The sequence below is a fragment of the Chrysemys picta genome, chromosome 5 (assembly GCF_011386835.1).
Source record: "Chrysemys picta bellii isolate R12L10 chromosome 5, ASM1138683v2, whole genome shotgun sequence".
Taxonomy (NCBI): Eukaryota; Metazoa; Chordata; order Testudines; family Emydidae; genus Chrysemys; species Chrysemys picta.
Window position 1 is genome coordinate 12797511 of NC_088795.1, and position 288358 is coordinate 13085868.

The window sequence follows — 288358 nt, forward strand, 5'->3', positions numbered from 1 at the left end:
GTGCAGGATCAGGCTCTTAAAATGTTGGGCCTGAATCTCATTTACATAGCCCTCTGGCAGTATACAGGGTCTTAAAATATTTAATTTATGCCCATTTTAAGACCCTTTTACTCAGCTAGAATGGAGTAAAATGACAAAGAATTAGGCCGCTGTTTATATTCAAATTTCTGGAATTGCATTACAAGATACAATTTTAAGGGGTTATAACCGCGCATTCTTGATTTTTGCTAGAAAGTAGTAGTATCTTTTATTAGTTCAAACTAATATACTAAACATTGCAGAATACATAGAGCAAGGCAAAGACCCAACTATATTAATAAATGTAGAATCATAGAACTGGAATGGACCTCGAGAGGTCATCTAGTCCAGTCCCCTGCACTCAAGGCAGGACTAAGTATTATCTAGACCATCCCTGACAGGTGTTTGTCCAACCTGCTCTTAAAAATCCCCAGTGATGGAGATTCCACAACCTCCCTAGGCAATTTATTCCAGAGCTTAACCACTCTGACAGTTAAGAAGTTTTTCCTCATGTCCAACCTAAACCTCCCTTGCTGCAATTTAAGCCCATTGCTTCTTGTCCTATCCTCAAAGGTTAAGATGAACAATTTTTCTCCCTCCTCCTTGTAACAACCTCTTATGTACTTGAAAACTTGTCCCCTCTCAGTCCTCTCTTTTCCAGACTAAACAAACCCATATTTTTTCAATCTTCCCTCACAGGTCATGTTTTCTAGACCTTTAATCATGTACTACTCCTGGGGGCATTCTGCACCAAAAAATTAAAAATTCTGAGCCAAAAATTAAAAATTCTGTGCTCAATATTTTAATATTCTGCAAATGTTATTTGTCAAAATAATGCTACATAATCATGCCAGTTTCAATTATTTTGGTAATTTATTTTAAAATATCTGTCAGCAGGTATGTCTGTAACAAAACAGACACACACAAAAATTCCCCCAGGAGCAGAGAGTTAAAGAAACCCCTATGCCAACCCAGTTCCTGCTTCTCTGGCCCTTTCCCGCTCTCCCCCAGAAGCCAGCCAGGGGGCCAGACACCCACAACCTCTCCCCACCCAGAGCCCAGGGATCCAGAGGGAGAAACAGCCTAATGCTCAGTCCCAGGTTTGAACGGAGTTTCCTGCACGTCACCCTCTCCTTCCTGAAGGGCATGCTGGGAACTGCAGCTGCCAGGAACCCTCTAGCTCCCTCTCCATCCCACCAGCAGTGTCTTCTATGTGCAAGCTGGGCTCTGCCGAATCCAGTGCCCCCTAGTGGCAGCTAGCATCACTGCAGCCTATTTCTGTGGGGGAAAGGAAATTCCGCACGCACAATGTAAAATTCTGCATTGCGTAGTGGCGCAGAATTCCCCCAGGAGTAATGTACATCAAACATTACTGAATTCATAGCGGCAGGCAAAGACCCTACAAATATATCTTCTAACGTATCCAAGACTGACACTTTTCCATGAAAGCAACAGAGAACTCTGAAGGACTAGTAAAATGCTCTTTTAAAGGTTCCCTCAGCTGCACAGCTCTACAATTGGCTCTTCTAATAGCTCTTGCATCTGGTTGTTTTAATTCAGCAGACAGCTGGTCAACCTCGTCCCTCCATCTTGGTGACAGCTTTTCCCCCTTTGCCTCATTGATATTATGCAGTATACAACATGCTACTATAACCATTGGGATGTTTTTCTCTGAGATCCAATCCAGTGATTAAACACTGCCCGGGTCCCTTCAATTTATCAAAAGCGCATTCAACAGAGCGGCAGTTGGTTCCTTCCTTGGTGCTGTCAAAGTGCCTTCATGAGCCTGGGAAGCAAGGGGTAGGCTGCCCACCTTTCCCCCTCCCACCCCCCCGCCCGCTGAATCACTATTGGCATTTCAACATTGCCAATGGTAATCAGTTGATTGGGAAAGAATGTCCCCACTAGCAGGTTTTTGAAAAGCCCTAAAGATGTAAACATCATGCATCTTCCCTGACCAGCACACTGATACCGGTCATCCACTAGCACTTGCATAACCATAGAAAAGTAAAAAGCAACAGAGGGTCCTGTGGCACCTTTGAGACTAACAGAAGTACTGGGAGCATAAGCTTTCGTGGGTAAGAACCTCACTTCTTCAGATGCAAGTAATGGAAATCTCCAGAGGCAGGTATATATCAGTGTGGAGATAACGAGGTTAGTTCAATCAGGGAGGATGAGTTGCTCTGCTAGCAGTTGAGGTGTGAACACCAAGGGAGGAGAAACTGTTTCTGTAGTTGGATAGCCATTCACAGTCTTTGTTTAATCCTGATCTGATGGTGTCAAATTTGCAAATGAATTGGAGCTCAGGAACGTATGGAACGTATGCCATACGTTATCAAAGAAACTGAGGAACCACCTGATCAGCATCCTATACAGCAAACAGAAAAACATCAAGAAAGAGCTCTCCAACCTGGAGACTCTCATAAATAACCAACCCTCCACACAAACGGACTTTACTAAAATAAGACAGGAGATCTACATTACACACTTCACCTCTCTACAAAGGAAAAAGGACCGTAAGCTGTCTAAAATCCTACCTGCCACATGGGGCCACAACAGGGGTACCCCTAACTCACCCAGCAATATCGTCAATTTATCCAGCTACACACTCAACCCAGCAGAAGAGTCTGTCCTATCTCGGGGACTCTCCTTTTGCCCCAGCACCCCCACGAACATGATACAGTTCTGTGGTGATCTGGAAGCCTACTTTCGCCGCCTCCGACTCAAAGAATACTTTCATGATAACACTGAACAGCGCACTGATACACAGATACCCTCCCACCAACAACACAGGAAGAAGAACTCCACATGGACTCCTCCTGAGGGTCGAAATGACAGTCTGGACCTATACATAGAATGCTTCCGCCGACGTGCACAGGCAGAAATTGTGGAAAAACGACATCGCTTGCCTCATAACCTAAGTCGTGCAGAACGCAATGCCATCCACAGCCTCAGAAACCACCCTGACATTATCATCAAAGAGGCTGATAAAGGAGGTGCTGTTGTCATCATGAACAGGTCTGACTACCAGAAGGAGGCTGCCAGACAACTCTCCAATACCCAATTCTACAGGCCGCTTTCCTCAGATCCCACTGAGGAATACACTAAGAAACTACACCATCTACTCAGGACACTCCCTACACTAACACAGGAACAAATCAACATACCCTTAGAGCCCCGACCGGGGTTATTCTATCTACTACCTAAGATCCACAAACCTGGAAATCCTGGACGCCCCATCATCTCGGGCATTGGCACTCTCACTGAAGGACTGTCTGGATATGTGGACTCCCTACTCAGACCCTACGCCACCAGCACTCCCAGCTATCTCCGTGACACCACAGATTTCCTGAGGAAACTACAATGCATTGGTGACCTCCCAGAAAACACCATCCTAGCCACCATGGATGTAGAGGCTCTCTACACAAACATCCCACATACAGATGGAATACAAGCTGTCAAGAACAGTATCCCTGATGATGACACAGCACAACTTATTGCTGAGCTCTGTGACTTTATCCTCACACACAATTATTTCAAATTTGGTGACAATATATACCTCCAGACCAGTGGCACCGCTATGGGCACCCGCATGGCCCCACAATATGCCAACATTTTTATGGCTGACCTGGAACAACGCTTCCTCAGCTCCCGTCCACTCATGCCCCTTCTCTACCTACGCTATATTGATGACATCTTCATCATCTGGACCCATGGGAAGGAGGCCCTGGAAGAATTCCACCATGCTTTCAACAGCTTCCACCCCACCATCAACCTCAGCCTGGACCAATCTACACGGGAGGTCCACTTCCTGGACACCACCGTACAAATAAGCAATGGCCACATTAACACCACCCTATACCGAAAACCCACCGACCGCTACGCCTACCTTCATGCCTCCAGCTTCCACCCCGGTCACACCACACGATCCATCGTCTACAGCCAAGCACTGAGGTACAATCGCATCTGCTCCAACCCCTCAGACAGAGACCAACACCTACAAGATCTTCACCAAGCATTCTCAAAACTACGATACCCACACAAGGAAATAAAGAAACAAATCAACAGAGCCAGACGTGTACCCAGAAGCCTCCTGCTACAAGACAGGCCCAGAAGAGAAACCAACAGAACTCCACTGGCCATCACCTACAGTCCTCAGCTTAAACCTCTCCAACGCATCATCAATGATCTACAACCCATCCTGGACAATGATCCCTCACTTTCACAGACCTTGGGAGGCAGGCCAGTCCTCGCCCACAGACAACCTGCCAACCTTAAGCATATTCTCACTAGCAACCACGCACCGCACCATAACAACTCTAACTCAGGAACCAACCCATGCAACAAACCTCGATGCCAACTCTGCCCACATATCTACACCAGCAACACCATCACTGGACCTAACCAGATCAGCTACAACATCACCGGCTCATTCACCTGCACGTCCACCAATGTTATATATGCCATCATATGCCAGCAATGCCCCTCTGCTATGTACATTGGCCAAACTGGACAGTCACTACGCAAGAGGATAAATGGACACAAGTCAGATATCAGGAATGGCAATATACAAAAACCTGTAGGAGAACACTTCAACCTCCCTGGCCACACAATAGCAGATGTAAAGGTTGCCATCTTACAGCAAAAAAACTTCAGGACCAGACTCCAAAGAGAAACTGCTGAGCTCCAATTCATTTGCAAATTTGACACCATCAGATCAGGATTAAACAAAGACTGTGAATGGCTATCCAACTACAGAAACAGTTTCTCCTCCCTTGGTGTTCACACCTCAACTGCTAGCAGAGCAACTCATCCTCCCTGATTGAACTAACCTCGTTATCTCCACACTGATATATACCTGCCTCTGGAGATTTCCATTACTTGCATCTGAAGAAGTGAGGTTCTTACCCACGAAAGCTTATGCTCCCAGTACTTCTGTTAGTCTCAAAGGTGCCACAGGACCCTCTGTTGCTTTTTACAGATTCAGACTAACACGGCTACCCCTCTGATACATAGAAAAGTAGCCCTTTCTGTTGGTGTACACTGTGGCAGGGGGCTGGTGCCAAAATAGGAATATGCTTGGTGACTATCATTCCACCACAGTTCGGGAACGCCGCTGCTGCAAATCCTTCTGCTATTTCCTATACATTACCAAGAGGCTCAGTCCTGTGTAGCAGGTGCTGCTTTGAATTGGCATGCCCTGGTCTGTGGGGAACTTACTTCTGATGATGAGCTTGGTAAGGCTGGGTGATTGAGGGACAGAAAAGTGGGTTCTGGAAAGATTTCTTTCAGGATGTGGTCCCTACCAAGTATTGGTTGTGATTGTTAGATGATACCTTGTATGGGGTAGAGTGTGGGGTGGGAGGTAACAAAAGAAAACCTGTACATCGCTTTCAAAAGTCAAGGGACCCTCAAATGCCTTCTCTTCTATGTTTACAGACCTCCCAAGAGATTTCCTACATTGACCAAAACTATGCCAGTAGGACACAAGGAGAAAGGTAGTATTTGGTAACCTGGACCTTACTCACTGAAGGCCTTAAAGGTCAGTCAATACCAACACCTTGAATTCTGCTCAGAAGCCCACAACTAGAACTTTTTATGGAGCACAGGGTTATGTGCTTCTACTGTAAATCACTTAACAACCAGGCTGCTGCGTTCTCATAGATTTTAAGGTAAGAAAGGACCATCGTGATCATCTAGCCTGAACTTCTGCACATTGCAGGCCACAGAACCTCACCCACCCACTCCTGTAATAGACCCCTAACTCTGGCTGAGTTACTGAAGTCCTCAAATCATGATTTAAAAACTTCAAGTTACAGAGAATCCACCATTTACACTAATTTAAACCTGCAAGTGACCCATGGCCCATGCTGCAGAAGCGAAAAAATCCTGGGAGCTCTGCCAATCTCACCTGGGGGAAAATTCCTGCCTGACCCCAAATATGGTGATCAGTTAGACCCTGAGCATAATGCGGGCAAGGCCACCCACCAGACACCTGGGAAAGAATTCTGTGTACTAACTCAGAGCCCTCCCTTTCTAGTGTCCCATCACCGGCCTTTGGAGATGTTGCTGCTAGCAGTTGCAGATCAGCTACCTGCCATTGTAGGCAGTCTCATCATATCAACCCTCCATAAACTTACCAAGGTCAGTCTTGAAGTCAGTTAGGGTTTTTTTTGCCCGCACTTCTCCCCTTGGAAAGGCTATTCTGGAACTTCACTCATAAGAACATAAGAACGGCCGTACTGGGTCAGACCAAAGGTCCATCTAGCCCAGTATCCTGTCTACCGACAGTGGCCAATGCCAGGTGCTCCAGAGGGAGTGAACCAACAGGCAATGATCAAGTGATCTCTCTCCTGCCATCCATCTCCCCCCTCTGACAGACAGAGGCTAGGGACACCATTCCTTACCTGTCCTGGCTAATAGCCATTAATGGATTTAACCACCATGAATTTATCCAGTTCTCTTTTAAACGCTGTTATAGTCCTAGCCTTCACAACCTCTTCAGGTAAGGAGTTCCAAAAGTTGACTGTGTGCTGTGTGAAGAACAACTTCCTTGTATTTGTTTTAAACCTGCTGCCTATTAATTTCATTTGGTGACCCCTAGATCTTGTATTATGGGAATAAGTAAATAACTTTTCCTTATCTACTTTCTCCACATCACTCATAATTTTATATTCCTCTGTCATATCCCCCCTTAGTCTCCTCTTTTCCAAGCTGAGAAGTCCTAGCCTCTTTAATCTCTCCTCATATGGGACCCTCTCCAAACCCCTAATCATTTTAGTTGCCCTTCTCTGAACCTTTTCTAGTGCCAGTATATCTTTTTTGAGATGAGGCGACCACATCTGTATGCAATATTCAAGATGTGGGTGTACCATCGATTTATATAAGGGCAATAATATATTCTCCGTCTTATTCTCTGTCCCCTTTTTAATGATTCCTAACATCCTGTTTGCTTTTTTGACCGCCTCTGCACACTACGTGGACATCTTCCGAGAACTATCCACGATGACTCCAAGATCTTTTTCCTGATTTGTTGTAGCTAAATTAGCCCCCATCATATTGTATGTATAGTTGGGGTTATTTTTTCCAATGTGCATTACTTTACATTTATCCACATTAAATTTCATTTGCCATTTTGTTGCCCAATCACTTAGTTTTGTGAGATCTTTTTGAAGTTCTTCACAGTCTGCTTTGGTCTTAACTATCTTGAGCAGTTTAGTATCATCTGCAAACTTTGCCATCTCACTTTTTACCCCTTTCTCCAGATCATTTATGAATAAGTTGAATAGGATTGGTCCTAGGACTGACCCTTGGGGAACACCACTAGTTACCCCTCTCCATTCTGAGAATTTACCATTAATTCCTACCCTTTGTTCCCTGTCTTTTAACCAGTTCTCAATCCATGAAAGGATCTTCCCTCTTATCCCATGACAGCTTAATTTACTTAAGAGCCTTTGGTGAGGGACCTTGTCAAAGGCTTTCTGGAAATCTAAGTATACTACGTCCACTGGATCCCCCTTGTCCACGTGTTTGTTGACCTCTTCAAAGAACTCTAATAGATTAGTAAGACACGATTTCCCTTTAGAGAAACCATGTTGACTTTTGCCCCACTCCTCTGATGGCTAGACGCCTTCATCTAATTTCATGCCTAAATTTGCTGATGGTCAGTTTATATCCATTTGTTCTTGTGTCCACATTGTCTCGTAACTTAAATAACTCCTCTCCCTCCCTGCTATTTATTCCTCTGTTGTATTTAGAGAGAGCAGTCATATCTCTCCTCAGCCTTCTTTTGGTTAGGCTAAACAAAACAAACCGTTTGAGTCTCATCTCATCAGGTAGCTTTTCCATTCCTCCGATCATCCTAATAGCCCTTATCTGCACCTGTTCCAGTTTGAATTAATCTTTCTTAAACAGGGGAGACCAGAATTGCACACAGTATTCCAGATGAGGTCTCACCAGTGCCTTGTATAATGGTACTAACACTACCCTATCTCTACTGGAAATACCTCACCTGATTAGCCTTTTTCACAGCTGTATCACATTGGTAGCTCATAGTCATCCTGTGATCAACCTAATCACCCAGACCTTTCTCCTCCTCAGTCACTTTCAACTGATAAATACCCAGCTTACAGCAAAAATTCTTGTTGTCAGCCCCTAAATGCATAACCTGGCACTTTGCACTATTCAATTTCATCCCATTTCTATTACTCCAGTTTTCCAGGTCATCCAGATCTTGTATGATATTCTGGTCCTCCTTCATATTGGCAATACCTCCCAATTTTGTGTCATCCAACAAATTTTTAGTTCACTCACACCTTTTATGCCAAGGTCATTAATAAAAATGTTAAATAAGATTCTGGACTAACTTCAGTTTCTGAATGGTCCCACATAGAATGTATTATGTAATCAAATCTTAAATTCATAAAGACCTGGATAAGGATAGCAAAAAGGCAAAAGCAATTAGTCACACTTACCTTGCTAAGCTTAATACGCAAATAATGGCTACTATCTTTCAGTCAGTGGTGCTGATATAATTCTAGCCAGTTATCCAAGTCTATTAATGTTCATAGCACACACAGAGAGAAGTTAGATAACATGAAATTCTCTTTCTGGAAGGCTGCAATGTAACACTACTTTATTTCTTAAAATCCAGAACCCTAAAACACCAGCACCAGAAACAGAAAGAGACAAAGCAGGTTGTTCCCTAAGGACAGAGGCACAACTCTGGTCCACCTGTCTCTAGACTGCTTCTTGCAGACTGGCTGCACAAGACCCCAGTCCCACACTTCCTTCCAGAGGGCTCCTCCTCCCCCTGCAAGCAGGACCAGGAAACCCCTTATAACTTAAAGTGAGCTTGTAATTTCAACACAGTTTTCAATAAGCCACAATGAACATTGTCTCTGTTTTGTGCTAATTGAGTTTCTGCCAATTAGCTCTTGTCCAAGCCTCAATTTCCTGTAGATTCAGGGTCATCTGTAGCAATGCTCAAGTGAAATTTTTTGTAATGGAGATATACAGCTGGGTATCATTTACAGATACCATAGCCTAAACTGACAGCCCTTGACACATAGATACTTTAAGATTATTTCATTACTTGTGTGGATGCATTGTGGATTTTTTCATTGTGGATGAACTGGAGGTTTTTCAGCACCATTTGCTTTTCCATTGTCTCCTTGATTCATGGATATGTAAATGAGTTTCTTTACCACCATTATTTTCCCAAGTGATCTGTCATAGGTGCAGTGAGGTCACATGGTGTCTCCAATAGTCTGTCAATCAGTATGACAAGTACTAGTAAGTAATGACTGATATTGTAAGTTTCAGCATCCCCTCTGTTAATGAATGGGTGAATGAGAGATCTTGGGGAATACTGCAATCTTGAGGCCACCCCTCAGGTGCACATCAGAGATTCAATATCATCTAGCTTCTCTGCGTTCTCTAGGTGAAAATTAGACATAGATGCATATCTTTATTGCAATATTTTAGGGATACAAAATTCTTTGCGTGCCTGTTTCACCCCACCTAGGCATCAAAAGCTCACTGAGGGTCCTAGAAAGTGGAGCATCAGTGATCTTTTTGAGCACTCTTGAAATATGCCATTTGGGACATTTAAATGAAGATTGCACAAAGCACTTGTAAATATCCTGCAGGGAACAATCCTTCATGGAGATGATGGGGAAATATAATAGATCTTTTCCATCTCTCATTTCTATGAACTATGTCCACATGATGACTAGCATTTGTCACTAGGGTGGCTAAACAGCCCCTTTCTTGGTGGCTAAACAGCCCCTTTCTTGCTATCTCTGACATGCTTGATGGTAGTCCAGTTTTAATTAACTTTAGCCCATTTCACGTCAATTTTCTGCAAACACTTTTATCTATGACATGGAGAAATCTGTGCACCAAGAACTTATTTTAATTAAAAGAAAAAAATGGGATTGGTTCTAATCTGACACTTTTCTCACTTGCTCTAGGGCAGATCCTTGGCTGGCACAAATCAGTGTGATTGAAATCAATGGAGCTACATCAGTATACACCAGCTACGGAGCTAGCTAGCTGCCCCTCTGTATTTTTAAAATGTATCTTTGAACCTTTTGGGGGGAATTATGGCATATCTTCATTAACTAACTGATCATTGCATTTAACTGCTAACTGACCGGTTGATTTACTTCTCTGCTTGTATCTACACACATGGGGTAAAAGTCTGTTCCTGGTCACGCCCTGCTATATTCCCTCAAAGGTTTGAAAATGAATTTGAACTATCCCTTGTGCTCCCATACATATTAAAACGGGATACACCTCAGAGGTGCACCTACTTAACTTCTTCAAGAAAATGTCTGACGCACCCAAATCCCATGGGCTAAAGCGTGCTGTCAATTGCAGCAGTGAAGGTAATACTCATGGTGCGTTCATGGGACTGAGGCCAGAATTTGATCTATGGTCTTTTAGAGCCTGATCCTGCACAGACTTATGCCCATGATTAACTTTAAGCACACAAGTAGTCCCATTGAAGTAAGGGGTTAGTCATGTGTTTAAAGTCCAAGCATCTGTGTAAATCTTTGCAGGGTTGGGGAATTAGGGTGCACACCAGAAAATACGGACATTTCCTTTAAAGTGTTAGCTGAGCACAAGTATCAGGGGACGGTGGTATTAATACTTGTGTGTGCTAAATATATAATCATAGCATTTGGCTGAACACCACATCAACTGAAAAACAGCAAAAGCTGAAACAAAAGCCACATAACAGAGAAATAAACATCCTATTTGTTATCTAAACATTTGCTGCAGCAGGATGTTAGTAACAAAAACAAATACATATAGTTAGTCAACCTCACACTCACAAAATGGAATATATTGGTTAGCTATTACTTTTCCCATAATATTTTGTTGTTAACTTACTATTGTCACATAACCCATTATTAAAAAGCCCTGGAAATAGAAAAAGTACTTTTGATTATACAGTTGTACGTGAATTTCAGTACCAAACTCTTAATCTTAGTTAAAGGCTGTTATCCACTCTTTCTATATAAACATTTGAAATTAAATCTGTTCTGACAAGAATTACATTTCCTTTGGGAAAATTTATTTTTGGCTTCTAAAAAATAAAGCAAATTAATATGCTCTGCTCAGGCTCTCTTGTTCGTACTATTGACCCACAATGAAATTCATATCTCTTTAAATAGTTTGTTGGTTGTAGCAAAAAGATAGTTTGCTAGAGTGAGGAATCTGACAAGAAATCTCCCTATAGACTATACGTTCTTATCAGGGTTGTCAATTAATTGGAGTTAATTCATGTGATTAACTCAAAAAAATTAACGGTGATTAAAAAAATTAATCACAATTAATCGCACTGTTAAACAATAGATTACCAATTGAAATTTATTAAATATTTTGGATGTTTTTCTACATTTTCAAATAAATTGATTTCAATTACAACACAAAATACGAAGTGTACAATGTTCACTTTATATTATTATTTTTATTACAAATATTTGCACTGTAAAAATGATAAACAAAAGAAATAATATTTTTCAATTCACTCCATACAAGTACTGTAGTGCAATCTCTTTATCGTGAAAGTGCAACTTACAAATGTAGATTTTTTTTGTTACATAACTGCACTCAAAAAAAACAAAACAATGTAAAACTTTAGAGCCTACAAGTCCACTCAGTACTACTTCTTGTTCAGCCAATCACTAAGACAAATTTGTTTACATTTACAGGATATAATGCTGTCGGCTTCTTATTTACGTCACCAGAAAGTGAGAACAGGCGTTAGCATGTCACTTTTGTAACCGGCATTGCAAGGTATTTACATGCCAGATATGCTAAACATTCATATGTCCCTTCCTGCTTCGGCCACCGTTCCAGAGGACATGCTTCCATGCTGATGACTCTCGTTAAAAAAAAAAGTGTTAATTAGATTTGTGACTGAACTCCTTGGGGGTGTGGAGAGGGAGAATTATATGTCTCCTGCTCTGTGTTTTACCTGCATTCTGCCATATATTTCATGTTATAGCAGTCTCAGATGATGACCCAGCACATGTTGTTCGTTTTAAGAACGCTTTCACAGCAGATTTGACAAAACGCGAAGAAGGTACCACTATGAGATTTCTAAAGATAGCTACAGCACTGGATCCAAGGATTCAGAATCTGAAGTGCCGTCCAAAATCTGAGAGGGACGAGGTGTGGAGCATGCTATCAGAAGTCTTAAAAGAGCAACACTCTGATGCGGAAACTACAGAGCCCGAACCACCAAAAAAGAAAATCAACCTTCTGCTGGTGGCATCTGACTCAGATGATGAAAGTGAATTTGCGTTGGTCTGCACTACTTTGGATCGTTTTTGAGCAGAACCCATCATTGGCATGGACACAGGTCCTTTGGAATGGTGGTTGAAGCATGAAGGGACATATGAATCTTTAGCGCATCTGGCACGTAAAATATTTTGCGATGCGGCTACAACAGTGCCATACAAATGCCTGTTGTCACTTTCAGGTGACATTGTAAACAAGAAGCAGGCAGCATTATCTCCTGCAACTGTAAACAAACTTGTTTGAGCGATTGGCTGAACAAGAAGTAGGACTGAGTGGACTTGTAGGCTCTAAAGTTTTACATTGTTTTGTTTTTGAATGCAACTTTCATGATAAAGAGATCGCACAATGTTATTTGTATGAGGTGAATTGAAAAATACTATTTCTTTTGTTTTTTACTGTGCAAATATTTGTAATAAAAATAATAATATAAAGTGAGCGCTATACACTCTGTATTCTGTGTGGTAATTGAAATCAATATATTTGAAAATGTAGAAAACATCCAAAATATTTAAATAAATTGTATTCTATTATTCTTTAACGGTGCGATTAATCGCAATTAATCTTTTTAATGGCTCGACAGCCCTAGTTCCTATATTGTGGCTTGATCGCAGGGTTTGATCCCAGGGAGGATGGGAGGGAACTATCAGTGGGAGAATGTGATATAAACTGCCGCAACTAGAAGGGGAGTAGCAGTAACCAGTTCCACAGTGAAGGATTAGAAGGGAGTAGAGCCTCTTCATAAAACTTTCTGAATGTGGTTGGGGGTCACCACCATCAGAATAGCAGAACTGGTTGGAAGGAAGATATAAGTGGCCAAATTGGCTATACCACTAGTACTGCAGTGGGGTGTTGCTTTCTAACTATCCAGTTAAACTGGACATTTGAAAAATGATTTGTCAAATATCAGAATTTGGCTGAAAACACATTCAAAAGATGTACATTTTAACAGAAGGTAATTAATCATTGGAACAAGTTACCAAAGGTTGTGGTCAGGGCCGCCCCAAGCAAAAAAACAAACAAAAAAAACCACACCCCAAACCTCCGAGAGCGCAACGGCCGAAGCAAAAACAAACAAACAAAACAAAAACCCACAACCTCCCGGAATGCCACCCCTGGAATTGTGCTGCCTCATGACTCCCGGAATGCTACCCCTGAAATTGTGCCGCCCCAAGCATGTGCTTGGTTTGCTGGTGCCTAGAGCCGGCCCTGGTTGTGGTGGATTCTCCATCACTAGCAATTTTTACATCAGAAGTGGATGTTTTTCTAAAAGAGATGCTTCAGTTCAAATAGGAATTAATTTGGGGAAGTTCTATGGCTTGTGTTACACAGAAGATCAGACTAGATGATTGGAAACTATTGACCCCACCCCATCCTGAATTTCAGTGAAAGTTTAGTTCGTATGCTTCCACTTCTATGTTGATCCTGGAGAATCAATTGTGTCATTAACCCACACCACAGTGGAGAGGGTAAGGGAGAAGTGCACCTCCCTACCAGGAGCTCTAGGGATGAAACCCCATCCTAACCCATTCTCCTTGAGCTTGTCTCCAGACTGTTAATTATTTTAACAATAAGACTGCATGCTTTTCATATATTCAGTAATGGAGCTACAGCTTCAGTATGAAACAGAAATTTCTTATATTTACTTCTGATTCGTATTCTCTGCTGGTAGTCATAACAATAAATAATACTTAACTCATATAAGTAGCACTATTAATTTGTACATCTCAACACACTTAAGAAGGGTAGGTATCATTATCCAGTTAGATCCACGCTCCGCTATCCTAGAGTTGATTATGCTTTTTTTGTCATTAGAAGTCACTCAGTCAATGAACTGGTAGTTATGAGGCTATAATATTCAATTTACTCCCTTTGGTTCACACAGCCTGTGTCACTCTCAGGGGTGCTTATGAATTTAGATTATTATTCAGGTTTCAAATCTCACACATGAAAATTGGATCCAAAAGTCTGGCTCAATTATAAATCACAGAACAAAAAATAAAGCTAAATAACAATCTTTCTTTCCCCTCCCACCAGTTTTTGGATTATTATTATAGCATTATATTAATGTTACAGTTGAGGAGGCTCATTCAATATATGCCTGTGATCAGGCACTGATCCAGGAATGGAGCGGGGAAGGGGGAATGACCATTTGGACTGATTTTTTTTCAAGTTTGATCTCAGCACAAAGGTTAATTTTTTGTGGAGGAAAATAGCACATAATATAATTTTAAGACATGTCTTTGCTGGACCCTAACTCCCTTTCTCTGCCAGAGGGCTATACCCACCTTTTCTAACACCTGCTAACTGGTTTGGGGCAAGACCAGAATCTTGCCAGCTTATTACAGGGCTGGAAAACAGAAAAAGCTCCTCTGGTCATACTCCTGAGTATGTTTTACTAGCTACCCCATCAGTCCTGCAGGGGTGACTGAACCATGTTCCTACCCAAGGACAGCAATGTACATTATTATGTTGCGGTAGGCAGTAGCACCTAGGGGCCTCCATTAAGCCAAGGTTTTATTATACTGTGTTAACTGTATGTTCAGTCATACAGTATATGTCTAACAGTCCATGCCAGATTCGCATACTCTTGCGGTATTATTGCAATTCTCACAATATTTGGTGTTTTTTTTAAGTTCCGAGCTGCATGAGAATCTCAGTTTACATGTGGGGGGCGGGGGGAGGGGAGAAGGGGAGAAGGGGAAAGGTAAATTTGTAGCCCTCATGGCTGCAGAGAAAAGTATAAAAACATGAAGCAAGTGTAATTTAAAGGCACAGAAACCATAAAACAATTAAAAAAATCCCTTACATTTGTTGTTTAAATTTTCATTCTTAGTCCAATTGTGATTTTTTTGGGCCCAACTTGTGATTTTTTGAAGGCTGCACTTCCTGTCCTTCACCAGGACATACAACCTGGGGACAGGCTGCAAGGAAGCACAGAGAGGCTATGAGAATGGAGGGTGAGACATGCAGCATGTCAGTTTCCTGATGAATATTTAGTTCAATACATACAATTGACACACACAGAGTATACCAGTTTATTAATATGAAAACAAAATTAGTAGGAAAAATTGTGTCGGTGGCTAGCACGCACTTGCTACACTGATGAACTCAAGAGTGAGTATGTTACTGTCAAAGATACCACCTTTCTAGTGGGCAGCAGGCTTCTCCAGTTGATAAGACACTGGAATAAGACTCAGGTGCTCTGGGTTCTATTCCTAACAGAGCCACTGGCCTGGTGGGTGACCCTGGGCAAAGTCACGTCACCCCTGTGCCTCAGTTTCCCTGTCAAATGGGGATAAAGCTTTGCACAGAGCTTTGAGAGCTATAGATGAAAAGTGCCAGGTGAGAGCTAGGTGCTGTAGGTTCTGCAGGTGCAGAGATCACAACACCGAGCCCGCCGCTACCTGCTAAAGGGGGGAGAGGGAGGGATCGAGGGGCAGGACTGCCTAGGCCCACGAACGAGGAGACAGGGAAGCTGGTGGAGGTTTTTCTCCACGGCCCGACAAGAAACCCAGGAGTCCGGGGAGGAGCCGAGGACGGACAAGGCTCGCGCCCGCCGGGGTGCGAGGGAGACGAGAAGAAGCGCGAGACGCCGCTACAACTAGAGAGCGAGCGGCCGGCGCGAGCCGGAAAAAAAGCGCCCGAGGCCCGGCGGCTGGCGCCGCGCACAATGACGTAGTAGCAGCGTTTCCGGCTGACGCCGCGCGGCGCATGCGCAGCAGGAGAAGGGCGGAAGGGCCCGGCAGGGAGCGGGGAAGAGGAAGGAGGACGCTTGGAAGCCTGAGAGAGGGAGGAGCGGCAGCGGCACCCGGCCCTAGGGACGGCGGTGCCAAGTATCGCGAGAAGTGGCGCGGCGCCGGCGCTAGAGGTGACCGAGGCAGCGGCGACAGCAGCCCCGGGTGCCTCCCGAGCGGGACTGAGCGCGGCCGCCAGCCATGGACAAGGCGGAAGGAGGAGACGGCGGCGGCGATGCCGGGAGCCCGGCGGCCGGGCCGGGTCCCCCCGTGGGGCTGAGCGGCGGCAAGTCCTCGCCGTCCTCCTCCTCGGCGGCGGCGGCGGCGGCGCCGCGGGGGCTGGTGCGGGTCTGCGACCTGCTGCTGCACAAGAAGCCGCAGAAGCCCAAGCGCAGCCGGACCTGCCGCCCGGCCAGCAGCAGCGACAGCGGCGGCAGCGAGAGCAGCGACGGCGGCAGCGAGGAGGAGGACGAGGAGGAGGAGGAGGTGTCCGAGGTACGGGGGGGGCTCGGCTGGCAGGTGCCGGGGGGGGGGGTCGCTGCGGCCCCGTGGTCTGGGGGGGCTCCGCCAACACGTGCCGGGGGGGGGGGGGTTGCGGGCCCGGTGTGTTCCTCGGTCCCCCGGGGGCGGCGGGAGGGGGCCGCCCTTTCCCGGCTCATGCTGGGCGGGCAGCGGGACGCGGCTGCGGTCCGAGGGAGCCAGGCCCAGGGCGGTCGCGGTGGGCCGGGCGGGACTCGGAGGCCTGTCGGGCTGCCCGAGAGAGCCGGTTTCATAAGCCGCCCGCTGGCCGGGCAGGGCTCCGCACGGGCGGGAGGGGGCAGCACCGCGCCGCGCTGCCCCCGGAGCTGGGAGCGGAGCCGAGAGGAAACGCAGGGGTCGGGTTGCGGCGGCGGGTCGGCGCCGGCTGGGGGACTCGCTCAGCAGCACACACAGCAAGTGTCACGGGTGCTGGTGTGGGGCACAACTCCGCTCACCTCGAACTGCTCTTTGAAAGGCGTGCATGGGGAGGTCCTTTCGAAAGGAAAGGTCTTGAGGCTCTTTGTATAACCTGGTGCACTATTAAGACTGAAATGGAAAGAGGAGCCAATTTTAAACAGGTGCATAGATCATATCTATATTTAAGGAGCCTTTAGGTTACTATCAGTGTTGCGTAAGGTGCTGGTATTGTTTTGAATGAGAGAACCAAGACCCAGAGACATAAGCAATTTCACTAATTCAAACACTGTCTGATCAATATTTTAGACCTACAACCAACAGGATGATTTAGGTGGGGCTGGGCCCTGCTTTGAGCAGGGGGTTGGACTAGATGACCTCTGAAGTCCCTTCCAACCCTGATATTCTATGATTCTGTGGACTGATAACGTACAAGTTCTGTGGGATTCATAATCTCTCACTGAGACTGTGATCAATGAAGCTGTCTATACTTGAACATATTGATGGTTCATCTTATAGACTCATGGGGTATGTTTACACTGCAGTTAAACACCTGCCCAGCTGAGTCACTGTGGGGACTCACATTGCTGGGCTATAGAATGGCATGTACACATCGGAGCTTGCTGTGGAGCCTCCCCCCTTGCGGGGTCTGAGCCCAAGCCCAGACTTCTTTGCTGCTGTTAGCTGACATGGACCAGCTGTGGATGTTTAACTAGGGTGACTATATTTCCCAAAAGGGAAAACAGGACACTGCTTGGGGCTAGCCTGAGCCCCTTTCCCCCCGTGCGGGGCTGGTGTTAGCTGCTGGACTGAGGGGGGGGGGCCCTCATGTGGGGCTGGCCCGAGATGCTCGCCCCCCGCCCCCTCACATGCGTGACCCAAGCCACCCTGGCATGAGTGGGCCCAGGCCAGGCCTCTCACCCCTCAGGCCCATGCAGGGTCAGCCTGAGCTGCTCCGCCCCCCCCCCCCCCCTCCCCCAGGCACTGGGATAGTCTGGCTTGAGCCCATCCTCCTTCCCTTCATGCAGAGTTGGTGTTGCCCCCAGCCCGCCCTCCCTCCCCCCCATGTTCCTCTGTGTCCTGCTAGGGGTTGCATCCCACTTTTTTGGCGAAACTGGGCATTTGTCCTGTTTGCTCTTGCCAACTGATGATCATTCAACAAAAAGTCGGGACGGCAGGGACAGGGCTTAAAAAAGGGACTGTCCTGGCCAAACCGGAATGTATGGTCACCCTATGTTTAATTGCGGTGTAAACCTAGACTTTCTGTCCAGAAGGGACCATCACAATCATCTAGTCTGACCTGTACCTAGCTGGCCAAAGAACCTCACCCACCCACTCCTGTAATAGGCCATAACTTCTGGTTGAGTTACTGAAGTTCTCTAAACTTGATTTAAAGACTTCATTTTACAGAGAATCCACCATTTACTCTAGTTGAAGCCAGCAAGTGACCCAGAGGGGGCAAAATAAAACCCCAGGGTCTCTGCCAATCTCACCTGGGAAGAAAATTCCTTCCCAATCTAATCCAGTATTGCACCTCACTAAAAATACCAGAATACTTCAAGGAAAGCTTCTGACCTCAGTTTGATCAATTTGTTTAGACTGATGAAAATTGATAACTTTGTAAAAAAATTTTTTGTATAAATGCAGATGTTTTTGCTTTCTGAAATGTGTAGTCTTTTTGTATCCTTTTATTATTTTTCTCAGGAATGTCCTGCAGCAGTGGAATTCATAAACTAATCATAGAGACACTTTTTGGGATTACCCAATGTATCTGGGATAAATCACTACTCCCTGCTTACAGCGGTAGGGAGCTATCAGTGCACACCAGGAGCTACTGACTGCCGACAGCATAGGCGTCCTGTTCTGAGCTTCACAAGCCTCGCTCTTTCCCATTGTAGGCTAGCTGTTTACATGCCCCACTTTGTTACACTTGAACGCCCAGTCCCTTATCTTCTGGGCATCTGCAATGTACACTGATCCATTGCCTCTGTGCAAACAGTGCCACCTAGTTTACTCCTTTCACATCAGTTCAGTGCTCTTCGGAGACGCGTCGAAGTCCCCTGTGCTATAGTAAAACCGAATTGAAGTTTATTTAACAGAGTTTGAGATAGAGATTCAAATAAAAGCAAATATAAGGGTAAGTTATTTTTCTAATAAGGTATTTCTCACACAGTGGTGAGTCCTTGCAGCCCTTGTCCAATTCATGAAGCTGGGATCCACCTTTCATGAGACACCCCTGCTGCAGTTTCTCCTCTAATGGATAATCACCTGGGCCATTTCTTTGGCTCTTGTACAGTTACAGGCTACTGTCTTTTTGCTCAGGGGGCCCCCTCTTCAGAGAGCTCTCCAGGGGTTTGTTTATCTTTGTAAGTTTCCACCTGGTCCAGACAGTGAACAAAGTGCTTGTCTCCACAGATGTCCTTTGTTCTCAACATCAGTTGAATTTGCCCTGAGACCCTGCCTCACCTCAGGTGACAAATCTCACTTTAACAGTTTTGCAATCTAATAGTTCGCATTTTACATATTTCTTAAACTATTTCCTGCACAGTCATCTTTCATAACCATGACAATCAGCTAGTTCTTAGCTTTTGACAGAGGCCACCATGACCCCCTTCAGTGAAATACTGAGAAAATGGTTGGACATGGGTACTGTACCTGCCTGGTTATGTCTGTGTCACAATTATACGTAGTATTAAAATATTCTCTTATCCTTGTTTTAACCTGGTTTCCATTCAGTGTTGAGTGTCAGGTATGTATATTATTGGAAAGGGCAAATAAGAGCTAGAGTGCTCAATTCGTACTTGTATTTTATATGTACACTTACTAATTTTGCTAAGTAGTTTTTCAGTCTTGTAACCTGTTAATTTTAACATCATTCCTAAAATAATTCATTTATAAAATCTAAACTTCTCACTGTCAGAATTAAACTACTCTGTTCTTAATAGCAAATAAAATATGGATAAAGTAAGCCTCTTTTGAGATGTTTTGGTTGTAGAGATGAGCTTAATGTATTTATAAGGAGCAGAGATGGAGTTTTACCTTAACATCAGTTATGTTTTTTGCAGTAGTTTTAAATTAGAATTTTTCTATTTTATTGTGTAATGCCAGATTTAAAGATGAATATGATACTTTAGTGCTAAAGAAACATATTCTGCATCTATTTCCACAGTAACTGACAGACACTGACTCAGTGCCTTTCATTCAAAGACTTCATTATGTTAAAAATTATATATATAGTGGGCGCACTTTGTTTCTATTGCTTTGAGATATTATTGGTTCTGTTGGCATTTCCTAATTTAAGCAAAGGGAGTATTGTCTCTTTAACTGGTAGAATCTTTCAAAACTGAGGCATCTTTAAAGTTTGACCACTGTATTACTGTATCTCACTACGGGATCTAAACTTTCTTATATAAATGTATTTGAATGCTAAGAAGTTTAGTTGAATACAGCCAGCACCATGAGCATCCTGCTGATCTACACGGCTGTAGTGAGAGAAAGTGTGAAGCAGTCTTGTGGCGAACTAAGTACCAGACCATGCAAAGTTTAAAGTGGAGTGCCTTGTGTACCTGTAGAAAACGTTGCAACTATCTAGTGCTGCACAGGTGATATGCATTTATAGTGCCATACTCTCTCCTCCCTACCCCATTGAAATACACAGTTGGGCAGTTGCATTTTGCATGGCTGAAGTTTTGTGTGGTCTTAGAGTAGCCCCAAGTATAATGCATTGCAATAGACTAGTTTGGAGGTAACAAAGTGGCTGTCACCCAGCTGTAGCCCATAGGAGGCACTATGGGCAACTGAGAATCCAGGAGCAGTGATTGATCCAATAGAACTTCCAGACTGCAAACACTCTGGACAAAAAAAAGGTGAGAACACATTTAGCCCCTTCTAGATGCTCCCTCATGCCAGTAAACATCATTGTATATTGTATATATGATGGGACAGGAGAAGCAGAAATGATGGAAAAGCTGAGACCTACGTTTTCAACTCTTTGTAATATTAAACCAATCCCTATGTTTGCTGATTTGCTTATGGCGTGTTACATAGAGGTCCAGCATCAAGACATGGAGAGAGGAAAAAAACCAAAACATTATTATAATATCATGATGAGGCAGGGGATGAATAATAACAGAGCTGGATGCATAGTTGGAATTTTGATCACGGAAAGAGCAGTTTGGGAATCTAGACACTCTTTGTCATTATAGTCTTACGAATTTACTTAGTCCTGTTCACAATTACTGAAAAATTCCCAGAGTAGAAATAGAAGTTTGGGTATCCAATAAAGAGAATTTAACATTCAAAGAACTAATTAAGTTACATTTGGGGACGTGTGATTTCTCCCTTCTTTACAATATGCTTTTCCCTTGGAAATTCAAGATGCTTGCTAACAGCTAAGGTCTAGTCCTGCTCTCACTGATTTCAAAAGGAAATAATATAACTCGGTAAATTGTGCACAGCTTGATGATCCAAAATGTCCATCAGCTTCTTTAGGTATATGGGATGTGGGAATTTAATTATGAGGAAAGGAGGATCATATTTTATGTGAAGTAATAGTCAGTATCTCCTGCGTAGGAAATGTGTTTGGGATCTCTTGCATGGAAGGGAATTTTTTTTAACAATAGTAAAGTGCTTTAACAGACTAAATCTTGATTTTTAAACGTTTTACTCAGCATACTTGGCTTTCTTCATGCAACTCTTCTGTTGTGTTTTTAATTCCTGTTGAAAAATACTCGGGTGAGATTCCAGAGTGGTAGCCGTGTTAGTCTGTATCAGCAAAAACAAAGAGGAGTACTTGTGGCACCTTAGAGACCCAAATCAGTTTTAGTCTCTAAGGTGCCACAAGGACTCCTCGTTGTTTTTTCAGATGAGATTAAATCTTATATTCTTAGCTTGATTAGCCTTTAATAGTTTTTAGAGAATTCTTAATAGACAAGCGTGTGACAGCGTGCACACACAGTAGAACCCATTTCCCCTTCATTCCTTCTTTCCGTAAACTCATCGTCTTTAGAAATGATCTATATTCTTGTCATTTTAAATATCACTAGTGAAGTTGAGCTGGTATGCATTGGTTTCTTAAACATTAAACTATTGGAATATGATTTGGTGAGTTAAAGCAACTGATCAGACCTATACTCTCAATTTTTTTTTTAATACATTTTTTTCCCTCTTTTTTGTGGAAGGGATTAGCAAAACCCTCAGCTGAAGGGAGAGGGAAGATAGGGTAGGGAAAAGAGGGAGGCTGGAGCATGGAGGAGCGGGGGAATGAGGCTAAGATAAAGACACTGAACAGGCAATCAGCATGAGGAAAGAATGTCCAGAGGTTGCCTCCTCCTCTCCTCTGCCCCCCCCCACCCCCAAGTGGTGCGGAATAGAGAAGCAAGAGATAATGTACTAGTAAGTTACATTTGTGGAATCCCCATCATTGGAGATTTTTAAGAAAAGGTTAGACAACATCTTCTCAGGGATAGTCTAGTTGTCAAGGGGGTGGATGAGATGACCTTTTAACATCCTTTCCAACCCTTCATTTCTGTGATTTTTATTTCCCTTTCCTCAACCCTTTTCCTGTATTGTCTGGTTAGAGTGACTTGATCAGTCTGTAAATACTCAAATGGAGAACAAATTAGATAATAGGCTCTTCAGTCTAGCAGACAACGATATAAAAAGATCTAAAGGTTGGAAGCTGAAGCTAGTTAAATTCAGACTGGAAATACTTACACTCATTGTTAAAAATATACACTGTATCTATTAGAACAAGTTATTAAAAGTTGTGGAGGAATCCTCATCACTCGCAATTTCTAAACAAAAATTGTATGTTTTTCTAAAAGAGATGCTCTAGTTCAAACAGGAATTATTTTGGGGAAGTTCTGTGGCCCGTGTTATGTAGAAGATCAAACTAGATGATCATTGCTCCCATAGAATCTATGAACTATAAACGCTAAAGAACAGTCAGGACAGTGACTGTTCTTTACTACATATTTGTACTGTGCTTGGCACTGTAGGGACTTGATTGTGGTTAGGGCCTCCAGGTGCTCCTGTAATACATCTTCAATATAAAGAATTAAAACACCAAACCAATTTTTTTCCTTTTATAGGTCACCTTCACAGGAAGCAATTTACGTATAATTTATCATTTTTCCTATAATAGCTGTGTTTAATATAGGTCCAGTCTGATCTTGTTTACTGTAGTCTCATGATCAGTGTTAGGGGGTTGTATTTACTAATTTTGTTAGAGGGGAATTTAATCTTTTGCATATGTGGCTGATAAATTGGAATTGGATTGCAGTTGCATTTCGATCAGCAGATACATCAAAAAATCTTGAGTATCCAGACAACAGTGCTGTAACTACTGAGAATGTTCCTGTAGCAGAAAGAAATGCACTGCAAATAGACTGTATCTAGTAGTGGATGAAAATACATTTTAAGAAAAAATAGATGTTTTCAAATTAAGTGTGTAAATATTTTTACATAATTTATGTAACTTTATTCAGACTGTCAAAAGCTAATTAAGCAACTGGTAAAGCTTTAATTGCTTAACTGGAATTTTCAGTATTTTTTTCTGGCATGTAATGCAGGGCAGAGCTTCAGTGTTCTGAATTAGATTGTGAACTTATAGCTACCAAATGTTTGTAACTAATATGTCTTTTCTTCTATCTTACTAATATTGCCCACGTGTTCTTTAAACTGGCATGTGGTGGATGGAGTTTGACAGTCAGTGCTTTTTCTGTGTCACATGTCATATGGTAGTTCAAAGATCTGTCTTCCAGACTTCTTAGAAGCATGGCTGTCAGCAGAAAGCTATATAGATGTAATATTTGTGTGTGAAGAGCGAGTAGTAAAATAGACAGTTTAAAGTTATTTTAAAAGATGAAGCTCAGAGTTCTACATTTGGAGTTGTAATAATTAAGAACGTCCTTGTTCATTTCCGATTTCTTCATGAAATGAATTCACAATCCAAGAGTGTTTGAGTAGTGATTCTATAAAATGTGTTAATGTTTTGGTTTATCAAAAAAGTGCGTGTCTGTTTCTGATGTCTCAACAATTTTGCCTTGGCTAAGCTATGTAATACAACTAAAGCCAAGAAACAGAGCAAACCTGTAATTATCTGTTCTGTACACGACTTAGTGCATAAAGATCAAAAGTATTTGTATGCGTTTGATTTTATTTCATGTACTGCAATGAAATAAACTTGAATGGATTAGAGATATTTAAACCATTTTACATTTAATCTCAGAGGTGGGGTTGGTGGTTTTTTTTTTCTTTCAAATTCTTAAAACATATTTGAACATTTACTTTGGATTAAACAAGACTTCTGCTGTAGTTCTTTCCTGAATCTCAAATCACGCTTCATGAAAATTTAACTTGTTAGATCAGTTTTTCTTTCCTGAGGAATCTCATTATATTAAGATATAGGCTTTCTAGTTTTGAACTAAGTCAGTTTGCTACTGGATTCTCAGATGGATCCAGAAATGATTAAGGATTATATTTGGGAATGCTAATGTTACAGGAGTGCTTTAAGGCATGCCTACAAAAATGGTATTTGTATAACCTTTTGAATGTTCTTTCTGCATTTTGACTTGGCCTGGGTGAAAACTTAAGATTGCAACACAGTACAAAATTAGTTTCTCTTAGATGCTTCGGTAAAGAATGTGCCAATAAATTACCATAAGAAGAGCTCAGTGTTCTCATCCACTAGTTGTGGTGAGCCCTGATTCTGCAGTGACTTCTGTGAACTGGAGTGGCCTCCTGTACAAAGCTCATTGCAGAATTGGCGCCTGGGGCCCTGATCCTGCAAATACTTAATCACCTGAATCCATTGAGTTCAATGGGGCTGTTCGTGTTTTTAAAGTTAGACATGTATGTAAATCTTTGCAGGATTAGAAGATGATGTTTAGTGACGTTAGAATTAGGAGGGGCATAAAAGCACTTTTTTTCTTTTCTTGTGATCCAGTTCATGGCCTTCAAGTCAGGTCTTAGTCTTCATGTATGGATAAAATAGGTACCTAAAAAAGAGAGATGGAGGAATGAAAGAAGAAACAGCTGAGTATTAATAAACTTTATTGAGAACAAGCAAGAACAAACCACAATAACATTAGTTTACTCATAATCATAAATCCTAGAACACTGAATATTTTTCATATAACCAGGATAGGAACTAAGGTTGATAATTTCAAAGCTATTTAAGAGTATTTAGCCATACAGCTCCCATTGAAATTAATGGGAGTTGTGTGGCTAAACCTGTTAGTCAGTTTTGACAATCCAACCTAAATTTATGGAGGAAGACATAACCAAGCTAAGCAGGTAAAAGATTTTTAAAAATGGTGGGTAAAGTTAGGCTCCTATGGCCATATATAGGTACCCAAGACTGAGTTTCAAAGTCGTTGAACACCCAGTAGTGCCTATTGATTTCTGGATGACATATCTTTCTGTACTTAAGTTATGATGATCTCCTTGTCTCATCAGATGTAGCAATTAAAGTACTAAACACAGAATACAACAAATATAGTAGCGTGGAAAATTTAGGTATGAGTGAATTCCTAATAAGTGTCAAGTATCAGAGGGGTAGCTGTGTTAGTCTGGATCTGTAAAAGCAGCAAAGAGTCCTGTGGCACCTTATAGACTAACAGACGTATTGGAGCATGCGCTTTCGTGGGGGAATACCCACTTCGTCGGATGCATGTGACGATTCACCCACAAAAGCTCATGCTCCAATATGTCTGTTAGTCTATAAGGTGCCACAGGACTCTTTGCTGCTTTTCCTAATAAGTGTTTCAGGAGAGAGTCTGAGAAGGGACAAAGTGTGGCTGGGGAGGACCAGCTCCAGATAATTTCCTGTGCTTTCTTTGTGTGAAGCTCCTCCCTGCATTACTCTCCTCTACGGGGAAAAAAAACAACAAAAAAACCCTCAGACCCATTCCCTCACATCTATGCAGACATGTCTGTCCCTGTAACATCCTCCCATGTTGCTGCCACATCCACAACTTTGCATCACTGTGCTGCCTTGGTTCCCAGCAGCCTCCATGCTGCTCTGCTACTTTTCCTGTCTCCTCTGTTTATGCTGACTGATATTCCTCCTTGCCCCAGTATACTGACACACCTCTTGTGAACACTACTTCACTCCTTCCCGTTAAGAGGGTGAAGAAAACCAAATGTAGGAAACTGCGCCCTCTTCTCTCCCCCCCCTCCCCCCAACGCGCAAATAGTTGTGTAAGAGTTAAGGTTGCTCATTTTATCATTATATTGGAATTGCAAAAGGTTCAGGAAAGGGCAACAAAAATGATTAGGGGTGTGGAACAGTTTCCGTATGAGGAGAGATTAATGAGACTGCGACTTTTCAGCTTGGAAAAGAAACTAAACGACTAAGGGGGGATATGATAAAGGTCTATAAAATGACTGGTGTGAAGAAAGTAAATAAGGAAGTGTTGTTTACTCCTTCTCATAACACAAGAAATAGGGTTAACCACATGAAATTAATAGGCAGCAGGTTTAAAACAAACAAAAGGAAGTATTTTTTTCACATAATGCACAGTCAATCTGTGAAACTCTTTGCCAGAGGATATTATGAAGGCCAAGAATATAACCGGGTTTAAAAAAAAGAACTAGATAAATTCATGGAGGATAGGTCCATCAATGGCTATTGACAGGGATGGTGTCCCTAGCCTCTGTTTGCCAGAAGCTGGGAATGGGCAACAGGGCATGGATCACTTGATGATTACCTGTTCTGTTCATTCCCTCTGGGGCACCTGGCACTGGCCACTGTTGGAAGACAGGATAGTGGGCTAAATGGACCACGAGGCTGACACAGTATGGCTGTTCTTAGGTTGGTTATTTGCATCATTGTAGCACCTAAGCAGTTACCAGGACTTTGTTGTGCCAGGTGCTGTACAAACAGAACAAAAAGATGGTCCCTACCCCAAGAGATTATAATCTAAATATAAGACATGAGACAATGGGTAGATACAGACAGATGGAGTACAAGGAAACAGTGAGATGATATGTCAGCATGATAGGCTGTGGTCTCTGCACACAGTACCTAACCGTTGTCAAGTTTTTTATAGGCATCACGACAAAGGAGAGTTGTGATGAATTTGAAGGTGGATATGGAGGTAGCTTTGCAGATGGTTATGGGGAGTGCCTCCCTTGTATGAGGGGCTGCATGGGAAGCTGGCATCGTGAGCCGATAGGAGGTGAGCATCAATAGCTTGATAGCAAATGCTGATAAATAAGGTGGTGATAGACTGTGAAGAGTCTCGAAAGTGAACCCAGATGGTTTGTTTTGATGCGTTAAAGAAAAGGCACCCAGTGGAGGTTTGTAAAGAGAGTGTTGACATGGTCAAAACAGCGGGTTAGGAAAATAATCTTTGCAGAAACATTCTGGGGAGGGATAGCTCAGTGGTTTAAGCATTGGCCTTCTACACCCAGGGTTGTGAGTTCAATCCTTGAGGGGGCCATTTAGGGATCTAGGGCAAAAATCTGTCTGGGGATTGGTCCTGCCTTGAGCATGATTGCATGTGTCAAGTCCAGAGAGCTGGATGTTGCAGGAGTCTAGACATGAGGTGCTGAGAGCTTGGGCAAGAGTTGCTAGATAAGAAAGCTCAATTGCACATATCAATACAATCAGTACAAACCAGGGAAATCACCCGGTAAGGCAGCATTAGCACCCACGGCAACTAGATTCAACATATCGGATAGAACACCCAAACATTTTTGCAGCTCCACAACAAAAGTTCACTTTGTCTTTACAAACAAGCACACACAACGCATATATCCAAAAAACCTTAACTCTTACCTTGGACTTTCTCTTCTTCAAATAACACTTTCACTATACAGCACATTTTATATGGGGAATACATTCATCTAGGTGAGGCCAGAGTTAAGGTTTTTGTTTTTAGTTTGACTATAAGGAATGCAGTAGAAAGAAAGTGACAAGAATTGTGTGATCCTCTGTTGTTTTTTTCATGCTGATCTTTACTGGCAGTAAGAAATGTGTGCTGGAAATACACATGGGAATTTTCCACAGGGAAATAAAGAAATCTGGAGAAAGGAATCACAGAAAAAATGTAGGATTCCTTTAGTCTTGTTAACAGCAAAAAAAAGAACCAGAAAAACAAACGTTTCCTGACAGGAGCCATCCTTAAAAGGTTGAACAGTCTAATACGGCTACTTCAGTACTTTCGTGCTTGCTTATTGGAAGTGGTCATTGGAATAGCTTTACTAAAATTGTTTTGGGAAATCTGAGTGAAGATTTGGCTGGTTTTTTGTGGCAAACTCCCTGTTTTAAAAGCTTTTAAATCATTGTTACTGGCAGATGTATTACCCCACCCAGTAGATCAAATGTCTCGGGTATTGTCCAATTAACTGCACAGAACAGGCTTTGCTAGAATTCATTGCTACTTGCAGAAGAGAATACGTATACTCTTACTATCCCAAGTGGGATGTGTTTTATATTAATTTCTCTCCATGCAGGCAGAAGGGATTTTTGGTACGTTCTGAGCTAATAGGTAGTACCCGATTTGATCTAGACTACGTTAAATCACTTCTGTCTCAGAATAGTCCCCTGTCCTTTTTCTACTTCACTAAATTTTTGAAGGTTTCCTTGGATTAATATCCTGATTACAGGGGCAAGGGGATAAGAGAGAAAATGGATCCAGCATAAAACAGTAATCACCACAGTAGAGGTGGGCAAACATTAGTGGTACCATATGAATTAATAGCATTCACAGTAAAGAATTTATGCAGCACATGCTACAGTGTGTACAACCTGCCTGGTGTGATGAGCTCTGATGAAAATGAAAGGACTATTGCTTGTTTTTCTTTTCCTTTTTATGAAGAGGCAGTAACTTCTATATACTTAAGCATGTGACTGATATTCGAACTCTTATCTACGATCTAAGGGAAAGGTATTTTTGACCTCTAAGTGCTGCTGGAAAAAAATCTCATCCCAGCATTCATCAGCTAAAATGATCTCAAATTAGTGTCTATTAGTTTTTTTTTTTTCTCAAGAGAGGTCTCAAACTTCAGCCAATGCCTAGGAAAAGCTTGTTAATAGAAATTTATAGGGATATTAGTCAAAATAGGATGGATGTGATCAAATTTCAGAAAACAGTCAAATGTATAATATTCCATATTGAAATAGGGATGGCACAATCCTGGGGTTATAATGACCTTTGTAACATTCTCAGTGCCTCAGATTAGCTTTATGTCTTGGCTATGATGCCCTAATCCATCAACACGCACATGATTCCACATACAGTAAGGGCAAGTCTATACTACAGCGCTACTGATGCAGCTGCGCCGCTGTAGCGCATCAGGTGAAGACGTGTTATGCGAGTGGGAGAGCGCTCTCCTGTTGGCATATATATATGGCCATAGGAGCCCAACTTTACCCACCATTTTTAATAAATTTAACAATATGGTTAAAATATTAGCATCCAAATATTTGGACACATCACTCATAAGTTATACTAAGAGTATATAGGCACCCAAGACTGAGTTTCAAAGTTGTTGAACACCCAGTAGTGCCTATTGATTTCTGGATGACCTATCTTTCTGTACTTAAGTTATGATAATCTTCTCGTCTCATCAGATGTAGCTTGTGGGAAGCAAATATAGCAATGAATGTAGGTTGTCCCTCAGTAGTTGAGAATTTAGGATAGATTGTCCCTCAGTAAATACAATCCATCAGAGAAGTATTTCAGCTACTTTTGTGACTTCGCTTCTCAGTGGCACTCCAACTCATCTCGTGGTATTGCCGATGATATGTTCTAAATAGATATCCCGTGAACACCTGATGATGTCCGACACCATGAGTTGCTGCATCGATTCCGCATTCCCACAACACTCGCTCGTTACTGGGATCCCATGCGCCCAGGGCTCCGATGATCAGCGCTGAAGTGAATTGTAACCCGAAAGCAGCCAAAGTTGATCATTTTGGCAAAGCAACTCCATCATGCTGCGCCCGTAGGCAGAGTAGGTGTGCCTATGCAAACACCGTCTGCTCTTGAAGTCTCTTTCCCCAGAATATCAGGGGAGAGCTCATTCAAACTCTGCTTACATACAGGTGCACTAAAAGAATCAAACTTATTATGATATAGATCAGTGACAGTTTCATCTTGGTGAAAATAAAAAATGCCTTAGCCTTAATCATACAGTGTGTGTATGGTCATGCACTTTCCACAAAAATTGTATTTTACAAACGCCTGGTTAGAGACACAATACTGAAGCAAATCCTTTCCCTTTCTCGATAAACGCTCAATTCTGTGTGTTGCTCAACACCTCATGGGACTTGATCTGATGGTTATAGATGTCATGTACACTGATAGGAGGTTTGTATATGAAGATACACTATGTCCAGATAATGAAATTTTGTGAAAAGTAAGTTTAGTGTGAAGAGGCATCATGCTTAGTGTCTCAGAATGTGTGAGTCTGAAACCAATTATACAATCATTTTTTCTGTACTGTACTCCACCCATAAAAGAGGAGAATAGGAGGGAAATGACATCTCTGTGGGAGATGAGTTAATATTTATTATCATAAATGTGAATTTTTTTTCAGATGTTTTGGGGTTTTATCATGTTAACATTAACTTGCACTTTCCTATCTTAAATTTTTTTTAAAAAGTTCCTGTTGTCTGACTCTGACTTTCCTATCTTTATAATGTGTATACCTTTTAAATAACTCCAATTTATCTGCACTTTCAACCTGAACTCCAGTTTAACCATTATTTTTGTCTGGTGTTAACTTCTGTGTGAAAATGACTAGAGGGATAGAAAGACTGCTTTATGAAGAGATTATAGAGACTGTAACTTGTTTGCTTAGAGAAAAGGTGAAAATGGGAATATAGATATACAATGAAATTAATGGTATAGAGAAAGTATATAAAGTGCTCATATTTACCTTTTCTCATAATATAAACAAGATAACAAATTTAAATTAGGCAACAAACAGGAATTTTTTATGGTAATAATAATAATATGATGGAAATTCTGTTGCTCGATATTAAGGTTAGTAGGATTAAGAAAAATTAGACATTTATATGGATGTTGAGAATATCTAGTACATTAACTAAATTAAAAAGGGGAAGAGGGTGGGCATGGTCACACAATGTGGCCAAAGGCATAAGTCAACCATTAGTTGACAAAGGTTAGGCATGCACTTTCCTTAGGACTAGGTTGTTCAATAATTGCCCTCTCTTTTTGTGCACCTTTATTTGAAGTGTCATGTAATAGCCACAGTCAGAGACAGAATACCTGATAAGTTGGACTTGTGGCTTGATGTGGTATAGCAATTCCTTTCTTTTTATTTGGTGAGATTTTGCACATTTGGACTAAATGCACTCATTACTACTTGTTTTCTGTCAGTTTTGATGGTGGTACTCTGTCCAAATGCTGGCATTCCTAAGATACCGAGGGAGTTAGGATCCTTACTGGTCTATTTTATTCAAACATAACATAAGAATGACCATATTGGGTTAGACCAGTGGTCCGTTTAGCCCAGTGTTCTGTCTCTCACAGTGCCAGTGTCAGATGCTTCAGAGGATATGAACAAAACAGCGATTTTGAGTCATCCATCCCCTGTCATCCAGTCCCAACTTCTGGTAGTTGGAAGTTTAGGGACACCTGGAGCATGGGGTTTTATCAGCCTTTCTTGATGAATAGGCCCATTGATGGACCTTTCCTGCATGAACTTCTCTAATTCTTTTTTGAACCCAGTTAATACTTATAGCTTTCATGACATCTCACTGAATTCCACAGATTGACTGTGTTGTGTGAAGAAGTATTTCCTTATGTTTGTTTTAAACCTGCTGCCTGTTAATTTCATGGGGTGACCCCTGATTCTTGTGTTACATAAAGGGATAAATAACATTTCCATATTCACTTTTCCCACACCATTCATGTTTTTATAGACCTCTATCATATACCCCTTAGTCATCTATTTCCTAAGGTGAACAGTCCCCATCTTTTTAATCTCTCCTCCTATGGAAGCCGTACCCCTAATAATTTTCACTTCCCTTCTCTGCATCTTTTCCAATTCTAATATATCTTTGTTGGGATACACTCAGTATTCAAGGTGTGGATGTACCATGGATTTATATAGTGACTTTATAATATTTTCAATTATATTATCCATCCCTTTCCTAACCGTTCCTAACATTCTGTTAGCTTATTGATTGCCACTGCACAAAATTACTTTCTTTACCAGCCTTAACATGCATCTCCTGTAGTTGCATCCTTTAAGACTAGATCCAGGCCACAATTCAAAGTAACTGTCCTCCAACTTTTATATATATATGTAGCTGTCTGCAGCCTCTTCAGAATTCCTCAAATCTAGGAGAAGAGGATAAACTGGGCAAGCCTTATCTAGTATTCATCATAGTTAATTCCAGTAATAGGAAGCATATGTACACATCAAATAGAATACAAAAAATGAAAACTCAGTAAATCAAACCTGAAAATTGGAATTTCTAAACTTGAATAAAAAAGTTTCCTTATGTAAACACTTGTGTGTGCACATATGTGCATTCTTAAAAGTAAAACTAGAACTTTATTTGCTCTATTGACAAGTTCAACCCAACATCTATTAAAATCTCAAGTTAAACATTAGAGGCAAAATGTGTACAGTAAGCTTGAAGAAAACTATCAAAACATTAATTATCCATATGTTGTTATGCAACGTTCAAGACTGAGTCAGCTTTCCCGAAGTTAAAAATAGATTAATCCTGTATTCTTTTTGCTTTAAATATAACATGACAAGTGATCAGTATCATAAATACATTTCCCTGACAGTTGATGTTTGCAGGGCTATAGAAGAGGAATGTCTGCGTTCAGAGCTGAGATTCATTCTTTGCATACAAATTTTTTCCTTTTTCACATAGTTTGACTGTATTAATTCCCCCCCCCCCCCCCCCCCCCGCAAAAGAGACACTATCTGCAGAACACTTGACAAAGTTCTCTTAATTGAGTCAAAGGAAAGATTTGGGGAGAGTTATTGGACAAGATACTTGTGCAGATTTTTCAACAGGAACAGAAGTTTTATCTAAGCATCTTGTGGTATGTGTGCTTTTACCATAGGTAGGAACTTCCTAGTGAATCTCTACGATATCTAATATATCAAGTGTGTTTAAGGAAAAAAGATCTACAGGTTTTATTCCATTGACTTTTAGAATATTAGAATTCCATGACTATTACATTTCAAAATTTTAAAGTATTCTTATATTCTTTAATTCAGTGATGGCTCTTAAGCATTTTCCTGCCTGCTGAAATATTGCCTTTTTAATCCCATTGGAATCTTGATTTTTTCCCCCCTTTCCTGCCAAAAAACATTTTTTTTTTTTTTTTTGGTACCCAAACAAAGTTCTAATTTATTAAAGGAGATTTAAATATTATGGGTGGGATTTTCGAAAGCGCTCAGGGTTGGCCTGACTCTGTTCCAACTGTTCAGTGGAAACAGAGTTGGGCTAAGTGTCGTCTTGATGACAGACGTAATCATTTTTAAAATTTAAGTTGTACAAGGTAATTAGTAAAACAACTATCAGGAAAAAAATTATTGTTCAGCTGCTGCTTTTATTGAACTAATGTTGGAGTGTGTGAGACAATTCTGAAAAGGTAGGTAACAAATTGGAAACGGCTTTTTTTTCCTCAGAGCTGTTGAACTTTATAGCTTCTTAAAGTAAAGTGTCTTTTGTATTTATGGAGAAGCTCTAAATTTTTAAATCAATGTGTATTGGGATAAGTAAATTGTTCAGTTCAAAAGTCACAACATTTTTCAGTCTCATAATTATAAAGACCACATCCTTGTTATGCAATCAAAGCTGGCAAAGGAAGTGCAGTGGCAAAGGGAGGAGGCAGCAGAAAAATTAGACCAATGGTAATGTGTTCAGTCATGGAGAAAAGTCTGTTCACTATGTGTCTATCACGTCACTCCACTGAAATGATGAAGGAGAATAGTTATAAGAGACTCAAAAGTATTAACATGCTGTTTTCAAGCAAATGAAAAGGATGGTCTTGTGGTTAAGGCCCTGGACTGGGGCTCCAGCAACTGGATGTAATTACCAGCTGTCCTTCAGATTCCATGTGTGACCCTGAGCAAGTCACTTAATGTTTCTCCGTTCCCCACATGTAAAATGAGAACGGTTATAATAACTTTCTCTCGAGTTAGATTGTAAATGCTTTGGAGCAGGGACCCTTTTATTGTGCATGTATACGTTGCCTAGCACCACAGGTGCCTGATTTTGGCTAGGGTCTCAAAGTACTACCATAATACAAATAATAAATATTAATAAGTGAGTGGGATCAAAGTATGTTCTAAAGGCATTTTTACTTAAATTTAATGGTCCCCAGATACATGAACATATGACCTCTGCCTGTTTCAATCACCAACCGAAGTGGTGATGGGCATAACCGTGTGCAGATATTTTTCTGAAGCAGCAACTGGATAAATTTTCAGAATGATAGTGGTAAATTTTCATAAGAGCCTCTTTCAAGCGTCCATTTGTGCATGTCCAGAACAGTTTATGCCGGCATGTGATTATTTTTGACAAGTGCAAAATTATTTGAGGGCACTCCTAAAACAGGCATCAGTGGGTGCACTTTAATGAAAGTTCTACTGGTACATACAGAAATTATACCTGCAGAGCCCATCGGGTTTCAGTGTCTGTACATCTGCGAAGTGCAGACATGAATATTCGCAAGACAGGTTCTTTAGCAGAAATGTCTGGAATGTCTATTGTAAGTTTCAATAGGTCCTTCCTTATTCTGGAAATACGCAGCTTAGTTCTGTCTCTGCAGACATTATTTCACTATATTAATTTATGATCAGAAAACCTGTTGCCTGATAATTCTGTTCTTCAGCAACTTTTAGTGGTTTCAGTAGGCAGTATTTGACTTTTTTTTGTTTTTATAATTTTGATGAATAATATCCATGTTTATTTTTAAGCTTTTAATTTTTTTATCCAATTAAATTTAAACAGTTGTGTGAAACTATGGGGTATAAGGTTTTTTTTTTAATTTATTTTTATCAATTTACATTTTCAAAGTTGCAGGATTTATGGGGGGCAGACAAAAATTAATGAAAGTAGAAATTGAGATTCAAAAAGTTAAAACTTTATAACAGTTAAAACACAAATTGTGTGTTGTTGATTATTATTGATGGAAGTATTTTTAATCAGTTTGTTTATATACAGTAAAATCAACATTTACTGATATTTTACTGTTAAAAATATAATCTCTCCAAGCCTACTTAAAAACTAACGTATATAAATGCATTTTATAGTGTTTGTAATGAATGTTCTTGAATAAGCATTTGAGGTTAACTCAACAATGTTTGATACTGTAACATAAGAAAACAGATAATGTGCATGTATTATGTTATAGTACTGTGATTCTAAATCCAAATGTATTTTTTTTTTAAACAGAGCCTGTCTCTTTACATTAAAATCTGAATAAAGATAATTTTCTAAAAGTTACAGCAAAGGTCCTCTTCCTCTGATGGTAATAGTGAATTGTTCTTAATACAGAAACAGTTCTGTGCCACAGTATGATGATGATCCTTCCAAAAATATTGAAATGCTTAACCTCTTCAGTGTGCTTAACCACTTCAATGTGAGCAGCATGTGCTCTAATATCTATCCTGTCTACAAAATGAGACCTCTTTTATATGTGCTGTTAAGTAGACTCTATGTGCCTTTTGTTATCAGAAGTAGTAAATATTTAGTACAGGCCCAGTATCTTTTATTTCAACACCTCAGAATTCTACCTCACTGGAATACAAGTAGCCTCTGTCAGGCTGTACCTATTTTGCTTACTTCAATTGTATAAGAAAAGTGAGAAGAGAAATTCCACACTGCACAGTGTTACTTTTTTTTTTTTTTTTAAAGGGAACTTAAAAGCCAAGGCATGAGTGGGTGATCTAGCCATAGGCTCTGTAGCTCTTTCAGAACATCCCTTTGCATGAAAACATTGGAGCTGAGATCTTGACCTAGAAAACAGCTTCCCTTCTCGTGACTGGATCAACCAAAAGTGGGAGATCTCCAAGTTTTAATTCTAGGTCCTGTCTCTGGTGTTAAAAGAAAATGAAATTGAACCTATAATCCAGCTCTTTAAAACCCAGTTATCAGAGGATTTCATACTCCTAGAGTGGTATGGGACTGGAATTGCCAAGACTGGTGTTAAAAAGGGTGGTATGTCAAACTTTGAAAATCTTAACCTGGTGTTCAGTACAGTAATCAAGACAGTGTACTCTGCTAAACTGCACTGAACTTTTGTTGTAAGGTTCCTAGATTCTGCTGTATTTTGGAAAATATTTCAGGCTGTCTATGAGCTCTGGATGTCAACACTGCATAATGTCACTCAGCTTATCATTTTGATATCTTTCCAACCATGAGGTCAAAATATTTCCTTTAATGAAACCTGAGAGTCTGGAGCACATATCTGTAGCAGTGTGTGATTTCGGTGACAACGTTGCTATCCATAGAACAGTGGAGTACACAGTAATACCCATTAGAAGTACTTACACATTGAGGCTTCTGTGGAAACATAAATTTACTTCCTCATAATACCATGTGAGATAAGTAGTGTTGCTTTTTTTTTTTTTTACGGATGGGGAAAATGGAGGCATGAAGTTAAATAACATCAAATTTGCTCAGTCACTGAGCAGAGCCTGGATTAGAATTTGAGCATTTGAAGCCCCTAATCTGATGATCAGTTAATTGGATCATGGTGGCTCTTAAGGTATGTCTATGGTTACGGTGGCGTGTAGCCTGTAGGCACTGCACATCCAGCTAGCATGTGTATAAATTGGGGCATAAATGGTGAGGTGCTGCTTCGGCACGTAAACTAGAAACACGCCAGAATTTAAGGGTACGTGGCTCTCTTCATGCCCCAGGCAGTGCTTATCGCATCTACACTGCTTGCTGACGGAGCCTTTCCTCACCACAGTGAAAGGCTCTGGTGGTGGGGGTGGCAGCGGGGAAGTTACCCTGATAGAGCACTACCCTGCAGCTTCCCCATGCCAGAACTAACCTGAGTCAGGGGAGAGGCTCTCAGAGAGCAGAGGAAAAGCAGGTGCATTCACTGAGGAGAAAAGATAAACTATCCTCTTGTAGTAGATTAGATTATTTTTTGCCTTAAATACCATATTTTCCCCCACCCCGGGCACAAATTCATGCAAACAAAAGCCACCCTTACAGATTCAAGAAAGATTTGTGTTTTTTCTGAAGATATTATATAGCTGAAGGGCAGGTCTACGCTTAAAACGTTGTAGTTGAGTGAAGATGCTACTGTGCTGATGGGAGAGTTTCTCCCATCAGTGTAGTTAATCCACCTCTGGAAAAGGCGGTAGCTACATCAATGGGAGAAGTCCTGAGGTCCCTTCCAACCCTGATATTCTATGATTCTATGATTCTAAGTCCTCCTGTTGACGTAGTGCTGTCTACACCGGGGGTTAGGTTGGTATAACTGTGTTAATCCACATCTCTGAGCGACATCTGATGTAAGTATATAGTGTAGACCTGGCCTTGCTAAATGTGGTGCGCCCTTTTACCTTGCATATATTTCTCTGGGGTTTACCTAAAGGAAGTTATTGTTGCAAGCTGGTTGTGATAAATAGAAAATGTAGAAAAAAGAAGGTAGATTTTTATTAAGGGCATGTATCTTGAGACATTTGATTTGTACATTTATTTTATATAGACTGAAAACTCTTTGGGGCAGTGGCTGTAATCTGTAGCTTTGAGGCAGTATTGCAATATAAAAAATCCCAAGTTCTAACCTGTGTAAAGCTGTTCTTCAGGGGTATGTTCTGTTGTTTATTTTGCTTTCTTGTACACAAAAAGGAACTGCCAATTTTGTAACCCCTCAGCAAGAGAGTGGTCCCTCATTTTTTAGAAGAGGAGTTGTCCTTTGCTTTACTTTCATTAAGATAAAATACTGAGTAGTGCAGTTGATGTCAGAATATATTTTATAGAGTTACTATATGGTAAAACATAAGGTTGGCTGAACTTGAAAAGCCTTACGCGCAACTCAGCGGCATTTTGTCTGTATGTAATGTGATAACTTTCAAAGGTTGCGTGTGATATATTCAGAACTTTCAGGAAATGTTCGAGGAGTCAGTGGCCAGAACCCATATGATTTTTGGGGAAAATCAGAAAGCCAAAGAGTGAGGAACAGGGACACGTGGAGCTGTTGATAGCTGTTTAGCATAGTCACAGCTTCAAGTACCTCTGTAATTGTCTATAGATCAAATTGGTTGATGGTGCCCTTTAGGGGCTTCCAGCATAGCAATACTTCATGTCATCTCTGCTTCTCTTCCAAATAAAATTTAACATGTTGATACCCTGAGTGACTTGTCTCTGACAAGGTAATGGTGGCGGGAGGGAAGAAGGAATGGGGTATGCATGCATGCAGCTCCTGTCATGGAGGGGTGGTATTGGGCATCCTGGTATGATGGAAGGGGGTCACAGAGACCCTGGCATGGAGGGAAGGTGGGAATAGGAGGGCCCACAGAGTCCCTGGCATTGGGGATGTTGCATGGAGTCTCTGGAATGGAGGGAGATTGGGAGAGTAGGACATGGAATGGAGGAATACAAGGAGCCCTTGGAGCGTGCAATAACCTCAGTCCGCTGAAGCTATGAAGTGAGTGAACCCCAGTGTAAAGTAAAACACACAATTCTGAAGCATTTTTACCATTGTAAGGCTGCCTTTCATGTTGCGGGTCCCTGATTCAGAAGACTTGGGAAGATTTAATGCCAAGGATTGTCAGATTGAGCTAGTACACTCAACATAGACGTAAAAATTTATTCCATCCCAGATAGAGAGGGATCTGTTGAAATGCAATGCAATGAGGATGTTCGGTTTGCCCTGCCTTTGAATCCCTGGAAAAGGTATCAGACTGAGTGCCTTTGCCATGAGCATAAATGCTTTGTCAATGGATTCTAGTAAAAACAGTGCCAAATACAGTAGCGCAAATTCAGACGTAGGGATAGATGCCGCCGCCTCCTCCTCCTCCTTAGTTTGCATTTCTACATTTTCTCTCTCTAGTCCAATTTCTCTGTAGTGATATAGAGCTGCACTCTGGCTCTTGGCTCCGCTAGAATCATCATACAATACCTCAAAATAATGGATTCTTTTGTGTGGTTTTATCAGAATGTTATAGACTTGGTTATTTAAGTATTTAAGAAACTGCTCTTTAGCTGAATAAAACTACAGGAATTCTGGATCTGAGGCTCTTTGAAGGAAGATAGATTGAGTTTACACTAAACTCAGGAGTCAACACAATATTTGGCTTTGGCTGTAATTCTCAATACAAATCCTACTGTCTTGTTGCCAACCCATTGTTCTCTTATCTGCTGCAAAGCTATTTTTCCACAGCCAAAGCATTTCAGTAGAACACTTCAACTAGCAAGAAGACATGGAATGTTCTAACTTGTTAATTTTCAAGCTGTATTTTCAACTGAGATCAATAGATATATTTGACTTCCAAAGAAAGAGACAGTACCTCATATTTACTATAGAAAGTGTGAAGGGTTGATAAAGGGCATTTTGCTAACTGTAACTGATCTCTGAAGGTGTGGTTAATACTCACTAAGGAAAGAATCATGGTAATCATCTGCCACTTTTTCTCCCTGTCTACTTTTGCAGTGGAATTGGGTTAGCAGGAAACATTTAAAGAGTAGATTGCCAGTGTTTTCTTTGGCAAGTGTAGATTAGCTGTTGTGAACTGTCAGGGAAAAGCATATTAGTAATCTATCAGCCTATTATCAAGAGCCATGTTTGAACATGGTTCCCGTTGCTTCCATTTCAAATTTCTTGAAAGACAAGTCTGTTTTTATGTAAGAGAGCAGACTTTTATAGGCATATTCATGTATTGTCAAAGAAGGGGCACACAACTGGACAAGAAAAAGTATATTGAGGAATACTTTTAGAGTAAATATTGAATATGAGATGAATGAAAATCTCAGCATAAGTTTTATGTAACTATTTAAAGTACATACACAGCTTGGAATGAAACGGGTACATCTAGGTAAATAATAAAACGTAGAAATTAAAATTTTCATGCTTGAGTTAGCCCATTTGAACAGGCTGTTTTGAAGGTCATTTTCAATCCTTTTCATAGCGTTTTTCAAAATAAATGATTATCTGAGCATTCAGAAGTTTGTTTCCATACAGAGAAGAGGAGTGAGATGAAATAAAGGAGGGGGTGAGACTGTGAGCACATACTAAACTATGAGTAGGGTATAGATAAGGCAGTGAAGAGGAAGTTAAAAGTAGCAGACGTAGGTGGCTAAAAAGTTAAGTTGATTTGTCTGGGAAAGTGCATTGGGGCATTAAGATGTATTGATCACAAGACTAGTGATCAAGTTACTGTGTGGTAAGATGGGAGCAAGATATATTGCTGTTTTGGTAAATTTATACTTTGTTTCCTGTGTGTGTCTCAAAGGCACCCAAACTTTAGATAGGTGTCAGTTGTTGTGGTGTTTGTACCAGATTGAAATCTGAATAACTGGTGAAAGGAAAATTGGCTCAGTTATTGTTACTAGCATCAATAACAGTAACCAGCTGAAAATAAAATGGTGGGGTGAAATGCCGACTGGGAGGTAAGTCCCCGCTGTAATATGGAGAGACTCTGAAGGCACTCTTCTGGAGTCCATTCTTGCTGAGGTTAGAGGCAGTTGCTTTGCAGCACTTGGGGCTGGGTGACTTCATATTCCACCCAAGTAATGCTTGCAGGGGTTATGTGTGACATGAATAATGATATCCTGTAGCACATAATTTACCCTTTGGTAAAGGTAAGGGAAATTTTCTGACAAATGTCTGTACATTTAATGGTAGAGATAAAATATAACTAGTTTCCTTCCTGAACTTGCTCTTGACTAAGAATCTAGATTCTTTTTAAAATATGTTCAAATAAACAGTTAAGTTTACTAACTTGAAATCAATCAAAATTAATCTTCTAAGTCCCTCCCACAGAATCATTTCATGTGTACAAAGCCACTAAGCATGGGACTGGGTGGGTTTCAGGAGATGCAGGTTTCATTCTGGCTCTTGACTTGTTCTGATGTTTTACAAGTGCTGTTTGGTCATACAGACTTGTGTCCACTTAAACTAGTAGTGTGAAATAAACAAATTGTTAAGAGAGCCCTAGGTTGGGGGAATTGTTGTTTTTGATACTTGAGGTATACTAAAAACTTATTCCATATTTCTTCTTCTTTTTGCTGTATGAAGCACTGTCCTGCCTTTTTAGTAGTTTGCATTCTATGCTGCCTATTAAAATGGTGACACACAAGTTCATGCTAATGCAGCTATAAAACTTATGTCAGACACCTGAGTGGGCTCCCAGCATATTCTTCCACCTCTACCAACCACCAGGCATCCTGCACTCCACTGGTATTTCCTCTGTTTGGACAGTAAAAATCAGGTGTGCAGTTGTTTAAGAAACAAAACTATAATATTAATTTAGAGACTGGTTTACATTTTTAATTATACATTTTATTGAAATTAACATACATTCTCTTTCCCCTCCTCCATACAATAATTTTAAAATGAAGTGTGATTTTTAAATTCTGGAAATCATGTCTAGCCGGGGTCGGCAACCTTTCAGAAGTGGTGTGCCGAGTCTTCATTTATTCACTCTGATTTAAGGTTTCACGTGCCAGCAATACATTTTAACGTTTTTAGAAGGTCTCTTTCTATAAGTCTCTAATATATAACTAAGCTATTGTTGTATGTAAAGTAAATAAGGTTTTTAAAATGTTTAAGAAGCTTCATTTAAAATTAAATTAAAATGCAGAGTCCCCCCTCCCCCCCCAGACCAGTGGCCAGGACCCGGGCAGTGTGAGTGCCACTGAAAATCAGCTCACGTGCCGCCTTTGACACCCATGCCATAGGTTGCCTACCCCGATGTATAGATACATAAACTGGAGCAGAATAAACTATTGGCATCTAAGAAGGAAATGGTCTTTTTTAAAAAAAAAAAGTCATAAAACATCATCACACTCAAACACATTTTCACATACTGAAGAAGTTGTAATCTGTCTTGTTACTGTTTGTGACCAGTACTGCTTGATCAGCTGTGAATAGATGACATAATCTGCTGTCCAATGTGCTTTTGTGGTATAAGAGTGGGAATTGTCTGATCAATTGTTAATAAAATGCTTACTTTTCAGAGCCCCTGTATCTCTCTACCTCAAGTCCAAACCGAGAGCGATAGCACTTCTGATAATGGAAGGTTGAAATAGAAACTAAACCTTTTTTGAAACAGTTGACCAGATATGTTTAATGCTCATACCTCACCATATGGTCTTAACAGATAAAATAACAAACTACTGTTTCTTCCTTCCACCTGTTCAGTTCCCTCATGCCCAGTAATTTTCCGTTCAGCGATATACTAATTTGTTTTTTCAGTTTTTGTTTAGACATTCTACTAAATTTGTTTCCTGACCCGCCTTCTCCAAATGCACCTCCTTTCACCTGTCTCACTGAGAAATCTCATGAATAAAGACTTTTTGAAGTTAATAGGATAGGCATGGTTCAGATGAGTGTGCATGTGTTTGCAGTTTCCTTATTTTATGGAGCTTAAGGTGTGACCTGCTTAGTGGCAAGAGGCTGATTTTTCTTAAAGAATGGATAACAGCAGATGAGATGACTGAATAAATACAATAGTAGAAATTATCCTTCATAGGTAAGGAGAAATACAGTAAAGTAACTTACAAGAGTGATGAGATTTCCTTCTCCAAAACATCTTGATCAAACAGTTTTTTTTTTTTGTTTTTTTTAACATTCTACCAATATTAAAACAGACTAGTTACAAAAATAACCATTAAATTTGGACTTGGAAATTAAGAATAAAAGCACTCAAGTTTACCTTTGCGGAAGGAATTGAGTTCCTTTATTTCCTTCTCTATCCTTAGTTAAAAGCAAACTGCAAAGACTATGTAAAGTTTTAAAAAAAACTAAATGATTAAAAAGTAGAAGCAAGTTTTTAACTAGTCACTCATTTCTTGTGGTTCTGATACTGTGGGGGATTTTTTGTCTTGGGAACAGAAGTGTGGAACAAAACTTGAGCGTTTTCCGCAGGGACGCCATAAAATATTGAAGTGGATACCCAGTTCTGCCAAATAAGACATACAAAAATTAAAGAATTCGTGATTTATTTTCTCCTTTAACATAGGTGACTAGTTGATAATGTTTATTCCTAATGTGGGATAACTCCGTTTTTTCTTAAAGACCTAAGGAGTGGTTAGTGTTGCAAGTTTGAATTCTTCCTCTATAGACTTATGAATTAACTTAGTTGCTCGTTAAAGCTATGTTTAACCTATATTAGTTAGTGTTTAAATAAAATTACACATCCTGTGAATTACTTGAATAGCCTTTTAAGTGGCATTTGTGCACTGAGTATTTTGAAATGAACCTGTACATTTTTGGAAATTGTCATTTAACATGTTCATACCTTTGTACTGAAAATAGGTGGTAAATAAACAAGAAACTTTCTTTAAAAAAAGTGCAGATATACATAAATGTGGATTTAAATCAATAATATGTCATTAAATTCCAATCCTGCAAGTGAATCTGAAGTCGGTAGGATTTTGCTTGGGTCCAGAGATTTCTGTGTAGATTAGCTTGCAAGATTGGGGCCTTAGACTATAAACCATTACATTTTTGTAAATCTGTGCAGTTCACTTAAAGATGGAAAATAATGAATCTTGCTTCTTACCAAGCATAAGGACTAGCATACAAATCAAGAGGTGGGGGAGGAATCAGGACTTGCTTTAGTGAGCAAGGAAATAGAATGCTAATCATTGTCTGCTTTTAACGAGCAGTTGGCTACTAAGAAACTACAAGACTTTGTTTGGCTAATTCCAGTTTTAGACTTTTTGTGTTTGAATTCTATACATATTTTGAAATTATTTTTGGCTATAACTACAAATCAATGTTTTTCTTTACCATGCATTTCTCACATAGCTAAAATCAGAACTTTCCCTCAATCTGAGTAATATTTGCTTGTTTTAGATTACAGCATAGCTTTCTATTTTGAAGGAGGACATGGACAGAGATCTTAAATAACTGGAACACTGTATTGTTCTTCCTTGAAATACTCTAACAATAAATAGGGACTGGAACCTGTTGAATCCAGGTGCGTTCTGTACATAAAACGCTTCTGAAGTGGTGGTGTTGAGGGTAGCTTAGAAACAAGGAAACTGAAAACTGGTTAAAATCTAAAACTTTTATGGGTAATAATTGAATCAACTAGCAAGTCTATGGAAAATTAATTAGTGAACTGTATATCTAGTACGTGATAAATACAATAATGCAACATTAGGGTTGAGAATTTCAATTCCAAGCTAAGAAATTTAGAGGGTAAAGGATTTTTGCTTTTTTTTTTTAAATTATGATCAGCGCTCTATGGATAATGGGTTTGTGGTCAAATTGAATAATTTTACTTCAGATTCTAAAATGTTTGAAAAAATCTGTAGGCCATAAGATTATGAAGTCTGCCTTTAGAATTAGAGTTTATGAACCATGTGTAAACTGTTCTGGAAAAGTCTGTCTGAATCTGCAGATCTCTCACTGCTACTGTTATGGGATAAGTGTTAGCTCCTCTCGTTCATCTGAGCTTGGTGTCTCTGAAAACTACTGATATTTAAAGTGCAGTTCTCATAAGTGATTAAGAAGATGCCCTTTTTATATAAGCAACAGATCTGTGTTTTAGAATCCTTTCTACTTCTCACTGACAAAAATAAGTTGTACAGGTTTTATTCGTTAGTTCTTCAGAGCCAGCACAACGAGGCCTATTCCTGTTTATGCAGCATCCTTGGAATTGTTCAGAATTCCAGTTATTTACAGCAATAAAAACAACGGGGATTCCCAGATTCCACTTTGGGGACAATTTTGCTTCCGGGTTTTAAGTGTTAACAATTTTAAAAAAGTTGATTTTTAGCAGAAACATCAATATAATGTGCTTATCCATCATGGAATATTGAGACACATATGGGGTATGGTGCAGTGGGGTAGCTAGTGGACAATGAAATGTTTATGGTGGCCCTGCCACAAAACATTTATTTCTGCCCCATTCACAAAGAGTGGAGTAATAAGAGAGGCTATGTATCCCTTCTCTGATGTCTAAAGCCTCCCATGGTTTTCTGGGTTCCAAAAGCTGCAGCTGTCAAAACGTCCTGGTTTTCCTGTAGCGTCTACAATGCAGCCTTGTATATCAGTACAAAAACTTGTGGTCTATTGACAGACACATTTGGAGCAATGTAAATTGAATCAACTATCAAACTACACAGTGTATTGTGTACTAACTTTCATATTTAGTTCAGTTAAAAATATTACCTAAATAATCCTCAGTTTCTAGTTTTCTGTGATGAAAGGTCATGCAGTCTTTTATAATAGCAGCACCCAGAAGTCCAAAGCTGGATTGGATCACTGCTGTGCTGTATGCTGCACAAGTATGTGGGTCTTGCCACAGATATTGGGTCCAGGGTGCTCCAGAATATATGGATTTTGGTCAGAATTGGGTCTTCCCTTCTGTGCTCACAAAAGGAGGTGGTGATACTGGGATGCAGCTTGCAGGGGCTTGAAGGGAGGGAAGCAAACAAGCTAACATTGAAGAACCAGAGATCCAATTCCTCTACCCTGGGGACTGAATGTGTAAAATGTTGTTTGTAAAGTGGCTGTGGCTGCGGTAGCCTCAAAAAAGATACGGAGACTTTCTGACAGATTGCAGTTTATCCCTTGCATGCATCCCAGGAGGAGTGGGCATTCCTGTTCCTCTCGGACTTCCTTGTTCTTATCCATTTAAAATGTTACTACATGAGGGACTACCAAGAGAGAGCTGGACGGGACTAAGAGGTGGTGAGGAAGGTCCCTACTGCATAGCATAATTTTAATAAACCGTATGACAGTGACTTTGACTAACATTCAATATTGCTAATACTATAAGAGGGATTCAATTTTATGCATTTGGGTTTTGCACAAAGGAGTTGTATCAAGTTGCTTTGTAACAAAACACATTTTTATAAGATGCTTGAACGTTCTCCTAAACCAATTGATATTGTGTGATCACACAGACTTGTTACAGTTCTACTGAAATACTGTGTGTTTAAAGCTGCCCTAAAACGATATTTTGCAGTAAAACTTGTTCGTGGAAAATGGAACTTGGTGTGTTTCATGTTTCATGATTATTTTACTTAATGTGATAAAGTAAGGCTATATGGAAGAAAGTGAAAGATGGCATATGGTCAGTTGTTTTGTTTTTTTTTAAATGAGGAAACTGGTCTACAGAATATTGGCATGGACTACAGTTGCAGTCTGTGTGACTTTGAAATGAGCAGTTTTAGCAAATACTTAGTGTATTTGTGATATTAGTATAAATTTGACTTAATCATTAAAATCCATGTCCCCACCACTTGAATTTTGTAGATTGTCCATCTCGTACATGTGCGGGGGAATGTTTATGTAAAGTCTGGATTCTGCAGAGCACGAAAGGTGATCTGCATGTTGTCTTACAGAATTCCTGTTTTTCTCCTTTTGCAGGGATATTACTATCCGTGATCTTTCAAGGGATGACTTCAGACTCTCAAATCTATGCCTTGCTTTCCCTTTGCCTGGGAAAATGAGTCTTTTGCAAGGAAGCCTGGTCTGTAAGGACAGATAATATTGGACTGGTGTGTTTTACAGGGAATACTGTGTAAAATTGAAAACATTACTCATGGTTTCTCTAAAATGTAATTCACTTTTTTTCTACTTCATGAAAATGTGTACAGTGTATTGGGATAGCATGTGCCTGATTTTCAGCAGAAGCTGTTTATGTTGCTCATCTTGGAGTGAGGTTTAGGTGTTCATCAGTTCTACTTAAGGTATCCAGGAGACCATGCAGGCAGAAGCCCATTCTGGAATCTTTGAAAAAAGACGTATGCCAAGTTGGTTGTTCTGGCTTTCCAGTTAAGGCACGATCTTGGATCTGATCTCCAGGATGCATACATAAAAGAAACCTAAATGCCAGAGGCAGCTGGCAGTCCCAAAAGCCTTGACTTAAGCTCAGTATTCCTCAATTACATCATGGAATTTTTACTATAATGATTGTGATGACAACAGCTCTCCAGAGGGAGGGATGGGCTGTGATGCATAGACATCTGGTTATTTTAAATAAACTATTGCAAAGCCAGCAGTTTACAGGCTCTTCCAAATTTCTAATTTATGTGGACTGATAATGAGCTTTCTCTCCTTGTCACAATTCTACACACATGATGCAGTTTGGTTCCTTTAATAGGAAGTGCTTGTGACCCAATAAAAGGATTATTAATAGGAAAGAATTCCATAGAGAATAGCTTTTCCCTAGTGCGTCTAGAGGGCACACATAAACAGAGCTTGAATTATTTACCCAAAACCCTTTAATGAAAAATACCTGCACCCCCAGACTGACAGTCATATCCCCTACGATTTAAAGGAATAAAACAGTGGTGTACTGTTTTGTGTACTGTATTTTAAGTTGACATTAATTAACATTAACTTCCTATTATTTTTTGAATAGCAGAAAAGATCATTTAATATATTTGACAAAATCCAGTAGTGTTAATATAATTGAATGTTTAACTAACTGAACAGCTGGCAGAATACAAAAGTGTTCATCGGATAAGTTATTTGATGAATAGCAGTAAAATTCCTCAAGTAATATAGTTGCAGAGTACGATTTGACCAGCCCTACTTCATTTACTTTTTCTACCTTTTTCCTTTTCCATTTTTACTCCACTGTTTCTGCCTTACATCTCCCCAGTTTGATTTTTTTTTCACCGCTTCCCTTCTGCACCCTCCAAACAAACCCTCTGCTTAACTTCTTTTCTAACTTATCCCATCAATCTCTCACCCATTTCTCTCCACACACCCATACGTAGTTCTGGAAATTACCCAACACCTATAAGGCAGAAGATAGATGTACTAGCTTTCAGATGGAGTTGTTGTCCCACGTTATTCAGAGGCAAAGACCATGTAAGAAACCAAAAACCACTATTTCCAGCTGCTAGGTTTTCAGTAGGGTGCTATCTCTTGGATCTTTCTTTGTGGACTCTTATCTTTCATATCTGTTTCTAACTACTAGATGTCTATTTAAAGCTCCTCTCCCTACCCAACCCTCTCTGCCTCCTGGAAGAAAAAGATAATTCTTTTCCACCACTGCTCCATTAAAGAGCATCCTGACTTCTACAGACTAGAGAACCACTGCACATTTCATAATCTCCTAGCTGCTGTGATGGGGTGTGTGTGTGTGAGGTTTTATGCACTTCTCAACTCAGCTTTCTGCCTGCTGTGTAGTGGGGAGCTTTCTGCCTGCTGTGTAGTGTTGAAAATTCCTCCAGCTTTCATTTTTGAATTACCACACCACCAGTAATTTGATTATCAGTTTCACTGCTGCTCACCAAGATCTGGAAAACAGCAGTGAAAACTAACACGGGTCAGTTTCCGGTTTTCTGTAATGTGGTTGAAGATCTGAGCAGCAGCGGAGGCCCTAGAGCTGTTTGCAGACTTGAAGACAGCATTGCATTGGTTTAATATTGGTTTTTATTCAGAAGTTATTCTGCATAGCCATGTGGGTGAGAAACTTTTATTTTAAATGAAAATTTAGATTCTGCAGAATGTGATGACACTTGTGAAAATTTCCTGCTCTTTATAGGTGAGTGGATTTTTCAAGTCACTTCATGCAAGTTCTTAGGATGTCAGTGACACAAGGGTAGTTAATAGTGCCATCACATCTGTGGATGAGAAGCTAGTAATGATAGTCTTCCTTTAGCATTGGTCGCCCAGTTTCCTGAGCAGCAGGAATACCAGGTACCATTGTTTAATCTCTTTTGCTGGTTGGAGGAAGGTTCTAACTGGAGGGAGTAGAACTGGTGGAACCAGAGTGGCTGCATATACTAGTATATGCCAGCCTCCCCACTGGAGATACCTGTGTAAGCATTGTGCTGGTGTGACGATTCTGGAGGTAAGCAGAGATGGAGACTCTAATAAATACTAGCCAGAATCAAGGAACAAGATCAGGAAGCATCAGCGCAACAAGGTCCAAGATGAAGAACGTTTAAATGGGAGATACTCCTTGACTGAATTCCAGGAGCAAAACATTCTTTTGGAAACTGAAAGATTTCTACATCATAAAGAATGGAAAGCAATGAGTTAGCAAACATGGGATTCATCCACAGTAAGAGAGCACGTATTCTAAACTCCTTTATCTTGTGGTAGTTGATGGGGGTATGTAGAACACTCACTCAGTTGAGTAGAATAAGTTGTTCCCCACTCCCTACCTCCCCATACCGCAATCCTTGACAGCAGAAAACAGTCACAGCTCTGCTCTACACATAGATTCCCTAACAAAAGCCTTTTAGTTTTTAAGATCAGAAGGGACTGCTCAGATCATCTGGCCCAGGGTTCACAAACTTCACTGCACTGCGACCCCCTTCTGACAACAAAAATTACTTCACCACCCCAGGAGGGTGGACTGAAGGCTGAGCCTGCCCAAGCCCCACTGCCCCAGGTGTGTGTGGGTGGGGCAAAGCCTGAGCCCCACCACTCTGGGCAGGAGGGCCAAAGCTGAAGCTCAAGGGCTTCAGCCCCAGGTAGGAGGCCTGCAACCTGAGCCCCGCCACCCAGGGCTGAAGCCCTCGGGCTTTGGCTCTGGCCCTGGGCAGTGGTGCTCGGGCTTCAGCCCCGGGCTCCAGCAGTCTAAGCCAGCCCTGGCGACCCCATTCAGAGGTGCTCGTGACTCTCTTTGGGGTCATGACCTGCAGTTTGAGAACCTCTGATCTAGTCTAACCTCCTGCATAACACAGGTAATAAAATTTCACCTGCAATTCCTGTAACAGATAATTTTTTTACTATATAAATGAACACTGTCAAGCCCCAATAACTTGTGATTGAACTAGAGCATATTTTTTAGAAAGATATCCCATCTCAATTTAAAAAATTCAGTGATGGGAGAATTTACCACTATCTGTGGTTAATTTTCTTTCTTCCAGTTAGAATATTTCTAACTTCATTTTCCAGTCATTAGGTTTTGTTAGACCGACTTAAAGATCTCTCGAAAATAAGAGCTTCTCCCTGTGAAGGTAGTTATAGATGTGATAGTCACCTCTTTTGATTAAACTAGTGAGCTCATTAAGTCTCTCATTAAATGTTAGTGTTTTTTTTTCCCCAACTTCTAATAATTTTTGCAGCTCTTTTCTGAACTATATCCAAATTTTCAACATGCTTTAAAAACTATGGACGTTGGAACTGGACATAGTGGGCTCACTAATACCCTATAAATAGGGCCCTACAAAATTCATGGTCCATTGTGGTCAATTTCACGGTCATATGATTTTAAAAGTCGTAAATTTCATTATTTCAGCTATTTAAATCTGAAATTTCACTGTGTTGTAATTGTAGGGGTCCTGACCCAAAAAGGAGTTGTGGGAAGGTCGCAAGTTGATTGTAGGGTGGGTTGCAGTATTGTTACCCTTCCTTCTGTGCTGCTGCTGGCGATGGTGCTGCCTTCAGAGCTGGGCAGCTGGAGAGCAGTGACTGCTGGCCGGGAGCCCAGCTCTAAAGGCAGAGCCGCTGCCAGCAGCAGCACAGAAGGAAGCACGGCACGATATGGTGTTGCCACATTTACTTCTGCAATGCTGCCTGTAGAGCTGAGCCCTCAGTCAGCAGCCACCACTCTCCTACTGCCCAGCTCTGAAGGCAGCTCAGACGTAAGGGTGGCAAAACCATGACCCCCCCTACAAGAACCTTGTGACCCTCCTCCTGCAACACCCTTTTGGTTCAGGACCCCCAATTTGAAAAATCCTGGTCTCCCCCAGGAAATCTGTATAGTTCAGGGTAAAAGCACACAAAAAACAGATTTCACCGGGGCGGATGACACACCAGATTTCAGAGTCCTTGACTAGTTTTTCATGGCTGTGAATTTGGTAGGGCCCTACATATACAGAGGAGAGGTAATATTACCTTGATTCACAGTTCTAAGAAAAACACAGAAAAGCAGATGTTGTTCTAGAAATTCTACTTTATATTAATAACCTCAAAACAGTATGCAAATCACACAAACAACCTTAACACTGCCTCTGTAGCAACACCCTGAGAACTACCAGAAACTGAGTCAGCCTCATATATCCATTACACAGATTCATTCTTTCTTTGAAGGTGAATGGGATGCATGTAGCTATGTTTCTTAGAACTGGCTAAACTGGTTGGCCCAAGGTATATTTCTGTTCTGTAATGGGTCATGAGTGAATGAGAAGCTTAGTGGCAGTAGTTCGGTCTGGTGTGTGGGAAACCAAGATACACTTGTTAGTCTTTCGCTAACAAAAAGAGCCAGACTAGCATTCTCTAGCAGTCCCCAGGCAATGTTTTTGTAGCCATCCTATCCACACCTTTGTACCTTATTCCTTGCTCTCTCTTTGTCCACCTCTTCGGTTTTCTAGTCTTAATTTCCCACGCTTCCATTTTCTTGTCTTTTTTTCTCATTTAGACCTCAACATGGTCCTAGCTGTGCACACCTGCTCTCACCTCTGCCCCTCCACTGGCCCATCACATTGGTTCTCACAGTGTAGTTGCTCCAGCTGTGGGGAGAGGATTTAGACAACCTGGAGACCTCAGCAGTGCCACTGCAGTGGCTAGACTTGGTATTCAAGTAGAGACTAATTTCTCCAGGAGGGCCTGGTACACTGGCTGAGAGAATGGTCTGAAAGCCCCATTGGGGACTACACAACTGTTGGAGTGGCATGGAAGGGGAGGGGAGAGGGTCCCACGCGAATCCATCTGAAATAGGCTGTGCAGTCTCTGAAGAAACAGCGGCAATTCCTAAAGCATCCAAAAGCACATTGCTGTGCAATAGCCCAGCGTAGCAACATCCTGAGGTAGAGCTGGGCGAACAAGCTGATGTCGGGGAGCAGGCGATGTGCTCATTTCAGCCTAGTTAGAGGGGGCAGCTTATTGTCCTGTTGCTCAACATCTCTGCTGGATCAGTGTCTAGTGTTGAGACTCCAGAAAACTGTATTCTCTTTTTAGAAGAAAGTGTTTATACGTTTAGATTAGCGAATTTTTAGCAGGAGAAACTTGCAAGCAGCCCCATCTCTTGGGAATTTTGTAAGGGGAGAAGAAGCTGATTTATAGGAAAAAATACTGACTTCTGAGCCATGCTTGGGAAATGAATTTGAAAAATCTGTTCAGACAGAAACAAGAATGAAACTCAGTCTATTGAATTTTAGCTCAGAAGTGTTCCTACAAAGGTCAGAAGGTAGGAAGACTTTAAACTCCTAATACACTGAATATGAATCAGGGTGATTGCTTGTTCCATACTTTCCTGAAGATTCATTCTAATTTTATTATGTTGGGATTGCCTGAGCCTGGCATTAATGTCTCAGTCAGCACTGCGCTGATACAGCATCTATTCTACTCTATAAACTTTTGCTCCAGATACATTTCTGTGCAACAAAACTGCAACCCCTTAGGTTTAGTGAATTTAGGAAAGCTGACGGGTTGGATTTCCTCTATTAAAAAAAGTTGAATTCATCTGAAACATACATGCTTTGAAGATAGCGTTGTAAAATAAGGTGCCTTGCTTACTTTCTTTGATTAGGTTATTGATCTGAAGGGTACTTCCAGAAGAGGGCTGCTGTGACTTTAAACAGCATATTCAGTCACCCCTGCACAGTTGGTAGGTGCCTGGTTTGCAAGCAGTAAAGCCTCTTTCAGGCATGTATTAGAACATTCCATTTCCTGTTCCCTTGCTGACACAGAGGAGTGTTCCTGCTGGCAGTGATCTAATCATAGTGCAGTAAGAAACATGGCAGTTTGATAAAACATGGTGGAGACAGAGGCTGAGATGGAAGCATATGTTCTAGAAGACATCCTTGAGGTAGGAGTTGATTTACAAATTGCAGTGAAATTGAAAGCCAGAAGAAAGAAATCGATCAACGGGAATATGCTTACGAATTACTCAGTTGAGGGAGGAGGGGAAGGGAAGTTATGCATTTAAGCAAGGCACACAGTCCTTGTTCTGTGAGATGTCCTGCTCAGATGGCTACTAAATTAGCTGAGAATTAGTATGTCATTTGTTTGATTATAAATTATAAGTTGGGGGTGCATGGTAGAGAGGAATAAAAGAAAGAACCTCAGACTTCATAAAACGCCTGCGTGCTTGTGACCTTTAGATTAACTCATTAAAAGGTGGGGTCTGCAAAGCAGCTTGCAAAGGCTTTAGTATCCTATGTCTTACACAATTAATTTACATAAAGTCCCGAAAGTGCTTATATTTTGCTGGTTAAAGAAGCTGCTTGTTTTGTTTGTATCTATTATAAATTATTAAATGATGAGAATTGCCAAATTGCTATATATACTTTGGTCCAGATTGGAAATAGTTATCTGGCTAAATACAATACTTTTTTTGTTTCTAAAGAGAATCAGGATATTTATAAATCCTGAAATGCTAAATTTTGGTGATTTCCTTGTCAGAGCATGAAAATATATAATTTGATATTTTACTGTTTTAAAGGGTCACAATTGTTAATCTGATTCATTCTTCCTTTGTGTATCTCTAAAGAGAAACTACATTTATGTTTTTTGTCTGTTACTGAGTAAATGTTTATCAGTTGAATTTTATGCAATCTAAAGATGAAGGGAAGAAATAACCATTTCTGGTTTAATTGGTCTAGGTTAGAATACGATATTGAGTTATTGCAGATTTTTAAATACCAGTTAGATTTGCAGATCTGTTTTGTAGGCTAATAACTCCAAGTAAGGCCAAGGATGTGATTATTTTCTCTTTAACATGTGCGGTACTGGTGTTGAGAATTCTCAATTACTATAATGCTGCTGTGGGAGGGGTTGGGGGAAAGAGGGAGGAGAGAGGCCTACTGCGCATTATAAAGTGCTGCATGATCAATGAGCATTTTCTGGAGCCCTTGTGTGTGCTTGGAGCTGACATTGCAGTAAGATTCTTATAGCTTCTAGCTGTTCTGCAGAATGAAAACTGATTGTGCTGTGATTCTTTTATTTCATCGTTATTTCAATCCACTCTTGAATTGAATATGCAATAGAGATACTTAATTTTTACTACTGCTTTCTCTCTCCACCTTAGAAAATATTTGTGGCCTCGTTCTATTTGACTTTCTTTATAAAGAACTAGATTCTATTTCATTAAGTAAATGACAACTCCCTTTTCCAGCTGTATCTCCAAAATGCTAATTAAATCTTCCTAGCAATACCCATGTGTTAGCTTTTCACTGCTCCTATATTTGTTTTTATGTTTAGATTAAGCCTGATGTTTTAAACAATATATTCCTTGGTAATTTATAGAATATGAAAGTGAGTAGGAATAATAGTTCAGATTAATCTTTTTTTTTATTCCATAATTCCAGTTTTGTAAGCAAAAATGCATTAAAATAGCCTTTTATCCTTACTCTGGATATTTTCAAAAGTTCAGTACACTCAAGAGTTCTATCAATAATGTACATTTTCTAAATATTTGGACCTTTGGGTGATGTTTATTTTTGGCTTAAAAGGTTTTCAATTTATATTCATGAAAACATTTGGTATCAATGTTAAGCTAGTTCTGGAAATTATGAGGTTAACTCCATTGTTGCCAGACTATACACACACCTCCATAATAATTTTAATGGATCATAAATTCAGATGAAAAGATATCTGGACTCATGCATTTCCCAGACAACTGATAGATTGAAAGGGGTTAACTTCTTTTTCCTATTACTTATAAAATATTTTTGCTTAAAATGTGTCATTTGCTTTCTTTGTTAGAGGTAGGGAAGATGAATGTGTGAACTATAATGTGCCTGATCAAACACATTATGTCTTCTCCATAATTAAGCTAAATATTTAAGTGCATATGTATCATGTGAACCAAAGAGGAATATATATCTGTATGCATTAAAGATTAAGTGGATTACTGAGAGGTATTTAAATAAAAATCAAAACTGTGCTGTTTCCATAGAGTAAAATGTTGTAATTATACACATATATTAGATGAGTGTATCAAGTTATTTACCTTGCATAAATTCATTGTGCCCTTCTTTTTTGGTAATGAAACAAATCCTGTTGATATGCTTTGACCCCGTTTCTCACTGACTTTTCATCAGCTTTGGCGAGCTTAAATAATAACGCTTCAAAGTTACTGTGTTTGTCCAGAATTACTTGTGTATAGGTACTTGTAAACTTTATACTGAGTTTGTAATAGTTCATTTGGAAATGCTATGTCAATATGAAATGCTTTTTTCAGTAAATGTTTTTTATAAATTTTAAGTATCTTTTTCTGGTGCTCATTCTCTACTCAAGTTCAACAAACTAAAAATCATAAACTCATTAATGAACCTCATTGTATTATTTCAGGAATTAGATTGGCTATGCATAATCTTTTTTATTTGAATTATAAGATGGTACTACAGTTTTTTTTAAGACTGATTTTAGTTCTAGGAGAAATTGGAATTTTTTATATTTAATCATTTTCTTTAGTAAGCAAGTATTTTTGCTATATCTTTGAAGGTATAGAATTTCAGTTCTGCGGGAGAACTGATTTCTACCTCTGTATTAATAAAATGTGTTTTATGCAAGAATTTGTTACGGAAGCTTTCCTATTTTTAAAGCATCATTTACTGCAGGAGAAACCTGAAATTTTACTTGTTTCATATTTGCTCACACATGATACGGAATTGAAAAATTCAAAGATCCTGCTAAGTTTGGGTGAATAACAGTCCTGGGGTGAAAGTTTGCCTGACATAAATTTAGTGCTATCCTATTGAAGTCATTGAGGTTACATGGGGATAAATCAGGGCAGAATTTGCACAGTGGTCTACGTGTAAAATGTCTAAGGATCCATACTTTGTGAAATTTCAGTCCCATGATAAATATGCTGCTTTCTCAAACTCTTAATATTAATTATTAAAGATGATGGGAATTTTCAGATGTATCATATTTTAAAACATGAATCTATTGCTTGTTTTTCATAAATTATTACTAGGGCTGTGGATTAATAGCAGTTAACTCACACGATTAACTCAAAAAAATTGATCGCAATTAATCGCAGTTTTAATCGCACTGTTAAACAATAGAATACCAATTGAAATTTATTAAATATTTTGGATGTTTTTCTACATTTTCATCTATATCGTATTCTGTATTGTAATTTTAATTACAAATATTTGCACTGTAAAAATGATAAAAGAAATATTTTTGAGTTCACCTGTAGTACTGTAGTGCAATCTCTGTCATGAAAGTGCAACTTGCAAAGTAGATTTTTTTTTGTTACATAACTGCACTCAAACAAAACAGTGTAAAACTTTAGCGCCTACAAGTCCACCCAGTCCTACTTCTTGTTTAGTCGATTGCTAAGACAAACAAGTTTGTTCACGTTTACAGGAGATAATGCTACCCTCTTCTTATTTACAATGTCACCAGAAAGTGGGAACAGGCGTTCACATGGCACTTTTGTAGCCGGTGTTGCAAGGTATTTACGTGCCAGATATGCTAAACATTCGTATGCCCCTTCATGCTTTGGATATCATTCCAGAGGACATGCTAATGAAGATCATTTAAAAAAATAATGCGTTCATTAAATTTGTGACTGAACTCCCTGGGGGAGAATAGTATGTCTCATGCTCTGTTTTACCCACCTTCTGCCAAATATTTCATGTTATAGCAATCTTGGGTGATGACCTAACACATGTTCTTCATTTTAAGAACACTTTCACTGCAGATTTGACAAAAGCTAAAGAAGGTACCAATGTGAGATTTCTAAAAGTAGCTACAGCACTGGACCCAAGGTTTAAGAATCTCAAGTGCCTTCCAAAATCTGAGAGGGACGGGGTGTGGAGCATGCTTTCAGAAGTCTTAAAAGAGCAACACTCCCATGCGGAAGCTATAGAACCTGAACCACCAAAAAAGAAAATTAACCTTCTCCCAATTGGCAACTGACTCAGATAATGAAAATGAACATGCGTCGGTCTGCTCTACTTTGGATGGTTATCGAGCAGAACCCATCATCGGCATGGATGCATGTTCTGTGGAATGGTGGTTGAAGCATGAAGGGACATATGAATCTTTAGCGCATCTGGCATGTAAATATCTTGCGACGCCGGCTAAAACAGTGCCATGAGAATGCCTGTTATCACTTTCAGGTAACATTGTAAACAAGAACCGGGTAGCATTATTTTCTGCAAATGTAAACAAACTTGTTTGTCTGAGTGATTGGTTGTACAAGAAGTAGGATTGAGTGGACTTGCAGGCTCTAAAATTTTACATTGTTTTATTTTTGAATGCGTTTTTTTGTACATAATTCTACATTTGTAAGTTCAACTTTCATGATAAAGAGATTGCAATATAGTATTTGTATTAGGTGAATTGAAAAATACTATTTTTTTTACAGTGCAAATACTTGTAATCAAAAATAAATATAAAGTGAGCACTGTACACTTCGTATTCTGGGTTGTAATTGAAATCAATATATTTGAAAATGTAGAAAACATCCAAAGTATTTAAGTGGTATTCTGTTGTTTAACAGTGTGATTAATTGCGAATAATTTTCTTAATCGCTTGACAGCCCTACTTACTACCAATCAGCACTTGAAAGTTTGTGTTTAAATAGGTTCTATCAGATACTGCAATGGCCTTTGTGGCACTTATTTTGGGCAATAAACTGATGTCAGAATCAGGGTAAGTGCCTCAGTGCGGCATTGAGTGGGTTATTTGGGGGAGTGGGGAGGGCAGCATTTTTTACCCTAAACCAAATAGGTAATGATAGTAAAGGAAATACTGACCAAGCAAATCTTAGTATGCATTTCAAGCCTTGTTCCACTGTGAAATGTCCCCTTGAATATATTGATGAAAGAATCTTGTGGTATGCAAAGTCTGTTCCTTGTTTTTTGTGCTTTTGTCTGCTCATTTCTCTAAATTGTTTATGGGCAAGGTTGTTTCAAATAGAATCCTGATTAACATTTTTTTTTTCCCTCCTGTGGTTTAATGAAGCTCTTGTAACCAGTCATTACTTCTGCTTCTGAATCATTTGTAGTTTTAGATAAGGTTTTAAATTTCAGCTGCAATATTTTGGATATGCTGTGCTGAAGGGAATATTTATTTTGGTATCGTGCTTTTCTTTAAAGATACCAGACTCACAGGGTTCTTAGCCTGGGAGCACAAGATCCCACTGTAAGACAGGGGCCCTGTCCCAACTGGGCAGCCAGGACCTGGTAGAGAGAATCCCCGGGAGCGATATCTTTAAAGAAGCAAAATAGTAGGTAACTTTTTTCCCTCACAGCTACAAGAACTCTTTTTATGCAAAATAAACTAGAATTTTAGTCTAACACGTGGCTGTGCTGCAACCTTGACTCAGATTGGGATATAGTTGCTTAGCTCTGAGGCCAGGTCTACACTACAAAGTTTTGCCATTAGAGTGATGTTGGTTAGGAACGTACAAAAAGTTACCCCCTGACCTGACATAGCTATGTCAGTTAAAAACCCTGTGTAGACACATTGTATGCTAACAATGACTCTTTTGCCACTATAGCTAAATCATTAAGGGAGATGGTTTAAGTATGCAGCCAAAAGAACTCTTGCTGGTACACGTTGTCCCTCTGCTAGTGGGCTTTGCTGGTATAGCAATACTGGAAAAGCCTTTTTAGTGTAGACAAGCCCCAAACTGCAGCAAGCTCAGAATCCTTTCTGGCAGCAAGGAAGAGGTCATTTAGAAAGCCATTCTAGGAAGAGTGATCTTGTGGTCTATACTGTTCTGAGACTTGGGAGACCTGGGTTCTCTTCCTGACTAGGATTCAGACTTTCTAAATCACTTTCAGTCTAAGCGATGTGCTCATATTTTCAAAAACGGGTGCTGGAAGCTTAGCTCCTGAATCTCTATGTAGCCACCTACCAAAATCCCTGTTTTTCAAAAGCACTAAGTCCGAAGCAGTTCCCATTGACTGTGTAGGTAGTGCTAAGTTCTCAGCACCCTTGAAAATCAGGTCACTGGCTTAGGCCTTCTCTAAACGCAAATGTTCACTGGTTCAACTGAACTAAATTGATCTGGGTGAAATGCAACTTTTTATGTGTAGACACTTTTATTTTGATTTAAGTACCTTGGACCTTGTCTACACACGCTTTGCACAGGTTTAACTAAATTGCTTTAGCCAGTGGAAGCTACTGTGTGGACTGCTGTTTTGGTGGCTTATTTCAGTTTCACTTAAACCTTGGCTTGAGCTGAACCATAACAAACCACTTCTTCAAGTGTTGGTCCCGGTGTGTATTCCACTGTGGTGTAGGCCTGCACTCCATGTGCCTGAGACTAGAAGATTCTTGTTAGGAGTGTCCATTGGGTCTGTGCCTATGCTCTTTCGCTTCTTATGCTTTGAACCGAGGCTATAAGGGGTGGTTTGGACCAGCCACCTCTCTAGTTTCTTCTTACCTCCATGTGGTCTGAGATGGAACGCTCCAATGTCCTCAGAGCTCTTCTTTAGACTTCATCTGTACACAGCTTAAAATAGTTTATTAGATAGTTTTGGCTATTTTAGTTTAGACAGTAAGCAACTAGGGAGTCCTTCCCCACCCCCTTTTGGGGTTACTTCTCCTCTCACACACCCTTTTTTCATGGCATGGACATCAAACTATGCCCAGGATACTGGGATAAAAAGCTGTCTCTCCTGCCCAAGAGCCTTTCTTTGATGTCCACCAGAGGTTCTCGTACTGCCTGGGTGAAGTGTGCAACTCTGACAAGTGTAGTATTTGCCACTTCTTTCCCAGCCACACCTGCCAGGCATGAGAGTTAAGGCTTAGGAAACATCTAATGGAGTGGCAGATGAGACCCCTGTTTGACTTAGACTGGGCAGCACCCTCATCCTCCTCCATGCCCCACCATTATGCAACAGATTGCCTTTTGGATAGCAAACTAGGTGTTGATGAGCCACAGTTTGGAATCCTAAACCAGCCTGACTGTTTTGAGGCTGTAGAATCTAGCCTGTGCCCTGTGCCACTATGGTGAGTCTTCTAAAAGTTTTAATATAGAATAAAGGCCAAACTGCTTGATCACCTTGTACCTAGTGGAATGATAGTTAAGTGAGGGATGGGGAGCATTTTATGCTACTTTGGTTGTAAAATGTGTGGTATGTCATACAAAGGAGAAAAAGTAAACCGGTCGCTGTAACAGAGCTTTAAAAAAACAAAACAAAACAACCCTTGTTTTGTAAATGTGCATTAGTCTTGCAACATTAAACTTACTTTTGATCACTCAGAATTTAAAACAGATTTTAATTTCTGTATTCGTAGTTGTCACTTGTACCTCTTTATTTCTGTATTAACAATTTGTAGCATCCTATTTTCCTTTTGTTTTCCTTTTTTCCCTTCTACTCTCAAATGAACAGATCCTTTTCCAGATCCTCTTTTTAGAGTTCTTTGAGTTTCATTCTTTTAAAAACTTTTTCCTATTAAATATCAGCCCTGGCTGCTGATGTGCCCAAGCATTTGTTCTTTCTCTGTGCAGTTCCTATATGTACTGTCAGCCAGTTTCACAATTTGTATGGGAACAGTTTCTTTTCCTAATCCTGACAAATACTCTAGCAGTGGTGTATTAAGTCCATGATCAAATGGATTGAAGGGCTGGGCCATAATCATGACCAATCCCTGCCCCCAAATTATTCAGTATTAAGTTAATAGGGCTCTTAAGGTTTGTGTAGCATCTTTGGAATTTATTCATAGATTCAAAGGCCAGAAGGGACCATTCTGATCATCTAGTCTGACCTCCCGTTTAACACGGGTCGTAACGTCCCCCAAATTTTGTTTGTTTAGAAACCCTCACATTTTAAATAGCACTCTTTTCTCCAACTTCCATTTTACCCAGCAACTTAATGTGATACAATGTTTACATAATTATGTTGACAGATGTTTGTACAGCACTTTGAACATGTAAAGAGCTGTGCATTTAGCATGTATCGCATTTTATTTTGAATCAAAGTGATGATTGCATAAATGACTGTCATCCAATGGCCAGGCATGCTATAGCTTTCCTTTGGTTAAAGTAACGAGTCTCGCTCATGTCACAGCTACAGTGCTACTTTGTTGAGCAGGGTGAGTTTGTTCTGAGGTCTTTTTTTTCCCCCCCAAGAGCAATCTGGACTTCAAATTTTCAAACAAATATGACGCTTACAAATGTAGAGTTGAAAAATTAGTCTGAGGGGGAGGGGAGTAGAAGTTGTGGTGCCTGACTTGAAATTTACCTGACATTTACTAGCAGGAGGGACTAATCCTACTAGTTATAGGTAGTAAATAGCAATCATGTTCTCCTTTCTCCAGCCCCCTCTGATACCTCCAGCTCCCAGAAAAGGAGGGAGCTAGGATTTCTGCCCATATACTTTTCCTGGTCCTTGCTTGGAGGCTCATGATTTCATAAATGTCTGGCTAGTAGTTGTCTACACAAAATTAAATCTTTACCCCTGCAAGCTGCTGGAAGGGAGAAAAAAAATCATATGACCCTCTGCCTCTTACACATCCGCCAGAACCTTCTGATTACAACACCACCTCAGCGTTTACAGGTTGGCGTGAGTGGTCGTGTTTCTGGTACTTTACGCCACTACTAAAGCCACCTGGCTGGCTTGCAGGGGGTTTGGTTCTTTACCACTCCTTCCCCAGCTTTCATTTTGAGCCCTCCCTCTCCCCCCAAGAAGTAACTCCCTATGACTGCCTGTTGCCTTGATCACAGCTTTCCTCTTTCCTCAGTGACAGTAGGGAATTGACAAGATACTTGACAGATTCACTGAAGCTTGCAAGACTCTGTAAAGTGTCCCTGATGTTAATTTTGATCTCTTGCTGCTTGACAAAAACGAGGGGAAACAAACTGGAGCAGTCTGCCTGCAGACTCCTGAGGGCTATATTGCATGGGTTTGCAATTGGTTTATGTTGGCAAAGTTTTTGTGACTCTAAGGATTTTTGAAACACTGGTCCAGATTTTCAGGAAGGATTGATTCTCATTTTTGCCTAAACCTAGGCACCCCCACCCCCTTCTTTTTTCTTTTTTTTTTAATAAGACCTGGTGGGTATTCCCCAACTCTTTTAGTTTAACAGGAATGATCTGCAGAATCTCAAGGTTTAGGTCCATTCATCTCATAAAAGCAAGTTTCTGTCACTGGGGTAACTAAATTTTCCAAGCGCTGCAGCTGTCTGTCTCAAGGTCAAGCTGCTGATGCTGTCCATCACCACATCTGGATTTCTCTTTGTCTAACCTGGAGCTGAAATAAAAACTGGTTCTCTGCCTCAATTTACTTGTAATCATCAAATAGCAGTACTTTTGTGCTTTAATTAGATAAGTGTATACATATATAATTAGCCATGTGTCCTTTTCCTGAGGATTTTATGGGTTTCACCTGGCAAAGTGAAGCCAGAGGGGGAATTTCTTGAAGTAGATTGGACAAGCATATCGGCTGCTTTAGCCATTTGGTGGCATTTTTGAGGGGGGGAAAGTTGTCTGTTTTTATCAGTCTTGGAGAAACTCCCTGCTGTGGGAGTTTATGGTGTAGAAAGTCTTGGGGAGAGTTTATAAACTTTGATAAGATGCAATCTGAAATAGTTTTTTCATGAACCCATTGTTGCTTTCCACTATACAGTAGATATAATATTGATTTTTTTTCCCCTTTGGGTAAAACAAAGCTTTTCTAGTGGAAAATTTATTTTGTGGGTTTAGTTACTTTACTTCAAAGCAACAACTATATTTTCCTAATGTCTGTGGCTGGTATCTGACAAGTTGCATTATAAATCTAGAATAGTTACCATTAATAGTTCTGGATGACTGCATTTTTACTTGTGCTACAGTATAAGCACAATCTTCTGTTTTCCTCTCTCAAATCTACTGTATTATTTCTTGGCTCTCCTGTCAGAAGAAGTGTACAGGGCTTTTATGTACCTTAATTTATTTTAACAATTTCTATTTTATCTTTGCAAACTTTAATTACATCTTTCAAACTTCTAAGGAAACAGGCATTTCAGTTCCCTTCTTACTTTAGCTCAGGCAGCTGCCATTTTTCCTACATATATTGACCATCTTTTCAGCTCTCTTCCTCTCTGGAATGTGCTGGCTGTGTATACTGAAAGGAAGTGGCATGCTAAAAAATTGTAAACCATATAGTCAAAACCCTCTGTTTTATTGCCATAACATCAGAACATTTGGGAAGAAAGTCTGGGGTAGGTGGCTACTTAAATTAGCAATTGTTTTTGCTGTTTGGGGAGATAGTGGATGGTGAGTGCTTTAACCACAGCCTGAAGCAATAGTGCAAAACCGGTTGCTATCTTTTAACATGTCTGTAGTAATGGATAATTTAGACAAGAAATATTTGAGTATTCAGTGTGGATCTCCCTGTGCCTCCTTGTGTTCCCGTGGGAGGGCATTAATGGATAATGTGGCAGTGACTCTTCCTCAGTTCCCTCTTATTGCCTGTGGTAGCAAGATGGAAACCGGGGAGTGTCTGACCACTAGTTTCTAGTTCTGGATAAAATCTAGTTTCTCTCATCTTCCCCATCCCCTCACAAACTCTTCTGACTGTTTGACATGTGACCACTGTGATCTGTGTTAGCCTGACTGGGCTGAGTATTAACCGTTATACCTCCCTGTACCACAGACTTCAAGCCTGTCCAACTTGTGATGGGCTAATTTTCTTGAAAGATTGACACAGCAGGTGTCTCCGCTGTCTAGGAGAGGGATGTATACTGAGCAGATGTTTGGTATGCTTATCCTTCTCTGCACGAATGCAGAAGATGCAAGGCTGAAACGCCATCTTCTGGAACAGTCCATGAACATCTCATCAGATGCTGAGGAGATGAGCTCCAGAATTCTGCTAGTGGACAAATCCACATCATCCAGTGCTCTATTTAGTAGACAAGCAACACTGAAGATTAGCATGGAGAAGATGGCCGCAAAACAGACCTCAGCATGAACAGTATTGAAGTTGGCACCAATACCTCAAGTGCCTAAGTCTGGCACCGAGGGGGTCCACGCCAAACACAGAAATGGAGCTCAGTGTCCTCCCATAAGGAAAGACATTTTAAAGCCTCTGGAGAGAAATCCACCAGGCCCTGAGGCATGGCACTGAGGGCTGGAGAGAAGGAGCAACCACAGCTGATCCTCTGACACAGACCCTGGCTCCGGTGATGCATGCCTAGTCATCTACACCTACTGCAGCGGATTAGCCTAGGAGAGAACTGGGACAGTCATCAGTGTCAAAGCACCTATTGGTACAAGTTCTGCTACTGAAAGTGGCATACCTTTTCTGTCTTGCCCTAGAGGAAGTCTACTTCTTATCATCACTGGGGCATACTTTCTTCCAGTCTTTCAGTAGAGAACCCTTTCCTCTGAGGTGTGTGGTCAACACCACAGAGAAATCTGTTTTCAGGTGGGGATTCTTGTCAGTTTGCTCACGGGATTCTGAATAACAGCTGTGAACAAACTATCCTTGCCATTGTCTTTCTGCTGCTTAGAAAGCATTGAGCAGCAGAAGGTGTCAGCAGACTCAGGGAAAGTGCACCACATTGCTTATGGCTTCCAAATGTGAACCAATTTTTTTCCTAGTGCACAGATGGAATCTATTTTTCTGCCCAAGATATAGACCTAGATCTTGTTGTTTGTACCTTGAATCTCTCTGTGCTCCTCCTGAATTCTGTTGGAGCCCCCTTGCCTTGATACAATCATGGCACATCTAGGCTCTCAAGCCTATGAGAGAAATCTGTGGAATTCCTTGTCGCTGCTGGATCAGATAGAGCTGTTCCTTAAGTGTATGAGGGAAGGGGGCACTAGAGCAATGTTTCTCAGCGACCGGTCTGTGGACCAGCGCTGGTCCCGGAGATCTCCTTGATGTAGTTTAGGAAGGTAGCAAGCCAGTCTCTGGCATCAAAGGGGTTGAGAAAAATGGCACTAGAGAGGCCTTGACTTGCTTAGGAGTCCCTGGAAGCGGCTTCAAAAATATCTTTTAACTTGGAGCTATACAAGAGAGGTTCTTACACAAGCCTAATAGCTCTTACCTCCCAGGGGTTGGAAGTGTTTTACTTTCTCATCCTACCGCATAGGTAGGTTATTCAGATCTGCAGAACCTTTGACCAGGAATTCACTGAAGAAAATCTGACCCTCAGACACTTCTGTAACAAGAAAATCCTAGAGATATGTCTCCCAGGACTATCTCAGTGTCTCTCTTAATTTGGAATAATGGAGAAGGAAGGGTGAGCGCATGACTGTTGCAGTCTGTATAATACCAAAAAGAACAAACTTTTTCTTTTGACATCTTTTAAATATATGTTTAGGCACACATTGTGTTCTAGTGGATAAGGCACTGGAACGGCAGTCAAGAGGCCTGTGTTCTAATCCTGGTTGTACCACTAACTTGCTCTGACCTTGTGCAAGTCATTTCATCTGTCTTTCCCTTCCACTTTTTGGCTTGGCTAGTAAGGCCTCTGCTGTACACTTGAAAGTTGTACCTGTATTACTGTTTAAGTGGTGTCATTTACCAAAACAATTAAACAAGTATAGCCTCTTTTCCTTCCCATATGAGAATAAGCTATACTGGTAAAAACACTTTATATCAGGGTAACTTTGTCAACCCTAGGAGGATTGTACGGCTTTAACTATACCAAGGCCATGTCTACACTAGAGAGCTTACAAGCGGCACTACTGTACCAATGCAGCTTCGCCCCATTAATATCTCCCATGTAGCCGCTCTATCTGAATGGGAGAGAGCTCTCCCGTTGACATAATTAAAGCACCCCAAACGAGCGGCAATAGCTATATGGGCAGGAGAGCCTTTCCCGCCAATGTAGCACTGTCCACACCGGCGCTTCTGTCGGTGTAACCTGTGTCGCTTATGGGGGTGGGTTTTTTTCACACCCCTGGGCTAAATTATACCAACAAAAGTGCTAGTGTAGAAATAGCCTGATATAGCTAAAGCAGTGGAACTTTATGTATAGAGCAGCTGTTAAATTGTAAGCACTTTCAGGACACAGATGAGCTCTCACTGTGTGTAGAGTACTTAACACATTAGAATTCCAGTCTTGGTTGGGGCCTCTAGGGCCTACTGTAGTATCAATGATAGTGTATGAGTTTGTAAGCCTTTCTTTCACTTACAAAATTAAATCAGGGCCTAAAACCTGGGAAGGGCAAAACTTGGAGAATAACTTTATCACATGACTTCAGGAGTGCTGTAGAAGCATGAATGAGGCCCTGGAAGGAGGAGTTGTGGTCAGTTACAAACCCTGTAGTCACTTTCAGGGACAAGGCGGAATGTGGACAAGCTGACTAGGCCACTGGGTGATCAGCTGACTTATACCAGTATATCATAGGACAGCCAGAAAATATTAACTCTATCTATACCAGGAACTTGGAATCAGAAAACCTTAATGTCTTAAATGCTTATGCCCTCTGAATGGAAGCTTTCCAGGTCTCTGTGCTGCTGGAAATTGCCCCATGGAAATCTGAGTATCCTCTGAGTTTAAAGATAAGTGAGGAAATATCTGTACCATAATAAACAGGCACATTAAGATGGGGAAAAAACACATGTGGGAGGAGTAAAGGGACAAAGAGAACATTTCCCCATCCTCCAGGAATGAGGCGCTGAAGGTTTGGGCTCACCTGAGAGAACTTACTTTTACCCATAGGAATAAAAGCAACTGTCTTCCACCTCTGGATGAGGAGAATTTACTGAGTTAAGCAGCTTTCTTGTACAGACTTTGCTGAACCCGCTTCTGGATCTGTAAGGTTATGTCCTCACTACTAAAAAAAGGTGTTTTCTACACTGAGATAATCTCAAAGTAAAATCCAAGTGGAGACAAGGCTCTGTAGTTTTAACCTTCATGTAGCTGTAGAGGTCAGCCTTATACATTGAGGTTAAAACTTCAGTGTCTTGTCTTCATTAGGATATTACATTGAGGTAACTAACTCAAAGTAACTATATTGATGTAAAAACAACTACTTTCACCGCCTAAAGATGCAGGGACAGGAAGTTTCTGGAGACAGTGTGACAGTGTTCTCCCGTAACTATCATCAAGCACGTCTCTTAGCTGTAGCAATGTAAAGAAAGAGTAGGAAACAACAATATTCTATAAGAAAAGTAGTTGCGCATGAAGGATAGTGCTCAAGGAAAGTTAGGCAACCTCTGATTGTTCTAAACAACCCCATACTCTCATTTATGTGAGTTAAATGTCTTAATCCATTACAGGAAAGCCTCGGAGTGAAACAGAAAATGCCTGCTCGAAGAGCTGCAAAGATTCCATGATAATTCCTCTTAAAGGAGGGCTGTATCAGGAGGTGAATTTAGAAAACAGGGTTAATCAAAATAGGGAATGTTGTTTCAGACTGAGGCCTGATCTACACTTAAAATTTAGATAAACATGGCTGCAGCACTCAGCGGTGTGAAAAATCCACATTCCCAAGTTCTGTACTATGTTGCCTAAACTCCTGGTGCAGGCACAGCTCGGTGGGTGAAAGAGTGCTTCTGTCAATCTAGCTACCATCGCTCGGGGAGAACAATTTCTGTCATTGTGGGCTGTATCTGCACAGCTGGGTTGATGGCAGCATAGCCACAGCAACGTCCCGTAGTGTAGCCATGCTCTTAGTGTGTAGGCTTTAACAGAGGAAACCAACTTCAGCTAAACTGAAATAAGTGTGTGCCCAGAACAGTCTTGTACCAAAATAACTCAGTGCAAGTTTGTGTGAAGACCCTGCCTTAGATAGACCACTGATAAAGTGGTCTGTTCGCGTAGCAGCGTGCTCTGTTTATGGATTAGAGACTCCTGTATTGAGAATTTATCCATTAAACCTATCCATGCCGTATATTATCAAGGCCAGAGGCAACGACAGGGAAACCTGGATGGAGGTAGGGGAAAGAAGCTGCTTGGAAAGCTTTCTTTTTATTTTTCCTTTTTTCCCCCTCCTCCCTGAGCTCACTTTCCCAAAGTTACTCACAAGCTTTGTTTTTGTCTGTAAGGTAGGATGAGGGAGGCACAACACCACTAATGTTAGTCCCTTTGAAGTTAGCCCCAGTGGACTAAAGAGCTCTTTCGGGGCAATAACAGCCTTAACAGGAATAATGGTCTTAACTGAAGAGATCTTGTAGGTCCACCTTATAAAGATGGAGTCAAATCTATTGTGCTTTTCTATAGAGATTTGATGCAATTTAACATAGCTGTTCAGAGTGGACTCTTTCTTCTACTGGGCCATTCAGTACTCACTACCTGCTCCAAAGAGTTAAGTGTTCTTTCTAATGGGGAACCTTAGCAGGAGTGTCTCAGGCCCTGAGATTTTTTTTTCTCTTTTGTATAACCAGTACCTTAAGTGTAATCAAAATCTGAGTGTCAAAAGATTTGGATTCTGAGTCTCCAGGAGTCCAAGGAAGAAGATTCACACTCTGCAGAGGAGGAGGCAGAGACCTTTAGTTTTTAGATCTTTGGGGAGCTTTGTTGTTGTTTGTTCACTAGAAGGGAAGCCCCAAGAGGACAGGGAAGAATCCAAAAAGCCATTTGTGTCTGTTAGGAGGGGCTTATTCCCAGGATACTGTAGTATATCTGAATCAAGTGTCTAGTTAGCTAGAGGAGTCTCAGGCTCCCTCCAAGAATAATCCTTATAATAGCTGTAAGGAGCTGGTCACGGACTGTAATATGACCACACGAACACTCATTTAAGCAAAACTCCCAGCAAAACCCAAGGGCTCACAGCCTGACTTCTCCAGCTTGGCACACAAGTAACAGATTTGCTGTGATGCCTTCCAGGGATCATTTAGGGAGCAGTTTGAACACCAGAACTAAGAATGTTAGCAGCAAAAAGGGCCTCGGTGGGCGTGGTTAACCTGTCAATCAAGCTCCAGGCTAGCAGATTCTTTTGTTACTGGAAGTACTGTATATTGTCTTATATTCAAATTCTCCATCTCAAACTAAAGCTTACATTCTGCAGTAATTGGTTATTTTGGCAGGCCCAAACACAGTTTGCTATGATGTTTCCTAATCACCATATAGCCCTATTTCAAGCCCTATAATAATTATAAAATCTTTCTCTCAGATTTATGTTTTCTGACTTACCCATAACTAGGGCCCTACCAAATTCATGGCCATGAAAAACATGTCATGGACTGTGAAATCCGGTGTCCCACGGTGAAATCTTCAGAGTTGGGTGTTCTGAGAGCGGCAGCTGTTGGCCAGGCACCCCGCCAGCATCAGCTCGGAAGTAAGGGTGGCAATACCATACCATGCCACCCTTACGTCTGCACCGCTGCTGGTGGTGGCCCTGCCTTCAGAGCTCGGCTCTTGGCCAGCAGCTGCCACTCTCCAAATGCCCAGCTCTGAAGGCAGGGCTGCCTCCAGAAACAGCACAGAAGTAAGTGTAGCAGTACCGCAACCTCTCCTACAATAACCTTGCAACCCCCAATTCCTCCCCCACACACAATGCCTTGTTGAGTCAGGACCCCTACAATTACAACACTGTGAAATTTCAGATTTAAATAGCTGAAATCATGAAATTTACAATTTTAAAAATCCTATGACTGTGAAATTGACCAAAATGGACTGTGAATTTGGTAGGGCCCTACCCATGACGTTGATTTAAATTGCATATACCAGGTTTGTAAATCTGTACTGAGATAGGATTGGAGTGTAAGCATGTTAAATAAAACTTACTTCTCCTAAAAGCGTAGTCCAGATTTTCATTCAAAGGGATGATGGGAGGCAGTTTGAGGGGAAAAAATTATCTTGCAAGGGTTCAGTAGTTTCCTAAGAGTAAAACCATCCTGTTGGGCACATGGGATCCTTCATTGTATTCTTTGTCCCCATATATGTGAAGGTGGGGCTGGGGAACTGTCTGCCTGCTTTAAGGAGTGTCTTACTAATTATCTGTGTATTTGGACAAATATTTCTTAACTGCAAAAGTAACTTCAGCAAGAAAGCTTCACGTGTCATGCATGGACAAGCACATAGTTGTCTCACACGAGCACCAGGGTATACTAAGCTTTTCGAATTTTTTGGATCATCCTGGTAAATTGATGCCAGAAGCTTGGCTTCATTTCATTGGTGCTGCTGTCTGTCTCACGGAATAAGAGCTGCAGCATGTCAGGCTAGATGGGTGGTGTATTTGAGATGCAGAAACAATTGTTAGAATACAGCTATTTTTCCTCACAACTTGACCACCTGTGTAGCTGTTTGTATCTTTTCCCTTGTACTCAGTGGAGAGGAGAGATTTGTGTGCATACACACCAACACTTTCTTTTTATATTCAGTAGAAACGGTGACACTGCAGTAATAATGCAGGTGTCCCTGCAGCAGGAGGACTGTTGGTGCCAGCCATTGATGCAGTGTTATACCACTTCAGCATCACAGTCTGACCCTCCTGCTTTCCCCGTCTCTGTCAGCAATGAGAAAAAATATGCATTTTGGAGTATATCAGCGAAATAGATTAGTAATATGCAAAAAAAAAAAAAAACACCTCACACTTGTTAAGAATTTTATACCAGCACAGTTCCTGCTTGCCGGATCTTAGAAGTGTGTGAATAAGAAAATTTAGCCTGTCATGTTTTAACAGAACAGGTGTGAATTGCGATCATACTTATTTTTCCATTCTCATGAATTCCAAGTAACATGAAAACAAATATACCACTTTATCGTACATGAAATGGTCAGCATTGCAGGGACTTTTGTGGATGGTTCTGCAGTGTTGTTGCTGTTATGGTGCCAGCTGCTGTGCTAAGAAAAATGGATTGGGCTGGGATAAAGAAGGATCCCATGTTATTGAACTATACTGCTCTGACCTTTAAAGAACTGTAAGACTGAAATAGGCCAGATTTTCTGCTGGTATAAATGCATGCTGCACCTGTTTCCACCAACCAAGAATTTGGCCCTGTAACTTTATAGATTTTTAACATAATCAAGCTTGCATAACAAAAATTCATCATCCTATATCTTTACAATAAACTTCACAAAAGAAGTAGCAATAGTTTTTGGCTCTGCCTGTACTATATAATTCTAAAGGTCCCAAAGGTTTAAATGATTTTTTTATGACCATTTTAATATTTGCATCAGTAATTTTTTTAAATGAAGGATTAGTTTTGTGTTACGAAGATGTATTTGAAAATTTAGATAATTTGTATTAAAGTTATAACCATCTATTGTAGATTTCTAAAAATATATAATCTAAGTTAAAACAAAGGCGAGAGGATACGTACAAATTTAAGTATTATGACTTCATTATAGGGAAAAATTTAACTTTGTTGCATTGGGTGTATTCACACTTTTTTTTCAGAACATCATTAAACAGAACACTCAATCTTGGTATTCAACAGTCCAAATAGTTTTATTCCTTAACTCTTTGCTGATGTGACGAGTTTGATATTAGGATGGTAAGAACTCTGGGTCCAATAACTTCAAAGGGTTACATCTGAATTGAGATAGTATAGATATGGCATTCCTCTTTGGCATGGAAAAAATAAGTGTCTCTGTGGAGAGAAATTCTTCTTCCCCCTTCGCCAGCCTGATGGGTATCTGAAACATGAAAACAAGTAATTGAAGTATAGTCCCATGAATAATGAGCATACAACTGCATTTGAAATACTTACTGTCTCCTGATACAATTTTTTTTGCCTTTGTAATTAAAAGGTGGATATAGAGGGTGAAAGTTATACTTAAAGTGGCAGTCGGTTAAATTAATATATGCTATCATGGGATCATGCACCATAATGGGAACTAATAAGGTTTTAGTTGGGATAAAACATGGGCTTTGTTGTGCTAAATATATTAAAATGAAATAGGACAGTGGTCCCCAAACTGTGGGCTACGGAGGAATATTCGGAGGGAGGGCACAGCAAGGCCTGGGCCAGCTTCCTCCCCTACCCCCCCCCCCCCCGACAGTAGGGAGGGAGGGTGACCCAGCCCCACTTGGCCCCCAGCTCCACTCCAGCTGCAGCTTGGCTCCCAGGCTGTGGCTCCCAACTGTGGTTCCCAGGGGAGGGGGCCTGCAGGTTCCATTACGGGTGAGGGAGCAGGGTGCAATGGGAAAAAGTTTGGGGACCACTGAACTAGGACTACACAATGTTTGTCATAACAGGATTTTACTTTATATGGCTTGGTAAGGAATTTATTTATCAAATAGGATTTAACAACATGCCTAATGGTATCCTAGAATTGACCTATGTTTTTATTCAAATTATGAAGAATTTGAATTAGGTTTACTTGAAATTATGCAGGCAAGTAGAACTAACTTATACTTATGAAATAGATATTTGAACCATCCTATATTTCCATGAAATTTAATCATAAGGTACTGAGTACTGAAATGTTTACCTTTGGATGATTATTGAATGGGATAATTTCCCCCTGAGATTCTTTGCCAGAATTATGTCAGCTTTCACATTACATTGCTGTATTTTGATCCACTTTCTTCCATGAATCCCATGAGATACACCTTTAAGTGTTAGCTAGCTATATAAATAGTTCAAAATGAATTTTTTCTGAATTAAAGATTTCATTGGATAGTCTTCCTGAATTTGGCTTTTATTTCTCACAAGCAGAAATTGAATGTTTTATTTTTAGACAAATTTTTATATATTATGAGATAGTAGAAAGTAGAAAAATGTTCTGATTGTACATGAATACATTTCATCTGTATGAAGTCTGTGCTACTAATGAACAACTGCAAAATTAGGCTTTTAAAATAAATTGGAATCCTTGACTAGATACAATAATATAAAATACTATTTTTTAAATTTTATTTACAATTACTCTCTCTGTTTGTAAAATCGGAGTCCTGCAACATCTGGTAAGAAGTTCCATGTTCTTGACAGTGACTTCCAGAGCAGGTCTGTTCAGTGTACTGACAAGATTTTGTAGTTTGCCAGTCCTGCATACTCAACCTAAAAGCTGGAGGTTAAAGTTCATTATCTCCTATTCATACATCATCCCTAATTAATTCTGCAGGTTAGATTCTGCTTTTGTTTACACCTGTGCAACTCCGTAGTCTTCTGCTGATGCTTTCAGTCCTGTGCAACTCTGGGCATAATTAGCAATATGCTAGGAAGGAACTTGCAGGTGTCGTACTAGCATTGGTTTCAGCTTGGGTATCCTCTCTCCTGCCCACACATATAAACTGGTCTACCCTTTACCTGCTGTTCCATGTCCTCCTTTCCCTTAAAGGCAATCCTGCAGTTGTGTGTTTCATGAGTCCTATAAATCTTCTCTGGCCAACTGTAGAGTGCAGGCTGTGAATAACTTACAATCTTTAAGGGGAAATCAGGGACTAATAATAAATGTACACTGTTGGATGCTTTTCTTTCCGACAAAAAGGTTCTAGAAACATTTTTGTTCTGAAAGTTTACATTATTTTTTACGCAAGTCCCCAGTGCCTGGAGGAGACCACGAGCTTTGTGGTTCAAAGGCCAACTTCACTGTTTCACTAGGTGAGTTACTTAGCTAGTATTTATCATAGTTAGTAACTTGCAATTTTGTTTCTAGATACAGCATAAATACCATTTGTGGTCTTTTCTTGATTACAGATTGACAAGTAACTTCTTCCTACTGGAACTTTAAGAGAAAAGTTAAAACTTTAAGACACAAATGAAAAATTCTTAATTTTTGCTAAGAAATGTGAATCATTACAGTGTTTAACAATTTTGACACTACTTTGGAAAAACAAGCAATGTCTTTAGCAACCTTTCTGAAAGGACACTGCTGTATTGCTTCCATTATTTGTTTCTAAAGTGAAATGGCATATTGTTAAGGTCCTTTGTTTTCAGTTTTTTTTAATTTAATTTTTCTCAGGAATATTATCAGTGTGTATTACCATAAAACAGGTGCAAATTGATGCAAAAACTATTCATAATTTCTCTGTGTAAATATTGGGGTTTATTTCGGTAGCTGGAAGGACAGAGGGGGTGTATTCAGTCAATTAATGCTTTGATTAATGGAATTCAATGTGGTTTGCTGCAGAACTCAAAACACAATACCTCCTCTGAGTTTAAGAAAACAATACATCTCTAATCCCCAAATAAAACTTTTCATTTGAATAAACAGTTTTCCTGTTGTAGACTTAGAACTCTTAGTCTATAAATATTTACATTTAATAATTGGGCCACACCATTTGCAAAGCATACATTCCACTTCATCTTTTTCTCCTGTTTTTGTTTTTTAAAACTTTTGAATACTTCCTTGTGTTCTGAAATGTATTCTGATACGTTTTTCATTTTCTTCCCTTTTTAGTGTGTCAAATCTTTAAACCGTTATCTGCTAACAGCTTGAAATGTGCATGTGGTGGGCGTGAGATTCATCAGTACGTTCAGATGTGCACACACTTCAGAGCTTGTGTGCATGCCTGTTTGTTGTGTGTATCTTCTAGACCAGCGTTTCTCAAATGCGACCACTGTGGCCACGTGTGGCCCCCAAGGGCTTTTCTTGTGGCCACAGTCTCCTGGGCTATGATTTGCGGGGAGGGAGCAAAGCAGAAGCCCTTCCTCCTCCCTCTTGCTCCTGGGTGCACCACCTTGGTGTTGATTGCTGGGGCTGCCAGCAGGGGTTGGCCCTGCCCCCCTCTGGAGACACCTGGGGCACAACGCTGGAGGAGCAGGCAGCCAGTGAGTTCCCCATCTTTGCAGGAGTGTGGGGCCCAGACTTTGGGCTTCAGCCCTGGGGTGGTGGGGTGGCAGGCTCTGGCTGCGGGGCTTCAGACTCCAGTCCCAGGCTCCAGTCATGCAGCTTCGGTCTCTGTCCCACCGCTGCCTCCCCTGACCCTCCCCCCCCCCCCCCCATCCAGGGTTTAATTTGTCCCCAGGCTTGGCAGGGCTGAGTAAGTCTGCTGTGAATAGTAATACTTGTATGTTTTGTTAATACCACTTTTCACAACAGACTTACTAGTTAGCAATAAATAAATGACAATGATTTGGACATGTATATGTGCAGATTTATTTGTTTTTTCCTAAAGCTAATTAAGTATTTTAGGAAATAGTGTGAGAGCGGCACCAGCAAGAGTTGATGGCTGCACTCTGAGGCCATCAAATTAAGTTGTCCTGAGAACCCCTGTTTTAGACTAATACATAGTCTTATTTCAACAGAGCTTTGCATATACACACAGGGCTTGTCTATACTTACCGCGCTGGTTCGGCGGCAGGCAATCGAACTTCTGGGTTCGATTTATCGCGTCTAGTCTGGACGCGATAAATCGAACTCAGAAGTGCTCCCCGTCGACTCCGGTAATCCTGCTCGCCGCGAGGAGTACGCGGAGTCGACGGGGGAGCCTGCCTGCCGGGTCTGGACGGCGGTAAGTTCGAACTAAGGTACGTCGACTTCAGCTACGTTATTCACGTAGCTGAAGTTGCGTATCTTAGTTCGATTTGGGGGTTTAGTGTAGACCAAGCCACAGAGTAACGTATCATCCTAATACATATAGCTCATGCGATGTATTGTGGTTTCCTAATGAAACAAGGTTTTTTTTATCTTTTTGAATGATAGAAAAATAGGGTGAAAATCGGGGAGGAAAAAATACTACTTGTAAAACGCAGGATTTTTTCGGTAAAAATAGTTTTAAACTGAAAACGAAGGGGTGTACATATTCTCAAGGTACATACTCTTGCTTGGTGCTGTAAAAAGTAAAGCATGAGTAAGTTAACTAGGCTTCATTTGATCCCTCGAGCTACTTGCATTTGCCAAAGAGAGAACGATATCCAAAGTCCATAGATTGATCACATTTTAATTCCTGCTAAGAGAACTGTTTGCAACACTTTAAACAATTGCCACTAATTAAACAAACTGTCCCTTTCAGGCCAAAAATTCCTGTGCAGTCACCTCAAGGAAAATACAGTACATTCCATATTCTTGTTTTAAAGGCTTTAATTCAGCACTGTCTTGGTAGGTAGGTGTGGAAATTTTTTTTACAACTGGTTTTAAGATTTTAAAATATAAATAAGGATTTTTTTTAAATATGAATGAGTCTTTGTTTAACTATTAGACAGATGGTAGTCTTCTGTTATCTGCCACTTTTCTCGTTGTAAACACTGCTTGAAGCACAGCTGGAAATTTGCACAGTATTAGTTCGTGTTGCACACATCAACATGTAGCATGATAAGACAGTTGAGCAAGTTCACTAGTGATGTGCAGGTGAGAAATTGCTTTGGTTTCTAAATTACAACATTTTGCTGATGACTATAAGAATGAGCACTTTTTCTTTCCCATTCCCCAGCTTTCAGATTTCTGCTTTGTATTACAAAATTTTGTTATGCAATCTTGCTACTTCCAGTGAAATGGAGTCAGTACCCTGCTGATGATAGTCTGCTTAAAAGCTGTGCCGTAACAACCAACTGACTAGTCTCGAAAGAATAGATCTAAGGATTTGTGCTAGCAAAACCAATCACTGAGACGTGGAGACGGATGCAAATGACTGAGACTCTAGTTTAAGAAAACATTTTTCAGTTCTTTGCTTTATATAAAAATGACTTGTTTTTGTTTATGCCTACGGTTTGCCATTATAATTGGACTCCTGTGATGGAGAGCTTTGCAAGACAGATGCATAAACTGGTGCCATGGCTGCTCTGTGGATTGATGAGCAGAGCTATTTATGGAAACGGTGTTCTGATTATATAGCTGTTTCAGAAGTTATTTATAATAGGCTTCTGTGGATTTGGATGGTGGGACCATATATATATTGGAATGTCTGATAGTGGTGTTACTATCATTGCGAACTTTAGAAATTATTCCGCAGTAAAAAGTGTGATAAATTAACTGATCTCCGTATTTTTTGTTTTTGTCACCCAAACTTTATGTTGTGGAACTAACATGTCATTGTGCATGTCCCTGTGTGGAGGCAAAATGTAAAAACATTGCTCACTGAGTATATTAAACATTTCAGAAAAGAACAAAATTAAAATATGACCATATATTAATTTCCAGCACCCAAAATTAGGATGATTATTATGGAAGCATCCCTTTTAGGCTGGGAGGCTCCCTCAGACAACCGTTCCACGCAGGGCATTTAGACGACCCGAGATCAGGATGGGATTGTGGGCAGCCTGGAAAGCTTAGAGCTTTTCTTTGATTCATTAAAGGTCACTGTGTCCTCCTCATATTGTGTAATATGAGGACAATATTTTATGTCAACAAGCAAGGAGGAACAATCGCTATTCTTCTGTGCACAGAAGCAGTCACCTTATGGAATTGGTGCACCAGCAATCAAATGACCCTGTTGGCTGTTTACCTTCCTGGGGATCAGAATATGCTGATGGACTCCCTCAGCAGACACTTTATCGACAACAACTGAGAGTTACGTGACTCTGTGGTAGACAGTATTTTTGTTATGTGGGGAACTCTCAAAAGGGGCCTGCTTGTCTCTCAGATGAACAGAAAGTGAAACATACACTGCTCTAGAGGGGCCCTAGAACTTCGCTCTCAGGTCTAGACTGCACTCCTGTTCGTGAAAGCGCACAGTGAAAGGTGGTCACTGCCTGCCTTATCACCACGGGTGCCTCACAATGCTTTGCTGTTGTGGCTTCCAAGCTGGGCCACTCGTAACCTGAAGGCTGGTTGTACCTTGAGTGTCTGTGTTCTAGACAGCCCTGGTTCAGCAGTTATGACCCCAGCTGCCTGTCTACAGCCCCATAGCCCCTCTCTTGTTTCCACCAGCCTTGGTTATTACTTGCAGGGGGACCCCCGCCCACTCCCAGTCATGAATTTCCCCAAAACCATGTGTTCTGCAATGTCCAGCCCTCTCCTGGACAGTTCTGAGAAATATGACTCATTTGCTCCTTTTAAGGAGACAAACATAGTTTACCACATTAAGTGGAGCTGACATTCACATTAGCACAAACACAGCACTGTTGGTTTAGATTAATAGTAAAACGAGTTTATTAACAAAAGAAGATAGGATTTTAAATGAGTTCAAGTATAAGAGAGTTTAGAAAGGGTTACAAGCAAATAAAAGTGAACACACACGTCTAAAATTTAATCTAGCAAGTTTTGGTTCAAGGCTTCCAGCAAGATAGTGACTAAGGGTATGTCTTCACTAGCAACATTAAAGCGCTGCAGTGCAGTGGCAATGCTTTAATGTGGCTGTGTAGTCGCGGCACCAGCGCTGGGAGAGAGCTCTCCCAGTGCTGTTAAAAAACCACCCCCACGAGGGGTGCACTGTCTACACTGCCACTTTACACTGCTGAAACTTGCAGCACTCAGGGGTTCGTTTTTTCACACCCCTAAGCGAGAAAGTTGCAGCGTTGTAAAGTGGCAGGATAGACAAGGCCTAACTCTCTCCTTGGTCTTGATTTTTCCAGAGGCCTATATGGTTCTTGAGCCTTTGTCTTCTTAGATGAAAGAAAACTTGCCTGTCTCTGCAAGGTTCTCTGCCTCTTTTTTTTATAATCCATTAACTGTTTGAAGTGTTAGCATACCTGTCAAAGTAAAGTTTATTCAAACAGTGAGGAAGGTGACATGGAATTTGGTGAAAGAGGCTCCATGCTCCTTCCCCCCTCCCTGCCATTTGTGTTTGCTGAAATGCAAATTGTTCTGTTCCTTGCCATTTCCACCCTTTCTGTCATGATGATCCTGTTTACTATTTATATGTCAAATGAGGTAAACACATATTCATTTGTTTAGGATAGACATGTTTAACAGCTTGTTCCTGGACAGGGCTGTCTGTTTTGAGCACGTACTAATATCATACAGGGGGACTTTGACTTTACATATAATGTTGCTACATACATTTCACCATGATATTATTGTCCATCAAGTTATTAGTTTTCGAGTGATACCTCACAAGGCGTATTTTATACAAAGATTACTACAGTAGTGTTTAGGGAGTGAACACAACGGTGCTTTGGGTCACAGTGATGCTCTCCTTTTTCCATAGTTATATCATCTGAACTATGCCTTCCTGCCCTACCCACTCCTACCTGGGGTCTTACAGAAAATTCATCAAGGCCAGGCACGAGACATCCTCATCGCCCCCAACAGGCCCAGACAGTATTGGTCCCCAAGTCTTCTGCATATGTCATCTTGGTTGCCAATCAACATTCAGTCCTTTTCCAATTTCCTGACCCAGGGGAAAGGTAGAATCAAGCATCCCAAGCACTCCATCAGAGGGTTTGGGTTTTGGATGGGTGTTAAATCTACAATATCCTTGTTTTGAAGCTCTCTGAAATCTGCAAAGCTTTCTTACTAATTGCAGAAAAGATTCCACTAGAAAATTCTAGGCAGCCAAGTGGAAGTTTCTCTCTGTCTGGACACAACAGAAACTTACATCCCTAGAGGCTGTGGTTGTTGCCTTATTCTGGACTATCTTCTTTCCCTCGAAACAACAGTGAGTCTTCCCATCAACTCTTTATGGATCCATCTGGCACCAATCCGTGCATACCACCCACCGGCATGTGGTAACTTAATTCTCGGTTGCTCACTGACTACCAGATTCTGTAAGAATCAACTCAGAACCTTTCCACCAGTAAGGAAGTCTACTCCTCAATGGGATTTAAACTTTGTTCTTCTGGTGCTCACTAAGGGTATGTCTTCACTACCCGCCGTATTTGCGTAGCTGAAGTTGCGTATCTTAGATCGATCTCCCCCCAGTGTAGACCAGCCCTAAGTCTCCCATCAAACCACTAACTTACATGTTCCCTGTGTCTCCTATCTGTGCAGGTTGCATTCCTGATCACCATGATTTCAGCCAGGAGAGTTGGTGAGCTTGGAGCATTGATGGTGGACCCTCCTATGCTATTTTGTATAGAAACAAAGTTTTTGTGTTTACATCCAAAGTTCACCCCAGAGTAGCTTTAGAGTTTCACCTGAGCCAGTCAATTCACTTACCTGTGTTCCCCCTCCAGCCGCAAAAGCACTTGCATCTGAAAAAGAGAGGAGACTTCATTCCCTCTATGCAACGAGCCCTGTCCATTTACCTGCAAAGAACAAAGGCAATCAGAAAATCTCCCAATTATTTGCCATAGCTGAAAGTGTTTGAGGTCAAGCTGTTTCCTCTCATAGGATCTCTATCTTACCCTTACTGTATCTTACTCTTCTATAAGTGGTCTAATTTTCCTTCTCCTCCTGGGGTGAGAGCTCATTCTACAAGTGCACAAGTGGTGTCAATGGCATCGCTTCAAGAAATACCTTTTCTTGACATTTGCAGAGCATCTATGTGGAGTTCCATCCACACGTTTGTGAGACCTGCTTTAGTTCAAGCCAGTTATCCCCCATTCTGTATTTGGTCATTCGATTTTTCTTCCCTAAGCACCCAACATTTGTCTGTGCTGAATTTTATTTTGTCGTCTATCGCCCAGTTCTCCCAATTTATCAAGATCCCTCTGAATTTTTGGAGGATACAGCTAAGTATCGCAAACCCTCTCCTGCCCAAGCTTTGTGTCATCTGCACACTTGATCAGTATGTTCTCTATCCCTACATCCAGGTCATTAACTCTTTTTATGGTAAACAATTGAATTCGGATGTGTTATTTAGCATCTTTATTAAAGTAGCTCTTGGGCCACACACCATCGGGTAAAGGGCATTCATTCTTTTAGACTAGGAAGTACAGCAGTGGAGGAGTTGTTGGGAAGTAGAAATGAGGACTCGGCTGGGGGAGCCTCACTTCCTGAAAACAAATAGGAAGCTAACAGAAATTTACACACGTTTTATGAGTGATTTATAACAGAACAATAGATCTATGTGAAATTATTTGTGCAAGATATGTCATCTTTCCTGGAGTATTTGGCCTTTATATTTTGTAAAGAAAATTAAAGGTAATGGAAACCTGCAACCATGTGAGGGTATAACGCAAGTTACTAATAAATCTGAGTTTAATTGCGTTTAATGCCATAACTATTTGTAACTTGTCTGTTAGTCGACTTCATTATTTTGTTTAAAGAATCTGTGTAACTTGTCTTTAAAAAATGTCAATATTGGACTAATTTCAGCCTATTTGAGGGCAGCAGCCAGAGGTGTTTTAAACCTTCAGACTATCCTCAATTTTTATGTGCTGGGCATAAAAATAGCTTTGATGAAATGATGATATTCTAGATTTAATCAGAAAGCGGGGAGGGGGGAGGAGGGAAGTTAGGCATCTAATGTCAAACTTTTAAATTTCAGAACATTTAAAACTTCAAAGCTTTTCTACCCAAATAGCTCTTTCCTCTGCAAAAGGTAACTGGGACACAGCATCCTGTTAGTCAGCATGGTATTTTTCACTCTTGTGTCAACAAATCAAAGTATAGTCCAGATGTTCCAGTGCAGTGGATGTTTTTGGCTTTTAGAGCTGTTTCATTTGTATTTTGTAATCAGAAATCCATAACACATTCATTAAAGGCTGAAAATATAATGTGCATGGTCTGGACAGAGACTAAGACGATATTTGTACCCCATTTGTCTTGGGTAAATGTAGTAGGCAGTACCTATGAGAGAGAGAGAGAGGTATTTATATGCATCTTCATAGGAGTAAGCTTTAAGGTAACAACCTTTTTTGTTTCCGTTCTGCATTCCATTCAGTTCAGTGAATTACTTTGATCAGCAGCCACAAATATACATTTTTAGGGACCATCTTTTTGTTCTATGTTTGTGCAGGACCTAGCACAACAGTCCTTGAATAGTGTCCCTAGGCACTACAGTAGGTAGTTAGTATCTGTTTCAGTGATGTTTGTTTAAAAGGGCTTAAATCTATTTTACTACTCCTAAACTAATCTCGGGGTCCGCTTTTGTAAATATGATAAAAGTTAGTGCAAGTGCAAAACAGATTGTCGTGTCGCTTCTTTCAGAATGCAGATATCTCCTTTGTAATGCATCTTATAAAAAAAAAATCTAATTGAGATCTATCGAAGCTATTTCCTAATACCGTTAGAGTATTCATTGACCCTATAATCAAACAAAAGGGAAACAGTGACTGAAAGTCAGAATAGTTTCTTTTAGTATATAAATTAACAGAACTCTTAAAGTAATTTTAAAGGAAAAATGTGCTCAATTTGTACTTAAGTTTTTCCTCCATAGTCTGTTAAAAGGATTGCAAAAATTACTGTCTTTAATGGGGGGGAAAAACAATTGACCTGGATTGATTAGTGAAAATGAGCTGTTTTAATTCACAATGTGTATTGAAAAGAGCAGAAATCTGGATACAAAATAATTATTTTGAACATTCAGCGGTGTTATTCAAAACCTTTCAGCGTCCCATCAATAAAACAGTAGGATTTGTGCAGGTAGTCCACTCATGCTAAATAAGCTCTCCTGTATTTAGTAGAACCATCAGCAATTAAATGGTAATGCTAGCCCTCCAATGATCATCATAAGGCTTCAGAATTCTCACTCCAGTGAGATAAATAGTGAAGCTCACACGTAGTACAATTGTCTGGCACATTTGGACAACAGTTTGATTTACATTATAAGGGCTACCATTGCAGTCAAAAGTGGTAGACATCTCGGGTCTGATTTTTCCTCCCCAGACGTTTTGAACACCTACACTTCTCATAGAAGGAAGTGCTCAGTACCTCTGAAAACCAGACCACTTTTAGAAGTCATATTCCATTCTGTGTAACTGCAAAATCTGGAGAAGACCTTACAACCCTTGAATTTGTGGTGGTCGTGGTGGTGGTGTTGTTTTTGTTTTAATATCTCCATATTCTTATCTGGATATTAACCTTATTCCATTAGTTTGTTGCACTGTATAGCATACAGAACATTTTATGTCTTTAAAAATATAGCTTTCAGATATCTCAGAAATGTACAGTAACTTCTGTGGGAATTCATGACTAATACTAGTTGTAGTTCTGAGGAGGTAAAATCTAGTCTAAAATGTTACTTGATGTTTTTATCTCCATGTAAATTTCTCCAGCATTTATACTTTGGTTCACAACTTTTAATGCTAATTAAGACTTAAGCCTAAAACAATTTAATGTAAAGTGGCATCTGCTGGTTACCAATTGCAGAGCAATGTTTAGAGTTTTTGATTTATGAAATATATTGTGTAGAATTTTGAGAAGTGTTCAGGATTGGCCTAATTTTCCTTCCATGGAAGGAAAACTCGTAGTAACCTCAGAGGGAACAGAATTATGCCAACACAAGTGCTTCTGAAAATCTTATTTGCTACGAGAAAATCACTGCACCTTTTGATTTTAAAAAAAATGCATGAATGGACTTTTAAAATTAGAGTTAAGGATTGGAATTTTATTAAGGCTAATGTGTTCTTTTTTCTTTCCAGGTGGAGTCATTCATTTTGGATCAGGATGATTTGGAAAATCCAATGTTGGAGACTGCTTCCAAATTGCTTTTGTCTAGTACTGCTGATGGTGCTGATTTGAGGACAGTAGACCCAGAAACCCAAGCTAGATTAGAAGCTTTACTTGAAGCTGCAGGTAAGTACTCATGTCTCTTAAGGGCTCAGTCCTGCCATCTTTATTCCTGAGACCATAATGGGGCTGCTTGCATAAGTACTAATCCTCATGTGTAAGTGTGGCAGTCTTGGGGCTAATGCAGTGTGAACTTTCAGTGGTGTGAAAATTATTTTGCAGGGGGGGTGGGCCTAATTAAAATACATACTTTTCCAAAAGCATTTCATAATGCAGGAAAAGAAATGTCCTGATATCATTCTCTGTTGACTCCAGAACTCCACCTTATTTTATTTGTAATATCATATGAATATGATGCAAGTAAAGCTCAATTAATTTCCCCACCTCCCATTTCTTAATTATTCCCAACGTGCAAGGCCACACTTCAGACTGAGAATGAGTGAAAGTACTCTGTCTGGACTATAGAGCTTGCATTTTACTTTTGTTTCTGTAGTTGTCCTGGTTAAGGCTCCTCCTTTCTAGGTCTTTAACCATATCTTCTATATGAGCTTTATTTTATTTTTTTAATGGAAAGGATGGCTACTTAGCTCTCACTGTGAAGGAAGTAGAAATCAGTGCCCACCATTTATCAGCCTCTTGTTTTCTGTAAGGTAGCTCTCCTGTAGTAGAGTAGCCTCCAGTTCAGTTTTTCCTTATTTTTATTTATATTTGAGTTCCTTACAAAAATTATATTGCAAGCTTTAATAAACAGAATAGTCATCCCCAAAAGCTTAACGTATCTACTTGTAAAGGTGGTGTTAAGCTTAACCTCTTAACGGTGGCGATTCATTGTGCCATCAGGATCCAGGCAGTGGGTCCCCTCTGGTGGAAAATCCCCCTAGAACAGTGAGGCACATATATTTGTCAGCAACTTCCTCTCCCCTGGGAAGATATAGAGCTGTTTAGTGCAGTTCAGAAAGTGAGTGGGGCTAGCCAGGCAGGGTGTGAAACTAGTGTCCCAGAGAGAAGTGCTGATGGAGCACAAATCCTGATCAGCCTCCACCACAGGGCTCTATGCAGTTCTGGACAGAACTTAAAGCTTCTCACTTCCTGAATCAAACATACTATTTTTAATAATTAGAACCCGAATATTCATTTGGGGTGGTTTGGTCTCAGATCAGAGATGACATTTTTCTTGAAAGCTTTATAAAAACCTGTATAACTGTTTGTCTCCCAGAGGTGGTACAGATGAAAAATGCCTCTTTTTATAAAGAAATGTTTAGGACACTAAAGAGAAGTTTAAGTTTTAAAAACTTGGAATGTACAAATTGCTGAATGAGGTCTTGTTTTGAAATGCATTTGGAAAAAAAACATTTACCGCATAGTTTTCAGTAACCTAAAATCACTAACTGGTCGGTGTTTTAAGGGAGTTGTCACCTTTGTGCTTTCAGTGTGAACGCAGCTATGTTACAGGATCATTGTTCAAATTGCCTAAAGTCATTTTAAAAAACATAAATGTCCAGTGTACCGGAAATTTTCCCGATGCAATCAGTATTGGAATGGTTTCTGATAACATATTGTATGGACTGAATTTACATTTTCTTTGTTACTTTTGTTTTTCTTTTTCGGTGTACGTATCCACTTGTCCTAAATTGGAATGAAAGGAATAGGTAAATTATCCACCGCTGACGGTAAAGCATTTGCAGATCCTGAGGTGCTTCGTAGACTGACTTCCTCGGTCAGCTGTGCGTTGGATGAAGCTGCTGCTGCACTTACCCGAATGAGAGCGGAAAGCACAGCAAATGCAGGGCAGACGGACAAGTAAATAGATCTTTTGCATTTTTTCCCCTGCCACTTAAAACGCATTCTTTATTGCTGTCCCCTTTCTTTTGCTATACAACAATGACATAGTTGTTGAGATTGAACTGGCTTCAGATTGTCAATTCTGAGCATATACTTTGGACTTTTTATTTAATCCATTTGGCATTAAATGCTTTCCAGGTGGGAAATGCAAAATGCTTTTGCATGGGGTACTGGGAATTTAGGGATATCAGTACTAAAAGAGTTAACGCATTCAAGAAAAATTCTTATTTCACTATCTTAGACATAATTTCAAATGTCAAACAAAATCTAGTAGGCTCAGAGCCTACTACGGTAGTGTGCTTTCCTCTTCAAATTTCTTCAGGAGATGACGACTCCTGAAACCAGTGGAAGAATTTAAATATTTTTTTTCTGTTGCCCACTTTATTTTTATTTGTTTTTTTAAAAGAAAGCGGTTAATATAAATGGTGCTGAAGTAGTTTTAGGAAAATATCTAATTTGAGGGTTGAGGAACAAATAAGATCAAGTCCCTTCTATGGACTTCTTAAGTTAAGGCAGGAAGGGTGTGGTCCTATGGTTAGGGCAATGGAGTGGGACTTGGGAAGTGACTTCAGATCTCAGCTCTGCCATACTTCTTGTGGAACCTTGGACAGGTCCCTTAATCTGTCTCTGTTCCAAGTCTTCTGCTTATACGTTACACCCCTGTCTCACACATAGTTGTCTTTATTTAGAATACAAGCTCTTCAAGATTGGGATTGTGTCTTTTTGGGTGTTTGTACATCCTCTAGCATGATGCAGCCATGGTGTTGGTTGGGGCCTCAAGGCAGTACTGAAATACATATATAATAGCAAAAAACTCAGTAGTGCCTCAATATGCCCCATTAACAAACATTACTTTTACTCTGCCAACCCCACAGTTACTGAAATGTACAAGCTCTTCACCTCCTTTTAGGAGCCATTCATTGTCACCCACAAGATTCTAACTAATACTATTAAAGGACAGAAGGGGAGTTGTCACCTTCCCTCTAGCCTCTTTGAGCAACGTCTCAATACGCACATAGTCAGATTGGCCCCTGACACTATAAGATTCCAGAGCTTCCAGGTCCTCACATACACACTCTCACACTAGGATATGTCTACACTGCAGTTAACCCATGGCTGGCCCATGTCAGTTCACTCAAGCTCATGGGATTTGGGCGAAGAGGCTGTTTTATTGTGGTGTAGGTTGGGGTCCTATTTCTGGGACCCAGGACCCTGTCCTCTTGCGGGCTATGCTGCAATTACAGTCCTTTAGCCTACGCCCTGTGAGCCCGGGTTAGCTGACACAGCCAGCCATGAGTGTCTAATTGCAGTGTAGACATACCCTTAGCCAACTTCTTAAAAAGACTCTCACAGGTACAATTTAAGACCCATTTCACAGCCTTTTGCACCTCCCTTGTGCTTACTCGCCAGATATCTCAAACCTACACTTTCACTTAACCATCATTAAAGCATTAGTTCTCTCATATTCCATCTCACAGCTGACAAGATCCTTGGTAATAAAAGCTGTATGCCCTGCTGCTGACACAACCTACGCAATTCTGCATTGAAACGATGCATACTGGATCCTAAAGGTACACATGCAGCTCTTCCTTTTGCTCTTACATGTTGAAAGGTGCAAACTACAGATTTCCTATAATCACAGCTCTGTAACATGCCTCCACTCTGTTCCTCATATCACAAACACACCTTGACCGAGCAGGCACAACCGCTGCTCCCATCTGACACACTCACTGCATTGGAGTGTATGCACATAGTTCCCATTGGCTACTGCCATGTCTAGGGGAATGGAGGGAAAGTGGCACGGGCAACCTTTGTAATGTTTTGTCCTTTTAATAGTGTTAGTTGGAATCCTGTGGATGAGAATGGGTCCTAAAAGGAGGTGAAGCGCTTATACATTTCAGCAACTGTGGGATAGGTAAAGTAACATTGTGTGCGCTAATGGGACATATTGGGGCCTCCAGGGCAGATTGGCAGAGGCCCTGGAGTTTTTTCGCCTTCCTCTGCAGTGTGGAGCATGCGGCACTGGTCACTTGTTGGAGGATTCTCTGCACCTTGAGGTCTTTAAACCACAATTTGAGGACTTCAGTAACTCAGACATAGGTTAGGGATTTGTTACAGGAGTGGGTGGGTGAGATTCTGTGGCGTGCGTTGTGCAGGAGGTCAGACTAGATGATCATAATGGTCCCTTCTGACCTTTAAGTCTATGAGTCTATGAGCACAGCTGAAAGAGGGCAGCGTTAAGATTGCCTGGGCAACCTTAACTGTGCATTTGCTGTTTTTTTCAGAAGCTTGAGTTTTGCTCAACTCAGCATTCTGGAATGTGATGTCATATCACCAGGCAACCTTAATTCTGCCTCAAAGTAGTCTTTTGCCATTGAATTTCCTGTTTTGGGGGGGTGGTTTTCGTTTTTGTTTTTTTTTAAGGAAGAGATATGTTGTTGGTAGGTGTAAGTAGTCATTTAGGCGGTTATACATATGTCCTGCAGTTTGCATACCGACCCAGCCCCTCACCACAATCAGCTGGGCCCATCAGCCTTGCGGCAGCACCCCCCCGCAGCCATGCCCTTGATCCAGTCATTGGGGTTCCCCTGTCCAGCCTGCCCCCAGCTTGTAATGCGAGGGTCTGGGTACAATAGTGAACGCATCTACCTGAAGTCTTCACTTCCTGATATACAGACATTTCTGTTGACATTATTTCTCCTCCTCTTTTAACCCGACTCACATGTTGTGCCTGGAATGAAGGACAACTATGTTACAATGGGGTGGTGGTGGTCCTGGTCATGTTTCTGAGGGTTGGAAGGTAGCAAGGCCAGCAAGAGAAATCACCCAGGGTTTCTGTTCCAAAATATTGACAGTTTTATGTTTGAGAGAAAAATCCTCTGACCCCTGTCCAATAGATACACCCCATCTCTAAGAAACAGTAAGGTGTCAGAGCTAGTAATGTTTCTGTGCCATACCGTATGCATTTTCCAGTCAGTCGTGTGTCCCCCAATTTCCCGATTTGAGGTTCTTTCAGTATTTACTTATCGCTTTCATATTGTTGTAGCAAACATTCAGATGCCCAACCAAATCAGAGAAAACTCTGTCAACTCCTGGACACACATCTCTGTGGTCCAGATCTGCTTTTATTGATTGTATGAGGTGTATGTCAGGAATAAAGCCTGGATAGTTTCTGCCTGAATGAATCATCACAGTGCTTGGTAGATGACAACTTCATCAGCAGAGACCCTAGTTTTCCGTGATAAACCCCTCCCCCCAAATTCTCTGATTAAAAAACCACAAAAATCTGCATTTTTCTGCAATTTAAATGAAACGCTGAACTTTAGTTTCCCTAGCCACACTATACAGTGGGACCCTGTTTATCCAATCCAACTGGTACCAGGGCCAGGTCGGATAAGCAAAAATTCACATAATCTGGAGAATGGGCAAAGAACTTCAGCCCCAGGAGGGTGAGGCTGAAACTCTCCAGATTATCTGAATTTTTGCTTATCCGATTTGGTCCCAATTAGATTGGATAAATGGGGTTTCACTGTACTTAAACATATGATTTTATTTTTTCACAAAATGTAAAAACTAAAGATTCTCTATAAAAATGCGTATTCCGTGTTTTTCCGTGGCAAACGAATTTCTAGGATCTCTGCTCACTGCAGAGTAGGCAAAACATGATGCCAATGCAGGCCATCTCTTTCCATCCAAATCAGCCTTTTAGTCAGCAATCCTCATATCATGGTGTACTGCTTCCTCTCCTGCAAATTTCTTCCTGCTTGCTTATCACCCAACCTTACTTCCCTTTTCCCCCCTTCACTCCTCCCTTCCCCCAAAGTCCTATGTCAGGCTCATTCTCACCTGATAGAACATGAACTTTGGTTAGATTGGCTGCTAGCTATTCTGACATGGCCACATAAACCTCCCGTAAAATGAAAGCGTTATAGCAGAGACAACTTGTAGCTAACAATGCAAGTTATTAAATTTTTATTGCACAGAGGTATAAATGTTCAGATTAGAAACATCAGTTGCAGGGTTCACCTGGGGCAATGGTCAGACCTATGACCGTACACTGCTGCTATTTCATCACCTAGACTTTCCCTTGTTCCTATTTATGTATAGGAAGTTTGATAAACTAAAATGCTACATGATGGGCTTGAAAATGTTTGTACTGGATTCTGTTTTGTACTGGATTCTAACTGCTCATGAGAGTTCTGATTTTTCAAAGGACATGTTGATACTGTATTTCAACCTTCATTTTCGTTATAATTTCCTGTGTTTTTTCCATCACACTTTTCTTGTTTGTCTGTCTTGTATTGACTGCATCATGATGACCGGTCAGGTTTGTATCTGAAAAGAACATAGTACTTTTACTCTACTCACATAGGTATTTCTTTACTGCTTAAAGTGTAGTTACAATTTCATTTTCTGAAGATGTGATTTACCTTACTAGCCGCAGTTTGGCAGAAGCTTGTTCAGAAGGAGATGTAAATGCTGTGCGAAAGTTGCTGATTGAAGGGAGAAGTGTGAATGAGCACACAGAAGAAGGGGAAAGTCTCCTTTGTTTAGCCTGCTCGGCTGGATACTATGAGCTTGCACAGGTTAGTTTCCAATGCTGTCTTTTACACAGTATATAAAGTACGGTACTGGTGTATCACTATCTGGCCTTTGTGATGTTACAGAGCCCAAGTAACATTTCAGTTACTTATATTTTCAACAGATGAAAGCTGTGCTTCATTAGAAAAAATTTGCATCGCTAACAGGCACTTTGTATATACAGATGCCTCCCCGACTTACGCAATCGTTCCGTTCCGGAAAGCCTTGCGTGACTCGAATTTTGCATAAGTCGGAAATGTATATCCGTACATTACGCAAAAATTTCCGCAACTCGAAAATCCTATTTCTGCCTTATGGAATTTTTTCCATAAGTGCGAATTTGCATAAGTCAGGTCTTGCGTAACCCGGGGAGTGTCTGTATAGCATTTGAAATAAGTTCTTACAAGACACAATGAGTTCACAAAACGGGATTGTATATAGAATTTAATTTTAAGCTCTATGACAATTCGGGCATTTGTCATGTTACAATAACACTTATTGCCCGTTCTGCCAAAGGTTCTTCTGGCGATGCATGCTAACGTAGAAGACCGAGGTATTAAAGGAGACATAACACCTTTAATGGCTGCTGCTAATGGCGGGCACGTCAAAATTGTGAAGTTGCTGCTAGCTCATGGTGCAGATGTCAATGCACAGTCATCAACAGGTAATAAATGTGCCATGATGAAGAGTGAATGTCTGAGTTTTGTGTCACAGAAACTCTTAACTTTTTTGTGTCTTTGTGCATCTGATGTCCTGGTGAGTGGGTTGTTTGTTTTCCCCCTCCAGTGTGTTTGCCTGTTTTCATATTTCTTTGAGAAATGAAAAATATTAATTGATTCCAGACATATGTTCAGTATTGCTAGTCTGAATCAAACAGGAAGTTGAAGTTTACATTTGCCTTTTTCACTTTTGCAGTAACTGTTACTCCATCTTCATTTGCAAGTGGTGATAAAGTTCATTCCTGCCCAAATAGACTATAGACCACAATGTGTACAGGTAAAAAGATACAAAAAATCCTGAGTGAAACGAACATACCATGATTTTCAGGTGCCATGTGTCAGTTTCAGAGCAAGTTGCACCTGTTTTTTCCCCTCCATGGTCCACCAAGGACATCCACTTTAGGCTTATGGCTCCTAGCCATCACCTCACTTGGGCAGAAAGTCGCATCTCACTCCCTTCCCCCCGGAGGTTTCAAGACTGCATAGCTCCCTGCCTCATTGAGATATCCTCAGCAAGCCAGATTGCCTAAAAAGGTCAGCACTTGTGCTTTGCTTTCTCTGTTTCTCTCTCTCTGGACTATGACCAGAGCATTGCCCGCAGTTATAAGTTATTACACAGCTCCTTCTAAGCAAACACATTCATTCTTAAGTTAAGAACATTACAGAGAAGACATTAAAACAATAAAAGGACCTACACAGAGACTAAAAAGCTTACCAGAGGTCACTCCCAATCCAAGGTAGGGCTGTGATAGGCTTTAGTTCTTCAAAACCCACAACTGGGTTTTCCCTATGATTATAAATGCTTTTGTCTTAGATCCAGAACAGAAACTGGGCAAATCAGTCATTTCTTTAAACAGCCCAGACCTTTGATCTTGGCCTCCTGTGACTGGCAACCAGGAGACAATGACCTTCTTGTCTGAGTAACTTCACAAGGCTGGGTATTTGCATACCTGGATTTAGGAATTTGCCTTAACTTCTTCCTTAGGGGTTCCCCAGGAAATACATTTACACTTATTGTTCCAAAAGTCCATACCTGTCTGGCACATTTTGAATTGAACTCCCAGGTCTCTCATCTGTCACTTTTCCCCCCCAAGGTTACATACAATCTCAGTCTACAATAATATATAAACTTAATACAATAAGGTCTTATGGCAATTTTCTCAAAAATATCCTTGAATCTGTCACACCTTGAAAATCTCCGAAGGGTTGTAAGTGGCAGAAATTTGATAGTTTTCATGGGTTTGGGACCCATCCCATGAGTTATGTGACTGCCTGGACCTTTAGAGCATTGCAGGAGCTATGGGTGTAATCCTGGCTCTGTTGAAGTTAATGATAGCTCTCCTTTTGACTTCAACAGAGCCAGGATTCACCCTATAATTCTAGACTGTGGACAGCTGCAGTTGTATGCCACTTGACCGACTACAGCTATATTATCATGAAGACAAATTAGATGATTGGTATTTGCTATATTAAGCAGATAATGAAATTGAACGTCTATCTGGAGACATACCTTTGCTATACATTTAACTTACCAACTGTTTTTATTTTAATGTTTGGAAAGGCTTGGAAATCACTAGATATTTCTAATTGCATGAGCAATCTACATAAAAAAAGTATAGGCATCGTTTTTTGTGGCTATTGATCCATTTGACATTGTATAATCTTTTTCCTAAAGGTATGTAGATAATGTTAGGTGTTTGGAAACCCAAATCAGTGAATAGTTTCAAAAGTGAAATTTCCTTAGCAATGAAATAAATTGGAGCACAAATCTTCTATGAAGACAATGACAAAGACATTATACTATTCTGAGCATAATTTGGATAGTTTGTTATTGACTATTTATTTGCTTTGTTGCAAATGATTGCTTGAATTCTGGCAGAGATTAGCTGGACAAGGGGTGATTGAGAAGGTTTTTTTGCAATTTCTTTTGCCAGATTATTTTATTTCGTGTATAATCTGTTTCAATGCATAACTTCATAAATGGATAAATTTTTGTTTTTAATTCTGTATTTTAGAGAAACTACTTTTGGGTAACTGCAAGTGTCCTTGCCAGTCCTGCAGTAGAGTGTTAACTACTGAAGCCTTGGTTATTAATTGATTTACAAATATGTTGCTTAGTTGTCAGAAAGTAGAGTAGTAGTATCACTCCCGTTTTAAAAAAAAAAAAGAAAAGAGGGTGGAGGGAGGATGTTCATGTTGATATATTATCTGTGATTCATAAAAGAATGAGAACAAGTATATGTAATGAAAATATGCTGATTCCAGCTCTGGATACTAAAAATTAACTCTTCGGGAATAAGTCTTGAAATCGTTTTACCTAAGGCAGTTCACTCCACTCCTTAATTGATCTAACATCTGCTTTCTTTTGTGCAGAGTAGTATCACTACACTGAAACTGAAAATAACACATTCTTCACACCTCCCATTAAATTATCAGTGTGGAGATGGGTCATGCCAGAAGTTGCAGATTCACGTGGAGAAAAATGGGAGTGATTTTATTCCCCCCCCCCTCCCCAATCAGGTCATTAGACACCATTTATAGTTCAGGGTTTTAGTGTCTCAGCATTGTTATACATATGAAAAGTTGTTTTTAATTGTACTGTTTCTTGAGCCATAACCTGAAAATGTTATAACCATTTTTTTAAATATCAGTGTTAAATTAAGTATTGAAATGGGGTCTGAGGGTAAGTGGGATGTAGAAACAATTCCTGTTGCCAAAACAAAATATCTGAATAACTTTTGGTTTTGTTTCTTCTCTCTTCTGGTACTAGGCAACACAGCACTTACATACGCCTGTGCTGGGGGCTATGTAGATGTTGTGAAGGTGCTGTTGGAATCAGGCGCTAGCATTGAGGACCACAATGAAAATGGTCACACTCCACTTATGGAAGCAGGAAGTGCTGGACATGTGGAAGTAGCCAGAGTGCTGTTAGAAAACGGAGCAGGAATCAATACACATTCCAATGAATTTAAGGAGAGTGCACTTACATTGGCTTGTTACAAAGGTACAGTATCAGTATTAAAGCCTTTACTTTTTTTTTTAGAAGTTTTCCTAAAAAAACTTTACTTTCCTTAACAAGCTTTAGTATTCAACCTAAAATTATTAATTAAATGGTTAGATGGGTATAGATTTTGCAATTCATTAAGGACCAGCGTCTGATCCTTTAACCATGATTTAGTACCTTCCATTAAAATCAGTGGGCCCACTTATGGAGTGAGATGCTATTCAATGTAAGTGTATCGGAATCTGGTCCTACTTTTATATCTCTTATTTACATGAGGTTTTAAATCTTATTAGGTCAGTAAAATAACGAGTAAAAGTGCAAACTTTCATGAAGAAATGCTGTTAACTGAAAATCAGGGGAATGATTTATTTACTTTTTTTTTTGTAATGAGCAGTATCTAGCTTCTGAAAATAAGCTGCTTGTTGAACAAAATACGAAAAACATTTCTACAAGTGCTTGAGGATTAAGCCCTTATTTGGAGAAAACAATATGGGGGAACCAAAATATTTTGTAACAGTTTATTATAATTGCAAAGTCCACTATTATAATTCAGTGAAACATGTAGAAAAGACCTTAATAATGCCTTTATATATAGTGCTTTTAATCTATAGATCTTAAAGTGCTGTCCAAAGGTCAGTATTATTATCCCTATTTTATAGATTGGGAAGTGACTTGTCCAGGCCAGTGGCACAGCCAGGAAGAGAACTCAGGTCTTCCGAGTCCCGTTCCAGTGCCTTATCCACTGGAGAACACTGCCTCCCTTTTAGGCAACTGTCTATATTAGATCACCCAAACCTATAGAATGCAAGTCTTGTTTACGTCTGTTAGAAGGCCACAGCTGTTAAATAAACTAATTTGTCCCTCAAATGGTCACTTAAGGCAGGTTTCACTGAAGTAGTTATGATGGATCTGTGCTCTCGGTTTAGAGTCCGGTCCGTAGTCTTCGTACTTACGTGGTTACATCAGCATAGTAGCTGAGCACTGAGTTATTTGGCTGATGATGTTAATTTTGTTCTAATATTCTTGATTACATTTTTCTGATTGTTCCTGTTGCATTTTTCTATTACCCTAGATAATGGGATGTAGTTTTTGATGGTGTTTAGAAAAGAGTAAGTAGTAATGGAGTCTTCTGAAAATGAATTATAACAGAGCAATATGATGGGATTTTGAATCCTGATCTATGAGTTTTGGAAGCAGAGTAAAAAGCAAACAGCGCAAATTGGTACTTACACAGCTCCTCACTCTTTTGCATAGGAAAGAACTTGGAGTTCAAGGTGACTGTGTTCAAAGTGCTCCTTCAGTCTTGTATTCCTTTCTGTCTTGGAGGTTCTGAACTCTTTTTGGCTTTCTAATTTGCTTCCAGAGCTCGTGCCTGAGGCTTGAAAACCTATGTGCGACTCTGTAATAGTTGTTACCACTATTTTTTATTGCTGTCTTGGCTTGCAGGATTCCCTCCCCCTTCCCCCAATTAACTACTAAAAAGTTGAAAATGGATTGTGTCACAGGTACAGGCCCTGCTGTCCCTTTGGACTCCTCTTCAGGTGTTAGCCCCTTGTTTCACCTCTCCTGGGGTGAAATCCCTCAATGCTCCCACTCTTATAAAAGGTCCTGGGCTACTGCTTATTGTATAGCAATTGTGATTTCTTAGCGAGTCAGACTGGGCTCAGCCCCTGCAAGTCTTCCCTTTGGGGTCACTGGTACATAGATTGACAAAGACAGCTTTCTTAAAACAAAATATTGTTTAATCTTTAACAGCAGGAACACAGAAACATGAGAAAGGATTTTGAAAACTGATTATACACATCTGTCACCCATGGATTACCATCCCCTGGAAATTTAGGAAGGCCCAACCATTTCAACCCCCCTCCGGAGGGCCTGTGTGTGTATCAGCCTGTTCCTTCCCTGCAGGCCCAAACAACTGTGTCCCTCCTTCTGGAGAATGAGTTAATTGGTAATGTCCCTCTGAACTTTAGGCTCCCAGCTGTGTACTTTGGCTGGAGCTGGAAAGTAGCCATCTGCTCAGATAATCTCAGGTATTTTCTCTTAATTTGTTGACCTATTTACCAGGAGGTTACTCATCTAGAGACGTTGTGCTGCCTTTCTGCTGGTTTCCTAAGACTCTGCTATTAAACTAAATCCACCTATGCATACAATGAATTAATTCTATACAATCATACAATAAATATTTTCCATAAACTGGTCCCATACAGTATTCATAAAGAAATGGACAGCAGCCTTTCATAGAATGCTTACAGTTAAAGTTAGGGTTAAACCAGTTAGTTTAGTATTCAGATACTGTCCAGAAAGAAGTCCCTATAAAGCGATATGAAATTTGTGCTATTAATTTAACATTCTTGTAGCATATCACATGGAATACTGCACTTGTACACAATTTTAGTGATTAGATCGGGGTAGGCAACCTATGGCATGCGTGCCGAAGATGGCACACGAGCTGATTTTCAGTGGCACTCACTGCCCAGGTCCTGGCCACCGGTCCGGGGGGCTCTGCATTTTAATTTAATTTTAAATGAAGCTTCTTAAACATTTTAAAAACCTTATTTACTTTACATAAAACAATAGTTTAGTTATATATTATAGACTTATAGAAAGAGACCTTCTAAAACGTTAAAATGTATGACTGGCACGCAAAATCTTAAATTAGAGTGAATAAATGAAGACTCGGCACACCACTTCTGAAAGGTTGCCGACCCCTGGATTAGATAATGTGGGCTGTGATGTTTACAGTAAAAGTCTGATTTTTACCCTGGCTAAAAATATGGGAGGTGGAAGTGGTGATTTCCAAAGTAATTTTCTTTGTTTATGATATTGTAACCGAGTCCTGCGTTGTTTAACTGCGTATGTTAAAGCCTTTCTGCTGTGTTTCAGTCTATGAACACACACACAAAACAGAGGAATGTGACTTGTTGAACAGGTTTTGAGGTTTTTATTAATTATGTATTTTCAATTTAGGCCATTTAGAAATGGTGAGGTTTCTTCTGGAGGCAGGTGCAGACCAGGAGCATAAAACAGATGAAATGCACACTGCTTTAATGGAGGCTTGTATGGTAAGAAACAAATACATTGCTATAGCATGGAAGCATATTTAGCATTTCTCCAGTTGCTGGAGAAGAGCCACAAAACGATGATCCTCTTGTCTATTTGGTACACAATCTAATTTAAATTATATACGTCCATTCGTTGTGCCTCATTATTTTTATCCTCCCATACTCAACAGAGGGTAAAGAAAACATGGTTTACGACAATACTTTTCTAAAGCAGAATGATCTAAATTAGCACTCATTTTATGCTTCACAATAGTCATGTTGTACTGGGTGACACTCTTGTCTGCTGTGGTAGCACCTGTTTGGCCATCTTCCAATAAAATTTTTTAGAATTTGGTTATTTCTGAGGCCTGCACAAAGTCGTCTTGAAATAAGTGAGTAGTATTTTACTACACTTGATTCACAGGCTCATATCTTAATTACAGTCACTCTGACTTGAAAGAAGAGCTTTGAACTTAAAGGTAACCTTCAAATCTTCTCGGAAACCCTAAACTGTAATAATATCAACTGAATGCTGTCAGTGGTCACGTTCAAATGTGCATTTAACAGATCAGTTTAAAATGTACATGTTCTTACATTTTAAACTTGTATGCTGAATGTTTGTCTTTGCCTGGTTACTGAAGGTATTCAGCACATGCTACTACAGTTCAGAGAAGCTTGTTTAAAAATAAATAAATAAAATAAAATAAAACTTGCCATGTGTTCCTCTTCCAGCTTCTTTTACAAAAAGTGTTGCTCTAGATCACATGACTCCATAGCCATTTGAAAATCATCTGTCATGACAGTGATGATAGGTGAGATCTCATAGGTGGCTACAGCCCTTCAAAGTTAGTTTGATTAAAAAAATAAATGAGATGTGGGTGATCATCCATTTCACACTGTATTTTATTTTTGTCAACTTTTTTGGCAACAAATACAATCGTTCATCATCCAAGTGGTAGCAATGAAAGTTATATCACACACAGGCTTCGTCTAACCTAGTTTTGGTTGTGGTTTGTTGTCTTATGACCCATACAATTCGCAATATTAATTGTTCAGCTGCCTCTGTCCAAGAGAAGATTACCGTTCTTTCCCTCAAGCATCATCTTTGTCCATGTTGGAGTCTGGAGATTTGGGTCTCTTGCATGACAATTTAGGGAATCTGTTTGTTAGCATATAATTCATATTAATAATAATATTTGTTATGTATCTCATTCACCATGTAAAATATTGATGGATTTATTTGAATTCTTTCACTTTTGATTAAATTATCTGGGCAGGTTTAGTTCCAGCAAACCTGGGTCTTTTTCAAAATCTTTCCATTTACTTATCCTGTTGCAAAACCAAAGATTTAATGTGTAATCTTCAACATGCACCTCACCTATCCCAAGTCTAATGATGTGTAAGCTGCAGGAATTTAGCCCCATAGAGTGATGGGTGTGGGCAGATACACATAATAACTCTGTACATGGAAGGAGTTATTGGAATGTTGTATCACGGTTTCCTACTAAATAGTAATAAGGAAGCAATTGCTTGTGGCTGTTGTCCCCTCCCTTTTCTCTAAATTATAGCTGTTTTGTTTTCTTTGTACTGTATCATGACTCCCCACTCCCTCTTAAACAGAGAAACTGACAAAATTTCCAAGAAATTTTTTCAGTTTCATTATGTTTCTCACATGCAAATGAAGAATAGAATCAAAGCAGAGAAAGTATAGCTTAAACTTCAACATCTAGTATGTATAGCAAAAGTTAACTTCCTTGCCCATTCTGATTGTTAGTTACTTCCCTCTTTGAATTTGTCCACTGGCTTCTCCTGTTACATCCAAATTCAAGCTTTTTATCTTCTTGAAAACTCAGTATAACTAAATAAGCTTTATATAGCCATCCCAGCTTATGAAGTCTTGCCTCTCTTAATATCGCACCCCCCAACTCGCTAGCCTCCTCTCCTGTGCTGAATGGTTTTGTTAGTTTCTGGCATAAGCATCTCCGTGCTTTTTCTAGACCTCCCTTCTGTAAAGGCATCCGAAGAAGTGAGGTTTTTACTCACGAAAGCTTATGCCCAAATAAATCTGTTAGTCTTTAAGGTGCCACCAGACTCCTTGTTGCTTCTGTAAAGGGAATTTTCATGAACTCATTCTCAAGGACCTTTCTCCCCTCTACTGTTCTGTCCCTTTCAGAGACCCAGTTCTACTATGAATGTACTTTAAATACTCCCCCCCCCCCCCCTTTTTTTTTTTTTTAACATAATGCGTGTTTCCCATCTCTGCCTAGTCTCTGTTCATCCTTAGATTGTGAACTTCTTGGACAGGAACTGATCTTGTCTGTTGGAAAGCAACTAGCATGTAAAGTGGGGGCAAGGGGGTGTTATAAATAATGTGTGTGTGCTTGATGTAAGAAATCCTTTCATATTATAAATCTGTCAGTCTGAAGATGATTGTAAAATGATGCCCCTAATCCTCATTGAAGTCTTAGTTTAGTCTTCCCTTTCCTGAAATAAGTATAAAGACTACAAACCTGGGCGGGATTATATCTACCTAAGCAGTTTTGCAAGTGATTGAATTGATGAGTGGGTGCTCAAATTTTTTAATTAATTTCTAGAAGGCTTAAAGGATATAGGCAGTTCATTTTTGTTTTTGAGATACTGATGCTAAATATTGAGTAGACAGCAATTAGATGGATACTTACTGTGCGATTTCACATAAAAATGAAAAATAATAAAATGGGTAATAGACCAAAAAAGTAAAAGCTGAAATAATCAGGATATTTTGGGAGAAAAGATTGTTCTTAGGTAAGATTATTGTATAGTAAGAAACTTAGAAACAGACAAAATATGCTGTCTGGCTAAGCAAAAATCTGATAACCTTCCTACTTAAAGGTTCACTCATTGAAAGGTCTTATACCCATTTCTAAATGGGAAGTGTTATGTATGGTTTTCCTGAATGATTTACAATAACTAAGGCAGCTAATATCTGTAAAGACTCCAGCCTATAAATTAAGATAAGCCAAAAAGGCATCAGTGATGAGTAGATTTCCGAAGGCATATAGTTCTTTCCAGTTCTGTACATAGTAAACCTCAAAAATGGACCATATTACCCATTGGGTTTAGGAGAACAGATGATAGAAGTAGAGGTGATTTCTGTGGTGTCACTTTTTTTTTTTTTTTAAACTCCCCATTTCCACCACTCTCTGGCCTTCCTCTGAAAAAATGGATGTGTGGCTAGCTCAAATGCCTTGAGGATTTGGGTTGGTGGTTGCTTGCTTCTGTCCTATTCTTCCCTCTCTTGTAACTGAATTCCAAGAGGCCTCAGAAGGAGGGATACAGCTTTTCAAATTGAGAATTTATTTTTCTTGCCTTCTTCTGGAACTAAATTTCCTCTTTCATTGAGAATAAGTATCCATGTCACACTTGTCCCAAGTGGTCTGCTCTTAAGGGAAAAAAAAACCCAAAAACTTCAGAGTCTGCATTTTGGTATTTACTAAGGGGCTGGCAAGGGGAGGGGAAATTGATATTGTGGTCTGTTTTGCTGCCTATGATCTATAAAAGAATGTCTACATGGATTTTTTTGTTTTGTTTTTAACCTGGTTAAAATTTCAGGTCCTATCTTGCCTGGAAGACTGATTGGCTATCTAGTGAAATGACATCACAAGAGCCAAGAGAATGCAAGCTGAGCGATTGAGAGGACAAGTGATTTTTAATCCCTGTTTAAATTTTTTTTTTGATTGATTGAATGAATGAATGATGTACGTTTTAGAGAAAGGGAATTTTTTAAAGATAAAACACCTCTGCCCCTTTAAAGCGAGAGCTTAGTAACATACATCTTGAGACCCCAACAAATCTTTCAGCAAAATCTGGGAGGACCAGATATTATATTCCTCATATATCTTAATTTTTTTAAATTAAACAATAAAATACACGCTCTCATGTCTTCATATATAAAAAAGAGCACCCAAGTTCAACGTTATCCACTGGCAAGATGACTAAGAATGTCTTACAGTAGCTTAGGAAGAAGCAAGATTTTTTTTTTTTTTTTTTACTCAGTGTGCAGCAGGTTGTATTATAGTAGTAATTTTATGGTGACATTTGTGGTAGCGTCTATTCCTTTCAATGAAGGGGCTTGTTTGGATAATACGATGAATATTTTGACAGAAAAATAAATTTTTTTAGGATGGGATCAGAATTGTTTTAGAATCTTGCTAACTTGTTTTTTCTTTTTATTACATTTTTTTGATAATTCACAAAGTACTAGTGAATTCTGGTACAGATGAAATCAAAGTTAATGAATCCTCATTACCACACTTCTGTATTAAATTGTTACTCAGAAGTTGGGTGAAGAAAACCTTTATTGTTTGAATTAGTATAGTTTAGTAAAGTTCTATAGATGTCAACAGGTTTTTTTTTAAACATGCATATGCTGTATTAAGTTCACTAATTTGTGAACCACACACTTAACTTTTGGGCGGGCTACATAATGTAGCAATATCTCTACATTTGAGGCTTTGAGTATGCTTGAAAATACTTCAGGTTTGATCTTGCTCCCATTGATGTTAATGGGAATCTTAACTCCCTTCATCTGTTTTAGCTATTTGGATTTTCAAAAATGTCTACGGGTGGTAGAAGACCATTGAAGTTCAGTGGGATTTGTGCACCTAGTTCCCTTAGACTCTGTTGTAAATCCCAACCATGAAATGCATTGGGTCTGACTGGAATATACATAAACTGAAGTATGATCTTTAAGCCAAGTTCTAGGTGTCAGGGCAAAACTTGTGTTGCCTTATTTGTGCTTTGTTCATCTTGCGTTTTTTGAATTCTTAGGATGGCCATGTGGAAGTTGCTAGGTTACTTCTTGACAGTGGTGCTCAAGTGAACATGCCTGCTGACTCGTTTGAGTCTCCATTAACATTGGCAGCCTGTGGTGGACATGTAGAGCTGGCAGCGTTATTAATTGAACGTGGGGCTAACTTGGAGGAGGTAAATGATGAAGGATATACACCACTAATGGAAGCAGCCAGAGAAGGTCATGAAGAGATGGTGGCATTATTGTTAGGTCAAGGTAACTACAACAGTGTGTCTACTCAGTAGATTTGAAAGTACTATATGGGCATCTAGAAATATGAATGTCAATGTATAATTTAAAAAACTAGTTACAGCACTATTTTTTCATTTTTTCCCTATTCAAATAGTCTTTCTCCCAGATGCAACATCCTGACCTTTTTAACAAAAAAAAAAAAAAAATCCTTAAATAAATTCAGATTAATCAGTGAGAAGTAAATGAGCAACTGGTAATCTGAAAATGTATTTTACAGAATAGCATTACATACTAATTAACCAATATATGTAATTTAGGTTCTTCAAGTTGGCCTCTGCATAGATCCACTTGGGGAATATGCTTCTGGAATCTCACAGAAAAAAGAGTGCTCGCTGAGATCACATGAGCAATCTCTGCTAGTCGGAGACAGTTATAATTATGTGGGTTTCAGATTACTTCAGGAATTTTCTTTGAAACAGAGTAGTCAAATCAGCTTTACATTTTACATGTCTTTCAATAAAAAAATTAACTTTTAAATATTTGTTTCAATAACTAATTTGATCTTGGTGGTGGGGGGCTTGTTTTTTGTTTTGGAAGGAGCAAACATCAATGCTCAAACAGAAGAGACTCAGGAAACTGCCCTAACGTTAGCTTGCTGTGGAGGTTTTCTGGAGGTTGCTGATTTTCTTATTAAGGCAGGAGCTGATATAGAGCTTGGATGTTCCACACCTCTAATGGAAGCTGCTCAAGAGGGTCATTTGGAGCTAGTTAAATATTTACTAGCTGCAGGTATGGAGTCATTTTTTGTTCTGCTTAGTTGGGTTCTACAAGTTTGTTTACTTGAATAGGGTACATGTGCCCATGTTGATAAACCTTCATTAGTAACAGTATGAAGTTAGACTCTGTAGATACTCTGTAGTAATTTATGTAACTGTTCTAGACCATTTAATATTTTGGATATATGTTTACCTCTGGAGAGTAATAAGTAGTTCAAACTTCAGTTCTGAGGGGACTTGTGTCTTTAGTGATTCATTTCAGAGTATGGCTGATAAAATCTTTAAAGGAATATTTTAATCAACTTTTTATTGAATGATGAAGAAAATGTTACAGAGCTTTACAATCTGTTCTGTTAAGGAACATAGAGAGATTTGGTTATTTTTAGACTGTTGTTTTAAAGCTTACATATTCATTAATGCTGCTTTTCAGGGGCTAATGTGCATGCAACAACAGCAACAGGTGACACAGCACTGACATATGCATGTGAAAATGGCCATACTGATGTAGCAGATGTCTTACTTCAGGCAGGTGCAGATTTGGTAAGGAATTAACTTTTAGATGATAATTATAAATCAGAAATAAAAAATAAAGTGAGCACTGGATGTTAATCGCTGAAAACATGTTTTTTAAATTCTCCTTTTCTTTATTTTACTTTAAATATGTTCTCTCAATGCAATGATTCTTCCCAGTTCGATATAAAATGATTATTTCATTATCTAAAAGAAATTGTCAAAATGCTTTAGTCCAGTGGTCACCAACCTGTCGATCGTGATCGACTGGTTGATCCTGGAGCCTCTGCCAGTCGATCTGGGCTCGGGCAGGCTACCTGATTGCTGTGGCCCCACGCCGCTCCTGGAAGCGGCTGGCTGCTAGCGTGTCTCTGCAGCCCCTGGGAGGAGGGCGGGGAGGTGGCTCCTAGCGCTGCCCCAGCACTGTCCCCGCAGCTCCCATTGGCTGGGAACCAGCCAATGGGAGTTGCAGGGGCGGCATTTGCAGGCATGGGCAGCGCACAGAGACCCGCTGCCTCTCTTGCCCTCAGGGGACGCAGAGACGTGCCAGCAGCCAGCCACTTCTGGGAGTGGCGTGGGGCCACGGCAGGCAGGCAGCCTGCCTGCCTGAGCCCTGATGCGCCACCAGCCGGGAGCCACCTGTGGTAAGTGCCTCCTGGCCAGAGTCTACACCTCGCATCCCCTCCCACACCCCAACCTGGAGCCTCCTCCTGCACCAAACTCCCTCCCAGAGCCCACACCCCTCACCCTCTCCTGCACACCTGCCCCAGGCTCAGCCAGTGCACACCCCACAGTTGAGAATGTTGCACTGATTTGTGACAGTCCCTGAAGGATTTTGGATCTATAAACCACAAATGACACTAATAAAAAGTAAAACTCATGAAATGTCCAGTGGATTCTAGGAGATTAGGTGCAGAGTGACCATATGACCCCTGCACCCAAACTCGCTCCCAGAATTTGCACCCCTCACTCCTGCACCCCCGGAGCTCCTGCCCACACTGCGAACTCCTCGGCCCCAGCCCAGAGCCTGCACCCCCTCCCGCATCCCAACCCCCTGCCCCAGCCCAGTGAAAGTGAGTGAGAGTGGGGGAGAGTGAGTGACAGGGAGGAGGGAATGAAGTGAGCGGGGCGGGGTAGATCCTGGGTTGATCTTAAGTTCAGAAAGTCACCTTGTGCATAAAAAGGTTGGAGATCACTGCTTTAGTCTGACTTACCATGGCTGACTTCCAAAGCTGTTCCAACCCCTTAAAAGTAGCCTGAACAGAAAAATACTGCTGCTGTGTCATTTATATCAAGCATTTCAAATGAAAATGTAGAAATGATCCACTCCATATTCTGGTTAATACCAGAAAACAGCTGGTTCTGTTATGCTAGAAGTGAAAAACCTCCGCCCCCCCCCCCATAGCAACTATTAAACTGTATTTAGGTAATGGAATAAAGATGATTTGAGGTAAACAGAGACATTGTCCATGTTCAGCATCTGTTGAGAATGCCTGTATAGCATTATAATAATTCCACATAAAATGAAGTTAGCTGTTAAGCTTATTAATAAGGAAACGCTTTTCTTAAAAGCCCCAAAAAATTAAAAATGGGCTTTACAATCTGAACATTTTAATACTTCACACTTACACTTCTCATCCGAGGCTCTCAAAGCTCTTTACAAAGGTGGGTTGGTATTATCCCTGTTCTACAGATGTCATCAAGATAAGTCAGTTAGTTTGTGGATATTATTGGGCTTTTAAACATCAAAATGCAGTCATTTGTGACCATAATACTATTTCAGGTGAAAAAGTGTAGGCTGGATTTAGATCCCTTTAGAAACTTGCCCCTTTATAATCTTGTAAGCCTGTTTTCATATTTTGTCTAGGAACATGAATCAGAAGGTGGAAGAACTCCTTTAATGAAAGCTGCAAGAGCGGGTCATGTTTGCACTGTTCAGTTCTTGATTAGCAAAGGTGAGTTCATGAAGTTTTTCTTTTCTGCTTAAATAAGAATTATGACTTGAAGACAATGGTGTATGTAATGGATATTCTATTTAGATTTCCAATAATTTAAATATAGGTGCTAGTACTAGGATAACTTTTTTATGCTTAATTTTATATATAATGTAATTATGGTTCTGGACATCATTTATCTTAACCATGCCCCTTCTTGCAACGCAGGCAGTGCATGAAAAACTTCACTGTATGTTGTGATGTACTGATATTGAGTTGCTACTCATATGTTTGATGTATTTTTTTATTAAATAGAAGATATATGATCCATTTGATCCTCCTGATTGTCCATACAATTGACATATTGTATATAAAACTGACAGTGTTTCTTATAAGAACATGGACTGATTATAGGACTTATAATGACATTGTAGTCTTGCTTCCAACTACATTAAAGTTATTTTAATCACTCTACCTTGACTTAGAATATTTAAGCCATTAGGCTATGGGGGCTAGGACGTCCAAACTTGGCAACCTAAAGTGAGGTACCTGATACTTAAACAGTGCTAGTCACCTGCATTTCCCATTAAGTTCTTTGGGAGCTGTGGTACGGCTTAGGAACTCTGAAATTAGACCCCTTCTTCAGGCTCTAGTGTTTTATTTGCTTTGAAGATAGTGGAAGCTAATGGGTGCGCAATGCTTTTAAAAATCAGGTGCCTAAATATTGATTTAGGAGTCTAATTTTAGCAATGGCATGTGTGGTCATTCTTGCTCCTTAGTAACCCCACTTCCATCTCCCAAGCAGCTACAGTTACAAGTTTTCCTCTCCTCGTTTGGAACCTGACTGGCCTGCTGTCCCTAATCCTGCCCCATTATCATCCCTTCGCAGATGTGAATGGGAGAAAGCACAGTTGGAATTAATCACTGCTTGCCAGTGACTAGGAAGGGCTTCTGCAGCATGTCAGTCATAAAGTGAGGCACTTTGACAACAAAATTGCTGACAGATCTTGAATAATAGCATCACATACATAATCACATTAGGTCCATGCATGTAATATAGACATATTCACATTCTTGGTTGGGAATGTTAATATTTATGCCATCTTCCCTGTATTATTTAGTAAAAGTAACATTTTTGTATCCATTATGTAGCTGATGAGACTTTTGTGTTAATGATTATAATTTCATATTATCAAATTTGCTGTATACAGTACTATATTATGTAATAGTGTGTCTGTTCCTAACATTTCTGGCCATCAAATACGTTTGAAGTTGATTTATGCATTTAATTATTTTTAAAGCTGCTGTTTCATATTAGTCTAATATATATGGAATTAAGTATTGATTCCAGAACAGAAATGGGTGAAAGACAAGTGTTACAGTTCATCTTTTTATGAAGTGATTTCTTCCCCCACCATCCTTCTTTCTTCCCCCTCCTACACCGAAGGAGCAAATGTGAATAGGACCACAGCTAACAATGATCATACAGTATTGTCGCTGGCCTGTGCTGGAGGTCACTTGGCAGTTGTGGAATTACTGCTAGCTCATGGAGCTGATCCTACACACCGACTGAAGGTACGTATTTTTAGCATGTGTATTTTCTCCTTGTCTTCTGAACTAATCTTCTGGTTACTGTTTGAAATAAGTGTAGTGGCTGACAAAATAAACTGACATACATGTAATGAAAGTTTATAGCAGTCACTCTCAAAATTAAAAATTCTGATAGTGCTAAATTAAATCCTTATCATCGTCCAAGAGAACCCTTGCCACTAAGGGCTTGTCTAAGCTACCGCCTAAGTTGATGTTAGTTATGTCTCTCAGGGGTGTGAAAAAACCACTCCCTTGCGCAATGTAACTTACATCAATTTAGACATTCTCCTGCTGACCTACTTCCGCCTCTTGTTGAGGTGGAGTAATTACACCGACGGGAGAGCGCTCTCCCATTGACGCAACGTGTCTTCACCAGACATGATGAATCGGTGCAGCAGCTCTGATTTAGCGCGGTAGTGTAGGCAAGCCCTAAGTGTATAGCACTGTTTGAGGGAGAGTGAGTGCATTATCCACAGGAAGTCATGAATTCTTGCACCAAGAAATTAGACTGAGTTTGCTATGTGATTTTCATAGTTTCAGAATGTTAATGCCTTTGTGTTTTAAGATACTTTTGTAAAAATGTTTAATTGTGTCTTACAATTTGTTAAAAATGCACAAAATTATCAGTGAGCCTGTCAACATGCCTTTTCAATATATGATGTAGAGATGTGTCTCTAAGCTAACAAAATAATTTAATGTTTCTCATACACCTGGTTTTCTAAAGTAGTGTGCTCCTTTTTTTTTTTCTCTTTAGGATGGTTCAACTATGTTGATAGAGGCAGCTAAAGGTGGTCATACTAGTGTGGTTTGCTACCTGCTGGATTATCCAAATAACTTGCTTTCTGCTCCTGCACCTGATGCCACCCAGCTGACCCCACCATCCCATGATTTAAATAGGGTAAGATGCAAGAGCTAATACAGGGTGTGATTTCATTTTTCTGTGTGTTCATACTTAGTTTGTTGAAAGTTAAGGTACTAAAATATACACTAAATAAGTTATGAAAAATATCTGGAAACATAGGTTTAGCACATTTTGTAGGTTACTAGATGAGCTTTTTTGAAAAGATGCCACAATTTGAAGTGCAAACTGAAAATCCTTTGGTAGCATTACTGGGTAATTCTTTGCCTTTTTCCTCTCAATTTGTCAATTTTACTGAAAAAACAATGAGGAAGAAAATCTCAACAATCAAAAACACTTCAGTAAGAAGTGCTCTTTTAACCTTCATTTGCAGCCAACTGTGGCTTAAATTTGCACGGCAGATTTAGTATGGATTACCATGTTCATGATGTTTAAATTGTTAGAATGTTTGTTGTTTATACTAAGGCCATGTCTACACGACCCCTTAGGTCGACAAAACTTATGTTGCTCAGGGGTGTGAAAAAACATCCCATAGCGACATAAATTTCATCGGCATAAGTGCTCGTGTGCACAGTGCTATGTCGGCGGGAGAGTGTCTCCTGCCAACATAGCTACTGCTGATTGTTTAGGTGGTTTTATTATGTCTACAGAGAGCTCTCGCCTGTTGGCATAGAGCGGCTACATAAGCGATCTTACAGCGGCACAGCTGTATCAGTACAGCTATGCCACTGTAAGCTTGCTAGTGTAGACATGGCCTAGGAATGTAAAGTGCTTAGGACCCATATTAATAATAGTCTGGAACTGTTAACAACTATTGGCACCGAACTCAACATTTCAAAAGGTGTTAAACAGTATTTTATATATGTTATGCATGCCATTTTTGTAACAGTGACAATTTGTTAACTAGATGTTATACTTCAATAAATATTAAGCATATAGGAAGAAAAGAAATGTAATCTATTAGTGTCCAATGTTTTAGGCTCCTCGTGTACCAGTGCAGGCACTGCCCATGGTCGTCCCACCCCAGGAGCCTGACAAACCCCCTGCCAATGTCGTCACAACCCTTCCCATCAGAAATAAAGGTCAGTTGTAGCTTTGCAGCTTACTTTAAAAAATCCTGTCTAGGTAGAAGATTTAGGGTTGCTTTAATTTTATTTTAGTGGATAAGTTCCTGTAGACAATAATTATTTCTGGAATCAGTCAAGGGAATTCATTTAATTTTTGTAAGGACTGTTTTCACCCACATTAAAGACTAAATATCCATCTAACTTCTTTAAATTGGAATTTTTCAAGAAATCTGCCTCTCTAAAAATATTACATCATGTGTGGTTTTGCTAGATTAATGTGAAATGTAGGTTGTCAACCAGTATCTAATAGTAAAAACTTTGAAAGAATTGTCATTGATCACAGTTCTCAGTAATATTGTAGTTGGTTTGGAATTTACATCTCCTTAAGATAGTAGTGTAGGTACAGGTTTGACTATATTTAAAAGCAGAATTTCTTGATTTTTTGTGCTGTAAAATGTGAGTTGGGTCCTCTTTGCAAAGTAGTTGAACTCAGTGTAAATTTGGTGTCCATTTTGGACACGTTATCTAAAAATTTTTGCTGCACTTTTACATAAAGGATCTCCAGAATATTTTTTCTATCAAGGACCACCAGTAGTTCACATGTGTTTGTGTGTGTGTGTATAATAAAATATATACTGTGTATATGCTGGTAATACTTTACAATTTAAGTTCTGCTGGAAGAAAATGGGTACTTCCTCAGTTAGAAATACCGGGTTTTAATTTCCCTTCCATTCTGAACTATTAATCACTTTTCCTTATAACATTTAGATGGTACAGTGTTGGCTTAATCACTATGGATTTGTTCACTATAAATCTGTTGGACTACACAGAGCACTGTCCTTTCTTACGTGAAGACTGAATTCTTTCCCTCTCCTGATCAGGGAGTTGGGTCGAACATACGCAAATTCATGTCTTCTTTGTGGAACGCCTAAACACAATAGATGTCAAATCAGAACATATTCATTCGTATTTTAATGCTTTAATATTGGGTCTAGTACTGAATGTCAAGCTGATAAAGCTTGAAGGGATTAAATATTCCTAATTAGATTAGCACCTTTTTTAATCTACCAAGTCAGATTTACAAAGCAGATTCTTAAAACAAACAAAAACCCTACCCATCAAATAACAGTTTGGCTTGGTTTCTTGCCTTTTTTCCATGCATTTATGACTTGATACCATCTCAAAACACAAAATATCAGGTCTAGGGCTAGTATCTCCTTCCCTTTCTTTTTTGTATATCTAATCATGCCACTTGCATACCACACATCTTGAGGCAATCATTTTCTATTCAGACATTTAACTATTGTTGGAACAAATACCTTAAAAATAATACAGAACTGTTCTACATTATGTATAGTAATCCACTGTTAGATTTGCAGGCTAGCCTCTGATACGATATAATTATCATAACGTGCAAGATATGGTTTTCTTCATAAGGTCTTACTGTTCACTTTCACCTTCTATGGGTACAGTACCTTGGTGCGTAACTGTTGGCCATTAAATGTCCAAACAGTAGCTCTGTAATGAGGATGCCATTCATGTGCAGTTCCATTGGTTCTGAGGGGGTTTCTTTTTCACACAGCTGCTTCTAAACAAAAGTCCAGCAGCCATTTGCCAGCAAACAACCAGGATGTACAGGGTTACATCACCAATCAGTCTCCAGAGAGCATTGTAGAAGAGGCTCAGGGCAAGTTAACAGAGCTTGAGCAGAGGATAAAAGAAGCCATAGAAAAAAATGCTCAACTGCAGTCCTTGGAATTGGCACATGCTGATCAGCTTACCAAGGAGAAGATTGAGGAATTGAACAAAACGAGAGAGGAACAAATTCAGAAGAAACAAAAGATTTTGGAGGAACTGCAGAAAGTAGAACGGGAGTTACAACTGAAAACGCAGCAGCAGCTAAAAAAGCAATACCTAGAGGTTAAAGCGCAAAGAATTCAGCTTCAGCAGCAGCAGCAACAGCAGTCTTGCCAGCATCTGGGACTACTGACTCCTGTTGGGGTTGGAGAACAACTTTCAGAGGGGGACTATGCACGATTACAGCAGGTGGACCCCATCTTGCTCAAGGATGATCCTCAACAAACTGCTGCGCAGATGGGCTTTGCACCTATTCAGCCTCTGGCGATGCCCCAAGCTTTGCCTCTGGCAACAGGTTCCCTACCTCCAGGGTCCATCGCAAATCTTACAGAACTTCAAGGTGTTCTAGTTGGACAGCCAGTGTTGGGCCAAGCACAGCTGGCAGGGCTGGGGCAAGGAATTCTGACAGAAACTCAGCAAGGGTTAATGGTAGCCAGCCCTGCTCAGACCCTCAATGACACGCTGGATGACATCATGGCAGGTGGGTTTATATTGTTATGAGCAGGTATAATTTATGATTTGCTTACACCTAGTAGAGGGTATATCAACTTTCTTTTTTTGGTTTGGTTCTAACTACCACAACAATGAACGATTTTTATATACTGATCCTTGTCGTTAGGGCTTTAGAATAATAGTTAATTTTCAGTAATCTTAAGTAAACATTTTTAGTTTGAAGGATTGACTTCCCGTTTGAGGTTTTGCTAGCCACTGCCCGTTTGACAGGTTGGTATGCTGTATGTGCAAAATGCCATTTTATTTTGCATAGTTGCTTTGGCCACAATTGAAACTATGGTACTATTACAGCCCCATTTCCAGATGTGGAGAACCAGCCTGACAATATTGTTCTTCAGTGCTTGTATCTGTTTGTTAAGAAATAGTTTTAATATTTGGAATAGGCCTTCTATCAACTAGCATACTCTAAGCAAGACCATCTGGAATAGATATTCTGCATTTGATTTTAGAATTAGAACTGCCATAGTTAAATTTAAATTTATTTAGGAATTGAGCCATAAGTAGGAATAAATTTTAAATAAACCTATATGTATTGTTAAGAAATACACAGATTAATATTGCTTTACTTTTATCTATGCAAACAAATTTAAATTTTCCAAATCTACGAGAATAATCCAGTATTAAGACATTTCATACAGATTACATTTTTTCTTGGAGTACTAAACAGTACACTAAGAATAAAATAGGGTTTAGATACAACTGGAAGTATAGAAGGCTAGCAGTGCTGATTTCCTTATAGCATGTTTTGCATCCTAATTATATTTCATTTGCTACTCCCCTTGTTAATTATACAACTTGTCAGTGGAATATTAGTTTTCAATCTATTCTTTTATTACTGTAAACCTGTGTATCCATTGAATCTTTTAAATTACCTTGTGGGATGTCAACATATATTAAAACTTTATTATAAGTACAGATTTATTAATGAAGAAAAATATTAATTACATGGTGCTAATTATCGTGATGTGCCATTTGAGAAGCATGACAGTGGAGGTAATCTAGGATATCTCAGTCTACAGGAGTAAAGTTATGTTGTACCAACATATTGCAGAAATTACAATAGCATTATCCTGTAGGGAAGTGAAGAAACAGTATTTGGGGAATGTTTTTAAATATTCAGGAAAACATTTTCAAACCTGGGTGCCTTTTGAAAATCAGTGTGCTGTTCAGGAGCTTAACATAGGCATCCAGGTTTGAAAATATCAGTAGACAAAAGTTTAACTGAACACTCAAGAGACGATTTCTCTCCTTCCGTCCTGATGAGAAAATGGAGATGTGAAGATTTCCCTTATTTGGATACACTGGGATACCTAATACCAGCTGGTGCATCTGTCAGATAAAATGGTTACAACTTTTAAGCTGTAATTACATGTAATTACACATACTGAATTTAAATAGAACTTAAATTTAGTTTACATTTTAAAATCTATTATGATATATAATTACATGTAACTCCATTTAAATATTGAGGATTCGTGATTCTATTTTGGGGGTGCACTATTTGAACATTTCCTTTTATGAAAGGCTAGATTTATTTACAATTTACATCTGAATCAAATATTTTTTACATTCATCGGTCCCAATTCTACAAGCTATGTGTTTGCAATATCCAGTGAAGTCTGTGAGAGTTGCATGTGTGGAAGGTTTTCAGGATTAATCTGAAGTTTGTATAAATTAAATTTCAGAGTACTGAACCACTAATGTAAAAAGAACCCATTTTTATTTGTAAATAGAGAACGTAGTACAAATAGGTAAACTTCAAAAATGCTGTACAATTTAAGTTGCAAAGTCTGAATTCAAGCTGCCACAATACTGGAGATTAATTTGGCTCAATACAATACCCAGCAAACTAAAACATGTTTGATGTGTATCCCAGAGACTTCATGGTGTCTGTCCATGGAATGTTTGACTTACTAAGACTCAGGGATGGTGTCACTTGAGTGACACCAGAAATTAATTTGGCTCACCATGTCTAACATTTGTCTCATCAAATGGAAAATCACCGGTTTTTCACCTTGATTACTTAAGTTTGAACCAACTGAAAATGGAACCACTTTTATAACATCAACTGATAAAATGACTTTTAAAAGTTCCCCTTTTTGAATTAAATTAAAACTAAGGTAGCAATGGAAAAAAATCAGAGGTACCCACAGCTATCAGTGGCAATTGTTGAGTCTCCAGCATTTCTCAGGAGTAGACTAGAAATAACAGAATATGTAGTTGATTTTAAAAAAGACAAATGTTAAAAACAAATTATTTGAAAATTAGTTTTTACTTGTCTACTAACACCTGAGGTCAGGGTTCTTCCTGCAAGAGTTTTATGACAAGGCAAGGATGGACACCTCCCTGCTTCCACTTGAGATGTTGATGTCATTATCTCTCATGCTGTTCTGATGAATCTTGAATTCAGATCCTGATGAATAAGAATCATTTCAGTTTACTTATAAATAAACACATTTTAAATATTCAGGCTATATATGCAATCTATTAATTCATTAGCATGTAAATACTATAAATGTATATTTTTAATAAACAAGCATTTCAATTTGTCAGTACCTCTTTTTAATTTGTTACACCTTCTCCCTGCCTTCTGCTAGTGGGAGATGTTTGCACTCAGAGATTTCTTGCAGTTTTCCATATTGAGGGTTGCCTTCAACACCTTTGAAAAGAGAGAAGAAAATTAACACGTACATGACTTCTAGTCAAGGGTTTCAAAACATTTTACAAACAATAAATTTAAGCTTCACAAAACATCCTTATGAGATCATTAAGTTGCATTTACAGTTCACAAATGACTAAATTGGGTCATAGGAAAGGATAAATGATTTGACAGATACTACATAGTAAGTAAGTACCCTAGATTGGAACATAATGTCAAAATCCTAAGATTTCTTGTAACTTCTAGAAATGCTAACAGAGGTATGTACTCCCGTTGGAAGGAGCAAATTACTGCAATAGCATTCTCTTAAGGATTTTAACTTACGCTATCAGTATTATAAATAATATACAGATATCTGTATTATTCTTGGTATGTATTGATGGAGTGCTCTGGGAGTTGCTGTGTAAAGGAACAGTAAGCACAACTTAATTACATTTTTATTGGTCCGTTAACTAAAAGGTATGGACTTCCTGCATGAAAAGAAATTTATGTAATGTGATCTGTTTTACCTTTTACACTGGAAAACTGCATGAAAAAGCCCCTGAAAAGAACTAATATAAATGTAAAATAAGGAACATTAATATGTTATGGAGTCTCAGGCTCCATGTGATCTGTTAATATTTAGGAGTGATATTGTGTTTGCCAATTCATGGTCACAACATGCCTTCTAGTTACTATTTCAGGGCATATTGTGACTATGTAATTGTGTGCACAGATCCATTAAAAATGGATTCTAGGAACATCTTTTTTTAATCTTAAATTCAGAAAACTTGACTCTTCTACTAGAATATTTGGAAAAACCTGAAATGCAAAAAACAAATTAGTCACATTAAGATCTTAAATTTTTTTTTAAATCCATTTGAGAAAAAGAGAACGAAAATCTGGCTGTCAGTCTTGCATCTCAAATTACAGCAGTGCAGCATGAAAGAATGTCTCTACCTGTTCTAAGTTGGCATTGCAAGGGACATTCACTGCGCAAGAACAGCATTGTGGGCCCAGTAATGAGAACACCACTAAGAAAATTACTATTGTTCAGCATAGTGTAAAAAATTTCAAAACTTAAATACAAAAAGAGTCCCCATTCTTGCTAAATTTAAAAAGTGCATAGCATTATCCCCTGAGTCAAGAGGGACAGATATATTAGCTATTTAAAGAAATAAACGTTGACATTTCTCAAATATGAGCACGTTTTTAAAATGTCAGACTTACCTTCCAAATGAGCTATTTGGTAAGAGCCTATCGCTCTAAAACAGTTTTTTATCTTACACAACCTTCACGTGGCTTACTTATACTTGTGAACTTTTTTCTTCTTTTTTCTTCTCTCCTGCAATATTTGGAGTGCTTATCTTACAAGTGTACAACTTGGTGTTTTTGTGGGGGAAAACATGTCAAGTGTAAGGAACGTCCCTTTAAGTCCGGAGGATATCTAAGATCTGGAAAAGGAGTCCAATGTAAAGATTAGTTAAGTAGACCACCTAATGGCAGTACACAGGAAAATCAAATATAAAAATTGAAATACTGCCGTGTCTTCAGTCTTCATTGCAAATAAAATTGTCAAGAACATCAGAGTGCTGCTTTCAAAAGTGATTTAAGAACTTTGAAAAGTAACTTTTGAAAATCAGATTTAATGCTTTTGAAAATTTAATCCTACATCTCAATAGGAGAAAGAAGTGTGTGTGGCCCTACAGCCAAATCTACATACCAAGTGCTCCTAATTTCAATGTGATTTGAAAGAAAATCACTTCATTTCCCTGACATCCAGTAGTAGATGTTCACCTAACTACTGAAACAGATATCTGTACTTCACCACATCAGTCAGAACATTTAAAAAAGAGGCAGCGTGGGTAGGGAATTCATTTTGTTTTGCTTGCTCATGATAGATGACAGAATGTGCCCTGATATTAATAAAACTCTTCATTAAAATAGTTAATTTAAAAATACTTCTTAATTTTAGTAAAGTGGGCCAAGTACTCATGTTACTGCTGTGAAGATAGTACGAAGACATTGTAGTTTATTGAATGCTTCTTAGTCTTCGTTAGAACACTTTAGATGAACGATTTTTGTTGGTTGCCTTTGGGGTATGCACTTGAATGACAATTTCAACCTGATCAGGAGATTTCCCGGCACCCAGAGTACCACCCTCATGATTGTTAGACCTAAAAATTAACACATCTTTACCTTTTGTCTCATTTAGTAAATATACTGTACGGATATGAACCATATATTTTTCTCAGTTAATTATTGCTGCAGCAGATTTAAAATAATAATGTAAGAATTGTAAACCAACATGCATATTCATGGTGTTCTGTGTTAGCTTGTGTATAAACCATTCATTTATGAACTCTTATCGTAAAGTTTCTTGTGGGAAGAGGGGTGTTGGTTTTTCTACATTTTTTTTTTCACTGCAGCAACAATAGTGTGAAAAATGGTACATGGCTTAAATTAGAAACAATTGAATATAATAATTCTCCACATCGGTCCATTTTTAGGCCTAACAACCTTGGTGGTGTCAGTTGTAATAGTTAACGTGCCTTTTTTTCTTGTAGTGGGTCACAATACTAATTTCTTATGTCTTTGAAAATCTCATAACTTGGAACTGGTTTTTTAAAGAGGAAATTATGGTTCTTAATGACCCTTTAAAAACTTTGATGGTAATGGTATTACATTCAGCATTGGAAGCTTTCTGGTTCTGGTGCGTGGATTACTCACTTCTCATTGATTCCCATCATCTTGCAGCCAGCTTGAGTACTCAGTCTCTTGTAACTTTACCATGTGCCCCCAGTGCCACTGGCCAGAAAAGATGGTTCATTTATAAAATGTTGATATGGTGGGAATCAAACTTTTTTCCAAGAAATCTTTAACTTTTTAGGAATTAAAATACTTTGTGCTGCTTGAAAAGTTCTGTTCTTTAAACCCATAAAAGGCAGTAAAATCAGAGTTCAGGTTTTTTTTTTTTTTTTTTTGCTGGCTTTTAGAAAAATTTCAGTATCTGACCCACATGTACTCTGATATAATGAACAAAAAATGGAGCAAGAGATCGAACTCTGAATTTCCTGGTTTTTTTGTTCTAAATCAAACCACAGCTATTCCTTTTTTTAGGTAATACCTTTATATAACAGGGATAATGAACCTGAGCTGCTTTTAAGTTTAAAAAAAAAAAAAAAAAGACTCCTGATGAACATGAATACCTTGGGCTGAAACCTTTGGATATGATGTTCTCTGAACAAGAATTCCTTGAAACATCAACTCTTGTTGATATTATCTTTCATTTGAAATCAATCATATGGTGCACCTCAACTTTGGGCCAAATTATCTTGGGTTCAAGTCTTGTGCCAGTAATTGACTCCATACCCAGTGATAACTTTGTAATGAAGTACTATGGGCGACAGATTTCCTCTTCATTAAAGATGCCCGTTGCCATTCTTTAGCTAGTTAGGTGAAAATTAAAGAATGAATAATTGGATGGCTTTGGGACTGGCACAGACTTCCACCTCTAAGTCATGCGTAAAACTTGGTTTGATAGTGACCAGAAGTCATTATTATCTGGTAAGATTGTTCATTGGGTCTGTATGAAATAAGTTGGTGGTTACCATTTGTTTCTATCATAATTGACATTTGCTGTCTCCCTTGTTGGCAGTTTCAGCAAGAAGGCCAAGAATTGAGTTAGTACAGAGAGTAAACATTGGCCTCTTTGGACTGAGGCTCAGTCAGGTTGGTGGGATGCTGTGGTGAAAGTTGCATTGCTGCTGCCCACAATGTTACTGCTGAATAAAGGACTTCAGTGTGCAGGGCTGGTGATCTGGCTCCTCTCCCAATTATTAAACCTACTTCAAAGAAGAAATTTTAAAACATTAGAAACTTTAAGAGGAGGGGTTGCTATATATTCCTGCATAGCTACTCCGTTGTATGTAGTAAAGGAACACTATCAATTTGAAAAATGCATTTCTCTAAATTTTGTAATTACTGGAGCTACAATAACACTGAAGATTATTCAAAAAATATACTTGAAATTTTTTTTCAAATCCTTTACTTTGCGCATTTGACAGCACTTCGTATATCCTCATTTTCATAGCTCTCCTGTATAATCAGTGAGGTTCTAAAGACCCTCACTAATATCAAAAAGGAGAGCAGAAAAATCCATTAATTCCTTTAAAAATATATACACAGAACGTATTATTTTAAAGGATGCTTTACCAGAAACTGGAACAGCTTGAATGCAAAAAGTTCTTTAGGAAAATATTGCATTCAAAATGCTAATTATGCCATTTTGATATGATGTAGCAAAAATAGTATTTGATGGTTTTCTTTTTTTCTTTGCCAGAACTTTTAATCAATACCATTGGCAAAATGATTTTTATAAAAATGTTCAACTTCCCTCCCATGTAACATAGTTGTTTATATTTGATCAATTCTGATTGATCAGGCACTTCCACACTATCATTGTTGCTATTTTGCATTAATACCTTGTGATTGGAATAGGAACTCCAGGACCCATAGTTAGCCAAAATATATAGCTTTAAGTACCTAGTTATTCTGAATGTGCTCCAGTCTCCTTTTAATGACATGGATTTTTTGAGTCAGTTAATCATATACCTCTTTGAATAAAGTGCCTGATCAGGAAAAGTGCTCTCTTTTTCCAGAGGTGGCTTTCAGAAAATGCCACAAACCTAACATTCACACATTTCTCATACCGTCTATTTCTTAAATTAGTTTTTAAGTTCTCAGAGTTGTTAAGGCCAACGAATTAGAGGTTTAAATGTGATATATTTTCAAAATACAATAATTTATTAAGAAGCATTCAAGATTTTTCTGGTATTTCATTGTCCACTTATTGTGATGTTCCAGATCTGAAGAATAAAATTTACCTTTACTAAATGTAGTCATTCTGTTTAACAGCAGTGAGTGGAAGAGCATCTGCAATGTCAAACACTCCTACCCATAGCATTGCAACTTCTGTCTCCCAACCTCAGACGCCAGCTCCAAGTCCTATCATTTCTCCTTCAGCCATGCTACCAATCTACCCTGCCATAGATATTGATGCACAGGTAAGCCTGAAATGAGTGCAGCATAATTGTGGTGGTGAAGGTATTTGCTTCTACATAATGAATGAATCACCATCAGTAAACCTTTCAGATTTATATTTAGTTGTGTTCTAGATGATTTGGTGGAATATTTAAAATCCTGCATAATCCAACAGGACAATTGCAATGTGTTCTCATCTGGGCTACAGAACAGGTGGGAAAAAACGCAGGCATTTTGTTCGGTGACTGATCATTTGGTTTTCACTTTCTCTTGTTTGTGCGATACTAAGTGATAAATTTTCTGATGAAATATCTTTCGTTATCTAACAGGTATTTGAATCTTACCCCAAGATATTTTTCATCAGTTTTCTGCCAGTCAGCAAGCAAAATAACTCTCCACAACCCGTCAGCCTAGTTTCTGGGTTGGCAGGGTCAGTGCAAATCAACATAACCTTCTCTCCATAATTGTCTGGGATCCATTGCTAACATTGTGCTAACTCTGTGGCATTCCCAGTACTTGCTAGCTTGGGTGACAGAAGACAGAACTTGGTACCAAACTTCAGTTCTCTCTGCCCTATGCTGCATTGTTCTGCTACATGTCAGCCAGGAACTGGTTTTTAATGTCTTAGAAGGATTTGCTGTCAGAGTAGAAATTAAAACAAACAAAAAAAGAGAGAGCGAGATGGCTGCTGTACCTTTTACAAAGTGTTCCGTTTAAAAGTCTTGTCACAATCTCAGTAAAAGATTGCATCAAACGCCACAGCTTTTCCTTGTTCGCACATATACACTGTTGAATGAGCTGCTAATTCTTTAACCAGGCACTGGAAGGATTTGATGAAACATACATCACTCCATCGTATGGGCCTCACAGGTAAAGTCATAATGAGTGCATCATACCAAGATGGTAGATAATTAGAAATAACAGGAAATATAGAAGTGGTTACTTGGAGACAGTGGATGCATTCTACAAAAATCAGAACATTTTAAAAGCAGGAGCATGAAAAATTTAAAAGAACCGCTTGTATCTTTTAATCCTGCTCCCATAACCTACCTAGTTTACCAGTGATCCAAATTTAGGATCATTTGTGAGCTCATTCTGTGGAGTTATAAATAAGGCAGTGGTTTTGTAATTCTAGCAGTTGATGGACTTCCTCATAAGAGTGATCACTTTAAGCTCACTGCAGGGCTCTGAAAGTTTCCTGGGGACCAGAGTTTGAGAAGTAGTGCAATAAAGGATTTCTTTTTTTTAGTGAAAAGTAGTTCATTTGAAGAAATGAAAGTCTTCACAGTGTGTCAGTACTTTGAGTCTGGCAGCATAGCTTACTTCACCTCTCCTTTAGCATAATGTTCTAAGCCAAGCTAAAAATGTCAGCAGTTATGGATGGCATATTTCTGGGAAGTGTCAACTTTTTGAGGTCTTATCTTCCTATTAATAAGGAAACATGGGAACTTTTTGTGCTGAATTAAAGACTTTTGGGCCAAGATTTCACTCTCTGTTGGCGGAAATGGAGGAGGGCAATTTAAAGCCTCTCAAGTCATCCTTTTTCTGGGTCTTAAAAATCAAGGAAACCTCCCACCTTCCAAAAAAGTTACAGGGACCTACATAGGCCTGGATTTCAAAAATTCAAATACAAAATTGGAAACAGGATTTTTCATTTTTCAAGCACTAGGCCTAGTTAATCCATTCTCTTATTAACTACAAATCAAAATTGACTTACCTATCAACTTTATCCTTATTCTTTTTGTCAAACACTTACGTCAGCCCCCATGTTTCCCTTCACAACCTTTCTATTGTGTTTATCAATAATGTTAGCACTGCTCCAGAAATAAATCCTGCCAATTCATTTGTGCTCCCTCTGTTGGCTTACTAGCTGCTAAGGCCTAATGCTGTAGTTCCTTCAGAAACACTAACTATAAGGATGAGAATTAATTTTTATTTGTAGATTTGCTATAGAGGGGTAAAAATTGAAAATAAAATCCATGCATTTCTTAGACGGCAATGATTTTTAATGCCTATTATATTTTGAGTGTAAATTGCAGGACTGGCATTATGACTTTTAAAGATTAAACAGTTTATCAGAAAATATATGATATATCTCAGGTCTTGAAGGTGCTTATTAAATCTATTTAAAGAGCTGACTTCAGAAGCTTAACTACTTCTTCGAGTGATTGTTCACGTCCATTACACATTAGGTGTGCGCGCGTTGCGTGCACGGACATCGGAAACTTTTTCCCTCAGCGGCTCCCGTCGGGCTGGCAGGGGCCCCCCCTCCCGCCAGAGCGGCGCCCTGTTCTAGCGTATATATATCCCTGTGGGCCCGACCCTCCCTCAGTTCCTTCTTACCATCCGTGACAGCGTTGGAACAACTCTGTCTCTCGCTTGAGAGTGTCCCTTAGCGTTAATAGTTAGTGTTGTTCTTAGCAGTTAACAGTTCTTTAGTGCCTAGTGTTAATCTTAGTAGTTAACAGTTCTTTAGTAGTAGTTAAGCTCCTTTCTGTTAGATGTTTGGTCGATCCCAACACCGGCCCTGGGCGGCGGGGCATGCCGCACGCCTAAGGCTTCAAGGCTTGTGCCATGTGCCGCAAGCCTATGCCGATAAGCGATCCCCACGACTCGTGCCTCCGTTGCCTGGGGGAAGTGCACCAAAAAGCGTGCTGCAAGATCTGTAAGGCCTTCAAGCCCAGGACTAAGAAAGAGAGGGACTTTCGCCTTAAGCAGCTGCTCATGGAGGCTGCATTACAGCCCTCCACTTCAAATCAGGCCGCGGCACCGTCAGCTTAGGTGCGGAGTGCCCCGGCATCGGTTTGTGATCCGGCACTGGCAAGACACCATAAGCTGACGGCACCGACACAGCAAGACCGCCCCTGGCACCGGTCATCTTCGCCGGCAAAATCGAAGGGCCAACCCAAGGCCCGAGGACACTCCCCTTATAAGAGGGTAGCGCCCGCAAAGACCTTGAATGCGCCTAAGGGAGTGGCGACCCCAGAACAGATCCCGGTGCCAGTGGCTCCGGCGCCGAGAGGCCCGTCGAGCCCCGGGATAGGCGCATTGAGTGAGGAGGAAGGGCTGGAGGAGCTTTTGGAACAGCCCTCCACCCCGGCCACGTTTGAGGCAGCAAAGGACCTCATCTAATTGTCCGCTGTGGGCCCCCCTCCAAGCCAAAGATAATCCGCCAAGACTGCCGCCCAGAGGCAAGCTGGTAACGGTGTGCCCATCACGGTCACCATCTCGGCACCGCTCACGGTGCCGTTCCCGGTCGAGCTCCGCCTCAATGGACTCCCGGCTACCCTCGGCGCAGAGGGCCGCACAGCCGTCGGGCCCCAACAAGCGCCCGGCACCGACCCAGCAGCCCTACTTGAGTGGGCACCGGGACGTGTCAGCCACGCGATCGCCGTGACCGACCACTCGCAGTCATTCCCGGTCCTGAGGTTATTGGTACCGCTCCAGGTCAGCAAGACGTTACTCCCGGTCACGGAGGTACTACTCTCCGACCCCGGACCGGCACTGTCCCACGGCACCACCGTGGCCATCCAGGTTACCATCGGTGGTTTCGGAGGCAGACTCGGGCCAGTCCAGCAGATTTGCCCACAGGGCACCGGCCGGTAGGGAACGCAAAGCTGCTTGCCACCCACAGTGGGGCCAGCCAGGACAATGGCCATTCTGGACCCCTTGGGCCTACCACCAGCAACGCCCCCCACCCAGGACCTCGAGATCTGGCCCCTCGAGACACCGGTCCCGCTCCCCACAGGGACTCCCCTCCTCGCGCAAGGAGGCCACGGTCTCCAGACTACCGGAGCGAGAGAGAGCCGACTCGGCACCGAGCCCAGCACCGTCTCAGGCCCGCACTATAGGACAGACCCCAGAGGAGCGCCCACTAGGTGAGGAGTTGCTGGAAGAGGAGGACGCACAGGAGGCCCTAACCTCTTCCTCCTCACCAGATGAGGCCGTTGCAGGCACGACAGTGTCCGGCCCTCCCCCGATTGACCATCGGGCACACCAGATCTGCTCCGCCGGGTAGCCCTCAATCTGGGGTTGCAGGCGGAGGAGACTGTAGAGCAGGAGGACCCCAGGGATGACAGCCTAAGCCCGGAAGGCCCCTCCAGGATTATAGACTCATAGACTTTAAGGTCAGAAGGGACCATTATGATCTAGTCTGACCTCCCGCATGATGCAGGCCACAAAAGCTGACCCACCCACTCCTGGAATAATTCTCTCCCTTGATTCAGCTGTTGAAGTCCCCAAATCGTGATTTAAAGACTTCAAGTCGCAGAGAATCCTCCAGCAAGCGACCCCTGCCCCATGCTGTGGAGGAAGGCGAAAAACCTCCAGGGCCTCTGCCAATCTACCCTGGAGGAAAATTCCTTCCCGACCCCAAATATGGCAATCAGCTGAACCCCGAGCATGCGGGCAAGATTCTCCAGCCAGACCCTCGGGAAAAAGTTCTCTGTAATAACTTTTAATATCCCATCATTGACCATTGTTACTAATTACCAGCGATGGCACGTTATTGACTTATTGACTAAAATCACTTTATCCCATCAAACTCCCGCTCATAAAAACAGTACAGTCCAATTATAAGACAGTGTGGCAAACACCGGCCTCCAGCGCACCAACTGCGAAAAGCGTAGAGAGGAAGTATTTCGCCCGCTCCAAGGGGTTCGACTTCCTCTCTTCTCACCCAGCACCCTGTTTGCTGGTTGTCTCTGCGGTCAACGAAAGAGAGCAGCATGGCCAGCAAGCCCCAGCCCCCAAGGCCAAGGAGGCAAGACGCTTGGACTTATTTGGGAGGAAAGTCTACTCGTCCGGGGACCTCCAGTTGAGGATCGCTAACCAACAAGCGATTCTGAACAGAGACAATTTCAATTCTTGGGCATCAGTCTCCAAGTTTAAGGACTCCCTGCCCCAGGGTTCACAACCAGAGTTTGCTGTCCTGGTGCACAAGGGTAAGGCAGTAGCCAAAACCTCCTTGCAGGCCTCACTTGACTCCGCGGATGCAGCGGCCAGGACAATTGCGTCAGAAGTGGTGATGAGGTGCTCGGCATGGCTACAGGCTTCCGGCCTTCCCCCAGAGGTACAAAACACCTTGCAAGACCTCCCATTCGAAGGGTCAGGCTTGTTCTCAGACCAGACGGATGCCTGATTGCATAGCCTCAAAGGCTCTCAAGCAAACCTTCAAGTCGTTGGGAATGCACACCCCAGTGACACAGAGGAAACCCTTTAAGCCCCAACCGCCGCAGAGGCAATACCACCCTAGTCCTAGACAGGAACCGTACCGCAGAAGGGGCAGGGATAACAGGCGTAGACGTAACAACACGCCTAACCAGGGCCAAAACCACAGCCAAGGCAAGCCGCAGCCGGGAAACAAGCAAGGGTTTTGAAGCTGCATTCGAGGACGGCGTACCGACGCTTATACCAGATCCTCCTATTTGTTTCAGGGACCGCCTGTCCCATTTTTACCGTGCTTGGTCCCGTATAACATCTGATCGCTGGGTCCTTCGCACGGTGGAGGTGGGATACACCCTTCAGTTCTCGCCCCCTCCCTCCCACCCCCCATCCCCGTCCCTCTTCAGGGACCCCTCTCACGAGCAACTCCTTATGCAGGAGGTGCGGGCCCTCCTCAAAGTAGGAGCAGTGGAAGAGGTCCCTCTGGACCTAAGAGGGAAAGGGTTTTACTCCAGATATTTCCTCATTCCCAAAGCAAAAGGGGGCCTCCGTCCCATTTTGGACCTACGCAAACTAAACAAAATTTTGGTCAAGGCACGTTTTCGTATGCTTTCCCTTGGCGCTATTCTCCCATCCCTGGATCCGGGGGATTGGTACGCTGCCCTCGATGTGAAAGATGCCCACCGGCGGTTCCTGCACTTCACCATCAACCAACACCATTTCCATTTACGGTCTTGCCCTTTGGCCTAGCAACGGCCCCGCGAGTGTTCACGAAATGCATGTCCATGGTGGCAGCCTTTCTTCGAAAAAGAAAGATGCGGGTATACCTGTACTTGGACGACTGGCTCCTTGCGGGCAGGTCAGAGGACGAAGTCCGCTCCCACTTGGCACTGGCGTTACAGGTGTTCCACAAGCTCGGTCTACTGGTCAATGTACCCAAGTCCTCACTGATCCCCACGCAGAGACTGGATTTCATAGGAGCAGTCCTGGACTCAGTGGCAGCATGGGCAAGTCTTCCAGTGTCACGGTTCCTGGCCATTCAAAGGGTTGTAAGCTCCATCCAACAATTCCCCACAACCACGGCCAGATGCTGTATGCAACTCTTGGGGCACATGGCGGCTTGCACACATGTAGTCAGACATGCCCGCCTAAGACTCAGACCGTTACAGTTGTGGCTGGCCCAAACGTATCGCCCCAACAGAGACCCCTTAGACCTAGTAGTGACAATCCCAGCTCGAACTCTCTCCGCTTGTGGCTCGATCAGCAGCAGGTTTCCGAAGGAGTCCCTTTCGCCACCCCGCAACCCACTCTGACGTTAGTAACAGATGCGTCGGACCTGGGCTGGGGGAGCGCACCTTGGGGACCTGTGGACCCAGGGCTTATGGTCCAGGGAGGAAAAGTTGCTTCACATCAATCTGAAGGAGTTAAGGGCAGTTCGCCTTGCCTGCCAGACCTTTCACGCTACCATAGAAGGCCACAGCGTGTCAGTTCTGATGGACAACGCTACCGCCATGTTCTACATAAACAAGCAGGGCGGGTCCCGATCCTCTCCCCTCTGTCACGAGGCGCTCCTCCTATGGGACTTCTGCATAGCCCATTCAGTCCACCTGCTGGCAGCATATCTTCCAGGGGTCCAAAACGGGTTAGCGGACCACCTCAGCAGGTCCTACCACATGCACGAATGGACTCTGAGAGAGGACATCCAACATTCAAACTTCCAGAGGTGGGGGTTTCCCCAGGTGGATCTCTTCGCCACCAAGGACAACAGCCAATGCCCACAGTTTTGTTCATTCCAGAACCTCAACCCGGGCTCATTGGCAGATGCCCTCGCGATTCCGTGGGGCGGGAGCCTGAGGTATGCCTTCCCATCATTCCCGCTCATCCACAGGGTCCTGCTCAAGACCCGCAGGGACAAGGCGACAGTCATCCTCATCGCACCGGCGTGGCCACGCCAGCATTGGTTCACAACCCTGCTGGAACTGTCTGTGACCGCCCCGATCGCCCTCCCTCTCCATCGCGACCTCATCACGCAGGACCGGAGTCGCCTACTCCACCCGAACCTACCGTCGCTCCATCTCACGGCGTGGTATCTCTGGCTAAACTATACGGAACTCAGGTGCTCCCATCAGGTCCAGCAAATTCTTCTTGGTAGTAGGAAGCCCTCCACAAGAGCGACCTACCTTGCCAAATGGAAGAGGTTCTCCCACTGGTGTGAGCCTCATCACATACAGCCTCTACAGGCCTCCGTCCCATCAATACTGGACTACTTGCTGCACCTCAAGCATCAAGGGCTCGCCCGCACCTCAATTAAAGTGCATCTGGCCGCCTATCGGCGTTCTACTCCGGACAGTTGGGGGTTTCGGTGTTCTCCAACCCCACAGTAGTCCGATTCCTCAAAGGGCTGGAGAGGGTCTTTCCCTACTCGCGCCCGCCGGTCCCTGCATGTAATGTTAACCTGGTCCTAACTAAACTCATGGGGCCGCTCTTTGAACCCCTAGCCTCTTGCTCCCTCATGCACCTCTCATGGAAGGTAGCGTTTCTAGTGGCCATCACATCGGCTAGGAGGGTATCAGAATTGAGAGCCCTCAGTTCAGAACCCCTGTATACAATTTTTTATAAGGATAAGGTACAACTGAGGCCGCACCCCAAATTCCTTGTGAAGATGGTCATGCAATTTCATATGGGGCAGGACATTTGTTTACCGGTGTTCTTCCCTAAGCCCCATACGGACCCAAGCCACGGTAGCCTGCATACCCTCGATGTCCGTAGAGCCTTGGCATTCTATCTGGAACAGACCAGGTCATTCTGCAAATCGAAGCAACTGTTCATTGCCATTGCGGAGAGAATAAAAGGCCAACCTGTCTTGGCGCAGCGCTTGTCAGCATGGATTGTGCTTTGCATACACACATGCTATGAGCTCGCCAACGTACCAGCCCCGGAGATTAGGGCTCACTTGACTAGGGCCCAAACGTCCTCGGCAGCTTTCTTAGCACAGGTTCCACTCCAGGAAATCTGTAAAGCGGCGACCTGGTCGTCGGTGCATACGTTCACAGCCCACCACGCAATCCATCATCAGACCAGAGAGGACGCGGTGGTCGGCAGGGCTGTGCTTCAATCAATTGTTCCTTCACTCCTATCCTCTTCCAGTGGTAAGCTTGTGAGTCACCTAATGTGTAATGGACGTGAACAATCACTCGAAGAAAAAAAGGTTACCTGCCTTCTGTAACTGTTGTTCTTCGAGATGTGTTGTTCACGTCCATTACACTTCCCACCCTCCTTCCCCTTTGTCGGAGTCACCGGCAAGAAGGAACCAAGGGAGGGTCGGGCCCACAGGGATATATATACGCTAGAGGGGGGGCCCCTGCCAGCCCGACGGGAGCCGCTGAGGGAAAAAGTTTCCAACGTCCGTGCACGCAACGCGCGCACACCTAATGTGTAATGGATGTGAACAACACATCTCGAAGAACAACAGTTACAGATGGTAGGTATCCGTTTTATCTAATTTGAGGATGATTATAGTTAGTTTCACAAGAAAAACGTCTCTAGAGTTATTGAAAACATTTCTTGGGCTTTTAAAAGATTTGTCTTGTAAAGGAGGGACATTTAAATCTTCATGCAGTAATGACCATGGAATTTTAAAATGAAGGAAAATGTATTTTGCTGTTTTGAAGTATGTGTAATTTTTTTCTTTTAGACGGAGAGTAATCATGACACAGCATTGACACTTGCATGTGCTGGTGGCCACGAAGAATTAGTACAAACGCTGCTAGAGAGAGGAGCTAACATTGAGCATAGGGACAAAAAAGGTAGGAATCTCAGTATATTGGTATATGTGGGTTCCATTTAGAGTGAACTCCAGTATCTTACAATGTAGCAAAACAATTACATGCTTAGAACCTGGCATTACGTACAGTTTTACATTTATTTTAGACTTTATTTATGGTGACCCAACTTTCTTTTTATTGCTATAACTAAAGTTGTTAATGATTTAAAAATAGATGAAGAGATATTCAAACGTTCTTTATTCTGTTTCAGGATTTACTCCGCTTATTTTGGCTGCAACAGCTGGTCATGTTGGTGTCGTCGAAATCTTGTTGGACAATGGTGCAGATATTGAAGCCCAATCTGAGAGAACCAAGGACACGCCGTTGTCTTTGGCTTGTTCAGGGGGAAGACAAGAGGTGAAGTGAAATTTACCCATATATAAAGGCACTCTTACTGTAGAAGCAGGTTGTAAATTACATGGTTTAGATTAAGAGCAAATTTATTTTCCCTAGTATGGGCAACAAATATGCCTAGGCTTCCACAGCACCCCAACTTTAAAGGACTGTTGCTATTAAACTACATATATTGATGAACTGCAAACTTACTGAGGATTGGTTATGTATTATAATATGAATATAAGAAATAATCTAGTATTTAGCAGCAAGCTAGACCTACATTCAGGAGCAAGGCTCCTTGGTTTCTGTGACATTTTGATTTAGAATTCTGAGATACCTTTACATTTTAAAAAGCTAAATTGTATTGAATTAAATCTGAAAGTGAATAACGCACTTATTCACAGTTCCTTTGTTTATGTTCTTGTTGTGTTCAAATAGTCTGTGTTGCCTCCAATTTTCAGTGCGCTAGAGTTGCGTGTTGACAATGCACAAATGTATTGTAGAAGTTGTCTTAGAACGTGGGAAGTTTTGACAGTTGGGATTTTTGGCACCCAGTAGATAACTGATGCTTTTCATGTCAGGAAGAGCCTGCATTTCCCCTTGACCCTCACCTTGTTGGTCTGAGGTGATTTGAAAACAGATTCCCATATCAGCAAACCACTAGACAGTAGTCAGCTCTCCCCATCCCAGCTCTCCACTGCTACATCAAATAGCAACAGATAACCACTTTAACCGAATGTTTCTGCTCTTTGGGTATGCCTGCTGAAGAATAATTAGTACCCATATTGTATGAGTGGTACAGCTGCCCCAATTCTAAATCGCTTGTAGACAGGTAGATATTTTTACCATTATCTTGAATAGTGAATAGTTCAGGATATATTGGTTAAAATGTCTGAGACCATTTGTCTTAGCAGTTGCTGTAATTGTGAGAAGCAACAATACTGGGTGTATTGTTAATGTCCATATTTAGCTAATTAAAATCAATTTTGTAAAAGGAACTGCCCCACAATTAAGTCTCTTGCACCAGAGTGCTACAGAAACCAGGAACCTTCCTGCAGAATGTAAGTCCACCTTTCTACAGAATATGCAGGACTTGACCACTCGATTACAAATGAACGGGTAAGGAAGCCACACCTGTAAGAGAGAAGTAGTTTGTATTGCCCCCCACCTCCCCCACTATACCTCTTCTGTTAAGAGTTACAATAACGGTTGCTTCAGTGCAGAAGCAGAGAAACAATTCTATACTGCTTCTGAGAGTTTTGTGCAGTGGAGTAGCTGGGGAAAACAGGGAGAAGGGACACCACTGATTTCTAGGTCCCACCTCAGCGCCCTGACTGAAAATGATGGATGTTCGTTTAGCATATTCAGCTAAAGATTTATTCATAATCCAAAAGTGGAATGATCAGAGAGCAAGAGTGCTTCACTGTCGGGATGGAGAAAATTGTATAGCATGGGTAGCTGAAGTACTCTTAAATCATTGTGATTTAACGAGGTTATCATATATCTGGAGATGGACACTGTAGTCTTTTCCACAGAGTAAAGAAATTTCTTTTGCACAATGTCATTACATACTGGGTTTTTTTTTCTTCTCAAATTTGTAATTACCCAAGCCAGAAACTATCTTATTGTCAACTTTGGGGAGTGATGTACTTTATTAACATTTTTTAATTTTATTGCCATGAAATTTAGGAGAAGTAATTGCAACCATAATATGTTTTCCTGAGGCTAAGGGCATGGTGTTGAAGAGTTCAAGTTCTTTCTTTTTAAAAGGATTGCTTTCAATACAGAGACCTGTTTTTTCTAGACATGTCTTTTTGGTGTATTCAGACATTTAGAACATTTTCTCCAGTTAGGTTTTCAATTTTAAGAAGAGAATCAAAAGTAACTTATTTTGTAACATTGCAGGTGGTGGAGCTGCTGCTAGCTCGAGGGGCAAACAAAGAGCACAGGAACGTTTCTGATTACACACCTCTAAGTCTAGCTGCTTCTGGTGGCTATGTGAACATCATCAAAATCCTACTAAATGCTGGTGCAGAAATCAATTCTAGGCAAGTTCTCTTTTTCATCTCTACTCCCCTGCTTTTATAGTTGCTTGTTAAATCTAAAATAAAAGTTCACTTTGGTGATTGTATGAAACAAAAACTCATTCCCAAAGCTTTTAATTTTGATACAATATTTAAAGGAACTATTGCTTTAGTTTTTGCCCAGTTTTAGACAGGAACAGTTCAAGTATGCTTTTTGAAGACCCATACCATTTTAACTCCTGTTCCTTTCTCCCCCTTCCTTCAAGCATCTCTCCATTAGTTTGGTAGCAAAACTTAGCACTCCTTTCTGGGTTATGGTGAAAATCCTCCTACTGACTTTGATCTGTCTGCTAGCTGAGTATAGATACTTTTGAAACAAGAAACAATCACTCACCTAGACATAGCATCTCCTTTCTCTTATTCTCTTCTCTCTCCCACCCCCACCTTCCTTTTCTCCAGCCCAGTTACCAAAAAGTGTACACAGTTTTATTTAAAAAACTATTTTATAATATGTAGAAGTTACTGTATATAGAAGAACATTGTCTCTTTTGCTCACCAATCTGATAGTTCAAAAGACAGTAGGCTCTTTGTAAATAAAGTTTTTCTAATAGTTTTAGCATGTAAATATCATTTCTCTGTCTGACCTTATTTCTGTTTGCAGCCATATTGCTGTAGCATGACTTTGTCTGGGACACTGAGCAAAGGAGACAAATATCAAAGCTTTAAAGCAGGATGGGAAATTGTTCACAATTGAAATATAAAAAAATATAAACAGTACCATTTTTCTTTCACAAGGATTTATAGTAGTTAAAGTCTCAAATATCAGGCTCCCATGCTTTGTGTCATAAAGTCACTTTCTCTCCCATACTGAGGCCCACAGATCTGTTCCAGTGAGTCTTCATCCTACTTGTAGCATTGGAGGGTGGAACAAGATCTGCCATTCACTGGCAGGAAGTGGTGTGTGGCCCAGCCTCTGATCACCCCAGACAGTTCTCATTCTGCCTTCAGGCAAGGGGGTCAATGTGAATCATGAGTTAGCCTGGGATACCAGAGCCCTGTGTTCTGATCCTGGCTCTGACACTGCTGGGTGACCTCTGACAAGACACTTCACCTTTTTGTGCCTCTAAGATGGGGTTAATGATACTGACCTGCCTTGCAGGCAAGCAACTCCAGACTTCCTGCTGTAGAGGAGACACTAAAATCATGACCAACATGGGGGGGGGGGGGGGAGAGGGATAGCACAGTGGTTTGAGCATTGGCCTGCTAAACCCAGGGTTGTGAGTTCAATCCTTGAGGGGGCCGTTTAGGGATCTGGGGCAAAAAAAATAGTTGGGGATTGGTCCTGCTTTGAGCAGGGGGCTGGACTAGATGACCTCCTGAGGTCCCTTCCAACCCTGATATTCTTGAGTCTATGCTTAGTTCAGTCCCAGAGTACTTAGAGCTGTCAAGCAGAATCAGCTTGGCCAAAATATATATATGAACTCGGTGCCCTGTACTCCTGCTCATCTGCATGGAGTACAGCATGGCAACTAAGTTCAGAAAGACCAAGCTACTCCGGTCTGCACTGACTGCTTCCTGGATAGTTATTTTTGTGTTTTGTGCAGTCAGGAATCAGGCCTACTGCAGAAAATCTCTGTGACATGGTTTGCCTCAGGACATCCAGGTATTTGGGAAAGGTCCACTCCACATTGCTAACCTCAAGAGATTTCCCACCTGAGGGACACAAAAACATAATTGACATAACTGACATTCAAATGCAGTGGTCTAGGGACCGTGGCTCTTCACGTGGCCGCACTATCCTGTTTTAGAATTCCAGCATTCTATAGAAACATAGTACTATACCTTTCATATGGTTTAAAATAGTCCTTCAGATAGCTCCAGACTTACATTAAACACAGTATACCGTCTTACGAATCAAATTGCCTCTTCATGCGTTAGCATCCTATGTTAAATGGACAGAAAACCACAGAATATTTCAGTGGTGACTAATGTGGTGTTTTTTTCTATGGCGTCTTCAAAGCAAAAAGTGTTTATCACTAATGTCGGAGTACTCTTCCTAAAGAGCGGTAGAGGTCTTATATCTCATGAGGAGATCCCCCAGGGGGCCACATGGTCATCACTTAGTATGTCCTTACAGCTTTCCAAATTGAACACTCGCTCCTTTGAGAAAAAGGTGCTCCCAATTTTAGTCTTCCGGTAGTAGAGAATGGCCTTAATAGATTTATAGAGTTGGAACATCACTTTCTCCCTCCCTAGATGTACCCAGTGATTAAAATCAGTGGAACAGACCTGTGGACCTTCGTATGAGAGAATGAGAAAATGTATCCATCCTTACCTGAAAACTACTTTTCTCTGAGTAATAAGATCAACAGATATGGCCTCCCTTTGGCAGGTTTTCAGTAACATGCTGAGAAGTGTGATATGGCTTTTGGGTCAGTCAGTATGTTTCAAAGTTTGTTATGCTCTGCAGTACATTACTGTAATATCCATCTTGAGTTAGCAGGGCTGGTTCTGCTTCCAGTGCTGCAGGTAGATTAGAGCTCTACTCTAACAGATTTGTGACCTCATTACTCAGAAAAAGGAAACTTTTTCAGGTTTAGTATGGATACACTTTTTTCTATTTTGAGCTGCATTTCTGCTAGTAGTAATAAGCTCAGAATTACCAATGGTAACTAATCTTTCTTTTCAAAATGTTTATCATTTCTTTCATGGTGAAAAAGTACATGACCCTGATCTTTAGATTGCATGACTCAACAAAATGCTTAGCTTTGCTAAAAAGTAATTTCCTCATAAGACAACTAATCATCTAAAAGGAGAGTACATAATACCTACAAATGCAAACATTATAGAAGATCTTGCTTTTATCAGCCTTCTTCATCTTGAATAACTTCTAGTTTGGGAACTTTCCTTTTTCACATTCTAATTTTCCTATCCCTCTTTTCAAAGATAATGAAAATTAAAATTGTTTGTTTGTTTTTCCCCCCCAGAACTGGTAGCAAACTGGGCATTTCTCCTTTAATGTTGGCAGCTATGAATGGGCACACTGCTGCTGTTAAGCTATTGTTGGACATGGGCTCTGATATTAATGCCCAGATAGAGACCAATAGGAATACTGCCTTGACTTTGGCCTGTTTCCAAGGAAGAACTGAAGTGGTTAGCCTACTGCTTGACAGAAAAGCAAATGTCGAGCATAGAGCTAAGGTAAGGAACTGGACGAGATGTCTTTCAGCTAAGCAGATTTATACTAGGAACTTAGTTCTATGTTTCACGTGACATTTTTCCCCCTTGGAAGTTAACTAAAGAGGGAAAGTAAGTATTCCCTATGTAGTAACTATGTGATTAGATTGTGCACACGCCTATTGAAACCAACGAGGAAGAGGCTGAGTTTTAATAGAGCTATTTAAAAGAAAAGAAATATCTTTGTTTTAAGGTCACTGTTTGTTTACACACAGACATACACCCATTGTGTGTACAGTACATCAAAACATTTGTTTTAGCTTCTGGAGCTTTATTTAATCTTCAAATAATGACAAGCATCAGAATGATGATAAATCTTAATCATTTTATATTCCATTTCTTGAGACCTTCATATTTTTAAAAATTAAAAGCTGATCTTAACCCAAGCTATGTTCGTTGGCTGAATCTCTCCAGTCTGCCTGGTTTCCACAGCCATGGAGGTGAAATGGAATCCGGAGGTATGCACCCCGTAAACGAGGCTGTGCAGCAATTCTGCAGCCATCAAATCCCTTCCCTTGCCAGGGACAGAGTTTGTGACTTCACTTAGCATTTCCTCTCCTTGCCTGATTTGACAGTCATTGCATGACAGTAGAGAAAAGGCTTTTCAGCTGACAGTCAATATTCCAGCCAGCTACGTCAGTTGACCTACCACGTAGTATCCCTGGCCTGGTCCACACTAACCCCCCACTTCGGACTAAGGTACGCACATTCAGCTACGTTAATAACGTAGCTGAATTCGAAGTACCTTAGTCCGAACTTACCGCGGGTCCAGACGCGGCAGGCAGGCTCCCCCGTCGATGCCGCGTACTCCTCTCGCTGAGCTGGAGTACCGGCGTCGACGGCGAGCACTTCCGGGATCGATTTATCGCGTCTAGACCAGACGCGATAAATCGATCCCAGAAGATCAGTCGCTTACATCCGGACCAGGAAGTAAGTATAGATGTACTGCCTGACAGACAGCATTAAAATGGAGCTGTCAACCAAGGAATGAAGATAGGTCTGATCAGGTCAAAGGTTGCCTCCGTTCCCTCTGCCCACTAAATGGAACATAAGTTAAGAGTTAAATTCACAGGATCTGCTTCTATACCAGCTGTTAGAATAGGATTTCTCCCCTCCAAGACTTGTCTGGATATCTCCCTCCCAACCCAGTAGACACTATACAGGTGTTGCTGCAGTTGAGGTTTTCCCTCCCCATGCAGAAACCTGTTTACATGAGCTCCACAGCAAAACATCGCTTCTTTGCTACCTGCTCCTCATGCGCAAACCTGTACAAGATTGGTTGGGCTACTGTAAAAAGCCTAGTAACATGATAGCCAGGGGCTTCTCCACCTCTTTGTGCTGCAAAGCGCAGGTCCAGGATTTATCCCCAAAAGCATGTTTAGTCTCCAAAATATAACACAGTGCATGGTCCACTCTCTTGGCCAGCTGCAGGTGATTTTATTTTTTCCTTTTAAATGTTGGTAACAGTTTATATAAACGTGGCTTGCAAGGTAATGATGGAAATGCATATGTTGGAACTTATTGCTGCAAGCTGAAGTTATTCCTGGCTTTTATTTAAAAAAAAAAATTAAAAACAAAAACTAACTCTCTTATTCCCCCTGCTTACTCAACCTAGACTGGTCTCACGCCATTAATGGAAGCTGCCTCGGGTGGGTATGCAGAGGTAGGCAGAGTTCTTCTGGACAAAGGTGCAGATGTCAATGCTCCTCCAGTACCCTCATCGAGAGATACAGCTTTAACCATAGCAGCAGACAAAGGGCACTACAAGTTCTGTGAGCTTCTCATTAGCAGGTACCATATTTGAAGCTATGCTGTTAAAGGGAATGCTGATTGTCTTGCTTTTATCAGAGGGGTAGCCGTGTTAGTCTGTATCCACAAAAACAACGAGGAGTCCGGTAGCACCTTAAAGACTAACAGATTTATTTGGGCATAAGCTTTCGTGAGTAAAAAACCCACTTCATCAGATGTCTCCATGCATCTGAAGAAGTGGGTTTTTTACCCATGAAAGCTTATGCCCAAATAAATCTGTTAGCCTTTAAGGGGCCACTGGACTCCTCGTTGTTTTTGTCTTACTTTTCTATATTTCACAGGAGATGTAACATTGAGTAATTTTAGCTTATACTTTGTACTCGACCCAAACATGTATTTTCTTCCTCACCAGGCTTAGACCTAAGAATCAGATCAGGGATCTCAATATTTCCTTGCATCCTCATTGTTGAGGGATGTATCTTTTGAACCCGCCATCTTGTAATACTCACTGTTACTGTGAATATGCTCCCATTAGCAGCTATTTCCAAGGTAGATACCAATGCAAGGTCATGAATAGACCAGCAGAAGGCATATAGAAACAGCTGTCAGCAAGCCCCTCCTGTAAACCTGACCACGACTTGAGATACACCTGCAGTTAGAAACAAAGGTTCAGCGATAGCTCCTGAGTCTGGATTTCTGGCATGCTCTCAGGTTACCATACTGCTTGCGTATTGTAAATGTTTATATCATTATAATGATTCAGAAGGTCAAAAAACAATTTTAGAAACTCGAGCATCTCCATGCCAAACATATATAAAATACAGTATTTTAATGCTAAAAGGTTAGTTGAAATAGGTAATGACCTAATTATACAGGTCCTGTGTATTGTTTATTCTCAAAGCATGATTCAATTTTTGATCAAAACAATTTGCTTTTTTTTAGGGGAGCTCACATTGATGTACGGAATAAGAAGGGGAATACTCCACTATGGCTTGCAGCAAATGGTGGGCATCTCGATGTTGTCCAGCTACTGGTACAAGCTGGAGCAGATGTGGATGCTGCTGATAACAGAAAGATAACGCCTCTTATGGCAGCCTTTCGAAAGGTAGAATGGATTTTTTTCTTCCTTCCTTCCTTTTCAGGTATTTCTTTGTAAATTTAACTGTGCGATGGTAATCAGAACATGGGTACATTAGATCTACTAAATCTCTTCTTTAATTATCACAATATTTAAAAGAGTAAATGAAAAACGTATATAAATATTTTGAGGGTCTGGTTTGAACCCACAAAAACTGGTATTTGCATCACCTATGCAACGTTATATTTTGCCAACATGTCGCAGAAACATTCATGGGAAAGAGTTACAGTCTTAGCTATCCGGTTCTTTGGGAGTATGACCGTGTGCTCCAGTCACCATTAGGATGGCGCCTCCTCCTGGCAGTTCTGAGGAATAGCTCACCAGGTTGACACCTCTCCTTGTGGTTGTAAGATGTCCCTCCACATCCTCTTTGTCTGCAGCTCTCTCTCACTCCAAGAGCTGCTCTGGCCTTTTCATCATTCAGCCCCTGGCTAGGCCATTATTATGGTTTCCTTTTTTGGGGGGGGAAATCTCTTCTCCACAAACATGCTCAGGCAGTCTTCCTATGCACTGCCTGTGCCACTTTCCCAGTGGCTGATTAGGGAACCCAGGCCCGCCATCTACTCCAGGTTCCAGCTCAGGGACCCTCCGACCAGCGGTCAAGGTTTGTTCCTGTATAGACCTTACTGCTTTTTCCTGAGCCCTGTCCTACCTTCCTGGCCTACCCACTCTCTGGGTTCGCCAGCCCAAACATATCTCCCTTTGCCCAGGGAGTGACTGCAGACTTTCCCAGCAGCCCCTTCTGCTTCCAATTTCCTTTTGTAGAATCCCCACCTGTCCTTTGCAGGTGAGCGTCTCTCTAATTAGCTGTCTCCAGCCTAAATCTCCCCCATTTTCAGCCTAATTAGCTGATTGGGCCTACCTGGCCTAAATCAGCTTTTATAGGGCCAGTATGGGGAGCACACCCCATCACAGGGACCCAGTGTGACATGAGTAAACTATTACTTTGCAAATATTAGTATACAAAATTGCATTTTAAATGATTGGTTACTGCCAGAAGTAGAGTATATGGACACCTGTGGAACTGGAAAGGTGTGAAGGCAAAAGTTTGATCCCTTGGATCTCTCATGAGCAAGAGAAGGCTTGGCAGTAATACATTATTAGTGAGGTATAAGCCAAGTTTGAACTATTAAATATCTGCTCCATTGGTATTGCATAGGTTTGCTGGAATTGCTCAGTAGAGAAGGGTGTCATGAACCCTGCTCTTCAGTTGATGTTGGTAAATGAAAGCTTAGTGACTAATACCATCTATGACTTGATTATCGATGAAGCCTCTGGTTTGGATGACTTTTCAGGACCTCATTAGCCAAGATATTGCAGGCAAGGTTCTCAGTTTCAGCATGAATCAAGGGAGGGTTGCTGAGGCTGTTTTGCATATAATCTTAATAGTAGGAGACCTCTCTCCCCAAGATGATATGTAATAGAAAATGAATCTAGTGATGAAAGTCCCAGGATAGACTGCTCTCTTTGCAGAAACATATATACCATCAGTGGATTTGTTCCCTAAACCAGCCAGTAAGCAACCAGTCAGTCTCTAAGCTACTCTATATCACCAGCTGCTATCAAGTTAAAATGATTAAAATTGCATTGTTCATTTGTTACAAGATAAATATTGTAATTAACCATTGTACTTGGTTTCAAATTAAGCATCTTGATTTTGCCTCTGTGTTTTTCTCCCATTGACGATGTTCTATTCCATCCTATTGATGATATAGCACATTGAACTGTATAGATAAGATTTAGAATTATGAAAACTTGACTACTGTACATGTGATGCAAATAGCATTTTTCAAAGATAAATAACTAGTATACATTTTTCAAAAGAAACCACCTCTCCACAATAACTAGTAAATACCCACACATTTTAAAATCAAGGGTTTTCTTCTTGATCATGGAGAAGAGAGTGAGAAGTGTCTGAAATGGGGAAAAAAAATGTTGAATTTGACATTCCAAAACCAAAAATACTTGAATAATTTAGGTAACTTTTTAACTAAAAAGATGTGTGAAGGAGAGGAAAGGAGTGGAGCATCTCCAGACTTGAGAAATTGGGTATTAATTAATATTTGAAAGAGTTTGGAAGGGTAGATGCCTGATGCCTCAGTAACAGAGCTATTGATTAATACAAGATATTCCAGAGACAGCCATGTTTGACAAATGTATAGCGCTTTAAAAGAGCGATTAATTTGCTATGAAATAACCGGATGTTTGAAATGAAATTTTCAGGGTCATGTAAAGGTGGTGCGCTATCTAGTGAAAGAAGTAAACCAGTTTCCATCCGATTCAGAATGTATGCGATACATAGCAACGATTACTGACAAGGTAAGGGCATTGTAGTGTGGCTACTCGTAGCAAGATTTTGGTAAGACTGAAAAGTATTGCTAAAAGAATAGTTCTAAGTGTGAATAATCAAGGTTGGAGTAGAATTTTCCGTGAACATCTGCTTGACTGGCAAAGCAAGTATACCATGATTTTCAAAATAAATGTTTTATTTTGGTAAAAATTGAAAATCCAAATACTGTAACAGTATTTACAGTAAATGGTTGTGAAAATGGCAGTAAATGCAACTTGCCAATAATTACTTGCTAATTTTCAGTTAGTTTCCCAGACACATCCTCAGATCAGTGAAGTTCTACTGCATTTTAAAATATTATTACAGAAGGCAACTTTGTTTTTGTCTTTTCCATAAAAATAAATATAACATTCTAACATTTCTAATGTGACATTTGATTATATTCATATAACTCCAGTGAAGCTCCTAAAGTCTTCCATTCTTAAACATAGTTGAAAGATTGTTCTCCTGATGCTGATTAAATGCAGTAAACAAGAACTGTAAACAAACAGTAATATATTATCCATTGCTGCTTTATAAGCAAGCATTCCTTTTATGCTGTTCAGTATTTTTGGGATCCAATGCTGTTCTGAGCTTGAACTAAATATCTGAAGTTGACACTTGCTGTTGAGTAAGTGAATTGCTGTTGGATTGAATTGCTATCCATTTATCTTGCATAAATGGCCTCCCAGTTTCCATAATATTAAGTAATTGCTTCTCAGGGGATTGGTAATATCTTTTGAGCCTCTCACCTGCTGTGAAAGTTCTATCTCTTGCATTGTTCATCTCTGGTCCAGGTTGGTATGGGCAAATGGCATCAGGTATCAAAAGGAATAAGGCATCAGCAGGAAGTAGATCATGAGAAAAGTAGAGCGGTGGTAGTACAGAGTGTTTCCACTGTATCCCTGATTCCCTGCACCATCATCACACTCCCTGCAAAATCTCCTCCCTGAAGTTCAGGCTGTGCAGTGTTGGAGGATGACATGAGTGAGGAGACAGCACTCTCCATGGCACTTCTTCCCCCCATCCCCTCACCTCACCGGCAAAGTTCTGTGAGTTTGCAAGAATTTAATGCCATTCATCCAAATATTGATATGGCCCACATCACAATGTATCTGAGAACTTCCCAAGGACTTCCTTCTTAGCTTGGAGAGAGAGAGAGAGAGAGAGAATGTTGCTGGGTTATTTGGTTAGAGCTGTGACATCTACTTTCCTTCCCAACTTTCTTTTATCATTTTATTGTTACTTCAGCTTCCCAATCCCTTTTCCCCCTTTCTGTTTCATCAGCCTGTTTTATCCTGTTCACTAGCCTTCGGTTTTAAACTCCGGGGCAAGGACTGTCTCCTCTGTTGGACAACACCGTGCCCAGCGCAGTTGGCACCCAATTAGGGATAGTAGGCTTTACTGTAATATAGTATGTATAAGGAAGGGGGAATGGAGGAACTTGCTGAAGGAAAGTTAAGCTGGAGTTGGGTACTGCATTTAGACCTGAACATTATGAACTTAGTAGTTATCCCTTGAGTCAAATAGTTCCAGAGCCTTGGTTCAGCTTCTGTGACAGTCCTACAAGTGAGGGCACGTGTCCACATTTATCATTTTTACTAACCAAATTCCCGATAGACTCAGCAAGGAAGCCAGTAATTGAGCAGATGTAGAAACTGAACTACTCTTTCAAGCATGTGGCTGTCCATCCAAGCCAAAATTGAGGCACATAAGTGGGAGTATTGTGGAAAAGCTTGCTGGCCTTGTTCCACCTATTCTGTGGATAAATAGAGAGTTTGTCTCCAGAGCTTTAAGAAATCTTTTGTAAGCATTAAATTGAAAAACAAGAGAAGAAACCACTATTCCTTTTTCTGATGGTACTCTAAATATCACTACAAAACTCCTCTTTGTTGACAGTTGAGTAGCTGCGGTTCTGCGTGTGTCAGACTGCTTCTTTCCTAATAAAAGATTCTGTAGTTTCCACAGCATGTTAGCAGTTAAAAGACCAGTAATTAAAATAATAAAATATTTAAATATTTTAAAAATGCTTTGTACCAATATGTCTCCAATACAAAATACCAATATTCTTCACATTTTTTCTTTTTAAAACCTTTTAAAAATGATTGATTTATACAACTAATTGAGCAAATCTGTAAATCTCGTATCATTTGGAAAATATAAGTATGTCAACAAATACAATACATACTACAGAATTATGTTTTCAGACAGAAGATTGATTTACTTTGTCATTTTAGGAGATGTTAAAGAAATGCCACCTTTGTATGGAATCAATAGTACAAGCCAAAGATAGACAGGCTGCTGAAGCAAACAAAAACGCAAGCATTCTTTTAGAAGAGCTGGATTTAGAGAAGGTAAGGAGTCCCCTTTCATTTCAAGTTTCATTTCTGTGACCAAAATGTCTCCACCATCAGAAGAAACTATACAAGATCTGGGCCTGAATTAAAAACAAACACACGCGCTCTCTCTCTCTCTCTTGGGCTAGAGGTGTGTGAAATATTTACCACAAAGAGGGACCCAGTGAATGTTTATCCACCATAAAATCCACCTTTTAGGGGGCCAAAACTTCACTGCTGTTTCTTTGACAGTGAAAGTGCTTCAGACAGCTATTCCGGATAGATTATTTTTTCTGTTAGAACTCCAAAATAATCTATGCAAATATAAGAAAAGATAATTATATATGATTATGATTATATATATATATATATATATATAATCATATATATATAATTATAATTATATAGTTGTATGTATGTGTGTATATATATATATATATATTAATCTTTTTGGGAAATGCTTATACCAAGAAACAGCGTCCGTACATAAGCATTTCTTTAATGATATCCCCTCAAGGATTGAACTCACAACCCTGGGTTTATATATATATATATATATATATATATACACAACTATAATTACCTTAAATCATTCATAGAGATATAGATATATCTAGATAGATATAAAATATGATTTTAAGGTAATTATAGTTTGTAGATGGCACACAGTAACAGCATGTTACACAATATTTATTGTCTCAGAGTATGCTTTACCTTCTGCATATCGAGTTTAAAAGGAATATCATTAAAGAAATGCTTATGTACGGACGCTGTTTCTTGGTATAAGCATTTCCCAAAAAGATTAATATAAAGCAGAAAGTTAGTTTGTACAAACTGAGCTTAATGAAGAGTCTGTACCTGGTGACATTAGCACAAATATATTTGATCTAAAATCTGTATTAATTTGAGCTTCTAGTGCCACATTAGTTGCAGCATTTTTAATAAGCATATATTTTACCATCTCACTCTAATTGAAAATGGTTTATCTTCATTCTTTTTGGTAAGTTTCATGCATTCTTGATTTGGCTTGTGCTTTCATATGCACATGCTCTATAGGTACGCTTGAAGATTAAAATATAGGGCAAAATTCTCCTCTCTGCTGCAATATGTATTGTTTATGTTTGCAGAGTTAAATGTACAATCGAGATCCATAGTGCAGGTCAGAGTGGAAAATAAATTATAAATAATAAATTAATGGAGATATCCTATCTCCTAGAACTGGAAGGGACCTTGAAAGGTCATCGAGTCCAGCCCCCTGCCTTCACTAGCAGGACCAAGTACTGATTTTGCCCCAGATCCCCAAGTGGCCCCCTCAAGGATTGAACTCACAACCCTGGGTTTAGCAGGCCAATGCTCAAACCACTGAGCTATCCCTCCCCAAAATATTGACCTTTTGATGTCTAAACATAATTTAACTAAATTAGATGTTTGATTTTCACAGTTGCAAATCATATTGTAAAAAAGAAGTAATCTTGAAGCATTCACATTGCTCCCGAACATGGTGCACGGTTCCTCTTTATCAACTTGCAATACTCTCATACTGCTAAAATGTTCTTGACTTACAGCTGAGGGAAGAAAGCAGGAGACTGGCTTTGGCTGCCAAAAGAGAGAAAAGAAAAGAGAAACGGAGAAAGAAAAAGGAAGAGCAAAGAAGAAAACTAGAAGAAATAGAAGCTAAAAATAAAGAGAATTTTGAACTACAAGCTGCTCAAGAGAAGGAAAAGCTGAAAGCTGAAGGTAGTCTTATTGCTGTTTCCCATAGATTTAATCTTTTCCCATAATTTTTTACTCCCAGTATGATTACAGCTTTTTTTATCAGTACTTTGATATAAGGTTTCATGTAGTCCATCCATATTTGCTATATCTAACATGACTTTTAAATTTTACTAAATATAGGAATTGCTATACTGGATCAGACCAGTGGTCTATCTAGGCAGTATGCAGTCTCTGACAGTGGCCATAACCAACTGCTTCAGAAGCAACTATGGGATAACCTGTCCACAGTGAAACTTTCCTCCTAGCCCCCGGTACATAGTGGTTGGCTTTGTCGAGAAGCTAGAGTTTATATCCTTTCCAGAGCTCTTGTGGTTTTTAATATTTACTATAACTCTCCCACTATTCTTATTATCTGAATAGTGTCAAATCCTTTTGAATCCTTTGGGCTCTGATACCTTGTAGCAATGCGTTCCAAAGGATAATTGAGTTTTGTATGGGAAGGTATTTCCTTTTATCAGTTTTGAATTTGCCACTTTTTGATTTCATTGAATGTCCCCTTGTTCTGGTCTCCTGAAAAATGGTAAATAGAAGTTACCAATCTAACTTCTCTACACCGTCCATTATTTTGTATGCTTGTATCATGTCCCCTGCTATTAGTCTCTTCTCAAAGGCAAACAATAAACCCAGTCTTTTCAGTTTCTCTTTATGTGAGAGTTTTTCCATTTTTGTTAGCACTCTTGGAACTCCCTGTATCCTTTAGGAGATGCAGTTACCAGAACTGAATGCAATATGAAGGCGTACCATTAGTTTATATAATGGCACTATAACAATTTCTGCATTATTTTTACGTAACTGTCTTAGCAGTGATTGGTTTATGATTATTCCATGGAGTCATTCAAGATTGTTACTAAACTTTAGTAGTAAATTGCCTGATTTGCTAGGTGTGACTTGAAAAACAAAAATATCCCGGAATTGCAAATTTCCTCATGCTGTAGTAATTTTTTTGATTTTTAATCAGATGAGCCTGAGGTCCTAATGGAGCCTCCTAGTGCCACCACTACAACCACCATAGGTATATCTGCAACTTGGACCACTTTAGCAGGTTCCCATGGGAAAAGGAACAATACCATCACCACAACCAGCTCCAAGAGGAAAAGCAGGAAAAACAAAATTAACCCCGATAATGTTCAGATTCTATTTGATGATCAACTCCCAATCTCCTATGGTCAACCAGAAAAAGTCAATGGCGAGTCGAAGAGTAGCAGTACCAGTGAAAGTGGCGACAGTGACAACATGAGGATTTCCAGCTGTAGTGACGAAAGCAGCAATAGCAACAGCAGCCACAAAAGTGACAGTCATTCTTCCACAGCAGCCATGACCACTCTGAGCAACAAGAAACAGCCATCAGTACTTGTCACTTTTCCAAAGGAGGAGAGGAAAGCAATTTCTGGCAAATCATCAATAAAGTAAGTTATTGTGGCCGTATGTAATTACTCCCGTTTTAAAATAATTGGAACTTCCTGCTGAAAATGATTTTCAAGACCTATTTTTAATAGCCTTGTTAGAGTCTTGTAAATTACAAGAATAAAAATAGATAAGAGCACAAATGTCCTTGCTTTTCTATTTATATGAATATTAATATTGTATGAGGAGACAAAACATTTTTGGATCATGAATTATATTAAAACAGTGGGCTGAGGCATGAAGCCTACCCACAAATCTTTAACTAGTGGGTTGTCTTGCTATATGTGGTTTCCCAGACAAAGCATTTCAGTTAGTTCAGAGTTAGTATAGTCAGTGTTTTTTGGCAACGGGTGTCATGACTAGCGGCTAGTCTTTTAGCAATGCCAGCAAGTGAAAGGGGAGTATTTTAGCCTAGGTTTCAAGTACAGTGCTGCTGAGTTCAATTGGCACCTAATCCAGTGGATATTACATTGGGAGTTTTAAAAGTTCAAATGGTTTCTAGATGCATTCCAAAATGCCGTATACACAAATTCATACTGGTTGGTTAATCTAAGTAGTTTATTGCTCTGCATCCTCCTCAGATGCAGTGAACCTGTTTCTAGCTTTCAGCAGAAGGGGGCAAAAATAGCAAAACCAAATTCGCTAGTAGTTAGCTGCTAAAATACCGTTAAGATATTTTACTGCATATGTATATTAACTATATTTAATGAATGATCACTTGTGCTTAGTCTACTTAGTATCTGGGCAGAAATGTGATAACTCAAGTTATGATTTTCTAATGCTGGCGCTCCTAACAAGCTTAGTGCCCAAAGACTAAAGAAAAATGGCCACATGGTGTGTGTCTTGCACTGAGTTTGAAGAAATAATTTCTCTAAATGCAACAAATTATTTTTTTAAAGGTTGTCTGAGGTTATCAGTGAAGTAACCAGCAACTCCTTGTCCACTTGCACAAAATCTGGACCTTCTCCCCTTTCTTCTCCAAATGGAAAATTAACCATAGCTAGCCCGAAACGTGGTCAGAAGAGGGAAGAAGGATGGAAGGAGGTTGTAAGAAGGTATGTGTGCATATACAAAGTCAAACATGCCAGTAGTTTTATGCCTTTTATGTATCTTTTTTGACAGAACATTTTTATTTCATTGTTCCCCATCTTGCAGTTAAAATGAATGTATTAGTTTGAGAGTAGAAGTGATAAATTTCTCCTTTTAAACACCAACTCAGGATCTGTCTCAAACTTCATATCTTCCTGCTAGTCCTCACCTTATTTCAGATCATCAAAACTTCTCCAGTTGACTTAATACTTTTTTTCTTCTGTATAGATCAAAGAAGGTTTCTGTCCCATCAACAGTAATTTCCAGAGTCATTGGAAGAGGAGGATGTAACATCAATGCTATCCGGGAGTTCACTGGAGCACATATAGACATCGACAAACAGAAAGACAAGACAGGGGACAGAATAATAACAATCAGGTAAAAAGTTTGTTTGGCATTGTTGAGTACTTTTTGAAATAATAATTTCTATACAGTAAATGGGAAGAATGAAGTTTAAAGAGTAGTCTTTGGTTTAATAGACCACTTTTCTTGCAGGATTTCTAAGTGAGCAACAATTTTAAAGATATATCATTTGAGAAGCATAATTGATGCTACTATTCCGTTTGTGCTTTTGAACCAAAAGAATGTTTTCATGCAGAATAGGGAAAATTGGTTCTGTTCTGTAGTTGTGGGCAGAAAGTAAGGAGAGAGAAACTATTTTTTGTGGACTATGCAATGCCTTTGTTGCTTAGGACACTGGTGTTTCAGCCTTTTAAATTCTTTACACATGAAGCTAAACATCTAGTTTCCTTTAATGTAAAATATCTTACTGTGAATTTATCTATAATAGAGTGGTTGACAACCTCAAAGCATACATTTGGGCTACATAGTGTAAAAGTTGAGGGTAAAAATTAAATCAGAATAACTATACTTTTCCTCCCTCCCTTTTACTCTTTATTACAGGGGTGGCACAGAATCAACAAGACAAGCAACACAGCTGATCAATGCTCTTATTAAGGATCCAGATAAGGAAATTGATGAACTTATTCCAAAGAATCGTTTGAAAAGTTCTGCAGCAAATTCCAAAATAGGGTCGTCAACACCTGCTGCCACTACAGCCGTTAACAATTCACTAATGGGAATCAAAGTGACCACTGTAGCTGTTCAATCAACATCTCAAACAGCCACAGCACTCACTGTGCCTGCAATTTCTTCAGCACCCACACATAAAACTGTCAAGAACCCAGTGAATAACGTGCGGCCTGGTTTTCCAGTTTCTCTTCCATTAGCATATCCTCCTCCACAGTTTGCACATGCTTTACTTGCTGCTCAGACTTTCCAACAAATCCGTCCACCTCGGTTGCCCATGACCCACTTTGGAGGTACTTTTCCACCAGCTCAGTCTACCTGGGGTCCTTTTCCTGTTAGGCCTTTGAGCCCTGCAAGAGCTACTAACTCACCTAAACCTCACATGGTGCCTCGCCATAACAGTCAGAACAGCAGTGGTTCTCAGGTGAATTCAACAAGTTCTCTGACTACTAGTCCGACAGCTACAACAAGTTCAACAGCCTCTGCTGTGCCTGTTTCATCTACAAATGGCAATCCCAGTTCACCTTCAGTCAGAAGGCAGCTTTTTGTTACAGTTGTGAAAACATCTAATGCCACCACAACTACAATCACAACCACAGCTAGTAACAACAGTACAGCACCTACAAATGCCACATATCCCATCCCTACTGCCAAAGAACACTACCCTGTCTCATCCCCATCATCCCCTTCACCACCAGCTCAGCCAGTAGCGGTTTCTAGAAACAGTCCTTCAGACTGTGTAACAACCTCTCCGAATAAAGGGGCATCTTCCTCTGACCAGGAAGCAGCTAGTCCACCAGTAGTGGAAACAAGTAATTCAGCCAGCAGTGGGCAGCTGAGTGCTAGTTCTGTTGGGAGTTCCTCAGTGCACCCTGCTCACCAGCAATCTCCAGGATCTCTTTCTCAAGAAGCAAGACCTCCTCCCCAGCAACCTCAGGTTCCTCTACCAGATCCTAGAATGGTTGTGCCTCCAAATTTAGCAGCAGCAACAAGTTCATCTGCCCCAGTGGTAGGTTCGACAAATGCCCCCATGACCTATCCCTTGCCTCAGACATCAATGGGATCTACTCAACCTCCAGCTAAAATGGAAACCCCTGCTCTCAAACCACCTGCCCATGGAACAAATACTGCTCACAAGACTCCAGCTCCCGTGCAGAATTGTTCTGTTGCAGTCCATAATGTAAATCACATTAAAAGGCCCCACAGTGTTCCTTCTTCAGTGCAGCTTCCTTCTACCTTAAGTACACAAACTGTTTCTCAAAATTCAGCCCATCCAGCAAACAAATCTATGGGTACTAACTTCAGTGCTACTTTGCCTTTTGGGCCCTTTAGCACATTGTTTGAGAACAGTTCCACTTCTGCTCATGCCTTCTGGGGTGGATCTGTAGTTTCATCTCAGACAACACCAGAGTCCATTCTATCAGGAAAGTCTTCGTTTTTGCCAAACTCAGAACCCTTGCATCAGTCTGATACTTCCAAAGCCCCAGGTTTTAGGCCACCGTTACAAAGGCCAGCTCCAAGTCCCTCAGGTAAGCGCACGTGTGTGTGTGTGTGGGGGGGGGGGTGCCCTCAGCAATATGTCCCTCAGCTGAATGCCTACACTTTGGTACACTTAAGATTTTCTGCCTATTCTTTTAGGGTTCTTTATACTAAATGAATTGTGTATTCCGTAATTCATCTGCTCTTGAAAGCACAGTTCCACTACAAGGGACAGATTCAAGTATAAGATTTCATTTTTAACCCGAATTATGTTTCTAGCCCTTACAAGGATACCTTCTGAATGTAAACTAATGGACTCCTGTCTTCGTGAGTGTGCATGCAGCCTGACACACCATCTCTGAGAGATAGGAACTGCCCTATTCATCTCATTTGAAGTACTGCATGTAAAACCCAGAGCTGACAGTTGAAATGTTAGCATGTTAAAATTATCAGCACTGAAACCGTTAACAGAATCCTCCATCTACCACAACTTCTGAGGTATCAAAAGGCTCAGTTGTCACTGCCTATCTGACAAAACCTCCCTCTTTATCCCTTGCCAACTTCTGTAGTGTAGTCCTGCATAGCCAATATATAAATCTATAGCATATTGAAACTTTAGGACAGAGTTTAAAATTAATTTGAAATCAGAATATATAAAACAAGGGATACTTCACTAATTTTTATTATTCATTTTCATATTAATTCAACAAAAATCTCCATTTTTTGAATGCACGTGATTCTGCAGGAGAATTTCCAGTCTGCTGCACTCATGCAGGGTTTTGTCACAGATTCCGAGCAGCAACTTGCTATGGAGTACATAGAGCTTTTTTGTACTTTGACTCTGTCCAGTGTGTAGCGACTCATGATGTGGATTTTGTATGTAGTGTTTTGCCTTCAAGAGAAAAGTATAGCAATGACTTCCTAAAGAAGTGAAGAACAGTTGTAAATTTTGATCTGTTTATTAATATCAAAGAATTGAGAGATGCCGTTTATTTTTTACATTGTAACCTATTCACGTGCACTAGTTAACTTCAGTTGATTTTGAAATAATTTTAGAGTGTTCGGTCTTCTTCAAATATCTGGCAATACGTAGGCCTTGTTATCAGTTCCTGTTGAATAGCAAGGGGTATTTTAGTGAGACAGAGCTGAGTTGCATTTATATCAATAGGGTTCCATGTATTGAAGTTACCTTTTTGCTGAATAGTTGTGCTCAGAATGTCAGCTTTTGTGTGTTTTTAAAAAAAATCTAGCTCTCTTAGCTGTGAAGATAACTTTGAAAATGTGCCTCTAAAGAAAAGTGATGCATTGATATCTTCTTGTGTTAGCAGAGGGTCTAAGACAATAGCACTTAAGCAGTTTGGACTGCCCAGTTCATTTCAATCAGGACAGTGATGCCAGGGACTTGGGCATATTTCCAAGATCCCATGGAATTCAGTATTTTTGTCACAGAATTTGCCATTTTGTTGCTGCTAGGCATCTGGCACTTTGTCTCCCTATTGGGTTTGGCTGGAGTTGCTGCTTATTTGCCAGCTTTCCTAACAGGGAGTTAATTGGATTATAAGGAATATGGTCCCTCGTTGTTCCATGTAGTCAAGTAGCAGAGTTCAGGGAGCCAGAGTTAGAGTCTAACTTGCAGCTAGGGACTGGGGAGAGGTGTAAAGTGGTCTATCCATACTCTGTGGAGAATAGTTTAGCTGCTGGCACCTGGGGAATCAAGGTGATACAAGCTCCCCTCTTGCTGGCACACATGGAAGTGGGGGAAGGAGGCTCTGAGCCAGGTCTCTTGGACAGTGTTGCAATAGTTGAAGCTCAAGGGGATAGGCGTCCTGGAGAACACACACAAAAAACCTACTTCTTCTTTCTTGCCACTTCTCTGTTTGGGGTCGGTGACTTTTATAGCCTTCTTCCAGAATGCAAGATGCTTTGCCAGGCCATGCTGCAGATTGGAGTCTGAGGTCTGCTGACAGCCAGTCCACGAGCTATATTATTTCAGAGCTATAATAAATTAATTTGATGACATGGCTTCATGTTGATCGCAGAACATATATTAAATATTTCCTTAAAGAAAGAAAAGGGGAGTGGAGAAATACTTTGTGAATTTTAAACACGATCACAACTTTACCTTCCTTGTGCCAGATGGTCTGCATTACTTACTAGAAAATGATTTTCTAGTCCCAAATGATATAAATTAGAAAGATTTATGGATCTGGAAAATGCTAGGTTGTTACACTGGTAGCTAGTTATAGGATTATTTACAGTCTAGTTATTGCATTCATTTAAACTCAAGACCTCCACATAAAAATCAAGCATAATTTTTAAATGTTACTTATGTCTTTAAATATAAAATGATTTGTATTCAGTCTGTCACAACAAAAAGTATGAAAGATTTCCAAACTGACAGTCTGTCTCTTTTTCTCTCCCCTTCCCTCCCCACTCCCCCTCCCACCCCCCCATTTACTGGCTAACTCCCTTCAGGTCTTTACTTTCACATTTTCTCTTCAACTGCTATTTTTCAATCATTTTTCTTCCCCTGAAAATTTTCCTGCATTATTTTACTTTCAGTTTTCCCCTTTGAAAAGTTTTATTTTTTTTTTTGAAAGGAGGGTGAGCTTTTACTTTTACTACTTATTTGTATCCAGCTTCAGTACTGATGCATACTTATTTTCTCATTCACTCATTTATTTTAGTTGTTTTAAACCTTACACACACACACACACACACACACACACACACACACACATTTCCAATGTTTTTTAGTACTCACTTCTCTTGCTCCCCTATTTGTAGTTGTGTGAATGGAGAGAACAGCTAAAAAGACTTGGCTACTTAACCAAAATGTCAAATAATTTTTATGGATGAAGAAATTAATTTGATGCAAATGTTTCCCCACTGTCCTCATCTCCGAAGGACCTCTCTGGCTTTAAGATTAAGCTAGATAAGTTTATGGAGGGAATGGTTTGATGGGACAACGTGATTTTAGTCAATAACGTGCCATTGCTGGTAAATAGTATCAATGGTCAATGAGGGTCTGGCTGGAGAATCTTGCCTGCATGCTCGGGGTTCTACTGATCGCCATATTTGGGGTCGGGAAGGAATTTTCCTCCAGGGTAGATTGGCAGAAGCCCTGGAGGTTTTTCGCCTTCCTCCGCAGTATGGGGCAGGGGTCGCTAGCTAGAGGATTCTCTGCGATTTGAAGTCTTTAAATCACGATCTGGGGACTTCAACAGCTGAGTTAAGGGAAAGTGGGTGGGTCAGCTTTTGTGGCCTGCATCATGCGGGAGGTCAGACTAGATGATCATAATGGTCCCTTCTGACCTTAAAGTCTGAGTCCTACTTACACAGATGTTAATTAGAACCATCTTTCAGTGAGGACTTACCCTCTGCCAATTTCTTTCATAGGTATTGTCAGTATGGATTCACCGTATGCTTCTGTAACACCTTCTTCTGCACATATGGGTAACTTTGCCTCAAACCTTTCGGGCGGTCAGATATATGCACCTGGGCCACCCCTGGGCGGAGCACCTTCAGCTGCTAATTTTAACAGACAACACTTTTCCCCACTTAGTTTATTGCCTCCATGTTCATCAGCATCAAATGGTGAGTTCTTCTCAGTAGGAAACTAGTGAGAAATTATTGTAAAGGCAACATATTCTGTCAAATTCTACCTAGTCTATGTAGCTACCTAATGAATAAACTTGATATTTTTGGCTAAGCTTTTTCCTAGGGTTTTTTGTTTCATTGTTGTTAAAGTCCATATCTGTTTGAAGATGGATTTTGAAACTATATTTTACAGAATGAATTGTCCTGGAAGAAATCTGTTAAATGAAAGGTTTGATCTCAACAGATGCATTAGGGCTGCTCAATAATCCTCTCTAAGGTTCCTTTTAGATGTTGGGATTTTTTTCAAGTTCTAGCCCTTTTGGTTGAGAAGATACTCTTCCAAAAGTGAACCAAGTGTCACTGATGTGATAGTGTATTCATAAATCCTACCAACAGTTTTTCTTTTATAATGAATTGATTGTTTTTAGAACCCTTTAAAATAACCACTAAATAGATTTGGAGAGTGACTGTGTTCTGTAAATTTTGATATCTTCATCTATAATTGTGACTTTTACAGTTTTTGCTGTAACACAGCCATGACGTGTTATGATAGAAAACTAATTTTAAATTTAAAGATATCTCATTCCATTATATTTAAGGAAGAAAGTTAAAGGTTAAACACTGGCAATACAGTATTCAAATCTGAAGTCCTCTTATTAGGACTTTTGCAGGCTAAATGAGATGCAGATGCTGCGAAAAGAACCCATTAATTTATTTAAGATCTGCTTCAGAATCTAACCCTTTCTAATTGCCAATCTTTATTGATAATGCCTAAAATAATCTTTTTAACAGTATCTTTATGAACAATTGTATAGACTCTAGAGTAGTAAACTACTTACAATAATTGTTTCACATAAGCCACCAAACAGTCAACAAGTGATAAAGGCTTGAGCTGTATTTTGAACCAGTGATCTGGAGGTAAAACACTTCAGATTATCATAATATGCCTGCCGAGTCTTCTGAATCATCTACTTCCAGAAGCTTGGGGGTTTTTTACAGGTTAGTGTTGGTATATGTGAACAGAACTATATGAGTGGAAAGCGACAAAGAGTCCTGTGGCACCTTATAAACGAACAGTCTGTTAGTCTATAAGGTGCCACAGGACTCTGTTGCTTTTTACAGATCCAGACTTTGTCACTTTTTACATGGCTACCCCTCTGATACTTGACTGTGTGAGTGGAAATTCATTTTATCATCTCAAACTAGGTGTAGCAAAGATACTAAATATACATACACACTTCTGTAATTTTTCAATTATTTTCTGTAGAATCTCCTGCTCAATCAGTGTCATCTGGAGTTAGAGCACCATCTCCTACCCCTTCAGCAGTGTCCTTGGGGTCAGAAAAGCCCAGCAATGCGTCTCAGGACAGAAAGGTTCCTGTTCCAATTGGGACTGAACGTTCTGCACGTATTAGACAAACTGGAACTTCTACTCCATCTGTTATTGGGAGCAATTTAGCCACTCCAGTGGGGCATAGTGGCATCTGGTCCTTTGAAGGGATAGGTGGCAATCAAGGTATGGAAATATTGTCTAACAAGCATCCTTATGCATGCAATTTTCTATAGTCATATTGCTTTTCTTAATAACCATGCTTTAGAACTGAGAGGCATTGTATAAATTGAATTCCGCAGAATTTACATTTGCTCATTTATAAATTCATTTCCAATTCTCAGAACTGGGTCTTCTGTCTGCTCTGTCCAATTTGAAGTTGTGTCGTAAACGGTAGTGGAGAACCTTTGGTTCTGAAGCTTTGCTGCTTGTGACATTTGTTGTTGCTGTTATAATTGCACAAAACCATAAATAACAAAGCAGGTAGGTTCCACCCTGCCCGGGATGAACTAGATAATCTAGCTGTAATTTTTACGATTACTCCTGCAACCAGCCTAGAAGAGCAGTATTAATGGGCTTTGAATGGACTCTCATCCAAAACTCTCTCTTGTTGAGGAAGATTGTTGCAATACAGGACGTTGAGTGAGGAAATGCATGGGATAGTTGTCTCTTGAGGATGAAGATTACTCCTCTGGAGACGGTCATAACCTTTTTTCAGTTTTGCTTCTTTTATGGAGTTTGCTGTTCTGTATATTAGGAACTGTGAAACTTTCTGTTCGGATTCAGAGAGTTTAAGGCCAGACGGGACCATCAGATCATCTAGTTTGACCTGGATATCACACGCCATTACATCGAACCCAGTTACCCCTATGTTGAACCAAATAACTTGTTTGGCTAAAGCATATCTTCTCTTGGTGGTTAGTTCCAGTGGTTAATCAACCTCGCTGTTAAAAATTTGTGCCTAACATCTTATCTTAATTTGGTATCAGCTACCAGCTGCTGGTTCTTGTTATACCTTTTGCTGTTGGATTAAAGAAAGAGCCCTTTAGTACCTGATATTTTCTCCCTGTGCAGGCATGTATACTCTGCAATCAGAAAACCTCTGTCTTCTTTTTGATGTGCTAAACAGGTTGAGCTCCTTAAGCCTCTCGCTAAGAGAGCATTTTCTCCAGCCCCCAAATAATTTCTGTGGCTCTTTTCTATACCCTTCCCAATGTTTCCACATCTTTCTTAAAATGTGGCCACCAGAACTGTATGTGGCACTGCTGAGACCGACACTGGAATGCTATATACAGAGGTAAAATCACCTCCCTATTCCTACACACTGCTCCCGTCTATACCTCTGAGGATCTCATTAGCTCTTTGTGCCAGTGTTCGACTGGAAGCTCAAGTTGAGTAGCTTGTCCATTGTGAACCTTGTATCATTTTTAGTCACTACTTTCCAAGATACAGTCCTCCATCCTGTAAGTAGGGTAGAGCCTTCATTCCTTGTTTCTAGATGTATACTTTTACATTTAGCTGTTTTAAAATGCATTTTGTTTGAATGGGCCCAGCTTATCAAGCGATCCAGATCGCTCTATATGACTGCCCTGTCTTCCTCATTACTTACAACTCTGCCTATCTTTGTCATCCACAAATTTTATTAGCAATCATTTTATATTTGCTTCTACATCATTAGGTGAAAAAGTTGAATAGTATTGGGCCTAGTGCTAATACCTGTGGACCTGCACTAAAATTACCCTTATTCAGTGGTGATTCCTGTTTAAAAACTTTTTGATCAGTCATTTATCTAGATCTTAATCTATTTAACGTGTGCTCTATTGATATTGTATAGTACTAATTTTATAATCAGAATGTCATGCAGTACTAAGTCAAACATCTTACAAAAGACAAAGTATTTATATCTACACAGTGACCTTAATCAAACTTCTTGTCTCCTTAAAGAATGTAATCAAGTTTCATAAGACCTATTTTCCATAAAATTGTGGTATTTATAGCATGAATTGTATTCCTGCCCTTTAATTCTTTATCAGATCACTCCCATTTCATCTTTTCTATTATTTTGTCCAGGACTGATTAGCCAGCTTATAGTTATCTAGTCATTCCACTTTCCCTTTTTGAATGTTGGCACATTGTTAGCACTCTTTTCCAGTCTTCTGAAATTTCCCGTGTATTCCAAGATTTATTAAAAATTAACATCGGCAGGCCTGGGATCTTCTCAGCCAACTCTTTTCAGATTCTTGATTTCATTATCTGCTCCTGCTGGTTTAAAGAAGTTTATCCCTAGTAGATGTTGTCTACCATCCTTAGTTATTAATTCTCTGGCCAGTAGTCACACATTTTTATGTGGTATGAGTACAATTCTGCTTTGTAACAGAAATATTTATTGAACACTTGTGCCTTTTCTGTATCATTAACAATTTTCGAATCTTCATCTCGCATTGGATCCTATACCATTTGTTAAGATTTCTTTTGTTTCTAAAACACTTTAAAAATTCATTGTTGTCCTCAGCCCTGCCAGCCAGAGATTTTTCCTTGATGTCTTTAGTATCCCTTATTTATCAACTATTTCCCCTCTTTTCCATTTGTAAATGGATTACTTTTTAATTTCTGATTGATGCTTTCACCTTGCCACTGAACAAGGATGGGCTTTTAGGTAAAGTCCTCTTTCTTGATTGTGTAATCATGACTTTCGGCAGTCTGATAAACTGTTCTGTAAGACCTGCCAATTCTTAGTATTTTTCTAAGTTTTTCTTCCCAATCAATTTTGTTCATAATTTTTCTTAGCTTTAGGAAATTAGTCTTTTTGAAATATCGTCTGTCTCTTTACCGGTTGAGAGCGTACTCTGTTTTCCCATATTGAATGTAATCCGTTCATGATCATTGGTCCCTAGGTAACCACCAACTTCCAAGTGGCCTGCCCCTTCATGTTACCACTTGTGGATGCATCATCTTGTTTGCCTGTGAGCTTCAGGAACCTTTTGATAAAGCCGTCTCTTTTGACAAGCGCCCATTTGTACTATCGAACAGTCAAACTGAGGTTATAAAAGACCATGCAGTCCTCAATTACCACAGTACAAGAGCTATAAGGAGCAGGTTTCAGTATCCATAACTTGAAGGAGAAAATATTGTGGAAGTTATTTCTTGACTAGAAGTAATTTTTCAACATCCTCCGTTAAGTGGGATTTCTTTGAGTGATTGTCCACACAGATTTCATTCTTGGTATATATGTGCCTCAGAAGTATAGTCTGAGTGGACAACCAAGGTTTCTGTAGGGCAAGGGACTATTCTTGTTGCGGAAATGCTTTAATGCAGAGGACTTTAGTCTTAGCTGCCCATACAAGTTTATTAATATCAATATAATAATTGATTGTACTTGTTTCTTTGCTAGATAAAGTAGATTGGTGTCACAGTGGAATGGGAAGTCATATGATCCACAGGCCAATGTCTGATCCAGGAGTGTTTTCACATCAAGCGATGGAGCGAGACAGTACCGGAATTGTAACCCCTTCCGGTACATTCCATCAGCATGTTCCTGCAGGATATATGGATTTTCCTAAAGTCGGGGTAACAATCCTAATGTTTCTGGCATCCACCTTAGTATAGGAATTTCAGTATTTCTATGTTGTTTCTTAAGACAAGTAGACATTTTATAGCAGTGGTTCTCAAACTTTTGTACTGGTGACCCCATTCACATAGCAAGCCTCTGAGTGCGACCCCCCCTTATAAATTAAAAACACTTTTTTATATATTTAACACCCTTATAAATGCTGGAGGTGACGCAGGGTTTGGGGTGGAGGCTGGCAGCTCGCAACCCCCCATGTAATAACCTTGCAACCCCCTGAGGGGTCCCGACCCCCAGTTTGAGAACCCCTATTTTATAGTACTGTCCAGTCAAAACAGTCTGAGCTGTGTATGTTAGAGTATTATTGCTCTTTATTTTTCTCCAGAACAGTTGCAAGATATTACTAATCTGATACTAAAAAGTAAATGTACAGCAGATAGGAAAAATGTTTAAAACCTTACTCTTTTAAATAATACAAATGTAGGGAATTTCTAAAATGTAAAGTGATCATTTCTATTGCTACTTGACATGTGTGTGTCTTTATATATACATGTTGATTCTTAACTTTTTTCCCCCTGAAGGGTATGCCTTTCTCTGTGTATGGGAATGCAATGATTCCTCCTGTAGCACCCATCGCAGATGGTACTGGAGGTCCTATATTTAATGGACCTCATGCTGCTGACCCATCTTGGAACTCATTGATAAAGATGGTTTCAAATTCCACAGAAAACAATGGCCCTCAAACGGTAATATTGTGATTTTTTTATTATTATTATTATTATTATTCCTGACTTATCTTCAACATAGTCAGATACAAAAACAAATCATTCCCCAGGAGTATAATGCAAAACATAAAAACTTGTGTATTTCTAGTCTTTCTGATTTTTCTAATTTAAATCTGATTTACCCGTACTAATTACAACTGAAGCACCTAATGCACTTATATGTACCAAGTGTAAAATAAAGTCCACTTACTTTTTAAAAATAAGCAAAGAGTCATTGATGGCTTGTCAACATGGGGAAGTTGTTCCAGAATAAGGTAGGGTGTGAATCTAAGCAGACTAGCTATTCCAGAAGAAGTGTATCCACATGGGCAGCTATTGGAGAATAGCTATTAGAATTAATTTCCTCCTGTAGACAAGCCCTTATAGTAACTGTTTCAAGTGTTACATTACCTCTTTTGTTAAATGTGTTAAATAATGTTGGTGAGCTACTACAGAAGTACTAGAAGTGATATAGATGTGATGGAACTGATAAATCACTTTTCTGGGAAGTGTCGTTTATTCACTGCTGCATATAATTTATGATTTTCTTAGTGGGAGGTGAAACTGTCACAGCATTAGATCTGGAGCATTATGCTTTTGAGTCGTATTGCCTTCCCTAGTGCTGGGAGTGCCCAGGGAGAGAGTTGGCCCTTCCTACATCAGTTTAACCATCGCCCCACCATCAATCTCTGTCCCAGTGTTACCTCTTTTGAGATCTCTAGCACTGCTGGCTGCACAAGTTGCCTCGTTCTGCTGAATTATGGAAGTTCATTGTATGAGTGCAGTTGAGGGAATTGAGGGTTCCCTGTATGCTTTCTCCTCTTCCAGCCAAATCTAACTATATACCTAACTGTATAAAATGCGCTTGCTTATATATTAAACTCTGTTAAAGTATTTATCAGTTATACCCAAATAGATTTTACTTTGTTACATGTAGTATTTGTAAGGTTTCTCGAGCAGTGAACGTGGTACTAGATATTGAAAAAACAATTCATAACAATAATAATTTTTTTAGTTAACTGAACTTTTCAAAAGCTGAAGTGAAACCGTTTATAATTCCCCAAATCATGATGCTTTACACCTTGACCTTGTAACTGATTCTGCTTGCATGATCCCCTGCATGCATGCAAAAACCGAACTGACTTCAGCAGGCACAGCATTAGCAGATCCAGTGGCAGGTTTGGGGCCTTAATTATTATTCCCCTTGATCCTAGGAGGCTGGATTTCCTGATATACAGCTAATATAAATGTTACCGTATAGTATGTCAGGGTGGAATGACACATTGTCATTCTGTGGCATGATAGTTTATTTTTTTATTGAAAAATTGCTGGGGGGGAAATGTTCTACCTAGTACTGAAGGGAATGTGTAGGTAGGATATGTGACCAAGGGGAGAAGCTCAGGCAGGAAGATGAAAGTGATGAAAATAATCTCTGCACACCTCAGCTCTTAGGTATTACAAGAAGAAAACACATTTAAGAAAATAACTTAGTGTAGTTTATTAATAGATGCAACCATTACAGAAGTGAAAAGTGAAGGCAGGCACTATAAATTATATTGTAAACATCTTAGCTAAGCCTAAAATTCTTAAATGTTCTAAAGCATCCTTGTAATACATCATTAGTAACACACCCTCTTCTTTTTCAGGTGTGGACTGGAACTTGGACACCTCACATGAACAGTGTGCATATGAACCAACTTGGCTGAGTGGGATCAACTTGTTAGCCTGGAGATTGCTTTTTATTCAGAGGAAAACACAAATGGCTGTTTAATATGCTCCCAAATCATTCTACTGATGTGCTTGACTGAAGTGTGTAGGCTTTTTGCAGAAGAACTTACTAACTGACCTTTTTCTGTGAACATTGTGACCACCCATTCCCCACCATCATATGTTTCAACTTAGTTAGCCTTTACTCTTCTTTTTTTAACATAACTTTCTGTTGAAACTGTTCTTTGGCTGGTTGGTTTTAGTACTGTAAACTGCTTCTGAGCAAACACAGAAATTTAGCAAAATTATGTAAACTTGATCCTGAAGTTTTAGAATGGCAAATAAATGTACAATTGTTTACATAACAGAAATGGCTAAGCAGAAAGTAAATTTCAATATGTCAGTATAGAGGCTCTACTTTATGTAGACTTAAATTAATGTGAGATATGTACCTTCATATTCAGAAATCTGGATGTTTCCTTCATACATTAAACTATTAATAAGCATAACTTTTCTACTTGTGTAATTTAAGTACAGTATAAAAGTGGGAATTATCAGTGGGTTTTCCCAATTATATACGTTGGATTTTTGAAAAGTCATACATCTGTTTATTTTTCTCTTGTAACCAGATACTTATTAAAAGTACGTTTCCATTTTCTTCTACGCAGGGTTTTCAATAAAAAAAAAAAAAGCTCTTGAGATTATGCCTTCTGGCACTTCCAGAACTGTCTCCATGCTAACACCAGTAGAGTTCCCCAGTGAATACTAGTGAACATGCCATCCTGCAGCAGTCTGTTACAAATGACTCTTGCAGATGGGTGGATGCAGTGAGGTATGTTTAGTTCTCTGACCATTCTAAGTGCATCTATCTAGTTCCTCCCAGTCACCAGAGAAGAAAAATATGTGACTGTTTTTGGCTGTTGGAGTAAAAGTAAGCACACCCACTGGCACTTAGTAGTAGAGATTCATTAATGAAACTGCCTCCAAACCAAGGCTTATTTTTCAAGAATTAGTGGCTTAATTAGAGCAGGCGATGTTTTATTCTGAACTGTGCGTCTGCCTGATCAAAGTTAATTTTGAACATTCCAAAATGAAATTTCTGTGTAAATGATCATCTTTACTAGCTTTTATCATGTTTTGCTTTTAAAGTTTCCTGGCGTGAAAACACCAGTATGCTCTGCAAAGGAACATCAACAAACTGTAGAGCAGTGGTTCTCAAACTTTTGTGCTGGTGACCCCTTTTAGAAAGGAAGCCTCCAAGTGCGACCCCACCTATAAATTAAAAAACACTTTTTATATATTTAACACCATTATAAATGCTGGAGGCAAAGTGGGGTTTGGGGTGGAGGTTAACAGCTTGCGACCCCCCCATGTAATAACCTCGTGACCCCCGAGGGGTCCCAACCCCCAGTTTGAGAACCCCTGCTGTAGAGCAAGTTCAGAAGTACTATAAGGCAAGCCTAAAACAAAGCTATTTTAACCCAAGATCCCAGTTTATAACACAAATGACTGTGTATGTGTGATATACAGTGTAACCAAATTTATAAACTAGATCTACAAATCAACTGTAGTATTGTGGGAACAAATCCAACATGGTCTATCATTTGCTTTTTGAAATAGAAGAATGTTAAAAGGTAAAACTTTTTAAGGTACAATGTCAATCAAATCCACCCTTTTATATGGTGAGTTAGAGTCCTGACAAACTTTAGATAAATCTTAATTGAATGAATATCCCAAATTAATTAGATTAATTCTGTTTGTTGGCTATAAAACTGGATTTTTAAAATACTGTTTCATAACTTACTATGATTACTCTCTTAAAGCCAGAGGAAAACTGATTTTTCCAAAGCTATTATACAGCCTTTTAAATACTGAGATGCTACGTTTGAGATGTCCAGAAGTTCATGAATACCAGTGTCTGTATACATGCCCCAAGGTGGTGCTCTAAATCTAAGTAAACTCATTTTTCCAGTTGTCTGTGATTCCTCCTTCTGAAATCTAATGTATGAAGAATTGGTTGGATCAGAATGGATACTTAACTGAACAGCTGTTAATAAAAAACAATTTAAATTCAATTTCAGCACTTTACTATGAGTGGGGAATAATGCTATTAAGGTATTTTATATAACGTTTACCACTCTCCTATAACTTTATGATTAATGCTTCTCCAGTGCTAACGGATTATTTTTACTCTTCTGAAATAATCCTTCTGAGGAATAAATACTGCTCAATATTTATTACAACAAAATGTATTCTGTGGGTCAAAAAAACTGAGTTTCTTAGGATGTGATTTCTTATAAAGCTGTCTGTATTTTGTTGACTTGAAAACAAAACTGTAGACACCGGAACATAGGCTGGAATGCCCCATGTTTCGTTTGTGGGATCAGGCTTGTTAAATAAAATACTGGGGTTTTTAGAAGTCTGTACTAGGAACATTTTTTCAGATACATTTTTTATATTTCAAATGTAATGCCTTTTATTTGACCAATAAAAAAAGGAACATACTCTTTTGAGACCTGGCAGGGCTTCCCTATCTTTTTTTAAAATACATATGCATAGATTATTGGAGTGTGTATATGCAGAATACTTTATTCATTTTTCTGTTAATTAAGGAATGGCATAACTCAAGAAGTATGAGCCATGAGTTAGTTCACTCCTTAAGCCCCAGGATGATAAATATCCCAGTACCTTGTGTAATCTGTTTGTCACTCAATGATAAAGTACTGTAATCTAGTTACTGTGAAACCTGTCAGATGCCTTTGCATTGAATAGGTATTTCATAAAAATGCAATGTTAGCTCTTAGTTTAAACTATCTTCTCCCTTCATTGTAAAGAATAATAATTTTATAGTGTGAACAGAGAAATTTCAAAACTGATATGATGGATATCAAAATTTCTGCCTACTGTGTACAAATGGTATTCTGCACTGGTTTTGATACTTACCAGCTCCTTAAACACCCAATTCACAAGAGAAGTAGCATGACCCTGAGGGTATGTCTACCCTGCAATTAAAAAACAGAAGCTGGCCTATGCCAGGTGAATTGGGCTAAGGGGCTATTTATTTGTGGTGTAGATGTTCAGGCTCGCTCTGTAACCTGAGCTCTGGGACCCTCCCTCCTTGCAGGGTCCCAGAGCCAAACATTTACATCGCAATTAAACAGCCCCTTAGCCTGAGCACCACAAGCCTGAGCCTGGCATAGGCCAGCCAGGGTGCCTAACCACAGTGTAGACATGCCCTTAGTCATTTTGTCTCCATAAATCCAGGACCAAGGAAACTAAGTTAAAAGATAAATGTATAAAGCAAGATGCTAAACTTCTGAGGTTTGCTAAACCTAAAATCTTACAAATAGTCAAATTTCATTTGGGGGCAGGAAAGAGAAATCAAAATCAGTCCACTGGATTAATTTTAGACTTTTATTTTTGGGTATCAAAAATCACTGACTGAGCTTTCTTTTAATCTCACATCACAGAATACTTGAAACTATCTGCAATTTATTTTGACCTACAAACAAAAATAGCTTGTTCTTGAACCAGGACTATTTCTAAGTAATTAAAATACAAGAACAAAACATAGCACTTGTACATTCACTGTGATGCAGGAGTTCTGGGCTCCACTTGCATAAAGCTAGTGGATGTCCGTATGCATTAGCCATAACAATTTTTAAATTTGCTATCTTCAGTGTTAAGTTCCTGATGATGATCTTCTGTTCTTACAGATCTACATTGCCAGGGAGGGGATCAATAGTAGCTATCAGAACTTGGTTTTTTGAGTATCATTGGAAGTAAAATTTCTCCATTGAAAATACATTATATGGATTATTCCATACCAGACCATAGAAAGAGTTATATGATTTGGGTTGAAATACTTAAATATTTTCCATTGGGTAATGTAGCTGATCATCCCTCATGAGTGACTTAAAGATTTCACTATGTAAAAACAGTTTATAGAAGTTCTCTAATTCTTTGGGATTAAAAAAAATTACAGCAGATACTGCTATAGAAATCTAGCATCAACCTTGGCACAGCTCCGTATCAGGTAAGGTTAGAGAGTTAAATCACCACTAAAACACTCCTAAAGAGAGATTTCACTTTTGCAGTGAAGTTAAACCTTGACATATGGATCAAGCATCATATGAGTCAACTTCCAGGACAAATTAAAATTTAAAAACTGGAACCTTTTTAGCAATTTCTTGGTCCGTAGTTACCCACAACAGACTTGACATAAAAGGAACAAATTTAATCTTTACAATGCAACAGAGGGTCCTGTGGCACCTTTGAGACTAACAGAAGTACTGGGAGCATAAGCTTTCGTGGGTAAGAACCTCATTTCTTCAGATGCAAGTAATGGAAATCTCCAGAGGCAGGTATATATCAGTGTGGAGATAATGAGGTTAGTTCAATCAGGGAGGGTGAGGTGCTCTGCTAGCAGTTGAGGTGTGAACACCAAGGGAGGAGAAACTGTTTCTGTAGTTGGATAGCCATTCACAGTCTTTGTTTAATCCTGATCTGATGGTGTCAAATTTGCAAATGAACTGGAGCTCAGCAGTTTCTCTTTGGAGTCTGGTCCTGAAGTTTTTTTGCTGTAAGATGGCAACCTTTACATCTTTACTTGTAGCAGCTCGCAGAGCCATGGTATTTGTAATTGCTGGGTACCCCATCAGGACAGTTTTTTGATCATTATATTCTAGGCAAGATGGAAATTGACTGGCCTCTGTCTAGACTACTTCTACCTGCCATCTTATGCAGCCCAGGGTTTCTCACAATTCTAGACATCTGGACTGCTCTCCTCTCTATAGCATGCAGATAGATCAGTGTTTTGGTGCTGCATGGTCTGCCCATGCCCCCTCTGATCTTGCTTGCTGCTAGATACTTCATCTCTGCAACAGCAGACAGTGGTGTTTTTTTTCCTCCTGCCTTTATTCCCACTGTTTTAACTTTTCTGCTCAGTTTTTTGGGTTAGTGAGAGCTGTTCTCCCTCCTTGGCATTCCTCTTCCTCCCGGGGCGGTTAACCCTCCCTGAGCCTCCAGTGCAGCATCTCCCTGAAAGCTCCTTTGTCCCTTACAGCATGGCAGAACAGCCAAGAAAGCACAGAGTTAATCTGAGTGGTGCTCTATATGTGAGGCAGCATTTCCAGATTCAGCAGATGTCAAGTTGTGCCCAGCCTTCTGTCCCTAAATCTGTGGGGACCCAAGGCTGCAACTCAGGTAAGTCCCTACCCAACAAGGCAGCTGTGACTCCAATGGGAAGAAAAATAGGCCACGAACCCCAGTGCAGAAAAGAGAGAGGCTCCAAAAGTGAGGAGCACCCTGACTACTCAACTCTAGAGTTAAGTCCCATGGGACCTCTACAGAACGAAGAGAAGAGGCATTCCCCCTCCCCCCCCCAATCTTAAAGTGGGTCCTGAGCACCCTAGGGAAAGAAGCAGGGTTTCTAATCAGCTCCCAACCTACTCCGAAGTGCTCTGACAAGTTCCCCCTTCCCTATGGAATGGGACCCAGTGAGGAGGATTCTGAGACAGATCTCTTGAGAGGGCTCCAGGCCTTAAGGAAGGCAAGCTGCAACAAACCTCCCCAAAGTCACAGCAGGGCTTCTCCACTTCCAAAGCATGCTAAAAGCTTTTTAAAAAAAATCTAAACAGGGAAAGTAAAAGCACGCACAACCCAGGACATGAGTCCTTTTCTGCCTCCTCCACTGAAGAAGGCGAGCTGCCTGGTTCTAAAACCCGGAGTAGGTTCCTGGGTGTAAGCGTCAGAGAAAGTTTCTTCCCTCAAAATCCTCCTCTTAGGCTCTCTTACCCCTTCGCTCCTTTGAGAAAGTGATCAGGGATGAATGGAACAAGCCTGGTAAGGGCAGGCATATTAACAAGCGTGACCTCAGCCTTTCTTAACATTCAAAAACCAAAGGGCTGTATTGCTAAAACACCAAAGGCCAATGTCACTGTAGCATTCCTCACCAGGGATATAGTTATTCCCTCACGAGGAGAGTTCTATCCTAAGGAACCCTTGGATAGAAAGATGGAGGCCACTCTGAAAAAGGGCTTCAAAGTCTCTTCCACCAACCTCTGAGCATTTCTGATAGCTACCTACTTTTCAAGAGCATCTATTTCCTGGCAGGAATATCTCAAAGCTCTTAAGGATAGAGATCACCCTACCTTGGGCTCTGCTTTAAGGAGTCGCTAGCAACAGCATTTGCATCTATTGAGGTGTCAGTTACAATGAGGGTTTCGGCCTGAGCCATGGCTTCCAGCCCAGTAGCCATGCATCACCTATGGGTCACTCCCTGGAAGGTGGCTACTCACTCTATGCAGGTCCTGTGCTCAGCCAAGTTTACAGGCTCCCTCCTTTTTGAAGAAAACATGGATAAAGTGGTGGCTAACTGGATTTTGCTACATTGTCTCTCCTTTCCCCATTAAGGTCCCCCAGGAGAGGATATAAACCGGCCTTCAGAGAGGTGCTCTTTTTGCTCCTCATCCTCAGAGGTACCAGCAAAGCCACAACAGATTCCCCCAGGGAAAATAGTGGATTGAAAGTCTAGAGGCACCTCAGTCTCCCTGCCTGCCCTCTCCCCATCCACTTTGACACAGATCACATAGGCCTCCACCCAGAGCTAAAGCTGGGGTCAGAATCTCCCATTTCCTAAAGAAATGGTTTTCATTGACCATGCACAAGTGACTCAGGGAACAGTGACCCCATAATACACAATCTGATCCAGAAGGAAATAGCTCATTTTCTGGATATGGGAGTGATAGAATACCTTCCCTCAGAAGAAAGATTCTGTGGGTTCTACATCTTCATTATGCAACAGTGAGGGTAGGGAGGGGTGCATCAGAGCCATTCTTGACCTCAAAAGGCTCAACAAGTGGATGAAGAAAACAAAGTTTCAGATGGAGACCATGGGTCTCTACAGTGTCATCCCTGTCCCAGGGGCCTTCTTGACTTCTGTAGATCTAGTGGAATCTTATCTCCATCTCCCCATCAGACCATCATATAGACTTCTGAGGTTTGCATACGGCAGGAGACAGTATCCGTTCCTAACACTCCCATTTGGCCTGTCCTTGGCCCCCGGGGTTTTTACAAAGATGTTGGTACTGGTAAGCGCCAGACAGGTCACAGGGAACTCACCTGTATCCCTTCCCGGACAACATCCTGATCAGAGCTCCATCACAGTCAGCAGTGCTCAAGGCTACTACTTGGATGTGGAATCTCCTCCATGTGCACGGCTTCATCATCAGTGCCAAGAAAAGTTGTTTGGTTTTACCCAGGAATTTATTTTCTTGCTCCAGAGGCGGCATTATACCTCCAACTGCAAGGACTCCTAGTGGTGTGCATAGGGATCACTCCAGGGGCACAAGCACGCATCAGATGTCTTCAAAGCTTTCATATGAAAGACACAGGACTCCCCACAGCCCATGAAAAATCAAGTATGGGTTCCAGCACAGGTGTTCAACTCCTTTTAACAGTGGTCAGTCCATGACAGGGTCCACAAAGGCATGCTCCTCTGTCTTCCAAATCCTTTAGTCCTTGTAATACCTACCAAGGGCTTCTGGAGCAAGGAGGAAAAGGCTCACGGCATAAAACCTAGCGCTGAGAGCCATCAGGTTAGCTCTGGTTCCAGCCTCGACCCTAGGGGGGGAAACTATATCCTGGTTCAATCAGACAATAAGACCACAGCTGGGAACTTAACCAACCACCAGGGACCACGAGGAAACAATGGAAATACCCAGGGGAGCAGAACAGTTCCTCCTTTCCTTGGGACTCAGCGACCCACATCAAAGGGCACCTGAAGCAAAAGGCAGACCGGCTCAGCCGGCACAGCTACAACTCCTGCTGGTGCCTGCAGCAGGAGGTTTTCAATCTCCCACCCGCCCACTCTCAGTGTTGCGTGATGAAGATGTTGGGACTCCCCAGGGAAGGGAGGCAGACCCCAGATCCGGGAGGACAGATGCCCTGTCACCCAGTTGGCCTCGGGGCCTGCTGCCACATTGCCACAAGACGAGATCAGAGAACAATACTGGGACCTTCGCCTTGGCCACCGCGACCTTGGTTCTCACACCTGCAACTGGCGCCCCCGCTCCAGCATCATCCAGACCCGAAATCGCTTCAAAGCCCACACCCGCCTCCTTCCCCCCCCCCCCCCCCTTGCTGGCCGCCTCCCGTCCCCCCCACGCTCTCCAACGTCTGTGTGTGGGGGGGTCTGATTCAGCGCAATACCTGCCATCATCCAACATGGCGCCTCTCATAACCTCCCGCAGCTGCGCGCATGGACGGGGAGGGGGCGCTCTAGGCCGCGGTCTCCCTCTCGGTGGCTGGCCGGCCGGAAGCTACTGCCGCGTTCCTTCCGGGTTGAGAGGCGGATTGTTCGGGGCGCGCGCGGGAGGAGGTTGGGTCGCTCCCCTCCCCTCCCCCGCCCCTTCCCCAACCTGCTGGCCGCGCGCTCGGCCGTTGCCGGGATGTGGTGTTGGCGGCGCGCGGGGCAGGAGCTGCAGAGGCCCCTCCGCGAGCGGCTCCTGCTGTCGCCCGGCTGGGGGTCACGCGCTGGGGCCGCCGCCTCCTCCCTGCCCAGCGCGAGCCCGGGCGGTTTGTACGATGCGCTGGCCGAGTCGGCCCCCGTGCACTGGGCGGAGAGCGGGCTGGTGGCGCTGCAGGCGGGCACCGGCCTGCCCTGGTGGCTCAGTATCGTGTGTGCCGGCGCCGCCCTGCGCACCGGCCTCACCCTGCCGCTGGCCGCGCACCAGGGCCACATCCTGGCCAAGGTGGGTCCGAGCGCCGCGGGGGTCCCGGTCCCGTGCGGGCCCCTTGGGGCGCGGGGGGAGGGGCTGTGCCCTGCCCACGAGCCGCCCCTTCGCCTGTCACCCTCCCCACTCGTGCTAGCCCTGTGGCTGCGACTGCTTGGCCACGAGTCAACCCACCCGCCGTGACCCCCTCACGCGAGCCCCCTCCCAGGCAGGTGTTCGTCCAACCTGCTCTGAAAACCCTCCAGGGAATGGCCATTCCACCCCCTCCCTAGGCAGCTCATTCCAGTGCTTCCCCACCCTGAGCGGACGTTTTTCCTAATGTCCAACCTAAACCATCCTTGCTGCAGTGTCAGCCCATTGCTTCTTGTCCTGTCCTCGGAGGTTATGGGGAACAATGTTTCTCCCTCCTCCTTGGTCTATGTATTACTGTAGTACCAGAAAACAGAGGATAAGAGCGATGGGCTCGTGCAGTGCCCTCGCCACCGCCTTTGCAAGTAAGGGGCTTGGCAACCTGTGTAGCCAAGGAAACTAGCTGAGAGTTTCTTAATGGCTGCTGGCTTCATGCCTGGCGGTACCCTGTCCTTACAGAGCTGTGTGGCTCTGTGGCAGCCCAGCCAGTCAGCTGTCATGTGCCCCGCCATGCTGCAGTGTCACATTATTTGTTGGGCGAGTGTAACTAAAGTAGTGATGTAGGCATTGTAATCTAATGTGATCTCTGCCCCCCACCCCGCCCCAGAACAATATTCAGAGGTAAGACTGACGTAGATATCGTTAACACATGTGGTGCTCTCTGTGGTTGTGTCTACATTAATTTAAACAAAATATTCCCACCAGTTCTACCACTCAGCTGCCTTGGTGGATGCCCTTTTGTAGACAAGAGTTCAGCAGCTTCTAAATACTAGATATGCTGCCTCATGAATTATTCCACACATAAGACAGTCTAATCCGTTTTATTCTACAGCATTTATTATGTATATGTAATATGTTCTAGCATGAAATGCTGTGTACGTGTAAAACTAAAATGTACAATTAGAAAAGGCTTAAACTGTGTACTACACATAATTGCTACTCTATGAAGAATCACAACTCGTTATGTTTAATTTTCTTATTGTGTAAAAATGAAAACCTAGTTAAGTATCTCCATTGTTGGATATGTTTTTGGTAAGCCATTAGGATGATGTGAATCATTTACACAACTTTTTCAGCACCACTGATGTTCCCCATAGGCCTGCAAACCAACCAAGTGCTGGCTTGTTAAAATATTTTGTAGAACCTAACAGAATCACAGCAAAAGTGTTGCAGGTGAAGCCTTTGGAATCACAGAATAATATACCTTTTGATATTGCACTAAAGAGAGTAGACAGTGTATCAGCTGTAGTGTTTGCGATAAAATGCTTCACTGCTAAAGAATTGCAGAATCCTTTGCAACACTAGAATTAAAACAGCCATGTTTTATTTGAGTAAAGAGGCTGTATTTAATCAATCTTGCTTTTATTCTTTGTGTTCCTGTCTACAAGATGTGAGAGGATACTTTTCCCTCCTTTGTAAAGTATTTCAGGATCTCAGGATAAAAAAGCACTGTGAAAATGCCAAGTATTTTATTAGTTTCAATTTAATATCAGAGGCAATTGCTTTGTAATAGTGCACTTAGAATGCAAAAAGTAGTGCCAAAAACAGCTGCTGGAAGGTTACAGCCAATAGTGGTTCAGCTAATGTGGAATTGAAATAAATAAGTGTAATCACTGGCAAAGAATGCAGTAAAATTTTCTGTAGCTATTGCTTGTAATGTTGCAGAATTAACAGACTCAGCCTAACACAGTCCTTTGTGGTACACTGATCTCTGGTTAGGTAGGTTTGTTTGGTTGTTTGTTATTCACTCGGCAGTAAATATAAATAGCACATCCTTTGTGACCGCAACACTCCTTATTTAGTTGGGAATTTACACTTTCAAAGCACTGGATAAAGGTGGAGTATTACTAAAACTCAGCTATTAATGTGCCTTTCTCAGGAGAGTCCAAAATAGTAACAGCAGAAGTGTGACAGGAAATCCAGCCCAGGAAATCTTTTTCCTGTTTCCATTTTGCTACTGGTAAGGGAAAAGTGAGGCTTGAGAAAATGGACAGAAAATTGTAGTTTTGATTTCACCATACAGAATCAGTTCAGGCATAACTCTTTTTTTCCTTGTTCTTTGGACAATTAAAGTAACTTTAAACTGGTGGTGTTAGTTATTGGCACTACATGTGTGTCTACACACTGAACCAGTTATAATGCAGGTGTGGCAGAGACCATTTTATACCAACCACAAATTCAGAGGAAGTAATCCTCTAGTGTGGTTTTGTAAAAGAGATGTTGTGTAGTAATACATCTGAATGGTAGTAAGCCATACAATCTATTTTGACCTTGCTAGCTAGTTGTCACATGGTTCTCCATATCAAAATAAGTATGGTATTTTGTGCCCATCTTTTTTACTTTTTAAAAAGCTATTGAGTAATAGAGATGAATCATGCCACCTGTGATATTGTCCTTGTATCCTATAAAGCTCTCTGTAGCATTTGTGTGTTTTTCCTTACGTAAGAACATAAGAATGGCCGTACTGAGTCAGACCAAAGGTCCATCTAGCCCAGTATCCTGTCTACTGACAGTGGCCAATGCCAGGTGCTCCAGAGGGAGTGAACCTAGCAGGTAATGATCAAGTGATCTCTCTCCTGCCATCCATCTCCTCCCTCTGACAAACAGAGTGTAGGGACACCATACTTTACCCATCCTGGCTAATAGCCATTAATGGACTTAACCTCCATGAATTTATTAAGTTCTCTTTTAAACGCTGTTATAGTCCTAGCCTTCACAACCTTCTCAGGTAAGGAGTTCCAGAAGTTGACTGTGCGCTGTGTGAAGAAGAACTTCCTTTTATTTGTTTTAAACCTGCTGCCTATTAATTTCATTTGGTGACCCCTAGTTCTTGTATTATGGGAGTAAGTAAATAACTTTTCCTTATCTACTTTCTCCACATCCCTCATGATTTTATATACCTCTATCATATCCCCCCTTAGTCTCCTCTTTTCCAAGCTGAAAAGTCCTAGCCTCTTTAATCTCTCCTCATATGGGACCCGTTCCAAACCCCTAATCATTTTAGTTGCCCTTCTCTGAACCTTTTCTAGTGCTAGTATATCTTTTTTGAGATGAGGAGACCACATCTGTATGCAGTATTCGAGATATGGGCGTACCATTGATTTATATAAGGGCAATAATATATTCTCCTTCTTATTCTCTATCCCCTTTTTAATGATTCCTAACATCCTGTTTGCTTTTTTGACCGCCTCTGCACACTGCGTGGACATCTTCAGAGAACTATCCACGATGACTCCAAGATCTTTTTCCTGATTTGTTGAAGCTAAATTAGCCCCATCATATTGTATGTATAGTTGGGGTTATTTTTTCCAATGCATTACTTTACATTTATCCACATTAAATTTCATTTGCCATTTTGTTGCCCAATCACTTAGTTTTGTGAGATCTTTTTGAAGTTCTTCACAGTCTGCTTTGGTCTTAACTATCTTGAGCAGTTTAGTATCATCTTGTTCACAATCAGGAGTCCATAGAGAACAAATATATTAATTTCATGTTTAGGCACAAATATTACAAATTCTCTTACCAATACTTCTTCATACTTGTATCTTGCCATATTGACTGCAAAAATGTCAAACTCCATTTTCAGTGCTACATCCCGGGGCCTGATCCTATTGAATTAAATGAGATTTTTGCTATAGACTTAGTGGCTGCAGAATCATACCTTATAAGGCTGTTCAAAACATGGGTGAGGGGATTCACCATGTTTTTTTGTATAACAATTGTGTACAGACCCTTTTATATACTTAAAAACCTATAATGAATTATAATATGCGACCAACACTTGTACTTATGTTTTTTATCACCTGGTAAGATTGATGTTTCATTTGTTGTTTTTGTTAGAAATACTTAGGCATTCTCACTCAAGTTCCTCAAAAGCCCAATATATTTAGAGGCAGCAAGCACCCACAGATGCATGCATTTTACTTTACAGTACACATACAAGATGATATGGGGTAGAGAGACTGGTTGCAGATGGAACTCTTTAATTTTGCTGTATAATCATTTCTTTCTTTTCTTTAGCTAGCTGGAGAATTTGCAGCCTGAAATAGAAAACCTAGCTAAGCGTCTTCGCTATGAAGTTTCAATTCGTGAGAAGCAACTGGGTTGGTCTGAAAAAGTTGCTAGGTAAGATAACAATTGTACAGTATCTTACAAATCCACTTGGGCTGAAAATAAGAGGCATATATAAAGATGACGGCAATATGTATATATAAAAAGGCTCTACAAATCTGACACTAAAATAATGGATTCTGGCTTATTATTTTTATATAAAACTTTTCTGTGTTATTTACATAGACATTTAGGGAATATGCTCATTTGAAGCACTGAATCTGTGATGGATTAAAACTTATAAGGCCAATTCCTGTTTCCACTGAAGTCAGTCTGGGTTTAGTTGTTGACTTCAGTGGGACCAAGATTTGACACATAGCTATGGTTTCTAAATCTTTGTTAGGAGGGGATGGCAGGACCTGGCTGTGTCAGCTTTACTACATCCAGTGATTTCCTCATGCAAGGGGGAGGCTCAGTGATTTCAGCATTGGCCTGCTAAACCCATGGTTGTGAGTTCAGTCCTTAAGGGGGTCATTTAGGGATTTGGGGCAAAAATCTGTCTGGGGATTGGTCCTGCTTTGAGCAGGGGGTTGGACTAGATGACCTCCTGAGGTCCCTTCCATCCCTGCTATTCTATGATTTGAAGAGGAATCCCCAGCTGTCCTGGTATGATAGCTCCATCTCCTTTGCAGTGTCAGAGTGATGTAAATGGGATTGAGTGCAGTCTGAGGATCTGGCCTGTGGTCTGTACACTGAGGAGCTTGTAGTCTTAAATCAGATGAATACAACACACAGAATAAGACATTGAACAGTATTCCTAGGAAACAGAGATGGTGAAGAGGTTAACATTAGAAGCCCACAGAAAAGAAAAGAGTTTGAAGGGTGAGATTGGAGGTGATTGGCAGACAACAAATGGAAGGCTGTCTCAGCCCATAAAGGGAGAACTCCCTGGTTTGACTTCATTCACCTGGTACTCCGGTGCAGTATTTGAAATGAACGAAGTGTGATGTGCAACCTGTGGTTTATTATTTCAGAATTTGAAAGGTTATATTACAAGGAGTTTTGTTTTGTTTTCCAATCAGGTTCCATTTCAGGAAGAATATGGGAAGAATTGTTTCAGAATTGTATATTCGAGACAACTGCCACCCCTTCAAGGCTAGTCTGTTGATGTGGATACAGATTCCAGTGTGGGTGTTTGTTTCCATAGCTTTGCGTAACTGCAGTGTAGGTGCAGCAGACTCAGAAGGTGATCATTCCGAACAGTTGTATTGAAAATATACATCTGTTTTAATAAATACCCTTCTCCAGTTACAATTGTTACAAACATGGTTTGGTTTTAAATTTAAGAATTTGAGTTGTTGAGTTTGAGATGTAAGATTGTTGGAAAAATAGCCCAAACATAGCTAAGTGACTAATATGAATAATACTGTATTTGTAAGACTTTTGATTAGGCATGTCATAGATGCTATGCCACTCGTCCATGTAATCCAGAAGCCTACCTCTGGCCTATTCCCATACTTTTTGCACCCCAGATTGTTCTGGTAGATCAGGAACTCAGTGCAGCCATAGCCACAAAATAACCTTTCTGTTCACTCGGAGAGTTCATTTGCCATTAGTGCCTGTAAGGGTATTTCTACACTGCACTATAGTACAGCTCTGAGCTGAAAGAGCAAAGTGGGATGCGTGGGATGATCAGTTAACAGCAGTGCTGGAATTTGAGCTCTAGGAACAATCTAAAATGTGTTGGGTATGCTCCTTGGGCACTAAATTATTTTGTGTGCTTTGCAAGCCAAAGTAATAGAAGTCATACTTAATATGTAAAGATACTAATGCAACAGTATGCTTAAAATTAAACTGTGGGGTTTTCTCTCATTATAAAGCCTTAACTTTAGATAAAATAAAATGCGTTCATCAAGATGGTATTTTATTTTATCCTATCTGCAATATTGGTGTTTTGACCATTTAAAGACTAGATTATGATATGCAGGATTAACCCAACATACGATGCTTTTGTGTTGATTCAAATGCCATGATATCTTGTATTCCAAGTCTAACAAAGTACTTTGGTCGCTGCGGGTTCCTGCACTGGTGAATATTGTGTCTTTAATGGCATCCCCCATATGAGAGAGACTTTTCAACTTCAGTGGGCAGATTTTAAAAATAATTACAATGCTCCTGTTCCTCTGGCACATGACATTGTTTAAATTGATAAATATTATTGGGCTAAATAACTTGTCATTTAGCCCAATAAAGTTTAGCTACTATTAGGAAAATTGTTTGTTATAAAATTTTTGCAGTTAGGGACAGAAGATTCAGAACAAGTTATTTTTCATCATCTGTTTGCCCCAAATCCTGTCAGCCTGCAGTTCTCACTAATAATTTCCTTTTCTTGTTAGATGGCAGACTGCCTTCACTTTTAATCTTTTGTATTAAAAGCTTTTTTTAAAAAGACATCGTTATATAAATAAAGAGAAAGTAATAATTCGTGTTTGCAAAGTGAATTTCCAACTGATGCTTTGTAAGAACCAGTTTTTTAAGTCAGTGATAAATACAACATTCTCTCAAATCCACTTTGGATTTCTTTGATTTGGAATTCTTTGATTTCTATATCTCCTTTATATCACATAGTGGATTTTGTCTTGTAATCATTTCACAGTCTATAGGTAGGTACAGTTTTCAAATGTCCAAATGTATGTTTGATAGTAAGTGTGAGTAAGACTTAAATGTGAGTTTATGCTGCTACCTGGCAGGGGAAGGAGCTTTCCTACTTGGGATTTATATATTTCATTACATCAGTTCCTTGCCCTGGTTCTGAGGGAAAGGAAGGATGTTAAAATTGCCAGTTGGCACCAAAAAAAAAAATGCATTGCCACAGAATAACAAAAATGTTTACTTTGAAAGTCCAATTTAAAAGCAAAGTTATGCATAATTTTGACTGACTTTGAGGAGAATGACATACTAAATATATATATGTATTTTAAACAGTCCTTGCAGTTCAGGAACAGCTGTCGACAGGTGGAACCCTGTGGTTTACAGACCTTACTGTACCAGATACTACATGGATTTTGCCAGTCTCACTTGGGCTCCTCAATTTGCTGATAGTGGAGGTATGTTGCTGGTGAATGTTGGACCATTGTGAAAATGATAATTCTTTCTATAAAGTTAGGACTGGTTCACGACTACCTTACAAAGTGTAAAAATACCGTGGCAGCTTCTGATTATAAATATGCACCTTAATTCATGGTCTAGAAGGGGAAAAACTGCATAATTGTTTCAAGGTTGAAGTTGTATGGGTCATGCACATTGTAATTGCTGATAAATTCTAATGTGCCATTTCAGAAACTGCTTTTATGTGCTTAACCTCAGAAAAGTTTACTCTTCACTCTAGAGTGATTCCTGTGAGAATACTTTAATTAGCTTATTGCATTTTATTAACACTGCAGCTTATAAAGGTTAAGGTTTTGGTGTGTGAATAATGCATTCCCGTGGGCTGCATTTACTGGCAGCTTTCTTTTCCATGTTAGAATGATGTAGTTCCACTTTTAATGTATTGTAAGTGATGATTGTGGGGGCAGTAGGTATGATTCTAAATGAGCTGAAAACTTGATAAAAGCAAACTACTTAAAATATTAAGTTTAAAATAGTAATTGAGAAAATGTGCTTTATTGTTATTTTAAGAAAGCAAAGGGATTCAGAGACTGGAACCTCTTATAGACATCATCAAGATTAGCCAGTACATCTCAGCCCTTAACTATTTGAACCCATTTTCCAAATGAACAAGTAGGTTTATTTCCACTCCCGAGAAGTATGCTGTCCCAACATTGAGAACTCACATTGTACTGTAAAAAAATTGCATTCATCACTTTAAAAATAGAAAGTAAAGAGAATTCTCTTTCATAATTAAAACTAGTAAACATTGCATAGTACATGTGTTTGAGAAGACACATGTTAAAAAGTGTAAAATCAAGAATGTTTTACTAATTTTGAACTCAAGCTTTTTTTATACATTTGTTGCATCATAAGCAGGAATATGTCCTACACGTACAACAGAAGTTCACAGATATTGGGGCACTACACACACAAGTCTGTGGTCTCTTTTTCAGCATCCTTGATGAGTCCAAAGATGCTCCTTCATTGTGTGGGGAGGCAAGATCAAACAGAAAATAAAATGATGATTGAAAGGAAAGAAAAGTGGCTTACACATTAAACCAGGCCTCATTATACATTCTTGTTGATATACTGAAATTTTTGGAATAAGAATGAGAATGTTAATGAATATTAAAAATAAAATATGTAGAGGAGTCTGGATTCCCCATGTTCTTGCTCTTTTGCAAATCTCTGCAGAAATAGTTACTGTTTAGTCTCTCTCTGTTATCAATCACAGTCCTCCTCACTGCCTTCATGTGTCTGGATTTCATTCTTGTTCTGTTTTATTTTTTCCAAGTAATGTGGATTAGGACAGTTTTGCAAAATGAAAGTCAAGGTTTGCCTATACATGTTCTGCTTCCGTTCAGTTATTCATTAAGTAGGTTGGGGATAATGGTCCATCACTTTTCATTAGCCATCTCTCAGAGGACTGTGCTTGAGGATCAGGTGTTGGAGGCTTATTCAATGTGCAAAAGCTATTCTCCTGTGAAATAATGTTCTCTTAAAATGTTTTAGATGGATGACTCTTAGTCTTGGTATAAAATCTGCCAGGAAAGGATTGAGTATTGACTGTAAGGCACCAAACAAATTAAAGGAAGGAATTTATCAATGTTTTAAATTTACTTGATTTGAGCTTCCCAATAATTGAAAAGAATGTGAAAAAAATATTTGGGTGTAACAAACCTGTTCTAACATTGACTGTGAATTTTTAACTTCCCTTGTATTAAAAAAAAGTCTTTCTCTGGTCTGTGTGTGTGTGTTTTTTTTTTTTTTTTGCCTCTTCAGATCTTTGCTCTGCGAAAACTTGAACTGTCCAGGTTCCAGAAGTATGTTACCTACTTCATTCGAGGACTGTCAATACTGATGATTCCTATTGCTGCAACTGTACCTTCAGTAAGTACAAAATATAATCGTGTGTAGTAGGTGAGACTCTGCATTAGTCGTGCCTGTGTTGGCCAGACTTGATTCATGGTGCTCTAAGTGCAGCCCAAGTGCATGATCTATATTGCGGACCATAGTTGATATTCTGCTTCATACCATTTTAATAGCAGCGACTTCACTCAAGTAGTAGTGTGTGCAGGATTTGTAATCTATAAGGGTCACCATTCAATACTGCATATGGGAAAGGTGCTGTTTACACTTACATTACATTAGATGCAGCCTCTATGGTCTTCCGAAAGTGTAATGTTCATCGTTACAAGCGCTGCATGTTTCATAATATGTAAGACACAGTAACAAGTAACCTGTTCCAAGGAGCTTACAATCTATAAGACAGACATAGATAAGACAAGATAGGCTGGGAGATCTACGGAAGCAGTTGACTTCAAATGTTAAACAAATCATAGAATCATAGGATATCCGGGTTGGAAGGGACCTCAGCAGGTCATCTAGTCCAACCCCCTGCTCAAAGCAGGATCAATCCCCAGACAGATTTTTGCTACAAGGACTGAACTCACAACCCTGGGTTTAGCAGGCCAGTGCTTAATGTGATGTGGCTAGAGTTTTTTGGGCCCCCTGGAAGTAATACTGGAACTGAGTGGTGTTCATTGCATGGAAGGGAGGACACAAAGTAGTTATTAAGACTGGCATCACTATAGAAAAGAGGTTGATAGAGAAAATAGAAACAAGATCAAGCTGTCAGTGGAATGGGTTTTTTAAAATTTGGTTTTGTTTTAATTATTTTGTATATAATGTGTATTTTTCTGATTACACTGTTAGAATCCAACAAAACTATTCTGTTAACTAGCCTATTGACAGTAGGTTGATCTAAATCCTACTATGCAAACTTTTACTGGAACGAATGAGATTTTTACATGGTGTTCATACTATGGTACGTTTTAGAGTAGCAGCCGTGTTAGTCTGTATCCGCAAAAAGAACAGGAGTACTTGTGGCACCTTAGAGACTAACAAATTTATTAGAGCATAAGCTTTCGTGGACTGCAGCCCACTTCTTCGGATGCATACTATGGTACATGTTCAATATGTATTTAAAAAAAAAATAAAAGTAGGTGCTTTCTAGTATTTTTGCCAAATATTAAAAAGAGAGAGCCCACAAACTCATTGTTGCTAACATCATTTTTTAAAAGTTGAGTATTAAAAAATATCTGGAGTTGGTCTATATTTGGGTTGACCTTGTGCATTGAAAGGCAAACCATGTTCATGTAACTAGAGACAGATGACGTTGCATAAAAGGTTTATTTACTGTAAGATCTGAACAACCTATAATTTAGATTTGCAGAATTTTCTGAGAGAGAATCTTGAAAATGTTTTTAGAGTAGATTTGTATGTGAAGAAATGCATGTTTAATTGTGTGTTTGAAGTGGTTAAGAGATTCTTGTACATCGTTGTTGAGCTTATCAAGCCTATTTAGACTAAAACAGGAAAAAAGTTGAAATGTGAATTTAAAACATTGGGTCCTGTAGTTTTGTCAAATTTTAGCATAGATCACATTTTTACAGTAGAGTTCAAAAACCCTGAAAAATAGGGTTTGTAATGGAAGCATTGCTTAACCGTAGCTATTTATTTAAGGGTGTATATGTAGGAGAGTTGACTTTCTTAATAAGAAATAATTATTGTAGTTGGTGAAAAGCTACTGGAATTGCATTGCTTTTATTGCCTTTTGGGTTGCTGAATGCTGTGTTCCTGTCTCCTTGCAGTCCATGGCTTTGTACTGGTTATCCTCCAGCTTCATGGGACTCTCTCACAACCTGCTACTGCGCTCTCCAACTTTTCGTCGACTGTGCCACATACCAAGGACCAAGTCTGACTCAGACACTCCTTATAGGGATATAGTCTCTGCCTTTTATACTAAGTACTTTTTAAAAAAGTGATTCATTTCGCATTGGTGGAAGAACTACCCTATACAGGCAACTTGAGTAATTTATAAGTCATATTGTATTGAAATGTACCTATTTAATATGGGACAAGTCTATGCTACCACGCTACATCAGCGCAGTTGCACTGATGCAGCTGCACTGCTGTAGCTCACCTGGTGAAGAAATGCTATGCTGATGGGAGGGCGTCTCCCACCGACATAGCACGGTGTGGACACTGCTTTAAGTCAATGTCACTCTACGTCGCTCATGGGTGTGAAAAAGCCATCCCCTGAGCGACGAAAGTTACATCAACTGAAGCAGTAGTGTATCCAAGCCCTGAGTGTCTCCTTGAAAGAGAATGTGAAAGGCTGTCATTGGAACTGTATTTTTCCTAATAAAACAGTGGCTGTCTCTGACAAGAAGTGGAGTGGGTAATTGTACTAACTTCTTGGCGCAGTGCAAAATTGTTGGGATTTTTTTAGTTCATGTGGTGTTTTTGTAAGTTGGGTGTCCAACTAATAGCAGCTTCTTTCCTTTATTGGTAATATAGGATGAAGATAGATGTTAAAATTGTGGCTGATGTAGCTCTGCTATTTACACTGAGTCTGATTTTATCTACAGGCTAGTGAACAACAATGTAGCTTTATTTGAAGACTGAATGGGTCACTGGGTTGGTAATGGTGTCCTAGGTCTCCTCTCTCAGACACTTGTTCTGGTTCAGGTTCAGATTCAGTAGTTAACCACATGTAGTCAATCTAGTGGCCCATGGGAAAGTTCTACGGACAACTGAGATGGTGTTTTTGTGAAACTACAAAGGTGGATTAATTGCCTGCTCGTTCGCAGTGTCAGCAAACTAATCTGAAACAAGCTAGGAATCCATGGATTTACACAGCATGAGAAAGGTTCACTGCTACTATCCAGGGGAACAGGTGTAGAACTTTGACTCAGGATACAAGGGTTCTGTTCTTGGCTCTCATGTTGAGCTTGTGTAAGTCACTTCATCTCTCCATATTTTAGTTTCCCCATGTATAAAATGGGGATAATGACACTTATCCTGCTTTGTTTAAAAAAAAAAAAAGCATGTGAAAGAGCGTATTATTCTGGCACTGGCAGTTGTCATAGGCACTGGTCTCACTTTTGTATAGAACTATGTCACACAGCTCTACAAGACCAAAAAACCATTGTTTTGTATGTCGTGTACACACTGTGGAATGTTCAAGTTCAGTGTCCATAAAGAAAGGAATTAATTACTACAACATAAAATTGAAATGAAATGATTATTTTAATGGAATGCAAAAAGGTGTGGATATGGGAAGCCAGTTCAAATAATTTATTAAATACACAGTATCAAATGTAGAACATGTTGGGGCTACTCACTGCACACATCAAAAGAATACATAACCATACATAGTCTTTCTGACAGCTGTCTGCACTCTCACCCTCCTCCTTTGCGGGTTCTTGCCTTGATTTGCTTTAATTATACATCAGCAGGCAGTTGTGCCTTTGTTCTGATGGGTCCGACAAGTTAAACTCCCTTTCCATTGAAGTTTCACAGCCATCTCCCAAAAATGAGATTTTTATTCTTCTAACCAGATGCATTTTAAAAAGGCCACTCTTGGATCCATGCTTGTTACCTTTCCCTCCCATTCCTTCTCCCTGTTTGTATCAGACCTCGTTGTTTGGCCTAATCTTGTTTGTGTCTTTTAGTGTAGATCATGATTAGCCCCCCAAGAACAGAGCTTAGAGGGAGGAATTTGTTTTATAAATGACCAAAGGCTGGATTCAGCTCTTATTGAAATCAGTGGAATGGCACTCATTGAATTCAATGTTGGTTTTGACCCTAAATTCACAACTACTGAAACCAGAGCAAGAAGCAGCATATTGCGTGTAATCTTGCTTTCAGTGTTTGTCATACCATTGGGACAAATTCATCCCTTTTGAATTCTTACGATCAGTGTTGTATTTGGCCCATTAAACTTTAATAAACAGAATCTCAAACTAACCTATCATTTTCAGCCTGCGATTCAGCCCGCCACCTCTCCTCTCGTTCATATTGTGTTTTTCTGAAGTCAGTCACTGACTGCCTCCACGCATTCTGCTGTGCTCTTTCAGCGTGGGAGGACATCTGGAGCTCCGAGAACATATCATCCCGAGTCCGCCGTTTTCTCCTTCTAATCTTCGCTGGCATCTGCGAAGGAGAAACATTTGCAGCTGGTGAAGAAGGGAGAGGTGGTTAAGAAAAGACACATTTTAGAGAACAATGGGTACACTCTTTCACGTTAAATTTTGCTGTTCACATTACACAGCACATGTGCTTTCGTTACAAGGTCGCATTTTTCCTCTTATATTGAGGGCCTGCCGGTTTGGTGTGAGAGATCACTCGTGCAGTGCCAGGCAACAGATTTCGGCTTGCAGGCAGCCATGGTAAGCCACAGTCTTTTGGCTTTTTTAACCTTCTTAACATATGGGAATGGTTTCAAACAGTAGCGCCCTCATTTCCCATACCAAGCACCCGTTGGGTTGGCCATTTAAAATGGGTTTGCAATGTAAAAGAAGGGGCTGCGGTTTCTGGGTTAACATGCAGCACAAACCCAACTAACCCCCCTCCCCCCCATACCCAATTCTCGGGGATGATCACTTCACTCCTCCCCCCAACCGCGTGGCTAACAGCGGGGAACATTTTTGTTCAGCAGAGCAGGAACGGGCACCTCTGAATGTTCCCTTAATAAAGTCACCCCATTTCAACCAGGTGACCGTGAATGATATCACTCTCCTGAGGATAACAAAGAGCGATAAGGAATGGATGTTGTCTGCATGCCAGCAAACACCGGGACCATACGCTGCCATGCTTTGTTATGCAATGATTCCAGACTATGTGCTATTGGCCTGGCATGGTAAAGTGTCCTACCATGGCGGACGGGATAAGGCAGCCCTCCCCAGAAACCTTTTGCAAAGGCTTTGGGAGTACATGAAGGAGAGCTTTCTGGAGATGTCCCTGGAGGATTTCCGCTCCATCCCCATACATGTTAACAGACTTTTCCAGTAGCTGTACTGGCCGCGATTGGCAGGACAAATTAATCATTAAACATGCTTGCTTTTAAACCATGTGTAATATTTACAAAGGTACACTCACCAGAGGTCCCTTGTGTGCCCTCAGGGTCTGGGAGCATGCCTTGGGTGAGTTCGGGGGTTACTGGTTCCAGGTCCAGGGTGATAAACATATCCTGGCTGTTGGGGAAACTGGTTTCTCTGCTTCCTTGCTGTGAGATATCTTCATTGTCTTCATCCTCATCTTCCTCATACCCCGAACCTGCTTCCCTGTTGCGTGATTCTCCATTGATGGAGTCAAAGCACACGGTTGGGGTAGTGGTGGCTGCACCCCCTAGCATCGCATGCAGCTCCGCATAGAAGCGGCATGTTTGCGGCTCTGCCCCGGACCTTCCGTTTGCCTCTCTGGCTTTGTGGCATGCTTGCCTTAGCTCCTTAATTTTCATGCAGCACTGCTGTGCGTCCCTGTTATGGCCTCTGTCCTTCATGGCCTTTGAGACCTTTTCTAATATTTTGCCATTTTGTTTACTGTTACTGAGTTCAGCTAGCACTGATTCATCTCCCCATATGGCGAGCAGATCCCGTACCTCCCATTCGGTCCATGATGGAGCTTTTTTGCAATCCTGGAACTCCATCACGGTTACCTGTGCTGATGAGCTCTGCGTGGTCACCTGTGCTCTCCACGCTGGGCAAACAGGCAATAAAATTCCAACGTTCGTGGGGCTTTTCCTGTCTACCTGGTCAGTGCATCTGAGTTGAGAGTGCTGTCCAGAGCGGTCACGATGAAGCACTGTGGTATAGCTCCCGGAGGCCAATAACGTCGAATTCCGTTCACACTACCCCAATTCCGACCCGCTAAGGCCGATTTTATCGCTAATCCCCTCGTCGTAGGTGGAGTAAAGAACCCGGTTTAAAGGGCCCTTTAAGTCGAAAAAAGGGACTTAGCCATGTGAACGTGTTCAGGCTTAATTCGATTTAACGCTGCTAAATTCGACCTAAACTCGTAGTGTAGACCAGGCCTAATTCTAAGTGCCCAGCTTTGAGGCACTCACTTAGCATAGGGTGTTCTTTTTTGCTTTTTTTTTTTTTTTTTCCCCCAAGGAGGTGCTAAGTACTGCATCTCACTGAATTCAGCTGCCACTGTGGGAGTTCAGCACCTCTGGAAAAAGTAGCCATAAAAAAAAAAGTGACTCTTGTTGGACACCCAATAAAATCAGTGGATGCTTTTGAAAACGTAAGTCTAATTTTGCACTCAGTGGCAAAGCTTACGAGTGCTGGGTAAGATGTATGGAAATAATACCGAGCTCTTTTAGTGCTTCTCAGTAGAGCTCAAAGTTCTTTACAGAGGGAGGTAAATGCATTTGTCTCACTGTGGCCTTTATAATCTAGTTTTGACCCCAGTTGTAATATTTGTAAAGGGAGTTAAAACTGTTTAGTAGTACATTACTACTGAGTTGAAGAAAGCTAATAAACATGCAAACATGTTTGAAGCAAATGGCAAAGACTGACCTTGTGGGAAGCACTTAGGGTCTCTAGAGCACCCTATTCAGCACAGAAGTGGCCCATTCTTCAAACACATCCTTGTTTTTTTTAAGTCTCTTGAACTAGGTAGATATACTATATGGCCAAACAAGGCAATGATGACACAAAAGCAGATGTCTGTTTCCAATACATCCACAAACATAACCTAGCTGTACCACTTCTGTCTGTATTTCTATTCTCAGTGTGAATGGAGATGCACTGAATTGCTGGACCCAATCCATCACTTACACCCACTTTGCTGGGCATGCAATATAAGATGTGAGAAATACTTCTCCCCTTCCCTGACACCTGTGGAAAACACACTACACCGCTACCTCGATATAACACTGTCCTCAGGAGCCAAAAAATCTTACCATGTTATAGGTGAAACCGCGTTATATTGAACTTGCTTTGATCCACCGGAGTGCACAGCCCCAACCGCCCGGAGCACTGCTTTATCGCGTTATATCCGAATTCGTGTTATAGCAGGTTGCGTTATATCGAGGTAGAGGTGTCCTTTTCCAGAGATCCAGTCACAGCTAATAAAACTACTCCTTCCAACACAGAAATGCAGAGCATTGGCTCAGGCAGTGTCTGAACTCCCAGTTGTTTTCTTTCCGTCACTAGATTGCAACTTTTGCTACCAGTTTATTGTTTATTCAGTGACACAGCTTTAAAAATATAAGCTGTAACATTGAGTTATTTACTCAACCTAAAGATTTTATATAGGTACAGTTATAAAAATTACATTGGATTATATATTCTAACATATAGGTCTAAATCCTGAACTCATTTCTCATTTTATTTACTCCTTTAGGTCTAATGTGCAGTACAAAAAAACAGAGACGCTCCCTGCCTCTATTAGATTAGTCAGAGATCCCAATCCTGCAAATACACACCTATTTAAGTATAAGCATTATAGAACTAATCATATAGTTACACAGGTAAGTGCAGGCTTGAGGACTAAGATTTGATCCATTTTTTAATAGTACTTTTAAATATCGTAACCCACGTTACAATGTAACTTGCTTAAGTCTTGTTGGGTAGAAAAATGAGGCAGTGAAAAGAAATGAAATATTGGTCTTGGCACCATATAAAATAGAAAAGAAATAGAATGGTTTGTCCAACATTGCTTACAGGGTTCATTTCTCCTCCCGCTGAAGTCAATGGGAGATTTTTCCATTGACTAGAATTGGAGCAAGACCTACTCTATCACAAGCGTGCAAACTCTTATTCACATACATAGTATCATTGATCTCATGGTACTGCTAAGTTCTTGGCCTAAGATGAGTGAGTTTTTAGGGAAGGGTCAGATAAAACTAGAGATTCATAATTAAGTGTGAATAAAACAAAGGGAGAGAATCGAAAACCGATTAAAGGCTTACACAATCTGTGAGTAGACTGGAGCTCATTGCCACAGGATGTCATTGAGACCAAGAACTTTGCAAAATTCAAAGAGGGATTGAACATTTACATGGATAAGAATATTTAGAGTAAGCAAATGAAAATATTGCTTACCCAACTTTGCAAAATGCTTAGAGAGCTATAATTGAAGAGCACTATACATCTGCAAAGTATAATTGTAGTGTACGTTTTCCTTGCATCTTACCTTCTGTTAAAATGCAGAAAGTTTCACAGAAGAAGCCTTATATCCCTTGTATTAGTTTCAGGAGAAGCTGGGAATCAATTTAAGTACAAGAGAGTGTTAAGTATTAAATGCATTCTGTCACATTCAGAGGAAGAGAAAAGGAAACATGGTATTGCCTGTAGGTGGCACCTATGGACTAAAATACTTTTATAGTTTTATATTATTACAGGGTCAGCAACAATACTACCGAGGCTGCTGGCTGTATTCTGGAAAGTCTGCTTCAGAACCTGAATTGCATTTTTGGGGTGCTACCATGGAAACCACCACTGTTTATCTGTGTTCTCTCTCAAATAGTGGGTGCACTTGCTGTATTTGCACAGCTGAATACAAGAGTGGGAAATTCCTTTGTGTACAGTAACATTACTTCTGTCCATTGGAAATAAGTTCAGAAGATTTCCCTAATATATATATTTTTGTATGTTAAATTGAAATTAATATTCAACTAAGGCAGTGACATTGGGCAAAATCTGACTGGTTCAGATTCAAACTGAAAACCCATTCCCCTTTTTGCACAATTAAAATAATAATTTTTGATGTTAGGCCAGATTCATTCAACACTCCATAGCTCTACTTTCAGAGGAGGTTCCTGCTCTTAGGTTCCTAATGGTCCATTGGGTCTTCCTCTTGTGTTCAGCTTACCCTGATGTGGCTTACCCTGGGCATCTTTGAAATGCAAGTACACAGCAATTCCTTCGAGTTGCTGTTTGTTTATCCCAGCTGGCATCTTGGTATGTTATATATTGTACCATCAGTCATTTTATGCCTCCTGTGGGGCAGTAGCGTTCCACTTCATGCATCAACTCCAGATGTCATTTGACATTTAGTCACAGCATAGAGATTCCATGAAATTAGGCCCCACTTTTTTACCATTCAGCTGAACAAGTTTTACTGTATCAGGGGATCTTTTAAGGACCGCATGCAAATCCAAAGTGTTAATGGACTTCCACAGCAGGGAAATTTGGAGGCAGTTAGCAGCCATCACCTGCTTCTGTGCCTGCATCATGCAAACGAGCCAGCCTTTCATGAAGATTGGGACTGTCCTTCCTCAGAACCACAGGAGGAAAGGAAGATACAACATATTCAACTGGTAAGTGAAAGCCTCAAGGAAGGGGGGAAACAGGCCACTGTCTTCACCTGTTCTGCAGTGTCAGCAGGAACAGCTGTGGTAAACCTATGGAGCAATGCCAGGTTTATGTGACTTTTATGGAAGGATTCTGGGAAGAGGTTATCCTCCATCTTCATGGCAGTTATGTAAAGACAGAGGTCTAGAGTCCTGAACAGCTGGGCAAAGCATATGTACTATTAATTGAAAGGGCAGTTTGCAGAGGAGTGGTGTGGGTTTTGTTTGGTTTTGCACTATTGAGATCTAGACAATATTTAACAGAAATCAGTTTTGGAGAAGATTTATAAGCAGTTGTGATTATCTGTGGATCCATAAATTTCTTCAGTCTGAAACGGCTACCATATATTTGGTAGCAGGTTAGTGGTCCATTTAGTGTTGCCAATGTTAAGTGATCAAATCTGGCCCTCAGAAATTCCCAGTTGTTCTCGTAGAGAAAGTCAATTCTCAATGTTTGACTGTATTTCTGAAAGCTCTATATACACCATGTGGGGGAGAAGGGTAGCTGTATATTTGTAAAATTGCAGAGGTTTTGTACATACTAAACGTTTTAAGTAGTGCTTGTACAACTGTTCATTACTTAACAAATACAAATGCACTGAAAATTGTAATATGTAATAAAATATGTAAAATTGTAATAAAATTGTGTATTAAGATTCATCTTGTCCTTATCTGAAATGTTGACCCAAGCTGTAACTAAGGAGGACTGTCTACAGTTGTGTGTCATTTTCAAACGTGCAGGAATCCAAAGGAATGAAAGTGTGACAGATTTCTATTCTCACGTGCTGCTTTTGGAACTGATCCACTTGTTCAGCATCTAGTCTAGTTTCTCCTTAAATTTACTGCATCTGGGCAGTGTGACGGCTTAATGTTTGTCAGGCGTTTCTGTAACTTCAGTTATATAGGACGTATCCAGCCCATCTTGGCTTTTGCTAAACTGCCTGTATTGGTGAGGCACAAAGTTACAGCTGCTCCCCTCCTCGCTCTGTTGAACAGATGTTGGATTTTGATCACACTGGTTTTGCACCATGGGAGAGAGGCAAGTCAACACTATTTGTTTCAGCACTGCCTCCCAACAATGCAGTTGACAACTCCAGCACTTCTTTTTGGGGGCCCAATATTGTTTCGGTTGCAGTAAATGACAACACTATTATTTACTTTAATGGGAGTTGGATCAGGCGCTTTATTATTTGTATTACCATCGGGCCTGGAAGCCCAAGATCCAGGAGTTTTGGTCTCCTGCTTTGGTTCCTGACTGCTCTAAACTGACTTCTTTTTCAGGAGTGACTGTGGGAAGATAGTGTGCTCTCAGGTGGAGCTTGAGGAAAATGGAGGCTTATTTTACGCCTAAACAGGACTTCCATGATCCCACAGAGCTGTGGAGAGTTCCTGAAGAACTTACCCAAGCCTGTGAAAGGAATTCTGTAGCCAGTCAGCAACAGTGCTTTGTACAGTAAATAAGGACCGTAACTGTTATACAGGCACATTTATTGCAGTAGAATTTTTGGTAGCCACCATTAAACCTGAACAGCATTTAATTAGTTCAGTAGTAGATACAGTATTGTTGCACAGGCTGTCATACTGAAAAGACAAGACAGTACTCTCTCAGGTTTTCAGTAACTTAACTGTCCCCAACAGTTATAGCTGGGGCTATAATCTAATAATTGGTTTAGGTCCAGTACTGAGTTTACATGGTAATCTTCAATAACTGCCCTTCTGCCTGGGTTTAGAGTTATTTGAAAGTGAAAATAAGTTATTTTGCTTGAAAACCCTTGTTTTTTTGCTCCTGGATACTCCAAAACATTTTGTTGGATTTACTGGAGTAATTAGGCATGCTGCAGGCCAGAAAGAGAATGACTACATATTCCAGTGGCTAGGACATGCACTGGGAGATCCAGGGTCTAGTCCCCCTGCTCCAGTGACTTTCATTATTTAGCCACAGTGGAACAGCTTTGACAGGAGAGATGGAGGGAGCACTGTATCAAAATATCCTAAGAGGTGGGAGGACACCTCTTCAACTCCTTTCTCCCCCACTGGGGGAGAAGGTGGATTGAACCTGGCTCTCCTACATCCTAGGCAAGTGCTCTAACCACTGAGCTACAAGGTGGGTGCCATTATTCTCTTCTATTTCTGCTCTGGCTAGGTTTTAAATGGGACCCTATCTGGCAATCTTTGAGCATACCTGATGGATCCTGCCCCACATGTGACTTAGGCTGCCAAATACCTATCTTTCCCTGGTTTGGGAACCAGGGGTATGTGCACCTCTGGTTGAGAACCACTGCTCTAGACTTTTGCTACCTCATAGGTGATCACAGGTAAATTTTCAGGTTCTTTTTTTCCTTAAAGCTAAATGGGACCTAATCAATCCTATAGCTAGAGTTAGGAAGTGGCAAAAATGGGAGGCAGGTAAGCAGAATTTTTTTCTTTTTTATTGATGTTTTTTGAGTTAATACAAAAGGCCCAGTTTTGGAAGGCAGGCACACAAGTACATGATCCATTTTACCCCTACCTGACTTGTGCACCCCCTGATGTCCCATACATGTGTACAATCAGGAATACCTATTGTTGTGAGAGGCTACCGGTGTGGTGCTTCTGCTTTCTCCTGTTGATATCACTCGGCTGCGTGCGTGTGTTCCCTCTGTGTGCTGCCCCAGCTCTGCGCAGATAGCTGACACAGCAGACCCGACGAGAATCCCCAATAACCACAGAGTCTACTAAGATACAAAGGCACCTCGGCCAGGTTTATTGCGATCTCGGACACAATTGCAGTTCCCTGTAGGTTTCTGAGCCTCATTCAGGGCATACTACGAGAAAAGTGCCTCTTGGCAAGGACCCGGCTCAGTGGCGGGACTTTCCACTGCCCCCGTGGCCGGACAAAGACACCACCCCAGGGACACATTCTTATACACAGGTACAAACAAGTTACACATCACTCCTGACGTATTGAGGTGCAACCCCTCTACGTAATAAGGTGCCGCCTCTCACCTTGTACCTGTTTGGTTCGATCAAAACAACTCTATCCATCATTTTACCCTTTTGCCCCTGTCATTGGGATGGGTCGGCCTGTTCCATGTTATCTGTGGAATATTCCAGTATAGTGTGTCTTGGTACCATGTTTATACTATAACTATGCTAAATGAATATGTATTTCTGCAACATCAGCCCTTTCCTTGCCAACTTCTGTGAGCAGGGCCTGCCTCTTGCTCACAGCTTAACTTTGCTTCATATTAGCAAAGTCTTGACCATTACTTTAGTTTGGTTCAGGCCTCATACTGGGCCTTCATTAGGCCTTTACTTACTACATTGCCTTCACTTACTACACCTATCCCCATGCACATTCCATACTTTCCTATACACATGTGGTGTTGTGGATGCTCAAAACTGTGAAGTTTACAAGTTAATAGGGTTTTTTCCTCTGACAATCCTGGGCTTGGAAAATCATACTTTGTTGGATGTTCGCTATTAAAAATGATGGTCAAAATATATAGTAATGTAGCTGACAACATACGTCACTTCGCCAGTGTAACAATGTATAGACAAGTCAACTTAATGTGTCAGACCCACACATGCACTTTAATAGAGAGGAATATATCCCATACCATCTTCTAGAGCTGCTGTATGCTACTACTTAATTCCATTATATTTTCTCTGATTCATAGAAATGGTACTACCCCCCCACCACACACACACACATTTTGAATCAGTTCTCAAAACAACAGTACCAATTTTAAGCGATTATTTATTCATTTCTTTGTATGACCGTAGCACCTAGGAGCCCTAATCTTGGACCAGGACCCCTTTGTGCTAGGTGCTGTGCAAACAGAACAAAAAGATGGTTCCAGCCCCAAGAGCTTACAATCTAATTAATAATTCCTCACTCATGCAGGCAGTATGTTATAGTATCATTTCCTTGAGATGTCTCTGTCCGTTGGCCAGGGTATATTTGTAGCAGAACACGTAGTCTTCATCTCCATTAAAAAAGGAACTACACGGCATATGCAAAAAGTATTATTTATTGTATTACAGTCGTACCTATTGGGACCCATTGTGCTGGGCATTGTATATAGACATAGTAAGAGAGAATCCAGATTGTAATTTCTTTCAGTCTAAACTAAAAGAGTGGGAGGGGGAACAGAGGCACAGGGAAGGGAAGTGACTTGTTGAAAGCCAGCCAGGGGGATCAGTGGCAGAACTGGGAAAAAAGCCCAGGTCTCCTGATTCCCAAGACAGTGCCCTATCCCTTAGACTATAATTATATTACATTATGAGCTGATTTTGCAAGCTGATCTCATGTCTCTGAGCAAAATGTCTCCTGTGAATAAGCCAAGCAGGATTTGATTTCAGGTGATAACGTCAGAAAGACTGTTGCCATGTATATTGAAGCCATAGTAAGCAACAGTGTGTATGGTATTCTTTGCTATACCTTCTTTGAGGAAGATGGGTTTCTGGTGCACTTAGCAATATGATTGTTTGCATTTTGTTTTTACTATTCTCTCCTGTATTCTGCTGATGTGTGCATATAATTGATTTTATTCAAATGATGGTCAGATGTAAATGACCAAAAATGTATCTGACAACAGAGAATACTGTTTTGTATCATGTTGATGAGAAGACAAAGTTCCTGTGTTCAGGAAACTCAAAATGAAACTCTTCATTTTCAACTTTCTTCTGCTTATTGGCTTGAATCATCACATGGAAAATGAGATCATTAGCATCGCATCCAAGATGCAAACATCAGTATAATATAACACCATTTACAAGGCACAGGAGGGGAGAGCTGGCAGCAGCCACTGAATTTGAAATGTGTTGTCAATCCATCCAGACTGAGTCCCTGATTGTTTTTCATGGAGCTTTGGTGAGGAACCTATATTTTTAACTCAAAGCTGAGATACCGTACATTGCTGGGATGGTTTCCTGGCATTTCAAGCCAGTGATTTCAGGAAAAATAGGCTGCTTCACACTTTTGTATGTAGCCCTTGTACACAAGAGGGCACTCGTGCTACGGTTATGTGGAGTAGATGCCAGACTGTCATGGCTCTAAAGATGTGAGTCGGGCAGACTTCAAGACCTAAAACCTTTTTTCCTTTTCTGTCTTTCATCTTGGTGCTGTTTCAGAACTTAATCAGCCTGCTCCTTTGCAGTGTAAACAGCTCTTCCACCTTGTTGCTGTATCTCTTTGAAGTAACCCCGAGTTTAACACTGCTGATCTTTACAAGAATGGGAAAACTTACTAGTTGATCCATCCCTTATGGCTAGAGATGCCAAATGGAAATTGTCAGGTGTCAGGACAATCCCTCTTATTGCTTAATTGTATTTGCAAAGCTCTCTGTCTTTGCAGCAACATGCCAGCAGGGAGGAGGAGAACTCTAGGTTTGTTGTGTTGTTTTTTTTTTTTTTTTTTTTATTACTGAAGCTGTTGGACTCACTGTATTTAATTGATCTCTGTTAATTCTAATAATAAATAGAATATTTCTAGTTCCCTCAAAGCTCAGCAGACCACAGAGCAGCAGCTGTCCACCGGAGCTGCATTTATTACTTTATTTGTGAAGCTTGAAGGATCACAAGGCTGTATTCTCTAAAAGGAGAGATGGACTAAACCAGTGGGGAATTTGCACCCACATAAAAGGTGTCTGAGAGAATGTCTATAATCCTTTTCTTACTGAAGGGTGGAGGAGTACCTTTTGGGGACAGTTTAGCACAGTGTGTTTCTAAAAGGGAACAAAGCTAGGTCTGGGGCAAGCATTGCTATTCTCTCTCTAGCTTCCAAAGTGTGATGTTTCAACCCCAGGTTTGAAATGCTGCAATGTGGGGTTTCAGCACCACCCAGCACCCACATGCTAAACCCAACAACCAAAGCTAAAACAAAGTATTACAGCCCACATACATAATGGTAAGGATTGTGTATGATTACATGAGAGAGGGATGCAATGTCATTTAGTGGGGCAAATTACTCAGATAAGATCTGAAGACAATCACACCACAGCGAATGCATACTGTAGAGGAATATGAATTTTACTTTAGGCGGAGATTTGCAAAAAGAGCCTGAGGGAGTTAGGTTCCCAACTCTCATTGCATTTGAATGGGAGTTGGGCAAATGTCATCTGGTACCATGACAGATGCCTTACGGAAGTTTAAGTACATTTCCCAGTGTTCCAAAACTTATTGAAAATCAACCTTAAAAGTCCAGAAAGCTCCTCAGCAAGTTCTTGCAAAACTCCTGGATGCAAGTTCAAAAGACCATCTGATTTTAAAATGTCTGCCTTTAGTATCTGCTGTTGAACATCCTCCTGAGTTGTTACTGGAATGAAAAATATTTAATCATCATATGATATGATTACATCATCTGGCAATACATAACAGATATTTAATGAACGCATCTCTTTTCTGCATTACTACTGACAGTTCTACTATTTCCCTCTAATAATGGACCAGTATCAGTTAGGATTCCCTCTGTTCCTAATCTACGTAGTAAATGCCTTCTAATTGTCCTTTACTGTTGCTCTTGAACACAACGTTTTTGAAAAACCAGGCATTTTTGTGATACTTGAAAGCGGCTTGGTGACAATGGGGATGAGTTATTCTGTATGAAGTCCCCTGTGCCTTATTCAGGATGGAGGAATTAACTTAGGAGCTTTCCTGCTTCATTTTGCCTGAAAGACAGGGCAGTCAGCTGTTTTCAGTTTGTCTTTCTGCAAACAATGCCTAGAAGGGATTTTAATTCTTGAGACAGCCCTTTATACATGTTTGCATTTATTAAACTGGCTGGGATAGTCCTGCTATTTATTATTATTATTATTTCTTAGTGCATTTAGTACGTGTGACGCTTGCTGAGTAGACAGCCCCGGAGTCTAGTGTTCTTTCTCCATGGAACAGGTACAAGACAGGCAAGATTCTTATTTTATTTATTTACTTAGATCCATAAAACCTAAGCAAGAGATTCATCCCACGTTCTGAGCACTCTTAACATGTTCATCTCATGCCAACAGCCCATATCCAAATACAAATGTGCCCCTGCAGACAGTCATAGCAAAATCCCCCCACAGCAGGCACAATGACAATAAAATCCTTCCATCTCTCAGCCTGCCCCCTTACAAAGTGCCTGGGAAAAATGATGCTTCTTGCAGCATGCCCTGAAGGTTAATAAATCCAGGCTTTGTTAGACCCAAGGGGGGAGGGGAGCAGGTTCCCATCCTGAGAACACTTTTCCCCATTCCCTTCTATACCAAAGGGACTCCAGTTCGACCAGCTCTCTTGTTTTGGTCTGACATAGTGGCAGAAGTGATCTCTCAGGCAGCCAGGTCCCAGACCATTTAGAGCTTTATAGGCTAACCAACATCTTGAACTCCAGCTAGAAACTGATTGGCAGCCAGTACAGACCCTGGAGCACTGGTTGCAGTGCAAGATTTCTCATGTAGTCCTGCAGGGACTGCCAGCGCCTCTACGTGTGAGTGGGTAGTTTATACCTTGATGATTAAGTCCTGGCTTCGTGGCTGAAGTTGCTAGTTGTGGTGGTGATTTTATGATGTGGACACCTGTGTATTGGAAAATGGGCCGAGACCTCCAAAAGCCCCTCAGAGAGGTAATGTTTTTTCCTAGTCATTGGATTGGAATTGAACTGATGACTAGAGGTGAAAGTTTCAGTAGCCCAATACCCTTTTCCTGGGCCATTTTGGGGGAAGCAGTGAGTCACAGGTACGTGGAACACTGGATTATATTTGTATTTACCACAGCTACATCTCTTTAAAACATCACAAGGAGCAGGGAAGGGAGGAGGTGCAGGGTATTTTACAACATTAGTTGCTTCTTAATCTATTAGATTCTGAGCTCTTTGGAGCAGACAGTCTTTAGCTCTATCTTATATTACATCAAGCACATTGTGGAGCGAAAAAACCCAAATGTTCATTTAGAAACAAACAAAACTCCATACAAACAAATAATATTTCAGATAGGTCTCTTCCATCACTTGAGAGAAATTTGGCCTTGCTCCCAATTCTAGAAGCTTCTTCCCTTCCTCACCAAATATTTTCCATTACCTTTTTCATAAGGTTGGAGGTCTCACTTTAGTTCTGAAGAACTTTAGCAATAAGGAGCAGGAATTTCTCCTGAGGTGGAGTAGAACCTCCTTGAAAGAACTCTGCTTATGGTGAAGTAGAATGACTGCTCCCGATAGTGTCAATGTACAGTAATGTGCTAATAGTAGTTGTAGTCAGGATAGAAAGCAGAATCCACTGGTCTTGGCCTTGGAGATAGAGCAGTGTTTCTCAAACTTTTGTACTGGTGACCCCTTTCACATAGCAAGCCTCTGAGTGCGACCCCCCTTATACATTAAAAATACCTTTTTGTATATTTAACACCATTATAAATGCTGGAGGCAAAGCGGGGTTTGGGGTGGAGGCTGACAGCTCGCGACCCCCTACATAATCTCACGACCCCCTGAGGGGTCCCGACCCCAAGTTTGAGAACCCCTGAGATAGAGCATCTATATTGGAGCTGTTTACTGGTGCAGCCACCTGAGTCTTCGTTTTCCTGCCAGAATACTGCATGGAGTAGCACATTCTTGTGGCAGTGTTACAGGAAACACATCACAATATTGATAATCTGCAGTGAAAAGAGGATTGTTACTCAGCTGTCACCATTCAGCCCTTACGTCTTTTCACCTTTCTCTCTTGTTGGCTTGGCAGGCCTGCAACAGCTGCCTCCTCAAGGGCTGACAGCTCTACCCAGAGGCTCAGCAGGGGAGAATTTCTCTAATCCAACTGATGTTTTTGTTAGGGAGAGCCTTTCCCAGTTGCTGATGGCATGGGGTTTTCTATAGGTAGATGTAAGAAAAACTGAATATCCCCAGAAGAGAGAGAATCAATTCAACTCCCTGGTGATCTAATGCCATTAGTTTCATGGAGGTGACACCTCTTACATCCATCAGCAAACAGTAAAACTTTACCCGCTTTGTTTTTGGATGTTGTTCATGGAGTGTGGCTGAGATCCTGCTACAGTATCATGTGTTTGATTTTTGGTGTTATGAGACCAGAGCTCAAATGCAGTAAATGAAGATGCCAGATGGATTGAAAAGTAATGTTGATGGGTGCCACACACACCCTCATGGGAAGAAGATTGTTAGACAAATCTATACTTCAGTATCAGTAACAGTTCTGGGGACTGAAGTGCTCTTAGCACGGGCAGCCAGACTGAGCTTCTCCATACAGCTTTGCCTGTATGCCTCCCTCTTTTCAGGAGAAGTGGAGAGAACAGAGCTTAGTTTCCATGCCTATTCAGTCCCCTACCTCTCTGCTGAGACTAACATCATGGATTAAAATTGTGATAGTTGCACTCCTGTGGTTTTTTAATCTAAGCATATGTCCACTAGGAACTAGCAATCCTGGCTTTTTTGAATTGGGGCAACGTTCTAGATAAAGATTGGGCTGAGATTTCCAGAGGGCTCAACTCCCAATGAGAGCTGAGCACCTAACTTCCTTAGGGCTAGTCTACACTGGAGGGGAAGGGGTGTCGATCTAAGTTACGCAACTTCAGGTACGTGACTAGCGTAGCTGAAGTCTAAGTATCTTAGATCGATTTACCTTGGGTCCTCATGGTGCGGGATCGACGGCCACGGTTCCCCCGTCGACTCTGCTACCACCGCTCACTTTGGTGGAGTTCCGGAGTTGACGGGAAGCGCGTTCAGGGATCGATATATCGCGTCTTAACGAGATGCGATATATTGATCTCCGATAAATTGATCGCTACCTGCCGGTACGGCGGGTAGTCTGGACGTACCCTTAGGCTCAACACAAAACTCACTACTATGCTAGTGGACACAGCTGATGGACATTTTCCGAATTTTATTGGAGGGGTAGGGTTTTTTCCCCTGTAATCCTTTATTAATAAATTATCAAAAGAAAACTGTGATGAAGAGAGAAGACATGTTTTTTATCCTGAAGGTGATGAATTAGGTAAGCCAAAGACAATACTTTTTGTGTGGAGTATGCAGTGTTAGTGGCAGCATATTGCTTTCCTCGTAGAAATGCTTTCTGAATTAAAAAGGATGATTTTTCTTTTCTGGGACTGCTTATCCTTCACTTCTCCCTTCAGTTCACACTCCGTTCGTGGCTTCACATCACAGAACTTCATTAGGCTAAGGAGAGCTGGTCAGGACTTTCTTCAGATCCCACCACTGCCGGTACAAATCAGCTGAGGGGTCACTGAAAGCTACTCAGGGTCCTTCTACTCAATCTATGCTGAGAATGTGCCCCTTGTAGAAAAAAGGATTCTTCTGAGGGTCATATAGTAAGAGAGGCAGTGTGATCCAGTGGCTGGGGACTAGAGTGGGAGCCAGGACACTGGGATTCCAGTCCTGGCTCTGCCACTGACCTGTGGCGTGGCCTTCGGCAAGTCACTTGACCTCTGTTTTCCCTCCCACTCTTTGTCTATGTTGTCTATTTAAGCTCTTGGGAGTAGAGACTGTCCCTTTCATGTCTGTACAGCGCCTGGCACAATGGGGTCTTGATCTCAAGGTCTGTAACACAAGTAGTGCTTGAAGTTCTGGGTGTAATGAGGAAATCTTTTATCTTGTGATAGGCTCTCTAGAGAACCACTTGCTGAGTTAAGCCATGGAAGGTTCCGTGAGGAGATTTGACTTCATTTCATTTTACTCATCCACTACCTTAAATGGCCTTTTGGAGTTGAGAGTAGAGTTTTGCCCTGCAGTGGCTGAGTGTTTATGATTACAATGACCTGAACATCTGTGGTTATGTGTTAATGACCTGTTAGTCATATTTTAAAATGTTTTTGAAAGGTTTTAATATGTGGTATAACATCATCATTAGTTTGTAATTTACCATTCTCAGGTTCGTGTTCATTCGTTACAATAATCTTACTAGAGAAAGGACTGAGCCAAAACCGCAGACACAAATACTCCCTCTACTTGAGAGAGTCTGGATTCAGATCCAAAGGAGGTAAACAATGTCCCTTCCTAGGGCAACTGATGTTTGGGTTAAAACAAAGGTGATTTTTTTGTGATTTACTTTGTGTTTTCTAAGGGGTCTCTGCGAATGGAGAACCGTGAGTGAGGGTTTGTTCCAACAGGAGCGATTTATGCCCCTTTATTTAGGGAAAGGGGATGTGTCCCCTCAGAGAATAAGGGGGCATGAATTGTGGTCAAGGGTGTGGCTGTATAAGGAGATGGCTGATTTACAACTTCTGGGGGTGAGAAGCACCTGGCTTTCTGACTTAATGGCTTTTCATTTTGCTCTTTTTTTTTTCCTGAAGCTGGCCAGCCACCACCTCTCTCACTTTTTCTTGCCAGAGTATTCTGTCAACTATAAACTGTCTTCCCCTCACAAACTGGAGGAAGGGGGTAGGGTAAGGAGAAGTTGCTATATTTTTCAATCCAAGTGTGGGGCTAAAGATATGTCTGGGAGCTTATAGTCCACTAGTTTGAAAGGGAAGGATGTAGCCAGAAACGGTTGATTTGTAGAAAATGTCAGGCAGAACAGCACCATTTCTATTACCTCAGGTTTTGTTAATGTCTGGGTTGTTTTTTTAAGTTCTGACGGGAGAAAAGGGGTGTGGTCTGTCAACCTGGAGAGGGTAAGGTGCTTTGCCTTTGTAGCATTGGTTGAAAACAACTGCCAGAGTCGGTCTCTGTATCAAAGACGCTGTTTGGCTTGTGTCCCTTCTGGTTAAAGGGAGTGCATTTAATGAAGATTGATTTAATAAACTGACATGGCAACTGGTTTGGCTGTTTCGTTGGGCTTCCAATCTCATTCTCAAATAATTCCTTAACACCTCCCTGGATGCCATTGTGATGTCAAGCTTGGGGGATTTTAAAGACCGTTATTAGCCCAGCTGGTATTCCAGAGTCTCCTGTGGCCGCAAGTGCCCATATATAGAGATGCTTTCTGGGGGCCTGACAGCGTCTAACTTATCCTCCTTTCACCAACATGCCAGATCATGTAGGGCCCAAAGAGGGAAGGGGAATTTACACTGTGGTGTTGGAGTTGCAGCCCCCATTGGTGGGAACGGCGAACCGCGGCCAGTGGGAGCTGCGATCGGCCGAACCTGCGGACGCTGCAGTAAACAAACCGTCCTGGCCCGCCAGCGGATTTCCCTGATGGGCCGCGTGCCAAAGGTTGCCGATCCCTGGTGTATAGTTAGTAAGCACAGATCTTCTAACCTCTATTTCCATGCCTTAAGCACAACAACATCCAATGAACATTCTGTACATGCAAGCATGCCCAAGCTTTTCATGCCAGGTCCTGCATTCATAGCTCCATTATGAAATAGTTGTATATCCTGGAAATTGCAAATGAATATGCCAACCATCCTGCCATACTTCAGGATAGCTATAGCCAGTGCTGGCCTCACTAGGAGCTCTTTAAATAGGGTTAGGAATTACCTAGTCCTGGTCTACAACTATGGCTTCTGAAAAGTTTGGCCTTTTGCTGTGCGTATGGTCATAGCAAGTGCTCTATGCATGCTTCACAAGCCAAAAGGCCTCTGCCAATTTCTACCAGGATTTCTCCCCCCTTTATACTTGGATTAATACCTGTATTATCATTAGGTAATATTTTTTTAAGTCTCACTGACGATTTTCTTATGTTTGTATCTCTATAAACCCAGATTTGAAACTTTTATATTCAAAGAAATTCTTCGCAAAATCCTTTTTGCGCAGATGGTCAGTCATGTTGCCAGGGGGGATCTTAAAACAAACAATTATGGAGTTAAAAATGTGTGTTGGAGGTGGGTATGAGGGGAGACCATGCTATTGTAGCTTTGTAGTTAATCTGGAAACTATTCCAGCTAGTACTGTTCGTAAAAGCAGCTTCCAAGAACAGCTTTTAGAAAAGGAGCCAGGGTGTTTGGTATTTGCAGCGCTCTCTATGACCGAAAATACTTCAGCTGAAAGAAGCGTGGGGACTGCTCTAAAATGCCACGGAGACGCTGCCTGTCAAGTTGCTGCAGGTGTGGTTTGATTTGATTCCTAACCCCCTCTCCCCACCAACCACCGCAGTCTTACAGCTGACCAGAGAACCTGAAACAAAAACAGAAGATATGTCTATGTGCTGTAGGTCATTTGTTTACTCTTCCGCAGCTGTTGAATTGTTTAGATGGTCCAGGAAGGTACAACTAGGTGTTCAGATATCACATCAATGGCTGCGGTATAATAACCTGTATAGATTTGATAGATTTAAGTCATGGAATGAAATTAAGCATAAGAAATGTGTTATGGAAGTGCTATATAAAGAAGTATCAGTATACATGTGTATATGTAGATAGCTGGTTAATATGAAGAGTGCCATATACTGGCATGAATTATATGCAGCATTGTTCATTAGTTCAAAAGTTCAGTAAAGTTGCTGTTGTGTGCTGCAAATGGCTTCCTGAGTCAGCTCTAGTTAAGATGATCAGGAAATACTTACAAACAGTGACACCTGTTTCCCTGTGGAGTAGTCTGCCATGGAAAGACAGAGAAATCCCAATATGATCGTTTCTTGTCGTAACCTTACTGTTTTTACAGTGGAGAAACATGTACTGTGCAGTTTACAATACCAGCAGAAAACAAGTCTCTTCCCCAAAGAGTTCATAATCTAAATGTAGCCAGAGCATAAGTGGAGGTGACAAACAGTAGGAAGGAGAAGGCTGCAGCAATAAAATCACAGCGTAGGCAGGTCTTCAATTAAGTATCTTCTTTAAAAATGTACTGTAGGTAACAAACCGAACAGGAATGTACCAAATGGCCTAGTAAGTCCTTTCCATTCCCAACACATATGGGGCAACTCTACTCTCAGTTAGACGGGCAATGTGTGACTGTGGATTTCTAGTGTACCACTAACTTCGGCCAGACTCGGATTCTGTGACAGTGGGGTTCGCCAATACGTATTTTACAGAATAACTCACTGTGGTTAACTATACTGGGATAGGATATGCTTTATATCACCTGAAGAAATTTCCATCTGTAACTAAACAGAATTTCTATTTTTATTCATTAAACTCAGCAAGTTACTTTGAGTCTTGTTGCTGGTCACTTAACCCCCCAAGCCTTGTCTGTGTCCTGAGCCATCTATGACTGAGATTGACTGTGTGTCACTCACAGTACGCTATGCACTTACTACACTCACACCAGGAATGGAGGCAGCAAGGTTAGATTGTGAATCTCAGCCTATTGTGTAGGGGAAAGAGGGGGTGGGTTTGCCAGCCACTGAGGCCCTTATATTTGGCACCTATGGAAAATCCAAGTAACCAGAAAGAATGACTCAAGCTAGTATGATCCAGGTTGGAAGAAAACTGAGATGCAGGAATTCAGTTTTGAATATATATATATTCCCCAAAAAGATTCAAATTAAAATTGAGTCACTTTGACTCAGCCAATTGTTTTACATATTTGACCTGGACAGCATAATTACAGATTTAGGTAAGACAGGAAACATATGTTCATTAGGAAGTGAGAGTCGGAGGGCTATGCTGTAAAAATGTGATGTTGTCTAATCTTAATCAGCTAATAATCTCTTTAAACAGGAGCTACTGCAGGCAGATAAAATTCTCTTCTGTGTGAATACTTTGACTGTTAGGCTGGGGGTAGGGGAAAGAGAAACTTGAACTATATTTATGGCTTCAGATATGAGCCCTCTCTTATCTATAGATGGTTCTGATATTTGTATCCAAGCTATAGGAAAATATCTTATTCCAGGTGAGAACCAGCTTCCTGGAAATGCATTTAATGTCTATTTGCAATACTGGAAATGGGACAGTGTTGCCATTACAAGAACTAAACTTCTTAAAAATTAGTTTGATATTGGAAGCTGGTAAGGAATAAACTTTTAGAGGCTAAATTTTCAAAGTAGCCTAAGTCTGGCTTCTAATTTGTGAGACCAACTATAGAGGCCTATGTTTTTGGGTGCTTGAGACCTCTTGTTTGTGCATGCCAGTATCATTTGTGCTTGCAAATCAAGCAGCATGATATCTAGCTGCACAGACCACAGCTTTGGAGTAGAGCCCTGCGGGGATACAAAATTTGTATCCGTATCTGATCTGCGATCTGCAAACCTGGTCTGCAAATATAAAGCATCAGAGGGGTAGCCGTGTTAGTCTGAATCTGTAAAAAGCAACAGAGGGTCCTGTGGCACCTTTAAGACTAACAGAAGTATTGGGAGCATAAGCTTTCATGGGTAAGAACCTCACTTCTTCAGATGCATCTGAAGAAGTGAGGTTCTTACCCATGAAAGCTTATGCTCCCAATACTTCTGTTAGTCTTAAAGGTGCCACAGGACCCTCTGTTGAATATAAAGCAGATATCTGCAGATTTGCAGGGCTCTACTTCAGGGAACCCTAAAATGGAGGAACCCAAAACTAGAGGCATCTTTTGAAAATTTAGTCCTTGGTGCCTAAATATCACATACACTTTTTCAAATTTAAGAACCATCCTTGGGTCAGAGTCCAAATGAATTTACCCAGATCATTTTTTCCTCCTTGCCTCTATGGGTTTCATTGGCAATCAAACCATCTTTCTACATCGTTCTTTACACATAAATCCCTTTGTTTTTTCTATGCCCTTCTCTTGCTACCCACTGTAAATGCTCACTAACTTCCCATCAAGGAACTGTATTTTCCCCTCCTTATACATGTTCTGAAGGCTTGATTTATCATTTATTAAATCCAGTACTATGCACTATTGACAGTCTGCAGCTTGAATACTTTTGCGGCTTCCTCATTTTAGGAATTGCACAAATAAATTGCAGTCCAGGGTTACAAATAAATGAATAGTTCTGATGCAGGTAATCCTCGCACCAGAGTAAATTAGGAGCAAATCAAAGAAGTTAACCCCAAAGTAAAAATAGCAAGAGATCAGAATCGGGCACTAATTACAATACTAGGCTAAGAATAGTCTCTCATTCCTATTTTCCCAAAGTGGTGCCTTTTTCAAAGATGAGTTGTTTTTTATACTCCGATCACTGTGATATTCATGGTTTTTATTTAGATATAACCTCCATTAGTGATTGTTCCAGTCAATGCAACTACGTCCCTTTCATTCCATAACATAACCCCAAACTGATAGGATAACGATAGCCTCTCTATGCTAGCATTTTCCCCCATCACACCCTATTATTGGAGGCAGGTGCTAGATTTATTTGTTTAGAGACATCCAGAAATATAAGATTTTCATAGTATGTTATAGATAATGCACCATTCAAATGACTGGATAGGAAAATTTGCTAAATTGATACAATGCGACATTTCTTCTCTTACAGATACACAGAGTGGCTTAACTGTGTTTAGCAGAAGTATAGAGGAAAGTGGGGCACAGGTGGCTTAAAACTCCCCCTAAGTTCTGGGCATCAACCCAGTCCCCACCGAAAAAGTGTGCTAATAGTCAACAGATGCTGTTCTAGCAGCCAGGATCAGCTGGGTGCAGGGAGCATGTCACTTTCCCCTGCTACTCCATGGGAGGGTAAAAAGGAAGATGACTTATGAGCACGAACAGTATAAGAGAATCCAGCGCACAGACTATGATAGCATGGAGCTTTCCTGTATTTGTTTTCCCAGAGCAGCCCCCCCCCCCCCATCTTAAGGAAGAAGGGAATGGTACTGAAAATAGAACACTGTTCTTGTGGCTTTGGAGTGTGCACCTATCACCTTGTGCTGTCATTGTGTCACAGGCTATTCATGTCAAACATGGGACAACTCGGTTCTTGGATGGGAGACCTTCATGGGAAGCCCCGGTGCTGGAGGAAGCTATGTTGATGACTCAGTAGGTGACCGCCTCCTCTGAGTCAGTGGTGAGACAAAGTCCCAACACACCGATCAGGGGCCAGCACTAGCTTGAGTCAGATAGAAAATCAAGGACCTGATAATTCACGACCATTAAAAGTTCTCTGGTACTTTTAAGAAGAGTAGAGATGATTAACTCTGGTGACCTGGCCAAATTCTAACTGGTGGTATTCCCTTCTGCCTTCCTAATAGTCCCCATGCAGTTTCCATGGGATGAATTATTATTCTTAGGGTGACAAATAATACAAAACATAGAGACATTGCAAACCCAGTTGCATTCCCAAGCAAAGGGATGTTTAACAGAACTGCATTTTCACTAAATTGTCCTTAGCTTTGTGTATAATTGCTTCTTACCTGCTGTTCTCACTTCCTGATCTGAAGACAAGGTGGTAGGCTTCCTGACTGAGCCAATTCCATAGCCATTGTTCCAGCAACTACATGTTGTACAAAGTGTATGGGTCTTTGTGTGTCCCTTGGCTGGCTCCATTCTTCCAAAAGATTCTGGGTGAAATCCTGGCCCCACTGAAGCCAATAGGGGCTTTGCCATTGACTTCAACGTGGTCAGGATTTCACCATCAGTCTTTTTCCCTTTCCACCAACACAAGGGTTGGAACTGGAAGTCAGTTGTCATTCTTTTGGAGCTGCTCTACTGGGCTTTTAATAGAACAACATTGGACTTGCCATGCTGAATCAACCATTGGTTCATTGAACCGTCTCTTCTGTTTCCAGCAGGGGCCAATAGCTGAAAATGGCAGGTAATGTAGGAAGCTTTCTGCCAGTGGTGTAGTCATGTACATTAGTTGGGTAGGGTGTAGGTGAATTCTCACCTAAAACATAAGCTTTGGTTGCCATTATCTTAGCATGTATAATTGAAGATATTAATTCAGATTAATAGCTCTGCACAAATTAGGACATTCTTCAACCATTATTTTCTGGTGACTTGAAATTAAAGAAACGGGAATATAATCCTTGTGCCAGTTATTTGTCAGATTTTTTTTAGATGGGGGCCCCAAAAGCTATGCACTTAAATTCATGTTTAGGGTCTCATCAAAGTGCTCTGATTTTCAGAGGTGCTGAATACTTACCACATCCACTGATTTTGATTATAGTGAGAACTGTAGGTGTTTGGCACCTCTGAAAATCACAAAAACATGAAAGTAGCCATACTGGATAAAACCAGTGGTTCATCTGCTCTAACTGGTAGTTAGTACCAGTAGCTGTTTATTTAGGTGCCTGAGCATGGCTTTAGGTGTCTAACTTTAAGCATCCACCCCTGGAAAATTCTGGCCTAAATGCTGTGCAGCAAGTGAAGCACATCACTGCAAACACTTGAGGAAAAAAAATGCAAAGGTCACTCTCTCAGGTCTTGGAAAGAAATAACATTGATCTGAAGCTTAAAACTTCGGTAAGCAGCTCATCTTCCTTAATTTATCTCTACAAATGATTGGATATGGATGGTATGTTATTCAGGCATGGCCAACCATAAGTGTCTGAGTTCCTGTGCTGACACTCAGTATTTCCCATTTCTCTTTCTTTCAGCAGCCATGATCTCCTAGGCTCTGGCAATGGCTGTACCTGTAAGAGTCTAGGAAGAAGCATGCTGGCACTCAGTCGGAGCTGATAGCTTGTCCTATGAAAGGAACAAAATCCTGGCTCCTTGGCTATTTAGGGACTGATCCTCTGTGGAGCTAAACGTCCTGAATTTGCACTGTCTCTATGGGAGTTGAGGGTGCAGTATCCGATGCACATAGATACGGCACACTGGGGCATAGGTGAGTATTTCCTGCTAGCTTAGAGCATTTATATTCCTCCCATAAGACACCCAAATGGCTGCTTTAAACAACACTACTTTCTGTACCCTGCAGGATTTTGTCCTTAGAAAACATATTTTCTAAGGACAAAATATGTCCTTAGAAAATATGTTTGACAGATACGACAGAAATATGTTTGTCCTTTTGTAAGCCAAGCAACCTGCCAACTGTCATTCATTGGGAGGAGTTGGGGGGCAGGGGGATTCTGCATTCAGCTATTTCATTTTTAAATTAGAAAGATCCACAGTACCTAATAGCTCATGCTGATGCTCACTTATGGTTTTATTGGCAATATTATCATTATTGTTAAGAGTAGCTCGCTTGGCTCATTTAAAAGCCCTCTGTATTTTCTGAGCTTGTTCCATGGCTTCATCATAGGCTGATGAAAAAGGAAACAAATGTCAGTGTGATAAAAGGGAGATAATTAAATGGGCAGTTTGCTGCCCTAGTGGAAGGAGCTGATCGCATACCCAGGGGACAGACTATTAGTTCGAGGAGTGGGGAGGGGAGATGCAACAGATCAGCTTTCAGTTCAGAGCCTGATCCAATTCTGACCCTGCCTAACAATCAGGAGCCTGATTTTCAGAGAGAGCTAAACATGCGGCCACTGAAAATCTGGTTGCTTTAAGGTGTGTCAAATTAGGCACCCAAAACAACTCATTTTTTCAAAAGCTTGGCCACGTGTATGAGCAAAGAACAGTGCTCTTCAGTAAGAGCAGCTGCTGAACGGGCCCAGGCCCAGATACCTGTATGTAGGCCATAGCCAAATATCCCTTCCCTGGTATTTGAAAAACAGCAACAACAAAACAACCAAATAAAACATGTTTTGAGGCATCGGCTATTTGAAGGATGATCGACACCTCCTAGCCCCACAGCTACTGGATTCTGCAATCCTCACTCACATGAGTAGTCCCTTTGTGTTAAACCCCTCCTGCACCCTGAACCCCTCATTTCTGGCCCCATCCCAGAGCCTGCACCTCCAGCTAGAGCCCTCAACCCCGCCGCATCCGAACCCCTGGCCCCAGCCCAGTGAAAGTAAGGGAGGGAGAGGGTGGAGTGAGGGGGGGGGCTCAAAGAAGGGGATGGGGCAGGGGGTGGGACAGAGGTGTTCAGTTTTGTGCCATTAGAAAGCTGACAACCCTATTTGCTACCCCAGAGGCGGTTCATTTTTTACTGTGACCTGGCTGGAGGGCCGAGCCACTGAAGACCCATCAACCAAGGTCAACAACCTACAGGGGGTGCCAAGACGGAGAAAAGGTCTGCAGTACAGCATGCAGCAGGTGCTCAAGAGGTAAGTGCCCCCCGTTATACACTCCCATGGGGGGGGGGTTCTTTTTTTGCTTGATCTTAACTATATTTATAAGAAAATAAAGGAGAAAGAGACTGCAGTTAAGAATTCCTGCCTTCGAAGTCACAATGCAATGTGATATAGTGAATGGTTGGAAGTGGGACATGTGCCATGACACAGTAGTTGAGTGTCTGCAGTCAGCATTTCCTTTTGGAATCTTTTTTTGAGCCATTGACATGCAGTTCATATTTCTGTTGACAAATAGACAGAGAAAATATGCTAATGAGTTCCAAGTGGGGACTGCATGCTCCAGTTCTCATGAGTTGAGCGTTATTTTTCCGTGTTATTGTTTTCTGATACAAGTCCTTAAATTGACTACACATGTTTGGTTATTTGAACTCTTCAGAAAGTCGATTGCCTGTAATATTAGCATTTAACCCTCTGTTACCATTCAGATACATGAATCTCACTATAAAAATACTAATTTAAATAGCTAAAATATAATTGATCAGTAAACAGGTGTTTAGAACTACTTTAAAAAATATATATAATTGTTTGCCAGGCAACAACAACAACAAAAAGGCTTGGTTCTGATTTCATTTTAAAGGGAAGATATAAAATCTCCTAAGAAATTTAGGAACATAAGTCTCACTGAAAGTCAATAGGACTTGTGCTCCTAAATCGTTTAGGCTCTTTAGAAAAGCTCCCCCTATGTAGGTATAACTCCGTTTACATTGGTGGAGTTACTTCTTAGCACCTGGGGTAAATGAGAACAGAATCAGACTCACAAGTAAGCATAAGAGGCTGTGTTGGCTTTAGGGTAGCTACGCCAAGGATGAATTTGCTTTGCTTTCAAGGGCAAACATTCTCCTTTAGCAAAAAGGTTCACTATTTAAAACAAGAAAACAGTAAGAGGCAAATGTTTGGGTAGTGCAATTCTTCAGGACATGTACCGCTTTATTTAAAAGAAATCCCTGCAGTTACTTCTATATGCTGGCTCCAAAAAAAGGCATATCACTATGGCACCTATCACTGACTCTTAGACATTGGTAAATTATACTTTTCATGTGAAAATCACTGAATTTAATCTCCTGTGAGCAGGGGCGGTTCTATGTTTTTTGCCGCCCCAAGCACGGGAGTCAGGCGGCCTTCGGCGGCATGCCTGCGGGCGGTCCGCAGTCACGTGGATTCGGTGGCGTTTCTGCGGGTGATCTGCCAGTCCCGCAGCTTCGGTGAACCCGCTGCCGAATTGCCGCCGAAACCACGGGACCGGCAGACCTCCCGCAGGCACGCCGCCGAAGGCTGCCTGACTGCCACCCTCACAGCGACCGGCAGGCCGCCCCCTGCAGCTTGCCGCCCCAGGCACGTGCTTGCTGCGCTGGTGCCTGGAGCTGCTCCTGCCTGTGAGGAATGTAAAAGGTATCCCCACAGCAATTAAGTGACTTGTCTCAAGGTGTCCTAAGGGTGTTTACAAAATGCCTTTGTGTGGTGGCAGCATATCTGAGAAAACGGGATTTGTGTATATCCTTACCTAGATGATTGGTTAATAAAATTGTAATAGAGGGAAGATGGCCTGTTTTGTGGAACAAATGTTTACTTTTTGCCTGTCTGGGATTATGCATAAATTGGGAAAAAATTATCCTAAATCCAGCTAAAAGGATTGTTTTCATAGGGGCCACGTTAAACTTGACTGTAGGAAAAGCCTTTCCCCCAGAAGAAAGGTTTATAAAATAAAATTGTCTAAAATTCTGCAGTCCCCACAACAGTCAATTATCTCTGCCCTCCACCCCGCTTTTCTGGTTATTGGGTCTTCTAGCATCAGCCACATCAGTGACCCCACACGCTCTTCAGATGAGAACTGCAACACTATCAAGAAATAACAAACCAGCCTTGGACAATATGCATAGCAAATTGGTAATTCTGCACGTGTCAACAATACCGATGTGGTGGGCATGCTCTAAATCTACTTAATGAAGGTCTCCCTATGCCATCAGTCTCCTTATGCCATCAGTAATACTTACCGCTGGTGCATCTACACTGGGATGGGGGGGCCTTATTTGAACATCAGTTTATTAGTCAGAGTTCACTAGATATCAAAAGAAAAGAATCTACATATCAGTGTCTTACAACTGAGAGCAGTCAGATTGTCTCTAAAGTCATTTTGCTTTAGGTGGTGACAGAGACAAGGTGGGTGAGGTAATATCTTTTATTGGACCAATGTCTGTTGGTGAGAGAGACTAGCTTTTGAGTTTACACACAGCTCTTCAGCATTATTATCTAAACCAAAAGGTTGGACTCATTCCCTACATTTGTGCATAGAGGCAAGGTGTCTTTGGGTTGGGATATAGAACAAGATGTTCACCCAATAACAATTCAGATATTGGGGGAACAAAATACCCTTGCAGATCATTTGAGCAGGTCACCCTCTCAAATTCATGAGTGCTCTTTGCAAGACATATTGGTAACATACATCTTCAAGTTGTGGAGAATCCTGTAATAGATCTCGTTCCATCCAGCAGCAAAAGGAAGTGTCAAAAATTTTGCAGGGAAAGGCAGGACTCAGTATCAGATACACTTCTTATAAAGTGGGTGGGGTCAAGGCTTAATGTATACATTTTTCTCCCCATTTTTCCTTTCATTCAAAGAGTTTATTTTTTAAAAGACCCGTTTTGGGTAATTTTAATAGCACCAGCATCGATCAGACTTAATTCACCTGTCCAGAGAGTTAATAAACCTCTACCCTCAGAGATTCACCATGTGGGTTGGGGAACAGCCCAGAGACCTTCCCCTCTGGATGAACCCACAGTCCAGGTCAATTGGGAGGTTTGGGGGGAACCCGGGCCCGCCCTCTACTCCGGGTTCCAGCCCAGGGCCCTGTGGACTCCAGCTGTCTATAGTGCCTCCTGTAACAGCTGCATGACAGCTACAACTCCCTGGGCTACTTCCCCATGGCCTCCTCCAAACACCTTCCTTATTCTCACCACAGGACCTGCCTCCTGGTGTCTGATAACGCTTGTGCTCCTCAGTCCTCCAGCAGCACACCCTCCCACTCTCAGCTCCTTGCGCCTCTTGCTCCCAGCTCCTCACACTCCCACCACAAACTGAAGTGAACTCCTTTTTAAAACCCAGGTGCCCTGATTAGCCTGCCTTAATTGATTCTAGCAGCTTCTTCTTAATTGGCTCCAGGTGTCCTAATTAGCCTACCTGCCTTAACTGGTTCTAGCAGGTTCCTGATTACTCTAGTGCAGCCCCTGCTCTGGTCACTCAGGGAACAGAAAACTACTCATCCAGTGACCAGTATATTTGCCTTCTACCAGACTCCTGTACCGCACTGGTCTGGGTCTGTCACACTATGTGGCAAGGGCTCCTTCATAGCAGCGGGCAAGCTGGTTGATTTGAGTTCTCTGAAACTTTGGCTATAGTGCAACCTGCACTGAACCAAACCTTCCTGCTGAGGTTCTGAAATTTGGATGAAGGGGTTGGTATTTCAGCAGAGGCACTAAGAAACCAGAGACTGCCAAAGAGGTCAGTTTAAGATGGAGACCTGTCCCCTATTTACTCTTCTAAGATCATGTGAGCACTTATTAGCTTTCAACAACTTCAAGTCACTGGGCTGTGGATTGGATTAAAACTGGTGACCTAGTGGAGAGAGGCTGTGTATAGTCCATTGTGCTGTCCACTTTGTGCCATTTCATGAACTCATAAAATGCATGGATTGATATACACTGAGAGTTGTAGGAACTAATGGATACAACTTAGAAACATATATCAGTCTAGACTAGACAAATCTTTCAAAGAGCAGGGCTAATTACTGTAAACATCTCTCTGTAAAATGAAGCAGTCTTCCTGCATTCATATAATTTCTGTTACAGTGTTTTGCAAGCTAAATTCAAAGGGTCATGGTGTTGGTAGCAGCACTGGGTACCTTTTGCTGATGGTTTCTGCCATTTAAAAGATGCTGAATTGCTAAAACTGGGGCATGCACAGGATAGTCAGTATAGAAGGTAAATTCTGGGACTATACTCCCAAGTTTTTGGCCTGACCCATTCTCCTCGGTAACTTTTTTTGTTGCTACGCATTGCACAAGTCCAATTAATTTAAGCTTGGAGGGCTTTTTGTGTAGAAGCAGTGACTGACTGCCAATTAAACACAGACACCATCACTGTAGATCTAGTCATATTCAATGTAGCCAGCAGTTGGCTACAGGAATCTTTTCCCCATTTTGGCCTCTATCCTGAAGTATTCCTTTATCATCCAAACCATGTTGTACTATGTAGGTCAGGAGAAGGACACGTTCTGTACTGTGTCCTGACCTTCTACTTTAACCATTGCTATCACTTTAATATGCTTTTTCTCCAGATACTGTGTTAGAGCAATGTCAGTGTTCATGAGGGTACAAGTTGAACTCAACTGAGTCGGGCAATCAAGGCTAATGATCCTATGGTGGCTTCGGGGCTGGGTCGGCTCTTCCTATGTACATGTTGATGGCAGAGTGAAAACTGTTCTTGAACTAATAAACAATAGTGTTAGACTTGGAAATGCTGGTTTGCATCTCAGTTGCAATGCACTATTCCATGGAAGCAATTCTCGGCTCTGTAGGTCTTCCTGCACAGAAGTAACGATAACCAGACTGCCGATGGAGAGAAATGCACAGTACACAGTGTTCCCTGCTTGAACTGCCTGTGTGCTCAGGCCACACCTGCAAGTCCTGTCTGGTAAAAATTATGGAGACACATCACATATGTGGATAGGGTCCCATCTAGGCTGCCATTGGCCTTAACACTGCTCTTATAAGTTTTTTCCACTGAGAGTTTTAATTCCATTCAGGGAACTTCTTAAAAGCAAATAAGTGTGGACCATTTTTTAGTTTATGTAGTGTTCCACAGTTTCCTGCAGGATTCCTCTCTGCTGTACAACATGGTGTTCTGTCTATTCAGCTCTAAAGTGTGTGTCTATTTTAGGGTGTCTTATCTATGACCACATTATACTACTGATTTTTGTGGGGAAACGTCCCATTGATGTCCATGAGAGTTCTGTGAATGGATCAAGGATGACATATGGAACTTCATCTTTATTGCTATACTTACATGGCAGTTAGGGTTGCTACCACAACAAATAAGGTCCCATCTATATCACAGTTTGTTAACCTGGCTATGCCTTCTGTTTTAAGTAGGTTACAAGACATGGTTAAGATCCCATGCATGCTACAAACTTGAATTGCATGAGCTGAAACGTAAGGTAAACTACAAGTGGTAACCAGGGCAATAAAGTAGATGATCTGGTGGTCCCTTCTGGCCTTAAAATTTGACTCTATATAGAGTGAATATTAATTCTAAGGCCTTGCCCATACAGGAAAGTTTTACCATTTGTATGGGTATATTTATATCAGTAAACCCCTGTGTGAATATATTCCAGTATATGAGTGGTTTTTTTTCAGTTTAGCATAAACACCTTCCCAAAGAACATAAGCTAAACTGAAAAGTCAGATTTATCCCAAAATAAGTATGCCTGTACTGGGGCTTAGTGGGGAGAGTTATACTGGTATACCTATATTAGTTTGAATTCACACTTTAAATTATACTGAAAAATTTTCCCATGTAACAAACTCTAAAGCACTGACAAACATATTACTACTCTTACCATAAGGGGCACTGACATTCCTGTTGCCTCTTTCCCCAGGGCCGGCTCTGGCTTTTTTGCCGCCCAAGGCAAAAAAGCCTCCTGCCCCCCCCGCCCCTGCCCCCCCAAGCGCCGGGGGGAGGGTGGCGAGCCCGCCGCGGCTCCGCTGGCGGCCAGAGCGCCAGGGGGAGGGCGGAGAGCCCAGCCGGGGCTCTGCTCTCCCTGGCGGCAAGCCCGGCTGGGGCTCTGCTCTCCCCGGCGGCCGCGCCGCCCCCCTCCAGGTGCCGCCCCAAGCACAAGCTTGGTGGGCTGGTTCCTGGAGCCAGCCCTGTCTTTCCCTCCCTCCCCCCAAGAATATGATGCCTATTGCCTGTGAAATTCTCATGTGCAGAGGGAATGAGACCACATTCATCCAGAAACAAACATGATCAAATGAAATTCTTTTCAGGCAGGAGTGGTGACTGTGTTGTGACCCTTCACACTAATGCCTGTACATTACAAAATTGTGACAGCAGGAGCAACAGAAGTATCCTCCATATGTAGAATATTATGCCCCTCTGTTTCTCCAGAGTGGATTGTTCCCTTGCAGCGGTAACGTATATGGCTTGGCCTATTAAACTAAGCAAGTATGCTGCTATTTTCCACAGTGGAGTGAAGATATTCAAGGGAATATCCAAGGATTTGGTTTAGATATTGTAAAGAATCCTTACAACACATTCAATGGAACACCTGGGGATTTGGTTTAGATATTGTAAACACAATCTATCTATGTGGTGTCCATCACTGTAATTTCTAACAAACATCAATACATTTCTCCTCTCAGCATCCCTGTAAAGTAAGGAAGTAAAGGAGGAACTTTGGCACAGAGAAAATAAGTGACTTTCCAAAAGTTTTTGAATTGGTCTCCTGCTCCTTAGCCACAAGACCATACTATGGACACTGGATACCAAGAAGTGTTTGGGATAAAGCACAGCAAGTAGAACTGGGTGAACTGTTAGCAGTGAGCCATTTATTTAAAGTTAACCCCTTTTCCTATTCATGAACTATCCATGAACACATTAGAGAAACAAGATGGGTGAGGTAACATCTTTTCTGGGACCAACTTCTGTTGGTGAGAGACAAGCTTTTGGGTTTACACACAGCTTTTCAGGTCATGAACAGGTTGTCATTTTACTGAATATACTGATTATTGACAATGGAGAATGTTTTATATAAAACATTTCAGTCTATGGATTGCTTGTGAACTCTCTGCTGCAGCCATTGGTTAAAGCATTTGCTGTGCGCAATTTGTTAGTCACACTGTAGGTTTGGTCATCTGAGCTACATGGTATTGTTTCTGCCTCCTCCAGGGGTTACTCCCAAATGCACAAAAAGCTTTCAAGAGGATGTCACAAATACTCATACATGCATGTGTGACAGATTCAGTAGAACCTCAGAGTTACGAGCAACTTCCATTCCTGAGGTGTTCGTAACTCTGAACAAAACGTTATGGTTGTTCTTTCAAAAGTTTACAATTGAACATTGACTTAATATAGCTTTGAAACCTTACTATGCAGAAGAAAATTGCTACTTTCCCTTAATTATTTTAGTAGTTGATGTTTAACACAGTTGATGTACTGTATTTGCCTTTTTTTTTTTTTTTTTTTTGGTCGCTGCTGCTGCCTGATTGTGGTGTTCTGGTTCCAAATGAGGTGTGTGGTTGACTGGTCAGTTCATAACTCTGAGGTTCTACTTTATTACAACCTCATGTGGTATCTTTAGGGATCCTATTGCATTAAACTTACTAATATTTTATGTATCTTTGTGGACTAGGGACCATATTCTACTCTATGGGGAAGGATTACTGCAACTCTTCTAGGAACTAAAAACAGTGGGGGTTGATTACTGCAGTACCTGGGATTGTGAACACCTCCAGAGAAGTACCGCCTCCTGGGGTGGTTTGCGTATACTGGTTCATACAGGTCCAGAGGCCAAGGAGACAGGGCTTTGGGGATAAAAGGGCCAGCATGAACTGAGAAGGGGCTCCCAACCTTGCTGAAGGGTTGGAAAGACTATAACCTGCCAGGGTCACCGCAGGGACCAGCAAAATGTGGATAATACTTCTATCGAACAGCGGAATTCTGAATATTAATTCCTTAAAGCTTGTAAAGTACTCTGATACTGTAGTGTTCAATGCAGTAGAAAAGTGTGTGTGGACATTGTGCATGCTCTCAGCTCTATCTTTAATTGCCCTATGGGCAAATCAATTAAGCACTGAATTTCAGTTTTCTCATTGCTAAAATGGGAGCCTCTCCAGGCAGCGAAGCAAAAAACAGGTTTATGCTGTTAAAGATGCAAATTAGATCTGGAAATGGATCCACTTGTGGTTTTGGATGCAAAACTGCAGAGCCCAGTTCAGGTCTGGGACCTTGAATTCAGCCATTCTCCCTTCAAATAATTAATGAGGAGCTAGATTGGAGGGTCTCAGGATCTGTCACTAATAACTTTTATACTGTTACACAGCTCACCTAATAAAGAGACTAGCAATACAATCAAAAGGCCACAAATCTAAAACTGATCAAACGAAATGCTGTTTTATACAACACAGTTAGCCTGTGGAACTCACTGCTATAAGATGTCATTGAAGCAAAGAGCTTAGGGGCATTCAGAAAAACCAATCTGTTTTAAAATATCCATAGTTGTAGTATAATGAGAAATAGGCATATTAACCCTCATGGTTTACAACATAAGCCAGCCACTAAATGCTTAGGATTAGAAGGAAATTTCTCCAATGGACAGATTACTACCCGTTTTGGGATCTCTTTGAGCTTCTACTGATGCATTTGTTATGGGCCACCATTGTAGACAGGACAGTTGACTAGATGGCCCACCATTGGAATGGTCCAGTACATTAATCCCTTGGTTTTTCCTAGTGACTTTAGCTAAACTGACTTGTGTGTGTAGACATTCCTAGGATCAGAATCTGATCCTTTTTGGGTGTTAGTAGAAAAAGCTACGGTTACCTTCCAGGAACAGGGTGTGGTGAAAGCTATCCTCCTTCCTACTTATGATCCTCTGAAAGCAACATTGTAAGTGAGCAAATTCATGTGTTCTAAGACAATATTAATTTGCATCTTTTACCCTGCACATGCAAGACTAGACTAGATATTGGTGCCAGTGCAAAGGGGGTCATTGCTTCTAGGATTCAGCTTATCTGTGAAATGGACTAGTGACAGATGTAATGGGACTTGTTTATGGACGTCACACGGATGCATGTGCTGTGACTCGAATGAATTGTTGTTTAGGTATGTATAACTGAATGTATCTGGGGGCACGGTGTTCATTATATTTATGCCTTCTGTGGTGATTAATATAACTCCTGTTCATTTTACTGTTACTGAAACTTGTGTACCCATATACTTCATCTCCAATAACATGTGCATCAGTGAGAACAGCATTCCAGGGCAGACAGGTGTACATGAGTACACCAGAACTACTAATGTGCATGCAGGTAATTATAAAGCAGCAGTGTCTGTACACATTTACATCCACGTCAGTGGAATGTGTTCTCCCCCCCCCCGCCCATCATACATAACTGATTTACTTCACTTATAATTGATTATCTCTCTATAGCTTCTGGACTGCATACTACATTTGTCCATAGCTGCTCCCATAGATACCATCAGCTGTCACTACCTTTGTAATATAAATAATAGCTGTCTTTTGCATTTGATCCAACTGCTTGATTTATGAGCGATAAGTGACTGTCCAGTATTTGGATAAACATGCTCTTCCCTTTTATGGAACATCTGTCAATGAAACCACACCCACTGGTTGTGGCTCAGGTTTTATGTTTACAAGGAGGATAGGGTGTAGTTTACTCTTCACTGTTCTAAGGTAAATTTTGGAGTCTCTTTCTGCTCTGCAGTGTCTTTACTCCAGTTGGAGTAAAACTCTAAAAGTAGATTGAGATCTTTCTGAAGAGGAAGAAGTGCTATCTGCTCCTGACTCGATGATGCCCAGTTTTCTATTAGTAGCATTGTGCTGGCCACTTGCTGTAGGACTCTGGTGCATTGGCATGCTACACTCTTAATCCAGCACTGAGAAGGAATACCTTATGCTGAATACCATATGCTCTAAAGCAGTGGTTCTCAACCTGTGGCCCAATCAGCACAGAACTGCAGCCCATGTGACATCCTCAGGGCCATACAGATAATATTGGATGTGGCCCACAATGGTAAATAGGTTGAGAAACACTGCTCTAAAGGTACTGCTAGAAACAATCAGTAAATGTTAGTTTGCCATTCCTAACGTTGGAGATTTCTCTTCAAGCTCTTTCAAGGAGGAAAAATCTGATGCACTCGGCTAAAAGTTTTATTTGCTATGGGAATTTGCTTTGGCTAATACAGTTTTTAAGACGTGTTGGTTCATTCAGAGGTCGAGGAACATTTATGTAAGGAGTCTTCAATAACATTCCTTTAACTTGGCAAGTTGAGAGAGCCCTGATGCCAGTTTTTTCCCCTCTTTTGAGTATTAAATTTTTGTGTGGATCCTTTTGACTTCCAACCAAACAGTGAAATTGTTTTCAAAATATGAAGCTATCATGTAAAGGTAAAGAATTGTGCATTATAAATATTTCCTTTGAGTTTCCCCTGCCTAATCGGGTTGACATCAAGCCCAGCACTCCATCCTAGCTTTGTTTTGTTTAAAGAGTTGTCTTAGCTTGCTCAGCCCCACTGATCAACTTAGTTATGATATTCACACATCCAGGCATGCTGGAGATAGAACATGTAAGAATAGGCATTTCATTCATTCTATCTAGCTGCTCCCCCACACTGAAGAGGCCCCTGTACTTTGCTTTCTGCTGTATTCATCCCACCCTGTTGACCTGAGCAAATGCTCAAAGCAGTCACCACCCTTAAATTCACAAAAACCACATCTGGGTGAATTCTAGACTGATAACATCAGGTTAGGAAACAGTTGAGCTGGATTCACTCATTTTTTTAACATTTAAAATTTGTTCTGCCATACAGCAGGGTAATTTGATGGGTCATTTAACTGTCACCTCGTGTGACTTTAAGCAATAGGAAAAGTAGACACTCTCCACTAAGTCCTAATGATGAGCCACTTCTTTAAATGTAAACCCTCTCCCCGCACTCAGTATGCAATTATCCCTATTGCTGTCACTAACTTCACATGGTTTTTTGAAGAGTTGAGGAACGGAGAAAAGGGGGCAAGTGATCATATTGCTGAAAAGCCTAATGAATAACCAAATGCATTTCAGATATTGCAGGAGCACGTGCAATATTCTGGCTGACACAAGGCCCTTACCTTGAAATATGCCATTTCCCTAAGGATGGAACTATATTGCTGCTTTTATTATCCCATTATCTTAACAGTTCCTGAAGTATCCAAATATTAACTCTGGTTTATTAAAACAAACGTGTTTCATTATGAAATGACATGCATGACATAACCTTGCTTGTAATAATATTGCAGTGCCAAACTCCCAGAAGTAGCAGCAATAAAGGGGTCTCTCGCCCACATTCTTTCTCTCACTTGCCTTTCTGCCCCTCAGGTATATTCTGTTATCTGTGAATTTAATAGAAAATCTGCCTGGTGAGACAGAATTACTATTATAATCCCAGCACAAGAAAAATATCCATACAGTGACCTGCTTCAGGAAACGCTAAGGCCTTCTAGGATGACGAGGCAGGAAAGCAGAGGAGGCTAGTTTCTTTTGACTTGTCATGAATAAACCTGATCAGGAGTTCTAGAACAGCGGTTCTCAAACGGAGGTTCTCAAACTGAGCTTACTACGTGGGGGGTCCTGAGCTGTCAGCCTCCACCCCCAAATCTCGCTTCACCTCCAGCATTTATAATAGTATTAAATATAAAAAAAGGGTTTTGAATTTATAAGAGGAGTCACACTCGGAGTCTAGCTGTGTGGAAGGGGTCACCAATACAAAAGTTTGAGAACCACTGTTCTAGAAGGAAAGAGAAAAGGGCAGGGCGTCAAATGCACACTTGATTGTTGTGGGTATTTAGGAGTCCAGGAGCAGGTAAAAGGTTGATAAGACACCAAGATGGTAAACTTCATTAAAAAGATGCATCACTGTACCCTCGGTCAATGGTGCAGATGCCACCTCTACCTCATAGCCCATACATGGAGAATCACTCCAAGCCTCTTCCCACTAGCTCTGACGCAAACCCCAGTCTTGCCTAGACACTGGGAAAATAGATTGGTAGCCTGTCTGGGTCCAGTGAAAGTAATGTAGGGCTTAGTGTCATCCACACACTGATGACACATTGATGCAGCCCAAACTGTCTCATTTCTCCCAGTGGCATCACATACACGTTGAACAGGAGGGGTGACAGAGCAGAGCCTTGTTTATTTATTTAGCATGTGCATAGTCGTCTGTGCAAGCATTAGCATCTTCAGTGGCGTGATGCAGTTCTTCTAGGCCACCGCTGAACTAATCAGCAGGCATTCATCGACAGTGTGCATCATCGTCTGTGTTGCGCCGCAGCTGTACAGAGGGCTGTCACGAAGGCCCCAGTGATACTGGTTGGCTGCAGAGACCTTGCCCGGTCCGGAACCTGTTGAACAGGAACCATTAGCAACGGGGCAGGTCAAAACCAGGCGGGCAAACTGCGGGGTCAGTGACGAAGGACTGGTTGGGGATTATAACTGATATCCATTCCTCTTGTCAGAATGTTTCCGCCCTAACAGCCTGGCATGGCGGATGAGACCATAATGGGCGACGTGACAGCAAACGTGCAGCTGGTGGTTTAAAAAGGTCATTGTGCAGTGGCAGGCTGGAGTTGGCGCATACTTTCTCCAGTAACTTGCCAGTAACAACCTCTCGTCTGATATGAGGAGGAGCAGTATTGCTCAGAACTGGAAGTCATGGGAGTGGGGTCGGACGCAGGGTGCCGGAGATGATGCGCATGGTGGCATGTAACTGTGTATCCACCAGTTTGGTATGTGACGATCGATTCCAAACTGGTGCGCAATACTCCGCCACCAAATACAAGGTGCAAGAGCTGGTGTCCGCGAAGTTGGAGTATGAGCACCGCATGACGAACCTGCCAGTTTGCTAAGAAGATTGTTGTACGTCTTAACTTTAGCTGCTGTCTTTTTCAGTTGGGCATGGTAACTCACACCTAGATAGACCGGTTCTACTTCATGCTTCACCTTCTGACCATTCAGATAAACATTCAGTTCTCGGGTTGCGCTGGCATGATGAAGATGGAACAAACTGGAGACTGTTTTTATGATGCTTGGCTGGAGGTGCCAAGTCTTACAGTAGTCAGCTAACTTTTTATCATGTCCCAGTTTAAGATGTTATCAAGCTCGTGAAACATCCGGGCCTGGGTACCGCAACAGATGTCGTCTGCGTAAATGAACTTTCGTGACTCTGTTGTTGGCAGGTCATTGATGTAAAGCAGGGGTCGGCAACCTTTCAGAAGCGGTGTGCCAAGTCTTCATTTATTCACTTTAATTTAAGGTTTCACGTGCCAGTAATACATTTTAATGTTTTTTAGAAGGTCTCTCTCTATAAGTCTATATATTATATAACTAAACTATTGTTGTATTGTAAAGTAAACAAGGTTTTCAAAATGTTTAAGAAGCTTCATTTAAAATTAAATTAAAATGTTGATCTTATGCAGCTGGCCTGCTCAGCCCGCTGCTGGTCTGGGGTTCTGTTCACCTAGGCCGGCAGCGGGCTGAGCAGGGCCTGCGGCCGGGACACCGGCTGGCAAGGGTCTGGCAGCCAGAACCCCAGACCGGCAGCGGGCCGTGCGGGGCCGGCGGCCGGGACCCCAGGCCAGCAGTGGGATGAGCGGCTCAGGGGTTCCATCCAGCGGCTCCTGCCAGCCGGGATCCCAGCTGACGGACCCGCTCAGCCTGCTGCCAGTCTGGGGTCCCGGCCCTGTCCACATACAGTGGGTACGTACCTTCTCCCTGGTTCTGGCCCATTCTCTTCCTCTCTCTCTCTCTGCACTGAGCTGAGGGTGGGAGTGCACTGAGCCCAGGGCTGGGGGTGAAGGAGCAGGCTGGGGGTTGAGGTGTAGGGTCTGGCGAGGAGCTAGAATAAGGGAGGGGGCTCAGGGTTGGGGCAGGAAGTTTGGAGGTGGAGCGCTTACCTGGGCAGCTCCCATTTGGTGCAAGGGGTGCAGGTGGGAATGTGGGGGGGGGGGTGTTCAAGAGCTCCCGTTTGGTGCTCAGGGTGAGGATGTGGGGGGTGCAAGTCAGGATGTGGGGGGGCTGGGTATGGGGGGTGCAAGAGTCAGGGCAGAGGGCTGGGGGCATGTGAGGGGGGTGCAGGTGTCAGGGCAGAGGGCTGGGTGTGTGTGAGAGGGGGTCGTGGGGTGCTCACGGCAGGGGGCTGGATGGGATATGCCCCTATTCCACCACCACCACTCCTTTCCCAAGGCCCTGCCCCTGCTTCTTCTCTGCCTGAGCAGGGAGCACGCTGACTCCACTCCTCCCCCAACCCTTCCCTCGCAAGGGCCATCAGCTGGCAGGGAGGGTGGGACGGAGAGGAGGAGGAGGGACAGGAACCCAGCACACTGCAGGAAGAGGCAGGGGAGCCAGCAGGACCAAGCTTCTGCCCCTTCCCCCTGCCCCCTTTGGAGGGGGATGGGGGGGCGGAGAAGGGCGGGGGCAAGGGGCAGGGGGTAGAAGTTTGGTCCTGCTGGCTCCCCGGCCTCTTCCCGCAGTTTGCTGGGTTCCTGCCCCTCCTCCTCCTCCTCCTCCTCTCCGATGTACATAGCAGAAGGGCATTGCCTTGTGAGGCAGGCTAGTCCTCGCCCACAGACAACCTGCCAACCTTAAGCATATTCTCACCAGCAGCCACACACCGCACCATAGTCACTCTAACTCAGGAACCAATCCATGCAACAAACCTCGATGCACATATTTGTCCACATATTTACACCAGTGACACCATTACAGGACCTAACCAGATCAGCCACAACATCACCGGTTCATTCACCTGCATGTCCACCAATGTTATATATGCCATCATGTGCCAGCAATGCCCCTCTGCTATGTACATCGGCCAAACTGGACAATCCCTACGTAAAAGGTAAATGGACACAAGTCAGATATTAGGAATGGCAATATACAAAAACTTGTAGGAGAACACTTCAACCTCCCTGGACACACAATAGCAGATTTAAAGGTAGCCGTCCTGCAGCAAAAAAACTTCAGGACCAGACTCCAAAGAGAAACTGCTGAACTTCAGTTCATTTGCAAATTTGACACCATCAGCTCAGGATTAAACAAAGACTGTGAATGGCTAGCCAACTGCAAAAGCAGTTTCTCCTCCCCTGGTGTTCACACCTCAACTGCTAGAAGAGGGCCTCACCCTCCCTGATTGAACTAACCTCATTATCTCCAGACTGATTCTTGCCTGAATATTTATACCTGCCTCTGGAAATTTTCACACATGCGTCTGATGAAGTGGGTATTCACCCATGAAAGCTTATGCTCCAATACGTCTGTTAGTCTATAAGGTGCCACAGGACTCTTTGTCACTTTTTACAGATCCAGACTAACACAGCTACCCCTCTGATATTTCTGTATGCAACAAATACTGCATGCGGATGGCTGAAGGAATTTATACATCGTGTTGTTTTTAAGTGCTGATATTAAAATACACTTGGCCAATTAAATCCCTGATGTAACTATACTGAAGCTGCTGGAATTCCACCTGGAATGAATTTGGCTCATTATTAGGTACCTATGACTGTTCAGCCAAACATATCGCTCGATTGGCTGAACATTCTGACACCTCTTTTTGTGCAAAGAGATGTCATCTCATTTAATGGGAAGTCCCAGTAGTCAGCTCCATTTTCATTGTTGGGAAGGAAGCATTTTGACTTTAAATATAAAATAATACAAAAACTTGCTAGTACTTAATGATTTATTTACAAGATTTACTCTGCCTTGTATCTTCTTTTGGAATTATGAAGTGTTTGCTTAAATTTCTGTAATTCCAAGAACTACTGGACCACAGTTTGCAGTACTTGACGATATAAGCCAGACTGCTCAGTTGGTTAAACATTCCAGTGCTTCCTTTTTAAAGATGCTGCTTCACATTGCAGTAATTGTCTGTCTCTCCCCTTGTTGTAGGGATTGGCAAACCTTGCGGAATTTAAAGTTTTGCAAACATTTCAAACAGCTTTTGAGGTTCATAAAATTAACATAGTTCATGAACTAAATGTAATCCAAACACATAGGACCAGATCCTCAGCTGGTGGAAACTGGACCAGTTCCATTGAAGTCAATTTGTATGCAGTTCTTGAACCTCTCCCTGAAGCAGCTACCAGCCACTGTGTTGGAGACAGCATATTGGGGACTAGATGAGTCTGATCCAGTACTCCAATTCTTAGCCTGGCAATAGTGGTGGTCTCTATAATATGCTATGTACATTTTCTGTGGTCTTTCTGTATTTATATTTTCTTTACTCCCTATTTCATTGTTTCTTCACTGGACTTTTTAAGTCTTTGCTCAGGAGAATGTGACTCTAATAACACGAGTTAAGAACATAAGAACAGCCATACTGGGTCAGACCAAAGGTCCATCCAGCCTAGGATCTTGTCTTCCAACAGTGGCCAATGCCAGATTATTCAGAGGAAGTGGACAGGACAATTATTGAGTGATCCATCCTCTGTTGTCCAGTCTCAGCTTCTAGCAGTCAGAGGTTTGGGACACCCAAAGCATGTGTGCCCAACCATCTTGGCTAATAGCCATTGATGCACCCATTTTCCAGGAATTTATTTAGTTCTTTTTTGAACCCAGTTATACTTTTGGCCTTTACAACATCCTCTGGCAAGAAGTTCCATAGGTTGACTGTGTTTTGTGAAGAAGTACTTCCTTATGTTTGTTTTTAAACCTGATGCCTATTAATTTAATTTGGAGACCCCAATTTGTGTGTTATGTGAAGAGGTAAATAACACTTCCTTATTTACTTTCTCCACAAAATTCATGATTTTATAGACCTCTCTAATATCCCCCCTCAGTCGTCTCTTTTCCAAGATGAATAGTCCCACTCTTTTTAATCTCTCCTTGTATAGGACTGTTCCGTATCCCTAATCGTTTTTCTTGCCCTTCTCTATACTTTTTCCCAATTCTCATCTATCTTTTTTTGAGATAGGGTGACAAGAACTGCACACAATATTCACGGTGTGGTGTGGGTGTACTATGGATTTATATAATTTTTTTTTAAAATGGAGATATCCTATCTCCTAGAACTGGAAGGGACCTTGAAAGGTTATCAAGTCCAGCCCCCTGCCTTCACTAGCAGGACCAAGTACTTATTTTGCCCCAGATCCCTGAGTGGCCCCCTCAAGGATTGAACTCACAACCCTGGGTTTAGCAGGCTAATGCTCAAACCACTGAGCTATCCCTCTCCTCCAATAATGGCATGATATTTTCTGTCTTTTAATGTATCCTTTTCTTAATGGTGCCTAGCATTCTGTGTCACATTAGTTGTTTGCTAATGGAAATCTCAAACCCACAGTGTGTGAAATTAAAAGAAGTGGGTTTGCCCACCTTAAACTATTACTGTTCATGGTAATGCCTTTCTTTTTAAATAATTGGTCAGTTTAAAATGAAGAGAATATATACATTGGTGGGTTCTTTGTAATCTACTAAAATAGTTGCCCTTGTTTATTTCATTGTTGCTTTTGTTCTCACCCTGCTGATGTGGTGATGCTCTCACCAAAGGCTAGAAATCATTAGGAAATCTTATTACTTACTGTATTAAATACATCTGGCAAGAGAGGAGAAAAAGAGAGAATGAAAGAGATTTGACATAGAGGAAAGAAATATTATTAGCCCACAAGTAAAGGGATATCTTATGCACAGGATGTACAGAAGGCAATAAACTGCTGGGCTTTTTTACTCTGTCATTTGAAGGAATGTCATGAAATGTGTTAGTCATTATGAAGAAAGACCCTTGGCTCCTGTTGGATGCTCCATTTGTGTCTTATCTTTAACAAAAATCTGTGGTGGTAGTGCTGATCTGTTAGTGATTTCCTGCCTGTGAAGGGAAAAATTATAATTTTTAATTGTAGCATATGGAAAACCCCTGTTGATATGGCATGTTTCATTAGTTTGCAACTCCAAGTTTTATTCCACAGAGTTTAACAGTAATTTTTCAGTCCCAGAATATTTGCTAATTATCTTTCCCACAAATCCCTTACTGATTTTACTGGCAAGACATCAGTCCATACAGAATGGGAGTTCACCTTTGGACTATGTCAAAATATTATTTCATATATCATATCATATATATAATAGCTTGGAGCTACTGTATAATAAAACAGCCTGTGAGATCAGAAATTTGTGAGATCAGAAATTTGTAATCTCCTTTCCATAATTTCAAGCCATTTTGTTGGACAAAGCAGCTAGTAGATAATTTTCTTACAGGAATGTGTTACTTTAAGAAAAAGGGACCAAATTCTTCTCACCTACACCAACTCTAGAATGTAAATGTAGAATAAGTAAACTGAAATCAATTAACCGCTTAATTGATTTCAGTGGGGTTACCAGATGTAATCCAGTGTAATGAATAGCAGAAGGTGGTCTGATAGTTTTATCCATCCGAACATTGCTATACTATCGAGACGGTGGTAGCCTGTCCAGAGTTTAAGGGTGAAACTTGCATTGCAAATCCAAATTTGGTGTCATGCTGTAATAAAATCCTCAATGTTCACTTCCACTTTAAATTTTGCACGTGTTCTATGGCTGGCAGACAGTCTTTTGTCAAACTTGGAGCTAACGTGGGCAAACCATTTTAATGAGAGTTGGAGGTGGAAAATATGCTAATTGTGTTTTTAAAGATTCTTATAATGCTGCTTGTTTAGCCACATTTTATCTCATATATGACTTGACTTGTCCTGAAAGATCTTGCTGATTAATAAAGTGCATGGGACCAATTTAGAGATGGGGAATGGCATGCTTAAGGAAGTTATTCACCAGTTAATAACAGAAGTCAGAACAGTCCATTGGGTTCAGGTGGCATTTGAAAGGGTGCCAAATGAAAGATGCTTTCATATCCAATAAATATATATGTATTGAGATATTTTCCTTTCAACCTTCCTATGAAACCTATTAGGCAGTTTCTCACTTTTAAGTTAAAAAAAAAAAGAGTGCATAATATCCCAAGCATCCAGCCTCAGTGAAGCTTTTTGTGGATTTGGGCTGTGTCTGGTGTATGTAACCAGTCAAAACAGGTTTACTTAGTTTAATTACAGAAGGCTCACAGATCTCTGCCTCCAGTGTTATATGAAAAATAGCCTGTTAGGCCCTGTTCTTTGATTGCTGTGGTCACTGTCCACTTGTGTGTTTCCCTGGCTTCTTTGATTTCTCCCATTCATTTTAGTGGATCAACTCTGGTTTTCTTTGTACAGTTTCATGGTTGGGAGGTGAGGGAGAACAAACACCTGTAGTCAGTGTGAAGTCAGTAATCTTTAGTCTGGCACTAGACTCTTAGAGAACCTCCCCAAGATTTCACTAGAGCATGTCTCTAGTTTTACTCCTGACAGAGTTTTGCACCCCTTGCAAAAGAAATGTGTGTGTGGGGGGGGACACGCGCCTCTTCCCTGGCAGCCCAGGCAGTATGTCTGTTCCAGCATGCCTGGAGCAGCCTGAGAGACACACATCACTGCAGGAGCAGGGGGACTGGGCATGTGTGCCTATGGGGGAAGACGTTGATCACCGTCAGCGGGGCAGAGCTGGCCAACAAGTGAGAGAGACTTTGTTCCCCTCACTTGCTACTGCGGCTCGCCGGGCGTGGAGCGGGATAGGTCTTCTTATCATGCATCAGGAAGGCTCTGTCTCCAAGGCAGAAACGTAGCAGCCTGCTTGCTAGTTAACTGATCTCATTCTCTGAGGCAGAAATGTAGCTGCCTGCCTGCCTAGTAACATGTCTGTCGATTCTTGAGAATTGAAAAAACACTTACTTAATTAGTTTCATGTTATTGAAAATTGTTTGTTTTTAAATGAAAGAAAATAGATTTTGTAAAAAAATAACATTTTGTTAATGTTGCTGTTGATGGTTAATTGATCTCATTCTCTGAGACAGAAATGTAGCAGCCTGCCTGTGTAGTAACATTGTTAATGTTCCTATTGTTAGTTAACTGTTCCCATTCTCAATGAATTCCCCCAGGAGCATAAAATCTGTAAAAGTTTTACCTACGTTGCTAGAGTGATGTAAAGCCTTATAAATGACAGTAAGGGAATCAGCTATGAAGATCTATTTGCTTTCTCACTTTTTTCCTGTTCCAAAGTGGCACAATGGAATTAGATTACAGCTCAGGATTTATTTTACTTAACCATTTAAAAAAAAGACTTTGAGGGCAAATAAAACATTTACCAATCAATAAAATGTCAGGACAATCAGAACAAAGCACTTCCCAAAGTACCCGGCCAGGTCCAGGACAATGATTAGTATGACTGTATGACTTTGACTTTCATTTGTGAAAGTCTGAGGAATTTAAAACGACATTCAACTTTTTGTTTTTTTTGCTGTGTGGTGTTCTGTAAATCCAGGATTATAAGTGGAATGCAAGGTATTAATATTTGTAAGTTAACATTCATGTGTTTAGGAAATGCTGAATAGTTATTGTGAGGTTTTTTTCTGTATTGTAGTTTAAATAACTTACCAACACAATTGAAACTGGTGTGATTATATTGCATTATTTTGACAAATAAAATTTGCAGAATTTTGCAGAATTTTAAGTTTTTTTGGCGCTGAATCCCCCCAGGAGTATAGTTTGAAGCCTGAGTTTTCTGCCCAAAAGAGGGCACTGTTGGCCAGGGGACAGTGGATGGGAGGTGTTACATGTAGTAACTTAAAAGGCTGTTTCTTCACTTAGAAGTCCTGTCCCTGTGCCAGCATTGAGGTATCTGGTGACATTCCATTACATACTAATACCCCTCTATTGGAGCACTGAGTTTGCATCCTGAAGACATTGAATAATAGATGAATGGAAAACTCTGAGTTCTCAGCACTTCCATTTGTTAACAAGGAAAGCTGTATTGCAACAGGCAGCAACGAAAAATTCAGCTTCTCATCTGAATTTGAAGCTGTTTTCTATATCTTCCCTTCCTTCCTGAGACTTCCTTTCACTCTCAAAGTTCCTCCTTCTCTACTGCAAGAACTTCAAATTCTATCTCATCTTCTGAATCCATTGACTAATAAAAAGTGGTCACATATATACCCAATTGTTAACTCTCAGCTCAATGATGAATTATTTTTCAGATTGGACAAAGCGAGCATTATTAATCAGTACTATCTAAAGCTAGCATTATTAATGAACTTTTATTCATATTTAAAGTGTGATTTTAATGTTGGTGGAAGGTGCTAGGTTGACATCCTATCTGCAGGTCAGGAATATCAGGGCTAGCCAAAGCTTCCTCTCAAATCCTATCGACCTATCTCAACTCCGATTTAGAAGGATGCAAGGGATCTAATCTCTGTGCCCATTCAATTCATGGCATTGGCTAATGCTGCCAATGAGAGTGCTTATTAGTGTCAGGTGGGGTGGTTTGCCAGCTAGGGAGTGGACTTGAGTTATCAAAAGGCTGTATTTCACATCCATTAGTGATTTTGATCACTACCACCATACGAAAGACTTGGTCTATTGATTTAGAGGCGAAATCTTCCATCTCTGAACATTCGAACGAAACTACAGTACATTAATTTTGATTTTTTTTTAAATAATCCACTTTCATTGCATACTAGAATGAAGTAAATGTTTGGCTGCTTTTACTGGTTTACATTAAAATATATATTGTTAAATAGACTTTCTCCAAATTCTCCTGAAAAGATTTCAACCTTGAGGCTTTGCATGTCGTCTTCTATCCTGGAGTAAATTTTTCCAACTGCTTCTTATATGCATGAAAACTGGGGTTCATGATGTGAATGGTGCTATTGTAATGGTTATATAGAGTGGTAACACTTATTAAGGGCACCGTTATTGGGCATTAACAACACAGCACTGTTGACACATGCAGCATTGAGTTAGTCTGACTGCAAGCATTGGTTCCAGTGGAGACAGTGGCCTGTGGCAACTCAGTTTCCCCAAGATCTTTCCAGATGCTATAGTAGAAGCAGGTCCCCATTGTGTGCAGGTGGAGTAAAAATGAGTGAAATATTCTGTCATCTGGCAAAGTGGATGGAAAATTGCATTTTGTGGGTTTTGCAGAAGAAAATGGAAAGAAAGAGAAAAAGGTTAGCTTTTTAGTAACCGTATCCCACTATCTTTTAAATATGTTAAATGCCAACTCATGGTCTGATTTTGAAAACTCCCTATGGTTACTCCAGGTTTGCACTCAGCTTTGATACTAGGGGAATGAAGTATCTGGAAGAAGGTTTTTGTTTTTGTTTTCTTTTAAGTGTCCTACTAAATATCTAAGCTGAAGATACAATTTACCCATGAACAAGTGAAGGGCAAATCTCAGAAGACTTTTGTACGCTCTGTTCCAGTGAGAATCTGAAAGTTCAGACACTTACACAACTTTATTCAAATTATTCAGACCTGTTACATCTTCAAAACGAGGTGGGAAATCTATTGAGAACAAGTTTCTTCAGAGAGATCCATGAGTTTCTGCTTTTAGTTGGGTCAGAAATACTATGAGTTACAGCTTTTCTTTTGGGGAGTTTTGGTGTCTCCAAAATTCACTTCTGGTCTGAGTCACAATCTTGAAGCTCAGAGGTGTTGAAAAATAAAAAAACATTGAAGAAAAACTATACCAGCATTTTTAGAACTTTTAAATGATTGGTTTTACATATGGTTCCCTTTGGGTAAAGGTCAGGGGGGTTTATTTTACACAAGCCAATTTATAAAGCACTTCCATACCCAAGACAGCAGGTCATTCCCTACATCAGATTAAACACTCGCCCTCAATATAGCTGGACATAATGTCTAAGCCTATGAGCTGCTGCTGTTAATTGCAAAATAGCTGTTCTCTTTGCTACAAAAGGATTGATCCTGCATATAATTCCTCTAAAGTAATCTTTACGAAGATAAGTAAGGATTGCAGGTTCAAGCACAAAATCCCTGTGAGGCCAGTATCGAGTTTAACTCAACATTTTATAAACCTGCATCTGGTTAACTTTGAATAGGCCATAAATGTTGAAAGTGCTGTAAAAGAATCACCTTCTGTTATAGTAACAAACATAAGCAGACATACAAACATATACATTTATATAAATAATGGTCAATTTGAAATTGCATTTTTTCTTTCATAGAAAGTAAGGTTATTTTATGTTTAAGAATGTAAGCATTTTGCAGTTCATCATGAAGCAATTTGCCTTTATCCCAAGTCTCTGACTTACAGTAAGTCTTCCAAACCATTCCAAAAATTTTTCTAACCTTTGTTAGAACATTTAGTGAATGTGGCCTGCAGAGGTGGTTGTCTCAGCCAGAAAAGGTATTTTGGTCCCTCCACAGTGCAGCGTTTTACTATTCTCCAGAAAGAAAAAACTAACTAAATTAAATTCTAAATTAAACTCAGGCAAATAGAGTACAATTATTGTTTTGTCAATTACAATTATTATTTTCAGCATTCACATGTTGCTATTAAAGGGATTCTTCACATATGATGCAATTCATGGGCACTGCTAAAACTGAAATTAATATTTGGTTTAGGAGCATGAACTGTCAAGCAATACGTAAATAAATATATAGAGGCTAGTTTATAACAACCTAACTCCTTTGACTTCAATGGAGCTATGCAGATTAAAATTACCCAAGGATCCGGCCCATAAATTGGAATGGAAAATTTAAGGAACCATATCAAAGAATGGAAAGCTTGAAATAAATCAATGTAAAGAAGAATGCCTTTAAACATTGAAGGGAGAACAGAAAATAAGAGAAATTTTTATATGTGGTGATGCCGTGTATAAAGGTTTTATCAGCAAGCATTTGGGATACTGGCAAGTGTGAAAACTAGGAACCAGTTTTGCAGATCACCTAAAACAACCATTTAAACATCTCAAAATGACATAAAACATTTGTTCTGTACCTAAAATTGTCACAAGAGAAGTTCAAGAAGTTTGAAAGTCCTTTACTGAGCACTTGAAGTAAATTCAGTAATTTTGCCTAGTAGACTAATATTTTAGTTTCTAGTCTTTTCATTTATGTATTCACACTGTATATTTTATAGACTATATATCGCGTATGATTTAAAAAAAAATAAAAGTAATGAACGCAATGTTAAAAAGTGTCACATTTGGAGTCGAACATATAGTGACCGTGCAGGGTTAGATATGGGTGCTAGAGCTCACTGGAAAATCACCCTTTCCTAAAAGGATAAAACCCACAATTTCTAGCCCTCAGGGACAAGGGAAAATGGACTATGGAGATGTGGTATTTTTACAGCTAGAAAAGCTGTCAGTGGCAAAAGGATCGAATCTTGCCCATCCTCAGCCTTGGACTGGTGTAAATTTGGAGAGGGAATTGACATTTTGTGGGGCAAAGGAAGAATAATTTTGCTAAAAAATTGATATATTTTTTTAAAATGACAGTTGCTTGAATCTGGTTAGAGGTTTAGAATGTCAGAATAAACCCCAGTGGGATTAGTGGGCAGAGGACAGGTGAAGTGGTGATTAGTGCATGATAAATGTATCTCATAAATATTACCTCCACCTATGTAGTGTGTCTGTATCATTATTTGCCGAATGATGGCCTTTCTTGGAACTTCTGCCTTCGAAAGGATAAGCGTCTAGGAATGACTATCACATAATGTGAGTTAGATTCATGGGGCCACGTTATGGTTTCTACCCATGGGAAGAAAGGGATTCAATAACTGTTCCTCTCTCATATTCTTGTAAACATTCAGTTACCCTTCCTGAGCCCCAACCTTGCTTGGGTAAAACTCCCACTTATTTTCAGTGGGAGTTCTGCCTCTGTGAAGACTGAAATATTTCATTCTGTGTGTGTTTGTGTGCTCCATTTGTTAACTAAGGGTGAAATTTACCCTAGCGCAGAGGGTGCCAATTAAATATGTATAATGGAATTCCCGTTTGAGGCTGGAAATTTCGGAGCCTAAGGGAGGAAGAAATCTCCCAAACTGATGAAAATATTCCCTATGTGTAAAATGCATGATTGCAGCCAGAACGTTTGTTTCCTCCCCCCTTCCCCCCAGCAGGTTAAACAGATTTCATTTAAAGTGGAAATGGAGGTGAGAATCCCAATATAATATATCCAGGGCAGGGTTAAAGTTAAGAAACATAAGATGACTGATAAATGGGCTATTGGATGAATAATGATTATATGGTGGATCTCCACAGGCCACTGGAATTGTATGTACAGAAAAACCAAGAAAACTGGAGGTGGAGTGAGTGTGTGTGTGTGTCCGTGTCTGTGTCCATCCTTTGGAAGGAGAGGTTCTTTTACATTGACATGCTGTATGGCACCTTTTCTGCACTGTACTACATATGTAAAATGGCTGAAATGTACATTTGTGATCTAATTGTTAAGTTAGTAAATTTACTTAAAAGGGTTAGTGAAAATGTGTGAATGGGATTGACTACTAAAAGCAGAATTTACTGTTCCCTCTCAGTAACAAGGCCCAGTGATATTAATCTGTTTTGGCAGATCAGAGGGAAAATGTGTACAGAATGGCATTTATTATTCTCCAAGCAGCTGTGAAACAGGATAAAACAAGTGATGAGACCTATAGTTTCAAGTTTTATCTCTCTTCCTGCTTGTAAAAGGGTGGTGTTGAGTAGCAAATACTTCTTACTGAAACTTTGGAAGCTGTTCAACTGGAATGCTAGTTAGGGCCTGGGTTAGGGGAGGGAGAGACTGGAGAGCTTTAAAAGTCTGACTTTTAAAGTGACTGTCACAAACCTTGATTCAAATGAAAGACAACCCCAAACTACTATGACACTTCACAACATAAGAGCAGCCATACTGGGTCATCTAGCCCAGTATCCTGTTTTCCGACAGTGGCCAATGCCAGGTGCTTCAGAGGGAATGAACAGAACAGGTTATCATCAAGTGATCAATCCCCTGTCGCCTATTCCCAGAATCTGGCAAACAGAGGCGAGGGACACTTCAGAAGATGGTTTTGCATCCTTGCCCATCCTGGGTAATAGCCATTGATGGACCTATCCTCTGTGAACTTATATAGTTCTTTTTTTAACCTTGTTATAGTCTTGGCCTTCACAACATCCTCTGGCAAAGAGTTCCACAGGTTGACTGTGTGTTGTGTGTTTTAAACCTGCTGCCTATTAATTTCATTTGGTGACCCCTAGTTCTTGTGTTATGAGAAGGAGTAAATAATACTTCCTTATTTACTTTCTCTGCACCAGTCATGATTTTATAGACCTCTATTATGTCCCCCATTAGTCTCTTTTCCAAGCTGAAAAGGCCCAGTCTTATTAATCTCTCCTCATATGGAAGCTGTTCCATACTCCTAATTGTTCCCCCCCACCCTTTTCTGCACCTTTTCCAATTACAATATATCTTTTTATGAGAGGGGGAGAACAGATCTGCAGGCAATGTTCAAGATGTGGGCGTACCATGGATTTATAGAGGCAATATGATATTTTCTGTTTTATTATCTATCCCTTTCCTAATGATTCCCAACATTCTGTTTGTTTTTTTGACGGCCGCTGCACATTGAGTGGATGTTTTCAGAGAATTATCCACAAGGACTCCAAAATCTCTTTCTTGAGTGGTAACAGCTAATTTAGACCCATCATTTTGTATGTATAGTTGGGATTATGTTTTCCAATGTGCAAGGGGGGGGGAATAGCTCAGTGGTTTGAGCATTGGCCTGCTAAACCCAGGGTTGTGAGTTCAATCCTTGAAGGGGGCCACCTGGGGATCTGGGGCAAAATCAGTACTTGGTCCTGCTAGTGAAGGCAGGGGGCTGGACTTGATGACCTTTCAAGGTCCCTTCCAGTTCTAGGAGATAGGATATCTCCATTATTTTAATTTTAATTTTTTTTTTTTTTAATTACTTCACCAAACTTTTTCTAGCTCACCGGGGTTCTGTGCCTCCTTCTGAGTGTGCTTAAAGGGTGATCATGCTTCACAAAGGTGAAGTTGGAAATACAACCCCCAATCTGCAGCCAGGGTGTGGAATTTCAGGGTAGGCCTCCCCTTTGTCCACAGCTGTTAGTGTAGCACATTGGCTGCAGTATCATCTGCAGCACCTCTGTGGCACTTGAGTGGCTTGTTAGGGCCACTAGATTTACCTAAACATGGATCCTAGGACCCCTTCCCTAGTTCACCCGCATTGTCAACTTCCGTGCCAGTCTATGTAAAGCCAGCACAGAAGGACCAACTCTGGCAAACAAGCGATTTGGAGACCCCATTTGCCTGGCTGGTATTTTTGAGTGTCTCCCATGTAACCATGTTACAGAGCTTAAATGATGCGGAGGATCTTGCATAGTCAAGTCCCATCAGAATAAATTTTACTCCAAATGCTTTAATGTTCCTGGGTTCTGTACTGAATTGGAGAAGATAGATGCTATTGAAATTTTGCTCCCTGAGTTTTTCAGTTCTTTTGTGTGTTTGTGTGTGTTGTATTTCTAGCTATTGCATCCATGGATTTAAAGACTTTTTACTGTTTTACATTCTCTACGTATATGCTTAAAGATTTGACAGAGTGTTTTCTTCTTCTAAGGTCAGCAAACTGCATAACGATGAATTTTAACATTGTTTGTGGGAACAGTCTAAGGCAAGTATTTCAGGAATCTGAGGTGAAGGCAGACTAGGCAAAAGAGATGAGAATGGGGTCTGTCATTTTGATTTTAAGGAAACCGTTGAAGTGCCACATCTAACACTTTAGTATTAGGAATCGCAAGTGTATTGGCACTTAGGAAATCCTGACTACTGAGGGTAATGGAGAGTAGCGGCTCAGAAGAGTGATGGGAAAAGTAGAAAAAATCTTTTCATAGAAATGTAGGACTGGATAGGACCTCGATAGGTTATCTAGACCTAGTCCCTGCACTGAGGCAAACATCTAGGTCATCCCTGAAAGGGTGTTTGTCTAACCTCTTCTTAAAAACCTCCAGTGAAGGAGATTCCACAACCTCCCTAGGTAATTTGTTCCTGTGCTTAACTACCCTGACAGTTACAAGTTTGTCCTAATATCTAACCTAAATCTCCCTTACTGCAATTTAAGCCCATTACTTCTTGTCCTGTCCTCAGTGGCAGGGGTGAAAGTGGGCCGGGATGGCGTACCGGTAAGAAGTACCGGGATGCCGGGCCTGTTTGCAGCCCACATGAAAGCGCTGCCACAGCAGTGCGTTAATGTCCCTGCCCCTTTTGCCTCCCCCGTCGGCAGTCCTGCTGGTAGGGTCCGGGCCGTCAGGGCCGCCAACGAGAAGGGGAGTGACGTTAACGTCCCTGCCGCCAACGGGAGTGAGAAAAAGGAGCAGCTGCCCCAGGGCAGGCGATTTAAAAGGCAGCAGCAGCCGGAGCCCCAGGCCCTTTAAATCGCTGCTGGAGCCCCGGGCAGCGTGGATGGGCTGGCTGAGGGACGCTGACCCCCAGCCCCGCCCTTTCTGCCCGAGGCCCCGCCCCTTCTGGGGGGGGGGGGAGCCGTCCCCGTACCGATAAGACTTTGGACTTACTTTCACCCCTGCTCAGTGAATAAGCAGAACAATTTTCACCTTCCTCTTTGTAGCAACCTTTTGCATACTTGAAGACTGTTATCATGTTCCCCCCCCTCAGTCTTCTCTCCTCCAGACTAAACAAACCCAATTTTTTCAATCTTTCCTCACAGGTCATGTTTGTCCACATCTTTCCTGAACTGTGGTGCCCAGGACACAATATTCTAGTTGAGGCCCTATCAGTGCTGAGTGGAATGGAACAATTACTTGTCATGTGTTGCTTACAATAGTCCTGCTAATATATCCTGGGAACAATGTTCGCTTTTTTGTGTGTGTGGAACATTATTACATTGTTGACTCATATTTAGCTTGTGATCCGATCCACTGTAACCCCCAGATCCTTTTCTTCAGCACTCCTTCCTAGGCAGTCATTTCCCATTTTGTATTTGTGCAATTGATTATTCCTTCCCAAGTGTAGTATTTTGCATTTGTCCTTATTTATTTCAGACCATTTCTCTAGTTTGGCGAGATAATTTTGAATTCTAATCCTGTCCTCCAAAGTGCTTGCAACCTCTCCCAGTTTGGTATCATCTGCAGACTTTCTAAGTGTACTCTCTATGCCATATCCAAATAATTTATGAAGATATTGAATAGAACCAGACTCAATATGCCCTCCAGGTCGAATGTGAACCATTGATAACTACTGAGTGTGCTTTTCCAACCAGTTGGTCACCCACGTTATAGTAGCTTCGTCTAGATTATATTTCTATAGTTTGTTTATGAGAAGTTCATGTGAGACAATATCAAAAAGCCTTACTAAAGTTGTGATCTATTGCATCTTCTGCTTCCCCTCCTATGCACAAGGCTTGTTACCCTGTCAAAGAAGCATATTAGGTTAGTTTGATATAATTTGTTCTTAACAAATCCCTGATGACTGTTACTTATTAACTTATTTTCTTCTTGGTGTTTACACACTGATTGTTTAATTCTTTGCTCCATTATCTTTCCGGTACCGAAGTTAAACTGACTGGTCATAATTCTCTGGGTTGTCCTTATTCTCCTTTTTAAAGATAGGTATTATATTTGCCCTTTTCCAGTGTTCTGATATCTCTCCTACCTTCCATGAGCTCTCAAAGATAACCACTAATGGCTCAGAAATCTCTTCAACTAGTTCCTTAAGTATTCTAGGATGTATTTCATGGGACCCTGCTGATTTGAAGACATGTAACTTGTCTAAGTAATTCTTAACTTGTTCTTTTCCTATTTTAGCCTCAGATCCAACCCCATTGATGCTGATGTTTGCTCTGTTAGTCATCCAATCACTGCTAACTTTTTGGTGAAAACTGAAACAAAAAAGGAACACTTCAGCCATTGCTGAGTTTTCTGTTATTGTCTTTCCCTTCACATTGAGTAATCAGTTTTCCTGCCTTTGAAATTGGCTAACAGATAGGGACAAAGAATAATATTTTTTTCTTTTTCACCTGAATACAACAGTTCTTGTGAAAAATCAGTGGATTTATGTCCTCCTGCTTTCATATTTACATGCCTCCAAAGCCCCTGGATTTTTCTTTGGAAAGAAGGATCATCTTACTGCTCCCTTCCCCATGAACTTCACAGGAGATAAAGCATTTCATACTCTATTGAAATGTAGCCAACACTGGGGTGGAACATCATGGCATTTTTAACAGCGCACAACAATGCTAGATTTAGCCCTAGTTTAAGAGGGTGCAATCTCAATTAACATGAAAACAGGAGAACATAAATCTTTTAGACAGTTGCCCTGTCTGTCTCTTGCTCATTCATATTTCTGCCTGCCTATAAACTTCCCTTCTGGTAGCATTTCAAACCTGTATAATTGTAGTAAAAGCTTATTAATGCATGATTTTGGCCGGGAGGGTTTCTTTGAGTATGACCATAATCCTAGACAACTAATACAAGGGTATTTACACTTACAAAGGTGTAAACTGTTTGCATCAAAGGTAATGAGGCAGACTTATGTGGAAAAGCAGTATAGAGTGGCATTCTGACCCTTCTCCAGTCCTATATAACAGCCCTTAAACAGGCTGGTCAATCAGTGAAGTTGCACCAACTTGAACCAGAGCTGAATATGGCCCAAGCGGTTTAGGGCAGGAAATGAAGAATAGATGGGGTTAGATCCTCAGCTGGTAAAAATCAGTGTGACTCTCTTGTTTTGAATGGAACAAAGCCAAATAACACCAGCTGAGGATCTGGTACAATATCTGTATAAAACCACAAAGGGAATTAGGTAAGCAAAATTGAACTGTCCAAGTTGGCATCTGGCTGGGAGGTTGGAGCCAACACCCACCTACTCTTGCAAAAGGTGGCGTATGATCTCTGATGACTGCATTTGGCTTTATGTCTCATCCAAACACCAGAGAAGTAAATTTTGGTCTGTTGCAGAAAAATACGCCAGGGTTGGTAAATGTTTCCAAATCTAACAAGTGTTTTTTTTTTTTTTAAACATAAGCAGATTCCGAAGAATAACACTGGAGAACTATTTATTGGTCTAGCACTTTAAAATTATATCCTGACAATTATTAATTTCATTGGTATTTATTGTACTAACTCTAGTCATGAGGCAGTCATTGGTATTAACTATCTCATTACTCTATGAATATACCTCCAGCTAAGCCACTGTTGTGTGGCCTTAAATTCCATAGAAAAGGATGACAAGGCATTAAAATGGTCTGCTTCCTGAATACAGGATATACTTGCAGCTAATAGTGCTGGCTAATGATTACTGTTGAGGACAGAATATGCGCTAGTTCTTGTGTAAAGTAATCATGCCCCTTTTCAGGTACTGGCATGTTTGTACGGCCCATGTCCAGGTAGTAGCAATCCTTCTATACTACCATACTCTCCTGTGTCTTCTCTGCGATGAGTGGCTTCCATCTGTTAGCCCCACATGCACTGCTTCTTGTGTGCTGGCTTTGTCTACCTTACTACTTTGCACACCTGTGTAGAGATGGGCAGGGTTTATCCCAAAGACTATAACATTCCTCCTCTGATTGGATCGATCCTGTTCCCATTGAATTGACATAATTTTACAATTAACAGGCAACAGTTTGACCCATTTTCTAGAGTGGTTTCCAGAACTGCATTAATGTAGCTAACTCTAAATAGTAATACAAATTCAGTATTGGTGCACATTGTGTTAATGGAAATGGTGTAGATGTTTGAGACAAACTGTAAAACAGTTTTTTTTTCTTTGTAATATCCATCTTTAATTTAGAGGCATCTGTGCCTGAAAGCCTTCACAAAAACTGACTCAAAACATAATTTATAATGAACAGAGCAATATACTTAATTAGATCCCAGAGGAGTAATATAGTCTAAAACCCCCAACAAGCGTAAAAAACTACCCAGTTCAAACAGACACGGAGATAGAAACAAGTGGGGAAACAACAACTTGCTCTTACTTCTGAAGAATGCCATTGATGTATTTCTGATGCTAAGGGAAAGAGAATTTCTTGAGCCTTCACGGGGGATGCCCTGACTTTCATCCTCTGAAGAATATACCATCGGATGGTTAACAGTTCCATCTCTGCCAGTCTCAGTTGTTATGGTGAGCTACAGGGCAACAGTTGACCCACAAGAAAAAAAGATTCTTGGTTATTTGGTCAATAACATTGACTTCAATGGGAGCAAGATCATGCCTGTAACATTTTCAAGTCTTCAAAGCATTCCAAAATAAAAGCTTGTTCATAGGAGGAGCTGACTGCTGCCAGTGTGATGATTAATAAAAGGCCAGATTCTTCCCCCTCTTCCTCCTTCATGTTGAGTAGAACCTTACTCTTCAAGGAATCCTACTGATTTGTTTGGGACTACTTGCATAGTAAGGTACCATTCAATGTGAGTTAGGGTAGCAGAATTGACCCTTAAGTAATCCTCACAACATTCCTGTGACCTACTGTATGTATTGTCACTCGCATTTTACAGTTTGGTAAACTGAGGCCCAAAGGGGTTAAGAAGCTTGCTCAGTAGCAGAGTTGAGAATAAAATGCCAAAGTTCTCTGTCCACTAAACAAAGCTTCAGCTCTAAATCTCTAATTCCTAGAACTGGAAGCAAATGAGCTGGTACCTTGATGCTATACATTGCCATCATTTGAAATAAGGCTTGCGAAAATTTAGTGGATGTTATAATTTGAATCATTGTCGATGAAGTGCAAATCCTTTGTAAACTTTTGAGTTGCATGAAACCTTTTTGTTTACTTTAAAGCATTTTCTCCCTAAAGCATTGTTTTTCAAGGAAAGTGTAGTTTAGGGGGGAAAAGTAGACACCGCTTTGAAAGTTGCCTTTCATTTAGAACTCTCAAGTAAACATAATAAAATAAATTCAATAGCACAGATCTCAAGTTTTTCCAGTACTAAATGTAATTTGTAACTCCAGGAATTATGTATTCTGTTTTAAAAGCCCTACCGCACAGGGATTTTATGAGGATAAATGCATTAAGGATTGTGAAGTGCTTTGAGATCTACGGATGAAAAGGGCTAAATAAGAGTCAGTAATTATTATTCTGTTCCCATTGAAGTTAATGGCAAAACTCCCGTTAACTTCAGTTGCAATCAGAATCAAGCCCTAAAACTTAGAATCCATGATGTTAATAAATTAAATAAACTGAATGTATCCAAAAAAATTATTGGAATTCAACAACCTAGAGCAGTGTTTCCCAAACTTGGGACACCGCTTGTGTAGGGAAAGCCCCTGGCGGGCCGGGCCGAGGGACGTACTGGCCGCCGCTTCCAGCAGCTCCCATTGGCCTGGAGCAGCGAATCGCAGCCAGTGGGAGCCGCGATCAGCCAAACCTGCGGACATGGCAGGTAAACAAACTGGCCCGGCCCGCCAGGGGCTTTCCCTACACAAGCGGCATCCCAAGTTTGGGAAACACTGACCTAGAGGCATGCAAGCAGCTAAAACAAACAAGGCAGATTGTTTTCCTACTTTAATTTATATCCTTTTTACTATAAACGTCTTTAAGTGCTTTCATTTGTCTAAAATTCACTGGATGTGATGAAAATTGGTGACAATTAGTGGTAACTTCAAAAATACACTTTTAGTGTGGGCTCACCCTGAGTCCACTGGGTTGAAAAATTATGCCCTTTCCAGGAGCGCCCTTATTTTCAAAATGTGGAATTCTATTAGAACCAGTGTAGAAACTTTGAAACTGGTAAGATTCCTTTAGGATGTCCTCTGGTCTACCATCAATTTCTTTACCTTCCTTTCGGACTCACTGAAGTAAACTATCATCAGACCCCTTGTTTATATGTGTGACTTCTAGGTTTACAATTCCCCTACAATCACAGTATGGGGCTGTCAGTCAACTATTAACAGTTTCTCATCCACATCAGTACTTCAGTGGTTTCTTGCAAGTGTTAAGTTACCCAAGATCTCAAATCCAAACATTTTAATAATCAGAAACCAATTAAAAGAAACCCTCCAGAACTGCAGACCAAAAGTTATTGGCAAAGGATACTATCTGGCCTCTCTTACATTTATGGTTACCAGTAAAATCTTTAAAAATGAAGAAGAAATGAATGAAAGAAAAAGTTTGGCCTAGGAGTCTGGTGTGGAACCAACATTTCGTAGATATGTACAAATTCTTTCAAAGAAGCATTTGGAGAAGTTCTTTACAACCTTTTTTTTACTGTTTTTTCTTCATCCATTGCACTGCCAAAATAAATTAATGCAGGCTTGGATAGTCATTCTCATCAGCCTAAGTGACCTTTAAATTCCTTGATATGAGCATCATGTCCCAAGAAAGACAGTCTGGGTTCAGTAGGTGATCCAGACAACCCTTTGAAGCACAGTGGCTCTAGCTTTCTTATGGTATTTTAAACAGACACTTTTTTAAAAGCTTCAGCCCAAGGTCGCACCTCCCATAGCTCAAGCATTTCACATTTCTCTGCTGTGGATAGCTAGAGGGAAGTGTGTATATGTGGCAGAGGAGTGGAATAGAGTATATACTTGCTTGAAGACATCTTGCATGCCACAAATGACAAACTCCTGACTTGGAGTACAGTGGTTGCAGCTTTGGTAGTGATTTATAGATGGGACAAGAAAAATGTTCATATGGTACCATATTCATAACTTAAGATGGCTTATATTGTACAAAATTACTGTTATAAGGGTGGCCATACCAGAGTAGACAATAGCCCATCTGGCTTGGCATCCTGTCTCTTACAGAGGCCTGTGCAGTATGCCTCAGAGGAAATCCCCCATAATGTACTTAATTGTGTAAATACTATATCGGCCAATATATAGGTTGGGGGCATACAGGATTCTTTCTGATTCCAGCTGGTGATCAGTTTATGCCCTGAATGATAATTGTTGATATCCCTTAAAATTTTATACAAGCTTCTTTAATTGCAGTTGATACTTTTTTTATAGAACTTCTTATGTTTATATTTTGCAGACTTTAATCAGATATGAGGGGAAAATCCTATACATGTTCCATCTGCTTTTTTAAACGAAGTAACCTATTTGCCTCAGTTGTCCAGTTCACTCTTCCACGGTTCCTGTAAACTTGCCTCAGCCACCTCTGAACTGATCCTCTCTCACATAGCACTAAGATTTGAATCTTTTCATCTATAATGAATAAAGTCCCATTATGCCTAAGAAGATTGACCCCAATCCTCTTGCATATGACACAAAACACCTCTCCATCTGTACAAATTTCTGTAACGTAATACTTCCCTTCCTTCTCAGTAGTCTGTAATACTCTCCTCCATGATGAGATGGGAGAATTTCATGAGCTGCACTCAGCTCATGGTTAAAATTAACATCCATCATTAGAGTAGAGTTTCCTTGATTGGCTGCTCAATTCCAGAGAGCTCCAAAAAAAAAAAGAAAAAGAAAAAGAAAAAAAGGGGGCTTTGGATGGCCCTTTGTTGGTCTACACAGACTCTCTCTCCAAGCTTTTCTCTGACAGATGCATTCCATAAGCCAGAAGAGACCTGCATAATTGCAATTGATTATCTTGTGCTTCAATGCTGGCATTCCCATACAGAAGCAAAGCATTTATCTCCTCTTGGTAATTTTCTTATGCTCTCACTTCCCTGTTTCTTTGGCTTCCTTCCAATCCAGGCTCAGCAACAGCTGTGACCAAATGTTTTTTTGTATTAAGCATATGTTGTAAAGCTATTGGACTATATCCCATTTTGGACATCTAAATGTGCTGATCACATCCTTCTGTTCCAGATTATTAATCAGCATGCCTGGTTATGGGATATACTGGTGGTAGGTCATGGATGAGCAAACAGAATTACTTGTCCCCCTATATGCTTCCTTTGCCTGCTCTTAGGCAATTCATCTGTGTAATTTAAAAACAGTACACAGCGTCTTCTCTGGCCCAAAGTAATGATAAATTAGACAAATTTAAACACACTGGAAAAACAAGACCAAAGTTACTGAGAGTAGCACTGATAACACTCACTCCAAACTTGTCTCAGATCAAAAGGAAGTGAACTCAGTGACAACCATATCCTAAGTCTTGTAACACTTAACAAGCAGGGTTCCATCTGTCTAAAATAGATCAAAGATGTAAGCGAAAATCTGGATTTCCACATTCTGGAAGCTCACTTGGGGTGCTGAGATAATGTGGCCACACTGTCCATGAGCCTGCCATGTGGCAATCTGTATCACAGAACATATAAGCTATGGTTTATTTTAGCAGTAGCACTAATACAAACTGGTGCACAAGTAAGTAGGAATAGAATCCTGCTCACTTATTCTCTTAGCTGTTAGGGCTAAAAGGAGTAGAAAGCAACAAATATGTATCTTGGTTACTAATGCCAGCAGATATGATTCTGAATACACAAAAGGACCAGACCTGCTGGGTAAGAAGAACAGTCACTTTTCGGGGCAGAATGATGCTGTAAGGCCCCTGTCCAACAAAGCACTTCAGCACCTGCTTAGCGTTAAGCACCTGAGTAGTCCTATTGACTTTGCTAAATGCTTAAGAGCATTGCTGGCTTGGGGTCCAAAGTACCAGCATATCTAAGGGCCTTCCTTTCAGCAACCTGGCATATTGCTATGCCTCTATGTGCCAAAAACCCTGGTATCAACCCAGCCTTGATTCCATACCCAGATTTGAATGGGTAATTCAAATACTTGATGAAAATATGTGACATCAAGGCACAGGTGGAGCTGGTGCCTCATTCTCAATAGCTTCCCCTGAAAATGGAAGGATCCAGACAGGAGGATGATTGTGGAGGTTATGAGCATCCTGTGATTCTGTTTTTGAGCCAAGGTGTAACCACCCCTCATTTAACCATGGTTGGAACTTTACCCTCCTGAAAGCAAAATTCTCCACTCTCACACCCGGTAGTTCTGAACTCTGTCCTGCTCTCCTTCCCTGTGGAGCTTCTATTTGATGTCACTAGAAGTTGTGCACAACAAAATAGGGGGGGAAGGCAGACTAATAGGAGACAAGTTCTGCTATGTGAAGGTTATAGGGAATTTTTGTCTTTTTTTCCTTTTGAGGTAACCAGTTCAATGGTTACCATTCTGTTTGCTGCTTGTCAGCATTACTGTGTGATTTGGGCAAATAATGTAAGACTTAGGAGGGCTACTGATGAAGCAAATATTGTTAGAGATGATGTACGGGGGAGTGATACATTTAGTTTGTGTTGCATGCCAATTTAGGACTAGTATATGTTATGGGATTGCAGGTTATTTCAATATATTGATTCACCTAGATCATTCAGAAAGGTGCCTCTTGTCATTTCATACATCTAATGAAACAATTGCCTTGACAAAATTCAAATTTTTAAAATGAAAGCAACTTTCATGCAAATTATTTTGAAGATTTTTTTAGGTATGTTTATCCTGAGCCTGGGCCATACCAATATGATACACAACAGTTAAAAACTTACAGCAAAATATGGCTCCAATCTCTGAAGACTTGAATGCATGACTGTTTATCATTTAAACACTTTTATGCATTCAGTTGTAAGATTTGCAAGGACTGGCAACCTACAAAAAAAGTATTTGTTTTATGTGGAAACTCAGCTGCTCTAAGAATCAGCTACAGCAAAGTTGGAAAATATGATGATGATGATGATGATATTTTCCTAACAAAGATTAAATAGGGCCAGCCCAGGTGGCACCATGCTTAGTGCATAATTCTCAGAACAAAGTACATGCTGCAAACTTGTTAGGGACCTGCTGTGGCTGCAAATCAGAGGCGATTGGGGTGGGCATAGTTCTGATTTTAGGAGTATGTCCATACGGGCACTCGTTGGTATTGAGTCAAGGAATGATTGTCACAATCAAATTCAAAGACACAAAACAGAGGTGCAAACTGATAGGCACCCACACAAATGTTTAAAAGATGCAGACTGTTCTCTAGTCCATGTGATTAAAATCCCAGACAACAATTTGCAAAGTACCCTCTAAGTAAACAGTGCAGTTATTTACAAGCTAAGGCTGCTGGCAGTGATGTTTACTTACGCCCTCTTTTTTTACATGCAGAATGGTGGTATTTAGGCAATTGCAAACTGGATACATAATAGCATTCACCGTAAAGCTATATAGACATCTGGGGATCTGATCCTGCTTTCCTTATTCAGGCAAAAGCTCAACTGAAGTCAATGGGTGTTTTATCTGAGGACTGCTGGATCATGTCCTTCATAGATTCAAAGGCCAGAAGAGATGATTGTGATCATCTGGTCTAATCTCATCTATAGCACAGGCCATAGAACTTCCCCAAAATAATCCTAGGGCAGATCTTTTAGAAAAACGTCCAATCTTGATTTAAAAATTGTCAGTGATGGAGACACCTTCTGCACCTGAATCCAAAGCACACATCGAGGGGCAAATTCTGTGCTGAGACAAATGAGCAAAACTGCATTGATGTCAATGTAGGGGTGTCTGTTGATATCAGCAGAGTTTGACCCTTGCAATGTAATTCCTTCAACTCTGCTGCAGGGCGAAGCAGATGCATGGTATAGCTCCATGTCCTCTCTTATTACTCAGAAGCTAATTTTTGCATGCTGCAGTCGAGAGACTTCTCTACAACACTTTGTTTTTATTTTATTTGGCCCACAGCAGGAAGGAGTTTGCTTTGTATATGGAGAGCCCTATGACGGAGAGACATGTTGGCTACCATCCTTTGCAAATATCCTGCTTGTCTTTGCTAAAATCACACGCCCAGTTTACCCAATAAAAGGCCCTTTTTATCCTATGCATTGCAAACATATACAAGCCATAAGCAGCTCTTTCTGATATATGTTCTAGATGAGGAGCTCACAGAGCTTGCTCCACAGGCCGAATGCAGACTGCGGCATTGTAAAATGTTGCCTGTTCCTCTCTTCTGTTCTGTTAAGGTTCTTATGCTGTCCCCCTTGCCATAGTAATGGAGCACTTTCTAGAGATGCACTAAGTAACATGGCTAGCACTTGTCACATATGATTAACTGTTTGTGATGTTGCACTCTATATGATTTTATGAAAATATGCTAATGAGTGTGAATATAATGTAACTGGAATATGCTTCATGTAAAAGGTCTCTTGTAAGGTATCATTACAAAGCTTATAATCTGCGGAGTGTGGTCATCCTATTGCATAAATATATCACTCTTGTATCTGAAACTAGAAATATTAAATAGAACTCTGAGGTCCTATTGTAGTTATGCAAAGTGTGGGCCATTAATGGTGGTTTGGAATCTTGATGGCTCCCATCAACCAGGACAATTGACTGTGGATGGCTCTGTTTGCTTGCAAGCCTTCCTGTGAGTCAGGCTGAGAGGAATAAGGGCTTGGAGTCTTATAGTGACATGATCATGTCACCTGAACTAAAATCCATCTTTAACCTGGTGCTTTTCCATTTAGAAGGAGGGGTGGGAACCCAGAGAGGGACAAAGGATCCCCGCCTTGTGCAAAAGATATATAAGGGGGTGGAACAGAACAAAGGGGGCTGCAATCATGAGAACTCCCCTAGCTACCACCTGAGCTGGAACAAGGGCTGTACCGGGGAAAGGATTGGGCCCAGACTGGAAGGTGTCCAGTCTGTGATAGAAGCTTATTGAAACATCTGAGGGTGAGATTTGATCTGTATTTAGTTTTCTTACTGTATTAGGTTTAGACTTGCGTGTCTTATTTTATTTTGTTTGGTAATTTACTTTGTTCTGTCTGTTATTACTTGGAACCACTTAAATCCTACTTTTTGTATTTAATAAAATCACTTTTTACTTATTAATTAACCCAGAATATGTATTAATACCTGGGGAGGGGGGGGGGGGGGAGGGCAAACAGCTGTGCATATCTCTCTATCAGTGTTATAGAGGGCGAACAATTTATGAGTTTATACTGTATACGCTTTATACAGGGTAAAATGGATTTATTTGGGGTTTGGACCCCATTGGGAGCTGGGCATCTGAGTGTTGGAGACAGGAACACTTCTTAAGCTGTTTTCAATTAAGCCTGCAGCTTTTGGGGGCATGGGTCAGACCTGGGCATCGGTTTGTAGCAGGCTAGCATATCTGGCTCAAACAGGCAAGGTTCTGGATTCCCAAGCTGGCAGGGAAAATGGGTTAGAAGTAGTCTCAGCACATCAGTTGGCAGTCCCAAGGGGTTTTCTGTGATCTAACCTGTCACACTGTTCTTCTCTGGTTCTCTGCCACATCAGCTTAACCACCAAGCGCTTACTAATTATCTGTCTAGGGAGATATGAGCAAATACAATCCTTTGCAAATGAGTGAGGTTTGTGACTTGTCAGTTGGAGACTGACCCTTCCCTTGATGTTGTAAGGCCCTGAAACAGGGTACTCAAATTTACCACTATTTTTCCAGATGTGGCAAGGGATAGGCAGTCCTTCACCCCCGCCCTGTGCACATCTCCAAATCTCAGTCTTTCATAAACATACCTATACAGTAGTCACAGCTATAGGGATGTGATGTGGTTACAATAGCGACTCTGCCTACTCTCCTTCTCTTTCAAATGAAGAGTTCATATAAAGGATGCCCAACACTATCGTTGAGGGTATACTCATAGCTACTTTCACCTGTAGTCCGGGGGGATTGATTTAAATCATTATTAAAATCAGCAGCAGGAAACCTTGCTTTAAATCATAATTTTAATTGTGTTTTGGATTTATACTTCTTAGTTTCCTAAAGAAAGTTTCATTCTCATTGGTTGGTAACCATTAAAAGATGTTGATTGGCAACTAAATATGGCCTTTACACTAAATTTAGTGCTTCTTTTTGTTAATCAGGATGATACACTAACACATTTATTTAAGCAACTATATAGCTTAAGTTACCTTTATTCAGATTCTTAATCTTTACATTTTTATTATGTTAGAAAATGGTGAATGACACATTTCTTATTTACTAGATTAATTTTTAAATGTGATCTGTGTCAAGAATTATTTGGATGCAAATTCAAATAAAATTAAAATGCACAAAAACAGCTTTAAAAATGTAAATAAAACGATCTTATATGTGCTGGATGCTACCTTAATGTGCAGGTAAGAAGAAAAAGTTTATCAAAACGAACACTTTTTAAACAAAGAAAGTGTTATGTGTAACTAGTGAATTGAACTGATTGTTTCTGGTTAAGATGTCTTTAGAATTAGTAGATCTCATCTTCTCACACCTAGTTTGTATTCATAGATTGGAAAAGAAAAACAATCTTTCTTGTGTTTTCCACTCTTAGATGGTTTCTTAGCTTTGGATGAACTTTAGTCATTGAACTGAATAAACTGAAAGATTCTCTTAGCACTTCAACACACTCTAGCTCCAGGTGCATAGCCAGTGAGTTCTGTCAGCTCAGTAGTTTAACTTTTATTAAAGTTTGGCAGCAAACGTACTGCTTGATATTATTTTTTTAATATTTAGCTTAAATTATTTTAATAGATGGTAATATGTTTAGGCTTGAACATAGGTTGCAAAGTTCAAATTTAATTTTAATTTTTAAACTTGTATTTAATTTAAATAAAAATATCTTATTTAAATTTAAAAAAAAAGTAAAAAATATTGTTTTAAATCATCAGCTTTTATTCACATTGCCTGAAGTACAAGTGTTGGGAATGATTCTGAGGCATATCCCCAGGGATAAGTTTGGCCCTAACTGTTGTTTAAATTGGGATTAAAAGGGAAAATGATGGAAATAGTAGAAGAGGAGAAGCATTTCTGAGGTCATTTCCCAAGGCATCCAGCTGCAAATGTTAACAGAGTTTGCACACACTCTGATGCTCCAAGCTCTTTGCTTATAAAGTCACCTCTGAGATGTGCTCAGTTTTCTTTGTGTTAAACTCTATAAAAAATGAATCTATGAACAGGTTTTACAATATAGTCCTCTCAATAAGATGCCATTATATTAGCTTTGAACACCCTGTAGCCTCTGTCTGTAGGAATCAAACTTCCCGTATGGAGTCCTGTGGAAAAGCCCTATAAAATGTAATAGAAATTGATAAATTTTTCTGGAAGTTTTAAGAATCATCCTCTAGAATTTAATAGGAAACGATATCTTTGGTGTAGAATTCTGTAGGATGGTTTTAAAAATAGAATCTCTTTCACTATTAAATTCAACAGGGTTTGGATAATTTCTGTAGAAATCTGTTATATTCCAGTAAACTCCTATTGCTTTCATCCCTGTTAAATAGGATTTTTCCATAAGGGTCTAGACAAGTCAGTAAATGCGTATTTTTAACCAAATGATTTTGGTTATTTTAAAACACACTCTGATTTTCATGATATACTACCAGTAATACAAATGATGGTAATAAATGTCTAACCTTAAAGTAGCTGAGGTATAATTCCAGAACATCACAAATTTAGAAAAAAGTGAAAAACAGCCAATTACATATTTTCAGTTCCTTATACAGTATGTTCATTTTGCCTAAAGACCATGAAAGCAAACAAAGATAGAAAGGATTGTGGTGATCCATGAAAGAATCCATTAGAGGTGCTGGATTTTGTAGAACACTTTGTGATGGTGTTAACAGAGCTGGTCAAAAGACAAGAAAAATGTTATAACATTTTTTTGAAATATTAGAGTTTCGCATAATTCAGAATAAGCCCATTTTCTGATTTGTCTGACAATTTTACCTTTTTAACCAACTCTATCAAAATCACAGTAGAAACTTTTCATTTACCAAAAAGCATATTTTCTTACTGAAAACCAAGTTTTTGATAAGCAGCAAAAACAAAAATCAATAAACATTTTGAAAACAATTTGACAATTTCAGTTAAAATGTCATGGAAAATTTTGTGAAAAATAAAACCAGAAAATGTTGTTTGCAGTGTTTATAGTAGCTGTGCTGATCCCAGGATATTAGAGAGACAAGGTAATATCTACTCTGTGTAGCTCAAAGGCTTGACTCTTTCACTAGTAGAAGCTGGTCCAATAAAGGTATAACCTTACATACCTTGTCTCTCTGATATCCTGGGACCAACACAGCTACAACTAGACTGCAAACAATATTTTCTGGGTTTTTCTTTTCACAAAATTTTCCATGACATTTTAACTGAAATTGTCAAAATAGTTATTGGTTTTTGTTTGGGGTTTTTTTGCTTATCCAAAACTTGGTTTTCAGTAGGAAAGGTGCATTTCAAATTTTTTGCAAAAAGTTTTGTCCTTTTTTTAAAGAAAAACTATTTGCCAATGGAAACAAAAATTGACTAGCTGTAATTATCTGTATTATTTGGTCAGATCCTTAGCTGCATTTAACTCTTTTGGTTTTGGGTCTTTTGTTTTTTTTGTTTTTGTTTTGTTTTGTTTTACTGTTCATACATATAAGGAAAGAAATCTCTGCCTCAAAGAGTCATAATCTAAGTGGCGTTGATTTCACAAATGTATGTAGCAATTTTTGCAAGTCTCAAAGTGTTTTGACTAATAAGTTATTTAAACAAAAGGCTCACGTTACCTCATGCACTACCTAATTGCAGTCATCTCTGAGGTAGAACTTAGCAGCCATTATGATGCCAGCTGCAGCCCTGCACTCTATTTTAGGGACCATTAGTGAAGAAAAGCTTTCCCAATGCAGTAACAGGGATGTCTATATACTTGGAATTTAGTTACTCCTGTTGGAATATGGTCATGGTCATTTTCATGGTCTCTAGATTCATGAAAAGTGACATGGCATTTTTAATTATCACAGTTAGTCATTGGTTTATGTCCCATCAAAAATATGGTTTACATGGTTTCTCGAACAGCACACTGTGCCTTACTGCGGTCCTGGGATTTTTATTTAATTCTGACTTAGAGGAAAAAGCTGAATCACCAGCACCACTTCCTGTAGCCCTTAATTATTTTGTTGTTGGTTTCCCATCTATTGTGCTAGAGAGCATAGAGGTGGCTCCTGTCAGCTGAGATGTAAGTGTGAGGTCTCCAGTGCTTAATTTGTAATGAAAGAGCTGCCGGCGCTCAAGCAATTTTTTTACATTCATAACTGATGCAGCAAGCCCAGAGTTGCTGGGGCTATGAACTGCCAAGCCTAGAGGTGCCGGGGCTCAGACCTGGCAAACGCTGGCACAAATAAAGCACTGGAGGTCTCCCATGCAAGCATATCTCTTTGTTAAAGGATGGGCAAATATGGAAGTGTGGGCTGAGTCTGACTTTGGATTCATTTCCTCTGCAGTTTGGCTGAATGCACTGCATGGATGAGCCAAATCCAAACTCAAAACTATCTGTATTTCACTGACACATCCCGACAAGTTACTGGATGCTGCACTGAGTTGTTTACACAGGGCTGTAAATCTTAATGTAACTGCCAGGAAATGCTTTTAACTTGCTTTCTCCTGGTGCTCAAAGGAGGACACAAAATAATTAGAGATCAGGCTCAAGAAAGGAAAATAAATAAGAGTTTTATTGGGTATATAACGAGCACCAATATGCTGGTCTCTTCTTCTACTAGGGTGTTGGACCTTGAGCAGTTCAGGCAGAATCAAAAAGAAGCCTTTTAACATTCCTGTGGTGGGAAGAACACCTCAATAGCCCAACACTGTGGCATTTAACTTCAGAAAGGGGAGCTATGCAAAAATAAGGGAGCTAGTTAAACAGAAATTAAAAGGTACAGTGAATAGAGTGAAATCCCTGCAAGCTGCAAGGACACTTTTCAAAGACACCATAATAGAGGCCCAACTTAAATGTATACCCCAAATTATAAAACACCAGTAAAGGAACTAAAAAAGAGCCACTGTGGCTTAACAACCATGTAAAAGAAGCAGTGGGAGATAAAAAGGCATCTTTTAAAAAGTGGAAGTCAAATCCTAGTGAGGTAAATAGAAAGGAGCATAAACACTGCCAAATTAAGTTTAAAAATGTAATAAGAAAAGCCAAAAAGGAGTTTGAAGAACAGCTAGCCAAAAACTCAAAAGGTAATAACAAAATATTTTTTAAGTACATCCGAAGCAGGAAGCCTGCTAAACAACCAGAGGTGCCCCTGGACGATCGAGATACAAAAGGAGCACTTAAAGACGATAAAGTCATTGTGGAGAAACTAAATGAATTCTTTGCTTCAGTCTTCACGTCTGAAGATGTTAGGGAGATTCCCAAACCTGAGCCGGCTTTTGTAGGTGACAAGTCTGAGGAATTGTCACAGATTGAGGTGTCACTAGAGGAGGTTTTGGAATTAATTGATAAACTTAACAGTAACAAGTCACCAGGACCAGATGGCATTCACCCAAGAGTTCTGAAAGAACTCAAATGTAAAATTGTGGAACTACTAACTATGGTTTGTAACCTGTCCTTTAAATCAGCTTCTGTACCCAATGACTGGAAGATAGCTAATGTAACGCCAATATCTAAAAAGGGCTCTAGAGGTGATCCCGGCAATTACAGACCGGGAAGTCTAACGTCAGTACCGGGCAAATTAGTTGAAACAATTGTAAAGAATAAAATTGTCAGACACACAGAAGAACATAAATTGTTGGGCAAAAGTCAACATGGTTTCTGTAAAGGGAAATCATGTCTTAGTAATCTATTAGAGTTCTTTGAAGGGGTCAACAAACATGAGGACAAGGGGGATCCAGTGGACATAGTGTACTTAGATTTCCAGGAAGCCTTTGACGAGGTCCCTCACCAAAGGCTCTTAAGTAAATTAAGCTGTCGTGGTATAAGAGGGAAGATCCTTTCATGGATTGAGAACTGGTTAAAAGACAGGGAACAAAGGGTGGGAATAAATGGTAAATTCTCAGAACGGAGAGGGGTAACTAGTGGTGTTCCCCAAGGCTCAGTCCTAGGACCAATCCTATTCAACTTATTCATAAATGATCTGGAGAAAGGGGTAAAAAGTGAGGTGGCAAAGTTTGCAAATGATACTAAACTGCTCAAGATAGTTAAGATCAAAGCAGACTATGAAGAACTTCAAAAAGATCTCACAAAACTAAGTGATTGGGCAACAAAATGGCAAATGAAATTTAATGCGGATGTAAGCAGAGTCAGGATGAGCTCTACCCTGACATCTGGTGGTGAATTATGGCGAGTGTGGAAAAGAACTCCAGGGGCTGATCTTGTTTGCATAGGCACACCCACCCGCCTGGCATGAAACAACAGCAACTGAAAGTGGTTACTTTGGCTGGTGTGGGATCCCCAGTTTCTCTGTTATTGGGGCAGGAAGAATAAAGTTTTGTTACCCTGATTCTGTGAATCAAGGCCAGTGGAACTGTTGTATGACAGAAGGACTCATCATTACCTAAGTAGCACTTGCTTGACAAGGGGCATGGGTTACAAAACCCAGTGGATTGAGAGAGGATGGGGACAGGTATTTGTACTTGATGGTATGGGCCCCCTTTGAGGGCTCAAAACACCAATTGCACTACCTCTTCTCTCCACTGTTGAATATCAGAGCTAACTTTGATTCCATTAGGAGTCTAGTTACAGGCTGCTGAGTTGGATTCACTTTGGGCCAATGGTGCACCAGCACTGGGGCTCCCCTACTATGAGCTGAAATCACTAAGAGCTGAAATCACAAAAGAGCTAAAGTTATTAAGAGCTGGGATCACTGACTGCGGTGTTAAATAGTGGGGGAGCCTGAAGCTATATTGCTAAATGGCTGGCGGAGCAAGTTTGCGGGGGCGGCTGGAGGAGCAGCGAGCGGCGCGGAGCCTTGAGGGGTCAGTTGGAGCGGCCCAAGGAACGGCGAGCGGAGGTGTTTGCGGGGACGGCTGGAGCGCCTCACAGGTCGGTGAGCAGAGCGGAGCAGCTCTTAGAGCAGAGCACTTCATGGGATGGCAGAAAGTGGACTGGCTCGTGGTGAAGGCTGCAGCGGAACCCCACGGAGAGACAGCCAGCCGGCCTCGGATCACGTAAGGTGCCCCTTAACACCCTGTGTGCCCCCCTTTTACTCTGGGGCTGCACTGACCAGGGACAGAGACTTCGGGGGTTGTTGGATCCAAGAGACTTTGGGGGTGTTGGACTTTGGGGACTCTGGGTGATTTTTGGGTTGCTGGATTCAAGAACCACAGGGAAAGGACACAGCCCAATTAGCTGGGATGGGTCTTTTGCTCCTGGTTTGTGTTATGAATCCTGTTTGTGGTGTTTTTTCCAATTTAATGCTGATGTCGTTTACCTCATGTTATTAAACATTTTCTGCTACACTCAGACTCTGTGCTTGCGAGAGGGGAAGTATTGCCTCTTAGAGGCACCCAGGGGGTGGTATGTAATTGTCCCAGGTCACTGGGTGGGGGCTCGAGCTGGTTTTGCATTGCGTTATTGAAATGGAACCCCTAGATACAGAACCCGACCCTTGTTGCAGCCAACTTAGATGGGCAGAAGGGTTATATGGATAAATGTAAAGTAACGCACATTGGGAAAAATAACCCCAACTATACATACAATATGATGGGGGCTAATTTAGTTACAATTAATCAGGAAAAAGATCTTGGAGTCATCATGGATAGTTCTCTGAAGATGTCCACGCAGTGTGCAGCGGCAGTCAAAAAAGCAAACAGGATGTTAGAAATCATTAAAAAAGGGATAGAGAATAAGATGGAGAATATCTTATTGCCCTTATATAAATCCATGGTACGCCCACATCTTGAATGCTGCATACAGATGTGGTCTCCTCATCTCAAAAAAGATATACTGGCATTAGAAAAGGTTCAGAGAAGGGCAACTAAAACGATTAGGGGTTTGGAACGGGTCCCATATGAGGAGAGATTGAAGAGGCTAGGACTTTTCAGCTTGGAAAAGAGGAGACTAAGGGGGGATATGATAGAGGTATATAAAATCATGAGTGATGTGGAGAAAGTGAATAAGGAAAAGTTATTTACCTGTTCCCATAATATAAGAACTGGGGGCCACCAAATGAAATTAATAGGCAGCAGGTTTAAAACAAATACAAGGAAGTTCTTCACACAGTGCACAGTCAACCTGTGGAACTCCTTGCCTTGAGAAGATTGTGAAGGCTAAGACTATAACAGGGTTTAAAAGAGAACTGGATAAATTCATGGAGGTTAAGTCCGTTAATGGCTATTAGCCAGGATGGGTAAGGAATGGTGTCCCTAACCTCTGTTTGTCAGAGGGTGTGGTGATGGATGGCAGGAGAGAGATCACTTGATCATTACCTGTTAGGTTCAGTGATGAGCTGCCAAAATATTAACAACAGGTTCCCTCCTCCTCACCCCACGAGGGGGTCGTGCCCCCTCCTGGGACTCCTGCCCCATCCAACCCCCCAAACTCCTTGACGCCCCCCCGGGACCCCTGCTGCCCCATCCAAACCCTCCTCTCATTCCTGATGGCCCCCCGGGACCCCTGCCCCATCCAACCACCCCTTCTCTCTGTCCCCCAACTTCCCCTGGAACCCCTGCCCCTGACTGCCCCCCACTGCCCCATCCAACCCCTGCTCCTTCCTGACTGCCCCCCTGGGACCCTTGCCCCCATTCAGTTCCCTGCCCTCTGACCGCCCCAACCCCCTATCAACTCCCCGAATTCCCCTGCCCTCTTCCAACACCCCCTCCCTGCCCCCTTACCGCACTGCCTAGCGCCGCTCGGCCTGGTCCGGGCCGGAGCCGCTCAACCGGAGCCGGCGCCGTGGGGCCCGAGCCAAGCCGGGCCGGAGTCGCTCGGACGGGACCGCAGGGCCGGAACCGGGCCAGGCTGGGCTGGAGCTGCTCAGCTGGGTCCGGAACTGGGCTGGGGGGCCAGGCCGGAGGGAGCTGCTTGGCCGGAGCCGGACTGGGCTGTGCCGTGCTTCCCTGGAGCCTTCCTCGAGCGGCCCTGCCCCAGTTTACCTGCCTGCTGCTTGTTTCAGGCTTCCCGCGAACATCTCATTCGCGGGAAGCAGGGGAGGGGGAGGAGAAGGGGGGCAGAGCGTTCAGGGGAGGAGGGGGAAGTGAGCTGGGGCCGGGGGCGGGGTGGACAGCTGCCGAAGCTTTTGTTAAACTTAAAAGCCCTTTTAGAACCGGTTGTCACAGAACAACCGGTTCTAAAAGGTCTTCTAAATTTAACAACCGGTTCTTGTGAACCGGTGGGAACCGGCTCCAGCTCACCACTGGTTAGGTTCACTCCCTCTGGGACACCTGGCATTGGCCACTGTCGGTAGACAGGATACTGGGCTGGATGGACCTTTGGTCTGACCCAGAACGGCCGTTCTTATGTTCTTTCTGTCTCCCTGGAAGTGACTACACTCCAGTTAAGAAAAGATGTTTTCAGGTGACTCAATCTTTAGAAGTTCAGACTTCAGGGTATTTTAGTAGTTTAAAAAACTAACAAGCCACATATTACGGACATCTGGGTCCTCCCGCCGCAATGACCGTGGAATATTCCTTTAGCAGTTACACTACATGCAGCAGAATCTCTTTTGAAGTGTTAGAATAATCAGTCAGTCTAGAAATCTGAGTGGCTGAAAAGTTTGTAAATGGTTTATAATTCCTTTAATTAAAACACTCCAGGGTCGTAAGGACATCAGCATTTGGACTTGGTACGCTGAGGAGAAGAGTCACAAGCAACTAAAGATATTGATGTAGAGCGTAAGAATTTACACAGACCACAAACGGAAATACTTTGACCTAGATGGCAATAACACTTTATAGCCCATACAAAATTCTTCTGAAGTATCCCAGTAAAAATTCTTTCCAGTTGTGCTTTTGGAATATGTCAGCAATCTATTGGTTCATATAATAGGATATGTTAACTCCGTTAAATCCAGTTATTAAAATGGGATTAGATGAAACTCTACCTGGAAGATTGCAACATACCGCCTTGTTTGTGTTGATAATCAGACAGTTCTGGGGTTTCAAGGTTAATTTTAAATGACACATATAATGTAAATAGACAGTTATGTAAAAAAAAAGAACAAAAGAGGTTTCAGATGTCACAATCTGCTGTATTCCAGGAAAACTGGCCAAGACTCCAGAGAAGTGAACCAACCAGCAGAAAGTATTTAAAATTATAAATGTTTATAGAATTTGTATTTTATTATACTTCCATCCTATGGATTTAACACAATATTTTCCACACCTAACACAATATAGTCCTTTCAGGCGTTATCTGTTTGGTCACTGATTATTTGACTTTGGTAGAAACTGAAGGGAGGACCCCCATTATCAAGCTACAGCGTAGCATCCCTATGAAACGTGCACTGCATATCTCAGCAAGCTGTGCTATGTGAAAGATCGATTCTATAGCGCATGCTGTTCCCACATTACCAGAAAATGTGTTAGAGCATTGATGTTCTCCACTGTGCAACACTGAGGCCTGGTCTACACTACGGGGTTAGGTCAAAGTTAGTCGCATTAGGTCGATTTAAAAATGACTGCACCCACACAACCAACCCGGTCCATCAACTTAAAGGGCACTTAAAATTGACTTCTGTATTTCTCACCGGTGAGGAGAGTAGCGCTAAAATCAACCTTGCTGGGTCGAATTTGGGGTAGCGTGAACGCAAATCAACAGTATTGGCCTCTGGAAGCTATCCCAGAGTGCTCCATTGTGACCGCTCTGGACAGCACTTTGAACTCCGATGCACTAGCCAGGTACACAGGAAAAGCCCCAGGAACTTTTGAATTTCATTTCCTGTTTGGTCAGCGTGGCGAGCTCAGCAGCACAGGTGACCATGCAGTCCCCGAATCGGAAACGAGCTCCAGCATGGACCAAAAGGGAGACACTGGATCTGATTGCTGTATGGGGAGAAGAATCTGTGCAGGGAGAACTCCGATCCAAAAGAAGAAATGCAAATATATTTGCCAAAATCTCATAGAGCATGTTGGACAGAGGCTACACCAGGGACACACAGCAGTGCTGCGTGAAAGTTAAGGCACTCAGGCAAGCCTACCAAAAGACAAAGTAGGCAAATGGTCACTCCAGGTCAGAGCCCCATACATGCCGCTTCTATGAACAGCTGCATGGCATTCTAGAGGGGGACCCTACCACTATCCCATCACTGTCCGTGGACACCTGCAAGGAGGGAGTCTCATGGAACAAGGAGGGGGATTTTGCGGATGAGGAAGAGGAGGAGGAGGAGAATGCGCAGCAGGCAAGTGGTGAATCTGTTCTCCCCAGCAGCCAGGACCTTTTCATCACCCTGGAGCCAATACCCTCCCAAGGCGGGATCCCCGACCCTGAAGCTGGAGAAGGCACCACTGGTGAGTGCACATTTGTAACTACACTACAGGATTTAAAAGCAATTGTGTTCATGGTCACCTAGTTGAAATAGGGGAATTTCTGTAATGGAACAGTAAAAGGACCCCGTTCATGCTGGGCTGTTTGCGCTTGGCTAAAAGGGATCATCCCGGAGAATAGCCACGCGGTGGGGTGGGTGTGCTGCACATCTATCCGAATACTGCAGCCCCTCCTTTTAAATGTGAAACCCAACCCATTGCTTGCTCTGGGAAAGGGGGGCGATGCAGTTTGAAAACATTCCCACATGTTATGAAGGCGTAAGAAGCAAACCCAATTTTACTCTCCCTTTTTATCTCCACACAGGTGCAAATGTTTCTACGCTCCCCCTATCATCTCTGTCTCTGCAGTTATCGCAGATTAGAAGGTGAAAAAAACGCACTCGCAATTACATGTTTTCCCAGCTGATACAGTCCTCCTGCACTGATAGGGCACAGCTTAATGCATGGAGGCATTCAGTGGCAGAGGCGAGGAAAGAATTGAGTGAACACGAAGAGCGGAGGCAGGACGTGATACTGAGGCTAATGGGGGAGCAAACAGACATGCTGAAGCATCTGGTGGGGGAGCAAATGGACATGATGAAGCGTGTCTTGGAGCTGCAAGAAAGCCAACAAGAGCACAGACCACCCGCTGCATCCACTGTATAACCGCCAACCCGCCTCCCCATGTTCCATAGCCTCCTCATCCAGACGCCCAAGAACGTGGGGTGGGGTGGGGCGGAGGCTCTGGGCACCCAGCCACTCCACTCCAGAGGATGGCCCAAGCACAGAAGGCTGTCATTCAAGCAGTTTGTTTATTATAGCCACACTAAAAATCAATGTGGCCTTGTCCTTCCCTCCTCCCCCAGCCCATCTGGGCTACCTTGTCCGCTATCTAATTTTTTTTTAATTATTAAAGAAAGAATGCATGGTTTCAAAACAATAGCTACTTTATTTCAAAGGGGGGAGGGTGGTTGGCTTACAGGAAATTAAAATCAACAAAGGGGGTGGGTTTGCATCAAGGAGAAACACACACAACTATCACAATGAAGCCTGGCCAGTCATGAAACTGGTTTTCAAAGCCTCTCTGATGCGCGGCGCGCCTACCTGTGCTCTTCTAATCGTCCTGGTGTCTGGCTGCTCATAATCAGACACCAGGCAATTTGCCTCAACCTCCCACCCCGCCATAAACATCTCCCCCTTACTCTCACAGATATTATGGAGCACACAGCAAGCAGCAATAACAATGGGCATGTTGGTTGCACTGAGGTCTGACCTAGTCAGCAAACACCACCAGCGAGCTTTTAAATGGCCAAAGGCACATTCTACCACCATTCTACACTTGCTCAGCCTATAGTTGAACTGCTCCTTACTACTGTCCAGGCTGCCTGTGTACGGCTTCATGAGCCATGGGAGCAAGGGATAGGCTGGGTCCCCAAGGATAACTATTGGCATTTCAACATCCCCAACAGTAATTTTCTGGTCTGGGAAGTAAGTCCCTTCTTGCAGCTGCTCGAACAGCCCGGAGTTCCTAAAGATGCGAGCGTCATGCACCTTTCCCGGCCATCCCACGTTGATGTTGGTGAAACGTCCCTGGTGATCCACCAGTGCTTGCAGCACCATTGAGAAGTACCCCTTGCGGTTTACATACTGGTTGGCAAGGTGGTCCGGTGCCAAGATGGGGATATGCGTTCCGTCTATCGCCCCACCACAGTTAGGGAACCCCATTACAGCAAAGCCATCCACTATGAGCTGCACATTTCCCAGAGTCACTACCCTTGATAACAGAACGTCAACGATTGCATTGGCTACTTGGATTACAGCAGCCCCCACAGTAGACTTGCCCATTCCAAACTGATTCCCGACTGACCAGTAGCAGTCTGGTGTTGCAAGCTTCCACAGGGCTATCGCCACTTGCTTCTCAGCTGTCAGGGCAGCTCTCATCTTGGTATTCCTGCACTTCAGGGTGGGGGAAAGCAACTCAGAGATCCAGGAAAGTGGCCTTATGCATGTGAAAGTTTCGCAGCCACTGTGAATCATCCCATACCTGCAACACTCTGCGGTCCCACCAGTCTGTGCTTGTTTGCCTGGCTCAGAATCGGTGTTCCACTGTATCAACCAGCCCCACTGCCGCCATGATGTCCCAATTGCCACAGCTCGTGCTTTCAGGATCGTCTATGTCCATGTCCTCATCAAAATTCTCCTCTTAGCCCGGTTCTACATATACTCCAGGATAATGCATGAGGTGTTTACAATGCTTACAACAGCAGCAGTGACGGTGAGAGCGGGCTCCATGCTTGCCGTGGTATGGCGTCTGCAGGAGAGTAGAGTTGCAGCGGAAGCGGTGAGTGTCGACGGCTAGCACCGCGCAGATTTCAGACAACTTGGAGAAATTTGCTATTGAGACTGAGCTCATTTACAAGAGCAGGAGAGCAGAGTTGCAGTGGAAGTGGTGGATGACGATGGTTAGCAGTCCTACTGCACCATCTGCTGACAGCAGCACCCAGGACACAACAGCAGCGGTGATGGTGAGCTGAGCTGAGCAGGCTCCATGCTTGCTGTGGTATGGCGTCTGCATGGAAAAAAGGCGCGAAACGATTGTCTGATGTTGCTTTCACGGAGGGAGGAGCGACTGACGACATGTACCCAAAACCACCCGCGACAATGTTTTTGCCCCATCAGGCATTGGGAGCTTAACCCAGAATTCCAATGGGCGGCGCAGACTGCGGGACCTGTGGGATAGCTACCCACAGTGCACCGCTCTGTTAGTCGATGCTAGCCATGGTAGTGAGGACGCACTCCACCGACTTAATGCGCTCAGTGTGGACATACGCAATTGACTGTATAAAATTGATTTCTAAAAATCGACTTCTATAAAATCGACCTAATTTCGTAATGTAGACATACCTTGAGAATATGAAGGAGGAGGGGGAAAGAGATGTACTAGTAATACCTCGGCAGAGATACCACAGACCAAATATGCAACACATTTCTTATAGTCAAATCAAATGCTTTTCAAAACATAGCTTCTATTCTACCTGTTGTTTGGATTATAACTGGTGCCTTCCTTATGTGGAAGCAAGGTGGGGGACAACGAAGAAAAATAAAGTTTTTTGTTTTGGGGGGTGGGAGTAAAGTTCAACTTAACCTTTTAATAGCTAACTTAAACTGTAAAGTTGAGGAATAGGCACTCTTGAATAGAAAATAATCAATCTAAATGCAACAGTGAAATCAGGTGAAGAACAGTAGATGCACATCCAAGAGCCAATGACTTGGGAGTCTTGTCTAGTGATTAGAACATGGGGGCTGAGCTTTAGGATTCCTGGGTTCTCTAGTCTCATCTCTCCCCAATTCGTTGTATGATGCTGGGCAAGTCAGTTGGGGCCAAATCCGGTCCCTGCCATACAGCCCAAGTAACAGGGTATGTTACAGTACAAAGCTGTCCCCATTCTTATATTCAGGACCATACCTCTCCATCAAAAATAATGGGGAAAGGACATAACATCCAGTTATGAACATAGGTGTTCTTATGATACAAACAGGTGATAAAAACATACAGGAGAAGACTTGGAAGTGGTCATCTAATTCTCTTTACCATCTGCTGAGAGTATATTTCCTGCCTCCTCCTCCTGACTGTTTATGCACATAACAGCAAAACTGTCAAGAGATCAATCAGCAGCTGAAGATTCAAATGTAAATAGAGAAGGCAGAAATGGGCACATGGGTGCAGGAGTGAATAATAGTAGACTGGATGGAAAAATGAGGTGCGGTTTGTTAGTTTATTTTAAAAGTGCTCCTTTTTTGGACTTTGAAATGTTTCAAGCAGCTCCAGTTAGTAGAGTGTGTTTCCTAACCTGATTATTTTTACACCAGGCACAGTACCATAACTTTACCAGTCCTGTGGGACTTCAAAGTGGTTATCAAATTTGGAAAATCTTCAGTTGGTAAAAAGGGAAATCAAGCTCCGCAAGGAAGCGTGCTTTTTGCATGTAGTATTCATTTATGCAAATGCCATCTTAAATTGCACAGTCAGATTAGGCAAGAAAAGAACCCAACCCTGTCCAGTTCATTCTGTCTTTTTCTACGTTCTTATCTCGGGGACTTCCCCACCAATACCCTCGCTCACTGTTTTCACTGGCACTAATCATGTGAGTAAGGCAGGCAGGGTTTAGCCAGAGGTCTTTATTATGTTCACTTTCCTATGTGTTTTTTTTTAAAAGGTGTTCTACTGTCACTCTGTGTTTGGGTTACAGTTGTAGATTAGGGGTGCAGGAACAATGTGTATAGTGGGGGTGCTGAGAGCCATTGAACCAAACTGTCAACCCTGTACATAATGGAAACCACTTCAAGCCAGGGGGTGCGGTTCCAGCACCTATGCTGAGCACCACAGTCTGAACTGCCCCGTGGAATCTGCTGCAACAGCAGTTTGCAGCTTTTCCTTGGAATTAGAATTACCCCGGTAAGGGTGACTTTCTTATTCTGCATGATCCTGAAAATGTGGAATTCATTCCCTCTGGAATTATGAAATGTGGGCAGATTGCTCCATTTTACAGTGGAAAAGCATGAAATCATAGCCACCTTGGCTAGGGTTATTATTAATTTAACAGTTAAACTTCCATTATGTTTTACTATTTGTTACATGTTATTTTAATGTGTTTCATGGGTTTATGTATTTTGCAGTTAACTGTTTGAAAGGGGACAGAAGTGATTTACCAGGGATGTGTCGTTACTCCCATTGATGCTGTGCTTATTTTGTTGCTAGGACGATATTTGTTTTGTTCTGGATGTATGGATTTTGTTGTGTAAAGTTTCACCATCTTTTTATGTATAGGATACCCCTGAAAAACTAAAAAAATCATCCATATAAAAAGATACAAATAGATATTAGTGGCCTAAACCAGACAAGCCATAGAGCATCTCAGTGCTACAATCTAAAAAAAATACAGGATCCAGTGTTTATTTTCCAAATATACTCCATTTTCTAGACTGTATTAAAAACAGCCTGGGAAATTAAATGTCAGTGTTTACATTTGGGCAATCAAAACAGGGCTGGCTCCAGGGTTTTGGCCGCCCCAAGCAGCCAAAAAACAAAACAAAACAAGCCGCGATCGCGATCTGCGGTGGCAATTCGGCAGGAGGTCCTTCGCTCTGAGCAGGAGTGAGGGACCGTCCGCCGAATTGCCGCTGAACAGCTGGACGTGCCGCCCCTCTCTGAAGTGGCCGCCCCAAGCACCTGCTTGGTAAGCTGGTGCCTGGAGCCGGCCCTGAATCAAAAGCCCACAAACCATGCAAAATTCGATGATATATTTGAAAATCTGGCTAATGATTACAATGTGGAAATAAAAAGGAGGGATGTTAGTAGGGGCTCCATCCAAACACCTTCACCCCTCCCATGGATTTCTGAGAGAGTTTTGGGTGCACTAGGAATGCAGGATCGGGCCCTAGATGTGTTTGCATTTATCCCATTTTAATATGTTTTTTGGCAGCGTGATGGGGTGTACCAGGCCCTTTGAGGTTCCCTGCTAGAAGCTTTGCATTCCTACCACACCCCACCCGAGACAAGGAGCATGAAGGTGGGTCCTAGGGTGACCAGGTGTCCGGTCGAAAAGAGACTCTGGCGGCTCCGGTAAGCACTGCTGACTGTGCTCTTAAAAGTCCCGTCAGCGGTGCTGCGGCACTAAGGCAGGCTAGTCCCTACCTGTTCTTACATGGCATTGCGCCCCGGAAGTGGCCAGCAGGTCTGGCTCCTGGGCAGGGGGGGTGAGGGTGGGAGTGGGCATGGGGCTTCGTGCACTGCCCCCACCCCGAGCACCGGTTCCTCAGGAGCTGCGGGGGGGAGGGCGGTGTCTGCGGGCGAGAGCCTCCTCGCCACCCTGCCTGCCTAGGACTCAGACCTGCTGGCTGTTTCCGGGCGCAGGCAGCGTGGTTCCAGGACAGGCAGGCAGCCTGCCTTAGCCTCCCCGTTGCGCAACTGACCGGGAGCCGCCTGAGGTAAGCCCACACCCCAACCCCCTGCCTCAGCCCTGAACCCTCTCCCCAAACCTCTCATCCCTGGCCCCTCCCCAGAGCCCGCACCCCCAGCCCAGAGCCCTCACCCCCTACACGCCAACCCTCTGCCTCAACCTGCAGCCCTATCCCGCGCTCCAATTCCTACGGCCCCACCTCCCAGCCTGGAGCCCCCTCCTCCACCCCAAACCACTCATCCCCACCCCCAGCCGGATCCCTCACCCCCTCCTGCACCCCAACTCCCTGCCCCAGCCCGGAGCCCCCTCCCTCACCCTGAACTGGTCATTTCTGGCCCCACCCCAGAGCCTGCACCCCCACTTAGAGCCCTCACCCCCTCCCACACCCCTGCCCCAACCCAGTGAAAGTGAGTGAGGGTGGGGGAGAGCAAGTCACCGAGGGAGGGGGGAAGGTAGTGAGCAGAGGCTGGGATCTCAGGAAAGGGTCGGGACAGGAGCAGGGCTAGAGTGTTTGGTTTTGTGCGACTAGGAAGTTGGCAACCCTGGTGAGTCCTCCAGCCCTGCCTAGAATGACTGCAGGGAAGCAGCCAGTCAGAGCCCTCCAGACTCAGTTAAACGGAGCTGCAGGGGCTGAGCAGGTCAGTTCCTGGCTGGGCAAGACTGGCAGACTGTGGAACTCTCCAGGCAGAGAGGCCTGGGAGAGACCCTGCTCAAACAGGGAAGAGATGGAGAGAGAACCCCAAGACTGTAACGCTAAGGTAGTGAGTGAAGGGGATGGGATGGAGTGGGAAACAGCCCAGGGAATGTAGCAGTAGCTATGAACGGTAGTAGTAGGTGGCTGCTGTTCATGGGGTCCCTGGATTGGGACCTGAAGTATTGGGTGGGCCTGGGTCTCTCCACCAGCCAGTGGGGAAGTGGCCTAAGTCTTGAAAAGTGGACAAGACTCCTTTCTGAAAGCCTGAGAAAAGGCCTGGAATTTAAATGGGCCCAGAGACAGGACTGAAGACTCTGGTGAGGGCCAACCATTTGTTGAATTTTGTTACCCCAGGAGTGGTTCATCCATTCATCTATTAGTTGTGGACTTAGCTGGAGGGCTGAGCCACTGTAGACCCATGTAGGGAGGTCAACAACCTATAGGAGGTGCCAGAACCAAGAAAAGATTGCAGTACCACACCCAGTTGACAGGAGGCACTCATGAGAGGTGTGTGTTCCCAGTCACAGGCAGATTTATTTTAGACCTTTTCCCTGCAGTGTCCTGCTGAATTGTTCCTGTGTAACACACAGTATAAGCCATTACATTCTTCTGATGGTTCTCCTCTGCAGTATATCTTCTTCCATCTCTGTTTTTTAGATCCATTCCTACCAGCAGACAGATGCTGGGCTCCATCAACCACCTATTCAGATCAATAGAAGATTTGGACATGGAAAACTGTGAGATTTGGCCTGTTATTTTATGTGATTAACAGTGCTCTGTTTAAAAGGCTTATGTTGGAATCAAGCTTCTCTCATTAAAGATCATGCCTAATGAATGGTTTTGAAGGCTGGTCAATTTTCAAAAAGAAAAAATATCTCCAACAGTAGCATTGCCATTTTTGCATTAAAATGACCTGGGACCTGATCCTGCCTGCACAGAGGTCAGTGGGAGTTTCAACAGGATCCTCCATTCCTCGCGCACCTAAAATCCTTAGTAGGGGCTTTGGATGCACGAGGAATGCAGGATTTGGCTTAAAGATGAGGACAAGTAGTAAACTGTGTGTCTGGGTTCAAACTTTCCAAAAGTACCAGGGTTTGGATTCTGGCCATCTCTATTGCAAAAAAGGATTTTAAAATAAAATATAAAGAAGTGCAGGTTTCATCAGGGTTTGTTACATTGCTGACGCATACAGAGCTCAAATTCAAGTATAGAGGTGTCAGTGTGCTATTCTGGGCCATGCAATACCTGCCTTATTCACTAACTCTACCGTAATCTCATTGAAATTGATGGAGTACCAACTGGTGCAAGATTTGAACCTAGCACTCTAAGGCACCTGCACAAATTATATAGGTATAGAACTGATGAGTCGTACAATGAAACTGTGGGATACTGTCATTGATAAGAGACTAAGAAGTCAAGTAGATATTAGTGCAAATCAACATGGCTTCATGTCAGAAAGGTCGATAACAGATGCTGTTTTTGCACTGAGGTAGTTAATGGAAAAGCTTAGAGAGAAAATGAACAATATTCACATGGTGTTCATTGATCTGGAAAAAGCCTTTGAGTTCCAAGAGAAGTCATCCGATGGTGCATGAAGGATAAAATGGCATGAGAACTTTTTGTTCAAACCAGGTATGTAGATGCAACGTGAATAGTCAGAACGTCTAGTGGAGAAACAGATGAACTGTTGATAAAGGTGGAAGCGCATCAGGGATCAGCACTGAGCCCTTTCTTGTTTAACCTCCTCCTGGATACCCTCACAAGGAACACATAAAAGGAGGCACCTTGGTGCATGCTGTTTGGAGATGATACTCTATTAGTCAGGAGAAAGATCGTCTAGAAGAGGATCTTGATAAATGGAGAGCTCGATTGGAGAGAGATGGACTCAAAATAAGCAGAGGATACAGTATGTAATTTTAGTAATGTGTACACTCAAGAATTATCGTTGAATCTAGATGTACAGATAATACTGAAAACACACAGTTTCCAGAGTCTGGGTTTTGGAAAATGCAGAATGAAGGACTAAATTAGAGCTAGGGTAATAAAATGCCTGGCTCAAATGGAGAGAAATTAATGGTATAGTCTGTGATCGGAAAATACCAGTAAGATTAAAAAGGAAAGTCTATAAAACAGTGGTTCATCCTATTTTAATGTATGAAGCTGAGTGTTTGGCAGCAAAGAGGAAACATAAGCAAATTATCTGTTCCACAGATATGTGGTTGTTGAGATGGATGAGTGATGTAAGCAGGAAAGACCACATAAGGAATGTGTATGTTAGAGAGATCCTTCAAAGTAACATCCATAATGGAAAAAATGAGGGAGTGCAGACTCGATGGTTTGCTCATGTAAAGCGAAGTCCTGACAACTGTCTGGATAAGAGAGTCCAACAGACCAAGACTGAAGGAAAAAAGGCAGAGACCAACACAAGAACAACTGGTGGAATGTCATAACAGAAGACATATTAGAATGTGGTGTGATAGAGGAAATGGTATTGAACAGGACACTTTGGAGGGAGAAGACTTATAGAGCAAACCCCCATTTAATGGGATTATCATGAAGAAGAAAGCTAAAAGGGTCTGCAGGAGCTCTTTTCTTGTGCTCCTGCAAGGGGCTGGGCATAATCCTGTTGGAGAGCATAGACAATGCTAGCAGTGCTAGTCTCCCAAAAGAAGACAGAGGCAGCGAGGCTAATGCTAGGCCATGCTGGTCAGCAATACTGGCTGACACCGCAGAGAGCTTACATTCCTGGGCCTGAAATTTGAGCTGCACTTAACACACACGGCCAGATCCTGAGCTGGTGTAAAGTGGCATGGGTACTTTCAAGACAATGGAGCAATGTAGATTTCTACCAGCTCAAGAGCTGGCCCATAGTTTGCTTAAATTATTCAAAATCACTGGCAAATGGGTGAGTTATTACTCATTTTGTGGTAGCACTAGAACACTGCACTGATGTTGGGAGTTTCAAAGAAGTCTAAGGGAGGGAGCTAGGTGCCCAGCTCCCATTGAATTTCAGAGGGGTTTGGGAGCCTAATTCACAAGGGCTCTCCTGAAAATCTTAGCCTAAAATATCTGAATTTGAGTTGCAAAAATGAAGGTGTGGGTCATGATTCCCATCTTTTAAAATATTTCATGGAGAGAGAGAGAGAGAGAGACACTCCTCCTTGCATCTAAAATTTCTGTCCGGTGGCTTCATTTGAACTAAACGCTTGCGAATGTCTCCCAAATTGTGGTGCAGAACCCCTGAGGAAAGGCTGTGTGTGTTTGTGCAATGCCGGATGATGTTAATCTAAGTACACCCAGTCAGTCGGTTGGTCAGTCAGTCACTGGGGGATAGACATGGTTTTGATTTAAATGTGAGATTGTTTTGAAATGTATGTAGGTCAGGGCTAACGGGATAGATTGTATCTGTAAAGGTGCCGAGAATGATTAATTTCCCTGGACAGAATTCTAGGGGTTGTTAATGTGTGTACAAGTAAAGCTGCACACTTCTCGTTTGTGATGGACTCAGATGTCAGACAGTCTGCCCATAGGGGAAATTTATCCTGGCAGTTGCTGAAAGGGGAGCTCTTGTGAACTGGCACCAGCTGGAGCATTTAAACAAATTTTTCTCTTTTTTTTGGTCATTTTGGGTGGTTTTTCAAGAATGGTTTATTTACATTTCTTTCTGTGTTCTTTATCTGCATCAGCAAGAGCCAATTCTCTCACATGGCTGCTAGACAATAAATAGAACGTGTATGCATCTCCTTCCATAGGCACAAACTAACAATGCATGTTGTGTTCCTGCTCATTACTATAAAGTGAGACCTGTTGTAAGTGACAACCCGCAGGACCAGTTGCCTAGTAGAGGTGGTTTCTCACTTATACTAGGAACTTTGATACTTTAAAGTTGTTGGATAACATGGGGTGGGCCTTCCACTGGAGGTGAGTTCTAGTGAAGCTTTCACTTGGGGTGGGCTGAGAATCTTGAATTAGAGCCTCCTTAAAGCTCAATGGCTAGATTGTATGGCAAGCGGGCGAATCTGAGCACCCCCCCCCCCCCCATCTCACAGAGGAACAGTGAGGAGGCTGCGTCTTTGCACTGGGTGTCTTAGGAGTGCACATAGGATTTGCAGTCTGCTGCATGCATCCATTAAAATTTCATAGATTGCTCCCCATGGTGCACTGCCCCACTCTGAGCTGGAGCTGGGGGCTTGTAGCCTTGCCTCTTCTCCCACTCTTCTGTCCTCTTTTCTGTAACCTGCTCCCCAAGGAAGACCAAGAGCAAGCAGGTCCCCTTGCTCCCAAGAGCACAGGGACTGCTATTTGGGAGGCCTACAGAGGTGCACAAGGGCCATTATAATCTGGCTCCTAGATGGTTTAGTTGTTTGTTTGAATTGATCTTGGTGGTGGTCCAGCTGGGAATTTTGGATCTGAACTACCTCTGAGTTCTACAGGGCTCCAATCCAGTGTGTTCTGATTTAGATGCATATATACTTTTGTGGTAACTAACAAAGAACCTGCACTGCTCAATTGTTACCAGGTTTGCTCTTATAACCTCTTCCGCCTACCCATATATTTTTGCCCAAGACCTTAGATCTGCTTAAACTGTCCATCCCTGCCACATAGCTCTTTTATGCCTCGTATGGTGACTGGCACAATAGGACCCTGTCTGTAGGCCCTGTTATAATAAATTAAAAGTTCTATTGTACTATTAGCATTTATAGTATTTGTAAGATTCCAGCCCCATGGCATACATGGGTTTTAATGAAATCTCATTAACCACATCAAGTATGTAAGCATGAAACCCTCCCATCCCTGTGATTTTCACATGTCAGCATTCATTGTTTTGTAGACAGATAAGCACACAAGCTTCTAACTTGGTATGTATGAGGTTATCAGTGATGGACAGTGCAAAGTTTGGAGAAAAAATTGGTTGTGGAAAAAGCAATGAAGTGATTTAGAGTGACATAGTGCAATACATTTTTGAGAATGATATCAGTATGCATTGTTAGATAGACCCACGTACCAGCAGATATCTGAAACAAGCCTAAGTTGGTTCATTTCAATTACCAGATATTTGTGAACCTTTCTTGATTCACCTAGAGAATGGTTCTCAACCTGGGATTGTGGCTCCAGGGCAGTTGCAAACAGGTGCTTAGCTTGCAACCAACCTGTCTTTCCTGTTATGTTCATTGCATACAAAGAGAAGTTAGGTAAAAACATAACATTCTCTTTCTGGAAGGTTTGCGGTGTTAAACGACTTGATTTCTTAGAATTCAGAACCTTCACACACAAGAACCAAAAACACAGAGAGAAGTGAGCTGCTCCCTAAATTGAGAGGCACAACTGACCCCATCTTGAGAACCGTAGATCTAGGTATTTATGAACTTCAAAAATATGTACTTCCTTGAGGCACTATGTGTATTATATTAACATAATATATCACTAAGGATGCTTAAGAATTGCATTGTTACAGTAGATGTGAATGGTAGAACTGACTTTTCCATTGCAATGTAGCAAGGCAAATTCAGTTAAGCCATCCTAGTGGCATGTGTGTATGTTTCATGTAGGTAATATATAACCCCCAAAGAGTATAAAATTGTATTTTAAAAGGAACTTTAAAAATGGTGCCATTTACTAATAAAATGTCTTACCTGATGGGTTGACTCATTACTGCTGCAGCTTTCTGGAAGCTGTGACGTCATGGAATGATGCCTTCTGGGTCATGATAATTGAGTTAAGCTGGCCAGTGAGAATCTGTGGAATCGAAACATTTTTTTTAAAGGTACAGTAAGCTTTTAATGGTTCTGAAATGCCCATTTTAGCCTGGTCAGTGAAGGACATAAATTCACATTGCTGAAGGAAAGAGAACACGTGGGTTTTCTATTTGTAAATAACCTGTAAGGTTGGACCCACAAGATGGCTGGGATAGCTCTCTTATGCCATTTATGGGATTTTTTAATAGTTTTTGTCAATCCAAATAGTAAATTAATGAAGGGCTGTTTTCTGTTTTACAGCTCATTTATAAGCCTTTTCTGATTCTGGGGTTGTATTTGTGATTTCTAAGTACTCAAGAGACTGGGTGAATATGTTTTTTGTCTGTGGGTTGTTTGCAAAGATTTCATGAATGAAAGATTTCATTTAGTTATTCGGTGTTGGCAAACTATTATTCATAGCATGGAATTGGTTATATGTTACTGTTTGTGGTCCTTTCTTGGATGACTGAAACTTGTGAGAGGAGAATAATGAAGGAACAATAACACTTCTGGAATAAATTTGTGAAACTTCTGAAATATGTGAATATTCTCGTGGTCATCAAAATATTTCATAGAAAAATAAGAATTGCCAAACCGGATCAAATCAGTGCTCTTCTGTGACTGTTTGGTATTTGCATTGCTCTGGTGCCAGAAGCTGTAACTGAGAGGGGGCCTTATTGTTCCATGTAGTAAGAAACCACACCAGCCCCAAAGAGCATCCAGTCTAAATAGGCAAGAGAGATCAAGGTGAAAAAGAAGGGAAGTAATTTGCCCAAAGTCTCACAGTAGGTCAGTGGCAGAGCTGGGAATATAGAACAAGGTCTCTCCTGACTCCATTTCACTATCCACTAAACCAGCAGTTCTCAAACTGTGGGTCAGGACCCCAAAGTGGGTTGTGACCCCATTTTAATGGGGCGGCCAGGGCTGGCATTAGACTTGCTGGGGTCTGGGGCTGAAGCCTGAGCCCCATCGACCAGGGCCAAAGCCCGAGCCCAATGGCTTCAGCTGTGGGTGGCGGGTCTCAGGTTACAGGCCCCCTGCCTGGGGCTGAAGCCCTTGGGCTTTGGCCTCTGCCTCCCTGCCTGGGGTGGCAGAGTTCAGGCTTTGGTTTGGCTCCCCCACCCAGGGCAGCGTGGCTTGGGTGGGCTCAGGCTTCAGCCCCCAGGCCAGGGCAGCGAGGCTCAGGTGGGCTCATGCTTCGGCCCCCTCCAGGGGTGGGCAGTAAATTTTGTTGTCAGAAGGCAGTCCCAGAGCAATGAAGTTTGAGAACCCCTGCACTAGACCATGCTACTTCCCTTAATTTAGTATCCTGTCTCAGTGGGTCGGAGGTACTGGATGCTTCAGGGGAAGGTGCTAGAGTAGATTTCAGTGGGATTGGCATGGGTGTACTAAATTCAAAATGTGGCCACTGGCATTTTGCTTAAGCAATAGCAGCAGTGTTAATTTCAGCTCTAATAAGGGCATAGACTGGAAGGGAAGGCGAGCAAAGAAGAAGAGTAAAGCCGCTGGTGGCTAGGGAAGGATGAGCAGATGAGAATTTTTCCAGGATTCTAAGACTACTGCAAACACTGGCAAATAGTTTTCTTTATATAGTTTTGCTTTGTTTCTATTTTCTCTTTATGTTACTTGTCTTTATTTAATTAGGCTAAGTGGTGCTAAGCAAGGCTAGAAAAATCTTCTGTTCAGAGACTGTGCTAGTCTCTGGGTGATGTACACTGAGATTTCGAGTAAAACCACTAATCCGCATCCTGGACTGCCACCAATTCTAAAACAAAAAAAATGTCTCTTCAACATATGAACTTATTGCTGCACATAAGGCTCTGAAGATATTAAGCATTCATATTGTAATAATACCAGGTATAGAGGGGAGCAGTGGAAAGAGAGGAACATTTTAGAAACAGGCAAGAATTTAAAATCCCATCCATTGTATTTTATCAAAAAGAATGTATAAGTTTTGGAATGCAGATAAAATTTCCTTTCTTTCCATGGATGATCTGTCACTTACTATTACTTCAGGGGATGTGTCTCCTTCTAATGAGAAACAGCCTTCTAGCATATTTTAATGTATTTTTATATTGTATGTTGAGAGAGATGGCTCGTTGCTTATGGACCCAATCCAGTTCCTGTGGAAGTCAGTGGAAAGACTCCTAGTGGAGCTGGATCAGGCCCTTAAGTACAGCATTGGAAGCCAGGAGGTCACGGGTTCTAATTCTGTTGATGACACTGGCCCCAGCCTTACCCTTGAGTAGGTTGCTAAGGCCTTCATTTTGAATAGGTTACACTAGCTCTGGGTGTCTCTGTTTTTGGGGAACCCACCTTGGGCTTGATGTTTGTTTTTTGCTTTTATAGTGCTAAGCGGTCACATCGACAAATAAAATCCTGAACTATATTTGTTTTCCTGGCCCTACCCCATTTGCTCCCCACTAATTCCATAGATAAAGGGGCGGTGTGTGTGTGTGTGTGTGTGTGTGATCCAGAATCGGTATTTCAGAACTCAGATGGAATTTATATTCACTTCAACAACAACAAAAACAAAAAAGGATGAGAATGCAGGATCCTGTTTCCTCATCTGTGAAATGGGGACAGTAACGCTTTACCTCCTTTACTGGAATGTTGGGTGCATTGGTCAGTTACTGTCTCAGTGCTATGTAAGTGCTCTGTACGGTATAGATGGGACAGTGTATTCATTGTATATTATATTTATATAGCATGTCTTACAGTAGCATTAGTATTAATTATTAATATTTCATGCTAATGATTAGACAACAGCAACAAACCATGTCCTCTGGTAAGATATATTTTATATATTCTAATTGTACTCTTCTATAGGTCATATTGTGCCCCTCACTTTTCAGAACAACTGTTCTTGGTTTCAATGGGGACTATTGATTCAAAATTGTTAGCATGTTTTGGCCTCAAAAGCTGCCGTCTCACTGAACAAGACAGGGGTGGCGGTGGTTGTGGCTGTTTGAGGATTACATGGCTCGGTCTCTCTCTCTTCCCCTCCCCCCAAATCTGGCCTAGGTCAGAAGTGATACAAAATCATCACCTTCTACTTGCTGTTTAATGGCCTGTATTAGGGGCATTGAGATTGTTGATCTCAGTCTAGTTCATGATGGACAGGTGGCCACCTGAAAAACCCTCTTGTCTTAACTGGTGTTAGCTGATACCTTGCTGGTAGTGTCACTTGAGGCTCATGGAAACGGAGTTACACGCTTACCCCAAGAGCAGGTCCCTCAGGTGTGCATTGTGGGTAAGAAAGCCCTGTGGCCACCTGCGCTATAAGCATTCTGGGCATTAACGGAGGGTTTCATTCTCCAAGGTTGTCAAAGTGGCACATTTCGTAAGCACTAAACTCCCTTGAAAAGTGCTGCTGGTTTTTCTGTTGTTAACCCCTCAGTGGACCGAGTGCTGAGATCTGACAGGTGGCTCAGCACTCTGATCATTGTAGCCTCAATTAGTTCCCCCAGTAGAATAATTAGCTAATCAGAAGGAGAGGCTGGGGATGTAAGGAACTCATAAGCCTTCAGCGGACTATCCTGATAAGCCAGGATGGAGGTTTACAGGAGAGGAGGACAGGGCTACTAGATGAGCTTGGAATGAAGGAGCTCCCTAGACAGAGCAATGTGAGCCCACGCTCAAAGCAAGCCCTCCTTGCATCCACACTGCAACTGTACTAACCTAGGGCTCAAACCCAGGGTCCTAGGATTCTACAGGGCTAGACGGTCTGAGCCTGAGTCAAACCAGGAACTAGGGTCTGAGCCCTATTGCTTTCCTATGTACATGTGGCCCCAGTTTGAGTCGGGTCCTGGGAGTTCTCCAGATGTATCCCACAGCTCCTGGCTCCAGAGTGGCAGTGCTGCAGGCAGCCAGCACAGCTGGCCAAAAGTGCGCGCTCCCACTTCCTGCTCCTCCCAGGGGGCTCCAGCTCCTCCTCGCTGCTGCTCGGAGCTTGCCCGGAGCAGGGAGCAAAGTTGCAAGGCAGAAGGCAGAACCCGGCTGCCAGGATGTTGGGGATCATCCCCTCACTGGGCTGGGCTGAGTCGGGAGCTCTGCCACTCCCTCTTCCTGCTGGATAGCCCTTGATCCCTGCTCCTCCACTCTCTGGCCCTTGCTCAGGGGCTCCCCTTGCCCTCCCTGGGTCTGTCTGCACTGTCAGGGCAGTGGAGTGGGAGCCAGCCCCGAAACATCCCTGCCATCTCCTGGTGTGCAGCGGGGGCAGGGATAAGGGATCCCCAGGGGATGCTGGTGCATGCTGCACCCCAAGCCTTGGGGATGCCCTTTACTGCTATAGAGCCAGCAGCAGCCAGGCCAGGCGGGGGGGAGGGGGAATGTGTTATCAAGACCACCCCCTTCCCAGGCACTGTCCCCCTGCCAAAAATGAGCCAGTTCCCTTCCCTCCCCCCAGCACATAACAATCTCATTTGGTGGGAATCTCATTTGGTGGGAATAGTGTCCCAGCTTGTCCATGAATTTCATAGTGCACCCCGTTCCTAGGGCTAGTGTGTTGACATTGGGAGGGCGGTGGCGCTAGGAACTCTGGGATAGGGTTACTTTGACTCAGGTCTGTGCACTGCAGTGTGGATGCCAGAGCCCTATGTTTGAGCAAGGGTCAGAAAATTCTTAACCTAGGGTTAAAATGCACTGTAGACGCACAAGCCCAGGGTTTCCTGACACGGGTCAACTGACTCAAGTCCCACTAACCCTAGGCTTGCATTGCTGTGTAGACACAGCTGGGGAGACCTCCTTGCCTCCCAGGGCCCTAGCAAAGAAGGGATGAAATATGTAGATGTTAAAACTGTGATGTTGTACTGTACTGGTGTTGGTGGTTGGATTTAGAATAAAATACAGCCTTCGTACAAGAAGAAAATGGATCTGAGCAGTGTTAGGGGCATCAGAAGATGGAGGTTTTACAAGTTTATATCTTGGCTACGGACACTCCTTCTGGGGTGTAGTTTATTACAGAATGGCTGTGGCCAGGAGCATTTATTTTTAATTATTTTTCTCTAATTTTGAATTTTAATAGTTTATCATGAGGAGGAGTACGTCAAAGTACTTCACCTAAAACCTCACCCTTTAAGAAGCTCCTGGGAATTATTCCAATTGTCCTTTGTCCCAACATTTTTAAAAAAATACAAAACTTGCTATAGTGGAAAAAATAAAGTTTTAAAAAAAAACAAACCCTGTAATTTCATTGTAGATCTTTTACTTATCATGACCAGCACTTTTTCTTTTAAGGTTTCCTAAGATTTATAGGATGACGACTTAGGTCCCAGGAATCTGCCCATGTGGATCTCATTGCAGCATTTGGTCTTTACTGTGTTCTCTCATGGGTTTTGGAGCTAATGTAATATATTGAATCAGTGAGCTCTCTGATGGCCCAGTACTTTATCTTTTGGAAATATTGAGGCTTACTTCTGTGGAAGGGGAATGGTTGTAGCCACTGCAGTAAGCCCCAACCCTATTCTCTGTCCAGTTCACTTCTGGTTGTTGGACAGGTTAGGAATGGCAGGGGAGATGTGTGCCTGTTCTGCAAGGGGTATGCTCCAAACCAGTTTTCAACTCTAGATCTGGAAGCGGTGTTAAAGAGAGAACGTACATGCAAGGTAATCTTAGATAAACAATTTTTCTTTCTTATATGCTTTAGTAGGTTTGCTTTCTAGTTTTGGTTTAGGTGAAGAAAAATGAAGCAGCTACATACAGTATGTGAAGTAAGATTTAAGAAATCACTGAAGTAGTCCCCTTGACTACAACTCCTGTTAAAGCTTCCGGAAGAGTTCCTTCTACTTCCATTGACATTAAGGAGTGTTTTATCAATGACGTCAGTGGGAGCAAGAGCAGGGAATTGCCACACTGAAGCTTGGGAACTTGCAAAACTTTGCAGATATCACACCCAGGCTGAAATTTTTCAGGAAACTTCAAATGTAAGAAATTCTCCTCCCCCACCCTTTCTTATTTTTGCTGACATCTAGTTAGGGGTACCAGTTTTGGTTGGATATATTCCTGGAGTTTAATCACATGAGATAATCTTTAATTCCTGGAGTCTCAGCAACCCTACATCTAGTGTATATGTTGATTTCAGCCCTTTCAAATGGCAGCACTTGTATAATCAAGAAAAAAAGGAGGATAATTTATTTTTCATGCTCTAGATTTTGGGAATTTTCTTGGGTGCCAACTGGTTCAGAATTCAGGTCTGATTCTGCAGGTATTTGTAACAGCAAAAATAGGATTGACTTCAATGGGATTTGTGTATGTGTAAGTACTTCAGGTTCAGGCACTATGGTCTTAGATGTTCAGTAGTATGGCAGAGAAGATGATGCTGTCTCCACTGTATCTCTCTCCTCCCCTCCCCCCTCCCAATATAGCTCAGGGCAAAACTTGAATTCAGGTTACTTATATGGCAGGATGCCTGGCTTGCCTTCTGGGGCTACATTTTCAAGAGCCTCAGCAGCCACAATTAGGGCCTGACTTTTCAGATGAATTCACTTCCGATGTAAGACCTAAATAAAAGCCAGATTTTCGAAAGTGCTCTGCAGCGGTCAACTCCCATTGCGACATTTATGGCCAGATTTTTAAAGAGCGCTCTTAAAAGTATGACTCCTTAGTTAGGTGCCTAAATAGGGACTGAGCGTTTTTGAAAGTCTGGCCCCAGTTGTGGGAGCAGAACCCGTCTGAAAATTGCGGCGTTGGTGTCTTAAAAACAGTAACAGCACAGCACTGCAGATCTGGAACTTGAAAAGGACGTGAGGTTCCATTGTACTATGTAGAAGTAGCAACTGCGGGAACCCCTGCTTGTTGGAACAATGCATTGCTACATTCCACCGGCATTTATTGTTACTGAATACTCTATGGTAATAGTCAGAATGCTACTAAAATCTATCTGTGCTGTACCTCTCTCTTGGTATTTTAAGCAGGTTAGTGTTCCTTGAAAACCAAATTAAAATGAACAGCTTTTTGAAAATTCTAATCCTTTTTCCTAAGGTCATTATTTTCTTTCTAATAATAATAATAATTAATTTATTAAGTGTTAACAATGTGCTTGGCAGTATACAAAACACAAATACAGTCTCTGCCGCTGAGATTTTGTAACCTAAACACACTATACGATGCCTGTGTTCTTAGCTGGAAAAGTTGAATAGCAGCCTGTGGTACAAACCTTTCCCTGTTAGAATTCCTGTACCTCTATTTGAGAATTGTAGAGTTTTCAGAAGACATCACTCATCTCAAATTAGTCATTCTTATTCTTCAAAGAGGATAATATTACAATATTTACTCTGTAGATTAGAGATTAGCTCACAAGATTCAGATCCAGATCAGAGCTGCCTCAAAGTTCATGGCTGTATGAGTTCAGGGTTTTGATTTAGCCCATCTCTAATCTATACAGTTTGCATAGTATACTATTCATGTTTATCCTTGTCTGGCACATCACTTGTGATGTATATTAATGTAACCTATTTAGATTTTAAATGTTGTTTTTCCTAGGCAATATTTTCTACTCCTCCCTGCAATGGGGTTGAAAGGATGGATGCAGTAAATATGCCAGGTAATTGCTTGATATGTCAGTTATATTAAATCTAAGCTAAAGGAGTTTTCATTGTACTGTAGATTCCAGGTGTCTGATGTATTTTCACTTGGCTCAGATAATGTTTATGGTGTGAAATGACATTATATTGTGAAGACAGTGGAGCTGACCTCTCAGTTCTGAAGCACAGGGTTTGGGAAGAAAATGACAGTGATGAGCAAAGACAGTTAACAGTTAACAAAAACAGACTCGAACTGTATATTGTGTGTGTATGCTTTAAGTTTGGGTATCCTTTAAAAAAACAAACTACATATGCCTTTACAATTCCAGCTTTTAGCCAAAACCAGAATCTGAATATCCTGGTACTGTGGGAGGATCTCTCCTTGTGAGATTTCCAGCATAGCTAAAACAAGAAAGTACTGGAAATCTCATAAGAAAACATGATCTTATGAGACTCCTAGCATATTTCTAGGCCCCTGTGGTTTGGTTAACTTCAGATAAGCAACCTGCTTTTCAGATATTTATCAGAACCTAACCTTCAGAGAGTCACCCACTCTGTAAATCTTCCTTGTCAAGAGGCGCAGACTTGGGGTACACAACTTAGGACCCACACTTTGTCTTAATTTCAAATGTTACACCATGGGAAAAGATGTTTCTCTGCTCTTGTGCAGTTTTAATTTTTTACTTGGACAAAAAGATTATTTTTTAATTCACTTTTACAGTTCGACTACAACGAGTCTGATCACAAAGAAATTCCTCAATCCTGCAAACGCTTGCACACATCGTTCACTTAATGCACTGAACTAACTGGAACTATCCACACATGCAAACTTATGTGCACAAATGTTTGCAAGGTTGGAGCCAAGAAAGCAAAATTTCATGCATCCCATGCATCATGCTTAAAACAGCATTTAAAAAAATCTTTAGTATACACTGGCAACTTGTAATTAATTTATACAGAAAAAATAATTAATTTTGGTCTTTCTAATACTGAGTTATCTTGCTCCTTGATTTCTAGAAAAAATAGCTACACTTGGCTAAAGATGCTTAGCCCAATCTCAAACCATCTGTGTTTTTCTATTAAGAGTGCATCCAAGATTCTTCTGAGTTCAGTATTGTTTGCGTGGGGGGAGGTCTCTTTTTCATAACTCTGACTACACATGTGCTTGTTGCCCCATGATTTCTACAAAACGCTAATACGTCTAATGACTAGTCAAGTCAGCTCCTCTGATTTCAGAATTGGGGTCTAATTCTGGTCCACTGTTTTGTAATTTTAGATTGGTCCCACCAGATGTGGAAACGGATGCCCAGCCTTCCTCAGTTCCCCCAGCAAAGGTTAGACGTGCCTAAATCTGGCAACAATTAGGAAATCTCTGGCCTATAATTGTGTAGTGGCTTTAATTTATGAAGCATAGAGAGGAGGAAGCAATCCTTTGTCACTGTGACCCTAGGTACCCCATATGCGCTGCAATAATGTGCTTTGTGTGGTATCCTATGAAAACAAGTAACATGTTGGTTATTAATATCATTGTAAAGTGCATGTGTATAGGTAATATGTGAAGCTATGAATTTCCTTTGTATGATGCTACTAGAATGCGTTTAAGACCACACAGCCTAGCAGGGGTAAAGGTGATAGAGAAGTCTGGCCTAGACAAAGGAATAGGGGTTTGCCTCAGTTACATATTAGCAGTAAACAAAGCTACCGAGTTAAACTTAGGATGACCAGATAGGAAGTGTGGAAAAATTGGGGGACGCGGTGGAGGGTAATAGGTACCTATATAAGAAAAAGCCCCCAAAATCGGGACTGTCCCTATAAAATCGGGACATCTGGTCACCCTAGTTAAACTAGCGGAGATTATCCTGCTCCTGAACTCCAAGAGACTGAGAATTAACATGGCTCCTGCAAGTAGTAACCAATGCTGGTGGAGACCAAGGCGGGGCTGTTGTGTTTATGGCAGGCTGCTGGGATCAGAGAGCTGAACCGGGGCTGCATAGCACACAGACACGCAAGGAACTGCCCAGGCTATGAGCCACAGCGGCAGAATATTTAAGGCACCCAGAATTACTGAGCAGGTGGTGACACAACCTCTCATGGGTCTGGGTTGAACCCCAAAATATTACAGTCTCCCTGAAGTCTCCTGGCCTATGGGTTGCTCTAATTTTTCATTGATAAATCAAGGCCAAAAGGACACCATTTTGCTGATCTCCTGCATGTTATCACGGGTCACATGTGCATATGTTTGGATTTATCCTCCACTCCCGAGTTCAATATTTTCTGAGCATCCTGCACAGATTACACCTTTTACCAATGAAGATGTTCTTCAAATTCTGTGAGAGATCTTGAAAACCCAGCTCCATCCCATGAGGTTCTGAAAAATGCTCAACTGTGCATTGGTAAAGATGGGGATTTTTCAGTGAGTAAATGCTTTCTCTGTTCCCAGCAGTTACTAGTCATTGAAAAATTGACTTGTTCCTCAGAAGCCTACCTATTCCCCATTTACATAAAAGCAGTCTGTGGCTGCAGACCAAGAGCTCACAGTGCAGCAAAGGGAGGGCAGGTGACATGTATCCATAAGCCACCCTTACTCTCCACTGCTCCTGGTCCCCTGGCATAAATTAAGTCAGTGTGAAGACTTATCTGATTTGTGCTAGCTGCCAGCAAAAGACATGGTCACAGCACTGGTTGCTAGGAGACAGGTGATGTAGGATTTGCCAGTTCTGTGCATCTGAAGAATCCCCATCCATGGGCATGAACCTCTCACGGCTGGCTATACCAAGCAGCCATGGTACAGATTAGGATCTGAGTCTGTCTTCCAGAAGAAACTAGGGGGCTATGTCTTGCAGCAGTGGTTTTCAACCTTTTTTCCATTTGCAGACCCCTAAAGAATTTCAAATGGATGTGTGGACTCCACTGGAAATCTTAAACATAGTCTGTGATCTCCAGGGGTCCGTGGACCACAGATTGAAAATCACTGTTTTGGAGTAAACAGAGAATAAATTGGTAGAGGTCCAAATCTTCTTATATCCCAAATCCTTAATACTGAAGGTACCACTGGGTAGACAACTAGAGTACCTTCTTGTACGACACCCCTCCACTCAGGTATCAAACGTGGTGGTGCTGGTGGTTCCAGGATACCTTTGTGTGGGTATGTACGTACACACACGTGTGTGCATGCACAGACATATAAATCGCCTTGCAAAATTATTGACGACTTCTCTTGTTTCCATGGGTGTGTAAAATAGCATTCATTTTTTTCCTTGTAATCATTGTAGTAAAGGGTGGACTATTAGATTTTACTCCCGGGCTAGTAAACTTTTACTTTATATAGTGTCTGTAGTATGTATATTACACACAAAAATTGTTAAACATTTTTTTAGGTTTAAAAGTCAATCATTCAAAAGTTAGGAAATGCCAGAATTAAGATTGCCTGTGCAACCTTAATCAGTCCCCATCATGATACAATCTTTAATTACATGGTCACATACTGCTTTTACTACGGGATCCCTGCCTCATTTCAGGAAAAGAATTGATGGTACTCATTTAATGAGTAGCCATTCAATGTTTGTTTTCTTTTCATTGTTCAGTGTGTGGCACACAGAATTATTAATTTTCTCACAGGCTTTTCTATGGCACTCATCACTATAGCATACATATGCTTTAAACCATTTGCCTTCCCTGGAGACATGAAAAAGACAAAAGTGAAGAGTGTGTTAATGTTACCATTTTTTATTACAACTCCAGTGACAGTGTTACAGGTAAAATCATGGACTGGTAAAGACCCAGGACTCTCAGAAGTTAAAAAGTTTGTGCTAACGAGGTGGCCCCACACCAAAGTTGATCAGACACTCACACTTTATTATAAGCAATGCAATTAACTCAAAGTGTAAGACAGGTGTATATTAAGGGGAGCACAGATCAGCATTCCAAAACAAGCACCTGAAGTAAATAACGGATTAACTCCATTGAACATATCCAGGTATTACTAAGATGAAAGGGTTAGCCCAGAGTAACATGTGATGGGCAAAGATGGGTACTGATAGTAAGACACAATTCTGCTCTATCTGTCAAGAGAGTCACAAAGCTACTACTGTGGCTCCACTCTGTCCTTGGGAGTGGCCAGGTAAGCCTTCGAGGAGAGTGCATATTGATTATGCGGGACCATTCCTGGGGAAAATGTTTTTAGAACTAGTGAATGCACATTCCAAATAGGTAGACATCTATCCCATGCATACATCGACTAGCAAAGACACCATAGAAAAATTAAGGACTAGTTTTCAGTATCCGTGGCTTACCTGAAATGCTTCTATCGGGTAATGGAAGTTTTTACTAGCATGGAATGTCAAACATTTATTAAACAAAACAGTATCCAATGTGTTACATTGGCACATTACTATCCATCCATCAAATGGGTTAGCTGAATGAGCAATTCAGTCATTATAAAAGGGTATTAGAAGACTTACCTGGAGGTACAGTAACTATGAAACTGCCTCGTTACCTGTTTGTCAGATAACTTTGCAGTGAATCACAGGCCTGTTCCCAGCAGAGATGTTAATGGGAAGGAAACTAAGCTCAAGGTTAGACCTTATACATCCATATTTAAGGGGAAAATACAGCAAAAACAACAGTAGCATGTTTTTCATGTTGCTGCTTTTGCTTAAGAATGCAGTTTTACTGTTTTGAGAAGTTGTTATACTAAAAGCTTTTGGCCCTGGTCCCAATTGGATGTCTGTTACCATTCAAGAGAATACAGGACCAGTGTCCTATATGGTAATTCTGGGGGGTGGCAGGGTGGTAGTGCACTGCCTTTTGGTCACCCAAGGAAAAAGGATTGTGGTTAATGCTGGAGATATTAGTACAGCAGCAATAGAATTGCCACCTGAGAATACCCCAATTAGGTTCACCCCCAGTTTCTGGAACTCTAAGGGGGCAGCTGCTAGCCACAACATCAACTGTTAAAGAGAAACCTCGTGGACAGACTGTGTCAGCTACCGCATTGCAAAATGACAGGTTCTTCCTGAAAATATAACACTGATGGCAGAATTACCTTTTGCAGAAGTTGAATTGAGTCATCCTATATGGGAGAAATGTCCACCTTCCTATTTAAAAGATTATAAAGTTTAACAGTCACTGAGTGCATATCTATTTAATTTTTATTATTTGTATTTGAAATGCATTACTAATTATTAATGTTGGCTTTGTAAGTTGTGCAGTAAATACTTAAAAGGGGGAAAATATAATGTGTACAATAAACCGGACACTAGGGAGAGTAAACAAGGAAATCTATGCCTGTTCCTAGGTTATGTTGTTAGCCACAGTACTGTGTACAGTTGTGAGTCTGTGGAGCCATTGCCAAGAGATATGAAGGTATCCTGAATTAAAAGACTGCTAATACTCAGACATTGGCATGCATCTGGTTTACACTTCAACAGAGGTCTTACAATTGGAATCTGTAGGCAACCTTAATGGTAGACAGCACTATCAGAACCACCTACAATTCCTTATATGTGTGAGCACAGTGTTTTCCAAATGATCCATATGAACCTATGAAATCCATTGAGCATTTAGTTTATAGGAAGCAGAGAGAGAGAGAAGCAGAGAGAGACATTGCTACTACAGCAAAGTGTTAGACTTTGTCACCACACTGATTCTCTATGATATGTCAGCCTCCTAGCAGTATGGGAGGGCATTTTCTCCAGTACTGCTATCAGGCTGACCCATCATGGGGAGGCAGTGAATAAAGTTTGCCATGAATAAATGTACTGAGTGAAACCTCTAGAGCAGGGGTAGGCAACCTATGGCACGTGTGCCGAAGGCGGCACGTGAGCTGATTTTCAGTGGCACTCACACTGCCCGGGTCCTGGCCACCAGTCCGGGGGGCTCTGCATTTTAATTTAATTTTAAATAAAGCTTCTTAAACATTTTTAAAACCTTATTTACTTTACATACAACAATAGTTTAGTTATATATTATAGACTTATAGAAAGAGACCTTCTAAAAAGGTTAAAATGTATTACTAGCTTGCGAAACCTTAAATTAGAGTGAATAAATGAAGACTCGGCACATCACTTCTGAAAGGTTGCTGATCCCTGCTCTAGATACTCCAGTTTTAAAATGAAACATACATTAAGGTTCACTTTTTAAAATGTTGGTGGTTGCTGTAAAATGGTACAGAACGATGGGGGACCTGTTCCAAAGTCCATGAAAATCAATGAAAAGTGTGCCATTGACTCAGTGGTCCAAGAACCAAGTCTTAAGGCAGGTTAATCAAGAATATAATACAGGTGGGACCTGATTCTCTCCTGCCTTGTGCAGTTATTTCCACCAGCACAAAGAGAGTGGGGGGAAATGCTACTCAATTAGAAGGGTCACATTTTATATCCACTTTGCACTGGTGTAGATGGCTTCACTTACTGCAGGGCCCTGGAGAATTGGCTCCACAGAACTTGTGCTCATGAGTAAAACTGACCCACAATACGATGAGAACTGTTTGTCCTTTTCAAGTACTCTGATGCAGTGGTCAGTATTTAAAATCAGTTTAGTTAATATAACAAACATCTAATCAGATAAAGAGAGGAGAGAAAGTGGGAAAAAATAAGGAAATGCCCCTTTACTTCTTCCTTCCTATTTCTTGTAAATTCTCCAACTCTTTAGTGAACATTCCAGTTCATTCAGATACTATTTTTGGTTTAAAATAATCTGTGCTCAGATTTGTCAGCCTTATCAGAGTATTGCTGTACTGATTTGTAGAGAGTTGCAAGGTTCCAGGTCTGTTGAACCCAGCATGAAGGGAGAGTCAGGGTTTTTCCATATCCTACAAATAACTGACAAAGCAGTCAGCAGCAAAGAGTTGAATTAGCATCTTTGTCCCATTCTTCAGAGTTCCTATACTCCAAGATACAAGGTTCAGGTGTGCTGGGCACCAACAAGTTAGTTTGTTCGGTTTTTTTATTCTTCATGTTACAGAACAAGTGACCAAGGCCCTAATTTAGGAAAGCATCTCTAGTCAGGATAGCACTTGCGTACATGGTGAACTTTGAGCATTGAAGTTATTGCAATTAAGTATGTACTTAAAGCTAAGTACATGACTAAGTGCTTTTCTGAATTGGGGCCAGATATTGAAAAAATTAAGGGTTTTGTTTGGTAAAACTGTGTCTCGGAGATCTGGACCTCAGTTTTCTACCCAGTCAATAAAACCCCTATCCTGCTGTTGGTCCATATGGGCAGAGCCCCCTGCATCTGCACAGAGATCCACTGAAGTCTATAGGGCTGCCCATACAAAGCAGCTTCCAGGATTGGGACCTTAGTCACCTATGAGTTCTTACGTAAAATGTAAAGAAAATGGCGACTATGAGCATAAGGGTTTTTTTTTTTTCTTTCAGAAATTCTAGTAAAATGCAAATAGATCTATTGATTCCAGTTTTTTTAAGGGAAAAATGTAAAGCATTTATTTTCCTTAAACTCAGATTTTTTTGTGAAGGTTGTGGTTAGAAACACTAAGTGTTTGGGGACATTTTGAGAGAAATAAGCTCTTGATCTTCCCCTTTATTACAGGGTGTGAAGCACAGCTGTATGCAATCAGTTGGAATCAGTGCACTGAAAACAATCAAGCCATAGCAGCAAAGATGATTTTCCCAGTTGCACAAATGAGTGCCTGGGAGCTAAACTTTGGCAGATTTTTTTGCCTTTGGCCATTAGTACCTGATTCTGAGGTACACTGGGCACCCGCAACAACTACTGACTTCAAAGGGATTTGCAGGCCCTTGGCTCACCAGCATTAGACCTTAATGTCTCAAACTACCTAAAATCTTCCCATGTGTATCCTCAAAAATAGAGCAAATTGAACCATGTCTGTTAATCTTGGTAATTCCATAAGAACCCCCAAAGAAAAAAGATAATAGTTATACTTGGCAAATAATGTTTTTCCCCCAAACATGGTGAATGCCAGAGATTCCTTTTGTTTAATTCTCAGATTAACTGCAGCTTCACTTTATTATTTTTCTGAACGGGGTGAAGGTTTTTTTTTTTATTTTTCCATTACATTTAGGATCATGTCCAAGTTTCTCAAGTGATGTAGCAGTGTGGCTGCAAGGCAGGAAAGCTTCAGCAGAATCTTTTTCCTATGTAAATGTTCTCTGATCTTCCTTGGTGTTTCAGTACTGGTACTTCAACGCTTTAAAATTACGAGACAGCCAACAAGAGAATGGACTGAACTGGATTGGAAAGCTCCAGATTTTAGGACTGTTAGTACCCCATGATGTGTACAAGTATTTGTAGCTGCCTGCCTAGCCACTGGGAATTTTATAGTAGCGATTAATTGAGCCGGATTCTGCTGCCATTTACACTGGTGTGAATCAGGAGTAACTCCACTGAAATCAATGGAGGTGAGATCAGAATTAAGCCTTTTAACACCTTAGGGTGTGCTTAGGGTCACCACAAACTCCTGCAAATCCAAACCCAGAGATATAACCCCTCAATAAGGGACCTTATCCGGCTAGCTCACATCTGTTCCCGTGCTTCATGATTAGGAATCCGGGGTCAAATTCTGCTCTTTTACATCAATGTAAAGCCAGTATAATGCCACTAACATTAACAGAGTTACACAAGTATAAACCGAGAGTGCACTCTGACACTCACCCCCTCCTCCCGTGAGCGCAGGGCTCTTTGTGTGGCTGAGAGATCGAGCTTCCGATTGATCACTGAATTGGTTGCTGAGTTCCAGTTAATTTCGCCTGTCCGTATATTCAAAGATTCCAATGCCAGAAGGATCCCATTGTGATAATTTAATCTGACCTCCTGTATAACACAGGCCATAGAACTTCCCCAAAGTAATTCCTAGAGCAGATCTTTCAGAAAAACACTCAATCTTGATTTAAAAATTGCTAGTGATGGAGAATCTACCATGACCCTCAGTAAATTGTTGAGTGTTTAATTACTCATTGTTAAAAATTATGCCTTATTTCCTGTCTTAATGTGTCTAGCTTTAACTTCCAGCCATTGGATCATGTTATGCCTTTCTCTGCTAGATTGAAGAGCGCATTATTAATTATTTGTTCCCCATGTAGGTGCAGTAGAACCTCAGAGTTATGAACACCTCGGGAATGGAGGTTGTTCGTAACTCGAAATGTTTGTAACTCTGAACAAATCTTTTGTTCTTTCAAAAGTTTCCAACTGAACATTGACTTAATACAGCTTTGAAACTTTACTATGCAGAAAAAAAATGCTGCTTTTAACCATCTTAATTTAAATTAAACAACCACAGGAACAGTTTCTTTATCTTGTCAAATCTTTTTTTAAACTTTCCCTTTATTTTTTTTAGTAGTTTACGTTTAACACAGCACTGTACTGTATTTGCGTCTTCTTTTTTTTTTTTTTTGTCTCTGCTGCTGCCTGATTGCGTTCTTCTCATTCCAAATGAGGTGTGAGGTTGATCAGTCAGTTCCTGACTCTGGTGTTCATAACTCTGAGGTTCTACTGTACGTATAGACAGTAATCTAATCACCCCTTAACCTTCTCTTTGTTAAGCTAAATAGATTGAGCTCCTTGAGTCTATCACTATAAGGCATGTATCCTAATCCTTTAGTCATTCTCCTGGCTCTTCTCTGAACCCTCTCTAGCTTTTCAACATCCTTCTTGAATGGGAGACATCTGAACTGGACACTGTTTTCTAGCAGTTGCCACACCAGTGCCAAATACAAAGGTAAAATAACATCTCTTCTCCCTCTTTATGCATCCAATGTTTGTATTAGCCCTTTTGGCCACAGCATCGCACTGGGAGCTCAAGTTCAGCATATTATCCGCAGTGACACGAGATCTATTTCAGAGTCACTGCTTCACAGTATTGGGCCTCTCCATCCTATTATACGGCATACATTCTTTGTTCTTAGAGGTATACATTTACACGTAGCTATATTGAAACACATATTGTTTGCTTGCACCCAGTTTATCAAGAGATCCTGATTGCTTTCTATTAGCAACTTGTCTTCATTATTTATCATTCCTCCAGTTTTTGTCTCATCTGGAGACTTTGTCATAGAACATAAGAATATAAGAATGGCCATACTGGGTCAGACCAAAGGTCCATCCAGCCCAGTATCCTGTCTACTGACAGTGGCCAATGCCAGGTGCCCGAGAGGGAGTGAACCTAACAGGTAATGATCAAGTGATCTCTCTCCTGCCATCCATCTCCACCCTCTGACAAACAGAGGCTAGGGACACCATTCCTTACTCATCCTGGCTAATAGCCATTAATGGACTTAACCTCCATGAATGTATCCACTTCTCTTTTAAACCCTGGTATAGTCCTAGCCTTCACAACCTCCTCAGGCAAGGAGTTCCACAAGTTGACTGTGCGCTGTGTGAAGAAGAACTTCCTTTTATTTTTTTAAACCTGCTGCCTATTAATTTAACTCTAGCTTAACTCTGCTGGCCATATATTTCTCCTTGTGTCCCTCTACCAATTTTCTACCATTTCTAGATTCTGATTTATATTCATTACTATCAACTTCTCCTTTCTTCCAAACCTATGGTTTGCATTGGTATCAGTGAGCACATATTCTGAAATAAACAGGATTGCAGAGGTGTAAATTTAGGACCTAATTTTCCCTGAAAACCTTTTATTACTGGTGTTGATGTGTGAGCAAGAAAGAATCCATTGTGATATTCAGAACCCATGGTGGAATTTGCAGAACTGGGAATTAAAAACAAACCTGCTTTTGTTTGTAAGCTGACACATTTGATATGAAACAGACACAATAAACATGGGATCCAATGATGCCATCTTCATGGAGTGGCTTTTCAAAGTAGCATGAGACTTTAAGGAGGTCACTGGTGCTATGACATTTTGTGTCGCTTAGTTTTTTCTGTCTTAGCTATGTAACAGGGCAACCTTCATTGTTTACAAGCATCAGGTTTTGAAAGAGGTTGTGAAGACTGATGTAGGAATTTTTAAAGTGATTAATATTTACAAATAGCGAGGGGGAAAGCTCAGTTGTACTCTTCGACTGGTTTACAGAAACAAATATCTGGGTGGCAGATCCCTATTCAGGAAAACACTTAAGCACATGCCTAAATTAAATGTGTGCTTAAGTGCCTTGCTGAATGGGGATGGACTGCTGGTAGAGGAGCGGAGCTCACCTCTGTGAGCTCTCACAATAGGGCTGGGACCCTGTCAGAGTATATAGGAGAGTATACCTTTAGGAATCCATAGTTTGAGCTACACAACTGAAAGCATGTACTACTAACATACAAGATTTGCATGCTGTACAGAGAGACTTACCTGTGGGAGCATTCCTAATTTGCAGGAGCATTCCACATGCTACTTTTTTCTCCTCTTCCGAACCACAGCTGATGACATTTCTACAGACCTTCTGTACATTAAATTCTTCATCTCCAAAGGATCCATTTTATAAGGTCACCTGTGTGAAATATGGGTAGAGCCATTATGCTTTACTGCCCTTAGGGAAAAACATGATGGTTAGCTCTTCTCATCCCTTGCCCCAGTAATCGAATGATGTCCTCATGGCTGAGACCAAAGGCACATAAGTGGACCTGGTCACTGGGTAGCTGGTAGTCACCATGCACACAGGGTGTGTGGTTGCCACTTAGTGGAAACTATGAAATTTCAGCGTGGTAAACAGTTCTGCTGGTGAAACCATGAAATGGACGGTAACAAGGTTATCAGCTGTCAAGATACTTAAATCATGGTGCTCTTTATTTTAAAGGGACACCATTCACTTGAAAATCACATTTCTATCTGGGAATGCTGTGCCCACAATAGTGAGAATTACCACTTAAGATTATCTGAAAAATTTAAAAATAATTTTTCATTTTACTTGGTGAATCTGATCTCAAGTTGGGCCAGATTCTGTGATAGCCTTATTCATGAGTAGAACCTAGTAGTACCTTGCTGCTCATATAGACGCATAGAAGTCAATGGGGCCATTTATGGAGTGATGTACAAGTCAGTGGAAGAATGAGTATCACAACAGTCCTTTGTGAATAATCAGTTGTAATCTTCCTCTAGGTAATCACTGCAAACTGCTCAGGGTGAGTGAATCCCTGAATTTGATTGAAGCCACATTTACTTTGGTTTCTCCCTTGCTGAAAAGACCCCTGTAAACATCTACAGAGGAGCAGAAAAATCTATACATTTATTTTAAAAAGAGTATTCCAGGGCATGCTATTTAAAGGGTGTTCTTTCAGAAACTGCTTCTTTTAAAAATTAGTCAGAATACAAAATATCAAGTTAACATTTTCTCCTTTTGATATGCAAGTAAGCTAGGATAAATCATCTTCATCTTTTAGGGATTTTCCATTGACAACAGACATGTGAATGATTAGCCATGAGTTGAGAAACATGTAATATGCTCAGTAATTAAGCTGTTTTTTTTAATTGCCTCAGTGCATTCGTCTGTATTGGTTTTTCTGATACTTTTATGTGTGTCTTGCTTTACTATGTTTGTTTATGAGGCTGCATCAAAAACTTTCTCCCTGTGGGTAGTTCA

At 41.2% G+C, this 288358-nt stretch overlaps 2 protein-coding genes and 3 long non-coding RNA genes across 14 annotated transcripts; 3 read left to right on the top strand and 2 right to left on the bottom strand.

Moving 5' to 3' along the window:
- The first annotated feature begins 16131 nt into the window (after nucleotides 1-16131).
- On the top strand, nucleotides 16132-158843 carry ANKRD17 (ankyrin repeat domain 17). Of its 9 annotated transcripts, none has more exons than XM_065595937.1 (34): nucleotides 16132-16562; nucleotides 83149-83302; nucleotides 84880-85036; nucleotides 89517-89664; nucleotides 90176-90323; nucleotides 93149-93382; nucleotides 96353-96447; nucleotides 101236-101473; nucleotides 102047-102238; nucleotides 102656-102765; nucleotides 104603-104690; nucleotides 106117-106244; nucleotides 107014-107157; nucleotides 108098-108200; nucleotides 109768-110523; nucleotides 118111-118259; nucleotides 127094-127205; nucleotides 127435-127580; nucleotides 129465-129607; nucleotides 132571-132784; nucleotides 134436-134611; nucleotides 135512-135674; nucleotides 137931-138026; nucleotides 140274-140390; nucleotides 141938-142109; nucleotides 143107-143554; nucleotides 144452-144607; nucleotides 144870-145019; nucleotides 145545-147199; nucleotides 150549-150746; nucleotides 152017-152265; nucleotides 155471-155646; nucleotides 156226-156390; nucleotides 158055-158843. In XM_065595937.1, exons 1-34 carry the CDS (start codon nucleotides 16269-16271, stop codon nucleotides 158112-158114), a joined length of 7734 nt encoding a protein of 2577 aa, XP_065452009.1. In that variant the 5' UTR covers nucleotides 16132-16268; the 3' UTR covers nucleotides 158115-158843. The 9 variants fall into 9 exon arrangements, with proteins under 9 accessions (XP_065452009.1, XP_065452010.1, XP_065452011.1 ...); XM_065595938.1 differs by having other exon boundaries at nucleotides 118114-118259; XM_065595940.1 differs by lacking the exon at nucleotides 16132-16562 and adding an exon at nucleotides 52697-52871.
- LOC135983534 (uncharacterized) lies at nucleotides 112259-113236 on the bottom strand. Its single transcript, XR_010601209.1, has 2 exons — nucleotides 113112-113236; nucleotides 112259-112968 (listed from the first exon to the last, which is right to left on the bottom strand). It is a non-coding gene; the product is annotated as an uncharacterized LOC135983534 (long non-coding RNA).
- LOC135983533 (uncharacterized) lies at nucleotides 138176-144940 on the bottom strand. The gene is made up of 2 exons (XR_010601208.1): nucleotides 144811-144940; nucleotides 138176-139795 (listed from the first exon to the last, which is right to left on the bottom strand). It is a non-coding gene; the product is annotated as an uncharacterized LOC135983533 (long non-coding RNA).
- Nucleotides 158844-166409: 7566 nt separating the features above from the next.
- LOC101933734 (cytochrome c oxidase assembly protein COX18, mitochondrial) lies at nucleotides 166410-179254 on the top strand. 2 transcript variants are annotated; one of them, XM_065595947.1, is made up of 6 exons: nucleotides 166410-166495; nucleotides 171004-171104; nucleotides 172112-172275; nucleotides 174015-174136; nucleotides 175962-176069; nucleotides 177833-179254. In XM_065595947.1, the coding sequence occupies exons 3-6, from the start codon at nucleotides 172131-172133 to the stop codon at nucleotides 178004-178006; spliced, it is 549 nt and encodes a 182-aa protein (XP_065452019.1). In that variant the 5' UTR covers nucleotides 166410-166495; nucleotides 171004-171104; nucleotides 172112-172130; the 3' UTR covers nucleotides 178007-179254. The 2 variants fall into 2 exon arrangements, with proteins under 2 accessions (XP_065452019.1, XP_005304211.1); XM_005304154.5 differs by lacking the exon at nucleotides 166410-166495 and adding an exon at nucleotides 166502-166868.
- Nucleotides 179255-180128: 874 nt separating this feature from the next.
- Nucleotides 180129-180879, top strand: LOC135983532 (uncharacterized). The gene is made up of 3 exons (XR_010601207.1): nucleotides 180129-180255; nucleotides 180344-180415; nucleotides 180741-180879. It is a non-coding gene; the product is annotated as an uncharacterized LOC135983532 (long non-coding RNA).
- The last annotated feature ends 107479 nt before the right edge of the window (nucleotides 180880-288358 follow it).

What these genes read in the sequence shown, in the direction of transcription:
- LOC101933734 (XM_005304154.5), top strand. Translation starts at nt 166,566, where the DNA reads ATGTGGTGTTGGCGGCGCGCGGGGCAGGAGCTGCAGAGGCCCCTCCGC. An exon ending in AGGGCCACATCCTGGCCAAG is followed by an intron (nt 166,869 to 171,003) that starts GTGGGTCCGAGC and finishes TTCTTTAGCTAG; the next exon opens with CTGGAGAATTTGCAGCCTGA. An exon ending in AGGTGCAGCAGACTCAGAAG is followed by an intron (nt 172,276 to 174,014) that starts GTGATCATTCCG and finishes TATTTTAAACAG; the next exon opens with TCCTTGCAGTTCAGGAACAG.
- ANKRD17 (XM_065595937.1), top strand. Translation starts at nt 16,269, where the DNA reads ATGGACAAGGCGGAAGGAGGAGACGGCGGCGGCGATGCCGGGAGCCCG. An exon ending in CATCCCATGATTTAAATAGG is followed by an intron (nt 107,158 to 108,097) that starts GTAAGATGCAAG and finishes CCAATGTTTTAG; the next exon opens with GCTCCTCGTGTACCAGTGCA. An exon ending in AAAACAATGGCCCTCAAACG is followed by an intron (nt 156,391 to 158,054) that starts GTAATATTGTGA and finishes CTTCTTTTTCAG; the next exon opens with GTGTGGACTGGAACTTGGAC.